This window comes from Corvus moneduloides, chromosome 2, assembly GCF_009650955.1.
Source record: "Corvus moneduloides isolate bCorMon1 chromosome 2, bCorMon1.pri, whole genome shotgun sequence".
Taxonomy (NCBI): domain Eukaryota; kingdom Metazoa; phylum Chordata; class Aves; order Passeriformes; family Corvidae; genus Corvus; species Corvus moneduloides.
The window spans coordinates 97106458-97377288 of NC_045477.1; the positions used below are offsets into that span (position 1 = coordinate 97106458).

Here is a 270831-nt window from a genome sequence, read left to right on the forward strand (position 1 = left end):
AATAGTCAAGAGACGCTGCAGGGCTGTTCTTTTTCTTACGTGGTGTCTATCTAATTTCTCAATCTCACTGTCTCCGTTTTTATTCCCTCTGCAGATTCTGACACTTGTCTTGCTGCTTCTCAGCAACTGCCAGCTGTTGCTTCTAGTGCTAGTGACTGCAGGGTTGTGTGACTTCTGTCTGAAAGAGTCTAGCAACAACTGAGAAGAAGTAGCCAAAGGCACTGTGCTGTTTTGGTGTCCGCTGTTCCTTTTGCCTGACTTCCGTATAGCAGAGAACGTAATAAATTCTTTTTGTGAATAATGCTTTTGACAGGCTGCCAAGTGCTTTGGTTATGTTGTGTTCTCCCACTTGCAAAATGCACAACTCTACTTAACATTCTTGTTTTTCTTCTGTTCCAGCCTCTAAATGTATGTGTGTATATGCATTTAAGATATTCAGTCTTTTTTCTTTACTTTCCCCAGGAAATGGTTAGATGGAAAGAGGCAATTTTCTCAGGTACTAGCCCTATAGTCTATGAAGATAAGTAAGCCAGGAGCTAAGGCCAAACACAAAGCTACTTTTTTCTCTTTGCATCCTCTTACCTAAAGAGGCTGAAGAAAGGAGCAAAAATAGGATAGAGGTAGTATTTGTACTATTAATTACTATTTTTAATAGAAATTAATGAAGTAATAGATTGAGAAAACAGAGATGGTGATGGTGCAAATTAGAAATTTATTTGAAAGTGGTAGTGGATAAGAGTGATAGAAATGCCCCAAAATCTGGTAAAGACTCTCAGGTTCAGGGATGGCTATGAATAGAGGTTTCCATCAGCAGTAAATAACAGCACGGTTGGGGAAGACTTCAATTCCCTAGACAGCTGCAAGACAAAGACCCTATGCAGCATGTATTATTGGGTGTGATGGGCAATAAACTTTTCATTTACCAGCAGCCATTGATCCAACTCAACAGCCTAAAGGGAAGCTGTTCTATAATTATTTTCAGTAAAATATAAGGATCTTCTAATTCCTTTAAGAAATAATTTGATTATAGACAATAATCTCTGATAAATGACTAACATTATTTACTGCAAATTTCTTGAGAACCAAGAATAGATCTACAAGAATATCCTACAGTCCTGGATATAAGAGGGGAAACATTAAGAAACTATGAAAAATTGTTGGTGAGGCTGCATGGACCTAGCATTTGAATGTGGAAGAATCATGGACTTACTTTAAATGCAAAATGGAAAACAATGTATAGCACTTTCATCCCGTAAAAGAGGTTGGAATAGGTCAAGAATAATTGTGGTGCTAGTGGATCAGTAACTACCTGAAAATGAATGAACCCACAGGAAACAGGGGAAGTACAGTTTGCTGGGTTGGAAACTGCAGGATCAGAGAGAAAGAATGGATAAAAATCTAGCTGAACCAGATGCTGCAAAGAAAGGATAACAGATAGCAAAGAATTCTTCAACTATATAAATAAAAGTATTCAAAGAAGCAAGATACAGGTGGCTAAATGCCAGGGACGAGATGAAGGCTGCTCTAAATATTGAATAAATACATTGCCTCAGTTTTCAATGAAAAGAAAAAGTAGGGTGAGGGTATTTGCAGAGAGCATAAAGTAAGCAAGATAATGTAAAAGATGATTGTGCTGGTTTGGCCAAATTTAGAAATATATCCTCTGAGAGAAGGCAGGTTACAAACCATCCCTCCCCCACCAGGTTCGGGAAAAAAACAAATTTTCCCCAAAGGAAAGTGAAAGAGACAAAAACTATTTATTGAACAAACACACGGGAGAAGGAAAATAATGCTAAATAATAAAATCTCTCGCTGTGGAGAAAGAACCTGGGAAAGTGTTCGAGTCCTCCCTTTGGTCTCCTTGGAGCTGGGGCTTGGCCCAGGGCCAGGCCCTCCGTGCCCGGTGGAAAGTCCTCCCAATGTGTTCTGATACTGAAACAGTCCAGCAGAAAAGGGAGAAAATCCGAAATTCCAGGGAAGGAAAAAAAAAGTTCAACTCTCAGTCTCTCTCTGGAGAAAAAGAAGCTGAACCACTGGCCAAAAGCTGACTGGAAAGCAGCAAGCCGGGTGCTCCCCTGCTCTCCTGCTGCAGCTGGGGAAAAAAAGTCTCTTATCTCTGTGTGACCTTGAAAAAGCTGCAAACTGCTTTGAAAAAGTTTTGCTCAAGTTTTCCTTCCCCCTCTCAGGCTCAGTTTAAAGGCATAGAAAGGTACAAAAATTAATTTCTGGGCATGGGGCAGCGATATGGGATACACATCATAAAGTCACCCCAAGATAATGATATTAGCAGATGCGAAGTGGAAGCATAAGTTAGGCTGTTTCTTGCGAGAGGTCCCGGAAAATTGCACCCCAAATATTGAAAAAATTGTTATCTATTGTGTCAAGTCCTGAGCAACACTTTTGAAAAATCAGCAAAGCTGGGGGTGAAGCACTGTTATTGGAGACTGTTGGAGAACAGGAAACCTGTCTTCTAAAAAGGCAGAGGGAGGGAGAGGAGCAGCAACTCCATGCCCTGTTAATTTGACTGAGAAAATTCTTTGAGGTAAGTGAAAAATGGATTCAGCTACATTATGGTTCATCAAAGCTAGATCATGTCAGACTCCCAAGATGTTTGATAAGGTAAGTGATTCCTGAGGCAAAAGCATTGCAGTGAAGCAAATCTTTCTGGATGTCTACACTTTAATAGAGTCCTTTGGAGGGAAAGTCTTAACATGGAGAGGACAGCTGAGAGTGTGGGTCAACATCAGGTACAGGAATTGCAAATGGGAAGCCAAGATACAGGCAGGCCATTTGAGGTGCACCACAAGGACCAGTCTGGAGGCAAAATCACTGATGTTGTTGGGTTTAAGGAGTGTATGTGTGGTCATGACGTGTGTGGCCATCACAAAGCTGGCAGGTACAATTCTATTCCTGCTATCACAATTGCTGTTACTGAGGGCAGTGGGAACAGGAGCGTACTAGCATGTTAAAAATATGTTGAAATGGAGCTTACACAGTTAAAAACTAACAGTAGGAGCTTTTATTGTAATTTTGGAGTCCCGCCACTTCAGTGAAATTGAGGAGGGATCTATGTATCACTGCATGATACCAATGGGAATTCTGCACAACAGGTGCGTTCTGGATGTGTTATGTATTCCTTGTTAAATAGTTCAATGCATGGTAAGTGTGGGAGTACTTCTTTTTATATTTATGTTGCTGAGTGTCTCCAAAGCCAAAAAGTTGTGGGTTTTTTCACCATTTTGATGTGTAACTTGGACCTGAATTTTTTAAATTAGTATTCTTAAGATCTTTGTCTCTCAGATGCCTGGCTCATGTACCTTGTACAAATGTCAAAATTAAATAATTTGCTAGATTTGTGCCCAGAATGAGTCCCCACACTCCAGGGTTAGGCTGGCAAGGGCTCTTAAGGGTTCTTGAAATGTGTGTGTTGTGGTGTATTGGTCAAGATAATCTTTGCATTCTCACCTAAAAAGTGCTTTGTCAGCACTAAGCCTGAAGGCTTCCATCATGCCCTTGATTTCTTCTCTTTTACTGTGGCACACTGCAGGTTTGAAGGATTTTGCCTTTTTTCCTACGTGTCATCACTATAGTGGTGCATTCTTTGGAGCTGAGGTTGGTCACACAAGAGATTTATATCCTGTGTGTTCCTGAAGTATTTTCTTCTTTATTTTAGACAAAATCAATCTGTTTGGTCTTTCTTTGCAGGACATGTTTTCTAGGCTAGTAGACATTCCCTTTGATTCCCTCTAGCCTCTGTGTCATCACACTCTGTGTAGGCCACATCTTTCTTTAAGGGTGATGCACAATGACTGGGCAATATTCACAGAACCACAGTTTGGAAGGGACCACAGTGGATCACCTGGTCCAACCTCCCTGCTCAAGCAGGGTCATTCCAGAGCACATTGCACAGGAGTGCATCCAGACAGTTCCTGAATATCTCCAGTGAGGGAGACTGCACAACCAAAAAAATTATTATTCAAAGTAATTTTGAATTTTAAATCTGTCTACCAGCACAATGCCTCCAAAATACTCAACAGTTTCTCCCAACTTTATATCGTCTGTAAATTTAATGTGCTTTATATCCAAGGCCATCAGTGACCATACTGAACAGTACCAGACAGCACCTCAGCACTTTCTGTCTTCTGGGACCATTGACAGGTATGACTCTCCAGCTACTTATTTCATCCCTTCAGCACTGTTGTAATTTACACTGTTTCTCTGCAAAGGGACTGCTACAGGCTCAGAGATCAGTCACAGAGACTACCAGTGTGAAGCAGCTTAAATGACCCCAATTCACTTAACTCTTCACCACAGTACTTGGACTCCTACTGTATTCCCCAAAAACTCTGAGACCTGTCTCCTCCTCTCATTATTTGAATGCCCAGCAGAAAGGTAAGCCAGTCATTGCTGAAGCTAAACCCAGGATTCTTAATAAGCTGGCTTGCCCAGTCACACAGGGTCATGAAAAAAAAGCAAGTAAATTTCCTTGGTTCATAGTTTATAAATAGTGCTTATTGGCATGGTACAATCCCTTGAGAAGTATATTGCCTTAGTTCAGCTGGGCAGTATAAGGGAATCAGGCAGAAGGTGAAAGAAACAACAGAAGTAGCCTTGAGGTTGAGATAAATGGCCACTGAGTATTTGACTAAAATATGGCTATTAAAAGACAATTTCTGGGCAATTGTCTTCAAAAATTCTGCTTCCTGGTGCCAGTCAATTTCCAGGGTGTGTTTTGTTAGCACAAGATTTAAAAGAATCTGTCTGGCTTCTTTAAAAGGAACTTGAAAAGGTATAGGTGTGTACAGCATTGTTCAGAGGCATTGGAAATAAGTGAATGACATTCATTCATGGTATATGTTTGCCAAAAGCAGGTTTAAATTCTTTAATTGCCTTCAGTAGACTTTTCACCCACTAATTTGTGCAGTCAGTTTTTGAACTCTATGAACTTTTATCATTCACAACATGTTACGACAAGGAGCTCCATGTGTGCTGTGTGAAGAGGTGGGATACCCCAATGGGAACAAGAGGCAAACTGAAAAGAGCAAGATAAAAGTCAAGTTAAATGTCAGGTATATTTAAAGTCATAGGAGAATGTACCTGAGGAAAAGGTACATTGCCCTTACAAAAACACCCCAACAAAACAACAAGTAAACAATTGCTACATGATACCAAAAGCCATTGTGTTACTTATTTGTTAATAAAGCTAGATAATGAAAAGTTGTGTGGATGATGTACTGGAGAACATTCTTGTGCTGTAGCTCATAACCATATCAAGACAACAAATCTCTGAAAACTGAAGTAAAACAAAGATGTTCAGAGAAGTGCCTGTTTTTGAAATATTGTTATACTGCTCGAGCCTCAGTTTATATAAGCTGCATATGTACCTCTGCAATGTTTAATAAAGGTGTGTTTGAAAGGTACCAACAATAACACATCAGAAGCATGACTGAAGAAAAAAACTGAAAAACTTGGTTGGTATTGAGAATAGTTACATTAATTTGTGTATAGGTAAAAGCCTCTATATAGAGGTATTTATAGCAGTCCAAACAGGAACAGATCATCGATTTTTGGAATGCATGAGGAAACTCCTCTGGAAAATGCCTCTTAAATTTCAAAACTATGTCATCTCCAAAAGAATAAATCAATCTGGAATGCAGATGTAGAAATGAAATTTTTATAACCGGACAATGTGTAGTACAGTCTCAGTGAGGAAAAAGGGCTCCTTGCACCTCATTTGTCCCATCCAGGCAAGGTTGTTTCCTCCGTATATTCTGAGCAGCTTTGCTTGGTTGAGTTTTAAAGTCTCGCTTACGAAGTTCTCCTTTCCCTTGACAGGCAGTTTTACAAGTTTAATGGAAAATGAGGAGAGTCAAGAGCCAAGTTCCACGCTGACAACCCCTCAAGAGCTGTAATGTACCGCAACATTTGTCAAACTGATCTTGTAATTGTTTTACTGATGTACTCCTTTAACTTCAAGAACTCACTGTACTCTTCATAAACTCTGGACAATGAAATACGGAATTAGGGCCATATTCTGATGTGCACTGCTGTTTCCACTGAATCAAAAATGTCTTGGTAAGGAGGACAGTGAAGTCTGTAGAATGTGGTAGCTCAGCTGGAAAGCAGAGAGAAGAAGGAGAGGGTGACCAGAGACAGGTGGGTCAACCTTGGAAGCTTGTTCTAGAAGAAATCTTCCAGCCTTGGAGAGGTATCCCTGTAATATTGAGTGAGTCTCTTTCTCTCTCTCACAGGGTCCTTAGGAACCACCTACCTATTAAGAGAGGAATAAGATGGTAGGCTCTTACTGCAGTCCAGTGTTTCAGCATTTTCACAGCACTCACATGCGTTGGAAAGATCACAACTGCAGCATTTCTTTCACACGTGAGAGAAGCGGCTTGGAATTCTTAAAACTTTGTGTTTAGGATTTAATAAAGATGTGAAGGTGTAACAGCAAAAGACCATAAAACCTGACTTGGAGGCTGGGTCCTCCTGCAGGACATTGTGTGATGCTGGGGGGAATGAAGATTCCTGGCTGCTTGACAGAATAAGGCAGTGAATGAGCTGAATCACTGGAATTTAGCTGGATACACTACAGGATATGCAAACAGCAAGTGGATTCTGAGTGTCAGATTCAAGGTTGTTCAGTCAGAACAGTGACTTACAGTGGCTACTGCTTTAGCTCAGCTGTGCCTTCAGCCCTGTAAGAGTCACTTCTACACCACCCCACTGGTGGCTGTACCCACAATGGGTCAAAAACAGCTGAGGAACTTGGCCTTTACTTTTAAAAGGCAGGATGATCTTCCATTCGCTGTTGATACCTCTGTGGGAAAGAAATTCTTCAATTAAAAGTTAAAATGTCAGCACTCTGTCTTCCCAATGCCTATCTTGGTTCATTATGGCAGCACAAAGGAAGGGCTGCAGCCTGGTTTATTTCTTCTGCTTGATTTGAAAGTACCAGAATTAATGGTGCATATGGTGGCATGGACTGCTTGTGGAGATAAAGAGGAGATGTAGGGTTGAAATTAAGAAAGCTGACAGGTTTTAAAATGTATTCTATATGCTCAGGGCTAAGACACATTGAGCAGCAGTTCAGAGTCTTACTGTACTTTGTTTTGTAAAATGCTATGCTGTCAATAAAGAAAAAAGAGTTAAAAGTAGCTGGTGGACCATGACTTGCTGCCAAGGAGGTTTAACTGTCCAGGAGATGGACTGTGGCTTGCTGGCATGGATGTTTAGACATACAAGAAGAGGACAAAAGATGTAGAGGCGTTGCAGTCCAAAGTGTTTCACAGAGGAAAAAAGCATAGCAGAAAACTTTATTTGGAGATTTTTAATAGTGTTCTCCTTCCCTGCCCGCCCCCCCCCCCACCTTTGTTTTTACAGCTCTAAGGCCCTCATATTCAGAGTGGTTAAGGGGAACATGTTACATGTCTTCCTTTATTTCCTTTCGACCTCATTGTCCAAAGTATTCTGTGAAATTATCATATTTTGATGCTAATAATAGCAATAAACTCAGTCTAGGAAGCACTTATCACTTCTATGTTTCTTCTGCCCCTAATCTTTTTGTTTCCCTTGGGGCTCAGTCATAGACACTTCTGCTGACCTCAGAGCTGTCACTTCAGCAGCAGCAGAGTCCCTGTGCCTGGTGTGGTTAGACCACAAAAACAGTATTTTCAACAGGACAGGACAGCACACACAAGAAACCAAGAGAAACCTCTCTAAGCTGAGAAGACTTAAGCCATGAATAGATGTTGAGACTGGATTAAAATGACCATGAGTTAGACTGGTATTTGCAAGGCTTGCATCCCCAGTAATACATCCCCTTTTCCTGTCTGTGCAGCCCCACAGATGGAGCCTTCGAGTCACCAGATGCATTTTGTGCAGAGGTGAAGAGGGTGCTCCTGAAGGAGCAGGACAAAATCAAATCTCTTCAGTTGTGCCTGGTCTCCGTGGAGAACTTTCTGCTACCCTGGAAAAAAGCCCTGCACAGGGGAGTGGGAGGATCAGCTCAAAATGTGACAAAATGCCATGGCATAGGAGGAGTTGTGGACTCTCCAAGTGCAGCCACTGAAGAGAGCCCCCTTTTAATTTGCTGCTCTATTCCTCCTCAGAAAACAAACTACAGCATTGGGCAGAAAAACAGGAGGCATATTCTTTGCTTATGCACATATGAAAGCAGATAGATAAGAGGAACAGATTGAGAGCAGGAAACCAGTCTCCCTATTGTGCTTTTTCAGTGTCAGTGAAAAAAAAAAGGTCACTGAAATATGGGTGGGGAAAAAGCAGAGTGAGAGGTGAAATTGTGTGGGCTGGATGCACTGGAACCTCTGTGAACATAAAGGTGCAAATGGAGCCCAAATTCCTGCTTGATTTCATAGACTTCTAAAGGAAAAAGTAGATTGTATTTGGAGATGAGGTGACTGTTCCTAGTAAACAGATGCTATGATAAATGGGACATTCCTTTTGCCTCGCAGACCTTGTATGGTGGTTTACATCTGATATTACATTAACTTTGTCCACTCACATGACAGTTCATTCAAACAAGTGTGGACTTAAGGTGGCAAGTAGCCATTACAGGTTTGCCTCCAAGGTCCCTCACAGGTCCTTCCCAGATTTTGATCAAGACATCATTTCCCAGGTTGATTCCCTTAGCCACTGCATCTGCTTGGTTCCACCATAAATGCAACAGCAGCAGATGATTTGTAGATTTATGGCCTTTTTTCCTGAGGATCTACAAGACCGTGATTGTTTATCTGCAAATTGAGTTTTTGTGTATGTTGATAAGGAAAATAAAGCTGCAATAAACCAATTTTTTTTCATAAGTCATCTTCAAACACCTTTTTTTCCTAGTGGATTTGTTGTGCAAAGGAGCTTTTAGAAAAAGATGATGACCACTTTCAATACAATACAACACTGAGTATTTATGCTAATATTCACAAATCTTTCCCTTTAAGAACAACCTGGATGTTATCCAGTTTTCACAAATAACTGTTATACCACGTCAGCAGTATGTCTTTATTATTATGTTTTCCTGTATCTTCTCATCTTCTGTGAAACTCTGAGTTGATAAAACAGAGAACCTCTCTTATCACACAGTTCTGTAACATCTTGATTTCCCATATATATTTTTCAGGTCACATCTGAAAGGGTTATTTTTTAAATGGTTTTTTTATCAATGAAGCCATTGAAATAGATACTGAAAACTCTTGATACAGCAACCTAGTAGGCATCTGCTTAACATCTTGCCCTACAATTCCTCCCTTTGACTTCCATGGACATCCCCCCAGCAACTCTACTGTACTGTGAGGAAGGCAGGTCCCTCAAACCAAGTCACAAATTCTTCTGACTTCAAGCTGGCCAATGGGCTTCAGAGGGTGTCTAAAATATATAAATGCCCTTTGAACACAGCTCAGTGCAGACTTGGGTCCTCTAATCTTACAAGCTTTTATTTTCACAATCTATACAGAGAGGACTGATTGAAGTGCAGTAATAAAGTTTTATTAGCATGACTGGGCAAATGCCTGAGCTACTGGTCTATGGCAAAGGCCTGGAGGCATCCAGACAGGTCATCCAGAACATGTACCATCTCCCAGCAGTATCTGAAGGGTATGGTATTTATAGCAGATGGTTGTAGAAAAACTGCTAGAGGTAACTCTTTGCAGACACTTCAACTATGCTACTGACAGTTTTTGCTGCTTTACTACAGAGGCATCTGCCTTACTACAGAGGTACCAGACTCAAAAGACAGTGGGAAGCTAACTGGTAAGTTTCTGACTTCCCTGACAATTATTTATAACTGCTTTTCTGTGAGCAGTAGTACCTTGGTGTTAGGAGCTGTGCCATCAGTCAGAAGATCAACTATAAAGGTGGGACTCTCCATTTCCATTTGCACAAAGCCTTCAGTCCTGGCTTTGTTGCATGTTGTGATTTCAAGGAAAGGATTCTATATTGCCTTGCTGCCTGAGTCACTGGCAGGGATGGGGAAGGGTGTGAGGACAGGCAGAAAAGCATTGTGGAGATGGAGTCAGTGAAAAATCCATCTTTGGAAAAGGAACATTTGCTGAGAGCTCCTGATAATGGGAGGGCTTCACTTGTTCAGCCTCAGCAGCAGTTTCAAAGTGTCAGGAGTTTACAGTGTGCACATTGGGCCCTGAGGATACTGATCAGTGGGACAGGGTGCAAATGAGGCTTTAAAAATGCCTAGTGAATGAAATGCAACTTCACACAGCTAAAACTGCCACACTGCTGTAACTCCCTCATATATTCATATCTATTTGTATTTAAATGTATGTACGGGCATGCTCACATGTCCCATTAAAATGTGTTGTTGGATTCATAAAAACATGAGCCATACCGTAAGTCCTTAGTTGGCCTCAGAGCAAATACAATTTCTTCTAACTGTAAAACTTTGAATTTACTTTGACTTTTTCTTTGTGAATTGATCCTAAGCTCTACACTTATATTTGTTACCATAATTAATCCTAAGGATACTGTTTAATAGGAGAAATAAGCCATTCACTCGATCTGTTTGTTGTTCTTTTCTTGTTGTTTGTGATCAGTCATCTACCTCCAAGGCTTTCCTATGGTCACAGCATGGGATTGCCCCAGAAGGAAGGAATGAAGGACTTCCCATCAGAATTCTCCCCTGGTAGTGTTGAACACCCTCAGCCTCATGTTATGCCTGCCAGATTGCAAGGAGACACAGGACTTCCTTGCCATGCTGGAGAAAGACCTGATGGCTCCCAAACCCAAGGTTTCAGCCTGCATTGCACAATCATACCTGCTCCTGCCCCTGTGCCTCTGCACCTTGCCCAGGAAAATAAAACTTTGAAGACTAACTCAAATACCAATTGGACATACTCCATATGCTATTTTTCACTCATCAATATATGTGTTTATTCAGAGAATAGCCATTTCTTGAGCACCTGCGTAAACAAAAACCTCACCCACACAAAAGTTATGAACAAAAGATAAATAACTTATGTAACAAAAGATGCATGTTGAACAGTTATGAAGAAGAACAAACCAGCAGATCTTGAAACTGGAACCTTGCAGTGATCCTGAATTAGAATCATAGAATCATTTAGATTGGAAAAGACCACTAAGATCATTGAATTCAACTGAATTGAGTCAATAGTTACAAATAAAGAGCTCTGATTTGGGGGGAAGGTGCAGTTTTGTGGTTCTCTGCATCTGTTGGGCTGCACAAGACAGAAAGGGGACAGAACCTAGTTAAAAATAGCTGCTTTCTGCATTTGAATAGCCAGATCTCCACATGCTATGTTTGTCTTTCATTTTAAATAATACTTACATGAAAGTCCAAATGAGTCAGTAGATGTGATCACAGCTGTCAATAGCAACAGGTTCTTACTGCTTTGTCCTTTCATAAAACTTTCAGAAGGGCCTTCATTTCACTGTTAAATTTTGATTTAGGTTCTTTCAAGTAAAGGCATTCTTCTCTCAGCACAACTCCTTTAGTAATAAATAACCAAATTTACTGATTCACTTGGCTCTTGTCCCTGGAGGGCTTCCTGAGCATAGGTTAAAAATGAACATTTCCAATGTCACGTTTTAGTGACTCAAGAGCATTTATGTCCTAAACCAAGTCTGCTTTTATTTTTCATTTCCTTTGCATCCAAATTCCTGCTAAGGGTGATGGCATGCATGAGGGAAGAGGCATCAGTTCCAAGGGCTCTCTATTCTGGCAGTACACTTAGGATAATTCAAGATTTTGATTCTGGTCCTTTCTCTACACTAAAGCTTTTATACATGATGTCAGAATTTGGCACAGTTCAGGTTGGCAAAATGAAATGAGGTAAGCGTAAAGCTTTGGAAACCAGAACTGTACACAGGTCAGAACAAAACAAGGGAGGTATTGATGGCGTTCGGAGTTCAGACTGAGCACAGGTTTCCTGAATGCACTCAGAGACAACTAAGCTGGAACACCAACAGAAGTCACTCATAAACTGTGATATTAATGTGAAAATTATTTAATATCAGCATATGAGAAAACCTCTCTGCAAGCTCCTGGCAATTATTTCCTCAAATCTTATGCTTACCTTGTTAGCAGCAGATATCTGAGAGACACAGGATGTTGGTTTGTACTCACCATTAACAGCAGGCACACAATTGATCCAGGTCCTCAGTAGCCCTTGACTGTGGTGAGATACAAAAATACAAGAGCTTCTCTCTCCTGGATGCCTTTGGAACATGTCTCTGGCACAAGCATCTCTGGGCAGAAACTCAGCCCCATTTTCGTTCAGTTGTAATACAAGAGAGGAGAAATATTAGATTGTGTCCAGAGGAGGGTGACCAAGAGTGGTGAATGGCCTTGAGTGCCAGACTTGGGAGTATTGGCTGAGGTCACTTGGTTTGTTCAGCTGGGAGAGGACAAGGCTGAGGCGTGACCTCGTCACAGTCCGCAACTTCCTCAAGGGCATCAGCAGAGGAGGCAGTGCTCATCTCCTCTCTCTGCTGTTCTACTGTAGGACACAAGGAAATGGAATGAAGCTGTCAGGGGAAGTTCAGATTAGGAAAAGGTTCTTCACTGCGAGGGTTCACATTAGAACAGGCTCCCCAGGACAGTAGTTGGAGCAACAAGCCCATCAGAGGTCAAGCAACATCTGGGTGATGCACTCAGTCATACAGCTTGGTTTTAGGTACTCCTGCAAGGAGCAGGGAGCTGCAGTTGGTGATGCTTATGGGTCCCTTCCAACTTGAGAAATTATATGTTTCTATGTTATGGTGACTGCAAAATCCAACCTACAAAGCCGGATTCCTTCTGTTGCGTTGGTCATTTTAAGTTGGTCTTGAGTACTCAGTATGAAATGCCATAGTCTTTTAGGGTGAGGAGAATCAATTTAAGGATTGGAACTGAAACTACATTGGGGGCTATAAATCATTTTTCATAGTTTCGCCTCAGTGTGCTCAGCATTTGGGATGCCATGTGGGAAGGCCTAACTCCATATACTCTGAATAAAAGTTCCTGGGCTACGTCTGTTTCAGAGGTCTGAATTCAATTTGGGCAGAATTTGAAGGATCTTCAGCTCATGGGGAAACATCCGTTTTACTATGGCTTGAACTAGAGCTTAAATTTTATGTGTATATCAGATTCCTGCCTTGCTCATGTACATGGTTGTTATCTAAGATAAACACAAGGCCACTTTCCAGCTCACTGGGAAAAAAAACCATTTAATTTGAAAAATTATATTAAAGCAGTATGAGCAATAGGAATAAAGCAAGAGATGAAACCATGGTTCCCATTATAATGCAAACAGCTTTTGAAAGAAGTCAAAGAAAAATATAAAACTTCTGATTTATTTATATTGTTCTTTCTGTACATAAACATTTAATACTTTTAATTACTACAGAATCCTTATTAATCTAGAGGACTTCCATACATTTGAACAAAATTGTCTTCATCAGTCTGGAAGATTAGGACCACTTGTTGACAGCAAAGCTTAATGTAACCCAGCCTTCAGAGACTTCTAATTATCATCAAGCTCTTCATGTGCATGCATTTGGGTGTTCAGCTCCACTTTGGACATCAATGTCTTCCTTTTTTTTTGCCCTTTCAACTATAGTGGACATAAATAAAAACATGAAGCATTTAACATGAAAAATTTCCTTCCTAGAATACTTTGTTATATTTTTTACTTCTTACTTAGACTTTTGGTTTTTAACTAGAAGCTGCTTGTTGATTTATATGATGCAATTTTCTAATTCTATTAAAAATGTTCTGCTACACAGCATCCTACATTTCCCCCACCAAGCAAGAATACCAGGTCTTTAATCTAAATATTACCTCTTCATCTATTTGTATATGACAGCTGTTTGTGGAAAATTCTTTTCACCTATGCCACACCCAACATGTACTGATTTCTCATGCGAGGATAAAAGAAGGACCAGAGTCTACTCTAGAAAGCCTAAACCCGAGGAGAAACACAAATGGAAAGAAAGGAAATAGGACATGAAAATCTTAACTTGGTGCTGTGTACTCAAGAGGTTTCAATTTTGATTTTCTCCTCTGGAAATGTGGCTGAAGCATCCATGCTGCCTGCAAGTGTTTTCTGGGAGGTGTTTCACTAAAAACTTTTGAACCCTGGCCAAAGGGGGACGCCTGAACTTCAGCTCAGGCACATAACACAAGTGGCCGAACACCCTCTGACATGTTCAGGGTGTATATGTGCGAGGGTGTGCCACAGATATGAGGGACCAAGTCTCATATGGGACAAGAGGCCAAGACAAGACCTTGGCAGGGAAGGAGAATGCTAGAGGAATGATTGAGGAAGAAGCAGGAGGGAGATGGGTAATAAATGCTCTGCTGTTTTAACTCCTCAAATAGCAACTGTACCTCCAGTAAGACATAAATTGACCCCAACCTTATGATGACTTTACAAATAAAAGATAAATTTTAATTAATTGCACAATGAACAAGAGAGAAATGAACGCTTCTTTCTATAATGATGATGTGTCTTTGGTAGTGCTCTCCTGCTGCCTAAATAAATGGAAGGCAGAGTGTTGTGGTGCTCTGGCAGTGCTACGGGAATTGGATTATCTCCCTTCCTCCACTTGGCATCACAGAACAGTCCCTCTTAATTGTACCATCTATCAGATTATTAACCACTGCTTCTGATCATGCTCCATCTCTTCCCTTATCTGCTTTTCATTTCTGCATTGCTTCTCTATAATTGCAACTGACCTGCCTCAAGGCCACGAATTATTTCCTATTGTCTTTGAGTGCAACAGATTGTTTGGGGGATTTTGGTGGCTCCCCTCATCTTAGTGCTGCTCACCTCTTGACTGAAATTGACTTTGTTGGGAGCTGGCACTGTCCAAGAGCAGAAGCAGTTCCTACAGGCACTGGTGATAGGGGATGAGGTTTCTGAACCAGCCCAACCTTCATGTGGTGGCAGTCTTCAAACAGCTTTGCAGGCAGCAAAGGTGCTGTGAGCTACAAAATGGGAATCATTGCCCTGCCTGTCCTCAATGCAAATACAAAATGTAGTGGTGGCTGCCAGCCCACAGATGTTAGGTGAAGCAATGATTTTTGAATCATGGTCCAGAGGCTCTGGCATAGTGTATGCAGTGCATGCCACAGGTTATGAAATGCACTCTTAAGAAATGCTTCATATATGCAGTCATTGTCTTCTAAAAACCATCACATCAACCTTCCACACAGCCAGACAGGAATAGCCTCAAAGTCATTGAAGTAAATACATTTATTTTTTAAAATCCTAGGAGACAGACAGCCCTTCTTGCTAGGAAGGTGATTAGGCCATCACTTGGAGTCTGGAGTAAAGGAATAAATGAAAGAGATAATAAATCCCTCTATTCATATTACAGATCATGAAGGGGGAAAAACTGGCAAGCATCTGCCACGTAAGAAACTGGTCTGGAAGTTGGGAAACAAGCATGAAAGACCATGACTGGAGTAAGACTTCTCCGGAGAAGCAAAAATACCCGAAATCCCTAAGTACTGGAAGTATCCTACCCAAATAGATAGCAAATACTCAATGAAAATAACATTAATGTTGCTTATTAGATCACTAAATACCCTGTGACGGCCAGCTCTGAGTTGCAGTGCTAAGTACAGCAATGCCAGAAATTTCGGACAGAGAAACTGAATACCAAGTCTGTATTGCTGCTATCAATTACTTTGCTTTCATTTATAAATAATGCTGGTCTGCTTATGTTGCCAGTTAGGAGCTCTAAGACTATCTGGGGTCATATCTCATTCCTTTAGAAAGCCTTAGTTTAGTACATTATATGCTCTAAAGGGCATCACTGAAGAAAGAGGCTCTAAGGCCACAAAGCAAGAATCAGTTGCATGGAAAAAATGAGTTTTCGTCCTGTATCGGAAGGAACCTGAGATCTTCTGCCCTTTTTCCTGTGTGAAAGCAGAGCTACCTACCTCCCAGATTGCCAGTCACTGAGAAGTTGAGCTCACCTGCAGAAATGCTCTGGTCCTTTGGACCCTGGTTCCAGACTCACATTTACTGAACTGAGAAAACAAACCCACACATTCAGAGGAGGCCTGACATCCCCCTGAGAGGAGCTAGTGCCCAGCAGAAGTACCTCTCTGGTGTAGGACTATTCAGTACATTGGCATCTGCACAGGCACACCCATACATATGCAGGGTCAAGGACTGGTGAGCTGGGGTTAGGCGAGGTAAATAAAGTACAGGGGTTTCCATGTGCAGCTACAAATGAAACTCCTCCATACATCTGATCTGCCTGTTGAGACTTGGGAGAGATTTGGCCCCTTTGAAATTGAGGCCCCACTAAGTGATATGCCTACCATTCTTTTGCACTCCAAAATCAACATCAGAGGCACCTAACACATGGGTTTTTTGAGAGTCTCTATGTTATGAATAATTGTTAGGCCCTTTTCTTTTGCTGGTTATTAGTTGGTATGCAGATAACATATCTGTTAATACAACATCTGAAGGTCTTGCCCCATGTGATAATGTTCTTCCACTTGCAGGGATGTTCTTCCACTTCTTTAAGTGGAAGTTCCCTGGGAAGACTCTGCTTTTAACCAATGAACGCATGAAGGTTTCTTAAATGAAGTTATTTTTCTCCTTTTTGTTCTCTCCAGGTGATTTTTATCTTTGCTCCTCCTGAAGCTGGGACTTAGGCAATTGTGGTGCCTATCAGCCTCCTCTAATAACACTTGAACCCAGTGGCCAGACATAAACACACTTCGCAGAGGGCTGGCAATCTCAAGGATAACATATCTGGGGGAAAAAGCAACTGGACAATGAAGGGAGAGGGAGTAAATGCATTCACTGCAGAAGGGTTTCAAGGAGAGGTCAATCACATTGGGAAGCACCAGAGAAGTTATACAGGGATAGAAACATGGGAAACAGCCACTGCTGACTCTGCTCATCATGGAGCAGCTTGTCTGAGGAGTGTTAGCTTCAAAAACTCAGATGGACCATTCACACAGACAACATCAAGCCAGCACGTAGATGAACTTCCTGTCCAGCTTTCCAGTAGATTCACAAACAGAGGGGTGTCCTGGAATAGTTCAGTCCAGCTCAGTTTTCTTTTATCTACAAAATCAGTTCTGATCTTCTGTGAACAACTTTAATAGACAGTGGTCAGGAGGCAACCCTGGTGCTGGTCCCTACAAGAATCAATTGCTGAGGTCTTACAACCAAGCACTTCCAGAAAAGAGATGTCTTGTAAAAAGTAAGTTGGTTTCCTTCCACTCTCGTCATGGATTGGGTTTCTCTGTTTATCCCACTATACAGGATGACTTTTCTTCTGTACACAAGCAGCATATGTTGAGCAAAAGTGGTGGCATAATGGGTGGCTTCCGGAATAGAAAGCAAATAGGCTGATTTGTGTCACAGTGTTTCATCAATGTCCTGAAAAAATTGAAACTCATTTAAAGAAATTATCTAGATATAGGAAGGGAGAGGCAAAATTTCCCATCAGAACCCAGCAAAGTGACACACAGCAGCTGGTGATACCTCCCCAGGCATGTTAGTGCTGCTTGCAGGGGGACCTTCTCCCATAAGGAGAGAAGGCTTTACACTCCCTTATTATGAAAGGACATTTGATAGCCCAGATTGCTCTGCTAGGCAATGTACCATTTATTTATTTATTTATTTATTTATTTATTGGGATTTAATGGGATTGAATATCTGTCTGCCCCTCCTGGATGCATCCTGCTTTCTGCTCTGTATGTGACCAAAAGGCACCAGTAATATTGCGGTGACCAGACACATTGATTTTCGGGGCAGATGATTCTTAAGCTGGATACTGTGTGCTTCTCCCCACATCCAGAAAGCTACAGCAGAACTGGAAAAGATGCAAAGATGCTCCTGATGCACCAGTGCATCATCAGTGAGGATAATCAAAGGTACAAAAAGGCCTCTGCACCAGAAATCAATAAATCCAGGGGGGCTCTTCTGTTTGAAGAGAAGATGAGCAGGGGTGGCTTCAGGGAGATCAATACGACCACGAGAGGCAGTAAGAAAGCCAGCATGGAACAGTTGCCAGCCGTCTCTTCTAATCCAAGCAGCACAGGGCAGCAAGTGACGCTGTCAGGCAGAAGCTTCAAAGGACAGAAAAATACCTGTGCACACGATATGCAGGTCATTTGTGGGCTGACTTGGCAGAGACCTTTTGTTTGTAGGCTCCAAGGTCACCTGGGCTCAGAAAGCACCCAGACCAGTTGAAAAGAGAGTCATCACCACTGGTTCAGATGGGAAAAGTTTCCCTCTGTCCACTTACCCCTTGGGAGTCATTTGGGTCCACATCTTATGCCCAGATATGCTGCCTCTCACTCCCAGCCCAGCCTGCGGTGGCTGCTTGAGCAGGGCTTCCAACACTGTGGCACATAGTGGGGCTAAATGAGGCCAGAGGGGTCCCCTCTTGTTTCTTGCTGGGAGAGGACTCTCAGGATGCAGAGCAGTTCCCTGTCTCGTGGGTGTTGGATCGAGAGTCCCCACAGGGCTCAGCCGCTAGAGCTGGGGAAAAATCCACATTGCAGCTGATGAGATTTCCTGCAAACCATTTGTACAAAAAACCCCAAAACGTAATTTGTATGCGAAGTGTGTGTGCTGGGGAGACTGTCCCTTCATGCCAGCCTCCAAGCCTTGCTCCTGGGACCCAAATGACACGTGATTGTGTTCAGCTCATTTGGCACCCCATACGTGTGCACTGGTGACATCTGATACGCCCTGCTCAGGTTGCTCCTCAAATAGCCAGATTGACATTATTTACTGATTGTATTGGTTTGGTTTGGCAACAGGAAACTGTTCAAGATCAGCTCTGAGAGCCAAAAGGGAGGGATGCTGAGAGGCTGTGCTATCAGTACTGTCCCTGAAAGACTCTGCCTCACCCTTTCCATATGGCTTCATTCTGCTGTTGGAGGATAGAGAAGCCACCCTGGTTGTCCCTACTCCTTACAGTACAACACACGCCGAGAAACTCTACCCAGTCTTTGTACAGTGATCTCATAGCTTAGGGCTCAGAAGCCATTTACAACTGAATTGGAAAACTGTGGATAAAGTTCCCAAGGACAGCGTAAGCATATAAACGTTGATACTCGGTACTTCACACCTGGCTCAAGAGAAATTTAATTTCCCCTATCCTTAAAACAGTAAAGTCCTCTAAGTAGCAGTAAAAGCAGCTTCAATGTAAAAAGGACTTTACAATTTTTAATAACTAAGGATCTACTTAATAAGCAGATTCTTTTCTATTAATCATGTCCTTTCTGTGAGGTGACCAATAATTAGGGTCAAACACACCAGTACCAAAAAGCTCTGTGTTTCTGATCCCTGCTCAGGTCACCTGTACAGGCATGTCCTCACCTCCAGAAGCAGGTCAGATTTTGCTGGTGGGCCCTCCCACAGCAGCTATTACTCCCGTGTTGACAAAAATTACCTGACAGGTTTGTCCATCTGCTGTTCTTCACCCTGAACCTTCTCACTGATGCTGTTGGTCTGGAAGTACAGTGCCAGATAACACACGTGACGGTAGATTACAACCTGCTGTCTCATCCATTCTCACTGTCTAGGAGGAAGGTATATATTCACCAAATTATTCAGATCAGTGGAATTGCACATGTGCACTCTTAAAACATATCACTTGAAAGAAAACTTCTAACAGCTACCACACATGCTCAGCTTTTACTCCCTATTGTGCGGGTATGAGGGGGATCAGTGCTGGTCAGGATACTGAGTGATAGTGAATATTGATCCTCTTGTCCGTCTGTCTGGAATGACATTGGTTTATAAATGTATTTGCAGAAATGTTTAGGAAGGCCCAGATACATGTGCATGCATTCCTTGTGGGCATAAATAGAGAAGTGCCGTCAGCCTAAATCCATAATCCCCCTCCTGTACCTCCAGCAATACAGGATCCAAACAACTAGACTTTTGGCATTTCAGTGGAATGACACCACACAGGAATCAGCAATGGGTGTGTACGTATGCACACAGCTACCCTGCTTCTGTCCAGTATGCCTGGGGCATGTGGCAGCTCTGGATGAGTGTTGGTATCTGTAACTGGGCCCTGTGGTGCACTGTTGGGGATATAAATAGACATTCAACTAGGAACATTCTGGATACTTCCAAAAATTATTTTAGATTATCTTCTAAATAAGACAAAGTTTTAGTGAGCCCACATTGCTCAGGCACTTAGACAGCAGACACTTTCCATCATAAGCATTGCCAGCAAGCATTTTCTCACTTGCTTAGCACAAGTGCATCCTCTTTGCAGGGCTTTTGGGTGGCAGCTCACAGGGAACACTGCCCACTGAGCACAGGTAATGCACTTTGCCTTGTGGTCTGGGCTCTGACTGCCCTGGAACAGTTAATGTGACTGACATGGAAATCCCCAAACCCAGAAACCAGCAACCACCTGTGATGTGAAGATGGATGCTGTGTCCAGGAACAAGGCCAGTTACCCCTATTAGAAGCATCCCATTGGCAGCAGCACAAGACACAGCTGGAGACAGGCAAAGAGCAGTGGGATATGTGGTGGGAGAGAACACTGGATGAGCGGCAGGATCTCTGAGCAGCTGTAAAAGCAGCAGCGAGAGGCAAGGAAGTAGAAGGTGAAACAAAGGAGAGAAACAGAGCAACAGAAAGATAAATGAGGAGAAAGCATGAGCGACCTCATCAGGGAGCAAAACTGCATTCTTTGCTATCCTCAAGGTGCATTGAAAGCTTTCCTTTCTCTTTCAAAACTCATCAGCTTCATCCACGTCTCAGTGCCAGAGCTCTGGGTCCCTGAGGATGTGTGTGAAATCAGAAATAACCCACATTTTCCCAGTTATTTGGCCACACGTGTGTAACGTGATCATTGTAATCAGGGTGCCTCTTGCTGTGAGGGGGCCCTGGGGAAGTGCCCCTGTGGCTCTGCACTGCCTGAAGAACAAGGCGATGTGAGGAAATGCTGCAGCCCCCAGCGCTGCCGCTACAGCTCCAGTCAGGGCTGCAGGCCAGGTTGCTGTCCCAAAGGTCAGGGGAACGCTCTCTCCACCCACTCAGCAATGGCCAGATACTGCCTCTCCCAGTCCAGCAGCAGAAACACCTCGATGGAAATAAAAGGTTAGAAAAAAGTGGCAATTAAGTGCATTGAGGTAAACGGGGTCACTGGGACATAAGAGGGCTTGGAAACAGTCCCAGGTGCAGTAGTTCTGGGTGACAGGAGGGGAGCAGCAAAACGTGGTGGAGCTTCAGACCCCAGCAATCCTTTGCAGGAGTAGCTGACAGCCTTTGCACCTGCCCAGCTGCATCCCATGCCCAGCTTTGGGACCCAGCAGGCAACCACACAGACCACAATGCTATGCGTCCCCAAGAGTACCCTGGCCTCAGCTCAGGTCTTGTGACCTCTTACTGAAAGTCTCCATATCATGTTACCCATCCTCAGAGCCTCCTGCTAATGATTCATATATCAATAACTGCATTATGCAGTATTGGCATTTATAGTGACTTTACTGAGTCAAGAAAAAGCAGCTGTTTACAGGGGCAAAGAAATCAAAGATCATCAGTGAGACCTTCTGCCATGTACCTCCCCACTTAAGAGGGTGCTGCTGTCTTGGGGCCATGGTAAGGAATAGCCTGCTCAGCTCTGTTGTACTGCTGCACTGAATGATGATATTGTTGTCACAGCTGCAGAAGAGAGATTGGAATTGAATTTTAGGACATTATGAAAATCTGGCCAGGGAGGAAAATAAAAATACTACATAAAATCTATTTCTGGGCATGTGTGTTTCAGGACTGGAAAAAGCCTTTCTAGAATCATCAAACATGGCCATGTCCAAAATAAGTTTTTGACAAGTCTCATGAATGCCTGCTGTGTCTGTGTCCCCCCAATAAACCTACCTAAGGGTGCTGGCTCCTCTTTGAGAATGCTTTAGGGTGCTGGCTAAGTGGATGTCTGCTGCTGTGCATGAGGCAGGGCTGTTATTCATTAAGAGTACACAGCATTGGACTAGGAAACTTCAAGGAGGCCAAATCGTGCTCCACAGATTTATGAGGGTAATGGGGGGCTTTGCCCTGGGACCAAAAGCAGATGGCTGGCATGGTGTGAACCCCACTCATAAGGGCACCCTTTTATCTAAGAGTTGTGAAATGCAAGCTCAGCCCCCTCCCCTGAGCACAGACAATCCCTGCTTTGGGCAAAGAAAGCCATGGGTGCCATGCGAGTGTTCCTGTGTAGGAGGCAGACCAGACCCCCGAGCTGCCCTCCTCAGGCCACCAAAAATCCTGACTTGCAGGAGATCCCAGCAGGAGACCCCAGTGCAGGCTTCTCACCTTTGGGTGCTGCCGGTGCCTGCCTGGCATCGCCAGAGGTGGGAGCACAGCCCACGATGCCCGGATGGAGAGAGACAGGCTGGAGAGGGTCAGCACAGAGCGCACCTGGCTTGTGGAAAGGTGCTGTGTAGGTGACAGGAGGGGAGCAGCAAAACGTGGTGGAGCTTCAGACCCCAGCTATCCTTTGCAGGAGTAGCTGACAGCCTTTGCACCTGCCCAGCTGGTATGGATCACATCTCTGTGTGCCTCTGGTTGATTTACAGTTTGTATAAACTACTTAAAAAGATAAACTTAGCTCCTTTATTTAAAAGACTCCAGTGAACAATTCTGTGGTCTCTCATGTTCCTGCTCTTTGTTGTTTTTTTTCCCCTTGATAACTGCAGTTTTCTGAGGACTGTCATTACACAGATGTCTCTCAGTTCACTGAATACCCTTGGCAAGAAGAGTCCTATCCAGCAGGAGTGGAGGATGAATGGTGATGGGAGTGGGATTTTCATTGAACTCTCTCTCATGAGTCTCAGGGTTTTTGAAGTCATTGGGGTAGATTGAAGGCTGAATCAGTTGTTTTCTCTCTTTGTTTGAGGGTTTCATGTTCAAGTTTGGCTTTCTGACAATGCTGTATGTGTCAGATCAGAAGTAGGTTCATTGTTTTCTGAGGTGGTCGGTGATCTGTGCCACAGATCCTGCCAAATTCACCAATCTTAATATTTATTTCTAGGAAATCTAGTTACACATTCACAGCAACTGTGATAAATGCAACCAGTACATCTTTGTGCCGGTGTTATAGCTTACAAACAGAAGAAGTTCTTTATAACAACTGGAATATATTTTGAGACCCAGGCCCGGCATTCACAAGTATCTCCACAACTTCTGTTTATAGCAATAGTAAATTCTAAATAGTGGTATTTCATAAGGGTGCCTTGGGATCACAAGCTTCATTATCCATTATGGTTGCTGATCCCAGGCACTCAGATCAATATAAAGATGTACTGATACTGAAATTCTAATGCATAGCCATATTCTGAAATGTTCCAATCCCAGCAGGATGACAGCTAAACATAACAGTGTCATAAATGCTCCTAACCTGTTCTAGTGAAACATTCAGTTCTACAGTAATTTTTCTCAGTCTGGTCTTCTTTTGAAATGTTGACTCAGACAGCATTTGAATTAATAGTATCTCCATTAAAAGTGTTCACTTTTTCTCTCTGAAGACTCAGTTAAATCCTGTAGCTAAGTAGCCAAAAGTAGAACGTTTTCATCTTTAGCCATGTACCTTTTTAATGCCAGGTTGCTAAAGATAAGATTTTCTCATAAAACAGTGTAGCTTAGGCTGGTGGTTTAATGTCTCTACAAGTAGGTACAACACAGAGATAATTTGATACTAAAACCTGCTTGTTCTCAGCCCTTGTCCTCAGATTTCTCTCACCTCCTTTTTTGTTGAGAATCTTAGCAAAAGATTCTCAACAAAAATCACTCTATCAGGAAAAGTCTTGTCTTTTCCCACTTACCAACATTTCCTGGAACAAGAGAAATATTTTTGCCTCTGGATGAAGACTGAATGCATTATTTTTGCTGTTTCCTGAATCATTTAGACACCATTTAAAAATGCCCTTCAGCATGACTCATTCTGGAGATGTGCAAAGTGAGATTGGCCATGGTTTCTAGAGCTGTGCAGTGATGTGCAGGTCACCACGGAGGACCCTGGGGCTGATCCCCGTGCACTCCATCCTCATGGGCAGCCCCAGAGGGATGCTGCAGTGGCTGCTCATGCCAGCACCCTGCTGCTGCTACTTGTATGGGTGCAGGACAGCACCACACAGCTCCACTGTCAGCCCTGCTGTAGTGAGAGGTGGTGAGAGTTGAGTCTTTGGGAAAAAACCAGAATTTTGAGTCCTTTATATCGTAACACCATTCCGTATGCTTTTTGATAGCTCAGAATACTTTATTCAACCAAGTCTCTTTTTATCCAGCAACAGGAGCCACATCAATAAAAAGAGCATTGGTTTGTTGTTGTAACAACAGTTCCAGAGAGACAAGGACTGTTAAAGAATGTGTGCATGTTAAATTGAGCTCATTAACAGCTGGACAGCCACTGTGATTGTACTGGAAGATAATTCTACATTTTCTAGCTGGCCTTGCTTCCTGATAGCAGCCTGGAAAAAAAAAAAAAAAATTCTGTTAAATATATATAAAAATGATTGTTATTAGTAGGAGAAATAAGGCCTATAAGGATTTAGCTCTTAACAAATACAGTATTAATCAGACTGACATCAATGGAGGAATCGGCCATGCATATTTGAGGAAATTTTCAATGAGGAAGAGGGCTATCTGTAAAAGTAGATTTTCCCAGTGGCATTTTAACACCCACAGCTTGAGACGACGCTTTCCACTGGTATTGATTTCTCACCTGGTTGGAGCTGACCTTTCACTGCACAGTCTGATGCAGAGTAAGGTCCAAACCAACACTGCCAAAGGCTTTGCAAACCTGCTGTGTGCAGGAAAACCCTGATGGCTCCAGCCTCCCTTACCTTAGTTGAGCTCCCCGTGGTGTTGAGTGGGGCAGGAGCTTTCAGTGCTTGCTGGGGACCAGGTTCTGAAGATGTGACAAAGAAAACAGTCATCTTCTCACCAGGGTCTGGCAAGGCTCCTCCATGGTCAGGGAGTGTCCACTTTGGGTGACACCAGGTTACATTCTCCAAACACACGTGAATTTGCAATTTAATAGGGCTGTGGTAAAAAAAAAAAAAAAAAAAACAACAAAAAAACCCCATATGTAATTTTGAGTGGCTTGTGCTGAGACATCATGTTACCAAGCCGACAAAGCAGCATTCCTCTCTTTAGGCCAGATCCCAAAGCAAACTTAAGCCAATGGGCACATTGCCATGGATTTTAGAGGAATTGAGGTTGGTGAGGCCACATCTTGACCACCATTTAATTTTGGACACCTTATTACCCCCAAGTCACTGACAAGCTGGGAGGAGTTCAAAACAAAATGGCAGTAACATAGTTTAAGATAACTGGCTCAGGAAGGAAGACTGAGGAGTTATTCAAGTATTAATACCTTGGCTAAGCAGTATCTCAACAGTCTTTGAAGTAAGGAGGCATAAAGGAAGGAGCAAAAGGTAGAGGGGAGCAATATCTCACAAGGTGACAGTGCCACAACAGCCATGGTGAGGTCAGGCTGGGAGAAGCCCAGGTTTGAAGGCTGAGTCAGTTGAGGGATGCCTCTGGATGTCCCTGCCTCTGGCTGTCCCTGCCACCCACAATGCCCCACCATCTTAGGACCCCAAGAAGAAGTGGAAGGGGAAATGCAATATCAAGAAAAAAGTGCAGAGGCTGAAAAGTATGTGTATGGTTTTAACGGCGTTATTCTTTCCTGTTACAGCTAGATTTGGAGTAATGATGATTAAACTCTTAAAATTTCAGCTATGTTATCAGTAAATTCTCGGCTTTACTTGATGAGCGTCCCTTTTGTCCACAAACAAGACTTTGAATGTAATGAGAACCAGGGTGCAGCTTTGCAGGTGGGCATTCAGCTGGGCATGTGGCTTATTTTCTTGCAACACCACATGAAACGCTATGGCCTGCGATAGCCTGTGCAGACAGAGACACCTTCCCTTCTGTGGAAGGTGATGAGGTCAGAACTGCTGGAGGTGTTTCACGGGACATTTAATGTTTCCAAGGACTCCATTATTTGCCATCATCTGGAAGACACCACAAGCAGTAGTAAGTTGCCCCAAACCAGCAGGCTTTGGTGTTCAACCATGTCTGAAAGAAACACCATTGGGCTTTGCTAGGTTTATTTTTGAGTTCATTTTAGCAGTTTTTCATAGCAGTAATTTCCTTTGGATTCTCAGGAGGCAGAGGGGGAGTAGAGGGATCTGGCTAGGCTCATGGTGGGGTCAGCAGCCCTTGGACAAAACAAGAGCAGGACAGAAAAGCGGAGACCAGCCAAGCCCTGAAGAAAGGCTGCTTTGCCTTTTCCACTGCCTGATCATGCTGTGCTATCATAAACCCAGCACAGCACTACTGCCAATACCCTCCCTTGCTCTTATTGCTTTCCCTGAGGCTGAAAACAGTGGGAACATCAGTTCAGTTCAACTTCAAGATGTTTTCACTGTTTTGCTTCCCTGAACTGCTCAGGCTGCAGATCAGATGTCTTTATTTCAAACACAGAATAACTGTTCTCCCCAAACTTGAAAAAACGCCAGTATATTTTCTTTTGTCAAACTGCAAAATACAGGAGAGAGGCAAGTGAGAGGGATTGTTAGTGAAACACAACGCAGAAAAGAAAAAAACACCAAAAAAAATCACGCCTCAAACTCTGAAACTGGAGTTTCAGAAAGCTGGATGCAAAGAGTGTTCTTTCACTGTGCTACACCATCTGAGGGATTGGGATTCTCTTACATTCTAAATTCTTTATTTCAGAAAATTTTCAGGAAAGATTTTTGCCCTCTCCATGAGAAAGGCAGAGAAAGCCTGACATGTCCAGTCACCTTCTGACTTTTTAATACAGAAGACAGACATGGTCCAAAGGCATAGACCTCACTTCTACCATGGAAGGAAGATGAACTTCCAATGCCAGCCTAGCATACAAGCCCCAGGTACATGAGGGAGGGAGCCCATGGGATCCTTCCCCACACCTTGCTACACCAGGATGGATTCTCCTGCCAGCTGATGCCGTCCATGCTCCACACTGGGGAGTCAGTCACTAAGGCATCAAGGGATGAACACCTCCTTCAGGAGACAGGCTGAAATCATGGCGCTTGGAGAGGCAGCATCATGGAATCACCCAGAGTGGTGCTGGCAATGCTCCAGTAAGGCTGCAGGCAGTGACCAGTCCCTCCTGGTATTCCCCACCACCACCACCACCTGCACAGCCTCCGCAAGAGGGAGGAATCGGTGCCCTTATCACAAGTAAACAAAGTTAATGTTTTATTAACATTGACACCGGGTTCCCAGTCAGTGCCAGGTGAACTTAGAGCAATTCAAGCTGGTATGGCATGGAAGGAGCCTGGGATAAAGCCAAGCCTGGTGTGCCAAGGATTGCTGGCACACAGGTCTGCTCAGGACAACATCTCCAAGGGGTAACATCTCAGCCTGGATCTAACGTTTTAGGCACAGTGCTCCAAAAGTGGCCTTCAAACTTATTACTCAAATTCCTAATTGTGCAAACCACAGAAAGAGGAAAGGGCTTCACCTCCCTGTTTGTACATATAATTCAGCTACCTCTGGTCACAGGAGTGTGACCCTTGCAAGCACATTCTCCATTGGTTTCTTTTGGAGCATCTTGGTCTCCCTGAGCCTAGGCTTTATCTTGCTGGTGCCTTGGTCAGCAAGAGAAAAAGTGCAATGGGTCCTGCCTAGCCCTGCCCACCACCATGCCTGGGCTGTGCAGGAGGGGATGCCAGGCCATGGCCTCACCTCCAGCCTTGTGCCACTCCAGATTCCTGAGGAACCTTCCCTCTCTCCTGTGTGACCTTCCCTCTCAGCCGTCCTTCCCTTTGGTGGCCAGCCCAAGGTCAGTGGTGCAGGCATTAAAAACCAGCCAAGAAAAGCAAACATTAGTCCCTCTTTGAGCAGCTCTGGGTACATTAAACTCAACAAAAGGCTCTGGGTCAAGGGATTGGCACTGCATTGGGACCAGGGCTGGCTGCAATGGCCAAGTGCCAGGGCACTGTGGCAGAGATGGGCGCTGATGGGCAGCCCTGCAGGGGCAGGTGAGGAAAGGGGGCACGGATGAATCCTGATGGACTATAAAGCAACAGGGAGCTTAGACCAGCCCTCCTGTGGGGCCATGAAAAGTTGCCCACTGGTCAGTAACAAGTGTCCTGACAAATTACTGCAGTGTCCAGGAGTCCATAGAACAGCAATTATTCCATCCTACCTTGATAAACCACTTCAGACAGGCAGCGCTCATTTTCACTCATGCACAAACTTTCCAAGAGAATCACAGATTTGTCACAGCTGCACATGGAGGCTGCCCATGGCTCAGCCATGCCGAGCATCCAGCAATTCACCAGGTTCCAGGTCAGCCTGTTTGCAAGGTGGTGGAAAATCCCCAGGTTCCCAATGGGAAACTTCTACACTCAGAACACTTGCTCTTAAGAAGGTGCTGCTCTTGATGGCCCTTCTCTCTCCATGGTCTCTGCTGCTGCAGAATAGAGGAGGGACAGGGGACAAGTCCATGAAGGTGACACGGCTTGGGAGCAGGCTGTCCATATACACAGCATGCAGCACGTGGCCCAGTGTCCCCTCTGGCCCCCTCATGCTGCCACTTGGACCTCACCAAAGACATAATTAATATTTTTGCATGTGTTCCCAGGTCTGGGTTTTGGAAGAGGGGAGGGCAGCTCAACAGGGGGTTTCTGTGATATGAAACAGGGGAGACCTATTGCATGCTCAGGGACAACGGGTAATGGCCTTAAGCTGAAGGAGAGCAGGTATAGATCAGATACTAGGAAGAAATTATTTGCTGTGAAGGTGATGAGACGATGAAACTGATTGCCCAGAGAAGCTGTGGGTGCCCCATCCCTGGAAGTGTTCAAGGCCGGGTTGCATGGAGCTCTGAGCAAGCTGGCCTAGTGGAAAGTGTCCCTGTCCATGGCAGGGTGGGGGATGGAACCAGGTAATCTTTAAGGTCCCTTCCCACCCAAACCATTCTGTGATTTTGATTCTGGCTTGACTGCGTTGAGCTCTATCCCAGTATCAGTACTGGCCCCTCAGGAACACTGCTCCATACTGGTTGCAGTTGGATGTCCACGTGCTGGGTGCTGCACTGTGGTCCCAGCTGTCATCCAGCTGCCATCCATCGCCCCAGCCCTTCCCAAGCCAGTGCACAGCTCCCCACCTGGCTGCTGTGCCACCAGCTCTGCTGATGTCAAACTGGCTGATGTGGAATTGGAAAGCCTCCATGTTTGCTCACCAGTCCAGTTGTCTCACAGACTGGTGGATGTGGCGCACCCTTAGTAAATCCCAACCACCTTCTTGTCTTCCATCTGCTTGCTAATAGCTTCCAAAAGTAGTTGCATACTTAACAAGTAATTACTTATTTTCTAACTGTCCCCCTGCAATACCCTATGTTCCAACACATGGCTACACATTGTAGTGGGATAACTATATCTACTACTTTCAGGTTAATTGGAAAAAAAGAAAAAAAAAGAAAACCAGAGAGAAACAAGTTCTCCTTTGCTTTATCTGTTCAGATAGCAGCTATCACGCAGAGTCTATCGCAAACCCTACAGGCACTTGGCAAAATGCGTAACTATGCCGACCCACTAAGGCAGTCAAGAGAAAGGAGAAGGGCATTTGATAGGAACAAACTTTCCCTTGCCAGCATTATCAACACCCTTTATAAAGAATTGTATCTGCAGCAGGTTGATAGTGGTGAGCAGGGGCTTTCATTGGCACAGGAAGCAATCTCGGTGACCTTCAGTGGAGAAGAAGGTATAAAACCCAAAGTCTTTTTCTTGGTCAACTGTCTAGGCACCAGCTGAATTTCTTAGTTTCCAAGCAGGACACATTTTTGGGAGCTTTTTTAAGAAAATGGCAACTTTAAATGAAAAGAAGACCTGCAGTGAACGGATGGCAGATTTCCGGCGTTTTGTCTGGAATCCAGAAACAAAGCTCTTCATGGGAAGGTCCTTAATTAACTGGGGTAGGTTTTCATGTGCAAGATTCTTCTCTTCCTTCTGGCATATTTAAAAACTGGGGGGGGGAGGTGTCATCCTAATGAGTGGGACACAATGTAGATATGTTGAAGACAGCAGTTCTCATACGTGTTTCTAAACCACTTTTTGGGTGGCCCTATGAGTTGGATCAAGTAGATCAAAACATTGATCCATGTAGTTCCTGCAAATGTATGACTTCAAAGTGGTTTTGAACCAAGCACTTCAAAATGAGAAAAATTAACATGTTAACAGGTACCTTACTAATAGCTAGGGGTGATGGTTACAGTGTGGTTTTCACATTGCTAATTAAAAGGGGGTTCAGGTTCATGGAGAAATTTGCTTACTTGGTGAGTTTGTCCAATTCTTTGGAAAGAAGTTTTGTTTTTCTGAAATTCATTTCTGAATTATTGTCTGCTCAGTAGATAATGTTTCTTATCACTGTATGCTAGCATGTATTTCATACTAGCAGGTATTTCATACCAGCATCTATTTTATACTCGCAAGTATTCCAGCTGAGCCTCCCTTCCTATAGCCAAACTTGTGTCTACAATGATGATCTGTATCATGATCTACATTCTGGGAAGGGAAGCCTGGACCATTGTAAGGAAGATCCATACTGTTCCCACAGACTGTAAGAGTAGCTGCAAGTTCCCAGGTGATTTTTTTCTGTCACAAAGCCTGTGTGTGTAGCTTATTGGCTACTCCTAAAACCAGAATTTTACAGACAATGCAACTGAAATGTGAGCCTTTCCAGTTGGTAGAGAAGAAGGTGTTACAAGGCACCTATGATTAAAAGGACAGGTTTCTAATAGCACCCTCCCCAAAACAACCACTGGCTGCTTGTACAGCACCAGCCATGTGTAAGACACTTTACGCACATACAGACAGAAACACAACATTACTCTCACATTATCTCACAGCAGAATAAAGTAGCAAGATGGCACATTTTGCTGTTGGTGATTTCAGCTGTATAAGGCAGTGCAGTGATATGGGTCTAAACCCAACACACATTAAGTACTGACATCTGTCATCCAAATAACAGAAGGAGAAACTTGGGTTTGTCAAAGAAATACCTCATCATCTGTGTCGCTTTGTCCATGTGTAGTAAGTAGATAAATGGTCTTAATATGTGGAATTACCTCAAGATGCCACATAACCTCTAAACTTTAAATAATCTGAGCTCAGCACCAGCTTCTTCAAAAATCCTTGTAGAACTATACAATTTTTTTGCTAGAAGAATATTCCTTTGAGTGTAGAGAAAATATTCCAAAGCACCTATACAGGTAAAACTTCCCTGGGGACAAGGGTGCAAAGGAGACGGCTGCTGCTGCTGGGATCATCCTGGCTGCAGAAAGAGCACTGCAGGGCCTTGCTCAAAACATGAAATTCTGCCCTTATTCTTTTTCACAGTGTGGATCAGCCTCTACTACCTGGCTTTCTACGTGGTGATGTCGGGGCTGTTTGCACTCTCCATTTATTCTTTAATGAGGACGATTAATCCATACGAGCCGGATTACCAAGACCAGCTGAAATCCCCAGGTACTGCCAGCGTCCTGCAGCAGCTGCATAGGACTGGGCTGGGCTGAGAGGCATTTGGGCAGAGCCCAGGGCTTAGGGTGGGCCAACGTGGAATAAATCAGGTTACTTCTGCCCAAACAATCCCTGCAAAGTTTAACCTCTGCCTGAAAACACTTTCAGGCTTTAAAATAAATCTGGCACATTTATTTACATATTGATATATGAATATACTTATATATTAATATATTTATGAACATATAATATGAAAAATTAATATATCTATTCATTTATTTCATCTTGCTATTGGGATGACCAGTGCCTGCCTGTAGCAGGTCACCTTCACTCTGCATAGGCAGGGGTCAGTCCCTGGGGAAGTCCTAGGTTCTGCTCCAACCCCCCAAGCATCACAGACGGCTTTGGGGTGCCCAACAAGATGTAGGGCGATGGGATGAGCAGCCTGGAGTGGGTATTTCCACACTTGCCAGCACCATGGAGAGTCCCTGGGAGAGCAGGAATACCTTGCCCAGCAGGATGTGCTGTGCCAGTGGTCAAGGAAGTAAAAATAAGACAAAGATGCGGGATTAGGAACACAGATCTGTGAGACATGAAAAGAGATAGGGGAGATGATCAGACACCATCGGTGCACACTGCTAAAACTTCACACCCCAATGGCTTGTTTTCACAATGGGAGGGGAAAAAATAGCCCTAAAAATTATTCTGTCAGATGCTTTTGTATTTTGAAGTTTCCACTCCCAGTATTCAGCAAGTTTGGTGTTTGTTGGGAAAATTAATTCCTGTGGCAAACTATATGTGGCTTTTTCAAAAGCTGTTTCTCATGCTGCCTATGATCTGTTTCTTTAACCTGATGTGACTGTTATTGCTAACAAGTCCTGGGAAATCCAGTGCAATTGCTGGAATGATTTTACAAGCTGTTCTTGTAACAGCATGGATATATGTGAAAAGAAAATAATTCAGCAGCAGCACAGGCTTTAGGGTTTTGGTTGAACAACTCACAGCTGAGGTGGTTTCTGTACATTGTTAAATCCTCCCCAAAAAGCCTGGGTGATCTTCTACATTCACAGTGAGTCTTGATGCAGCATAATTGCTACTGTCAATTTAAATAAACAAATCTGTGTGTGGCACCTCTCCTCTGCTTTGTCTTCCCTTTTCTTCCTCGTGAAGGTGTAACCTTACGACCCGATGTTTATGGGGATAGAGGACTACAAATTTATTACAACGTATCCGACAACAAAACCTGGGAAGGCTTAGTGACAACTCTTCACACTTTTCTGACAGGTAAAAATAAAGTTTCTTGCATGAAAGTGAAAAAAGGTGCTGCCTTATCTCCCATACTAGGTCTGAGCACCTTAAGTCAGTGCTTCCACTTTACATTTGTCCTTCTCGAATCACAGATTTTGAGTGGAAAGTGCATCTTCTGAAAGGGATGAGCAAATCACCTCATGAATCTATAAATCAAACATATGTACACATCTATTAAAATCCAGGCTCTGCTTCAGGGCTTTTACTTTGTTTAATCCTAAACAGACTTAATAAAATAGACCAACAGAAAGTCTGAAGGAAGATGGAGGACAAAAAGTCTTCAAAACTAGTCTCATCTAAATTAATCTAATTAATTTGTGTGTGACTAGAAACATCAAAATGCCACAATATATCTCATAAAGCTGTTGCATGGTGTCATGAGGGAATACAGTCAAAGTAGGTTATGTGCTCCATTTGCCTGTCCATGTCTTAGCACATTTATATTACTATTGAGCCTTAATATTGTAATTCTTCATGTTTCTCATGCACATACTGAGAAAAATTATATTTGAAATTGACTTTATACGGAGCTATCAACACAAACTGCCAGTCTTAATTCAATTTGATCCCTTTTCTTTTGCTTTGCTTGGATATTCTAAAAAAACACAACAAAACTGAACCAAACCCCTAAACAGTTTAAACTTTCCTTGTTCCGTCTAATCCCAACTTCACTTGAAGGACAGTCTCCCAAGATAGAATCTCCAGCCTGATGTTGGGATGTATAATTTGCATATGAAAAGCTTCAGAGGGGATTCTTTCTTTCTTCCTTCACACATCTAGCATATACACCAGCTGCTCAGCATCTGAACATCAACTGCACCAATAACACATACTTCATCCAGGACACCTTTGATGGCCCGAATAAAACAAAACTATCCTGCAAATTTACCTCAGATATGCTTCAAAACTGCTCCGGCATCACAGATCCAACTTTTGGATTTCCAGAAGGAAAACCCTGTTTTATTATAAAAATGAACAGGGTAAGTACAAGTTCAAGGTGCTGAGCAGAAAAATTTAAGAGTAGCTTGAGTCTCCACTGGGGAGTTGCTGTGTCTCTGCTGCCATGGGTTCTAAACTCTGCTTTGTACTGGGAATCAAAAATCATGTGCTTTTCCCTGGCAGACCTCTGGAGTCACCAGGGAAATCCTGAGACTTTTTCATCATCTCTAGGAAAGTAACATAGGGCAGTGATCTCTGAACTGACTCTCTACAGCTTTGGGTTTAGTTTAGTTTAGTTTAGTTTAGTTTAGTGTCTCTGTAAGGCTCTCATCCCACAGACTAGCACCAGAAGAGTTTCCTCCTGCAATACCACAGCCCTGTGCCTTCCACTGAGGCATCAGGATGTTACAGTAACTGATGCGGTTTCTGAGAGGTGGTATCTTATTTCTCCAGGTGGCAAAGAAAATCTTTAGAAGAACCTATACAACCAAAATTCAAAAATGGCAGATATTTTTCTCAGGGAAAACCACCAACATGTTTTTTGGAGAGGAATAAAGGGAATTTTCAATGCTTTAATTTTTTTCAGGACACAGACAAAGGCATAAGCACTTTGTTTCTGGGTAAAATTCGGAGCCTTCTGATTAAATTTCAGTAGAAAGTGAAGAGCTCGAATTCTCCACCAGTTTCTGACAGACAAAATCATTGCATTTTTTGTTTGGCTTGCACCTTAGGCATTTTCAAGAATCTGTGCAAGCCCTAACTGAGAGGGGAACTGTGCCCCTGATTCGGGCAGGTGAAACAGGGTTTTTCCAAAAATGCCTTCTTCAGCAAGACTGAGTGCCAGCCCCAGCAGGGAAAAGACACGTGGATAGTGACCAGGGCACTTCACCTCCTTTCACCTTTGCTGTTACAGGATGCAACCCCACTAGCTTTATAGGATCAAACCAGCCCAAAGGTTTTTCTGCCATAACCAAGGTTTTCTAAGAAGGGTAAGATCAAAAGCATGGAGATTCAGCTTTTCCTTTACTGACACACAATTAACTGCTTTTAGAGACCCCCTGGCTGCCTGGGCATCAGCAAGGGCAAGTGGTATGGGTGGGTAAATGAGCTGGACTCAGAGGAGGTGCAGTGCTACTTGCTCTGGCCAGGCTAGAGCCCATCTGCAGTGCCCATCCCAGGTAATGCTGAGTCCTGCTTCCTAAGTATCTAGCCACAACAGTTTTTCATCTACATAAATGAGATTATTTGTTTGACAGAGTCTTACATAAGAACATACTAAGCATCTTTTGAAGCTCAGTTCTCAAATAATTGCTTGCTCAGTTTTATCTCAAAACAATTTCCAAGTTGACCAAATATGTGTTTTCTTTTTCAGATTATCAAGTTTTTCCCTGGCAATGGCACTGCACCAAGGGTGAACTGCACATATGTGGTAAGGGTATGAGGTCTGAGTCCCACACATTTCAAGCACTGCCAGCTCAGAGAGCAAGAAAGTGCAGTGGGGACCAGAAAAAATACACTTGCAACTCTGCAAATCAGATCCCAAATACTTTGAATATTCTCAGTTTCCTTAGCAAACATGCTAAGGAAAAATACTCCAAGTTTGCTTTATTTTAAATCATCTGAAAATGTGTATTTTCATGCAGCAGAGAACATTTGCTGTTTGCTTTCAGCTCCCTGTAGTGACGTCCATGCCTCAGCGCAGCTCCCTCAGGCTCTCAGCAGGTCCAACTCACTGAATTCCCAACTGCTATCAAAGGACACTTGCCTGCTTTTCTTGGCAATAGTAGCAGTGGGAGATTCCCACTTTTATTTGAAAAAGAAGACTGGTGCTAAACAACTTGCTGAACTTGAGCTTGAACACACACTTAGCAGCCCTAAAACGCTTGCCTCGGGCTGGCCGATGGTTTCCTCGCCAACAGAGCTTCTTCCTCTCTCCTTTTACAAACAGGGTGAGGAGTCTCGCCCGCTGGAGGTGGATTACTACCCCATGAACGGCACCTTCAACCTGCACTACTTCCCCTACTACGGGAAAAAGGCTCAGGTGGGTACTTTGTATTTAACTTTTCTTCTTTCTCTTTATGTAAGGTGAAACATGGAGCATCTCTGCAATCCTATGAAAACTGGAGAGGCTATTTTTAAGACTTCATTTTTAAACCGGTAGCATAAAATTAAAGTATTTTCTTCCTATTTTTTTTATTTCTCCTCCTAGCCCAGCTACAGCAATCCTTTGGTAGCTGTGAAATTTCTCAACATTACAAGGAACGTAGAACTTAAAATAGTGTGCAAAATCATTGGAGCTGGAATTACCTTTGATAATGTTCATGATCCGTATGAAGGAAAAGTGGAATTTAAACTGAAAATAGAAGACTGAGCAGCAACAGAGACATTTCTGAAAAATGTATGAAGAGTAAACTTAACTATTATCACATCCATCTATATTTATTTTCTCACTATGGTTCCCATATAACTTACAGTGCAAAGAGACATTTTCTACTGTAAGATGACCCATACAGCTAAAAATCAAGATCCTACTCTCAATGTGTAAAGATTATCTCAATGTACATAGCTTAATATTTCATGGCTACAGTATGCTGCTGCCTTCATGCAAATATTTGTACAAAACAAGTTTCCCCCAAAGGGTGCAGCTGTGCCTTCAAGGAACAAAAGTATAGACTCAAACCATCATTTTCAATCACTTTTCAAAACATAACAAATAATTGATGTATGATACTAAAGTTTGGTTATTGAGAAATAACTACATAGCTTGAAAAGGAAATCAATACTCTGAAATACTAGCAAGTAATTCAATTTTTAATCTCTCTTGTATAGGATGTATGAAAGTGCATTAAAATCATCTGTATCCCAATGCATTGGCTTTTTGCCCTAGTCAGCTGAGTCAATTTTTTAGCTGACAAATCGAATGACTGCAAAAGAAGCAAACTTGAAATCTGTCCTCTAGCTTACAGATTTCACTGTACCACTTACCTCTATGTATATAACCTAATAAAAATGACTGGTAAGACTGTAACACCCAGTTACACCCAGGATACTGTTACTTTAACTAGAGGTTGTAATTTGCTGGGGCTTTTGTTTGTTTGGCATTTTGCTGTTGTTTTGTGTTTGTTGTTTTTGTGATGGTTTTGTTTTATCCAGTAAAATAACCCTGTATTGCAATGATGAGTTTTGGGTTACTTGGAGTAATCTGGAAGATGCTGAAATAACACCAAATCTTTAAGTGAATCTAAAATTTGAGAAGTCTGACTATCACATATGATACAAAGAGACAGGATTGTTGTGTCTGTATAGTATATGTTACCTGAAGTCCAGCATGCTCCAGTGAGAGAATAAACACTGCACACAAAAATAAAAGATCTTCAAGAGCAGAAATCATTTTACACCTTCACTGTCTGGACATTTCAGAAAGCAAGAAGATGTAACAGATCATCTCCTGTATTACAGTGACATTCAGCCAGCCAGCTTGTAGACAGAATCCAGTTGGAGAGGAGTATTTCCTCTTTAAAACCACCGATGATATTTGAGCCTTTCTTAGAAAAACTCTGCATTCCAAAACCAGTAAGAAAATGCTTCCTCATATAAAAACTTTTTTCCCCTGGCCTTTCCTATTTCAATTTTTACAGTGGGGCTTTGCCTTTCTTCTAAGAAACAATGAAAATCAAATCAATTTTATATCCTTTTTGGAACACAGGTTTCCCCTTGTGCATCCTTCCAAAATAACACGGAAAGCAATAAAATACTTTTGCTAACAAAATAGTAACTCATGCTCAAGGTTAGTTCTATGTGGTTTATAAGCAGAATATTTAAGTATTGCCAAGAAAACCAAGAACTCTTCCCTTGGTGCTCTAACACAGGCAGACTCTCTTGACTGTATTTAGTATTTACAGCTTGCACTGAGCTGGGCAAAGCAGTGGCACAAGCTCACATTCCAGTCAGCCCTACAACCACAGCACAGGAATACGCTGAACAAATTCCCCATGGATTGTGGGCCTGCAAAGCTACAGCTTCAGAGCAACAGCCTAGAGCAGCCTCACGGGAAGACTGTGATGGGATAAATAGGGAAAGGAAAAACGGAAGCATCCCTATGTTGACCAAACGATGATGCATTCTAACATCAAAAAAAAAAGACCCACCAGATCTGGTCCTCTATGTACAAAGACTGTCATCCTGAAGTTAAATGGTTCTTGAACTTTTAGCCATCTGAGATTATTCCCTTTCTTTACAGAAATCAAAAATAATAACAACAAAGAGCAAGGTTTGTGGCTAGTGTAGCTGAAGTATAAAAGTGTAGTTAATATCAGCTTGGCAAGTGTATTAATCTGTGTGCAGTTAGTATGAGCTTGCCCAAAGCCCAAATGCAAGCACACTTAAATAGCAGAATGCCCATCATGCAAATACTTTGTAATACCAATTACTGCATGACACAGCCCAATACTACATATAAGCATGTTATCTAGTGAGCACAGCTGCACTTTGGAGACATAAAAATGGTAGAAGTTACAAGATACAGACCAAAATAAGCACATGGGAAGGAAGACAGGCAGGGCATCGTGCCCAAGGCACAAGAAGCATGACTGGCAAAAGCTAAACAAGATAAAAAGCAGCTGAACACAGGGGAAGGAGGGCAAGAAGCAGAAAACACCCGCAACGAAAGGAAAGAAATGAAGACAGGCATTTCCTCTGTCTAAGAGCTCTCCAGCCTCATCACCTTCACCCTGGAGACTGAGAGGACCTCAGCCACCAGTGCCAGCTGTACATCAGGAGCTGCAAGTTACTGTGTAGTCACAGTTAATTTAGTGTTAGAGACTAACAAGCATTACAGACTACCAGTTGTGTACACATAGCAATAATAATTATTACTATGCAGGAGCTAACATTAGCACAAAGTGTGTCAAGGAATTAATTCAACAGCTTTGTTTTCAAACTTGAAACCAGACACATTTATCAGTCTTTTAACCACTTTCACTGCAAGAGTCCAATTCCTTGAGAGAGATACACATGCATTCAAGAACGTATATAGATATATACATATGTATATCTAGATACAATCATATACACTGATTATACATAAATTCAGATGCAACATTAGCAGTATTTGATTAGACCAAACAATATAAATGGGGAAAAAACCCTGTCAGACTACATGGGAAACTGAAACAGCAGATTTAAGAATTAATTGCAAGCAAATGCAAATTCCTGAGTTTAGTTAGATGCAGATCAAGTAGGATGGAGATGGGTGGTTAGCCCATGCCTCTGGAGCAGTGAAGGGGCCAGGCAGGCAGTATCAGAGACCACACAGCGGCTCTCAGTGCCAGTCTCTCTGCCCTTTTTTCCTACCAGCGGTGCAACAGCAAGGTTAGCCAGGAGAAAAGGCACGAGGAAGGCATAATAGGCCATGAAACTAATACATTAACACCATGAATTTTTTTATCAAATAAATTTTAGTTTCCAAACTTATCTGCTAAAGGTGTTAAATAAAACTCTTAGAGCTCAGTGTGAAGAGAACAGAAACACAGCAGTTGCTTTGAGACGCCCTTTCCTCTCCACACCTCCTTCTTATGAATATTCATAGCAGTGGTAAATTATTGAAGTGTAAAGTCCTAATGTCTGTTTCTAAAAACCATGAATAAAAATTACTAGAGTGGAGAAAAACACTGAATACAAGCACCTTGATGCTTAAAGGACTTCGTGCTATGGCTATGAGACTACAGCAAGTTCAAAGCCTCCTTTACCTTTCAGAATTGCCAAGTACTAGACATTAATAATTGAGTCTTTGCTTAATGGTCTCATATGATGTCATTGCTATTGCACTTGGGAATTCCTCCCACCATTTCACAGAGCTGTTTTTAATCTCTTACCTGTAATAAAAGTCAAGCAGAGATTGATTCTGCAACAAATAAAGCTGTCTAACCATGTGCTACTTTCAGTAATTGGATGTAAAGTAACAGCTACATCAATAATGCTTGCAGAAAGTATTTTCTGCTGTGCACCTAAGCTCCCTTCACAAGTTTCATTTCTTTCAGGCACAAAGGCTTGAGCTCAAACAAGATTATTTCATTTAAATAAATACGTCCATGAAAGAACAGGTGCCCTTTCTTCAATTTAATTTGAAAGACTCTTCTCACTGGGGAGTGAGTTTTCTTTTCTTCCCATTTTTTTTCTTACCAGAGTGATAACAATGGATGCTCTGAACTTCTCACATTTTTAAGAGCAGAAATTGGGCTGAAAATTCCCTTTTTAGGATCCTGCTGCACCTCTGAGAAAGAACTAAATTCCTGAGAGACACTTGGGATAATACCCTTCATTCACTAATGTGTGTATTTACGTGTAGTCCTACTATTACCAGTGTGGGAATGTCATTATTTCAATTAAAATTCTAATAAAATGTTCCAGGGGTTTACTACTATCATCAAGCAGGTAACTCATTTTAATTACTCTGATTCCAAGTTCCAGTTCTTAAATCTTTTGTCACTTTCTCCCAGATATTGATGAGCCTTGTTGAGATGGTATCTTTTTGTGTGACCTGACACAAATCCACTAATTTCTCCCTTCTTCCCCTCTTTTTATTAAAGCCAAAATAAGACTTATCAGTCTCATAGTAATAGATCTTGACCTTAGGAATCAAATAATTGGGGGGAGGGCTTTTTTTCTGAATCTTTCCTGATTTTTTCAACATCCTTTTGAAATGATAATGCTATCAAGTATGTGGCTGCTCACTGCTGGTCGCACTGAATGTATCTGGATGTAACACCATATTCCAATCCATTACTAGTTTTACCTACATATCCAAATTCAGATTAGCTAGTACCTCAAAAAAAACAGTGTAGGAGACATATGCAGTTATAATCTACCTTGACACCCTGGATCATTTTTAGGATCCTACATTTTCAGCACAGTCTTTCCCCCTGTAAGTGTACCTTGAATTTTTTCTTCACACGATGTGGAGTTTAACCATAACATTTTTGGACATGACCTGCTTGCCAAACAATTCACATTAATCTCTCCTCTTCATTGTTTACTTATTTTCTAACCAGTATTACTTTAGAGTATTTTTAGATTTTCTTCTGGGTTACTGAATAAATTACTAAACAGAAGTACAATCTTACTTGATGCAGCTGTTCAGTCAGTGATAATGCCACAAAAACGATTCAGCAGTAAATAGTTCATAACCCCTTAACATACAATCTGTTGGCATCATAAAATGTATTTTAAATCAGAATGCAATGAAATTAAAAAGGTTTAAATACGCTGAAGCATAGCCATTGTTTCCTTAATCAGCTAAAAATTTGCAATCTCCTCCCATACTCATTTGGGAAGACCTATTCTGTACTTTGTCATTAACAATTAACCTTCCAGGCTTCTAATTTTCTTTTAGATGTTTTTTTCAAGTTTTTCTAATGCAAACTTCAGGGCTGACCTCAAGCTGTCTAGACCACATTTGGACAGGACTTTCTCACATCTTTGACACTTATTTTTTCACACTTCAAAAACTGGCACTCTAGCATTATTTCAGTCTGTAAGAATTATTTTAAGGTTCACTAAAAATCAGCATCAGCAGTTGCCCAACATTAATTACTGGAGTTCCCTGTTTCAAGAGTATGTGCTTAATGTTCTGCTTTATTTTTAATAAATTCTCTCAAGTTTACATGAATAAAGAACAGGAATCTTGCCTGAAGTGTGCTACACCTTGCTGTCTTTTTAACATGCTATAGTGCATATGCTCTGACCAGGTAGGGCTGATGAAACTGCGCTATTTACAGGAACGTACCATGATGTGTACACAGCAACATGATAAAAGATCAAATTTTTCAGCCTAAGTCTGGATTTCAACCTGTTCAAAACATCCAAGAATTTAACAAAAAGGTCATGGCAGAACAAAGAAAGGCATTTGTAATGGTATTACATAGGTGATTTCTGATTAACACCAGCCTCTCTTCTTTATTCTCTTCCACATCAGAACATTCTGCCTTTACCACGTCTAAGCTGTGCATCAATAATCATCATGATTTTCTCCAATTGTTGTTTCACAAAGTGGCATTCATTGAATGTGAGGACAGCAGGGACCCAACTGAGTGAGAGGCAGATGGTGCTAGGTGAGAACCATCATCATGCCAGACAGGAATTTCCAGTGTAACCAAATGCTGGAAGTCAGAAATACCCATGCATTGCTGGTTGTTGCCCTTCTTCATTCTGCTCTCAGCATCAGATGTATTTCTGCTTATTAGAAACCTCATCTTAAAGGAAGACAGTCTTCACTTCAACCTGCTCATTTAACCACCTTTTCCATCACAGGAGTGTGGTACCTTTTGACATCTTCTGAAGATAAGCTGAGCTTCCATTAATTTTCTGATGAGTCTGACAAGCCAGATGACCCACTTGTTAGTCTGTTCCCAACACTGGCATTTTCTAACATGGTTTTCTTTTCTTTCCCTCTCTCTCATGGGATCCATATGGTAATTCAAGCTGGAAGGCACCTCACGTTGTCTCCCATCCAATCCTGCCCAAAGTATGCTCAGCTGTGAGGTCAGACTCTACATTGCTTAGGGCTTTTCTCCTGTCTGGTCTTGAAAACCCTAATGATCGAGTCAGCACAACCTCTCTGGGCAGCCTGTTCCACAGCTTGACCATCCCAAGTTCTTCCTCATATTTAGCTGGAAACTTTCCCATTTCAGTTTGTGCATGTTGTCTCTCATCCTCTCATCATACACCACTGTGGACTGGCCCCACCTTTGCAATAATCTTCCTGCAGCACTGGAAAGCTGCCATCAGGTCTCTCAAGGCTGCCTCTTCTCCACGCTGAACAAGTCACTCTCCCTCAGCCTCTCCTCATACAGCAAAACTGCCCCAGCCCACTGAGCATTTTGGTAACCAACCAGAATCCATGGAAGCTCAAGGACAAACCAAAGGTCAGGAAAAACCCTGGAAAAATCTTAAATCCTAAATTTAGAAAGTAGTGACACAAAAAGGCTGCTCTCAACGTGCTGGCTCATCTTTGCTTTTCCTGATAAATGAATGACAGTTAAGGCTTTAACAATAAAGTGTGTGTGATAGTAGCTTCATCTTTCTGGAAGCAGACAGGGCTGAGAAGTGGTGAGAAGCTGTTCACTCAATGTAGTTGTAAAGACAAATAGCCTACTACACTTCTCATAAGCAGACAAGAGAAAGGAAATCCCTACAGTAAATAATTATCTATCTGGGAAAAACTGTATATGCTGTCCTTTCTACTGGTGATCATTCCAGCAGAATTACATCATGTTGTTTTTTTTTTTTTTTTAAACTTTGGCCTTTCTGTATTAAAGCAGCATCCAATTTTCAGATTTCTCACTAATACAAAGATCTTACAACCTATATATATTAACTGATTAAGGAATGAGATTTGTGACAGTACTACCTTTCATTAAAGATTCATCCTTTCATTCAGTTAAATAAATGGGCATCCATCAAGGGTTAGTACCCCATCAGCTACATTTATTTTTTCTTCTCTACAACAGTTGTCACCTTTCATTGAAGGAAGGTTCAAAAAAAAAAAAAAAAAAAAAACCAAAAGCAAACCAAAGAAGTTTCCAAAGTCATAACCGCTTCTCTTTGGTTAAGACAAATTCCTACAGGAAAAGCAAAACAGATTATCTGTGAAACAGGTCAAGAAATCCTTAACTTGTTACACATGTCAAAATAGACAGTCTTTCAAAGCTCAGTAGCACTTAGAAAGCGCAAAAGATGCACACTGCTCTCACGACTTATCTGCAGGACTATTTCAGAGGCATAAATACACACTTTGCAACTCTTCCTCTTTTCTTCACATCATGAAAAAGTGTTGGCAAAGTAAAGGAATTAAAAGTACATCCCTTTCCTGCTACCTCTTACCCCAAACTGAGCCTTTATACCAATTCTCATTCCCTTTACCATCATTTAAATCTTTCTTAAACCGAATTCCAGTTTCTATCTCCTTACAGTATCTTCTCCCACAGATTTCCTCAACAATTTCCTGTCCACAATTTCATGTTATGTTCTGTTCCTGCTTTTAATCTTCATTTTCCATCTGTACACATGCAACCACTTTTTTCCGAGATTGGAACCGTACAGTTTAAAGTTATCTTTCATTTTCCAGTTCCTTTCATGCTATGTCTGACATTATTAAATATGTATTTCTCTGTCTTTTTTAAAAATAAGTTCCTACTACTACTATTCTTTGTAGTCTTTGACTAGTCTTCTCTTGTTTTCTCATTCTTTTCAACTTACACCTTTTTCTCTTTTTATGCTCTCTGCAAAGACCCTGCTATAATCTGTTTTCTCTTTACTGCTTCCCTCCTCCTACTTCTTCACATCTCCTTTCCTCATCTCATCCTGGCCCCTCATCATTGGTCTCTTTTGTCTTTTTTTTTCTCCTCTTTCACCTGAACACTACAACCAAGTGACTGCCCAAAATCAAGCAACTATTTAACAAGTCTATAGACTTTCTCTCATTATTCATTGCTGCCATTACTAGAAAGCTCTCCCAAAACAAAGGTAACACAGAATCATAGAATTGTTTAGAAGAAAATCTTTAAGATCATCAACCAGAAATATAATAAAAATTTATTTTACCCAAACCACTCCAGTGTTCTAATTATTAATTTCACAGATTTATCAGCAACCAAAAGAAGAGAGAAAAGTAACATCTTAAAAATGTATGTTCTGTCACATTTTCACTCCCACCCTGACCTTATTTTATCTGAGGACTATTCCAGAATAAGAAGCAAAAGAAAACTGTAAGATTCTTTCAGCCTCCCCTCCCTAACATCCCTCTACTCACTCTTTGTAGGTAAATCTTGGATCATACACTGGAGAACGCAAGGGAAAGCTAGAATAATCAAAGTTCCTCTGCAAACTGAGCTGCCATTCAACATCAAAGACAACTTGAGTCAACTGTCTCACCCACAACAAGAATCTTGTGTTTAGCATTAGCACTGTGGAGAATGGCATCTTCAGTGAGAAGCAAAACATTCAATTAGCCTCCTCTCCCCCAGATTTTTTCCCCAGGCCCATAAAGTAATTTGCTTGGTTCACTCATGTTACAAGGTCTGATACAGTTCAAAAACCTTCAGTGTGTATCAGCTGCTCTGTTAATCACCCATATCCCACCTTCCCACAGAAGATCTGTCTATGCATAATTCCTTAAAGAAAAAAACCCATGTAACACACTTCACATTTACCACAGAGTTTAAGTGCATCCAGAAGCCCATATCACAGTCAGCACAGCCATTAATACTTTGCAGGGACTCCCTGGAGTTTGTGGAAGTATCAAATCCTGACTGTGACAGGAGCCTGCAGTGACTAAGCCAGTTCAGTATGCTCTTGCAGGTGGGAGCAGAGAATGTGATCTAACAAAAAGGTTTAAGGAGGAAGCATATGGAAAATAGATTAAAACCTGTTTTGAAGATATAGGACTATATGACAGAAAGCTAGGACTGAGGAATATGGGATGAAAAGTTAGGACATTAGGCATGGGATTTTAAACAGAAGCTGGATTGGAGTACTAAGATTGACCTGTCATGCTGAGAAACAACATAAATGAACTGAGGCGGCGTGAAAGAAGAGAATATACTGGGTAAGTTATTGCCTTTTGCATCATAAGGTGCCAAGAACTCTAAGGGCAAATTACTAAAACAAAGCAAAAAATCTGGGTCCTCTGTAGCACAAATGCAGTATCCCAAGACAGCTAATTCTAGGTCTTGTGCCGAGAAGTGAAATGTTCTAAAATAACCCTAGAATTAGAAAAACCACAGAGCTTGTTAAAAATGCCCATGCGCGTTTTATTAATAAAAACTAACAGTGCCAAGGTTAAACAAGTCAAACAATTATAGTCTCTTTATATTCCATAAAATATTACAGAAAAGTTTATTTGTGTTTCAATAAAAAGACTACTGTCTTAGAATAGGCAGCTGACAGTATTTGTGCAGTTAATTGTTTGTGAATAAATTTAAAAAGACTACCACCTGCCCTGAAATTCCTTTTATAAAAATGAACTATTAAAAATGATTGACAAATTTTGAGTTAAAAAACTTAAAACATTCTCTATATTTAATTTCAACTTTATAATAGATTACAGGAAGATGCTTATGAAACAAATACAAACATTTGTTTCAGTACATGTCTTTATATGATAGACTTATAAGTATGTAAACAACTATATAATAAAAAGTTTCCAAAGACTGCCTGTAAGAAATCAGGCAAATTTTACCATAAGCAATAAATCATTCCAAACCTTCAAGACATTTTATATAGCTGCACCAACTGGCAGTAAACATTTGCCAAAAACTTTGTAATTCATATGTCCCAACATACAGTGAAAAGTATATAAACTTGATGGAATCATAATGTTAGATATAATTTAAGGGAAATAAGTTCATAACAACATTCCTGGAATTTAACATGTAAAAAAGTAGGACGTATCTTTCTTGTTTGGTTCTTTGGACACTGCATGATTAACAAAAAACACTACTACATTAGCTCACTATCCCTCAAAAAGTGGCATAATCAAAATACACTCCAAATAAATTGCCATTCAGTGTATTCATTTTCCACAGAAGGATAGTATTTTATTTCTCAATGATGTGTCTACATTTTCTTTAGCAAACTTTGAAAGAACATTTGGGGCAAAATTCTTTTTCCTTCAAGTAAAAAAGAAATCCCAAACAAAAAACAACCAACAAACCAAAAACCCCTAAAACAAGAGTAAATAAAGGCTCTGCATTAACACACTGGTATCAAAAACACACATCCACACCACATTTAAAAATATCCTACATAAAACAATCCTTGTTTGCTTATCAGAGGTGCAATTTCTAAACTCAGAACTGCTTACCAATATTCTCCTTGGGGGATGGGGCAAAGTAATTTGAGACACTTCTCCCTAGAACAATTTATTCCTGAAGCCTGCTGAATTTTAACAAAAAATAGTCTACAAGCAAAGGGCATCAGTCGTCATCATCATTTTCATTAAAATCATCGTCATCATCATCGTCATCCCCAACATAAGAAACTGGTGTTTCAACTCTGGAGCCACTGTACTGAGATCCATTGGAACTTGTAGCCAACATCCCATCTCCACCGTTGGAAAAGTCACTGAAAAATAAAAAAAAAAGGCACTTGGCATTGCTTTATGATCTCTCCCGTATCTAGTCCTTTCCTTTAATGAATCTGCCACTGCCACTTTATAAACTGTCTTTAACATATGTCCAAGTTGTCTCCAAGAGGCTGAAACACTCCCCAATAATTTTGAAGTGGTTGTTACTAGGTTTCTTCCTTTAGGTTTAATATAAAGATTAAACCTTTTCACAGGTATCTTATAAATATGTTTTTCAGGTTTCTTCTAAAGTACACAGTGTTAAGGCTATGCAGCTAAGCTCTTTAGTATTTTTATGTAGCCTTGAACACTTGCAAGTGAATCATGTCTTTCAGAGTCACTAATCTTGATTCAAAGACTTGGAAAATTGAGGAATTAATAGCTTTTCCTTAACTCCTTGATATGACATAGCAAACTGTTATGTGCTGTATTTTTAATTTGAAACTGTTTTCTTCTCATTGTGCAGTATTTTATTTTAATAGAGCAAGAAAATTCCTGCCTCCATTATTACTTGCTATTTTGCCAATCTATTTAATTGTTGACTTTTCAAATAGTTTGATAAACTATTAAACTTGGCCACAAATTCTTGACCAAATATTTTTTTAAAAAAATCACAAAAATAGTATCTCCCTTGAAAGACATTCATCATTAAAAAATTGCTTTCAAAAATGTTTGCTAGTAATTTTTTAAATGCTAATCCAACTAATGCACATATTCAATCATCACTTGTTGCTGTATGGAGCCAATTTAATGGTCTATCATCATGCAGAATGAAATTGCAGGGGTATCCCTGAGAAGCTCACAGGAAAAACATATCGAGTAAGACACTTTCAAGAATTTCTGCTGTTCTGCACTTATTCAGCAGCAAGATACAGAGGTATCTGTCTAGCTGTAGTCAGATGACTTACAACAGGTCTGCCATAATTATCTGCAAAAGCAGTTTCAAAAGCAAAGAAAAAAAGAACAAAAAAGAGATTATTCTCGTGTTTCTGTAAACTTGGAAAATACAAACCCAAAATCCGTTCTCCTCTCTTTTCAATAAAAATAGAACTGGATTTCATAACCTGAGTATCCCAGTAAGTAAGACAAAGAAACTGGGATGAAGGTATTGGTAGCAGCATCTTCAGTCTTCTGCAGACTTTATTTAGAGACCTTGTTAAATAAAAGTACAGCCTTTATTTGCCTTGGCAGCACAACTTGTATTGCCATGAATGTTCATGGCTATTGCCATGAATATTCATATATGTCCTATAATTAAACACAATTTGTCACTCCCCTTTTCCAAATTCCTAAGAAATGGAAATGGTAGAAGTTCTTGTGCTCTCACCAAGATAATGAACCCACTCAGCCTCTGGTTTTTTATTGGTCTCTGGCTAACAGTGGCCTATTCAAATTTCAAAGTCTGAAATATGCATGGGGCTCTTTTTCACTACACCATGCTCATTACCACAGAAGAAACTTAGTGAAAACAGTAGATTTTAGGTACTGTTCAGCATCTCTAAAGATATTTTGGCAGAATTCTCACTCAAGCTTCAGTTCCCTTGCACAAAACACGCAGAACTTAATTCAAGCATTTGTTAAGAATGTCAAACATTTCAAAGATCATAGAATCAATTAGGTTAGAAAAGACCTCAGAGATCACAGAATCCAACTGCTGAGTATTTGACTCAATTTACAACCTTGTGGAGCTCACAGAAGGACATCTTTTTGATTAATACAGCAATAAGAAACTAGTGAGTAACAAAGTTAAATACTAGTTATGGTTTATCATGCTACCACCTTCTGATTGCTGTTTGAAACCCAAAGACCAAAACATTTTCTTAAGTTAGACACTAACGACCAAGGAGTAATCTTTCCAATATTGTATCTTTAGAGAAGTATCTGTTTTCTTGTCACAAACTCTAAACTAGAAAAAAACCCTAAACAAACAAACAAACAAACAACACATTCAAGATTAACACCACTCCAACCCATTTTCACTATACAGGAAAAGGATTTCTTTAATGACACTGCTAAGAACCACCACAGAAGTGATGTCTGAGAATAAACTTAAAACACATATCCATAGCACACAATCAAAACAGAACTTGTTTCATGAAGCATTTAATATCCAAGTTTCTTTGATGACTGCAGATTTTAAAAATCAATTGAAAATTTCATCTCACCTGGCTGAAAATCTTGTGCCGTTTGATGCAGAACCTGATGAAGATGTGACATATACACTGCTGATTGATCCCTGAGCCATTTCTGTAAAACAAACAACATGCACTCCAGGAAAAATTCCAAACACAACCATCTAATTCAGTGGAAATGCTTAATCCCTTTAAAGTCCAGAAAAGAAGTCTTGCAGCCCAAACAACAAAACATATTGATGTACCATACCAAAACAGCATAATTTTAAAAAAGGCTAGTGTAAAAACAGAATTTCAAAATACGTTTAAAAACCACATTTATTTGGGAGTGAGCAAGACAGATGACTTCAGTATTCATCACATGCTTGCACTTACTACCTTTTGCCTTTGCAAGTGAATCAAGCATAAATACTGTCCTCTTAAAGGAATTACACACTGCCAAGATCTACTTGGGTGGCATAACGCAAAATGTTTTGCACAGAGCAGCAGTCCATTCTTTATCAGTCACTATGTCATTTGCTCCCTAGGGCACAGTAAAAAGTAGATAAATTTGAGAACTTGACAGAAATCTTTACCACAATCCACTGGAAATTAACCGATCTAAGGTATCTTCATGTTTTTTCTTAGAGTCCTATACTAAGGAGGAAAACAAAACAACTCTTTTTGGAGTAACTAACCTGTCACATATGGTTCCAGAGCTTTAGGAACCAAACTCCTTGCAATTTTTAGGTCCTCTGCTGAACAGCTTCCAGATTCTAGCCCACAAGCCATTCCCATTCGTTTTAGTACTTCTATATCATCATGAATTTCAAAAGTATTGTCAAAATTAAATAGATATTCAAACCTGGAGAGGAAAAAATGTCTCAATTAGCTTCAGTAACTTTATCTACCTTTCCATTTTCAGGAATTGCAGCACTTCAAAAGCTTTATACACAGTGTTAAGTGTGTTAGTGACACATCACACTAAGCAATCAAATTTTTCAAGAATTATGTATTTGCTCATGACTTCTTACATTCAGTTTTTATTTAGCTGATGAAAAACACACCTTTTTGAACCAAAAGTGGGGAACAGCAGTCCTGAAAGCTAAATCAATTTTCAATTCTACTGGCTGGATTGCATGGTGTTAAAGCCAAAGGAAAACACTAAAAACACTACTTAGTTAAGTATGACATAAAATGTCAAGAGAGATGCTTAATATCTCTAGACAGCAAGTCTTAAATAGGTTATCAAATGTGAATCAATCAGTCAATTAAAAAAAAAAGCTTTCTGAAATACATGTTCTCAATTTAAAAAAGGCACAAGTAAATTAAGTTTATATTTAATTTTTAACAAATCTACATGAACATTTATTTATATGAACTCAGAGCTCCATCAAAAGCCAGATGGAAAACTTTTGTTAGCTTACTTGTCATTGGAAATACTGCAGTCAATCACTGTCTTCTTGCTGGTGTTCACAATAATAAATGGCAAGTGGATGACAGAATTGGAAGGCGGAGGTCGGTTTGCCTGCTGTTCTGCTTGACGGTTTCGCTGGACAAGGTTCTTAAAGGCAATTTGCTAGAAAAAGCAACAGCGATATCAAAGTATGAATGAAGCTTTTAGGATCACATTAACAAAATCCCACAGATGAAGAATTCCAGCAATGGTTGCAGCAAGTAAATGCAGAAAAGGACAGAGAGCGTTTACCATATTTCTTCATGTTAAGATGCAAGAAGAGTCACTGAACATTAGTATTAAAAAAGACAATACAGTAAAACTTTACTGAGAAAAAAAATGCACATTCTACTAACTACATCAGGACAGTTCCTTGGACAGATCCCTGACAGAATTGAGAGATAACAATGACTGGAAAAATAAATTTTCATATAGCATCCTACTTCCTCTCCATTTACTCTTCCCTACTAGCTACTGCACTTCAAAAAATACACAAATACACCTGAATGTTAATATTGAAATGAATTATATGCTGAAGAAGTTAATGTTTGGGATTTCACTATCTGGCAATAGGTTTCTGAATTACCTGTTTAAGATTAGTGACTTTAACATCTTACCAAAATTGTTTTTTACAATGGAATGTTCCCATTTTAAAAATTAGCAATTTGAGTAATTAAAAACCATTGAAACTCAAGTTATAAGTCTTACAGTAAGCTACTGAACAAAAAAAAGGTATTTTTCTGGTCATGAAATCAAATGAAATAAACAAGAATTAAGACCAAAATCAAAGCCAACACAGAGACTGATGAAAATCAGGCAGCTGTCCCACAGCTGTCTGTACTTTCTTTCTGCATCCCTGAAATTCTCATTCCTACTGTGTAGGTAACGCAGCTACCAAGGATACATTTCAGTGGACCAGCAGCACAATGACTTGGGAAACAGACTACTGCTTCCCCCAGTGTAGTAGGGGAAATCTGGGAAGGAGTTCAGCCACTGTTTCACAGCTGTCAAGCCACTTACACACCAGTGCCAGCGAGTCTCCAGAGGCATAATGCAGAGCATTATGGCAGACAACCTCCACAGTCACTTAATTATATCTATGGATGCTAACACGGAAGAAAATTTTACATACAGGAACCGAACTGGAAAATTCAGAGGGTACACTATGAAATACTGCTCCTATCAGCATAAACAGTGTTTAAACATACTTGAAACTCCAAACAAATTCATCATAACTGATGGAAAGTTGATTCCTTCCGCAATAGCAATGGCCAACAGCATGGTCCCAGCTACATAAACAACAGCATTAAATAAAAACTGCATACACCTTATCCTGAAATTCACCTCTAGTCTTCCTAGAAGATTCCCATCCCTCAGACTCAGATAAAAAAGGAGGAATACAGATATAAGTTACCTTGCCCTATAGACAAGAGTACCTTGACTGTACCTGTAGAATGAGTTCTTGTAGTTGAGACTGTTTTTGCTTTATTCTTTCAATTCTTCTCTGTTTCTCCACCTTAAGACAGAAAAAAAGGACTGGTCAGTTTGTTGGTTTTAAGTAGCATTTTATGCCAACATTTTTTCCTAAAATCATTTCAATACCAGAGAATTGGAAGCATGAGATATCATATCAATCAATCACTAATGTTCTACACATAATTTAGAGAATTAACTATCAAGACACATCAGTACTAATAGAAACTAAGAAAAAGCAGAGTTAGAACCCTGAGGAATAAAATACAGCAGCCTGTGAAGAAGATAAAAACATCTTTGCAAACAGAAGTTATGCCTCAAGGGGTTACTGGAATTCTCTCAAAGAGGCAAAGGTAGACAAGAAAGATCTACTTGATGTAGAGCCTGTTGGTACTGGAGGTGTTGGAGAAGAGCCATGAAAGGTGCTTAAAGACACAAAACTGATATGGAGCCCAGCTTTCCCAGTGGAAGAAGCTCCCCAGCAGATTCCCACAACGACTTAACTGACAGACTGAGACTCAAACTATAGACAACCAGATGGTGACAAGGTGACAGAATCTGCTGGCAATGATGGGTTACTGGGCATAGTAAAAAGAGAGTTTGTCATAAAGCAAACTCAAAGTGTCTTATAGCACTTAGTGATTACATCATCTAAATTATTTCTGGTAAATATAGTGTGGTATGTGTGAGAAAACAATCGAATCCATGTATACTTTAGAATTCAAACGACATTCAGTAGGGGTCTTAAACTACAGTATCTGCAAAATCCATCAGCACAGTATAACAAGACAGCCAAAAATTTGAATTATTAGGCAAGAAACAGAGAACCAAAGAGAAATTACCACTACATTACTCTATGAAGCAGAATGTTTACATCTTGATTTCTGTAGGTCTGATGGTCCTTTTTCAAGACAAGCACATGAAAGAGTAATCAGGATCATAAGTGATTCAAAACAGACTCCATGCAAGAGAATAATGAATAAATTAGGACTCCACTGAAAGGAGAATGAAATAATGGGGGAGAACATGAGAGATCCCTAGAAAACAATTAAGAGGATACAGAAAGTGAATAAGGAATGACTAGGTCACCATCACTTCCAATTAAAAAAAATATTCAGCAGACATCAACTAAATACAGTATGTTCAAAACCAAACAGAAGGTATTTCATAAGAAGCTTCTCAGGCACCTGAGACTCACTGACACAAACAACCCAATATTAAAAGCAAACACTGAAAAAAGAGTAAAAATTTGTGGAAGAAATATTGAGGGCTATTAAATAGAAAGATAATGTATCTGCCTCAATTATGCCTCAACCACAAAATTACAAAAGAAAACATCACTAAATACCTTCTCTCATCACTCACAAAATAAATAGGGTTGGAAGGGACTACTGGAGGTTATCTGTTCCAACCTCCCTGCTCATGAAGTGTCCCCCCCAAGCACATAACTCAGGATTGTGTCCAGATGGCTTTTGAGTATCTCCAGGGAAGGAGTCTCTGGAATATCTCTGGGCAATCTATTCCAGTGCTCAGTCACCCACACCGTAAACAAGTTCTTCCTCATGTTCAGGTGGAACTTCCTGTGCATCAGCTTCTGCCTGTTGCCTCTTGTCCTATTGCATGGCACCACACTGAGAAGTGCTTGGATCCATCCTCTGACACCTCCTGTCAGATACTGATAGAGAGTGATGAGGTCCCCTCTCAGCACTCCAGATGTGCCTCACCACGGCTGAGCAGAGGGGCAGGATCACCCCCCCTTGACCTTCTGGCAATGCTCTTTCTGATGCACACCAGGACACCACTGGCCTTCTCAGCCATAAGAACATTGCTGGCTCATGGACAGCTTGTTGTCCACCAGGACTCCCAGGTCCTTCCCCACAGAGCTGCTTCCCAACAGGTTGCCCCCAACCTGTACAGGTGTATGGGGTTTTTCTTCCCCAGATGCTGGACCCTGCATTTGCCTTTGCAGAATTTCACACATTTCTTCTCCGCCCTTCTCTCCAACCTGTCACGGTCCTTCTGAAGGGCTGCACAGCACTCCAGGGTCTCAGCCACTCCTCCCAGCTTGGCGTTGTCACTGAACTTGCTGAGGAGGCATCTGCCACTTCATCCAAGTCATTGATGCGTAATTTAAACAATTCTCGACCCAGCACTGACCCATGGGGGACACCAGTTACAGGTCTCCAACCAGAATCTGTGCCACCAATCACAACCCTCTGACACTGTCATTCATCCAGTTCTCAATCCCCCTCACTATCCACACTCCCTGAGCTTGCCTATGAGGATATAGTGGGAGACAGCATCAAAAGCCTTGCTGAAGCCCAGGCAGACACCATCCACTGCTCTCCCCTCCTCTGCCCAGTCTGTTATCCCATCACAGAAGGCAATCAGGTTGGTTAAGCACAATTTGCCTTTGGTGACTCCATGCTGACTACTCCTGACCACTTTCTTTTCTTCCACATACTTAAAGATAGCCTCCCAGGATAGACCATTCCATCAGATTCCCAGGGACTGAGAGGCTGACTGGCCTGTAGTTCCCCAGGTCCTACTCTTCCTCCTTCCTAGGTAACTGCTACTCTCAGCCAAGATCCTGAATAGACAGACTGCTGGCCCTGAAAACAACTTATTTTTTTTAGATCCTTAAAATGTGCAACTAGAAAGGAAATTACTCAAGTTAAAAATTCATATGAATGTAGTTTTCTGTTTAGTTTTGATGAAAAACAAACACTCCCCTACCCCCCAAGTGTACACAGTTAAAAAAACAAAGATGCAAAAGGGCATGATGCTACATTAAAAAAAATTTTTTTTAAAGGATAGGATCAAGTCTTACAATTCAGCATTAGGAAATGAGCCAAATAACTTCCTCTCTCCAAAAAACATAAAACTCACTGAGACATTTTTTTATCACATACAAGTAAACTACACTGCCTTACAGACTACTTAAAGACACAAACCTTATTAACTGCTCCACACCCTCTGTTTTTGCATTAGCAGGACATATTTTACCAAATCTAATATTCTAATTTACACACAAAGAACAAGTTTAAGAATATTTTAAAAAATAAATAGTCGATGAGGATGCCCTCAAACTCCGATGTTCCTTATAAACTATTTGGCCTGTTAGGGGTGAAGCTAAACAGTATCAGACAGAATAGCAAAATAAACTTTATTAGGCATGACAGTTTTACAAATTAATCATTAGCCTTCAGAAAGTCACTGTATTACACTCATGGTTTAATTATTCAATGGTTAACAGAACTCTTTCCTCCTCTTGTGACAGCAAATTAAGAAGTTCCCACTTTCTTTTTAATTGTAAGATATCCCTGTTCCCATCTTAAATGCATGAAACTTCACTGTGCATCATTATATTCTACGTTGCTTTTTTTACTTCAGTACTAATATTATCCTACTCTTCTTTAGGACATTATCAGTCATGACATCAAATCCAGCTGGATGAGCCACACTTCCTTTTTTTTTTTGCTCCAACATTGCTGGCAATGCCATACTTTGTGAGACAGATCCAAGGAGATCTACTTTTAAAATCCCTCCAGTTAGCTGGTTCCCTGTTCAGCACACAGCATTGCCATCTTGGAACCTCTTCACCTTCCATACTCACCCTATTAATTATGCCCCAATTATCACTCTCTTAACTAATAGTTTTCACTTGGGATGATATTCAAATAAATCTCAATTAATGATTAGACACCCTGTATTTACTTTATCTAGACAGCAATTACAGTATTAAATGAAAAATCAATTATCAGTATCAAACAAAAATTAGAATTATCCCTTTGTAGATAAGGCTCCAGAATACTTTTGTTCCACTTTCCCCCTCACTTTGGCAGCTTCTACACTGATTTTTTTTTAGTCCTGCTGAAGGAAATTTAGACTTATTAAGAATAAATACAAAGTCTCATTCTGTTCTGATGAAGTGAGTTTACTTCAGTAAACCTTAGTAACTTTATTATTCTGCAAATATCAGGATAGTAAAAAAATTCTGTCAGAACTGACAAATCTCTTTCAGTATAAAGCATTTCACTTCGTCCCCAAGACATGGAATAAGGAAGTCTGACATATTCATGTAAGAGAATTGTCACAAAAAGCTACGACCTGCAGCAATGGAGATGCCTGTATATACTGACCTACATGCAATATCTATCATCACAGATCTATTTATCTATTTGGCATCTGGAGAAAACAAATCTTCCTGACTCCTGAGAGCACCACTACTGCAATGTTGGAAATACACATTAATCTTTGACTACCTTCCACTAAGAACCATTTCACATGTAAAAGCTGTATTTGACATAAAAGAATTAAACAAAGACACATTTGAACAATCTGGATGCTGAAGAGTTTTTGTTCAGTACATACAAATAGAATAAAAACAGTCTAAGAGGACCACACTACTCTATTTTGCTATCTGAGAAGATACATATTGTATCAAAACATATTAAAGCTGTAAACATTTACTCAAACACAAAGCCATTGTGAACTTCCAAATGCATATACCTCCAAGTTCTGACATTCCTGAGCCGAGTTAGTAGGTAGACCAATCCATTTGATTTCCTTCTTCTCCTTAGAGATAATGTTCATGGCCATAAGGACATTTAAGGCATCATAGACACGTCGTCTAATATTCTTCTGGTCGTAAGCCTGCTGTAGACATAGTGCATTAATCAAAAATATACCTGTGCCAAAAATATTTGAAAATAAACATATTACAGCAAATGGGTAAACTCGGATAACGTCTGAACTGTTTCATTTAGCAATAGGGTTAAAACAGAAAAATCTCAAAAGAAAATTCTCTTCCCCCATTCAGTTCACATGTAATTGACTTCCCATATACTTACTGATTCATTTGGTGAAATGTGATTATCAGTGGTAGTGAATTCTGCAACCAACTCGTCTGCCACCTCATTGTATGAGGTGGTTCCTTTTCTTTGTACCTTCTCACAAACCTTCATAGAGAAATGACGTAAACCCTTGCCATTCTTCTCGCCTTTTTTGTTCCGCTTCCTAGATATACGTATAATATATATTTTAAGAAGATTTGAACTTTGGAATATTTGATGTCTCTTTTTCAAATACAGGCACACTGCTGTAAAAAACCCAAGCCTTCCCTTTTCTTCTGCTTCTTATCCCTTCCCAACACTCGCTCCTACATTTTTTCCCCGACAATTTACAATATTTATAAACAATTCTAGTATCTTGATGCTGAAACACAGTACAAATTTATTCTTTTGCCAACTTTGCTAGCTCCAGTAGAATCACAAAATCATAGAACAGTTTGGGTTGGAAGGGATCCTTAAAGGTCATCTAGTCCAACCCCCCTGCACTGAGCCAGGGTATCTTCAGCTCAATGAGGTTGCCCAAAGCTCTATCCAACCTGGCCTGAAATGTTTCCAGTAGCAGACAATAAATTAACAACAGGGATATTCCTTGAAGAAGACAATAAAGAAAACCTTCCAAACTTCAAGACAAGGAGAGATAAGGAGATAAATACTAAAACATGAAAACTGAATCAGAGGAGAGAACTTTGTTGTCCTTTTTAAAAATTTTTATTTTTAATTTAAAGTAGCACATAGATTGAGCATTTTCTATGCAATTTGATACTGATACTGACTGAACAGATAAAGTCTGGTATTGTTTGAACTCACTAAACATTACACTATTACTATAATACAGATTTGAAGTTATACAGTATATGAAATTGCTATTAGAACTTCAAAGTTACAAGATACAAGCAGTATAACGACATTTTCTGCTTTGCAAAGTTTTTAAAATAAAAAGTTCCTTGTAACTAGAGGAAAAACACAAGTATCAACAAAATTAGTTTCAGCAAGGGGAAGTCTCAACTCTTACATCTCATTTCACTGTATAATTCCAAAGTAGAAATCTATTTATGTGGAACAGGCCACTGATAATAAATTTAGTCTTAAAGCAACTACATTTAACAAGATGCCCTTAAAACAAGCTTGCATGAAAAAACCACACCAAAAGAATGCATTCCTTGTATTTAATACTTTTTCCCAAAAACGACTACATTCTTATTTCAAATTATACTCTGGGATACCCTTGTTCAATCATAAATAGACTGTATTTTTCTGAAAATACACCAGCATAAGAGAAATCATAGAATGAAGTCAGCAAATTCCTGTGTCCTTTCAGGAGCTAAATTTTCTAAATGTTAGTAATGTCAGAATATCTACCAGAGTTTACAGAAAATATTCTGCATTCTTTTACAAGAAATGAAGAGGTACTCATCATTTTGTGACTACTCCCTATTTTAGTACAATAGACTTCAGTGGAGAAGTGCTCTTGATGAAAAGGTAAACAGACTTTCCCACACTGATACCCTGAGGAGTACATACACTATCACAACATTTAAAATAAAAGTTCCAACTGTTTATTAACCCTTTCTAGCTTTCATTTTGCTCACCCAGCAGACCACGGCGAAGAATCTCCAGTCTGGTTCTGTGATGCAAAATGTGTGTTAGGTGTATGTGGGCTTCCTACCAGGATAGTATTTTGCGCTGAAGGTCTCTGAGGTGTACCGATAACCTACAGTACAGATAAAAGAATTTGGAAAATGGTTAAGAATTCCAAGATATTCAAGCGACACAATTGAAATGATGCATTATCCAAACACTAGTACTTTTCTCTACATATTTCTCTTACATGCATCTAATTTATACACACTAGCATAAAAAACTTCAGACTATGGTTAATATAGTTAGAGCACTCCCTAAGTTATGAGCATTTCTATTTTAATCTCCTTAAATGAGGTTTTCATGCTTGCTGGATTTCTTAACACTTTTCAACACCAACTTGGACAAGATCAAAACACGCACACACTCTTTCCCTCCACGGAAAATGGGGGGAAAAAAGGAGGGAAAAAAACCCCCAACCCTACCAAATAATGTATAAGGATACTGCAGTAAATTACAGTTAAACTATGAACGTAAGAAAAGCTGAAAATCAGTAAAACCAGAGAGAAAATACAGAGCTGTTGCAAGAAGCCTCTCCTCTGATGTCAGCCTCTATCACTAGAGTCAAAACCACTACATTAGAGGTGAGAAAGAGTACGGGTGAACTTCCCTCATGACTGCAGTGAGAGACATCAAATTAGGCAAAACCATTCCATTGCAAACATGTTAAGAGCACACACTTGGCTACAGTCTTCCAGCCTCCAGGTGTGTGGTCCTGAAGATGTGTAAATTTGATCATAAGTAGTAATACATACATACACTAGCACATAAAACTGTGCCCTCCTAACCTCTGAAGCTAGCTAAACAAAACACCCACTTTTGCAGGTGATGTTTTTTATCTCTGAATTGTTTTAAATGTAACTTTCTAGAAAATATGGATTTAGGGGAAAAAAAAGATACCATACAGATTACTCTTTTGTAGAAAGATATACCTACTTTTTTGGAGCACATTTATCTCCCAGAGGAAACAGCTGGTTGCATTCCTGACATCAGGTAAATGAAAAAAGCATCAAACAAATCTAAACCCATAACCACCTACAAGCCTGCCATATTTTCCTGCAGCTACATTCCGTCTGAGCAGCAAAACTTAATTTTTCTTCATTGGGCCAGCTTCAATAGTTTAGCCTCAACAAGAGTAAAATACAAAAACTGAAAATGAAACATTACATGTGTGGAAGTTACATATACGCTGCCAAAGGGAGTCCAGTGACTGCTAGATGTCCGTGATTTCAGCTGCCTGGAAAGACAAACAGCTGTATTTTTTTCCCAAATATTCTCTTTATATTATGCCACCTCTCTGAGCAGTTAGCATATAAATTTGTTACATCCACTTCTGACAGCTAGAATATCTTAGGTACTCCTTTCCAGCAGCTTTGTACCATACTTGAAACTTTCTGTCTCTTATGAGAAGCCAAATAATCTCCTCTATTGCTTTCCATAAACAAAATTTCTGATTGTAGGAAATGGAATTGAGGGTGGGGAATGCTGGCACAGGACACATGTGAACCCACTCACTTTCTTCCCACAAAAAAAAATACTATCAGTATTGATACCAACTGGTCTGTCTCACCAAATGTCTCCAAAGAGTGTGAAAACCACCCATGTGCTATTCAAGTAAGTAGACTAAATGGAGAACTGAAGAACGCTGTTAGCTAGTTTCTATTCCCTAGGACACAGTGACAGAAGACTGCAAGAGATGATTTAACATCTTGCTTGCAGAGAGTCCCACTCTCTAACTCCCTAGCTTATGAATTCCATGAGCAGCCCCATCATGGTACCACATCTAGAATTTCTATCACTCTGCAATAAGATGAAAGCCAAACCAGTATGGGGGCAGGGGGCAAGGACAAGAGGAATTACAGCTGGAGAAAAAACAAACTGACAGCAGCAAACCCTGGACCTCTACTGCACTCAGGAGTGTCCTGAAATACTCAACACTACTAAGGAAGAAATGAAGTGTGCATTGTTATCCCCTGGTCTTGATACTTTTAAGAAAAGATTTTGCATGCCACCTGAAAGAACAATTCAGTTTCAACATTTAACCCAAGTATGTACACAGTCTCATGACAATGCCCAGAAAGGACCACTGTTGTTCCAGTATGGCCTATGATCTATAAATAAAACACTCTTCTACTGCTCATTACTGATTTTAAATTAAAAGAATGCCTAACTACTCTGAGTTCATTTTTTATGGAATTTATTGATGAAACGCCTCCTACTGAGAGACCAATTTCATTCATTTAAACTCACTTGCAAGTGGGTACAAGAAGTAGTTAAGTCACCCCTGCTGCTGGAAATACAGCACAGTGAATGATCTGCACTACATCTGAACAGGTGAAGGGGTACAGTTTATAGATTCAGGCGGCCTCAATTATAAAACTCTCCTTAGACCCAGCTTAAGAGATGGGAAAGGCAGATAGGAAACTGCTTTCCTATCAAGTAGAAACCCAAATATAAGACATTCTAGTTCAGATGTTTATAAGTTACAGTTGCTTTCCAGAAGATTGAGACCAATTCTATTCAGATCAACAAATTTTAATTTTGATTACAGCAAGAATTAGTATAACCTATGTATTATCTATCGCATTATAAGAGTCTTTGAAACATCTAATTCCATATATCTCACACAAAGCTCGAAATAAATATTTCAGCAAAAGAATACTTAAATTAAGCAGTAAAATATAATTCTGTTTTCAATTTTGTTCCACCTAACTCAAATCTCCATAAAAATGTGTTTATGGACTTCATTTACATTTTCCTACGCCAGAATTCAAAGCACAATCTGAAAGAGACACTGATGTTAAATGGGAAGACTAACAAAAGATAAAGCCACCTGAATAGTGAGGTAACAATGTTGATTTGAGAGTCATCTTTGAATTTCTTTATGCAATACACATTTTTTTAACATAAGTCTATTAAAATTAGAAACAAACTTAGATTATCTGCCCATGATAAGTGATACAGACTACCAAGATACATCAGATTTGCAGTATATGTAAACAATACTGCAAGCAATAAAAACAATTAGAAAACCAACCAACCAAACAAAAAACCCCTCACAAACAAAAAAAACCCCAAAACAAACAAAAAACCCCCCCAACAACTCAAAAAAAGCACACGCCCCACAAACAAAGAAACAATTTTTAAAAAATCCCAACAAAGTCTCCTTACCACTTGTTGTGCAATGTTGACATTAGACTGTCCGAATGTTTTTGGCAGGAGCTGTTTTCCAATCGTATTTACTGTAGAAGGATGAACAGCCAATAGAGAAACAACTCCTGAAACAAATACAAGTAGAGAGCTTCAGGTCAGCATATTGTATTGTTTTAGCAAATAGTCTCATCTATACTACCTATGCATATTAATGGCAATTAGCCCTGAAACATGTAGTCTCAATAGAAATGTAGCATTTACACATTTGAAGCAAAAAAAGAAATCAAGATACACAGTATGTTCTCTCAAACTTTCTTCTATATAACCTGACAGGTCAATGACATAATATGCTTTAATTCCTTGTATTTCAATTTTTCTCTTAAAGAACAGTAAAGGAGGCAACCAGCATTTGACAAAAAGCATAAACCTCTCTTCTTCTACCCTTATCCTTTGTGGCTATTGAAATATTTTTCAGTACCACCCAACAAACATGCCCAATGCCATAGCATACAGCATAGCCTTCTGAGACATGCTGATCCACAGGAGATAAAATTTGGCTGGAATGGGCCTTTCCAAGAGAATATTCCCAGCTTTCCTCTAAGTGTCGCCTCCCAGCTGAAGGCAGGGAATTAAAGAACAAACAGCTTCAAGCATCATTACTTCAGAAAAATACATGCAACTCAGCAGACAGACCCTGCAGGAAAGGTTGTGCTCTCTCTGTTCATAACCCATATGCAATCAGCACTGGTAGGTAAAGCAAGTCTTAAGCCATGTAAAAGATAAATCAAAAATAATGACCCAGGTCACCAGCAATTTGATGCTCCATGATATAGTTTAGAGGAAAGAACCCCAAACCCACAAATTCAATACAAACAAAAACCCCCCAAGCAACAACAAAACAGAGGGGAAAAAAAAAAAAAGCAACAAAGACTCACTACAGTAAGAAAATAATAGACAAATCAGTCTTAAAATACTGGAGACATTTTTTTTTGCCAAATCAACTTTTAAGTGTGGTTGTCAGGTTCAGCAGTTGTTTCTCTGAGATCACTTTTAAAGGGGCCAATGGGGTCAGAAGGGTTTGGTACAACTCTCATTCTCTTTTTCTCACTGTCCAACATAGATGCAATAAATAGGCATTTTTACAAGGGTTGTATCAGGAGGGCCCTGACTGGTCCTTGATGCCTATCATCCCTCTTTACACATTCAGGAAGTCTACAGGAAGTTGAGGACAATTCAAATCTTGTTTAAGCCCTTGCTTTCCAGAAGGCTTGTATTTCGCAGCTGCTATTACTACATCGTGTCAAAGGGACAGTTTCACATAAGAATCTACTCTCAGTGATCAATCTATTCCCAAAGAGGATGCAGCAGTATGTCCTTCTTCCATTATTAACCAGCTTCCCAGTGCTCTTTCAGAAAGTCAGCAGCTATCCAGTTTGTAACATAAGTCTATTATGTCCTCCTGTCCCATCAAGTACACTCATCACTCTCATGACCTGAATTGTGTTTGTTCTTCCTCTCTGCAGAATACAATAAATCAATATAAACTACCCTGGCTAGCAGTGCTTATGTAGCTACTTCTCAGCTTCCTGGAAGGCTTTTTTTTTAAACTTCTCCTCATTTCTTTAAAAAAACAAGTGCAACCTGAAGACTGTATTTCCAGTATAAAACAGGAATTGTAACTGCTTTCCAAGGTTAAGACACCTCATCTATTTGATCATCTTCCCAGAATCACAGAATATTCTGAGTTGGAAGGGACCCACAGGAATCATCAACTCCAACTCTTGAGTGAATGGCCTATACAGGGATCAAACCCCCAGCCTTGGCATTATGAGCACCATGCTTCAACCAACCTTCCCTTACCTTTGACAGTCCTTGCTGCCCATGCTTTCTAGCTCTCCTGCCCTTTCTATTGCAGGTGACAGGCATACGTACAGTATTCATGAATGTTTTATGTTAAGGAATGCCATACGTTATTTATATCTCTATAACTCATTTTCTGTTTTATTACCTGTTCCTTTCCAAGTAATTCAAAATTCAATGTGCTTGTTCCCCACCAAACACTGATAGCACATTTTCATTAATATAAGCTACGATGACTTCAGCATCTTCCTTGGGTGCTAATAGCTCGCTTGGGATACTCACTGTACCAAGTTCAGTTTTCACCAGTTGTTGACTCAAGGGAAGACCATCCCATTCTATCACACCTTAGTTTACCAGGCTGATGAAGGACCTTGACAATAAAATTTATTATTTTTAAAAAATCCAAGGACATCACTCCGATTAGATAATCCTTATCCACATGGTTGTTGACTCTTTCAAAGCATGACTTTAAAAAGACGTAATTGCAGACCCTCCCTCCAGAAAAGCCCCGTTGAAGGCCATTATCACATCTGTCCACACTGTACTGCTTCTCTGTTACACACTCAACCGAGCTGCCTAACAGAAGTGTAACTTACTCATCTGCAGTTATCTGAGCCCTTCAGGAATTGGTGCAGGCTATGTGGCTCTCTTTCTTCTGGTACTGTATCAATTATACACATACCAAGTTACAAGGATAGAAGTGCCACTGCTAGCTCCTTTAAGAATTCAAAGGTAGACAATTTTCTGATGAGTGTTACCCATTCATGTTATGAATTTTTTCCTAGGACAGCTTCCAAATATTACTTCAGTAGGACAATTTCATAAAGAACAATACTGCCATGAGACCCTCTACAGATGCACTTAAGAGACTTAATTATTCTGGTATGTTTAAAAATAAAGTAATTCTTCATGCTATCTCGTCGTTTATTAAAAAAGTTTACACAGTCAACAAAGACAACAATGTCGTGATGATGTAAGTCAACACAAGTGCAGAGGTCAGGGTCAGTGGTTAGGAAGCAGATGCTCAGGCAAGCACCAGGGGGTCTGGGCAGACAATATGCTGTGTGTGACCCAGAGGTGTTCCCCTATGCTAACAAAGACTTAACCACATCCTGGGCTGCATTTGGAAGAGTACAGTAATAACTGATTATTCTCTCTTCTTTCAGCACTCCTTACACTGTCCCTGGATGACTCTGCTCAGTTGTGGGGCCCACAGTGCAAGAGAGGCATTAGCAAACAAGAGAGAGTGCAGCCGGAATACACCAGCGTGCCTCAGGTACTGGAGTATATCCTGCACAAGGAGAAGCTCAGGGAGCTTGGTAAGTGCAGCCTCTGGAAGAGAAGGTTAAGGTGGAGCAAGGGGTGTTATTTGCAGAAATCTAATCACTGCCTTCAACTATTAAATGGAAATTATAGAGATGATAGGACACAACAAAAGGAAAAGAGGGAATGGTCACAAGTTGTTGCACAGCAAATTCCAACCAGGGAAAAATGCCAAAGGCAGTGCACAGCAACAGGCTGCATAGGAGGTTCCTTGGTGATACACAGCAAAATTCAAGAACTGAAGGCTCTGTGCGTCAAAGCTGACCCTGGTTTGAAGGCAAGGTTTATTAGACTGCCTCCAGCCTCCTGTTATTATTAATTTAATTTTCTGAACAGAAATAGCTATCTTGCAACTAAAACATCAATGAGAAGGGAAGAGCACACACTATGTTTCTTTAAATTTTTTAATTACATTAACATTTCCTGTGGTGCTGTGCCAGAATTCATGCAACTGAACCAACCTAACTATATACAGAAATGACAAGGTTCATCTTTCTGTGCAGCACAAACTGATTGGCAAGGAAACATAAATGTAAGTGAAAGAATAGTAACATGAGCTTCATAGTTCAAAGCAAACTCAGAGTCAACTTGTAAAAGCTATCATACAATATACAAAAGAGTATAAGTGCTCAATTATACAGAAAAAAAGACTTTTTTTAAAAGGATATTTTCAATGTCTCTGTCCAAGTGTATTCTATTTTCTCATTTGCCTCACATACAAACATTTTTCTCGTACTCATCTGCATTTTCAAAAGCTCATAATATGTGGGGGGTTTTTGTTTGTTAAGTACAAGCAGAAGTAATTGTATCAACTTAGATCTGCGAGTGACTGACAGCTCAGTTTCTCAAACAAATCTTGCTATTAACTTCTTAATTACTGTTACTCTGCCATCACTGCAATCCCAGTAATCCTGTACTTTGCAGACAACATACAGTGTATATAACAGCATGTAAAAATTAAAACCACAAGTTTGCAAACAGTTTTGCTGGCATCAACTCTGCTTTCTTTTCAAAACAAATACTGCTAGTTCTGATGTATCTTTTTTTCCCCCCTGAAGACTTTGAGAGCCACAGGAAAATGCCATGTAAAGCAGAAAAAACCAGTGTATATAGAAGGATATTACTACTACTACTACTACTACTACTACTACTACTACTACTTACATTCTCAATGTCCCAAATGTTTGGAAAACTACTTTTAGTAACTTATAAGCAACCATTAAACCTCAAGAGAGGTAGAACTTCATTAATATGATGTTCCAGAATACCTCCAAATACAAGATGATGATTCAGGTGGAATCAAGGAATAACGGCATAAATAACTTGCATATCAAAAAAAGCAGTGCTCTTTAATGAAACCTGTTATTTATCTGTCTACAAACAAGTAGACAGATAATCTGTGTTACTGGTTAACTGGACCTTTGCTTGCATATAAAAACAAACCAAAAAGTTTTACCAAAAAGAAAGAATCCATTGCAGAATTTTGGCAGTTTAAAGGACTGGTGATACAGTTAATTAAGAACATTTTAAATAACTGTCATAGGTTAGCAAGCATAGTCCCGGAAGGGATGTCCTTGCTAAGGGGTGCTTACAGTTTCCTCTGGGAACTGATAGAACCTATCAGCTGGCCAGGTTGAATATGGACAATTCTCTAAGCCACTTAAAATTGTGATCACCTCTGTGATCCACATTTAAGAATAGGCAAACTCCCCCTCCAAGCTCTCTCTCGTTTCCGGCGCTGGCACAGGTGGCTGCGGGCCCCGTGTGGGGGCCAGCGGGCCCGGCCAGGCCCTGCTTGGGCCAGGCCGGGCCGGGCCACGGCCATCCTGAAGCCATGGACCTGTTCCAGCCATGGAACCCCCCCCACTGCCTTGCCGTGGGCAGCCGGAGCGGCTCGGCTCTCCCCCCTCTCCACTGCGATAAGCAACATTCAACATTCCAGCTGCAAAGCTGCAAGGCCGAGGTGAGAGTAACCCTTTTATTGCTGTGAAGAGCTGAAAACCTGAGAGAAGAGAGAGAGGAGATGCTTAAAGCTGAAATTCTGTTGTGAAGCTATGATATATCAGAGTATCCTGTTGTAATTCCATGAAGATATGGGGGGTGGAGTGTTCAACTCATAAGCAAAAGCACCTGCGTTGAGATAGGCAGATGCTGACGCAGCTGTAATTTCATGAGAAGTTTGGACAGGGAGAGATGAACCAGATGAGGACTTTTGCTCCAAACGGGAAAGGAGAAAACCTCAGTCCGTAGAGATGAACCAGATGAGGACTTTTGCTCCAGATGGGAAAGGAGAAAACCTCAGTTCCTAGAGATGCTCCCAGAGAGAGTCCTAAAGATGAAGATGATGAAGACCCTTTGCTCCCAGGGAAGGAGAAGGGCCTCTGTTTTTGTTTCTGAACGGCTCAACCTTAAAATTGTACCCCAAAAAACTTCAAGAGTGGACCCTCGAAAGCAGTTGCGGGAAAAGCTGCAAGTCGGGGGGAAAGGACTCACACGCAGGCAGAGAGACTCCTCTTCCTAAATGGACTGAACAATATTTGGAAGTGGGCGGCTGTCTCGTTGTGATAATGTTTTCATAGCATGAGCAAGAAGAGACTTCTCTTTCTAAATAGACTGAACAAGGTTATTATGGAAGTGGTAAACAGACTGAACATCTTAAGGGTTGTCTTTTCACATTGTCAGTGGGAGAAGGGAGGAAGGTGGGGGGAGGAGGAGAGTTCTGAAGGTGGTATAATTTTTTTTTCTTCTTTTAGGTCTGTTAATAAACTTCTTTATATTCTTTCAAGTTTGGTGCCTGTTTTGCATTTCTCCTAATTCTTATCTCACAGCAGATAAACAGTAATGAGTATTTTGGACCAAACCACTACACTAAATTGGTGTTTCTGCCCGGTTACAAACCGAACCCGCGACAATAACTTAAGACGACACAGAAAAAAGACACAGTACATCTAAAATCAAAGAAACGAGTGCCCTCTGCAGACAATGAGGTAAATCTCCTGAAAAGCCGACTGCTCCAGTTCTTGAAACAGCAGAGACTTTGAATTTGGTGTTCAGGTTAGAGAGGATGGGCTGAGGTATTCCTTGCCTCAGGAGCAGAAATTCCATTCATTCTAGATGCTGTACCATTTTCTGAAGTAATCTGCCTTTATGTTTTCTTTACTTGTGAAAGAGAGAGCAGTCAACAGAAAAACAACTTATTCCCTCATAATGCAGTCTCTAACAAATTTAAGTTTTGACAGACAATAGAGGTGACAGTTATATCCTGGGAGCTGATTCCTCAGACGTCACTCCTGTAACGCGGAAGTTGTTAACGTCTCTGTAGTGAACATCGCAGATATTTTATGTTATTTTATTAGTTAGTTGTATGCTAACTTTCAGAAAACTGAATTCTTTTTGAAGGTATCTGTGTGACAACACAGATGATTGTCTCCAGTTGCATGTCAAGTCAAGTAAAAGCACCTGTACTTACTGAAGAAGCCACACCACCGTTTTAAGACAACAAACGTGCCTGCACAGCAATTCGGAGCTTTTGTACAGACATCCATGTCTCCCAGTGTGTAGTACTCATTAATTGCCTACATGAACACAGACTTCTATGTGATTCTTACATCCTTAGATATGACTAGTAATAGTTCAGCTATTACAAGCCAGTTTTTCCAAGTCTGTGTTGAAATAAACTGGGGTTTACTTTTAGACTTTCCAAAATACCATTTCTACTTCCAGCAACAGTTTTATTTCCTTAGATTGACTTTAGACAATAATTGGATTTACCTCAGCTGCAGTAATACATACGCATTTTATAACCAATTTCAAACATGTATCTGTTTGCTGAAGCATAATTCATGGGTTCTGAAAATTGATCTCTAGTTCTATTCCAGAGGAACAATTCTAGTCACTGTTAAAAATTAGGGTGAATGAATTTGCAAGTAAAAGTAACAATAACATTTCACTGCAAGTTTCCTGTCATATAAATAAAAAGAACAAAACAATCTTATAGTTAGGCAGTGTTGAAATATGAGTCTAAACACACCTTAAAATGTTACATATTTGACTTTGATTTTTTCAGATCTGAAATGTAACTATATTTAGCCTATAAATTTGAAACCTTGTTTTAAAGTGTAAGTGGTGAAAGGAGCTACAGTACATACCCTACAAGCATTTTCTGGTTACAAACCAATAATGCCACCTACTGGCATAAGAGAAGATCCAAATTTTCTTTCCGAGTAATTTTTAACCTAAGAGCTTTAATTTCAATACAATATTAATACCACTGGTTACCTTTTCCCTTGCACCCATCTGAAGCAAGTAATTTCTTTCATCCAAATTTCTCCACAAGTGAGGGGCAGGATTAGAATTGAATAGTGTTCTATTTAATGCTGAAGTATCAACACTAATCTGAATATGGCAAGGACCAGAAGAATGTGGCAGTTCTCTCCAAAATGTAACCTCCACGAACAGCAAAATTTATTGGTTTCTAAAATTCACTGTCAAATACCAATAGAAAACACAAACTCATGAGGAAGTTTTTACTAGTTCAGCCCCTATTAAAAATTCTTTCTATCCTTCCAAAACTTATGCTTTTGCTAACTCTCAAAATGAATTAGCCAGTTGGAAAGCACCTTCCCAGTTACCAAGTGAAACAAAGCTTTCACAGTCATACTGTTTTTTCAGGCTATATGGAGTGTTACTCTCCAGTAATGGAAATACACAGGGGTATCAGAAAACACGGGCAAATTTACAGGCACCTTTTCTGGAGGTTGTACAAGCACTGGAAAAAACACGAGTTGCCATCTCATTTCTACCCCATATAGGCTGATACCTCTTATTTCACACTAAAGATGGTTTTGAAGAAATAAATCTTTAGAGCATTTTCTAGAACAGTATTTTATGTCCATGACTAATTTATTCAAAACTGTATGCATTACTCACTATAAACAAAACCTTGTGGGGTTGTTGTTTGGGTTTCTGGGGCTTGTTGTGTTTTTGTTTTGGGTTTTTTTACATACTATTTTCTCCTCTTAACACAAATAAAGTCAGTTTCTGCTTTAAAACAAAAATCCTAATCTGGAGTTCATGGTTGAGACCAGTCTCTCCAAAATGAGCTACTGCTGAAGCAAAAAGGTTGTCTACACTGGTAACCTGTTTCTGACAGCGGACATTCATGAACAGTCAGGGAATGAATGTATGGATAGGACTTGCATACAGAGATTATTCTCAAACATACCCTCTCTCTCTCAGATTCCAAAACTTTAGGACTTTTTGAGCAAGAAGTTGTTCAGCATACCTGTTCAGCAAGATGGTTTTGTCTCTTCTTCATTATTCACCTAAGAAACAACAGCAACATACCCTACCACCAAAACTCAAGTCTGAAAAGAATTTATTCATTTACCATGTTTTCTGCCTGTGCAGATTAAAAATTTACAGAAATTCATTCACAACCTATTCTGAAAGCATTGTAACAAAACTGTTCAGGCTGTGAGAATTTTTGCATCATAACCTGTTTTGGCCAGAAAAGTCAACCTTGGCTTATCTATCATAGTTGCCTCATATACCTACCACTTAGTCACATACCTTATAGACTGCTGACAAGGATGTTACGGAACCATTTCAGTTACAATTTTCCGCTCTTTCTCTTTAACCCTGTTTTTGCAAGCATGTCCTTATGACCCAGCACACAAGTCATTTTTTGTCCTGTACCATCCCCCTAAAACCTTTATTCCTCTGACAGCTGAACTCCTCCTCCTTTCACATCTGGCTAGCAACAAGTAGAAACTGAAGCAAGTAACAGATTTCTCTGTCAAATTTTCATTCTTAATTCACTGAGTCTTAAAGTTGGACTTTTCCAAAACTATGATGGAATGCACCCTCTGGTATTACTAGTCCAGGGACCTGGAGTGCTGTAGGAGCGTAAGAAGGAACTTCAAAAAAGCAGCCAGGCTCCTGCATTCTCCCTCAAGAGCCTGCCCAATTACTGATGTCAAGGGCAGCAGATTGGGTTAAACAAACCACTCATCCAACACAGCAGGGAGATTTGATCCCATAACCAATATCAATCATGCAATGTACTCTCAATCTCTTTCTTGTGATTGACTTGCAACTTTCAGAAAAGACTTTCGTTTTAAGAAATACAGATTCAAAGGGGAAGGTGGAGAAAAAACAAAACAAAACAAAAATCCCAAACAAACAAACAAACCCACCAAAAAAACCTTTTAATGATGACCACCAGAAAAGAACATGAAGATTTTTTCCCTAACCACCTTCAACTGATCCTAAAAAGTATACCAGATACACTTCTGCTACCCTATGGAAAACTTACTCCATGATTGCTCTGGACTGAATCCTCTCCATTGTGAAATTAAGAGAAATTTTGCAGAGATTTAAAAACATAGCAGAGGACAGCACTTTGTTGATATAATGGCATGCAATGCAGACAGCTACTTTTAGAGACAGCATAGTACTTTTGTGTATAGTTGTCAGTGTCAACATTTAAAGACTGGACAAATACCCCTAAAAATTATAAAAAGTGGCGAACGAAAAAAAGTACTACTGTAGTGAATAAATTCTGATACATACCTGAGCACTTTAGTGACAAAATATTTGCAGCTTTAAGCTCTGATTGACTACAGAGCCTGCACATAAAACACAGACAAGCTAGAGACAAAACATAAACTGATCAAGCCAAGAGAAATAGTTGTTTCTTCTCAATATTAAGAATTAGTTGATGTCTATTAACTTCAAAGAACTCCCCTAAAAGCAATGAAATGCAGAAATTGACTGAGGATAGTCCAGTTTGCTGTGTTATACATTGAGAGTAGAGCTCGACTCTCAAACTGGACAAGCTGCAGGCCTATAATAAACTATTTAATAACTTGAATTTATTTACAAAATTCTGTAAGCAATAAAATGCCCTCCAATTTGACCACTTCTACTTAAAGAGCTATGTAATAATGGAAGAGTCATATCTCCAATTCTTGCTGTCTAGACTGCACTGTTTTGACTAGCTCTCCACTGACTGTAACAGGGTCTAGACACAGATGCCTATGTGGGTGCAAAATGTACCCTCCTAAAGTCTCTGCCCCAAAAAACATCAGTTTTACTGCCCACAGGGTTAGCACATATGGTACAGCTGTTAAGGACCAGGTACCTACTTGCACACTTTAGCTCAGGGGTTTGTGACTGTGCTTACAGATAAACACCTGCACCAGTTAATACATGTCTTTACTCAACCCTTAGTGCCCTCTCCACAAAATGAAGAACAGGACAGATTAGTTGCATACCCCCCCCATTCATAAAGCAATGTATATTTTAGACAAGGAAGCGTCCAAGACAGAGTCCTGTGAGATGCCAGTAAGATACTTGCTGTACCTAGTGGTGTTGACAGAAATTAGGTATATAAAATACTAGAGCAGTAATACTAAACGAGTTCACCTGAACTGGACTACAGGTTCATCTGAGAGTACTAGAGTATTCCAACAATGCTTAAAGTCAGTAGATTAGTCAAAAGTAAGGTTTATAGACAGTGAGTAAATGATTGTCCTAATATACATTTTGCCCTCCTTCATACAGCCTATCAAAGGACACCATCCGTCACACACAAGAATAAAGCAGACTGTCATTATTTGGAAGGAACAACAAATGAAAATGGCCATTTCGCCAAAATACCTTGTGAGATGCCTATGAACCAAACATGATGTTGCATAGAAAAATTACTGATCTCTCTATACAGAAACGACTGACACTTCACTTGTGAGTCACACATACTGTTCTAGTCGCTTGTATTCGAGAAAGTTGATGAAAGCAGTCGAACAGGCTCAAAGAATGACAGTAAGGAAAACACGGAGGACAAAGAGCTCATCTGATGAGCAATCTAGGGAACACTGGCTAGCTGACCTGTCAAACTGGTAAAGACTGTTAAGACACCCAACTGTTATTTATGAAAAGTATGGAAACATACTGGAGGAAATTATTAACCTGAGAAACAATTGTCACCAGCAGAATGCATAAACTGACAAGAATATACTTTACTGGAATTAGAGAGGACTTTTACCGTCTCACTATGGAAACAGCCCTCCCATAAGAATATACAAAATGCAGTCTTCAAATGTAGCATAATCAGTTTACAGAAGAGCTTACATGGCATAGCTGTCCAGAACTGCAGGTGGCTGGAACTCAGTGTTGCTTCTGTTTTTTCCCTCAGCTATGCTAATTGTGAAAGTTCAGCTCCTAACTCCCCAAATGTTTAGGTACTCTCAGTTTTTGAGCTCACGTATCAAATTCAAGTTCAAATTTACATCCTGTGTTTTATTAAATTGCTTAATGACATTACATTATCATACATGCACAGGCATTATCTGCAAGTCCAAAACAGTGCTGTTCACAATGTATTTTGAGATAGCGCATCCACTCTGCTGCAAGCTTATCATAAAAACTGTCACAACCCATTTTAAACTTCTACCCTCCTGCATTTTTTTTCCATTTGCTGAAACACAGTGCCCCAAAGATGTTTCAGAACATCCTGGTCTTTATACTTAAACACAAGCTACACTAAGGAGATCACATACGGGATGACAAACCACCACTTAACTGCACCTGTAGTTTTAAGACAATTATAAATCACAGCAAACCTACAGTTTGCTTAATGATCATATAACTTAAGAAAAACTTCACAAAAAGTATGCTAAGAAAGCAGTTTAAAGCCAGTAATATGCATAACAACTAAAAATCAAGAAATGGAGAGTCTTACTATGAATTGTGTTCTTACCTTTTCCAGGACTTAGGTTTTGGTCTATAAACACCTTAAGCTCTCCATTGGTTTCAATTAGTCCAGCCTGTTAAAGAAAGCAACTTTTATTAAATTTACAAACACAGATAGCCTTTTATTATTAAAGATGAAAGGTATCTTACCAGAAGCCTCTACTGCTACTACTCTCATTTTGTTACAAATATGCCACTATGTACTGTTTGGGGTACAGTACTTGTCAAATTTTAAGGTCTAGATTTTATAAACACCATATTCTTAAAAAGCAAGCAGAAAACCAGTTTACACCTACTTCACTATTTGTGTCCTAAGCTCTTACAGTGTGTATGCACTGTTTTAACAGACAGCTGAACACCCTTCTAATCTGAACCACCGATACTTGCAACTATGCCTTTCTCTCTGTAGATACTACCTACCTAATACAAAAGGTAAAAACATTATAGTAAAAACAGTACAGAGGGTGGAGAGTGCCTTTGGCCATTTTAATCAGGAAAAATATCATTAATAAGAAATATCTTTAGCTTTTCAATTATTATTTTTTTAAAGATCAGAATACAAACCACTTAAGAGAAAAAAGCTATAGGGTGACACACGGGTTTATAAAGTCATCACCATCCTTCAAGAAAGCTCACAGCAGTGGTTACTTTTCAAAATACTATTAATTTTTGAATAGAGAACATGATGCAGTGATTTCTTTGTATCTGCAGACAAAACAGTTCTGAAAAAAGAAAATTAATAAACACAGGACACATTGTTTCCATTTAGAAACAACAGCAAGAAAGCCAACATCTGTACCTAACCACAGCGTAGCCTGTGGTGTTCCAGAGGCTGAAAAGTCCTCAGGCTGTATTTTGCACATAGAAGGTACGTGCAGGCTGCCAACAACCCTGAGCAAGAATCAAGTGCTTTGCTGTCAGTCAGCAGCAAAGCTTCTCCCTTAGAAGTCTACCTGAAGAGCCCTACTTGCCATCTGCCAGTAGTTGGGGAAAACAAGAAAGCCACTAGATGATGCTGTGGAGCCATTATTATCCAGGTGTATCAGACCAAGGATTTCTTACGAAAGACAGGGAACTTTAAGAAACAGGAAACTTTCTCTCCTCAGTGAACAAGGACAGAGGGGGGAGAGAAGATGATAGAGCACTGGGGACAAGCTGGAATTCTGCAAAAGACAAATTTTGCTAAGAGAGGCACAAAGAGCAGTGGCCTGTAATGGCATGGCAGCAATGAGGACCTGGTCACATAAAGAAAACGTGAGTAGACAGCAGAAGTGCTGGATAGAATGAAGAGCCTGTGGCAGTTCTGGCCTCCATTCCCCCCCCTCCTAAAAAGTAACACAATAGCATAGTTTTAGGGAGGCTGCAACAACTTTTCAGTTATTTCAGAACACTGCCTGTTGGCCTTCTTGCCCACAGTAGGGATTTCAAAGATCCACTCAGTTAAACAACAGTTTTACCACCCTATTCAAAGGCACCAGAATTCTTTATAAGCCCAACTCTTTATCACACTTAACTACCTAATTCAGAAAGGCAACAGACTACATCAGACACTTCCAAAGAAAAAGGTATACTCATCCATATGACACCAGTATTGTGTACAAAGATGTTATCAGAGTTACACTACAGCAACATGACATTCCAGAACACTGGAACCCTGTGGAAAACATGAAGAAGAATTTTTGGGTAAGTGTTACCTTATACTCCCATTCTATCTAAATTTCACAACAGAAGTGTTAAACCAGGCAGGAAGTGCAGCCTCATTGTCATCATTTCTTTAAATGCAGTACTTAAGTTCGCATTCCACAGCAGAAAGAGGCTTATATTCAGGACACCTGTAAATTCTCTTTTACATTAGAGTAAAAAAAGATTATAAATGAGACTAGAAAAGCATTTAATTTATTGTGGTTTTGATCAGAAAATCACCAAGAAAATGGCTATTTTAATCTGTAATGTCTTTCCTTTAAGCACATGAATTTAATAATTTTGAATTATTAAATCCCTTCATTGGTTTAATATGCAAAAGCAAACCTGCACCAAGTGCACGTCAGTTACAGTGATATTCCAAACCCAAATATTTAAGCTGTGATATTCAGCAAATTCAAATACTAATGCAAATCACTATTTCAGTAATTGGAAAACTAAGCAGTTCAGTAATCAATTACTTATTGGTCCCTTCAACTTTCTGGTTTTTTTTTTTCAATTAGAATGTCTCCAGCTTAATCTTCTCTATTCATTTGAAGTACTCAGCCAACCAACATCATAGTATCAAATGATCTCACAAAATTCAAGTTTTCTTCTGCATAATTAAAGCATATAGTGAAAAAATATTACCCAAAACAACATGCAACTCCAAAACCCATAATTTGATCTAGCATTACAAAGGCTCAGGTTAATGCTACGTGCCCTATACCATGCTTTTGTGTGACTGAAATGACACAAGTCACTGAAAAACTGGAGAACATCTGGGGAAAACACCGCATTTAATCAGTAAAAGAAAACAATTTGTGAAAAACCAGAGAAGAGCAATCACTGAATAACAAGAAAAATCCCCTCAGGGACCACAATACTAATGAACAGTATAGAAGTTATAGTTCCACCATCCTTCTACCAGTGTCTTACTAAAGGTTCACCTCTAGCAGTTAAAATGGCACGTTCAACTCATTTGTAAGCATATGCCCAGAAAGACTTCAAGTAAGGTATTTGGAAAAAATACTGTGTATCCCACAGCAAAACAGCATCGCCAGCTGCTATTATTCGTAGTGAAAACTGATTTCTAGTGAAAATTCTGTTATTCCAGCCCCAGTATGCTCTTCACACTTCCAGACACACTTTTAATTCTAAGGTTAGCAAGACTTATCACTGGTTGAAGAGACAAGTTTTGGTGAAAGAAAACTGAAAAGCAAAACTTCCATCCCATACAGAATTCTGGTCTCTTCGTTCTGAAATGGAAACAGTAGACAAAACATCTCTCAGTCTGCATTTCAAAGACATTCTCACTATTTTTCAAGCCAGGTTATTTTGGAGGAAGCATCAGGATTACTCCTCTGGGACCTATGGAGCATAGTGCCCAAAAGAAAGAAAGAAAATAGAGGAAAATGTGACTATAGCTCCCATTCGGTATATTATAGCCACAGGTTCACAACACACCCAAAAAAACCTCAAAAAACAAAAAAGAAAAAAAACCCAAAATACTACCAAAAACAAAACCCACACACACACAAAAAAAAAAAAAACCCACCCAGGAAAAGGTGGAAAGCCCAATGGAAAGGTAACCTTCTGTCAGGAAGGGTTAAACGTCAAGGATTTTCTATTTTCTGAGGAGAAAATAGACTTAGTTTTTAGGCCTTATCAAGCTACTTGTAACAAGGTATTTGGATTTTTACTATTTTCCTTTGTATTCTTTTTGTATTCCACATTTTCTTATCTTCTCACAATTCTCAATCTCAGGTTGCATTACCTCCTTTGGTGGTGATCTTTGGGCTGCTTGAAATAATAATGCTCTTAGTATCTGATTTGGAAAGTTTATTCAGTGTGTGCAACTTCACAATTCAGTGAAGCTTTCCTCTTCGAAGACACATGTTGGCAACGTCTACTTCTCTATGGCTACATGAAGAAATCCCTATAATCCTAAACAAGCAACAGATACAGATACAGCCTTTCTCCTTAACACACTACAACAAAGCCAACAATGATTTTAAAAGATAGCTTTTGACATCCAACACAGCATCTAAACTGTAGTAACTTAATATCTTCCCACAGATCACCAGAAAGGAGGGTAAAGCCCACTGGATAAATTAGTAGATCTGGTAATTTGAACTGCAGAAGCTGTGGTGGAGTGGAGATCCCAACCATCACCAAGGTTTGGTCTCAGCTCATTGTTCAGAGCTCCTAAGGAAAAGAAATTAACTGAAGGGCTAAACATATAAAAAATCAACTAAAGTTAGCTTTGGCCTGCTATGAGATCATCGGCAGTCCTAAGGACTGCGAAGTCTATTTTTGTTTTGTTTACAAGTGAAAACTGAAAAGCACTACAAGTGCCCTCAGCCAGAAAATCAGTAAACTGGGAAGTATCTTTTTGCTGGGACTGAAGTTAATCTAAAACACAATTTTCTAAAGATGCAGAGAATTTCAGTTATTAAAAAAAAAGTCTCTAGGGACTGTGAGAGAATAATTTAGTATCTTACTAACAAGCTACTCCTTGCAATCTCTGTAGTTATGCATTAGAAAATCAACATCCTTACAACAAAAATATAATTTCTTCCATAGCTTTCCAGCATTGCAATTCAATTTGTTAATAAAAATTGGCATCAAATTATTCACTAAACCTTTAAACTAAACAGGAAAATATGCAAGGTGAATTTGGACTAAAGGACAAGGAACCTATAAAACAAGAAGTTTATCTGACAAAAACAAGACTGAACGAGTACATGTGCTATGTATTTCGGATTTAATCTGAGGCACGTTGTCCCACACTACTTTAACTAAATATTGGGAAGGGTGGTTTTGTGCCACAGAAATTCCTCTTCTACCTTGCTTCTCAGTAATGAGCCCATTTTAAGAACAGTAACTGAAAAAGAACTGAAAGAAGAGCAAAAAGGGTAGAGACACATGGAAACAGAGGTACCTGCTACAAGGTTATTCCTCAGAACAGAAATTTTCAGCTGTCAACAGCAGATTAAGCCCACAGAGCACAGAGGCACAGGACTGGGTTTGACAAGAGGTACAGGTGCCAAAGATACAAGAATGGTTAAAGAATGGGAGCCAGAATGGGATGGTCTGAAAAAGAGACAATTTTGGGACTGTCTGGGAAAGATGCAAAAAATGAGCTAGAAAATCAGATGGAAGAATTAGGAGTTGAGGTAGAGGAACTGTGAGTCACTGAAAAAGTACAGGCAATACAACTGATGAGAACCTAAGAAAGCTTTAATGGAACAATGAGATCAAATCCTGTGAGAAGGGATGAACATGGGAAGTGGGAAAACGAATACAACCTAAACTACAACTGAAAGGGGAAATAAGCTGGGACTCAGACAGAGAAGTTCAGAATAAACTAGGAAAGAAGTAGCGACAACAGAATCAGAAAATGGAGAAATTGGGAAAGGAAAGCATTTCCACCCAGAGCTTGTCAGAGACATTTGGTGGTGTTGGGTTGATGGTTGGACTTCATGATCTTGGAGGTCTTCTCTAACCACAACAATTCCATAGTTCTATGACCAGGACGGTGCCTCTGCTGTCTACAGGCATTTGCAAAGTGTACCAGCAAACAATCACCCATCTTGTGCAAAACTGTGCCTAACTCGATCCATGATGATCCCCAGTCATTTTAAAGGCAACCTGTCTAAAGGCCCCATGCCATGCAATTTTACTATGGGCCACTTTACTGACAATGCAAGGTTCTTTTTTTTTATTTGTCTTATTTCAATATCAGGAAGCAACAGAAAATTAGCAGTTACAAAGCAGAACTGGAATAAAGCTTATAATCAGAAATAAACAACCTTATTTTAAGACTGCTTAAACCTTTATTCTTCTTTCACCCCTATCCATATGTAAACGTCATTTATAAGAAGATGATAATGAACTACTTCTCCTATTGGTTTCTCACCTCATGCAGGGACCAGAGCAAACATGCTCTGGGAATGAATTATTATGCAAATGCAAAAGATTATTTTTATGGGACATCCATTTCAATTTTTTGCAAAATTTAGAAGGCAATCAAGGTATTAAGTAGAGCAATATTGTAGAAAAGGGGGAAAAGTTTTTAAATTTAAAACATTTGGATTTCATTTTGAAATTGAAGCCAGTGAGAACTATTCTTTACTGTATAAATAACAAAAACTTTTGAAGTTGGGCTACAAGAGTCTGATCCCTCAAAATTCTCAGATGTGTTATTTTACCGTGTTTCAGTAGCCTTTTTCTGAAACAGAGATAATCATATCACATCCTCAGTTCATGGCAGTATCTTCAAGATTAATGTGCCTCTCAAACACTCAGCAATGAGCTACACCATAGAAATGAGCTTTCCAAAGAGTATATTTGAATTTTTAGCACCTTAACTAACAAGGCATAGTCAAAGCACTAAAGGTCTGGATACCACAGAATTGTGAAACCAAAAAGCTAAATAAGGTGAGAAGCTCAGTTAAGCATTGTCGATCTTTGTGTGAATACAGGCTCTGCTGATACTGCAGGTAAGTTGGACACTGAGTAATACACAAAATAACACCCGAGATCTCCTTTATTGCAGAGTATGTCAAGACCATTAGCTTCTTGGCTGTTCTTTCTGACAAGAGCAACACATCCAGAATTCAGCAAAAATTAAATTAAGAACTCACTTTGAAGACAAGTCAAATGGTGGTCCTGTCTAAGCAGTCAACAGATCAAAACCACCTCGAGTTAAGTCATTCCATGGTGTTGCTTCTTGCAGTAATTCAATTGCTCAAGTGATACAATCCTTGTAAAACTTAAAGATGACATGCTCAAAACTAAATGTGAAGCTGTAAGAACGAAGCAGAATTGAATATGAGACTCCTAGCAGCGAGTATGACACCAAAGCATTGGTTTTCCACTTTTACTGTATAATCAGAAAATAAAATCATAATTTGAGTCCTTCTGGACTAAATACCCGTATGCAGAGGTACCAGCAGCAGCCACTTCCACAACTACCTCCTGCATCTGTTCTAGGTTTGACTGTAAGAGACTTGTTTTTCTAGCCAAACCCAGACTTCAGAGCAGCTTGTTCACCAGCATCTGAACCACAGCCGAAACCAACAAGTAGTGTTACACAGGACCCCTTCTAAAAGGGGTTCTGCTTCATTCTTACCAACCTCCTTATCAGTGTATTACAAAGCTAGAGTGGCCCACAGCGTAGCTTTCAAGCAAGTCTGTGTAACCAATAATGCAGTACTGGAACCCTTAGCAAATGTAACGTAACACAAGACAAGTAGCCAGAAGCATTTTTGGGGAATATGGACCACTGTCCATCTTTAAAATCAAGTTGCCTGCTACCTGAGAACCATTTCAATACAGATAACATTTAGGAAAGATTGATCCATTCTTCTTCCCACTTCTAATTAGCCATAATAAATCTCCATTAAGAGATACCCAGGCAATCAAATACAAACACTAAAACAATTGATCCTTAGCATAACTTAACTTCTAAAATCTGCATTTTTGTGGAGCCTGTTGTTATCACAGTGCAGTTATTCAGTAAAATACTACAATATACCTATATAAAAACACTAGTTAACTGGCACATACAATTAATAAAGTTTAACATTAAAAGGCTACAAAAAAATGCTTTATTTATACAAATAAATTGGCAAGGTGACAGGCAACTTCTGAGTTGCTATCTCCTGACTTTATAATACAAACCAACATAAGAAAAATACAGAGCTCTGACTGCATACTTGGAATGTATAAAAGAGAGCTTGAAGATCACTTTCCTTCTGCCTTCGTTGAAAAAGCCTATTAGAAAAATTAGAAACATTCAAAATCCCAAACAGAGATGCCTTTCTAGATAACCTAATTTCATAATATTATTTGATCGTTAGCTTGCAAACTTCTGGACGCGTTAGAACTCACTAAAGGCAAACAGAAGTAGATCAAGCTACTGAGAAGCCACTGAACTAAAACTCCTCTTTGAGATTCCTCAAAGACTTAACTTTTCTAGTCCACCTCACTGAAATTCCCAGTACATAACCAAAAATAAACATAAAAGGCGAAATGCATGCTGATATTTTAAGAAGAGTCTGAAAAATGTTTTGAAGACTTTTCAATACTTTCTAGGGATTCAAAGTGCATCATGTAAAAATGGTCCATATTAATTATTTTTCCTACTTCCATTGGGTTCTTGTTTTTAATCCATCCTAAATTAACTTTTTTAGAGTTGCTCAAGACTGATGTAGAAGTACAACTTCTGTGGTGTTCTGGCAAAAATCAGTAATACAAAAGATTTTTACTTTCCACAAAAAAAGCAGCCCTATTAACCTATCCAGTAAAGCTGTATGAAGAAATCAGTTTGCTGTGGGTTTTTTGAAATATATTCTTTGAGCAAAATATGTACTAATACTGTGAAATAAACCCACTGGATTAAGCTACATACCTGAATGTATTCTGAATACTCAACTAAAATAAACCACTAGCGTTAATTCCTGCATCTGTACTTCTCTTAAATAGTAATGTTAGATCAGGTGATGAACTTTTTACAGGCACAATTTCTCACATGGTGTGTCCTCATATTTCCACACGTTCATGGGGCTTCCTTCACAAAGTCGGATGTATGTGCCACATCTTACTACTCAGTATGATTCATGAAAGTACCACAAAAAACTAGAGATACAATAATTTTTATGCAAACTAGGGATCAAGAGAAAAATCCCTCATAAAATAATTCAAGCAAAAGATGACAGTAGAACATAATTTTTAAAAATAAATTTAAAAACCTCATTTTAGAACAAGCAGTTCCAAAGCCAACACCACTGTCAGTAACCTATAAAACAGTAACTCAAGAACAACTCTCATGAAAGGTATTTTAGTCTGCGAGAAATTCTGAAAGCTAACAGTGGTGTGTCATTTTTAAAAAGTTTTTGAAGTTATTTTTCAACTTCAAGTTCTCTATGCACAATCTACTTTTTAAATTACTTGAAGGGGTCCATCCACTAATGCTGAACAACAGAAACAACCATAAACAACAGGCCTAGATAAAAATATTTCATTTACGTGACTCATATAGTCTGATAGGTGTAATTTTGGAGATCAGAAGGAATCGTACTCATTCCTTTTGGCTAGCCCCTTTCTCTTCAATATTCGCTGTAACACCATGCATTAGGTACTATCCTCAGTAACAGACCCAGTTCCTGCAAGTGGTTGCTTCAAGAGTACAGAAATTTGGCAGAAAATAAACCCCCTTGCTCCTGCTTCTTCTCTCCTATGCAACACTGAGTCTTGGAGAAAAGATCCACAAGCTTTGCTTTCCTTATGGCTGCTTGAGAGGCCTGAACAGTTCACCAGTGACAGAAGTAACTGACGAGGGAAACATGGTCACCACAAGTTGGATCTTCAGCCACGCTACAAAAGCTGATAATTTAGTAGTGGAAGGTACATTAGCCAATGCTACTAAAAAAAGTATTTGTCGTCTTAATTTACAGATAATTCTCAACATACAACTGAATATAAAAGTGGCCAGCAAGCAGTGCTCAGTCTTATGCTGAGAGCTGGAAAAAAAAATTAATCTATCAAATTTTCTTTCTTGCTACACTAATTCCTGCTACTTCATTCAATGCTGCATCCTACCTAGTTTTACGCATGCCAAGGGCGGATGGGTGACTACTTGCACACAGGGAACTGCCTTCCCCCCACACTATTACTCCCACGAATCCAATAAGCAGCACAAGCAGACTGAGGACCTCAGCTGTACATTTGGCTCCCCTAGCTCCTGCCTGGAACATGCCACATTGTAAGCAGTGGAAGAGCTCACAGTAGACGAAGCAAACTCAGAGCGACACTGATTAAACAGAAAGAGGAATTCCCGCTAAGATGAAGTTTCTGGAGACTGCCCATATGCAATGACCAAGAAATTTCCCACAGAGTGCAAACGTAGATGTAGAACTGTACCAAAAATTACTGACCTCAACTTGTCATCCAGACTCTGAGAAGCAATGCAATGATTCCATTTCCAAGGTACACAAGTCCTTGAGATACAGCAGTTGGTGTTCTCTCCACACGTGGTTTTTCATTGTTTCTTTAAATTGCACAAAAAGTAAAGTCTTTCTAGGAACGAAGATGTCCTGAATTGCACGTGATATACCACATCTGCCTGATTCTGTTAGAATTGCTTCTCAGCTTCGCATGGCGCTCATAAACTAAAAAATGACTGTGCTTTTGCTATTACTAGATCACACTGGAAAATGAGTGCTCCTATTTTTCACCCTTTATCTTTACTGCATTTCAGATCCCCTACCCAAAACATAAATTGGTATAGCCACGGATACTTTAACCTTCACAAGCTATTATTTCTTTCTACATTACTGTTTTTCAAGTTATCCAGCTATAACATTGTGATTACGCATTTAAACTCCACCTGCAGGCTCTTAATTAAGGTGCTACATATGAATGTATCTTTCCTCCCACCTCGCAGCTTTCCGACTACTGCCGAGGAAATCAAAGTATTTTGCATAAAACCCCAAAATATAAATTAAAATGAATTTTAAAATCAATGCTTTACTGCTTATTTTCTCTAGATTGTACACTGTGAAAAACATTAGAGGCATACTTTAAAAAAGTAACATTTCACAGAATTTAGACTTGGGTCAAATAGTTCATAAACATTATTTTGCTAGCTTACCTGACCAGTACTTTTGTAATTCTTTATCACTTTACAAAAATATTTCACTGGGTTTGCCAGTACTCTCCATCACACTCCCCCATTTCTTCAATTATCCAGTAACGTCTCAGTCTGCATAATCTTATAAGTATTCGACTTTTCTAGCAGGTCTTATCCAATTATAGTTTTTATGAAGAAGCATCAGAAGAACTGGAAGGGAGCAATAAAAGGAAAAGTGCTCTCCTGCAGCAGGCAGGAAGAAGCACAAAGTAGGAGCATGTTCTGCTGTGGTGCACTGTCTCCACACCTTCCCCTTCTGCAGGGCTCCCTGCTCCACTGTCACCACGGCACGCTGGCCGCAGCATCACAGGACAGCAGTGCGATGCACATCATGCCTGCCCTCCCAGACTGCAGCATTCCAAACATGCCCGGCCATGGAAACGCCACCTGAAGGAAGCCCAGACTTAGGACTGTAGCAGCGTGGCCCTTCCCACAGTTTAGCCATCTCAGCTCTGCTGAGAAAAAGGGAAGGAAGGAGCAGGAGCAATCATCAACTATGCCATCTTCTTCACCACTAGATCTCACAGACAATTACAGCACTTGATAGGTGACATGGCAGAACCACAAGCCCTTTATCACAGCAATATTTTCACATCAGAATGTTTAAATTTACAGCAACACAGGTTTTCAGAGACTCAGTGCCCAGAAATTTAGTGATACTGTCCATATCATGCTTAATTCCATTATTCTGTTTGAAAAACAACTTGGACTTCGAACAAAAATATGGAAATAAATCTCTTCCCTTCTGAAAATTAAAAGAAGTGTTACACCAATTAGCATGTCTATGTTATGGCATTAAACCACAACTCATAGGGCCCATATTCAGACCTGGAAATTTACAATTTCCCAGCATTCACTACACATTTTAGATCTCATGTAATGGTGGTATAGTCTGCAGAAAGGTAAGCAGTTCATATTTCTTCCCTGAGGCAGGTTTGAAATATATGTAGATGTTTTTAAGAACAGGTTAGACAATATTCAGTTAAGATTTCAAACCCTTTCTAGCTACCCTGTTCCAGTGCTAAAGTATACTTAAAATTTTACCTACAACCTGACCTAGATTTTCATTTTTCCAAATTTGGTTTATTACTTCTTTAATAAGGATACTGAAAGCAATTTCTTTTCCTATCTGTAGCACCTTCTTCCAGTTCTTAAGTTAACTATGTGGTAGGTTATTCCTTCCTTTCTTCCTTAACTACTCTCTTTCCTAGAATCTAGAGCTGTCAAAAATAAGGTTTGTTCTTAAACGTCTTATTCTCACTTAGATCTAGTATGAATTTATCTGTATTTTCAGGTGCTAGCAACTCTTCACTTAGTTGATCTCTTTCCCAAAAGCTAGTATTAAACAAATGTACTTTGGTATCTCAATTCTTTTAGCCTGTTTCAATTTCATCTCCTAGTTTAACACTTCACTTTCGTTTTCTTCCCGCTTATATGGCCTATCATTCCCTGAACTCTGCTATCTGTAATGTACTTGGCCACCCTTATCTCTTCCAGGCAAGCTTTGAGTGACTACGTATGTCTGGCTGCTTCTCCAGACATTAAGATGTTTTTCAGTTGAACTACTAAAATTCCCTACAAGATTAAGTTTTTAAACCAATCACTCTTTCATGGCAGTTCTCGCTATTTGAAACTGCAACAGTCCACATTAGACTGCAACCTGCTGTTTAACCAGTGAGTTGTATCACTTTTCCTTAGCTTGCATGCTGTTGTTTTTTGGGGTTTTTGGGTTTTTTTTGAAAGTGAAATATATTCTAGCTTGAATACAGACAAGTATAGTGTCTTATTTTCAATAACAAAACATGAAAGTCCAATTATATTGGGTATTAAGAATGACTGACATCTTAAAGGCAGAATAAATTGAAATTTTTTTTTCTAAGTACGGGAAGGGGTACAGAGCAAACGTGCTCCATGAGGCAGGTCACAGAATCAAAGCCACAAACCTTAATGCCAGCAGTAATGGAAATCTATGATGAAAGTTCCCAGACCCTGTTTTTACAGACACTAACGAGCATCTTTTGGTAGACAAACAATGTACACATATGGAGAATGAACCACCTTCCCTCAAATGTCTGATGCCTTCTTGAACTCAAGAAAGGCAACGTTAGTTGACAACAGTAGTCAACGACAGCCCCACCATCTGAACAACACTTGCTGGGTTTTTTCCAATCCAATCCAAACCCAAGCTGTTTCAGTGTTCAATATGAATGCACATAATGACAACAGCCCAAGTGCTGTTACTAGCATAGGGAATTCTCAACATTAATCACTCTAAAAAAATGGCGGCAGATCTGAAGCTGGGTTATGCTGTCTACAGGAAAACAGCCTAGGCTTGATGCACAGTATAGATAAAGTTCCACATATTCATTAATGCCAGCTATTATAAAGCATGACCCCATTTGCTTTTGTTAACATTCTATGCTTCCACATTTTATGTGCTACAAATATACTTACATCTTTTGCCATGTTACCAAAGACTAAAAACCAGTCGTCGTAAAATCTTGATGGCTGCAGGACACAGGGACAATGCTATTTTCTGGAAAGCAAGCAAAGACAGCACCAGCTATAAAAAATGAAAGAAGGGAAAGTTTTTACAATTGAAATTACTGGCTACTACCAAATACAATTTAGGTTTCTTTTTGAAAAAAACACGTTTTTAAAAGGGAAAAGTTTCCCATCACCACCTTTTCGTCCCTTGAGCCCCACGCTCACGTGTGGGGGGCACTCCTTTCCCGACGGCGGGGGTGAGTGAGCTGTGCCCTGGCAGAGCCCTTCCCCCAGCCCGTGCCCGATCCCACGCGAGGCCGGTCCCTGTCCAGCTGCGCCCCTTCCAACACCGAGCGCTGGCCGCGGGCAGCGATCACGGCCTCCTCCTCCCCACCCCCATTTCCAGCAGCAGGCACAAGTAGGCCCCAGGGGCAGCTCCCCCCGGGGCCTTCCAGCCCCGCTTTTCTCCTCCTCCTCGCAGGCGGACGGGCCGCGGCCACACTGGGCGGCACAGACCGGCGGCCGCCCCCGCGCCGCGGGCACCCCGCGCCCGTCCGCGCCCCCCAGCCAGGGCCTCACCGCCCGGGCAGAGCCCTGAGCCCCGCGCCGCCTCCCCCCGGCAGCGAGGGGCCGCGCTAATCGCCTCGGCGGCAGGGGCGCGGGCAAGGGGGGACGCGCCCGGCGGCACCACCGGCGGCCGCGGGGGGAAGGGGCGGCGGGCGGAGTGCGGGTCCACGCCGTCCCCATCCTCATCGCGCCCGACCCGCCGCCGGCGGCGCCCCCCGCCGCCGTCCCACGCACCCCCCCGGTGCTCCCATCCTCGGGCGCGGGCTGCCCGCACCTGAGCGGCCGAAGGCAGAGAGAACCGGCTCCATCCCCCGCCGCCGCCCCGAGACAGGGACCCGGAGCGAGGAGCGGGAGCACCCCCCGCCCGCCGCCGCCGCGCTGCTGCCGCCGCTTCTGCTGCTGCCGCTGCGGAGGCGCCCGACTGCACATGTGCGGCGGCTGCGCGGGCCTGGCGGGAGGGGGCAGGGGCGGGGGGAGGCGGCGGGACACCGACAGCGGCAGCCCGGGAACAGGGGAGGGAAGCAAGGAGGGAGGAGAGGGCACCGGCAGGGACCGCCTTCCCCCCCCGCGCTCCGGGGGAGGGGGTGCAGGGGGAAGAGGGTCTCCCCCGGCGGGCTGTCACTTCCCAGCGCGCCTCTGCCCCCGCCGACCGCCAGCCCGCCGGGCTCCCGGTCGGCCGCCCCCGCACGCCGCGGCCCCGCACACCTGCCCAACGCCGCTGCCGCCGAGGGGCTGCCCGCGGGAATGGGGGGCGATGCGGGAAACGAGCGAGGACGAGCGAGCGCAGCGACCTCCCCCCTCCCACGGACCCTGGGCGCGCGACCCCGCCACTCTTCCCCTGTCTCTTTTTTTTTTTTTTTCTTAATAAAATTAAAAAAAAATTGAAACTTACACTTTTGTGCGTCCCCCTGACGCTGCGCGCTGACGTCACGGGCGCGGCGCGCCTCGCACGGGCACACGCGGAGCGGCCAAGCCAACCCGCCCGCCCGCCGCTCCAAGGCGCGGAGGGAGCCGCGGATGGAGCATGCGCGGGATTTTCGCGCCTTCTTCCGACTCCCCGCCCGCCCCGCGGTGCCGAGCGGTGCCCGCGGGTGCGGCCGCGCTGCCGGCGCGGAGCGGGACTCGGCCGTGCGGTTTCGTTGCCACAACATCCTGCTGCCGGTGCTTCCTCATCGCGTTTTGTCCGGCTGTTACTCGAGCAAAGTTTCGCTTGCAGCGATCGTTGCTAAAATTAGGGATTTTGTGGTAATCCAAGGGAAAGTTTTCCTTTGGGCGGTTGCAGCTCTCAACCTTGCGCCCAAAACTAAAGTACCTCGGGGCTGTGCAGCCTCTGCGTGTAATGACGACTGCAGGAACAGAGCACGTTAGCGAGGGTTGTGCGATGTAATTACATCATTGTCCTGTAAGTTTTGGCAAGAAAAAAAACCAAAAAACCTGCAGCGTTGCTGAGGGGCTACAAAGGCAGGGCCGTAATGGTGGAAACTGCAGGGAAGTAAGGAAAGCTCAAGAGCTGCGTTGCTCGTAGGAGTGGATGCAAGGCTGTTTGATGGGGAGGAAGCTATGCACACTTCTGCACGCAAGACCAAGCCTGCATGGCACAAGGTTGCTCATAACGCAGTGAAGAGGGGAGCAGGAAGTAAAAGGCTCGTTCTTTCGCTAAAATGTTGCTTCCTGGGGAAGAAGACTAGTTGGGAATAGAACACACGACCAGCAGAGCCACTCCATTGCGGCAGCAGACAAATCCAGCAGAGAGAATGCTGGAGAAGATGGATTTCACGAGTCGACAAGATTAGCATTTACTTTTACACCTTACTTTTTCTTTTTTGAGATATTGAATAGTTGTGCTTTACAATTATAATTAAACACTACGTTCATTTTCGTGATAAATAGCAGTCTTCGGAGCTTTTAATTAACAATAACCCCTCACTTGCTGCTCTAGGGTTATTATCCTATTTCTTCATTCCTCTTGATTAAGCTTGACGGCAGTGGACATCGAAGAAAGAAGGTGATAATAAAAAAGTGTTTCTAACTTTGTAACTTTTCAGAAAGCAGCAAAAACTTTCACACACAAAACCCATGAAGCACCATAAGCCAATTGCAGGAAAAAGTGCTTCCTGAAAGACATCTCCAGTTGATAGTGCTGCTCTCCACCCTCCAGGTCATATATACTGTGCCTGAGGGTTCAAACTATCTATGTATCTCACGTCCCTACCCACCCACCCCCCCTCTTTTGTTTTACATTAATTCTTGTAGGAAAAAAGCCTTGCGAGTCAACTGGACAAGCACAAACAAGAAGGATTGTCCTAGTTTGCTAGAATTTTGATACATACTAACTGCCCAAACACGCCCACTCGTGGGTGGTGGTTCTTTTCCCCTCCAGCCGAGGGCTGTTCACAACTAATTTGAAGTATTTGTACCAGTGAAAAAACTTTCCACACTCGTCTAATCTCTGAGCACACCGTTTTCAGGTATTTGTTGAGCTTTAGGATTTCGTTTCTGTTTGTAGTGGTGCAAGGCTATTCCACTTCACAACTGTTTTCTGGGGACTGCCTCCTCCTTTTAAGGGTGCTCGAAAAGCAGAACAGATGATAACTTTAAACGGCATCACTGCGGCAGGACTGCATGACAGACGTGAGGAAATTGTCTCAAGAGGTCATCTAGTCTATAGGCAGAAAGCTACAACAGATGCCAGAGGACATGCACATGAACTGGGAGCCATGCAATCTGAACAATCTGACCACTGTGACATGTGCAAGCTCATGAGTTAATTAAAGACCTCATGCCAGCTGACCACCTTGTCAGCATCTGGCCTCGTCGGGAGGTACCACCTTCCAATTCTCAAATTTCTACTCTATTTTAGGAAATAAAAAATACTGCTTGGTATTATAAATTTGAAAATTTTACAACTCCCTGATCTAGGTTTTTTTCCCACAAGGCAGGATCAGTTATCCCTAAGTCACTCTTGTCACACCTTTGTCCAGTCTGTTGTCTCCAGCAAGCAGGAGGCTTTTCTAGTCCCACTGTCCTTAAGGGTCAGTGAGTCCAACCCAGCAGTGGTAATTACTCAACAGAGACTGTGGGAGAACCCAAGGAGCAAATCTCCTGGGCTACTGAGAGAAGTTGGTAAAGGCATGCCTTTCCCTTCTGCATCTAGGGGCTGAGTGGGCTACACATCTCTGAGCCCTTAGGACATCTCACTGTCTCACTGTTCTTCCTTCTCCCTTCACTGTGTTGGCTCCCTTGTTGTCAGGTCATCAAGAGTGGATGTCTGATACTTTGCTGCTCCTTACAAGCTATTGCATTTCCCACAAAATAGTAACGCTGTTAGTGTGGCTTGTCTCTCGTCATTCAGGGATCCCGTTTCCTCCACCTTTGGCACTGCCCACATACTGGAACACTGCCAGGACTGGTTACAGAGCAGAACTATGGATTCCTTCCCTATACAAACCCCAGGAGTGCTTTTGTGGTTAGACTGTTCCTGGGTTCGTTCCAACAGGCAAGACCACACTAGATTCTCACCCCCTCCATCACACACCACCGTACAGCACTATTCTGTCATACAAGGCACCCCCACATCTCTCTGCCTGCAAAGCTGAGGATGTCCAATCACAGAACAAGTGAAGTACAAGGCATTGTGAGGATGCTTTTCCTCATATTTGAGAATTATAGAAGTACATATTCTTACAGCTTTTAAAAGGCTATGTAGTCCCATGGACTTAGTCCACCATCACCACATTCTTGAGCCATCCTAGACCTACATCAGTCAGAGTTCCAGGAAACCACCTCACAGCTCCCACAAATACCTTCCTACTGACAAACTGAAGCCACCTGCTCTATATGGGATAAGCCACAAGTAGGGTGGTTGTGGGTCCATATATACTCATCTGACCCCAGGGCCAGGGAAACGGCTCACAAAAGATAAGCACAGCCCACACTACCAGCTTTTAAACTACTTTGGTTCCTTTATCTTTACAGAATGACCACAGGGATCAATTAAGGGGTAACATGCAAGAACTCAAATTTTCAGAAAGCCATGCAAAACAAGCACAGTTAAATCCACATATAAAATTAAACAACCAACCCCCCTCTGAAAAAACGAATCTCAACCCCAAAGTAGGTTAGCTGAATGAGTTGCAAGTAAAGCACAGAGCAGACCTTCCTTTTCACTCCCCTTAAGCTCAGCTTGGCCACAGGAATATCCTCTCATCACTTAATCAGGTTTCTGCTCTGTATCAGCTTCTCTGTACTCAAATGATGCTGATCATTAGTTAATGAATGAGATAGAACCTCTGTCCAACAAGCTGGAACAAGAATTTCCAGAAAAGACCTTTCGTTCTTCAAGAAACCTTCAACAAATCAGTGGATTTTCCTTTCAGGACTTCTGGAACTCTGCTTTAATTTTATCTGCTTGACACAGAAAGAGAATGTTCCACAGTACAAGCATAAGGTTTCCAAAAAGCTGCAATTATATCTAAGTGGGCTGGTTATGCAATATTCTCCCCATTTTCCATACAGGAATGAGTGATCATTCAGGAATAAGGTCTGTTGTTTCTATCCTAAGATCATATCATGAGACTACCTCATTTGGACATGGAATTATGCATGGAGCCATTATTTGCATTTCAGGAAACATTTACAGTATCTCAATATACCTCCAGATTTCTATGCAGCAATCTCAAATATCTGATTGTAAACAAACTTACCATATGTCCAATAAGGTTACTATTTTGCACTTACATCTAATATTGAACGAGGCAATCCAAGTCTATGTCAACAAAGAGGCACAGAACACTGGTACTCACATGAGGCTATTTCTCTTTCCCGAGTTCTCCTAAAGCCTAGCCAAGCTGTCCTGGTTCTGGCCAGGATAGAGCTTTTTTCACAGTAGCCGTGAGGGGGTGGAACCTGGTGTGGGTATGTCTACCTCATTATTCTATACCATCTTATGTCATTGCCAGAGGCAGGAAAAAGGGGCTCCCTCTCTTACTTCCAGGAAGAAAGGCGGCCCCTTCCTGTGTGGCGGGGTGGGGAACTGTTATTGTCTGGGGGGGCTTCTTCGTACACTTTTGTTATTAATATTGTTGTTGTTACCATTTATTTTCTTATCTCATTGCTGTTTCCAGTAAATGGTGCTTATCTCAACCCACAATCTTTCCCTTTTGTGCTTCCAACTGGGGGCAGAGGGGAAACAACTGACAGCATGGTTTTGGTGAGAGCACTGAATTGGGGAATACCATTCCTAAACCATGATACAAGTTTATTTGGAAGAGAACTGAGAGAGGTGAGGCAACCAGTAAGGTATCTAGATACTCACTTTCCTTTTTTTTGAACATGGTACCAAAAGAGCTTTTCACCCAAATCTTCAAAAAGATAATCAGGAAAATATTTTTTTTCTTTTACGAGACACAAGCCAAACAGCATTTCCTAGTCTCCTTCCTAACTGGAGTTCTCTAGAGAACTACAACTACCCACAGCAGTTTATTTAGATAAAAGTTTTACTCATCACAGGCGTAATACATTGTATAATTGCTTCAAGGGCTAACTAAGTGACATAATGGAAACCATACAGAAGTCTCTACCATGATCTGTCATACCTTTTTTACCCCCTGAAACAGGTGGCAAACTACATGTGAAATAAGCATCTTTCAAAGCCAAAAGGAAGCACTCATGAGAGATGTCTGTATTTCATGCAGAAACTATGAGCTAGGTTAGCAGGTAGAGTAAGATTTCTCTCCTTAAAACAGTTAAGAAACAAAATATTTCAGTGAGGCACCTGGAAAAGAGTAAAAGGACTGAGATAATAGATTGTTAAATGGAACCATCAAACTTGAACTGCTCCTCTATTTTGAATAAAAATACTGAAATTCACCAACAAATTTTTATTTATTTGACAACAAGTTTTGAGTTTCTTTTCTGTTATGGATTCATTTTGTAAAAAAAAAAAAATTCATTTATAGGACAGCTTTTTGCTCTGCATGTGTCTGTTTTGCAACAACTTTTGAAACCATTTGAGGGGAGATGGAATTGCCATACATTCCTCCAAGCTTTATGAAGCATTAGTGCCTAGAGGGAAAGCCCCAAATCCAGTGAGGAAGAACTCAAACATGATGATCTCTACCCTGTCCCACCAGCACGTACACGCTCCAGATCAATCCAAGCTTCATTTGGACAAGCCCAGCAGATGTCAGAAAACACAGAAGAAACTGAGGCTGCTATGGGAGAAAGAGTGTATAGAGCACAAAAATAGGAAAGAGTGTATATATATGTGTATAGAGCACAAAAATCCATCCAAAGCTTTGTTTTGCTACTTGGAGGACAATTTTCATTTTAATTGGCATTTAAACCTCATAACATGCATTTTTTCTAACCATTTTGTGGTTATCAATGTTATTTCAGGTAACACTGCAATACCGATCTGAAGAGTTAATGGATCTTAAATAGTATTTGTTTTAGCAGATAAACCTCAAGATGATTCTTAATTGCTTTGTCACAGAGTAGACTATAGCCTATGAGTAAGCTTACTCTATGACACTTAAAGAATGGGCTTTTACAAGACCTATCTCACTACATACAATGTTTTAAAGAAAAAACACATTTAAGATCACATTCAAAACATTGTTTTCTAAAATATCGCGGTACTTTAAAAAGACTAACAATTTATTAAATGTAAATGTAACTTAAAGGGTCATAGAGCAGCAAATACACATCCAGTCTGTTGTTTCTAGTTTTCTGCAAGTTAATTTACTTAAAATAATTTCAAATCTAGAATAGTGTCAACTAAGATCCAACCTCCAAAGTTACAGAAGTGCTATTTTTCACATCTAATTGAAATTACACTTCCCAGTTTTATTAAATTTCTTTTTGATTTAAAAGAAAAGAAAACACCCCGTAAACCATTACTGTAGCAGCAGTTAGCAACAAGAACAGGTAACAACTGTCAGTCTGCAAACATAAGTTACGCCCTTTTTACTGTCAATTTTTTGTCAAATATGTAAATAAATACAAGAGCTAACACAAAATATACCACTATAAGAAAATATATTATATGCTGAAATTTGGAATAAAATATCATGCAGTACTGGCTGCATGATTTGGAATATGTAATTAACTGCTTGGAACTGATGTTAAACAGTTAAACCTTTTCTTTGTGTAGAAGACCACTCTTTTATTCACCACGAGAAATTTGTTTTGTAATTAATTTTATACTGCTATATTAAAATCCGAAATGTGAAAATGACTCAAGTCATTTAGTGAAAGAAGATACCATAGGCACCATAATATATATATATTTTTTTTTTTCCCTTTTTGAACAAAATCTGGTGATGAACTATCATTAACAGGATGAAAATCAAAAGGCACATTCAGGCAAAAAAATAATCAACATAGTTTGCATGACGCTATATTTTAAAAAAATAATTTATGCTCTGAATAACAGACTGGATCAGAAAAAAATATTCTAGCAGATTCCAATCTGTCAGAGTTAAAGTAAATTTTGTAAAAGGTGTGCAATTCAAATGATGCAATTACTTTCAGTATTGAATTTTGTTTTGCTTTAAGGTCAGTATAAGGCTTATAACCAAGTGCTTGTTAAGAGGACTGACTACTCAACAGGTCTCGTTTTCTGAGTGCATAGAAATCAATGAGCAATGAAGATGTTTTCCTTCCAAGAGGACATATTGTTCTATTTGTGCAAAACTTGATCAAGTACTTGAGCGTCTTTCAGGTCTTGGAACACATTTCATAATTGCAGCTCTCCACAGGGCAGGAGCAAGTAAAAGGCTTAGAGTAGTCACACTCAGAATAAGAAGATAGACCTGCAAAAGGCAAATAAAAGCCATTACTTCTCTTGGCTGCAAGGTTGTACAAAGAAGCGACCAGAAGTTTGGTGAGATTAGACTCTTCTAGACAATATTTTCAAAAGACTTCACCTGTCTTCCTAAGCAACTTTGCATATTGCTACAAAAGCAAACAAGTGCATGCTCAAATCATCTAATTACCTGTTTACCTGGTGTGAAGATACAATTGCAAAAACACCATTATGAACTTATAGAAAAACAATTGTTTGTATGTATAGTTAAGAGACCAATTTTGAAAATTCAGTATTTGTTAAAATGTCAAAGGCCAATTATCACTTTATTTAAAAAACTAAACAAAAAACCCCAAACACACAAACCAAACAGACCCCCAACCAATCAAACAAATAAAAAAAACTCCCACCACCACTCTAAACTATTGTGGTTTAGTGATAGAATGGCAAAGTTCACTGCTAGTTCACTTATCAACAGAAAAAAGCAAACAAAAATCCTTTTAAGTCATACTGTACATCTTCTGGTAAAAAAAGATCCTAACTACATAGTCTGAATCAGTCTTAGGAGTGGCAGGAAGTAGTTTTGAGGTCTTAAGAAAAAGAATGAGTTTAGGAAATTTCACAGCTATACAAACCTACACAGTAGATAATCATGTGAGAATAGAAAAAAATGAAAGCCTAAAAGCCTCCAAGCTCAGTGGGTGGGCCCCTAAACTGGCTCTGTGATCCCACAGAGATATCTTGAAACTCTATGCAAACATGCAATATTTCTAACTCTTAATTATATGAAAGAGTGAACATGAAAGTGAATCACCTTTACCTACAAGTAAACGTTGTGTAAGTTTTTTACATGTGCTTTATTTGGAATTGGTTCCAACACTATGCAGTCCACTTGCTCATATAATGAAAACCTCGGAGCACTAGGAGAGTCTGTTTTGTGAGCAGAAGCACAGAGGACAAAGCAGCTAGTACTAGAAAGTGAGGTCAGTTGTTGTATCTCTATAGCCATAATTTACTTAATTTCGTAAATCAGACTTCATCTTCAAAAAAAAAAAAGTAACATTCTCACAGCTTCAGTATAAAACTAAGTTTAAGGCTTCTTTCCTGGGGAACTTTTTTCATGACTACTGAAAACATTGCTTGTTTCTTCTGTGGAGGATTTAAAATGAACAAGCCTTACAGGTTAAAGTGATTACAAGTTTATTTGCTTGTTTAAATGTCAAGGCAATTTTCACAATATCTGCTCTCTAGTTCTTATTTACTGGTATTTCCTTCTTCAAATCCTATATTCTCTCTGTATTGTATACTCCTATACCTCTTTCAATAGCTGTATCAAGATTTTAAAAGCAAAGGCCTCTCAGTCTGTGTTGCTTGGGTGCTATCTGCAACTCACTGCTCACATAATTAAGTTGTAAGTGAGAGAAGTTAAGGTAAAGCATTTATATCTAAGCTATTTAAAATATTAAAGTACAGTATGAAACAAGTAAAAACCAGCACTAAGAACCCTGTCAAGGACACAGAAGTATCCATTTGTATAAGGGTTGATTCTACTTTTTTACAGTTGAGAGGTGCCACAAAATTGGAGTGCTTTGGTATTTCAAATACTGGGATTTTGTATTACAGTGTAAGTTATTCAGGTGCAAAAAATGAAGTTAATAACCACAGAACAGCTTACCTCCCGAGATATGATCCCTGCTCTGCGTGCTCTACTTCCCAGAACAAAAGAGAATTCACTGACTTGGGCCAGTCCTGCTGAGACAATCCACTTGATATATTGGCTGGTCTTTGGAAGAATCAAAGAAAGGACAAGCACTGCCAAGACAAACTTTCAAAACAAGGTTTTTTGAGTTATTGTGGGCTTGCTTTGTTTGTTTGATTAGATAAAAGAAGTGCAGTAAATAAAACAGTACTATCTCTGTAAGATACATAGCATCAAATACAATAATTTTGGACATAACATAAAATAATGGACTTCCAAGTGTGTCTTCTGTATTAATGTCAAAACAGACAATGTACATTGCACATTAAAAAGTAGCATCTTCTTTACTATAATAAAAACACTTGATAACTGTTACAAATACCAAGGTAGAGAAATAGATGCTTTTCCATGTGTAACTTACTTTTAACATTAAATAATTTTCTTTTTAAATACCTGAAGAATATTGTATCAACTGTATTCTAATCAGTAAGATTCCTCCAAATACAGATTTACAGTAGTATTCTCTGTTAAATCAGATATTCAGCTCTTGCATAGAATTTTCTTTAGCCCATGCAGCACAAAGATTACTTAGATTATTGAAGATTAAAATATTTTTTAAAAGCATAAAAGAAAATACCTTCATTATGACGACAGACAATGTAAGGAATAGCAAGACTGTGAGTTCATATATTACAAATGTGGGAAAAACATGAAGTCCTAGAAGGAAAGAAAACAATATTGCACAGTTTGAGGCCAATATCTTACTATGGTAATTTTCTGCGTTAATAATATATTTAATTGAAAGACTATAGTCTCAAAACCAATCAAACAGAAAGCCTTAACTTACCTACCAACCACTTGATCACTAAAGCCCTAACTACCGACTTGATCACAAAAGCATTTCCTGCAATATCCAGCCCTTTTTTCCTTTGGGGAGGTTCAGCACAAGAAATATTCCCAAATGAATTAAGTTGAATATGACTGATGGACAAACACTTTTAATTTCTAAAGCTTTCAGTCCTCCACACCAGCCAACAATACAAAATCTGAACTGAAACACACATCTAATGAAAGCTATAAAAATCCCACAGGAAAATAATTCCATTGTTCTGCACAGTCACTGTAATATTTTGCTAGTCATTTAACTTTTTTTGTACAATATGGTCATGGACTATCACAGTGGAAGGAACATGTAACTCAGTATTTGCATACTGACTACATATATTTGACTATAGCTACAACAGAAATCCAAACTGCTTCATTCTATGACCCTCACTTCCAAACACTGAAAGACACCTGAACTTGAAAAGTCACTTAGACTGGAATCAGGTAAGGCTATAAACCCCTGAGCACGGTCTAACAATCAAGGAATTACAGAAAAACCCATTGCTTTGATGTTGGTGGGGTTTCTTTTGTTGGAGTGGATTGGCTTTTTTGGTTTTTTGCAATATTTGGTCATTCTAACTTGGTAATTATATGAAGAAAGGTAACAAGAACCACGAAGACTGCAGAAACATAAAATTAAATCCTGTTAATATTAAACATAAGAAAAAGAAGTATTTGTTGGAGAAGTCCTAGAGTCACCAAGGAATAATCTTACAACTAAGTCCATTTTTATCTCCTGAAGTATGAGGAACTTGTGCAGGCAAACATAACTGTGGATCTTTGGAAGCTCGTTCCTTTTTCATAAAAATTTCTAAAAGGTGAAATCAAAATAGTGGTGGTGTTCTCAACAAATTCATAATAGTTGGCATTTCTCCAATCCAGTTATTTCTGATGAAGGACAGGAATTTAGCTTTCTAAAGCATAAGGCATGTAAATCAATGCTGTAAATAACTTCTTATTTTAATGTGGGACAGGTTTCATTAATTTTCCCTCCCTATAGTGCAGAGCCAGACAAACTGTAGAGGACCAAGAGCTGTCATCGCTTCCAGACCTACAGTAACTTCACAATGTTTTGTCTGTATGCACATTCAATTGCTGATGGAAACGTTCTTCAAATACACCAGGGATCTTTACCCAAGTACCACCCAGTCAGCACGCACACACCCTGTTTTATTTCTCGATTTCCTTCCAACTACTGAAACAGAAATGCAAAAGACTGGCAAAGTAAAAGGAGAGATGGCAGAATAAGAGATGAACATCACACCAAAAAAAAGAAATCCACATATATACACAGATGCACGTGGAAGGGCAAGTAGCTCCTCTGTATTTTCACTGTATATCACGTACACAGTGCTCTTTCACCTTTAGGCCGATCTCAGAAAATACATGAAAAGCAATTAGAGAAATACAGCCTGTAGCAATGGCATGTTTGATAAGAGGGCCAACTCTGCCACATCTAGAACTGAAGGTTTCCACAGTAGGCTATAAACAAAACCTAGTGCTCTCATCACTACTGGTGGCACTACACGTTCAGTTCTGGAGCACACAGGCAGTCTGAAGTCCATTTGAACTGCTGCCCAATGTGGAGATTATTGCTATATTCCAAAGAGCTAAAGCACAAACCACAGCTGATTTCTGTACCAATCCTTTGGAGGCGAGTGTCTGCAAGGTGAAAACAAGCCTAAACCTGTCACATACACTATTCTGAGCAGACAAATCAACATCCCAGAAACCAGACTTTTTTTGAAGGAAATAAATCTCATTGTAAGTGATTTTTATGGTCAGTATAGACCTTTGCCCCAGTCCTAGATGAAAACCCAGGGTAAGGCCAGAAGTCATATCAGACTCCTATACAAGCACATGAAACCTTCCTGACAACACAAACACCATCAGAAAGATTAAATTCATAGGCAGAAGGTGTATGAATATGGCCAGTTATTGCAATGGCTTTGATCAGATTTCAACTAAGTTCAGGAGTAATTTTGAAATCATTCTCTAACATGTAAGAAACACTTCAAATAACTCAAAAACGTCAGCAGCGTCATCAGCACGTCACATTGGCCAGCAGTCAATAGCTAGGATAACACTTAGGTACACTTTTACAGAGCTGACCATAAACTACCGGACTTCAGCTCTAAGCAGTGTTCACAAAGAACTGGAACAGAGGCCTTGGGGTGCATCGATGTCAAGCCAAAAAGCACAGTTCACCCATATAAGTTGGTATATATTCTGTGGACAATTACAGGCAAGACTTTGCACATTCTTTTTATAAGTACATTTTTCTTAAAAAGTACTCCCTCTTTCCTCGATTAGACAGATTCTACTGATCTGCTGGACAGCTTCCTAACAGCATGTGAATATCCAAACATCTTGACCATATCCTGGTTAGATCCAACATCAAAAAAAGCAATCTTGGAGATCCTTGACGGCAAACGAGTGCAAAAATCAGAACTCTGTGGGTCAAACTGGAGCCAGTAGAATTAATTCTGACACATCCTCAAGACAGGACATCACTCAGAAAAATCATGTTAGCTATGCATTGAGATGCTGTGTCTACTAAGAGTCCTAATGAACCGAAGATCATAGCCAGCAAATGCAATAAATGCTACAGCCCTGGCCAGATCATTAAGGAGCAGAGCAGAAAGCCAATTTACTTCATATCTCTGCAAAGGGTAAAGTCCTTTTGATTTTAAGTTCTGAGGGCATAAAACCTTCAAGTTTCATTGTGTTCCACGCAGGAAAACAAAGCAGTAGAGCTGCATGGATAAAGAGAAGGCGATGCATGCCACCTAATGAATTCCAGTTGGGACCTTCCTTTGATTTTTCTCAGATTCAACAGAAATGTTAAGAGGCTCATTGGACAATCCTTGTGTGCATGTTTGTTCTGGACAGTGATGGTGCTGTCAGTGTCAGCATCACCCATCTTCCGTAGCAAAGGACTGAGCTGTTAAAGGGTTTTCAGCATCTTGTATTCAAGGCCCAACACAGACCACAGGAGTTACCCAGAAGGGAAGCATGGAACCTGGCAGGTGGGTACATCTGTACAGCCAACTGAGAACACACAACTTGTCAGTGGAAATAATCTGTCACCTCACCAGTGGCAGAGAGGGTCCTGATGCCCAGTTTCAAACTCCATACTCCACATGTACACTAATAAAATTGGAGCTTTTTTAAAACAGTCAAACAGTCTACTCAAAGATGCCTTCCATCTTTCTAAAAAGTAATCAAAACAAAATCAAATGATGTATGGGTAAAGATCTGTGTACTAGGGACCAAAACAAAAATGAGGAAGAAAGTGCCCAAATGTGGCTCTAAGGGACTGGTCAAGATGTTCCCTCAAAACTCCTAGTGAGGACAGAGACTAACAGGAATTTTCTAACCTCAGCAGGTGGCATGAAGAGCGCCAGGAACCCTGAAGAACATCCAGAGGCCTAAATGAATGTACAGATTGAGCTTAACTCAAAGTGCAGCTGTTAATGCCTAACTGCAAAGGTGCATTATTCCCACAAATGCACCCAAGCGCAAATTTGAAAGCAGTACCATTGCACAGGTCAAGCTTAGGGCAGGTCCACTGCTATGGATATTACATGAAAAGTACTATTCAGCTCTGCTTTTAGGCACCAGAAGGATTTCTGTAGTGAGAACAGAAAAGCAGGCTTTTAAGACAAGCAAAATAGGAATGAACTTTTCCAAATGACATACTTACAGTCACTTTTCAATTATGATAATTTTTCCATTTGTGCCTTTATTCTACAGGGACCAGAAATGATACCACTGCAGTGGTGTTCCTCAGGATCTCAAGCGTTTCTCTATATAACTGCTCTCTATAATATGATTGCTGCATATAGTAACAAACAAACCTTCTCGTTAGGCAGGGGGAAGAACCTTTCCCTGTGGCTCTTACGTAATTTCACATAGTAAATCTCTATCCATTTATAGATAGATATAATTTGCATGTGTACATATGCAAGTAGGGAGCAAGCAAGAAGTCTTTAAAAAGAAGTCTACTAAGAAGAAAAATTCAGGACTACTTTTTATTCTACTCAGGTTTTCTTTGCAACATCACATTCACTCCTTTTAAAACCTACCTCTGTGCGACCCCACAGAATTTCCTGTTAAGCACAAAATTTAAAAGTAACTGAAAGGGAGAGGGGGGGCTAATTTTTATTTGGGGAGGAAGGGGATTTTGTTTGAGGGTGGGGGGTTTTTAGGGTTTTGGGTCTTCTTTCTTTGTTGATTTTGGAGGGGTTTTTGTTGGGTTTTTTGTGTTTGGTTTTTTTTAACAAGCAAGCATTTTCACATTTTGCCAGAGGCCTCTAACATAGCTCTTCTGATTTTTTAGATAATTTTCTTCTGAGGCAGGAATAATGCCCATTTTCTGTAAAATCACACCAACTTGTTAGGAAATTTTCTTTTCTTCCCTTCTTGCAATTATAATGGCAACAACTGTTAAAAAGAATTTTTTTCATATAATTCTGTAACAGAATTACTAAAATAATTTCCTTAGAGTACAATGTAGGCAGTATAGAGTGCTGCTAGCATGCCAACTGAGGTCTTGCTATTTTCTTGTGCTCTAGCGAAGTCTTATCTCTAGTCTTAATTTATGCAGCCACAAGAGCGTAGGACAGTATTTTTGTTCAGTCCCCTGTAAAATTAACTTTGGGCTTATAATCACTTGTCATGCTTTGTATCCCTGATAACACTATCCACTCCATCACCATCTTTACTGAAACACATAAACAACTTACATCTGTGAGCATTACTCATCCAAGCTTGTCAGCTATATAGGCCCAAGTTTCATCACAGCCCACCACTTTCCTCCCATTATTAAAAAATAAGTTATTCAAATAAACATATCTATTACTAAGTAATCTGACTCATCACCAGAAGCTATTAGCATGGGCTGGATTAAAAAAATATTAAAATAAAATTAAGACTGGCAAGCATAGCTATTTCCTTTCTGTTTTGACAGCCACCAGTTTAGCTTCTGTTACGAAACAATGAGTATCACACAGGTATATATGGAAAAACATTAAAATTATGCTGATGGTGGGACTTTACTGTTATCTGAATAAATACATGGAGATAAAAAGAACAATAAAAAACTTAAAATCCTACCAGAAGAAAAACCAAGGGTGGTGTTGAAAATACCCAAGCCCAAACCCTAAGACTTTCTGAGTAAACATGGGTTGAAGAAAGTTGGATTTGTGCACCGGGCCACATCCAAACCTCCTCTTAGACACTGCGATGTTCCCAGCATTGCAGGACATGCATCTCCTATACAATCCACAGGGAGAGGCAAGTACTTTCACAGGGCCTGTCTCCTCACCTGCTGATGCCAAGCACTTCAGTAACGCGTTCCAGTTTCCCTTAGACGAAGTGTATTGGGACATGCACAGACAGCTAGAGAGCGTAGCAGTTCAAAAGGAAATTACTGATTTACTGTAAGTATTCTGAGTTAACTCCTTTTGGATATCAAGCATAATGAGTTACTCTCTCATCTTATGCATCAATGCTGCATTTCAGTCGGCATTCAAGTAGTGTCTGAGATACATCCTCTTTCAATTATTTTTTCCCTGCATTGAGAACATACAGATCACCCCCTCCCAATTAACCTTCTAAAGAAACAAGCTATAAAAAATTATGGTATTATGACGTTCTGCTTCTATAGAAAACCAAGTCACAAAAATCTGAAATCTACTCTACCAACTGACTCAAAATAGTAATACAATTTTAGTAAAAATTACAAATACAGCTGCTGGGAAGACAGAAGAACATTCAAAAAAACCCCAGCAAATCAATGCCCAAACCAATGCCTTTTTGTCTTAAAATTTTTAGTTATGTATTTTAAATAGGATCATTTCAGAATTAACATTGAAAAACTGACACTAAAACAAGACTTGGGAGTACAACATGGAAATGACTTCTGAAACTGAATGTTACATTTAAAAATAGCAGCAAAGGCAAATCAATACTGTGGTCAGCTAACAGCGTAGTATTTTAACAAAGTACAATCTATCTCCTCCCCTCACATTATAGACAACATTTTTTTCTCCTCACCCACACTGTAAGCAATGTTTTTATACATTATATATATTTTATATAGTATAGATATAACATTACTTAATATTATATATAAATATAATATATTTTAAAGTAATTTTTCTTGGAAGTTACCTATAGATGCAAAGAAAATGATGGCAAGAAAGTCACGTATTGGTTCAATACAGCACATAATCTCCTCAGTAACCATGTGACCCTGAGAAGAGATCAGAGCTCCGGCTAAGAAGCATCCCAGCTCCATTGAAACATCCAACAGCTCTGTGATCTGTTAAGGAATAACAGAGAATCTATTGCTGAGTGACTTTATATACCATTTCACAGTGAAACTATAGAACTTTACATTATACGAAATGCAGGAAATTAGTATGTCTTTATGCAAGTTCAACAACAAACAGAATTCAGTGTACATATTTCAGTGTTGTGCAGTATTGTATTTATACAGAAGACTCACAAAACTAGTTTCTCCCTTTCTGTTGCTTCCTTTCCCACAAAAAGAAAATTTAATTTCTTAATCTACATTGTAATGCTTTGTGTTGCTCTTAAGGACAGCATCTGATTTCACATGTCCAAGAGAGACTATAACATCTTTGGAGTTGGGATTACATAATACATGGAGGCTGTGAAATAAAGCAGTAAGAACAGGGTATTTTCCAGCTGTCAAACAAGAGGGAAAAAATGAAAATCTAAGCTTGTATTTGGGAGAAGAGTCTCAATCTAGCAGAAGCCCCCGGCATAAATTACATTTAATTACTGTAAATTTGGTTCAAATGTACCTGTGTGCTTTACTGAACAGGGATTCATTTAAGTGTGTGAAGTAAACTGCTGAAATGAAGCACAATGTCTGCTTGAAAGAATTCAGACTGCTTCATTGTTTTTTAATATTTTAATGTGGTACTAGAAGATGAGATGAAACACATGTAAAGAGACTAAACAAAACACAAAGCCAACTGCTTAAGGCAATGCCTGGAACATTAAAAAAAAAGCAAGCAGCAATTCTCATGTATGGTATGGTATAAAGTATGTTTTAAAATACTTCAAAATCATGCAGCTGCAGATGGTCATCCTGCTGAGAAAGGACAATGCTATTAATATTAATAGAACATTTAAAACCGATGACTTAATTTTCATTCTAATTTAGATTAAGCAAGAATACACTATAGTACATTTATGGACACCATTCATCATATCTTGAACAGTGCTATACTGTAAGATATGAAACAAAAACTCAGGTGACATGAAACTAATGGAGGAGTGCAAAAGACACAATAAACAAGTCCCCACGCTATGCATAAAATGCCATCTAAAAATAATCCCAAGACTTTTGTGTATTGAAGTATTAATGTCTGAATGCTTATCACATACCTGCATTTGTAATAACACTCTTTAATTTACTGCAAGATACTTAAGGTAACAAATTGGTTCTGTCAACTAATATTAGTTGCTGATCATGCAAAGCAAACAAAATAATGTTATTCTCATTTTAAAACAAAAGGAATTTCAGTGCTTTTCAGAACAATTTGAAATTTTAAGAGGGAAGAAGGCAATATATACATAAAGGATTTAAAAATCACCAAGAGATGAATAAAATAAAGGAAACAGATATGAATAGGAAACATTTAAGTTCTTCTCAATCATACATTAGTTGTTTCAAAAGTCACAGCCTCTTGTGGATGATTAAGATCCAATACAGCCTATTCAAATAAAGTTGGAATTATTTTTACTACTCAGCTATAATCTTCCCACACTTAAGTGTTATCAGCTGCAACACAGTTCTACATTAAAACTTTTATAGCTAGTATTTTAAACATTCCCTTGGACAGGATTAGGTTACCATATGAGATGCAGCATATCTTGTACCAGAATTGCACGATACTGCACTGTTGTGAGAATCAATCTTCAAGCAAGGAGCAATTTGAGTGTGAAAGAAACATATTTGTTCAGAAAGCATCAGACATAACTGGAGTAAACAGCATGTCTAACTGGGAATTTGGTCCCACAGCATAAAAACTGAATTACATTCCTTCAGTCTATAGCAAGCCAAGTGTGAGCTCAAGAGCCTGGTAAAAAAATAGGCAGATTTTGCTATTTCTTGTCTAGTCTCTGGGTACCACACAACTTCAGGTCTACAAAATCTATAGGTCACTCCACATACAGAAAAGTGTAAAGTGTATCAGAGAGCAAGAAAAAACCCCAAATTTACATAATTTTAACACTCTCTCCCCGGCTCCAGTTTGTTCTTCACATTTACAGAATCAACTAGGTTGGAAAAGACCTTTAAGATCATCAAGTCCAACTTTTATATGTAGCTTTATACATACATTCCTTTTACAATTCCCAGCTTTGTCTCTGGCTGTCCCATAGTATTACCTACAAGTGGACACATTTCCTCAGCTAAAACTGTAGAATCAGGGTTTATTATATATAATGTAAGGGCACACGTGCACACACATACTAGAGGACTTGTTTTACTGGCAGGAAGGCATTCAGAGCAGAATTTCTTACATAAGCAAAGCCTGGAAAGTATTGAGCGTTTAGTATTCCCTCTCTGCTTGCATCACTTCTAATGTTCTGCCTTTACCAAACAGGGCTTTAGCAATTACTAATCCCTGGGCTTTGCGCTGTCCTCTTCCCAACTCTTACACTACAGAAAGCTTTTTCAGTCAAAATTATGTGAAAAATTTTGTCAGTTTATATGTTTTCCTCAGTACAACTTAGTTTTCAGTTGTATTCAAAGATCCCATTTTACTCTAATTCAGAAAGGATTGCTTTGCTTTCACTAGAATATTGGATTTTTATGTTCAAATGTTCTACCACGTCAATAAATAAAGAAATAAACATTACTGCTATAACATGTTCTGTGCGAATCTCAACCATCTGTTCAGCAGTTGTTTTGCTTATATTCTCTAATGGTGTCTATCTTCTTGCCTCTCTTTAATCATCATAGAAGCTTAATGAATATGGTAAACCAGTAAAATTAAATAAAATTTTGGTGGAAATAAAGGTATTAGAATTTCAGGCATTAGTAATTTAAATCTGCTCAAGAGTAAAGAGGTGAATTTTAAGCTTGCATTTCAAGAAAGTAAAGCCGTAATGGAAATGGAAACAATTTTTAGTGAACCTTGTAAAAACCTCTGTCTCAACTGTATTTTACGAAATAATTAACTGGAATATTTGAAATTAAAGTTCTTCCTTAATCTTCTTTTAATTGATAGGAAAGAGTTCATAAGCAGGTTATAAACCATTGAAAAGTACATGAAGCTAAGAATGATATCGCAGTACTAGTAATGATACCCATAAGAAATTGCAGAAAACCCCCTGTACGTATTCATATGTAAAATACTGCAATAACATCACTGTATTTTCGGTATGTAAAGCAAACTGGCAATTTCCCTCCGTTTGCTGTCACCATCCTGGGTCAACCATCAGGCAGTGAAACCAGAAGCCACTTTTCCCCGATGTGTATGCACAGTCCTATAAACTATAAATGTATACCATAAATGTAACTGCTGTCCTTCTTGTCAGATCCGGTTTTATATTTTTCCATTTCCCTAATAACATTCAGCAACTTCAGTTTCAAAACACAATAAAACTGACTACAGTTGTCCTGCAGGTGTCCAATACAGCACTTCATTATCAGGACAGCATTTAAAACAATTTTCCTTGTAATGTTTCCGTACATACAGAATATGAAAAAGCAACACTACACCAGTGAATGCTCAGGCTGACATATTCTTCAGCTGATCCCAGTAAGTATCTCAACTTACAACTACAAGTTTGGCCATTGATCCTGAATGGCCATATTTAAAACTGTAAGTTAGATTTGTTCCTTATGTGGTAATTCAGGAGAACAGTTCACCAACAAAAACAAACAAACAAACCAACCACTATATGCATATCCCAAAGCTTGAAAAGGAGTTGCTGAAAGTGTAATAATGATCTACTGAACCTTTGTTACTGAAGACAAGGTACATGATTCAAAGATGCACAACTGTCTCAGTGTCATCTATACTGTTACAGGATTGGCACTTGACACAATCCCCACCTCCCAGCCCCGATCTGCCTAACCAGTTGAAGGATAAAAGGGAGAGGAAGTTCAATTATTTCTGAGAATACTGGGAACAGAAAGGGTATCTTAAGCTCCAAGTCTTACTAAAATATCTGTTTCAGGTTTAACAAGTTGCAATATTATTCAAGTGAGCCAAGCTCAGAAATGCTCAAAAGTCATGACCATACACAAAATCTCCTCAACTGACAGAATAATCCTTACAAGAAAATTCCTTACTCACACTGCAGTATAGGAACCTCTTCTGTCTCATCTTCCCTCTTGTTTTCTCATACAGAATTTGCACTTACTGACAAGGAAATGGCAATTCTTGTTTAATCAATCATCTGAGATTTTTCAAACACAGGAACCAAGTAAAATAAATTAAGTTTATATATAATGAGCATTACATGTCCTGGTGTTACACATTAATCCAAATACAGAATAAGCTTAGCTGGACACCAGAAACACAGCCAACACTGAAGCACATAATAAGTAACTATATGCATGAGGCAGGAAGACCATATCATTCCTACTCTCTTCTTTGTGTATTGGAAAGGATGTGTCCTGCAGAGTAACTCACAATGCTAGATAGTGAGTTAAAATATTTTATTTACAAACATATCTCAAATTTTCTAAATGGAGCCACAGAGCTGTCGTTGGTTAAGGACACTAAAATAGGCACTCTCTTAGTGCTCCTCTACAAATTCAAAAGCTTTTTTAGAATTACACCAGTACAGAGAAGTCTGTGTTTGCAGATTAATTATACAACCTCCTTCAATATTTAGACTTGGCTTTCCAATGAGAAAGATCTTTGCAGAATCCATGACAGTTTGTTTTCCTAGCTGGCACCCGAAAACCTTAATCTCACCTTTCCAAAGACATGCAACATTTTTTTCAGCTTAGATTGTGATCACCCATCCTATGTTTGTATTCCTGACATAGTACAGCATCTACACCAATTAAGATTGGTTTTCCAGAAGATTTGTTTGTTCACCTGTACAACTCAACAAGCAAATGCTTTTTTACTTTTTTTAAATATGTGTGTTCAAACTATAACAAATCTATCAGTGTCAGTGAATATCAAGCACCTCAACTGGTTCACTGAAGTTACCTGTAGTATCCTTTGTACCATTCCCTTCGATAAATCATTTATCAACTTCAAAAAGAAAGAATTTTGAAAATGCTGAAGAAGCCTTCTGGTTTCGCAGTATAAATCCAATGAACTCAAACATATTCTCCCCTCCATGTTTGTATACACATATGTATTGTGTAAAGTCATGTAGACAATCTCCTTGTATATTTGAAACGCAATTTGGGTACAGTAAGCCCAATTCTATGTAGGCCATGATTTTAATTAAAAAGTAAAACTGCTTCTGTGGTTTGTTTGCTGGTTTTCATTAAAGTTGTTTTACAAGTGTAATGTTTGCTTGTTAGACAGTAAAAAGGAGAAAGTAGTTTTGTTTCTTTTATTAGAGGACACATTTGAAATATGAATACCTGTTTAGAGCAATGGCATTTTTAACTTGTACAACAGAAGTCACTAACTGTAAAGCCATGGTCTCACTAACTACTTTTCAACCTTCTTCCCGAAGAAGGTCAGCTTTCCCTTGTTGGGCTGCAGTAACTAAGCAAATACCCCTAGAAAACAGGCACAGGAACTTTTGGGCTTAATTATTCTTAGAGGATGTAACAGTCTGCACATTCAGGATAATGGAGTGTCAAACCCACAACATTATCAAGCAACTGTCACATTCTGCTCTCCAGCAGTATAGTTTTTCAGAGGGCTGAAATGTGAGATAGAAACAAATAAGGAATATTCAGGGAAAAATGAACCACACCCAATAGGGTTAATCAAAATCTATGAACCTTAAGGCACTTCTCTCCTTTCCTAACTTCATCCCAAAATGTGTCTCCCACACAAAAAGAAAATTATTTTATAATAAAAACCATGTTGAGAATTTGTTATTGAGAAGAAAGCTGTGAGCAAATGTCACAATCAGACATCAGTATCTCAAAACCCATCCTAAATTATTTTCAAATACATGAAGTAGCCCACAATTAGAACTCAGATCATGATTCCTAAACTGGCTGTATTAAAAGCTAGCAGCAGAATTTCAGCTGATTCACATTCAAATTGTATCTCTTCCGACTCATCTGTGCTATAATGCAGGAATCTGCACATTTGGGGGTTGTTTTAGAACATTTTAAAACCAAATAATTAAGAGGCACATGTATATGCAATAACAGTAAGTGTTATTTTGTGATATTGATGAAGTAAACTACCACATGCATAAAAATGTTTTATTAATTTAAAAGATTACCGTTAACATAAGGAAGGTGAATGCAGTTATTCCTAGAATGAGGATTTCTTTATTCCCTTTGCTTTCTGTGTGCAACTTGCGGTAATACGGTCCTATGAGATAAGTCTTTATAACAAGACAGAGAAGAAAAACAGCAGCCAGAGAAAACAGAATTTGGCCAATCAGTATCAATATTCTCAGAATTTCCTTGAAAATGCTGGAAGAGAAGAACAAACAAAAAGTTTCTTTCAAGTGCTCTCATACTTCCCAACCAGTTCCCCGTAAATGAAAAGATCTAATTCCATAAATGTTCAAAACTGAGTAGCTACAGGAAGGTATTTAGATACGTTAGCAAACAAGATTAAGACTAAATCTGCAGATTTAGTCCAGAAACCTCTTTTACAGCCTAGAATTTACTTCCACATTGACTCAGAAAGATTTTTGTTGACTGATCTCCAAGGTAAGACATCAGGCACAATAATACTATCACTTAGTCTTTGACAAAAACATGCTCAGACAGAATAAAGTAAATGAAGAAATTCATTCTTGTTTTTTTAAAATAACAAACTTTCCACTACAAATTTTAATTACCACACAGGACAAAAGCAGCTATAGCAAAGAGATTAGTTTCATACAACTACTTTTGTATGACTACTACAAGTTTCTACTTCATGACAAGTAGAACAATAAAGGAAATCCACCAGAGTGCCTATTTTCCATGGAACACACATTAACTGTAGTGCTCTCACATTCATATTGGTAATCTACATAGTAACTGCAAGGGATAAGGGGAAGATCCATACAATAATTTTTTTACCTGGAATATGTGCTCACTCCTGCTTGAATAAGTGTAGGCATGACAGCTATAAATAAACCAAGCTGCACATCCTGCATCACCAACATGCCAAGCAGTACGCTGCTGTAGTCAATGTCCCCTGTACACCAGCAAAGTGGTCATGGAAACAGTCATCAGAAACCATGAATGCTTGCAAATGCTCAGAAATCTAGAAAAGGCTCAATCCAATGGAAGCCCAGTATAGCTCTTAATGGGCTGAAGGTCATTCAAAGAAGTCTAGGGATTTTTTTTTTCCCCACTAGTAGGTATATTAAAATGTATCTATAAAGACATATTAAAATACAAACAAAATATTCATATGAAACTTCTGTTACACAGTAAAAACATAGACTTTGCTTAGCAGTTAAGCACTAGTTATGCATTTAGTGAAACTTCTCTACAGGCTTTATTCTGAAGACACATGTATGAGCCAGCATGTGTAAAACATACACTTTGAATTCTGGCATTAGAATGAATATTCTAGAGGGTGAGGAGTACTTTAACACAATTTGTATGAGGGAGATTTAAGTGGAAGAAAGCAGGATGTCAAAACTTTCAAAAGGAAACATTTAGAAGTATTTGAGAAGCTAGAAATATGGCTCTTGAAGGTACTTATTTGAAGAGCTGTTAGCTATGAAAGACCATCTGAACTGGTTTCTGTTTCCTGAAGAAGGATGTGAATTATTTAAATTAGCATTTCTGCCTTGATGACAGGTAGCAATGGGCTAATCTGGTAACCTCTTAAAAAGTTCAAGGATTCCAGACCCTCAGTAAAGTCAGTTATTAATGGAGAGCACTGGTTGTACTACACTGTCTTTGCCCAAAGAGGACTGGCTATGTACAAATCAAGTACACTTCCTAGCAAGAATACGCACAACACTGGTCAGTGTTAAACAAGGATGACTGCTTGTAAACCAGGCTTAACAGTGTGTTTTGTTTTGCTCTTTTAACTAGCTTCTCTTATAATATTACAAAGTCAACTCATATCAAATTTTATTAGATACTATAGTAGTCCATATTTAAAGTCATATTTACCTTCTTTATCTCCTCGAACACTACCTGCAAGAAATCTGGACACCAGTGGTGTGCTCGACAAAGACAAGCAAGTGGAAATGAAGACACTCTGTGTTGGTCTAATTTGGAGCAAGTGCCCCCATAGTAAACCAAAGGCAATCATCAGAACTGTCATGTAGCAGGGTCCTTGCAAAGATATTTTCCATACCTTGGGAAGAAAACATGTTTTAATGACTTTCCGAATTGCTAATTTACAATGTTTTTCACTGCAAATAAGCAGTTCTTTACATATAGTCTTCATATATTTTGTAGCCATATTTTCCACTATTAAAATTCTAGCTGGTTTATAACTTTCTCTTTTTAAATTAAGACCAAAAGAAACTTGTAGTTTTTGTTGAATTCTGATGGCCACGTCATTTAATATTCCAGATTGTGTTAACATACTTGCTTGATCAGTTTATTAGCCAGTAGAGTATGTACTATCAGTTCAGTATGCAGGACTTAAAATTTCTGATTTCTTCATAACAGGAATGGCAAACATCACTGACACTCCATAACAGCAACTGCACATTACTGCATGTTAAAATAAGGCAGAGATGGATTGTCAAACTGTGAGATATTTTTCTAGTAATCAAACTCTTTTACTACAATAAGGAGTAAACGTAGTTTGAGACACTGAATAAATAATGCATTCTATTCTTCACAAAGTGCAGAAGCAAATGTCACATTTGTCTTTTCAAAAATGTACAAAGTTACACCACTGCGTTATAGGGAGCATGTAAAAATCTAAAATATAACTAAAACCTGCAGTTTCAGTAATTAGCAATTAAATCCTTTAACGCAGAGATATTATACAAAAATACCTTTCTTAATCTTTCAGGAGAAAATTCCAGACCAACTAGAAAGAGAGTGAAGAATACACCAAACTCTCCTAATGTCTCCACCTGTACAATAGACTTAGAAAAAAAAAAATGAAAAAAAATCAGTGCACAGCAGTCTACTTAGAATACAAAATTATAAATACACTACAAAACAAATGGATTCTCATTATGCTTCACAGGTAGCTCACTTGCTGCTCATATGACATCAGAAGTTCCCATAGCACCTTTAGGGCGCAATTATTTTTCCCATCACCTGGCTGATATTAGGGGATAATTTGGTTGGAGAGTCCTGGTCACCCAACGTGCACATGTGCATTGATCTTCATAAGTGCTGAGGAATACATCTGGTCCAGGTAGCTTGGCTGGCAAGCTGCAGATTGAGATGGAGATTGAACTCTCAGTGGGAGCCTGCAACAAGTGTCAGTGAAGTGTCAGCCTTTGGGATAACCAAGGCCACGAAGGTGAATGCACACTGAGAGGCCAGAGACTTTCATCAATGGTCAGACGGGGAAGTTTCCTTAACAGTAAGCTTACTTGCTGGTTGAAAAAACTAAGTTATGTTTTATACAGGTCCTATTAAATCCCCAAGGCTTGCATTCAGAATCTACTTCTCGCTAGCTATTTTCTTGGTCTATTGGTATAACCTTTCTGCTAGACTGCGGTTGCTGTCCTGCTCGCCATCCTACAGGCTCCACACATCCATCTCTCAGACCAGCACAACTACCAGCCTTTGTGCTTCAGACAGAAGGGTCCAACAGCAAGAAAAGTGGCTGTCTTCCTAATCACTACAGAAAAATGGGGATACTTCTGGCTGGAAACTGGTGTACCCTCAGGGTTCAGTTCTCAGGACAATTCTATCATATATATATTGGAGCAGTTGAATGCACCACTAGCAAGTTTGCTGGTGATACCAGACTGGGAGGTGGCTTTGACTCTTTCGAGGGACAAGATGCCTTGCAGAGGGATATAGATACACTCAGGCATTTAGGCAATGATTAATGGGAGGAAATTATTTAACAACGCAAAATGCTGGATTCTGATCCACCCAGGATGGGGTAATGTAGGCAAAAGTATGGATCAGGAGAGGAGTGTCTGAAGAGCAGCCCTACAGAAAGGGATCTGGGCGTGCTGGTAGACAGCAGGCTCAGTGTGAGTCAGCAGAGAGCTCTGGCAGCCCAAAGGGCAAACCCTGCCCTGGGGTGCATCAAACAGAACATCACCAGTCACTCAAAATTATCCCACTGTATTCAGTGCTGGTGTGGCCTCACCTGGAACACTGGGTCCCAGCATTTGAGGATGTGAAGGTCCTTGAATGCATCCAGAAGAGGACAAAGCTGGTGGAAGGGCTGGAAGGAATGTCCTGTGAGGAACAGCTAAGGACTCTGGGTTTGCCTAGCTTGGAAAAAAGCAGGATGAGGGGCAACCTCATCATTCTCCACAGCTTCCTGAGGAGGGGAAGTGAAGAGGGAAGTGCTGAGCTTTTCTCACTGGTATGCACCGACAGGATGCATGGGAATGGTTCAAAGCTGCCCCAGGAAAGGTTCAGACAGGACACTAGGAAGCATTTCTTTACTGGGAGGGTGGTCAAACCCTGGAACAGGCTTCTTAAAGAGCTGATTGATGCCCCAAGCCTGTCAGTGTTTAAGAGGCATTTGGACAATGCCCTTAACAATATGCTTTACTTTTTGGTTAGCCCAGAAGTGTTCAGGCAGGGAACATGAACAGTGAACACTATGACTGAAATACCCTATTCTATTTTAAAAACCTAGTATTTCTTTTCTATGTACTTACAGGGCAGAGTAGAAGAAAAGGTTTATCATCAGTTACAGAAGTGGGGACAGAAACTATCTTTTCTGCCAGATTAGAATCTGCCGGCCTTCTCAATTCCTTGGACATTCAACTTTTTTAGGAAATGCAGAAGAGATCAAGCACAAGAGACCCAGTCAACATGAGTATTATCCAGATGAATAATGTTTAATCACAGCTCCACAAGAAAAAGGCAACTCACTTAAACTGTCCTAAAGAAACTTTTCTATCTGTTCTGACCACATCATCTTCTGCAATGTAAGTCTCTGAAAATTTGTTGTTGGGTCTCTTTCTAATGCCAAGCTTACAAACTTGATTCTCAGTCTAAGTGGTGAAACTTTCCAGACATTCTCCACCCAGAAATTATGTACAATGCAGAGGTTGAGATTATTTAATCTCTTCTAACATAAGATCAACAAAATCCTAGAATTTCTACTAATCCCTACTTACTTTTGAGCCCAACAGTCATTTCCAACAGAAGCCCATGTAAGAGCAGATGTTGCAAAGACAGTTCCAAGTGGTTTCACGGATATCAATGCAATAGACACGTGCAGCTTAAGCAGACATTACCGTGCAGCCCTAACGTGTTCTGTTTTGCCTGCTGGCTAAACAATCTGTTAAAGCACACCAGAGCACTAATCAAAATATGTCCAGCCAACCACAGCTCAAGGTTTCACAGGAGCCAGTAATCAGGGTACACGTGACGGAGCTAAAAAGGTTCAAAAGACTTCAGGAATGTGGGCAGGGTACTGGGAAAGGAATAGGGGGACTAGGGTGGATGAAAGCACTACAGAGGTGCAAAATAACTCTCTAGAAAGCCAAGCTAAGTTACTTGGGGAACTATTTGTTTTAAATGCTTCCTCCACTGTCAACACTGACTTTTTGCAAGGTTCTGTATATTTTATGTCATTTAAATAATTTAGCTGTAAATCGTGATGCTTTATGATTGAAGTCAAAAAGAAAGAAAGAAAGAAACAAAAAAACCTGACATAAAACTTCCACAACACACAACCTTCGGTTTTCACTTTCAACAGTTGTCATAATTTTACAGAAGGAAAAAAAGATTGAAAACAAAATGATTCAAAGACATAAAATTTGAAGGCCTCCTCTTGCGAAGGTTCAGGTTTGGGGATATCTTTTTTTCAAAATACATTTGAGGTTGGCAACACCATATTCTTTTAAAACTACTTTTGAAGACTTCAACAAATTAAATCAGTCAAGAAGTAACTTGCATGCTTACCTTGATACTATTTAGTCCTGAGGGTCCTAAGAGTACTCCACAGATGATATATCCAAACATGGTTGGCAATCCTATTGTTGTGCACAGCCAGCCACATGGCAAAGACAACATTCCTATTGTCACAATATCCTAAATACATAAGATTTACAAAGGCGTTAGTATAAAGGACACACAAATTTGGGATGAAATTGAAGACTATTATCTTTCAAAAGATAAATAGCACTGTAAAATTAAATGTAGACTACTTCCTGTGAAAGGAAAACAAAACCTCTGTAAATTAACCTCAGTGCTGTTGCAGGTAGTAAGCACAGCAGTTTTTCAGATGAAGCAGATGAGGTACCGACCTTAAGTAACTGGGAGACTTTTAATCAACTCATAAACATTTTAAATATATTACAGAAAGCAAGCAATTTCCTGAGTGGAATGACACCTTGCATTAAAACAAGATGGTGAAACAGAACTGTTTTGGGGTTTTATAATTAAAACAAAAATCCCAATCCAGCTATTCTATATGAAGCACAAGTACAATCAAAACTCTACCACATCTATGTATTTTCCAGTCTCCCTTTTTTCATCACAAGGCACAACCAGATAAATTCTCTCTATTGACAACATGCAAGTGGCTTATTAAGCAGTAGCTTTAAAACTTTGCAGTCTGAGAGAAGGGACAGTGCCCCAAAGGTGAAACAAGATTAAGCTGAATAAAACCAGAGAGAATCCATGTGGCTTCATGATCAATCTTGTGAAGACAATCCTAAGAGCAGGGAACACATCATCATAGATAGGGGAGTCATGAATGCTGGGATAACTTCAGAGAGACAAATGCTGAAACTATACTCACTCCAACCAAGTAGTACTGACATGCAAACTAGGGGGACTAAACCCAAAAGTGAAGGACAAGAATGTCTCTAAAATTATTACCTTTATGAAATGATGATCAGCACGAGGAATGGTTGAATCTCTGGGTTTAGTAAGGATATACTGATTGTTCTGGGAATCAATAAGCATACTAAGACCTAAGTCATCTTCTACTTCTCTTTTTGAAGCATTTCTTTTGGAGCTGGCTTCATCTTCTTCCACCCTTAAAACTGCTTCAAAGTTTACACCTCTAACCTTTAAGAAAAAGAAAACAAATAATCAAGGAAACAAAAAAAGGGGAGTCAATTAAGCATATAATAAGAAGGGAAAGACTATTAGCTGTGCTTGAAGTTTCTACAGAACTTGTTGACACAGACTAAAAATAGTGCAGGTTTCTTCTCTAAAAGTCTTTCAATCTCTTAATCAAAACGTGATGTCTTTAAAAGTAACATCTTATCACCTTGAACAAAACTACTTGGAGATTACAAAGTGATATTGAGTTCACGAAAATCTGAACTAAAGACTGCATTCCAGGTCAAGAAAAGGTCACTATCCTGTAAACTTGATGGAGAGATTATAAGAACTATTTCTATCTAGTTATTTTCACGATTTTCTTTCTCAAAACAGCAATTCTTGAACACAGGTTGTAGTGCAGATTTTTTTTTTCATTTTTACCTGCTACACTTCTCCATTTGGCTATATTTTAATAGAAGCTTGTGTATCTTTATCAGAATACGGATTACTGTATTAAAGCTCCTCTATTCTAAAATTCCACTGTTTTAGTTTAAAAGAATGTTCCCTGCAATGACGGAGAAATACGTAGTCCTCCAGGTTGCATTTCATGATTCCTTTTCTTTCATGGATGGAGCTACAAGCAGAAAAGCAAGGAGATGGCGGGCGTTCTGCCCGTTCCCAGGCGCCGCGGGAGAGCGCCCGCCCCGGCTCCCGACAGGGCCGCTCTCTCCCGGCGGAACAGGAGAGGGCGCTGCCGCCGGCCCGGCCCGGCCCCGCCCGCCGCGGGCGCTGCCAGGTGCGACTCCCGCGGGGCACACCCGCTCTCACCCGCCGCGCACGAAATTAAAAAGCTGCTGTCGCTTTCTCTCGATTCGAGCACTACTACTACAAAAAAAAACCCAAACAAACAAAACAACGCACGGCTTGGCTCTCTGCCATAGAGAAACTGGTCTTGCCTCCTCAGCAGAACTCAAGAGCTATGCTTACCTCGGGAGTCAACCTGGAAATCAACAAAAACCTCCCAAGAGCAGAAGCCAAAAAAACTGTAATCCATGTTTATGCAAACAGGGCCAATCTGTTTGAGGATGGCAAAATCGGACACAGAATAAACTGACACATTGCTGGCTCTAGAAACACACAGCCTTACCTGAAGGATACTGTCCCATCATGCAACATAAAACAAGGATCAGCGCAGGTAGGCCAAGGCACAAAAAGCAGAGGAAGGCAGATGTGAAGAAAGTAACACCACAAACACATTTCAGGTCTTTCCTTTGAACAATATATCTTTTCCCAGACCGTGAAAACCAACTGCAAGGATTCTTGCTCTCCCGTAACTTTCTCAAGAAAATGAAGAAGTGGAGACAATGCCTAACACGGTAACTCCATATCCTGCCAAGTCCAACCATCACAGTCCCCACCACCACAGAGATGCCATATCTCTCATGGGCTGTATCAGTGAGATGGACTACACTTGTCTCTTGTTAAAGTGGCAGCTGCAGGGAGGACTTTCAAATCAAAACCACAGAAATCACTAGCAAAAAGGAACAATTACTCCTGTTTGCTCACTCTTTACCAATCACTAAAATCCTAACAGCTATATAAGACAAGAGAAACACACAGTGCAAACGCCAACTATAAATAAATGCACTCCAGTGAAATGACTGAGTGTAAAGCATCACTTACAGATTTGTTGTCATCAAAGGCATGCTCTTCTATTTCCTCTTCCAATCTATCAGCTGCCTTCCTGACATCTTCCAGAATTTCATCAAGCATCGACAGGCTTTTGTTTTGGTGCTGCATGTTCTTAAGGGCTTCAACCTGGTGTTTTTCTGCTGCTAAGAGTTCAACATATTCCATTTCTTCCTGTTGAATTTTACAACACACAGATAAAGTGTTGGCCAGGCCTTTGAGCAGAAAAAACATTTGACATAAATATATGCTTCTTTCGACACTAAACATTTTAGCAGGGAATTGCAAAAGCAATATAGACTTCATGAAGATATTTAAAGATTGCTTTCTGTTGTGCCAATTTTCACCGGATAAGTGGGCAAGAAAAACAACAACCAAACAAAATATCCACCAATTGCGTTTTCTAATCCTTTAAACAGTAGACTTGCCCCAAGGTTCTGATCCAGAAAATACGAGAAAGAATTTACTTTGAGAAACTCTAGGAAACATTTCAAAGCCAAAAAGGCTTAGAACTTCATGCTTTAGAAAGGAAGCACAATACCTTGAAAGCATAGCTATACTATCTACAACAAACAAACAAATTAGATGTGAAGCACAATGAATCTTAACTTTATAAGCCCTTTTATAAACATAGGAAGAAGTCTGTTTATAGTTTTCAAAAAATTACAGTAACTGTGGAAACGGGGAAAAAAAAAAAAAAGAGCTGGAAGAAAGATGAGCAGCCAATCACTCTAGCCAAGCTTCCTGTTCATGTTTCCCAAAAAGCACTCTTCCTATCAGAATTAAAACATATGACTTTTCCCCCTATTTCAGTTTGGGCCTCTTATCAACTTGCATTGACAGCTCCTGAAATTACTAGGTTTCAGAAGTAAAATGAGAAAATATGCTCATATGGTTTGATATGGTGTGAAAATATTTCACTAAGGTCCCTGATAAAGTTACGATGTTTCATTTCTCTTTGGATGTTTCAGATCCGAGAACTAAAAAGCTTAATTTACTGGATCACTACTGGGCCTAACACTGTATCTTTTCCGTAGTTACCATGACAGTAACCAAACAGAATACTTTGTGTCTTGACAGAGAACAACTTGAGGCTTTTGGGGAAAAAAGACTTTCCTTTATATGCTTCCATTCTTTTAAAGATTGTTGAGAGAACAGCTATGAATTAGGAAACATACACAAGGGCAGCACTCCTTCCTTTCAGTTAGATTCAGGATGCTGAGAATACTTGGATGAGAGACCCTTTTGCTGTTCTTTTAGAGAGCAAATATTATCAAAAAGGAAAAAACACAGGCAAAAAAATGCAAGCAATCAATAGGTCTGACTCAATTCCCAGAAAACACAAGTTTTTGTCTCCAGATGCCCTGCCCCTGCCACACCCAGTTAGAAATCAGAGAACATAGGTCTCCCATAGATTGTGTTTTATCTGCCTACCCTCCACAGATATCCTCAATAACCTGAGCTTATGAAATGGTCCTAAACACCTACGCTTAAATAACTGGAGTGTCTTCTCCTCCACACATTTGCAGATGGACATTTTTCCCCTTGGAACCTGCAAGAACATGCACTTAATTTAATCAATTCCTTGATGCCAAGACAAGAATATGTTCAGTACAACCAGTAACTGTAGCCGAACCCTTCTAAAATCCTGACAGTCGGAGGAATGCCTCTGACTGAGATGAAACCACAGTATTGGTGTCTGTTGGTGTTTAGAATTATCACAGTTACACCATCATGGTGAAAGTTACCCAGATCCCAAAATAACTGGAGCTGGGAAGAATGTAACTAGTAATGTGTTTGGCCCAATGTCAACTATTAGTTCTTATGCAATACATAAGTAGGAGACATAGTCACTCTCATACAGCCTCAAGGAAAAACATTTCCTATCTGTTGCTCTCTGCTAGCAGACATTGCTTGAAAGATGTAAGAAACAGCCCCCGTATGAGCTGCAGATTCCCTGCTAATTCAGCAACAACTTAGAACACAAGATGAAATTGATAATGATTAGATTCTTTCCCTTCAAAAATGGAAGAGGTTTTGGGTGCAAGGAGCCCATCTCAGTCCTTTCTGTCTGCCAAGACAAACAAGCTGAAGAGAGCTAGAGGCAAACTACATAAAAAATAATTCCCTAATATCAAAGAAGTTAACTTTCCCTGAATAGCAAGGTAGAAAAGCTTTGAAAAAAATCAGAGTTTAGCTGCATGTTTCTTCAATTAATGGAGACAAAGGTTTTTGTAGTCTATTAAAGTGGCATCTGTTTCCACCGACAGACTAGTGTGACAGCCGTAGACTGGGACAATCACAGGGAATGGTGTCCATAAAAAGCACAAGTTAATTCAAACAACCTGCTACATGCTAAGCGGAAGTGCATCTCAGTACAAACACTGCTGTGCAATTCAGGCTAGGATTGGAGACACATGATCACCAGGTACATACCAAGCAATCCCTTAAGCAAAGTAATACAGATAAGGATTGTGCACTTAACAGGAACACCTACAAACATGAGCAAAATGAAGTAAGATTAAGTAAGACTTTGGGGAAATGCTGACTCAGAATGCAGTGTTGCTGTTGCTCTCTACTGTTTAATCAGAGATGACAAAAGCACATTCAGAAGAGGTTGCATCTTGGCACTACTTGCAAGTTATTTTTTTCCACCCATGTCTGATTAGAAGGCATCCAAGAAATCAGAAGCTAATTAAAAAGTAGGTAAGATTTTGTTGGCTTTTCCTGAACTTCCAAACAGGATCCTGGAGCAAAAGAAGGCAGAAGCCATCTTCAGTGCTTCTTTCTTACTGCCCCCTGCCCTGCACCATGAATGATTCCACTACATCTTTTCACAGCAGCAAAACCAGCAATAAATGCATCAGACGTACAAATATACCCCAGCACTAATGACTTCCAAGCACTTCAGCTCAACAGAAATAAAATAATGGGAAGAGTCCAGCACCCTCTACAGTTATTTGTATTTTCGGTTCACTCACTGTTTAAAAATAGATGTTCTATGAGTATACCAACAAAATAATCATTACAGTTAAAATGAAACTGGGACAAAATTGGACTAATATGTGTCTTACAACATAAGAACAAGTCCAAAACAAATGTATCTCATGCAATTTTTATCTTTTTGGCATGCATTTTTCCATATCCTTTGCTTCCCTTTATACAACAATTACAAGGTAATAACCACAAATATTCTGTTTAAATAACCATGTGCACGGCATAAGAAGGAAGGTGCAAAAGATTGCTCACTCAAGTAAATATTTTGATAATACAAAAAAAGCCTGCACAATCCACTTCTGCAAAAGTCAGGTTTTCATAGCACACACTTCTAAAACACATCATTGTACACACAGGCCTCCTTCTAGGAGAAGCACCATTCTCAAGTTCAAGGATAAATTACTTTATTATTTTACAGTAACATTACCAAGAATTAGGTAAATGGGAAAGAAGGTTCTGGACTGCCTCACTGCTGCTACTTTACAAACTCCAAGAAAGAAAAAAAGCTGGAAAATCAAGTAAAGCTTATGACAATTTCTATGACATTTCTATGCAGCAGAGGCTGCCACTACCATAGAGTATCAATATACAAATCATATAAAGCAGTTCATTGGAATACACCTAGATCCAAATTACTCTCTATTCAAATTTGTTATAATTCAGTCTTCATTTCCACTGCACAGAACCACACCAGTCTGCCAAGTTTGCATCCTAATTTCTACTTCCACCAGCCTATCTTGGCACAATTCACTGGATACCTTTCCTGCACATAGTTTCTTTCCATCTTCACCTGTCAAGATCTGCACATCTCTTACCACAAATGCCCTTCAGAGACTCTAACAACTCAAATGCTAAATGCCAATTACATTTTTGTTCCTTCTCTTGGTCCCTTGTGAAGGGGCAGCCTCTTCTTTCGGAAGACAGAAAACAAAGAAAATTCTTAATATATTCCTCCAGTGGTTGAGGGGTAAAGCAAGGAAAAAACCAATTTAAATACCAAATAAATTAACTTACATTTTCTCTCAATGGGAGACTTCCAGTACATAGTCTGAACGCTACCTAGTGACAGATTGTGCGCAACCTAATGGGACATGGGAACTCAAATTTTCCATTAAGTACTTGTGTTCAACTGTTACTCATCTGTGTTTTTTCTTGGCAAAGTTATCTCAGCTGGCTCTTTCTTGGAAGCACTGCTTTTCAAACCTGCACTTCTTAGGTTAGGAGTGCAATACTGACTTTAAAAATCCAGTCATCTACTGATTTGCATGTCCATTTTACCCATATCTATACAAACACAGAAGTGAGAGGCAGCAAGTCATTCTGTTTTAACTGTGGACTTTGGTTTAGCAATTCTCATTTAAAATGGAAAAACCAGTCAGTATTTCACGATGTGATGGCATTATTTCCACTCAGCTAGTCCCACTAGCTTGGCTAGTGCAACTGTGCTATGTGCACGGATTCCCTGTTCATATTCCTTTCCCTTTAACATAGTATTTGCCATAGGTCTTACGACTATGCTTAGCTTTGAGATAAGAAGTATTGACTGCTAATAAGTTTTAAGAATTACTTGTAAATTTACTAATGAGAACAAATACTTCATTCAAAATCCATTTTCAACAGTAAACATTGCAAGTTTTATGTAGATACCTTTTTATTAAAACAGACTGAAACTGTACCATAATAAAATTAAAATCACAAGTAGAATATGAATATTCTAGTAACAAACATGGGGAAACCAACCTTAATTGCAGCTTCTCTCAAGGCCTCCAGTCTCTGTCTACTGCTCTCTTTCATATTTACAACATCTTTGTAATCACCCTGTAGAGCTCTCTGGAGGCCATGGATTGCCTGAAAGACTGAGTTTTCACTTTCATTTAGCTCTTTTTGGAAAATTTCGAAGGTGTGCACCTGAAAAAGTTTCTCTTCATCAGACAGTCCTGCATCCCTCTCAACTGCTCTTATGGCATTTTTTAGTTTGTTGAGAACAACGTTCTTTTGGCGAAGAAGACCAGACAGTTTTCTGCAGCTCTCCAACACCCACTGCTTCCTCTGAGTGATAACAGCTCCTTTCCCACGGTGCAGCTTTATTGCATGCTTCACTACATCTTCATGTTCTGCAGGGTTTGCTAACGGGCCACAAGGCAGTGAAACCAATGTCCACAGGGAAATCAATCCAGTCGCTTTCATTCTTCACTTTATATTGCTCTTGGGAGAAACTGGTAATCCACAGCTGCTCAGAGCTTTCTGCTACATGGTTTCTGCATCTCCAGTATGCACACTAGGCTGCAAGACAGAACCAACCAGCTATCAAACGTGGTAATGTTGGGCCATTAGATCAAACTAACGTAGAAAATAAATCCAAGACGGCCTCCTGCACAACTATCTTTAGCAGAACACATATGGTCTTCTTCACTCAACATTTACGAAAACCAAGAAACAGTCCAAGGTTATTGATAGATTTTTGTTTTCCCCTTGACTGTTTCCTAGATAACACCTTGTTTTAAAGCAGAGACTGGTAAGCTTAGTCACTTCACATGGTACTCATCTGCACTTCTTACATGAAAGAAAAGCCTTTAAAAATATCAGGCCATGATGTCATAGGCTGCATTTCAACCTAGCACTAGAACTCATTATTCTTAGCTATCAGTAAACCTTCTGTCTCTTCTCAAACCTATCCTAAAACTTTGTTTCATAATCATTTGTTATTTATAAAGTCTCAGAAGCATTAACAAACTCAACTACACACATTCAACAAAACATAATAAAAAAAAAAAAAGCTTAACTGAATCAGATTACATTATAAATCATAATTGTGGAAGAAAGAACAGCAAACCTTCCTGGACTTCTGGGTACTACTAGTTTGGATCAAAGACCTCCTTCTCCTGAAAGGCTGCAGGGCCTTGAGGTACTTCAAAACTTATTAGGGATCTTCAAGATTTTAAAGTAAATTATAAAAACACTAAATCAATTCATTCTTAAGTTTATTTCCCAACAACTACTTGAAGATCCATATTAAGACTGCTGTATTTAATTTTAACACCAAGCAGAAGTAAAAAACTAATTTCCTTCCCTCAGAACCTAGAGCAAAATACTGATGTTATTGTAAAATAACAAAGTTACATTTTCTTTTAAAAAAATCCAAACAAACACAAAACCCCTCAAAAAAACCCACATACCACAAAGCTACACATAACAATATATAAAACTCTGTACATGGCATTCTAAAAACACACATCATACGCAACATGTTAATAGATCACCAACATAGCAGGTATTTCCCTAAAAATTTATTTATAGTCTTGATCATTGGGCCAGCAGCCTTAATCAAGAACCAACACATGGACACAGTCATCTGGAAGCAGTCTGCCTAACAGAGAATCTTCTTTTCCCACAATGCAGTAGCAGTCACAATCCCAGGTATCCAATTGGGCCAGCGATCGTCAATACATGGAATGAGCCCTGGGCAACCTGGTCTAGTGGAAGATGTCCCTGCCCAAAGGGGTTGGAGCCAGAGGGTCTTTGAAGCTCCTTCCAGCCCAGGCCATTCTATGATTCGATGGGAAGGGAACACGGCAAGCACAGTCATGCACTACCTTAATTTTACAAATGCCCTCCCATGTCTGTTTCAGAGAGAAATGAAAAAATCTGTCTTTGGGTTGGTTTATTTCTTTTTTCAATGCATGAAATGCAGGCCAAAGTATTTAGTTACTAATAGCTGACTGTGGGCTAGGGTTTAACAACACAAAGAGCTAAAACATTTAAAATTAAGAACTGAAAGGGCAACCAAAGTAGCAAATGCAAATCGCATCAGTCTAATGTCAATAAAATAACAAAGTACAAACATTTCGGAACTTTGATAAAGCTGTGGGGCTTACTATTTTTAAGAAATCAGGAAAATAACAATCCCCACCAACTGGCAAAGTTCTAGAGTGAAATTTAAGGAAGTATTTCTTCATATATACAAACTAATACTCTTCCTGTTTAGTAGGCTTGGGGCAGAGATTTTTCTAAATATGTATTACAACCTATTTCTGCAAGAAAGAGGGAGAAGAAAAAACCCAGTGTATATCCAAGAAGAGTAGAAGACTCTACTGCCTGTCTTATGTGGTACATCAAACCACGTAACAAAATTTTGAGCAGAGATTTATACCAGCAAAGTTCACTCACTGTTGCGCAGTACAAACTTAGCACTGTGGTTCAGACGTGGGACATTTTTGTTTCAGTACTTTTTACTCAGCTAGCAAAAACTGTTTAGAGGAGTGACACCTGGGGCAGTGCTCAAAAGCTCTTAAGGGAATAAAGACCTCACATACCGAAATAAATGATGTGATGCTGAGCGAAAAAAAAAAAAAAAGTCAAAAAAACTAACACTCCTCTCCATTCATCACCAGTAAGTATCAAATCAGAGGGAACTACTGTCGTTTGGAGCCCTTATTTAAGCAGCGTCTGCTTCCTGCCGGATTACAGCTCATCTTCCCCCTTTTTGCTTCCTGAACACGACACTGTAGCACCAGATTTCATCAAGCTGATAATACTGGGCCCTGCCTCTGGACCCTCTTGCGGGTCCTTCCACATCTGTCGGTTCGCCTCCACTCGCCCCCTTTACCAATCCCAGCTCCGCCCCAGGAGCCGCAGAGCAGCCGGGGCCGTGCCCGCCCGGCACCTCCGCCCCGGCGCGGTCCCCACCTGAGCGCGATGGCAGCTCCCGGCGCCGGTCCCTGAGAAAGGCCGGGCGGACAGCGGGGTACAAGGGGAGAACAGAAGGAGACAAGTGAGCGCGGCGGCGACCGGCCCGGCTCCCTCTCCCTCACGGCGGCGGAAGGATGGGGGAAAAGAGGCGGCCGCCCCGCCCGGCGCTCTCGGCAGCGACGCTCACCTGAGGGACGGAGAAGGCCCGCAGCGGCGGGGCGGGAAGGGCGGGATCGCAGGGCGGCGAGTACGGGTGTAAGGGGGCGGCGGCCGCTGGCGGAGGGCACCGAGGAGCCCCGTCCTTGCGGCCGCCCCTCGCCCCGCGCCGGTGCCCGAGCGCCGGGGCGGCGCCTCGGAGCGCAGCCGGGCGGGACCCACGCTCCGAGCGCCGCCTCGCGGCGGGAAGCGTCGCAGCGGCTTCTCGCCGCACGCCGGGAGTTGTAGTCGGAGCCGCGGCCCCGGAGCTGCCCCAGCGCCGCGGACGCCGCTGCTCCCCCCGGCAGCGCTGCGGGCTCCGCACCGCGACCCCGCGCTCCGCCTCTGCGGCCCGTGCCCGGAGCGCTCCTCGGCGGGAGGCGGCGCGGGCGGGCCGGTGCGCGCCTGCGCGGGAGGCGGCGCCGGGCGGTGAAGTTGGTGGGAGCGCCGGTGATAAAATGGTAGGTTGTGCGAGCCGGGGGGGAGGGGAGGCGGTGAAACCGGGGAGGGGGAGTTCCGAACGACCTCCGAGCTCCCCCTGGGCTGGCGAGCTGAGCGATCCCGCACCTCCCGCCGCGCCGAGTCCCATTGCCCTGGCCGGGGAGGGGGGCGACGGTGCCAGGCGGGGGGAGACGAGCGGCGCGGCGACACGGGGACGCGCACCCCCCGTGCGGAGTCGCTCTCCCGCCGCCTCCTCCGCCGGGCCGGGAGCGGGGAAGGTCACTGGGGGCGGCGGGGGAAGGGAGGGGCCGGGCGTCGCCGCGGCTATTTTGAGCGCAGGCAGCCGGCGCAGCGCGTACCTTTCCCTTTTTTGGGATTAGGGCCGGCGGGGCAGGTCACCGGAGCTGCGAGTCCCTCGCTCCCACCGGCCCTTCCCCGCCGCGGGGCGCGGCAGGTGCAGCCTGAGGCGGTGGGAAAGGTGCGGTACAAATTCCCTTGCCGGGTCGGGGTGGCGGGGTCGGCCGGGGCTGTTCTGGGAAGGAAGCGCTCTCACGGTGCCTCTGCAGCAGCTTCAGCGCTTCCCTGGGGTGTGCGGTACGGTGTCATAAGCGCTGGGAGAGGGCTCCCGAAACGTGACTGAGCTGTGCCTGGGTGCGAGGTGCGCATCCTTGTTCGGGTGCCATCGGCGAGGAGTCATGCTGGAGACGGGAGTTCAGACTCGTCCCGGCCCCCCGGGAAGCTGCGCGGGTGCCGCTGCCCGCTGCAGGGCACTGGCCGCAGATGAGCGGGAGGAACTGTGCTACGTGGCAGGGTAGTGGGCTGCAGAGTCGAGTGTGTTTCTTATCGCTTCAAATAATTCAGTGTGTCATTTCGGTAGACACGAAGCTAGAAAATATCCGTAAATGCCTGACGTTAACTAGGCTTGCAAGAGGACATGGGGTTTGCTTTGGCGTTGTTGGCACAGTGCTCTGTTTTGAAGTGATTATCGCTAAGTTTGTAGCCCAAAAGAAGTTTATGTAACTGAGGAAGATCTAGGTGCAGAGGTTCCCTTAGCTAAACCTTCATGAAAATTTGGAGGCAGGCTGGAGCTTGCAGCCAAATTGGTTATTTACTTAGCAAAGTATGTTGTAGTTACTTTTTGCTTGTTTTCCTTCCCACTGTACACATTTTTTGTATAAAAAGAAACCCAACGTGTTTCTTCTTACACTAAATTGAAAAATCTTGTAGGAAAGACCAAAATCCTTATCTTGTTTATGTGATGTGTTTCTTGTGTCAGGACCATCTATAGTCGAGATGTCACTGCCCATATGGGTACAAGCGATAAAAAAGTAAACTGAAAGGTGGTCCCGTGTTTACTGCTGACTGGATCAGGATTAAGTTCTCTTTTAAGAGACCAGTAAATTTTCCGTATACTTGATGATTTAAGCTGTAGTGGGGAATTTAGACAAATTTCTCAGCTTAATTGTTGGCCCAGAACATGTGTTAGGGATGGTTTAACGAAATTGTAAACTACAGAATATAATAAAAAATGGAGTTTGATTTAAGCAATCTCCTTCTGCTTGCAGCTTCATGTAAAGAATAATGTTGAAATATGTTACTGGCAAATTTTCTCCCCATAAAATGCCCATTCCTACCTCTCGGGTGTTCCAGAAGTTTAGGGGTATTGTATCAATATGGTTGCTGCAATTGAGAGAAACATCATATTAGTTCCTGTAGACCACTGTAACAGGCTTTTTTGTTCTTTAATGTATTAGTAGTATAAACATATTTTTCAGAGTTTAATTAAAGTTTTAGATTACATTTATAACAATCTTATACTCTCACTGTAACATTCATCAGTCTCTGATACATCTGCTTCATCTATTTTATTTTTGTTGTATGTCTTCTGTTGGCAATGTTCTATAACATAATTATATGAGAAATGCTTCTGCCTTTTTCAGCTGATGACTTTAAATTATTAAACTTTGTGTTGTTAATGGTTGCTAAGAAAATACTAGGAAAACTCTAGGGTATTTTTTTTCCATGTACGAAGGACTTATACAGAATTTGAGAATCTATGAGTTGCACCTTTTTTATTTTTTTTTTTTATAACCACTAGGCATATCTTTCAGAAGATAAACATATTATACTATGATGATACTTGTGTTTACTGCTGTTACAGAACAGAAAAAAACGTCAGCATATGTGAGCAATAAAGCAGAAATACAAGTTTGTTACTGACAGAATATGTGCTGCTAAAAGTGTATATATAGATGCTGTCATTTCAATTTTCAGAAGAAAATGCTGTCTATTTAACTGCAGAAGAACAAGGCTTTGTCTTCCTGTAATTCTGAAGTGAAAGTTGTCATCAACAAGAAAACTAAAACCTTTAAAAGATAGGCATTAGTAGTAGAATGCTGAAACAAACTTCTGGATTAGCTTCATTGGCTTTCCTGCTTCTTTTGCATCCCAAAGCATAAGCTTAAATCATCCCAGAAGGACAAGGTCCGCCAGTTTATGGCATTTACCCAGGCTGGTGAAAGGACTGCTATATACTGCTTAACACAGAATGAATGGAAACTAGAAGTGGCAACAGACAACTACTTCCAGAATCCAGATTTATACTACAAAGAATCCATGAAAAATTCAGTAGACAAGAAGAAATTAGAACAATTGTATAATCGATACAAAGGTAAGGTTTTGGTTGTGGGGGGATTTTTTTGATTGGTGGGCTTGGGTTTTTGATGTTGTTGTGGATTTTTTTGTTGTTTTTTTCTAAATTATGTTGTGTGAGGAGTTTTTCTGCTTTTCCCTCTACCATTTTTAAGGAGCTTTAAGAAAAGCTCACTAGCTTTTGCATCTCCAAGTGTGTTTGCAGTAATAAGAATGAAAAAAAGTTTTAAATGCTCTTAATGGTCTGTACACGACTTCTGTAGAGATTTCTGTAGACTTCAAAAGTAGGAAATTAAACCTATAGTGAGGAAAAAGTGTCAATTGTCAAATATGGTAGCAAAGTTTATTATTCAGCTTCCATGATTTGTTGTCAGTGGCTGCTATTAAATATGTGTATGATGTTCCTTCCATGGCAAAATAATACATATTGGTCTTATGCTAACATTTGGGGAAATTCATTCTGTTCAGAGACAGTAATATTTTTATACATTAAAACAAAAATTTTTCAGATAACATTACAGCTAGGAGTGTGACAAAATAGTCTAATGAGGAAACTCAAGAACTGAAAACTACATCCTTATTTAATTCCTTCATGCTGCCATATTACAGCAAAAGTGATGTGCCTTTTCAGAGAGGCTTGGAGGGAAAACCACAGGAAAGTGGATTAAAGGCAGAGTTGCTTCTTTTCCAGGTTTTATTTTACATCACTATTAAAAAGAACAACAACAAAAAAGAAAAGATAGGCATTTAAATATAAGAATGTACATGATCCAGGTGACAGTGCTTGCTGAACTATGGCCATGTGACATGAGTGTGTGCATTGTTCATGTTGGAGCAATGCAGGCTGGAGTCATTGTTAGCTCCTGTTGAAATCCATACATCTCGTGTTTTAAAACATGAACTTTTAGCCACTACTCAGCTATGATTTTATGTACTTTTCTAATTGAAATATATGGCATGCTTTTTATACAATTTATACTGGTTTTATTATATTGTTTCCACCATTTTTATTCCTCTTTACATAATCTATTCTGTTTTAAGTATGGGGGTTCTTTAATACTTCATTATTATGTGGTAGTGAATTGTGCAGGGACAAAGAGGCAGCAGTGCTATAGCATTTCTTTGTGAAAACAAAAGCCCAGAGACAAAACTCAGAGAACCATGTTTTGGTTTATATATGCATATGTGTATGTTGACATATGTGTATATATATATATAGCATATATATATGAATCTTCTCTTTGCTCCTTGAATGTCAGTCTTGGAGATTGCTGGGTCAAAAATACGTATTCAGATTGATAAATGCTGTTAAGAATATCTAAAATGGAAAAAGATCATCACAAATGTTATTTGTTATTTACAAATTCCTAGCAGGGGCAAGCTGCACTATCTGACTTTGTGAAAGCAAGTCTAGCCAGTTTATGTCAGTGTTTTAGTTAGCAGCACACCTTTGCAGTTCTGGCACTTAAACACTGAAGTTGTAAACATTAAAAAGTTTCATCAGATTTGACAGAAGACTATAAAAGTTTTGGTTAAGCACCTTTTCTTTATTCATATCTGGCTTAAACCTGAGTCACTGGTCCCTCAACAGTAAGGGATTCCTTTGTTCTACAAGGCCTATACAATATTGCACTGTACTTGAAATCTGAGATAAAATGTCTTTTTCTGTGCTGTTTTTTCTTAGTTTTCTTACCTGTTTATCCAGCAACTCTGTCAAAACAATTGCATTTTTTGTTACTAATTGCATGGATAATGTGAAATATGATAGGGATGAAAAGTCTTTGTTGAAATCCACCAGAATCTTTTCACTGGTTTCAAGACAGTGCACATCCAGCCTTCAGTTCTTCGATTACACCCCAAATACACAAGAAATATGTTATATGTGTCTTAGAACTAGTTGAATAGATATATTTACTTGTTATTTGGGGTCAAAGGTCCCTGAATTATACCATGGGTGTAATTCTTTGTTTAATGGGTATAAGTCTGTTTGCCAAATTAACTTCCTCTCTGGAGTTTACCATTTTTTTCACTGTAGTATTGGCTGGAAAAGTAGAAGAGAGCTTAAGAATTAAAATAAAATGCAAAAAGTTTTATCTAGGCTTGATTTTTTTTTTTTTTTTAAATCATCTTGTTGGATCAGGACTTAAAAATAGCATGGTTGAAAATTGTAGCAGTTTAGGAAGTTAGTTTTAAATCTTCTCAAGGGATGCTTTTCTACACAGCCCAACTTATGATATTGAAATGTCTTTCTCTCAAAAGCTAGGAAAGACAGTTTGTGGTTTGTAAAGTCTCAAGCTCTGAAAACTACAGGTGTGGATCTCATTTTCTTTTGTTTTCATTTGGTTTTTTTCTTCTCCAATTATTTAAGTTTACATGCAGGAGGTTGTTTGTTTGGGGTTTTTTTTGAGAGAGAATTTTGTTACAGAATTATTATGAGGCATCTACTGTGATGTAGGTAGTTCAGAAATGCACTTCTGACATTCAGAAAGGTACTAGTGGGGAAATACTATGTTTCGCTTGTTCTAAATTGTATTAATTAGCTTAAGACTGTTATGGTAAGGCATTATTTGAACAATGTTTTGGTGATTTTCCTGACTTAGAATTAAACCCCCAGAATGTTTAAATGTGGTCTTTAAATAGATACAGTAGATACCCATATGTCACTATCAGGGAAAAAAAAAATCTGTGGTCTTACATGGTAGGTGTGTTTTTGCTGGGCTTGATTTTGGGTTGCTTTTTGTTTTTAAGCTTAACACCTGCTGACCAATATAACTGTGTTGTACATTTTGTTTATCACCCTTACTATTTCTAAATGTAGGCAGCATCTCCTGAGTTAATGCAAATCTTTTATAGAGGATTGGGAGGGAAAACAAAACTATTTTGTTGTTAGCAGATAAGTTCAGGAAAAGATGCAAATGAATTTCTCTGTAAGTGTACAGAATACTTAATCTGTTTACTGATTCACTTTTAAAATTACCTAGACTTCAAGTGAAAACATTTGTGAAGGTTATCAAAAATTGAATACCTGTATTGTGCAGCACACCAGAACTGTCAGATGATTATTTCTTAATATGTTTTGTAAATAATTATAATTCTCCTCTCTGTTCTTTGAACTGCAGATCCACAAGATGAAAATAAAATTGGCATTGATGGGATTCAGCAGTTCTGTGATGATTTAAGCCTGGACCCAGCCAGTATCAGTGTTCTGGTTGTGGCATGGAAATTCAGGGCAGCTACTCAGTGTGAATTCAGTAAGAAGGAATTTGTTGATGGCATGACAGAGTTGGGGTAAGTATCCACTTCTGCATAGTTTATAGTGTAAGGCCTGAACTGTGTTTCTGCTCAAAACATTTTCAGATAAATTGTGTGAAGCTTTACAAAGCTGTTGAGGCCAGTGCCAAGCTTAACAGGTGCAAAACGTAGTGTCTTGTCTTCCTTGAATTGGTGCTTTATTGCAAAGCCTTAATGACCGCAGTAGGGGGGAAGCAAAACAATTTCTACCTGTACAGCAAGGGAGTCAGATGAATTCAAGTTTTTTTTTATGTAGTTCATAGTAAACATATCCCTATTTGTGTTAAGGATTTGAGTTGGGCCTCCTGCTGTTAAAAACTGAAAGTCGCTGGAGGTGTGTGAAGGGAAAAAAATTTCGCTATTGAAGCAGAAAAGAAATAGGAAAACAGAAAAGAACCTTCAATTCTTTCCCTTGCTATCAGCAAATGGACCCATCTTTCTTTTTGTCCATTTTACCACCCATACTTTTGTCTCTTTTATCCTAGATACTTCATTTGTACAAAATACCTATGAGGAATTGAAATAAAAACTAGAATCTTGGTAGTAGAAAAGATTAGTCCAACTGTGGTATAACTGATAAAAATTTCCTTCCTGGATTATGGAGCTGTTCTTGATAACAAACCTTGAACATTGCCTCAGTTTACCAATAAAGCCAAGCATTTATCATCATAAAATAATATTTTGTGTATAACTTTTCCTTGCAAGAGGAGCAGCATTTCTAATATTTAGAGATGTCAAAATAACTTACTTTTTAACAGATTGCATTAAATGGGTGGATAAGTACAGTTTATTACTTTTTCATGTTTTTTGTAGGTAAACAATTTCATTTGTTCTTAGAATGGCACCTTATCAATACATTTCTGTGACAGACCAACTTCTAAGAAATGTAGTGGTTGTTTCTTGAGCAGAGATCTTAGCAGTCTGATGTTACTGACCTCCTCAGTTACTGATTTTTTTTTTTAAGCTTCCATTTTTAGGAAATTATGATGAAATAACTTTTGATACCACTTTGTTCATTGCTTTATTTTGTCCCCTTGGGTAGCTTTGAGTAGAAGTGTACTAGTTTGAAAACAAACCAGTGGGAGGCACCAAGTCAGAATAACAATTTAATGGAAATTAAAGAAAAGGGAAAAAAAAAGGTAAAAGAAAACACTGTCAAACTGACAGAGTCAAGGTACAACCTGACACCCTGTTAGGCAGGGTGGTGGTAGCAGTCTGGTAGAATGGTGGCTGCAGTCCTCTGAAGCAGTGATCCTGTAGTAAAACAGTCTGCTCTTCCTCAGAGAGTCCAATGGTGGCTGTGTAGCTCCTGTCCTCTGGAAATCCAGTGGGAAGCCAGTGTCTCTGGTGTTCAGCCTCAGATTATATCCACGCTGGGATGCTTGGTTCCTCCCTCTGGGTGGAGCATCTCACAATGGGGTAACGAGTCATCAGGCAAAGTGTTGATTAGGCTCATTAACAGAAGATAGTCCGGAGGGAGTTATCTCTGAGTCAGGCAGCAGGACAATGATGGGCAATTAACAGAAAGATAGTCTGGGGGAAGGACGCAAGGAAACACTGCCCCACCTGATTTCAACAGCTGATGGGGATGGTAATAGAATACACTGCAACCCAGGACAAGAAGTTACAAGAATAATTGTGATTTTCTAACCACAGACAGAAATTAAGTGCTCATGTTATTATACTAAAGGTTGCCAGCATTTTTTTTTTTCCCATGAAAGTGATTAAAGAGGTTTTGCTAAACCCGTTGTGACTTTTGGCTTGGATTTTGTTTTGAATTTGATTGTCACATTTCTGCTGTGTTCGTTTGACTGTCTCTGATAGTTCCATAGCAGTCTGTGATTTTTATCTCATTCTGCTCAACACATGCTAAACTGTTCTTGGGAGTATAATATGGTTGTGCCCGCTTGCCACAGCACTTACTGAGAATTTGGAGTGATGTTGTTACCTACTTGGAGGCACAGTGTCTGTGGTTTTTAGCAATGAGCACAAGTGAGCATTCAAATGGAAAGAAATTCCCTGAGGCTTAGATCCCATAGCATCTTTAGGATGCATATGGGAAGGTATATTTGTTGACTAGATCAAGTCCCAATGAAATTGAACTTTCTCATTTGAAGACCATTGGCAGAATTCTTTCTTTTCTCCACCAGGTACTGCTGGAGGCCAGAAAGGTACTTATTTTTATCTATACCATGCAAGACAGTTAAAACTGTACTTGCATTTTATGGGTGTTGTTATGGTTACCCATCCTTTCATAGAATTTTTCTGGAATCTTTAGAATAAGTACAACTATTTAACTATGGAGAACTTTCAAATACACAGTGTTAGTTGTGATAGCTGCTTCTTTTGAAACCTGTTTGCTTCACTTTGAGTTTCTAGGTACAATTCAAGATATTGGTAATGTCCTGTAATCTTGAATATTTGTTTGATGCCTTGTTGTGGCAGAAATGCTTTCCCTTTTACAAATGTGTCTTATTAGCTCAGGTGTTTTCACTGAAAATGCTTCGGTGGTGTTATTCAGGGATGTGTTTCTGTTAAAATTTCAGTAACTTGGTTCTGTCTTAGCTTACCTGTGCCAGGCTGTTAAATAGTTTGCCAGTCTTCAGGCTATCATTCAAGGCTCATTTTATTCCTAGGTTTTATTCTCAAGTGTTCATGTAGTGTGAAGCTCTTTATTTAGGAGAGCAGGGAATAAGCAGTGTCTATCTAGATTAACGCAAAGCTCACACACTTGTGTTACAACATCTGTCCCAGGAGAAGGAATAACAGAGTTCAGTGAGGTTTGGGTGTTCTTTAAGAACAGAATAGCATCTGTTCAGAAATTCATAAAGATACAGAAAAGAAGTTAAACCATTGAATCCTGTTTGCATTGTGTACCTAATGGATGCCTGTCTACAATGTTCCACTTAAAATTCTTTAGTAAAGGCACATGAGCATTTATATTTTTCAGAATGCTATCCTCAAAGACAATCTGGTGTTATCTTAAACACTGTTTTGTTTTGCTCTGAAACTAAACTATAAAAAAGGTGGGGGGAAAGTAGAAAGAAATTTTAAATATATGAAAATAACATAATCTCTTTTGAACAGGTGTGACACCACAGAAAAACTAAAAGCTCTATTGCCAAGACTGGAACAAGAGCTAAAGGATCCAACAAAGTTCAAAGATTTTTATCAGTTTACTTTTAACTTTGCTAAAAACCCAGGACAAAAAGGTCTAGGTAAGTAGAAAAAAAGTGAGGAAATATCTGCGGTCAGTGAAGTCTTCCAAATGGTTCCAGTACTACAATATTCTCATTGGTGATTGTATAGTAAATTCATTATTGATTTCTTTCACTGACTTCTCTTTCCCATCTTCTTTCATTTAATCTCTTCTTAATGTCCCCTTGGTACAGATAACTTAATGGGGTTTTCTGCCAGTATTGACATTCTCTCACCTCTTGTCAAAAGAAGTTCGTGCAGTTCTTCAAGACCTGTCAAATTTTATTTTTTTTAAATACTGAGCTAGTGAGCTCTGTGTGTTAACAACTACTGAAACAAGAAGTCTGTATCAGCTCAGAAGAGGGAGAAAACTGACAAAAGTTACTCTTCTTCTAAGAATTTTTAGTTTTAGCTCAGTTTTTATGTAAAGTTTAGGAAAAGGGTATTATGGACTTGGTTTAAAACTAGTGAGTAAAAATAAGCATAGTTTATAAAGCATTAAACTATTACTCTTCATAAAGTTTGAGGTTTGTCCCAATCCATGCCTTGTATTGCTGGAGTAAAACAGATACATTATTTAAATTCCTTTTTTATTTTTTCTTCAAATCAAAAATCTCTAGTTTGTGAATAGATGAAAAAAATAGTAAGGTGAAATCCACTCTTTTCAAATTTATGTCCACTTTCAGAAGATACTGTGTAGAAAGGAATTAGTGTTTTGCATATAGAATAGCACTTTCCCATCATCACTGTTTTTTGTGCTGTGGGTGAGAGGAAGTGGTTTGTTGGTTTTTTTAGGGTTTGGGGGTTTTTAATGTTTTTTAGCATAGCCACCTTAAATCTATGTCTAAGTTACTTGAAAAGTTGGTAAATGTTTTTCTCAAGAACTGCTGGGAGAGCAGAATATTGGTTTAGACCTCAACCAGGGGTATCTGTTCCCCATTCTTTACTTTGAATAATCTCTCTTGTCTTCCCTGGTGCCCTGGTGTCCTTTTTTTTTTTTTTTTGACTATGGACAACTTTTAGCTAGTTTATATTTGTCTTCTTTTTTTTTTTTTTTTTTTAGCAGTTTCATTTTTCATTTCATTTGTCCCTCTCTCATGGCTCACATGCCACTTGCACTGGCACAAAAATGAAGAAGTCTTGTAGTGGCTCTGTGAGGTTGGTTGGAATTCTAGTCCCTTAGCTTGTCTTCATTAACAAAGATTAGTACTTTGAAATTGCAGGAAAGGTAAGTTAGTTACAGCTGAGGTTGGAATTTATGGGATACCTAAAGAAATACTACAAATAGCTTCCTGTTTTAATTGGATCAGTTCCAACATGAAACTCTTGAACTTGGGCAGTCAGTACATTTCAAAAGCTTTTCACCTAAGCTTGTATGAAGAGTGGATGACGTCAGGCAGCCCAACCCAGATTTGGAACTGAATGCACTTTCTACTTGACATGAGGAGGAAACTTACTTGTTTTCCATTACTTCTATTTATTCAGTATTGGGGGTCCTTTCATTGGTAAGTCTGTCTTACCTGTTGTGTAAGAAAGGTGTTTTATTGCCAAAAGTACCGAAGTTCCTTCTTGGACTAAGAGTTGAACTATTAACAGGAGAAAGTAAGGAGTGCAAAAACTGAAGTAAAGCTTAAACTGTAGGATGAATTGATGGAAGCTGTTGCTGATTTCAGTTTCAGGAATTTTAGTAATTTTGATAATATATACAGTCTCTTAATTTCTAGTACTTAGTTCTTACATGGTAGTATCTTGGTGGCATTTTTCATCAGACTTTTTCTGGTTTTGATAAGATGATTCTTGACAGTAAAGAAGTATAAGCAGATGCCACTGTTATTCAGTGGAGACCCCATATTTCTTGGATCACCATAGGTTGAGTAGAAAAAAACTGTTGAGCAAACATACAGACTAATGCGACATTTTTGAGTGATTGAGGCCAATGATAGCTTACCCAAATAAAAATTAACACTGTATAGGTTTGGAGTTGGAATCTTTACAGGGAATACCATCATAGTGGAGCAAAGAGGTGAAGGAAAAAAGTAAGTTTACAGGTAGGTGTTTGTAATAACCACAGAAGGAAGCAGTAAGTTGTAAGCAAGGAAAAAAATCCAAACAGTTATTTTACTGGAGTGTCTGTATGAGCTAAGAATTCTAGTTGCTTCAGCTACATTTAATACAGGTTTAGGTAGTTGGTTTGTATTTTTATTTTACATCCTCTTCTCTGTATACATTTATGTATTTTCTCCTGGAATGAGAACCTTTGCTCCCTCTCTCCAGGGATGTTTGGTATTTGTGTCTAATGACTGTGTGCCCTATTGTCAAGGAGATTCGGGAATTGGTATCAGCCATGTACAGAGTCTGCTTCTGTCTTACTCAGTTTGGAGCCTTTACTTTCATTAAGTCCAGATACTTAAACAGAATGAAGAATTAGTTTTTTTACCAACTGAGCTGGTACAAATCTGTGCCTAGCTGTGTCTAGGTCATCTTACAGTGATGGCCTCTCCTTCTTCCCCACATGCACATTAGATGACATTCAGTCAGTATAGGATGCTGCTTAGCTCCTGCTCAAGCTGCTTGCCTTAAAGTCTTTCTGGTGAATTGTAACTTGGAGGCTGAGAGGTCAGTAAGTTTGTCAAGTAAAGGATGAAAGTGCATAGTTTTAATGAATGAAGTGGAAATAATCTAGGAATTCTTTCCTAAATTTCAGTTGCAGAATATTTTAATATGATTTTTCTAGGGTCTGAAGTATTCAGTGCTTTTTCTTATTAGTCTGGGAGCCTTTATCACCAAGTCTGGTAATTGTACTCATTGTTTAGGGGACTGATCTGCAGGCTAAAAGAATGTTGTTTGATTCTTGGATATACGCATCACCTATGAATGCACCTATTTCAAAACTCAGCAAGTTTGACATAGTGACAAATGAGGAATTTGTATTCTTAACAGATTGTTAGTAGAAACCTTTTATAAAAGAAGACGTAATTAAACCCCTTCTGTTGGGTCCTTCAGGCTGAGTGCTAAGGCATCTTTTTTTTAAAAGAAGTAACTATTGAAAATAGAGCTTGCTAGAAATGAGGCTGTGATAGGCAGACTGACTTACACAATTACTTTTCATGTTTTCTTGTTTGTTATCTTAGCATATTGAAACCACAAGAAATTAATGAAGTATCTCTAAAATGTTCAAGCAGCAATGCTTTGATTATGAATCATGTTCATTACTCCTTCAGTACATTAATACATTTCAGATTACTTTTTTTTTAAATCTGTATCTGCTGTTTTAAGAAGTGATATGCAATTTATTGTCCCCTCTCCTCTGAAAAACGTAAGGAAATAGTGATTTATGGGTTCCTTTTTAATAGGTGGTCTTTAAATTTAAAAGGTAGAGAAATACTTATGTAGTGTATTCCCTTGTGCTAGACAGGATCAACATCTACCAAAACCACTCCTTGCACATGCTTTTCTAACCAAATGCTCCGTGGTATGCTACAATACATACTAACTTGCCTTTTCAGTTTCACTAAGTATCAATAAGATTTGAGGTCTGATTCGTAATGGTCCTCTGGTTGAACAAGTTTGAGAGCCATTGCCTTCACAAAATAGAATCTGAAATTTTTGATGGCAGGTTTCATACATCTTTGTCCATGTTTGCTTAAACCTATTGTTAGATTTTTTTTTTTTTTCTTTCTTTAGCATGTAACATAAATCTCTGTTTCTAAATTTTCCAGTCAAAGTAAGTATGCAGAATACATTTCCTTAAAGTGAGTAACAACTTTTTACATATTTGGCATGATGTATGCCAAATACATATGCCTTTCGTCTCTGGACCGAGTAAAACCAAGTACCCTGATAAATTTTATCTTCTAGCTGATACTGGAATTTTGTGTTCCAGCTCTCTTTTCCTTTGCAATCAAATTGATCTGATTTTCTCTTTGTCTTGTAGTACCCAAACAAGCCAGATACCTTCCACTTGTCTTAAATATTTTGCTTCTTGTTTTGCATCCTTTTGAGTGTTCTTAAGTTTGATACTGTCTGCAGTTTGCAATCTGTTTTACTATTGGGTTTCTGTAGCACTGCAATGTACCCAGTTAAATCTAATCCTGTATTTCTGCAGTTGATTACTCCCACTAGCAGTATGACTTTGCACTTCTCTTTAATGAAATCTTTCTTATTTACTTCCAAGTGGTTGTCCAAGTAATTTTGAATCCTAATCCTGTCTTCTATCATGTTAGACTTTTTTCAGGTTTTTTTTAAGTTGCAAATTTAATAGAAGTTTTCTTTGTTGTATCATCTGAGTTACTTAAGTATTGGGCAGTGTTAGATACAGGACTGACCTGCTTGGATGAGTTACTTTCTCCCAGTTTGGCAGGGAATGACTGAGATTCTTCCAGAACTTCCTTGACCTTTATGAAGTTTCAAACATGGTAGGAAGCAGTTTGAGATTGCTTCAGCATACTGAGGTGAATTTCACCATATCTGGCTTCACTTTGTGCAGCAGTGCTTGAAGACTGAATTTCTGAAAGCTTTTTCTGAAATAACTGTCAGTTTTTATTGAATCTTTTTTGCTTGGAGCATAGCTTGGAAAAAAATCTCCATGTGTCCCAGACTTTTTTTCTTTCCGGAGTTATTACCAGCAGGACAGTATCTTTTATCACACCAGCTGCCATTTATAAGATGGGGAGTGGGAAGGCACAGAAGCCCTTCTTAAAGTTTTTTTTGGTCATAGAAGAATTTTGATGATACCTGACACAGCTGTCTTCATAATTCATTGGGGATTTTGCTCCAGGAAAGTGTTCTTGGAGGGTAGGAGTGTGTGTGTAGTTTTGTGTTTTATTTATTTTTGGAAAAGCCTGTCCTCCCTTGCTTTTTAATTTCTTCTTCTCCATTTTCCCTCAAAACCAATGCAAGAAATTCTGCCTTTATGTAATTAGATGGGAAGGATCCTCTCCAATAAACTAAGTTACATCTGTTCTGTCATTCCCTAAAATAGACACAGAATTGAGTACACCAATACTCATTCCTAGAAATAGGACTGCCTTTTGTAGGAGTCTCTTTCCCACAGTTCATGTGGTGACAGTAGGGAATTTTTATTTCTCTTTGTATATGCTGGACTTCTGTTGCTATAGTCTCATCCAACTCAAATGTTGGCATTTACTTTTATTAGCTCAGTATTATCAAGTAGAATCCTTCAGTCTGGACACGTGCTGTTTAAAGAAGTGAAAGTAATAGCGGTGCCCCAAGGTGGTATCTTGTGTAAGGAGTGAGATGAAGGAGGCAGAAGCTCAGTGCATAAGATCTGCCTTGATGATCTTTAATCAGAACATCATTTTCTGGTTAATGTTGCTCAGCACCCAACTGTCAAGTGTCTTTCAAATACATCTGAGTAGATTTGATCATTATCAAAGAAGACAATGGATGCTTATAACTTATGACTCTCTAAGTGGTGGACAAAATTCAGGAAAAAAACCTAGCAGGGTTTCAACACAGCAGTGCCATCTCAACGGCTGCATGTTGGATCTGGCGTACATAATATTTAGATATATTAAACTTGATCTGCATTTTGTCTTTATATATTGAAGGTGCAGTTTATGAGGTTACCTTCCTGGTTTGCCAGGACACTTTAAAAAGAATTATTATGGATAACTGTGATTCTGTCTTTAGTCTGCTTTCTCATGTTCTTACTACCGGATATAGTACAATAAATATTTATTTTTTGCATGGTGCAGATTTGGAGAGGTTTATCTTGCCTTTTACTCCCAAGGTTTAGCTTTTCTACTGCAGTCCGAATGAAATTTTGTATCTTAGTTCTTGTTGGTAAGTGTGCTAAAAAATAGGATTATAGGTCTTTTGTCATGTTGTCTGCAGAGCAGTTCAGATTTCTAAGGGCACTTTGAAGCTCAAAACAAGGCCTTATCTTTTTTTTTTTCCCTTCTTTTTTTTTGAACCTGATGCTTGCTGTGATTCTCTTACTGGGTCTCCCTTTGACCCCCAAAAAGACATGCTCAGGAGTTTGTTACAGTTTGTTTCAGCCCCAGGGAGGAGCTTAAAGCATTCTTTCATGATCTTCACCTTCCAACATGGAAACAAAAAGCCGATTTGGTCCTTCATCACTTCTTTGTGATCCCTTCGTCTGCTTGCTGGCTCAAAAGGTTGTGCTTCCTTCTCTCTGCCAGTTGCCTGGGATCAAGCAAGAGATGAAAGATGAGGAGGGCATTCAGACTTGAATCAAATATTACCTCAAGACCAGAAGAACGACTATCTTTGCATCCGGTATGTGGACTTCAAGGAGGTTTCCTCTCCTATAAGCAGATGAGTATAATGTACTCTTTTTTAATTGAAGCAACATCAACTTTGGCTTTTACCATAGCAGTATGGTAAGATTCTTTGAAGAGATCTTTAGACATTAGGGAAGGATATCTTTTCTTTGTATTTTGTTTTCTTTTTTTACTCCCTCTCTCCCCAACCTAGTTATCAAGATGTCCTCCCCTTTCAATGAAGAATTAGATTCGTAGGCTATTGGTAGGAGTGAGTGCATGGAAGAAGTTGAGGAAGGTCTATAAATGAATTTTACATTTATTTTGAAAGAGGTCTGTGAATGCTGTATTTTAGGTGTTCCAGTGACCTTGGTCTGTGTGTATGGTTCTTGCTTTATTTTTGTTCACATTTTCCATGTTGAAAATGCCAGCAGTTTGAGAGAAACTTGGTACAGAAGAGGTTCTCTGATCAGTAAAAGTGTGGCATAACTGCCAGTTCTAGTAATGCCTCATTGATTCTTTTACTCATGTTTGGACCTTGTTTGGGAAATGTATGTCCAGTCAACTTTGAGTCATCTGTTGTAGTTTATCTGAATTGTACGTGGAGAGATTTGCAGAGGCAAAAGGATTTTTGAACCGGCTACAATCAGGTTCATTAGGCTGCACTCAAACTGGTGTTCAGACAGCCTAAATCTAACTTGACTTCCAAAGCAGTTCATCTGTTTTTGTGTAGTTAATGCTTAAGGTGATAAACATGAAACGTTCTGCATGGAATCAGGCTGCTTCAGCATGGCAGATGCTGAGGCAGAGCTAATGAGCACAGCCAGACCCTGCTCAATTCTGCAGTGATTCCTGCAGTGCTCCTCTGAAATCCATGTGCTGTGCTTTACCATTCCTCCTGTCCGCCACAGGCACTTAACTGTGCGTTATCTGTCCCATAGCATAGGGCATTGGGAAGCTCTTTTCTTACATCTTTGCTGGGATGAGTGGATCCAGCTCAGCTGGATCCTGAGTTTAGCCATGATCTGTATCTGTATCATCCCCCTTACTTGTTTTTTTTCCTTTCTGTCTGTCTTCTGTGGGAGAGCTTCCAGTTGCAGCTACAGGCTATTTTGCTCTAAGCTTTTGGCAACTCAATTAAGTGGGTTTGGGTTTAAACCTCGTGGTATTTTCTTGTTATTTTGCTGATTAGGAAAGAAGAAACTAATTCTTGTGTCTGTGTTCTTAGCAATTTGGAGGCCAAAGAAGACTCTTAAAAATCATTTAGAAATGAAGAAACAAGGAATTTATTAACTCACTGGCTCTTGCAAGTATTCACTTGATGCTTATTGGTCAGGCAGTGTGATAGTTGTGTTGTTGAGACAGATTGACAACAGTTTCCATTGTTCTTACCTCTGCGTCAGTTTCAACACAGTGTTGAAAAGTTATAGCAGTAATTCAGGTGAATTAGTGATAATACTCTATCAGTTTCAAACATGACTGCATGAACAGATCTTGTTGGTAGGGCAGACTGAGAGGTAGAAAGCTCTGTTTGGCAGATGCTAAAAGTAAGTGCTGCAGTCCCAGAGGATGGTTTTGGCACAGCAGGTCTAAATGAACTGCGTTTCCTGTTCCTCAAAAATCCTGCTTTCTAGAAAATTCCTTGCTATTTGTTGATTTCTCTTTTTGTTTTCACACTTCCTTGATTTCTAGTGTGCAGTGACTTCATTGCCCTGGTCCAAAATCATAGCAAAGGCATGAGGAACTTAATTTGATTCTTACTTTTTTCATGCAGCAATCTAATAATGATTTTTTTCTTTCTTAACAAGATCAGCATTTGATCAAATCTTAAAAGCAGACACAGGCTGTATTTCTCCTTCTGCATTAATTGTGCTATTTGTTATCACTTCAAGCTTTCTGTTCAATCAGGATAGAAAAGGCTGAGGTTTTTTAAAAACAAGTTTAGAATGAGGTTTTAATATTTGAAGATAAATCATACTGCATGTAAAATACTATTTCTGGTTAGGAAAAACTGATTGTTTAAGGCTCTGCATGACACAAAACTCAGTAGATATTGACACTGAAAATATTTTTGGGTTGAAAGGAAAGCTCAAACTACTGTATAATGTACAGTATATGATGTGGTATTTTTATGCTGTTTTTTAATCATTTGGCAATTTTATGCTTTAGATATGAACATGGATGTTAGCAATGAAGTCTCTTTTAAACTGGTCCTTGTCTAGGTGTTTTCTGAGATCCATGCATCTTTTTCTGTTTATAAAATTTACATTATTAGTCTGTAATGTGGGTAGCATGTATTTTGGTACAAAAAAACCAGCATATTTTATAGTTGTAGTTTGATTTCTATTGTAGCAATGCCTTCATATCTATAGAGCATTGAAATAGGTGTTCCTAAGACTGCCTAAGGAATTTTTGCCTTGCAAAAGCATCTTCCTGTGGGGATGCAGAACTCTGATGGCATAAGGGCTTTTCTCTTTTTTTACTGTCTATCAGTGGAGCACTAATTGTAGCAGATACAGTCTCCACAGCATTACTGTTTATTGATACTACTGTCAGCATGCTAATGTTGAATTTGAACCCTGTAACTAGGTCTTTCCTTTAAAGCAGAAAAATCCTCTTTTTTGTCCTCTGGTGCCAAATTTTTCAACCTGGGTAGGGAACTGTCTTCAAACAGAAGTGTAGCCGTATCCCCTGGGATTGTAGCAAATCTGAAGACCTAGTTTTCTCACGTACTTTAAGACTGCATAAACTGGCACCACTACCAAGAGTGATAGTCCCATCTAGTCCTTGTGTTCAGATAACACTTGTGTTAGTCGATGGGTTTGTGGGATTACAGTGAACCAGATGAAGAAGATGGATTTTTTTTTTTTTTTTCTTTTGGCAAATTTTATCAAGAACAGAACTTTCCTCCTCGTGCCTGTTGCTAAGAGCAGCTCTGATGTGGACCTGTTTCAGCCACTACAGAGCAGCATTCTCAGTGGGATATGCATTTGTTACATGTTACAGCAAATAACTTTTGCATCCTTGTGCAGGGGAGTTCATTGGCAGACGCATGTACAGTGTCCCTTAAGTATCAGCTTTGGATAGTATTTCACATGCATTGTGTTTAATACAATTTTGAAATAGTCAAGTTCACCTTAACATACCACTGACTTTGACAAAAACCAAGGAAGTGTTATCTCTTCTTTCCCTTTTACCTCTTCTTTTGTGGCACCTTTAATCATTTTTGTTTCCCTATCTGTACTTTCTTCCTTTTTCCAAGGAATATTTCCATCAGAAGTATAAACTTTTCAACTATTAAGGTGTTATTTCTTCAAAGCGCATTTTGCTTAAAGTTGTCACTTCAATGTCGCTTTAAAAATTACAGATTTGCAAGGTTTGCTTGGAGAGGTTGAGTCTTCATAAAGAAGCCTGAGTGAATGGGATCAAAGCCAGCTACTTCACAGTGAAGTTTAGCAACTGTTAAGATTTTAGAAGTTTCTCTTTTTTAATTCTTTTTGCTTTTCATTTGGGATAACAGATAAGAATAATAAATCTGCATATCTAAGCAGCAAGTAAATGCTATTAATTACTCTCTTCTACATATTTTTTGGTGAAAAGTGAGCATGGTGGCAAAGACAGGAAGAACTGAAGTATTAATTTTTTCTGTTTTTTCTTCTTGTCTCTGAAATCATGAGTTCTTTTACTTAGTTTGGATTAAAATGCAGGAGACACTAGGTTTTTCTTCTAATTGATGTTTATTATTTTCTTATCTTTAGCACAGCTGCACAGGGTGTGCTTTCAAGTTAACAAGGTGGAAAATGTCCCCGAGTTCTAACTTTCAAGGCCTTTTAAAGTCCAAATCAACCAATTATGAAATACCAAGTAATATGTTTTTACTTATAATCCAGTAACTATCTATTCATGACCTGCAGTGCGGGTTTTTTGACCCAATAACAGAGCACTCAGATTTATGAAGAGCTAATCCACACCCAAAATCCTCCATATTGTTACACGTATATATTATTATATCCCAGATATAATAAATTCTCTAAACCCAGGGTTCCAACACTGAAGGAAGTTTATTAGAGCATAATTCAAGTTCTGTACTGAAGAGCACTGATCATAGTAGGACAAACACTGGCAGCACTGTCCCTGTATAGGCAGGTAGAGGCATATTGCATTTCTCTACATCTTAACTGCTGCACTTCATCCAGGCCGCAGCCCTGTCTGAAACAGGGACTCTAGGGACATGGCTGTGTTAAAATCTGGAACATCACTTTCAGACATGAAACTTGATTTGAGGTGACAGAGCATCCTTTGTTTTGTAGTGTGATATGTGCAATTTCAAAAACTGCTCTTATTTCTTGGAGTGCAGGTCAAGCTTCTGTCTTGCATGCTATCACACTACTTTCTCTTGAGCTTCGCGTTCTCTTTACTCTTCCTTTACCCTGAAAGCACAAGCTGAAATATTTCTGTGGTTTAAGAAAAGCTGTGCCTTGTTTTGTGGTTGCCCAGCAGTAATCATGTACTTAGTGCTGTTACCTGTGGGAGCAAGCACCACAGCCATTAGGTGTTGTGAGCTGCTGAGGATGAAAACAGGCCTTCAAGGAAACATCCTTTCTACCCTTAAGCTGCATCTAATGTCGCTCCTGCCTTTCTGCTGGAATATGTGGCTGTGCTGCATCTTCCTTGAACCCTGCTCTCAGATCACTGATCAGGATACAGAATGAGGGCTGCTTTCTTAGACTTGTATTTTCAGTATTGCTTATAGGGGTTTGTCTATTGAACGATTCCAGAAGAGAATTATTGCTGTAAGGAGTTCTGCAGAATCCTAATGCCACAGACAAATGACTTTTTTCATCCCCTCATATCCTTAAATTCCCTTCAAAGTCAAGTGTGTCCAAAATGTGATAAATTAAGAGGAGTTGACATCTGTGGATTTAAATGTTTATGTTTCAGTCAATATTTGCTATGTTTGTGTATGTGTGTGTATATTTTTCTTTTGGTTTGCAGACAAAGTTATCCGTAAGTATTTTGTTCCTTTTCTGTAGATTGAAAGTAGCTTTAATCTGTAACTGGTGGATGGTGACAAAAATATTTTGGTTTTATTGACTTTGATGTTCAATACAAAATTTATACTGTTACTGCTTGTCTTCTACTTTTTGGGTCAGGGAGAGTAGAAAACAATTCCTTATAGTTTTTTTACTGATTTTAAAAGAATGTTATTCATTTGTATCATAATACACTAGATGTAGCATTAATAGTTTAACCATGAGGGCTTTTTTGCTTATAATGTGCTTAATATTTACTTGTTGTTTTATCTCTTACAGATCTAGAAATGGCAATTGCATACTGGAATTTAGTCTTGTCAGGAAGGTTTAAATTTTTAGATCTTTGGAATAAATTTTTGTTGGTAAGTATGTACTTTATTCCTTACTGCCTGTCTTATTCCCCTGTAGTCTGGCTTTTGTTGGCTGTGTGCTTCCAATAAGAAAAAGATAGAATATCTCTATACTTCCTTCAAACTTTTTCCTTTTTGAACACTGATATAAAATAGTCTCAAATCAAGCCAAATTAAATCTTCTCTTTATGATTTTCTAATTGAGAATAATGCAAAAAGATGCAGCAAAGTGATAGTGTTCTGGTTGCTTAATCCTGTATCCTCCTACTTAGGAAAGTTCCTGCATGAAAGGAAGCCATGATTGTAGATGGAACTGTTGCTGCTAATTCTCAAGACAGCTGTGATTATTGTCAACCATGTATTTTACCATGCTCTTGTAAAAGACCTGATTCACTCATCCATGTTTCTACATTTGCATGTCTATATAATTACAAAAAACAATGTTACATAATATATAATTTATCTTTGATTTTCTTTTTATCTGTAGTTTAGGAGAAATAAGAAGTCTTTCTGCATTTTTGTCCCCCAGTGCTTAATAGGGAAGGTGTACACTTTTTGAAATATTTTTCTGAAGTTTTTTTCTAAATTTTTAGGCAGTATATTTATTTGAATCACTGAATAATGTACCAGTTTCATCAAGAGGACTTCTGAAAACATTTCATATTTTAACTGCCTTAATACACTTTAAGACATCCAGATTCAGATCTATAGATGTAACTGAAGAAAAATCTGCAATTTATGACCTGGTATTAAAGTGTGTTACTTCAGGAGAAATAATTCAACCTGAATTTTTAGTTCAGAAGAAATATTTAAATTAAAAGATTTCAACCTAAGAAAGAAGCAAGTTGGAACTCTTTCAGATGGTTGGGTTTTTTTAGGTTATTGGTTTTGTAAGATAAAGAAGTTGAAGAAATATTTTTGAAATGTGTATTTCTGTATATGTCAATATAAAATACTGCTGTGGAATTTGAAAGTAGTTTGGACTGAACAGTACTGTTTTTCCTCCATACAGGAACATCATAAAAGATCGATTCCAAAAGATACTTGGAATCTTTTGTTAGACTTTGGAAATATGATTGCAGATGATATGTCCAACTATGATGAGGAAGGTAAGCAGTACCTGAATATCTTCAAAAGTTGGTACAGCAGAATTAAAATACTGCTATAAATTAACAAGAGAACGTGTTGTTACCTCATGTCCTAATTTTGTTTACCCTTAAAGTTTCGGCCACAAATACAGTGTCATACTTACTGCCAAAACAGTAGTGATAAGGTTAATTAGTTTGCTGTAATTTGAAAACAGAAGTAAAGATACAGTCACACCATGATAGAACACACTACTTGAATGTGTTATGCTACAGACCTCTCAGTGAAACAATGTTTTGTACAAAATTTTTGCTAACTTATATGCAGTTTACTCTCTGTTACTAATTCTGTTTTGGAATGTGTGCAGAAGTAAGTCCTAAGATACAAATGGCTATAATAAGAATGCCATGGTTTTGCTATCAACTAATGTTTATATTTTTAGTGTGCAGTTTTATGCTTTAAATGCATTTTGCTTGTCTTAAGAACTATTGCTGCAAGAAGAGACTCAAATGTGGAATTTATTAGTTAGGTGCTTTTTTTCAAGTATTTTATTGTGTTGTGCATGTTAAAGCTAGACTAGGCCAGAAATCAAGATGAGCTTCTAATCCTTTGCATTTATAGACTACACCATTTTTTTGCAGATAATGGTAGGCTAATTTCTCAATTGCTTGACTTCTCTGTAGGAGCGTGGCCTGTTCTAATAGATGATTTTGTGGAATATGCACGACCAGTAGTCACAGGAGGAAAACATAAAACTTCCTAACCCCAGATTTGTCAATATGGACTAAATGAACTGCACTGGGTAATGAAGATTTGTTAGCTGATAACTGTGCACATTGGTGCTGGTTTCAGTGGTCGTGATGGACATTCTGCAGACAAAGCTGAAATTCTTCCGTTCTACCTAAAGAAAATGATGACTGATGTGTGGACACTTCAAGAACAAACTCAGAAGATAGTCCAGGCTGTTTGTAGGCTACTGGCTTCAATTATTCTACTGGTTGTATCATATAGGATGTAGATTTTGCATGATTTTATACTTTGGAGAAGTTTAACTAGAGGCCATTTTATTAAAGTTTTGACAGCACAGCATGCCATTCAGTTCATAATCCAAAGTGAACACCAGCAGTTACATAAATAAAACTGTATTATATTGTACTTATATTAAGAGCAGTATTTGTGGTATATAAATTAAATCCCTAAATAAAACTTATGCAGTATGTTGTATTTTTATAAAGGTTAGTTCTGTGGATCTGTCCTACTATAGAATTGTAAAAAAAAACCCAAACCAACTAATGTATGCTTTTTTTGTTTTTAACTTGTTGCCAACATTTTAAATTTGTATTTTCACGTCCTGGATGTATACAGTGATTACATCCAGCCTTTTGTTTTCTCCCAATGAATTTGACTTCGTCATTATTCTTCTTGAAGTGCTTGGACATGTAACAATAGCATTGCTGAGGACAGGCTGCTGCTCTATGCGGTGATGCAACTTCAGCTTTTTTTAGTAGCCATTTTAAAGTAGACATTAAACAACCAAAGATGCTTTTATAATTCATTTTTGATTATCATAATTCAGTTAGTCTCCAATTATGTGTTTTATTTATTTTTAATAAGGAGCTGGTAGAATATGGATTTTATTTGTAGCTTGAAACATATCATAAATTCTAGCTAAATGCAACATAGTTGTAAATTCATTTCCTGGCACTTCTCATGGAAAATAGATGTGAATAAGCCCAAAGACTTAACTAGTTGGCTTCCATGTTGGAGAAATAGTTAAGGGTAAGGAGACTTTATATTAATGATTATAAGTATTCATGCCTGTGGATGTGTTGTGCATTCAATTGTATTTATTTAAGGGGAGAAAAAAGCAAATTAATGCAGTTTCAGTGATCTCAAGGCTGGTGAAATTGGACCAGTTTCACCAAACCTGAACTTGTTCAGTCACTTGCTTCTCCCCTTTTGCCAGCCACTGATTATGAAGTGCACAGAGGTGTCAGTCTTCTGTTTCTCATCAGTGTCTTCTGATGTCTAAGCACAAAAAAGTTTTACCAGAAACTATTCGGCATGTCTTCGCACAGGGCTCTTGCAAATGCTACCTCATCAAAATGAGTTTGTCATAGCCACTGTAAAAGTTTGTTAAAATGAAGAGTTGCTGAAGAGTATGTACAGCTATGATCAATATATTTTCTGTATTTAAGGCTGAATAGATTCAAGAATTTTGGATAAAATTGTGCATTAAGTTATATAAATTATATCTGTTTGGATAGTTGAAGTGTTGCATGACAGCATACTATTTTATTTTGTAGTTGCCAGGGTATAAAAGCTTACAATATTCTCTTAAACTCTAATATTTAGAGTTTCATACAAGCAGTCAGCTTTCATTATGTCAGCACAACCTGCAAGGACAAGTGTACATGCTGCATACAGAGACTGCCTTCATTCTTCCACTTGATGGAATTTCAGTTGTGCATGATGTTTAAAAAGCAGGGTGAGGGAAAATTTGAACAAATTAGCAAATTTTCTCTTAGTAAGAGCCTAGCACTCAAGTTAGAAATGCCCTGTGAATGATTTGTTACCAATATTTGTCTTTTTTTTGTGAGTGCCAGCCCTGGCTGAACAGCCGCCAGATGTCAGCGTCTGAGCCTGCTGCTGCCTCGCGCTCCTGTGCAGAGATAACCACTGAGGTTGTGCCAAATTACTGCTTTCTCACTCAATCTGTTTAGAAGGGCATTTGTGTACATAACTCCAGGTATTCTTCAGAAGTCAACAGAGAGCTAGAACTAGTGTTACGCTCTTTTAACTGCATTTGAGTTATCTATGCCTCCTCCCCAAAACAAGCCACTGCTGTATCTGTCCCGCAGGCTTTGCAGAATGTGTAACATCTTACAGCCTCAAGTGCATTTACCTAGCCAGAAATAGTGGAATGCTAGTTACTCACACAATTGCCACTTAAAATATATAGATATAATATAACTGACCAGAAGTAGCTTAATCTATTGGTATGTGATGTAACTGAAGTTTCATAGCACTAGAGCTTGTGAAACATTTGCTCATGATGAGAGCTCCATCAAATCATTCTGATTCTACCTTTTAAAATAAATAGAGCATAAAAAATGCATGTGGGTCGAGGGGTTTTTTTCTTGTTAATCTGAGCAAGAAGGAAGGTGCTTAGCCTAGGATTCAGTGTGTGTACATATAGATACATACACGTACATATATATATGTATATACATGTATGTATATATATATACACACACGCACATTTAAACCTCATTCTTGTGCAGATCCTTCATGGGTGACACCTTCCAGCAGACAAATACTGGGCAAAATACTCCAAAGATAGTTGTTCCTTGTCAGCCAGCTTTTGAGGTTTGTTATGCTTTTCCTTGTTCTTCCCGGTCTTCTACCCATTTTAAACCACATGTGCTTTTTATATTCCCATACATAATAGCATGGAGTAACACCTTCACACTTGAACAGTCATAAAAAATGCAAATAAACTGCTTTCACCTTACAGATTTCTTACCTATTTTAATCATTTGCTGCTGTCCACAGTTCCACTTTACAGGGTACTCTGACTTCCATTTTAAGTAAGCTGATACAGTGGTAACACCTAGGCTGCTCAATTTGTAATCCTAAATGGTACAGATGTCTTCAAGTTGTTCAGTGCATACAGTATTACTTCACAGATATGCTGTATGTATTTTTAAACTTGGTGCCAAGTTGTTTGGTTTGAAACTGAGCCATAGGATTTGTACTTGCCAGTTCTAAATTTAAATGTAATTTATCATGTGTGTCATGCCGAGGAGAGCAAACCTGCAGGCATCTGCTCATTCAATGCACCTGGGAGATTTGCTGCTGAGTAAGCTGTACGTGTGTGTATATTTTGTGGCAATGGAAAAAGGAATAAATGGACTGTCAAAGGATTGAAGTCAGTCATGTGAGCTGTCTGTATGGTTTTTGTCAGCTTTCTGCTTTGGAAGTCTTGGTCTGGTGGGAGTTTTTTTGTTGTTGTTTTTTGGTTCATTTATTAGGTTCTTGTGTTATTACTCTATCAGCCAGAAGAGGGTAAGGATGCAACTCAGTAATTTTTATATGGCCTTAATAAATGTCTGGTTTGGTCATCTGTGTCACAGTTAAGCTTTTAAGAAGCTTGGCATGTTTAGCTGCAGTACTGTATTCACTGCATGTGTCTGCTGGTCACCAAACTCTCCACAATTTTTGTCATTACTTTGTGCTGGCAATGAGGTTTAATTGCCAGAAAGTGTTGTTCAGTCCTGGCTCTGAGCTCTGTGGGAGAAGCAGCATGCTCAGAAATCTGTGCAAAGACCTTCAGAGGTATGCATTCACCTATCATTAATTCTCTTCTGAAAGTTTAAGTTAAAATAAATAAGTTGTCCTCTATTTTCACCCAGCTGCCATCCTTCTCCAGTGCTTTCACCAACCATGGGCTGCTTTGGTGTTGCACAAGTTTTGTCTTCCTTTTCCTGTGACAGTGAAACTGCAGCTGCTGATATTTCAACCATGGCAAGCCTTTTTTCTTTCAAGTCTCAGCACCAGTAACTTCCCTCAGGTGATGCCAGCCAGCACCTTGCTCACCAAAAGGCTCTTCTGAAAGAGAAGAAGTGTAATGTTTTTACAACCATGAACTTGTTCAGCAGAACATGTTTTCTGATCTTCTCCTTATCTACAAAGTGCTGGGTAGAACTAGGTGACAGACCTCTAAAATCAACTTTTTTGTTCTAAACTGTTGACAGAGGGATCTGCAGCTGCCTCTACAATCACATGCAGAAAATACTGTATTTCAGACAAGTAGTTGCAATGTTCACCTCTTAATGAGAAGGGCTGGGGAAGTTTAGGGGCATTCACGTTTTGATTGAGTATTGGGATACTTCCTCTTGTTGGTGCATATACTTGACCAATTCCCATGGGGGTTTTTTGTGCCTCCTTTTCCAAGCAATGAACTACTCTATTGTTCAGTGAATCCTGTAGGTTTCATGTCATGACAGCTTTCTGTCAAGACAGTAAAGAAGTCCATCCTGTGGTGTTAAAGGATTCTTTTTCCTTCAAGGCAGTGGTATAAAACTGTATGGAAATAATTCATCTCCATTGCTAAAGAATTGAGTAAAACCAGTTTATTTTTTTCCTGTATCTCAATGAATGTGTTTTAAAGGAATGATCCTGATGCTGGAGTAAAATCCTTCACTTCAAGATTTGTAAAAATGCAGCTCTGACAGAAGTCTGGCACCCATCTGGTATCAATGCTGCTTTTCCAGGATATGGCGCTGTGTCCTTTGGATGGATGAACTTGGAATCTAGAGCGTTTCTCTGCCAAGTGTCTTTGAATGGCAAAGGATCACTCACTCACTCATGGGAGAAGCATTTGGGGTGTAGTCTTCTTTAACTTAAAAGGGCTTGTGTGGACACAGTGTCAGCCCAGCTCCATTTGCCAGTTCCTTGGTTTGGAGCAGAGCTCAGCACCTGTAGCGTGCACGGGTGTCCTGGGCCTGGAGACCATCCATGCACATCCCTCTGCTGGAGGAGCAGGAGCAGCCACGTTTGCCAAAGGCTGCTTTCATGTTCTCACCTTGGATTTCAAATGCAGTTGAGCTGAAACAACTGTGTTGCCACCAACACAGACAAGCCTTTTCTCTGTTCTGCCTTCCCATTCCTTTCTTTAAGGATTCTCCCCATCTGAAAGCAGTTGTATGTACACTGTGAAAAGACACCAAAGCTGCATTTTTATGTGATTTACCAAGTAGTTTGGACCTCTGCTCGGTTTTGGTTTTTTTCCTGTTGTGAATAGTTACCCATCTTAACAGAGTTACTGTCTTTTGTCTCTGTTTAAGACATGTAGGTATGATATTTTACAAATAATTGTCTGCTTTGTGGGGGAGTTATCAGTGTGTCTAGCCTACCTCTGCCCAGAAAGCTCACAGAAGCTGGAAGTACCACATGAAAAGGAGACCCTGCATAATTAACAAATTAAATAAAAATGTCTTTGCTGCATGTTCTGTTTTACAGAGTTGAAAAATAGAACTTCTCTGCAATTTTCTCTGGGTTTTTATTATGGCTTTATTCCTAATTTGGGCTGTGTTCCAAGCAGCCGAGTGTGTTGCAACAGAGTGAAGTCCACAGGAGGCAAAAGGGCAGTGCAACTGCCAGCCACATTCAGAAGAAAAAGGATAAATGGAAAACTAAGAATAGCTTTGCCCCTTTTCAGGGAGGAACCTTCCATCTGATGAGGCCCTTACTAGCTCACCACAGTGCCTCAGCAGGTGATTCCTCCTGTCCTTGCTTTGCAAGTTCAAATTCCCACGTGCCTCCAAACCGTGATGCTATGCAGGAATAGAAAACAGGTGTGTGCCGCAGAGGGGTGGATGGACCTGTAACAGAGATGTCAACGTCAGTGCTTCTGCCTGGTGTGTTCTGTAAGCTGCCCTGGCCTTGGTTTTCCATTTTTAGTGTTTGTTTTCAGACACGTGGAACGTGAGGTAACGGGCAGTGCAGGGGTGACTCTAAGATTACCTCTGCGTTACATAAATGCCCTGGTTGTGGGAGATGATGCTTGTTCCCCCTGCCCCACACAGGGCAGCAGGGCTGGCATCCACCACTTGTGGCAAGCCAGCCCGGGGGTAGGCTGGCTGTGCCCCTCTGATGCTTGTCCCTGCATATCCTTTGGTCCCTAAGGCATAATTGTCCTCCTTTCTTTTGTTTTTTGGGGCATTTTTTTGGGGTTTTTCAGTGTAGAGCTTTTGCTTTCTAGCAATGATAACACACACTCAGTGTCCTTTTCAGCTCTTCTGTTAACCAATCCCAATCTTTAAAGCAAGAGTGCACTAACAGAGGCTGCTTTCACCATCTGGGCACTTTATTTCTTCTAATGTAGAATAAGTATGGCAATGCTTCTCTGTGTCCTGAAACTCCATTAAGTACAGAGATATTTCTACACAGGTCAATAACTCAGACTGTGATTAACTTATTGCTTATTAACTTGTTGCTTGGGGTGCTAGGATGGTGCATCCTTTACACTGCTGGCCTTTTCCATCTGGGTAGCAATCAGTATTGCCCTCTGAAAAAATCAAAACAAAGACCTTTCCCCTGGTATCTGTTATCAAAATTATAGTCAAGTCAATCAAAGCTTTCTGTTTATCTACCTACATTTATATTTACATTTCTCTTTCTATCTGTAAAGTAGTAGTAGTTGTTTGTGAGTCTTTAGGATTTTATTAGGCTCACAGGATGCTATTTCAATACATCTTTCAAAATAGTTTCCTTCCAGAGTCCAAGTGTGGACTGACCTCATCTTCAGGAGAAAGTCACTCTTTGCCAGGGACTAAGAGGCATGGAATTGAAGTTGGTGTTTTGCTCAGTGTTTATCTAGGGGTGCAGTGAATTAGCAGAACATTTTTGTACTAGGTGGAACAGAACAAGAAAGCTGCTAACAAAATATCTCTATAGGGCGTAATTAGAAACAGGAGAGGTCATCTGCATTTCACTAGATTTCTTACTCCTTGATCCCTCCTTCTAGTGTGTACAGAGCCTGGAAAACTGCTTTTATAATAGCCTTTACTTCTGACTGGTCCCTGAGAGGGAGGCTGACTTCAGCATATCAGAAATGGGCAGAAGAAAAAATATTAATTTACAAGTTGTTGAATAAATAAGCACCCCTGTGGAGGCATCTGTTTTTCTGGGTGTAGAGTTACTTTGGCTGGGTAGGGCTAAGGATCTCTTGGCTTGCTTTAAGCTGGGTTGCAGAAACGAGGCTTTTGCAGGTCTGCTCTTACAGTTTCATTGAACAAAGCCCCTGCAAAATCCCTGGGTTATGAAATATTTCCTCTCTGTCGGGTCCCAGACAAGAGATGGCATCTGCAGAGCCAGAAAAGGAAGTCCTTGCCTTATAGAGAGAGCTCTTGGTGTGACACAATGGCTGATATAAAGTGTCGGGGGAGCTGAGTTGAAGGCAAAGGAACAAAGGAAGATCAAGATTCGGTGGCTGTCTCAGGCAAAAGGAAAGTGGAAAGTGTCTTGGGGATGGATAAATTTAAGGCTGCGCTTGTTCTGGCTGGAGTAGGGGATGCTCTCGGTTATCGCAATTTCTCCCGAGAAAACAATGCCTTAGGTGCAAAAATCCAGCAGGAGCTGAAGGAAATTGGAGGGCTTGAGAACCTGGTGCTCTCTCCTGACAAGTGGCCAGTAAGTGACAACACGCTCATGCACATGGCTACAGCTGAGGCTGTCATCACAGGTAGGTACGGCGCGAATGGCGAACGCAGTCTGCAGAGGAGCAGAACGGTCGAGCTGCTGCAGTTCTTAGAATAAGCCTGATTGCTGGGGAAGTCATAAGAAAGCATGTCAGAAATGCTGCTTACATGAATGAGAATGTGCATTAGTTTGGCTGTTCCTTTACAATCCTGTGACCATCTCACAAACTGGGGGGTCGTCTTGATTTCTGGAGTGTGGAGGGGCTCTTCCTATATTTTCTCTAGAGATATACAGTTGGTTAAAGCTTAGAGACTAAAATATCACATGTCCAGCATAACAAAAATAATTGCCAAGTAGATTATCTGTATGCTGGAATACATTAGGGAATAATATAGCCACTAGATATCCTTCTGTAAAAGATAAGATCTCTTCTGAGTGCATTTTTTACGTGTTTGTGTCCAGAACTCCAGGCTGGAGTAGAGTTACCTTAGTACCTCTTTCAGGCTAAAAGCACTAGTGCTGTCTCCTCTTTGCTGCCCCTCAGACAAAGGGTTGCATCTGCAAAGCCAGAAAAAAACCTATTTGTTTTATTAGGAGAGCTCCATGTCTTTAGTCCAAAAAGTATCCTAACATTCTGTGTTTATGATGAAATCTGTCAGAATAGTGGAAGTTATTAAGATATGTCTTCTAAAATCACAATGGTTTGAGAGAGAACATTTGTTTTTTCTTAAAGTGGGGGTAGTCTGTTTAAGATAAGACAGTGTTTGTATCGACACCTTACCCATCAAACTAGGGCTGAGACTGGCAAGATCATAGAAAGTACACCAGAAGACAGTGACCTCTCAGCAGTATTTTGCCTCTTCACAATGATTCAATTTTTTTTATATTCCTGATTTTTTAAATCAGGAAATATTATTTAAAAATTTTTTAAATATTCCTGATTTTTCTTAAAACTCATAACACTGCATAACTACCAGTAGCAGAAGCTCACAATGTAGCCAAGTATCCTTCACATCAATGAGATTTCCCTTGTGCTAGTGTTTCACTCCTTTATCTGCCTGCTTCCAATCTGCTCTAAATTTAGTATGTAGAGATCAGTTGAAGAGTGTGTAGGACACTTCATACTTGGCTATTAGCTAACCAATGGTTTAAGGAGTAGCTAATACACTAAAGATAAGGGCAAGATGTCAGCCTATCAAGAAAAAAGATGACTAGTATATTTCTGAATATAGGCTATGATTAAATACGTATCATATGTTTCTTGCTTACTGAACCCTCTAAAACCATAACTTCTGGGTAATCAAGTCAGCTAGACCAACAGTAAAATAATAATTCTTTTCTTAAATATAGCAGCCTGTAAATTGCTCTAAAGAAAAAAGTTTAAGCTATTGTTTCCATTGGCTGTGTTTATCCTACATTCTTATTTCCCTGTGAGCTGATCAGACAAGCATTTTAAAAAGGTGCTTTCATGGGCTGGAGAGGAAACAGCAAGATGGAGTAGGGAATTTTAGTAAGAAATCTTCATTTCACAGCAACATTGGTGAGTGGGATAAAACAAGTCCTTCTCCCTGCTTCCCACAAGGGAAACAAGAACTGCTCCTGCCCACAGCAGTGGCTCCTCCTGCCCACAGCAGTGGCTCCTCCTGCCCACAGGGAATGCGAAAAAGCCCCGTGGCTTGCCCATGGCCCAGCCTAGGTGCCAAATCACCCACGCCAACAGAGTGGAGCAGAGGAAGGGAAACATCTGTGAGGCTGAAGGCGTCTGCCCCCAGCCCTGGGGACCTGCCCTTACTGCTGTGGAAACAGATTTTAAAGAATATATTGGTTGACTGGAACATTACCAGCCAAAAAAAAAAAAAAAAAAAAAAGGAGTGGAAATAAGCAATAAAAATATCTCTGTTTCTCACTGCCCTGCTCCCTACACATCCTGTTTGCCTGGCTGGCTGCCTGCTGGCCACAGCATTCCCCGGATGCTCACCTGCGGGCAATTGCGGGATACTTGTAGGCTGGGACTAAACCTGCCCACGGCTTAAAGTCAGGCAGTCCCGTTGTCATTGTCAGGGCACTGCCCTCGGGGGAGCTCCCAGCCTGAGGCAGCAGCCAAGCATGAGGTGCAGGCTTGTGTTAAAGACAAATGCTGTTCCCACCTGGGGAGGGGATTTTGGCCAGCGCTTTGGCGGCTGCATGGAGAGCATCCCAGGAGGGGCACGGCCACAAGCAACCAGGGCTGTGGGCACTGCTGCAGACTGAGCTGGTGCTCCCCAGATCCACCATGTGCCCTGACTGAAAGGTTGATCTGACAATGAAGGATAGACAAAACATCTGCTTCCAGGAGGAATCTGTTTTATAAGGGAGGAACAAGGACAGCATCATCAAACCCAGGGACACTATCCCTGTAATGACAAAAGCCTTTTCCTCTCTTACTTACACATGGGTTTAAAAAAATAAGAGTTCATTTCTAAAGAAAGAACCTGTCCTATTGATGGCTGAGACAGCAATCTGGCTCCAGGCATGGGAACCGTGGTGGGCTTGAACAGCCTGGAGGTGCTGGACCACAGCAACTCTGGCTCTGGGGACAAGGTTTCTGGAGGAACTGCCAGGCAGTTCCCATCTGGATAAACTGTGACGCCTGACTCCTAAGTCTGGAAAGAACTGGCAGCTTGACAGTGTCTTGCTTCTTTCGGATTACATGTGGGATGGCCAGTATAACTGGTAGGGTACTATTTTATGTGCAAGAAGACGAATGTTTGACCCTTCATCTTCTCTTTTGCCTGCCTCCACAACTGGTACTTCAGAATGTCTCTGGCTTCTGGACTCCAAACTTTCTCTTAAGTTAAACTGTGGATTTCCAGAATTCACCCTCTCTGACAAAATGAAGATATTTTTAGAAGAACTTCTCCTGTTGTGTCTTTCAACCTGTGCAACTAACCAAGTATTAAATGGAGTTTCTCTAACTATGTAGAAAATATGTAAGTGGATAAATCCCTTTGGCCTCTGTTTCCACTGATTACGCAGTTGTAATAGATGCCAGTGGATGGTTTTCCATCCAGGTAAAAGGCAGGACTCTTCAAGACCAACAACAGACAACACCAGCCGAGAGAAGCAGCAATACTGAAGAAACAGTATATGTTTAACAGGGGGAAGGTTCCTCCTCAGACAAGACTGTAGGACTTGGTAAAAATAATCTAAAAACAGATATTGTTAGTGAACTTATTACATTAGAGAAATTTATGTGCTGGAAAGTGCCTTCAGGCAGTAGGGATTTACTACTCTTACTGATTTTTGTAATATTTTTTATAAAAGCTCACTGTTAATGATATTATAAGATATTTGGATCCCTACATGTAAGACCTACAAATTTTTGACAAAATTTATATAAAATACAGATTTTTAAAAGGGGTTGCTAATTTGCTTTTGTATCTAGTCATACATACTTCTAAAGTAATTATATAATGTGGTAATTTAAAAAAAAACCAGCTTTCATTTTTAGATTGGATTCACATCTGTAAAGGCAGGGGCTGAGCTAGGCATACCTGGCTTTACCCAGACCCCATGGCAGCCACACTGTCACCAGACAGTTGAACATCTCTGTAACGACTTCACACCACAGAGCTTAAATACAGGCCCTCAGCAGCTACTGTGGATTAACAGAATGCTTCATCATTCCAGTGAAGGAATTAAACATGGGAAGAAATGGAGGGAAAGATGAGAATTGAGAGTGAAGACCATTCTCCCTCCAGCCGGTTGTCATGTTGTGTAAAAATGTGTCAACAGTGGCACCAGAAATATGACTTGTTATATTGGAAATGGAAACAGGAATATTTCTCAAATGCATAGTGAACTTGCTTACATGTTTTCTGTGGTGTTTTGCCCTTCTGCCTTCACACAATAACCTTCTCTTCCCTCCCCTGAGCAGATTACTGGTGTTTAGAAGACCTGTACCGGGAGCTGGTGAAGCGCTATGTGGATGCTGTTGACAAGCTGTCAGGGAGGCGGCCGGACCCCGCCACCATCGAAGGTTGCAGGGAGTTAAAACCAGACAACCACCTTCTCGCTTGGCACACGCCCTTCAATGAAAAGGGTACGGTACTGCTTTCCTTTTAGAGGCCCTGGCTAGAATAATGCATGCTCTCGGTGTTTGTGGCTGTATGGAAAGTGTTTCCTTTTCCCCCGTGACATCAAAGGCCACTACCCCTGAAACATTTCCATGTTTGCCTGAGGATGACAAGAGATCTGCCAAGAATTCCTTCTGTAGGGCACTGTGTCCTCTTGTAAGTGAACCCCTCCCTTTTTAACATCTATTTAAAGAGGCTTTGTCCTTGGCTCTGTGCCTCAGGGTCCAGATCTTTGTCCTTGAGTTTAATGGTTATTTTAAGAAATATTTTCTGCCATTTTTCATTTAAACGTTTGTAGACTTGGATCTTTTCAGTGATACCAGATCTGAAACAAAATGCCAAGCCTGTAAATTGCTCTAAGCACCAACTTGTTCACTGGAGGGAAAGCAGAGACTTTTATCCATTTGGACCCCCTGCTAGCAACTGTGGTTGTTTTGTTGACAATCCCTAATATTCGTAGCCTGGTTTACCTACACCTGACCCTCTCTTTCCTTCTCTTTATGATCATTTATGTTTACAATGAATAAAATTTCCGCTTCAAGTTAAATAATGCTCATGCAGCTATGTGCATACACATACAGTGCAATTAATCTTGAAAGGCCGTAGAGACACCCCGTTATCAGAGGGAGACCCAGACAGCCATAAAATGGTGTCAGCTCACACCAGCGTTGGCTGTGTTGGTGTGACACTCAGCCACTGCAGAGCACACTGGCTCAACACAACTGCATATTGATGCAACACCATGGCAAAGACCCGGTGGCACAGTGCCATGGCTATTTCTGGGTCTCTGCAGCCAGTTTTCTCTGATGAAAAAAAGCATCTCTCACTTGTCCCCCGCTCCTCACAACAGCTGCTGGGAGTGATAAGGGTTTACTTTTCCCACCCTGCTATCAGCCAGATCTGAGAAAGTGCCCCTTTGGCACTTGTCATGTGTTTTCTGACTGACACTGGATAAAATTTGGTGAAAATAATCATGGGAGATGCTGTTGGCCCCAAGTAGCTCTTAACATTGTTCAACAAGCAGTTGAGTATGGCTGTTCCCTGGTCCAGTGCAGTGTTGGAGCTACATCTCTTCTTTCAGCCTTCCTCCTCCCCAGCTTTCCATGATGGACTATCTGCTTTGGGGACACTCTGGGCTAGAAGAATCTAAAATTAATTCCTGCCTTGAGAGATCTGACAGCTAAAAGCCACCTTCTCCATCTGGTCTGACAAATAAGCATCCTGAACATCTCAAGAAGCCTTTTTTTCACCCTGAGAGCAGAAGAACCAGTGACCTGAATGGAGATGTTCTGTCTACTACGGGACCAAGCACTGCTATAGACCTAATTAACATTTAATTGAATTTGCACAAAATTCTTCTTGAGGCAAAAACATGCTACAGGCATTGAATGCCTGGGATTGAATGCCTAGCAGTCAGGTTATATTTTAGATAGGCTGGAACCGAAAGTCTGATTTGCTGTGGGCATTCTATCTTATCTTGCTTCCAGCAATAGTTCATGTGCCAGCCTTCATGGACTTATCTTAGGTAATTTTGCATTGCTTATGGATGCTTCTCTGCTCAAATTCTTGTGGGTTTAGGCAGCACACTGAATCCCTAAGTCAAACTGCCCAAGGTGTCTCTGCCACCTCATGTCATGCTCGTTGCCACACTCCTTGCAGAGATACCTGGGTTATGTTAGAGGCTGGTGAGATTCCTGTGACCATCAGAAAACCTGCCCAAGATTGTCTAACCCCTTCCATTTTAAGAGCTTGTTTACCATTTACAACATTGATAAGTGCAAGGCTAACGTTCTCTCCATTAAGTGTTTGCCTTTCTTTGTCTGTCAGTATTTGCTTAGAGTTTTGATGCAGATGAGTTTGCTGTTTCTGAGACATGGTAAAAATGTTTTGACCCATTGCTAAAACTTCAAATTGTTCAGAAGAGAATCATTGATGTTGTAGAACTGGAACTAAAATCTGAGTAAGGTGGTACCCCCTGAGCCAGAGATTTGCTTTTGGAGCCGCTGCGGAAGGCCAGTCAAATACCGAGTCAAATAGCTGGGCTCTACCTGTATCGTGCATATATCAGGCTGAGACTGCAGCATCCAAGCAGGTCTTTATTTGCAACTGTGGAAGCAACTTCTGGGCTTCCTAGAAGCACTTGAAAACAGTGCCCTTTTGCTGATGGTATTGTCAGAGGAGCATGAGGGAAACATGTGAGGGAAAATGCAGAAATTGAGGGGAAAATTGAAGAGAGGGTTAAGCTGCAGATGCACAGGAGATAAAGGTTCTGGGCTCTACGTTTTCATGCAGAATTATCTGTAGTCACAAAAGGCACATCCTCTTCAGGGCTTAGCAGCCATTACCCTAATCTTCGTTATTCTACAGGTGTAGAGTGAAGAAAATCACACTGAGGTATGACATACTAAAAAAGAATAATGTAGTGCATGAAGGAAAATGAAAATAACTGGGAAACATGGATAGGTACAGCAAAATTCACTGTCTCCTCCAGGACAGCAACTAGGGGCTTCAAATGAAACCAAGAGGTCATGAGCTCAAAGGAAGCAAAAAAAAGGACTCCTTCATACACCTACATAAGCTGCATAACTATTTTCCAAAGCCAATTTGCAGATGATGCGGTTCATGCTAGTTCAAAAAAGAGCTGGGCAAATTCACCGAGGGGAAATCCTTCATGCGTTTTTAAGCAGAGCAATGAATAGCTAGCTGCCTCCTGGATCAGGGAGACAAACTGTCAGCAGCTTAGTTAGTGCAAAGGGATAGTGCCATTGTACTTCTCTTTTACTCTTTTTTAAGTATCCTCTTCATTTTCAGACATGATAAGTTGGTTTGACCTTTGGTGTGATCATGGAGGACACTCCTTATGTTGTCACATGTGTCACCCATTGCTCAGACTAGTCTCACTGTCCCTTATGTCCTTGGTTCAAATGGTAGACATGAGACATGGGAGTTAACAGCTCCTGAAGCTCTGTCTGGGTTTAATGTTACTCCATGTGATGGAATTTTTTGTTACCAAGTTTACTTTTCTAATACTGCAGAAGGTTTTAATGGAACTTCCCAGACTGTATGAACGCAATAAAGTGGGAAAGAGAACCTCCTCCAAACCAGAAGTCAGATTACTGTAGTACATCTTCCACTTTGGATACAGTGAGAGATGCTATTTAATTAGCAGCTTTGTGCAGTACAATAGCTTTCTCTCTTGGATAACCAGCATGGATTGTGTCCTTTGGAGAAACCAGGTTTGCATAGTGAAGATTCTCATCTGCTACTCTACAGCAGCAGATGGTTTCATGAAGAGTTTGGTCTTGCAAGCAGGAGGAGATATTTTCTCCCAGTTGAGTGGTGCCCTGGAAGACTGGATTTTCTTCCTGGCTCTTCCTTGTGGTTTCTGTGTGATATGTGGGACCGTCAGACAGTTTTATCTGCTCCTGGATAGCTGCTCTCGGTGAGGAGAAGAACTCTTCCTAAGAGGGAAATTCAGATATTGCGCCTGGAAATGCCAGTAGGTAGCTTATGTTAGTTTGGCTCAGGCTTCAGTTTGGCTTGAAGTAGATCTCCCTGCAACTCTCACTACCCTACTTGTTTCACACTCATAATCTTAGGACATCGGAGCTGGAGCCACTTGGGATGAGAGTAAATGGCAAGAGGTGTTCCAAAAGAGCCCCATGTGTTTTGCTCCCACAACAGACAAATCCCAGTGGAGCAGCTGAGGGCCCTTCTGCAGATAAGTGACTGAAAGCCATGACCCTGGCTCCTTGACATCTGCTGCTTCAATTCACTCTGGCCCCTGAGTTGCTCCTACTATGCCATCATACACACTCATGGACATACAGCCTTTCTCCATGCTGCCTGTCTGGGAAAGACAAGGAGATTGGGCTCGTAATGCAGGTTCACACAGGCTAAAATTAGGTAGCATAAATATGCCCCTTATCTTCCAGGAACCAAATAGAGAAATGCTGATTGCTCTCAGCTATTCCCAAGGTCACTGGGAAGTGTGATTGAGCAAAGACAGTGCTGAAAAATGCCAAGTACTTTGAAAAATCAAAGCCTATCCATCTCAGGGTGGTTGCCCGCAATGAGTTAATGCTTTTTTGGGCATTGGCTCACCAGCTGCAAAGAGGAGATAATCACCTCACTGGTGCCTTGTGAAGATAAGCTCATTAAAACTTCTCTGGGATCCTGATATTACTGTGATAAGTACTGCAGAGAAACTCATTAATAAGTTTAACTCCATTCAATGAAGTGCTTAAAAGTTGAACACCTGGGATCATGCACTCAGTGCTGAGGATTAAAAGAAATTCTGAATTAGCTATTCAATAAATAAATTCTCTGCTGCACAGAGGCAGATGTTCCCAAGAACAAGCTCAGTAAGTGTAGGCTGTAGCACAACAAGCACTAATTTGAGGTTGCATGGGAAACTCCAGTTCTGACATTGCCTAACTTTGTAGGATTTGGCTCTGTAGCCTTTACTTTCTTTTGGACACATTATTTTTGTATGTAGCAGAAACTGGGGAGGCTCTCCAGGATGAAACATGCATTAAAATTGAAAGGTGAACTCTGAGGCTCATATAAAGTGTTTTAATTGTGTGCTTACAGCTATAAAATAAGGGCATGGGGAAAATGTATCTGTTTCTCAAAGTTCTGTTTCTAGTGTGGGCACCTGGAGCAAGCAAAACAGAAGTGTCGGCCAAGAATGAGTGAAGATGGGATGAGAGTTTGGATCAAACAAGTGCTGTGAACAAGAGAGCGCACTGCTTTCTGAACCCACTGTGCTCTTCATAGCACTTGATTATATTGGAACATACCTGTAAAACCAGAATGACTATGTAGGAGCAAAATCCCTTGCAAGAAACTTTCAAAACTTGTAACTCATTTTGCACGTTAATTTCCCATTCCCTGAGGAGTTCCCTTCCCACACATGAACTGAATTAATGAAGTGTGCTTGTCTCACATTTTATCAACATACTTGTGTGAGATCAGTCTCCTTTTAAATGCTTGGTGTTATCCTTTCACTTTAGGTTCTGGATTTGGAGCTTCCACAAAAGCCATGTGTTTAGGGATGCGATACTGGAAACCAGAAAGGCTGGAGTCGCTTATTGAAGTGAGCATTGAATGTGGACGAATGACTCATAACCATCCCACAGGTAATGCCCACACTCTGACATCCCTAAGGCAGATTTGCTCTTCTGCAGGGACTAACGTGGCTCCTGTGAACCCCCCTGGTTAAACCACTTCTGCTTTGCAGGCTCCAAGGCCTCAGTTTGAACTTTGCTTGGTTAACACATACATGTGTATGTTACTTATATAGGCTGATATAGCTGCTTGTATATTATGCTGACAGCATCCTCAGGCTGTTTTCTTTCCTAAAATCCCAGTATGTAAACACAACCTGCTTTGTCCAAAGCATGTTCATGTTAGTTGCCCGGGTCAAATTTTAGGATTCATGTCTATCTAGATGACTCACTGTTATCATGCAAATTTATGGTTCAGGGGATAACAGCATTTTTCTCTTGGCAGATTTTGTCATATCCAATCACCGTAGGTAAACGTAGTAAGCCAAAAAAACCTAACTCCACATATTTTAGGATAGAATCTGAAACATTTTCTAAACAAAACCTAGATAAGCAGATTTAATGTTGTTTTTAATATTCAGGCCTGTCATTTTGATAATTTTATGCTATGTAAACATGTATTCATTCTGTCTGTTTTAAACAGCAATAAATAAAACCATAATGAATGGTGACATGTTCAACACGCTCAGTGCTATGAAGCAGTCAGAGAAGCCATCAGGATGGCATAAAGTTAGGGGAAAAGGGTTCAAAACAAAGCAGAAAATTAAGCTGGTATGTAAAGTCTGTGGTGCATTAGCAGCCATAAGACTGTTGGCAGTCTGCGTGCCTCGTGCCAGAAAGGGCTTATGAGACCCAGAAAACGGCAGCAAGGAGGATCCAAGTTGTCAGACACCTTCCATACAACGAGATATACATCCAGAAAGAGTTTTCAGCTGGGAAAGAAACAAGTGGTAGAGCAGGGAGGCAGGAAGGAGAGGGGTGGAAGGGCCACATGCACCTCACTGCCACCCTGAAAGGTATCAGTGAAATGCCAGTTGTGATCCTCATAACTCAAAGACTCAGAAAATCCAACTAGTGTGTCAGTCAGGACTGAAACAAGCAGACAAAGGAAATAGTTCTCCATGTTATACATAGTGAAGCCTCAGACCTCACTGCTACAGACAGCTGCAAAGTCTACAGATATGCCTGGGTTCAAAGGAGACCAGGCAAAGAGACTATCAAGTCAAATCAAACAAGCTGTGTAATTAAAATGGCCACGAAGCTAGCTTAGTTGCTCTGGGGAATGGAGAAGCCAAACCACTTAGGTTGACTGTGTTGCAGAGGCAGACACCCTGGCCAGGGTGTGCTTTCTTCCCCAGTGAGGGGCAGCAGGCTGTGTGAGGGCTGCTGGGAGCAGGGCAACAGCAACAGCCTGGGCAGTGGGCAGGGGGAGACTGCCAGCCCCTGGAAAACCTTCAGGGCACACCCTAGCCTCTGCCACCCTCTGACTGAGTTGTCCCACTGCCCCCTGCTAGCCCTCTGATTCACTCTAAACCCTCTGCTGCCACCCTCATGGTAAATGTGGCACTCAAGGATCTTTGTGTCATCTGGGATAGATGCTGTCTACCTGATTGGGACTCTTCAGATTGGCTCTACACAGGCTTCTATTCTTTATGAAAACATCTACTGGACTCTAGTTGGATGCGCCTTGGGCCTGACCCACTATTGCAGGTCTTGTGGCAGAGGGAATTAGTAATCACCTCATCTGGACTTGTCACCTCCTAAAATAATTTGGTTTTACCTTCAGCAAAACACACAAAGTTCATGATTGCCTCTGTGCAGGAGTGGACGCTTTTGGATCCATGCACTGAGAGAAGCACATGCATCAATACTTTGCTCACCTGGGATTTATTTAAATAACTGACTGGTTTTCTTAAGCTTCTTTTGCACACTGCACCAGGTTAATTTTGTTGCCCTTGACAGAATGCTAAGAACACAAGCAAATACAAGAAATGAACCCTACTGCTTCTGGTGTCATGGAAGTGTTGAGTGCCCATCAACAGTTATAATATTTGTAATATTTACAATGTTGAAATATTTGTAACCAGAGTAGAAGATAAGCGTGTTGTTCTTGGACAATTTCTTCTTTCCTCTAAGGGGACATGGGTTTGTTCCCTTAGAGTCAAATGAGCCAGAAATAGTGTTAGATCTAGCAACCACCACTCTTGGGCTGGATGATGCTGTAAACAAGCTGATACAGCTTGTAATTGAATCACTTTGTACAAGTCAATTATTTCATGTGACTTCAATTAGAAGATTTTCAGTATCACATTGGTGGATGATGTTTATTTTTGACCCCTACCTCAATTTCTATCGCATTACACCACTGAGAACAGAAGCTCCCTTCCATGTAATGTAAGTCGCAAACCAGTGGGAACCACTCATTAGCCAATAATCTCGACGTGCCACAGGTCAGGCTGCAAGCAGGCGGAGATGGGTTGTGTGCATTTGTTAACCTACCTGACAGCCATGAGGCATTCCACTGGTGATTTTACGAGGAACAACAAGGACAACAAGGATGGTACCAGCACAGATGCACACTGGTAATCCTTGTTATTTGTGAATTCCAGGTTTTCTAGGGTCCCTTTGCACAGCTCTCTTTGTGGCATATGCTATACAAGGGAAACCCCTTGCGCAGTGGGGAAGAGAGATGATGAAGGTTGTGCCGATGGCTGAAGAATACTGTAAGAAGACCATTCGTCACATGGCAGGTACCGAGTTTGAATCAAGAGTTTATTTTCTTAAAGCTATGTTTAGCTGAAAAGGCACTGAAGAAATGTCACTCCCTAGTCTTTCCAACTTGCTGCTTTCCCCCTTCTCCTCCCTCAACAGGTTGTCCTCCTGCTTTCTCTGCTCAGAGAAGCAAGCTCTTTACAGGTGGTGCACCTTCTACCACCAGTTAGTTGCCTGGTGTATTAGTGGCAAAAATACAAAGCAAAATAGCAATGACCATGCCCTAAGGCACAGTTTTTATTTTTAGGGAATCTTCAGAGATTGCTGGCGGGGGGGAGGAAGGAAAATATATTTAGCAGGTTATTAGGCAAAGAGACTGCTGAGATACTAATTATTCAGCTGCCTTCCATCAATTAGTGGAGTTCAACATCATCCAAAAGAAAAAACACTGACACTCCTCATCCTGGCAGGAAAATTGCACCTACAGATGCCCCTAACCAAGAGTTAGCTTTTGACCACAACCTCAGATTTGACTTGTTGCTTTTCTGAACAAATATTTAAGATACAACCTGTTGTAGCCTTGTTTTTAAAAAACTGAGTGTCACACAACTACTACTGTAGTAGTAGTGATACTACTACCGTATTATTGCTATGTATGTGGTCTTTGGGGCAAAGGTACTTTAGTCCCCTCTTGCCAGGGAGTGATGTGTTTGTAACGGTGAGACCTGCCATGGACAGATGAGTATCATTACACTGAAACATCAAGGAAAGAGATTAAGGGACAGCTGTTGAGAAAGATTGAATTCAATAGAAATCTTTACTCAAGAGCACCCAGAAATTAAACCTTCCCCCTGAAGAAAAGCTGCTGGTTTAAAATCTGAAAGGAGCACCAGGAAGGCTTTCTGAAAGACCCCGCGTTTTCGTCTGCGCCTCATTGCACACCAGGATTTTTTTAGCAGAGACCCATGAGGAGCAGGTGCAGGATTAATGTGATCGAGCGTCTCTCTGAGTGGCTTTGCAGCAGGTCCCTGTCACTCCACCCGAGCAGGACCCCTCAGCGTGGAGGTATGCGTGCTGGACTCCTGAGGCATGCCCTCCAGCCAGTGCCCGTATTGTTGAGCTTCATCCTATTTTGGTAGTGGGAAAAGCGTCCTGCATTAAAGTTAAGCTCCTTGGCTGCTGAGATGCGCTGCAAAGAAATCCTGCCAAACAGAGTCCTCCAGTTTTAGAAAATCCTATTTTAGCTATATTATCCCCCATGGATAACAAACAGAGAGTTTGTTATCCATGTCACAGAGAGGTCGACTCTACACCCCTCTCTGATATCCAATTGCGATTACTGCCAGATAGTTCCATGGACCTGAATGTGACCACCATCTCGGCTGGGCTCGAGGGGAGGTGCAGAGCCTTGCTAGGGTTAGTGGCATGGGATTCTGATCGTGCTACAGGTCCACCCAATAAAAATCTCCTTCAGCCGCTTGATCCGTCTATTTTGGAACCTGTGGAATAATCACACTTTCTTGCTTGTTTAGGTGCTACATAGAAAACGTTCATTTTTGGGGCAGTTATGCTTTATTGTCACGGGGGAATTAGGAAAAAAGCCACAACCAAACAAAAAACCAACAAAAAAGACAGAAACCTGTCAGGTCACTCACATTCCTAAAAACAATCATAACCAGCTGCTGTAGTGGGTGTTGATAGTTTACATTTGCTCTGCTTACATTTCTTTTCCTCTAGATGCTGTAGATGCATCTAGATGCTCTCCTTGGCCTCAAGGCTGTGAGTGCACTTTCACTGTTTTTCTAAACACCTCCCCTTTTTTAGGGTTCTGGTGAATGGTTTCTTTGAAATGGGGTCAAACTGAGTCATAGACTCAGAAAAAGGTGGACATTTCCGGGTGTCTCAGGCATGTGGTTGAAGGCTCATTGCTGGCTTGGATTTTTACAAAAAAGCCCCTACTTAAAGGTCTTAATTGCCAAAGAGCATCACCACTGTGGCATTTTAGGAAAAGAAGGAAAATCAGATTACATCCTTCAGATGAATGGTTTGGTTGTGTGTGTGCTTCTCAGCCACTTGCAGCACACACCACTGAGCAGCCAAGCAGGAGAGAGACAAGGAAAAAGTGGGAATGTTAAATTTTATTTTACATCCATAGTCCCATCCAAAATTGCTAGTTTGCCTTGGCATACTCAGCCATCTGGGCCACTGTTCTCTAACTCCTTATCCCCCTCAACTTGCCAGGCAGGGTTTCCCTCAGGCCTCAGTTCTGCAGGCAGGTGCATGTGCTTAACAGTTCAGTGTGACTGACTTAGGTGCCTTTTTAAGCCTTTTTGAAAAGGGTGAACCAGAGCATTGGGTTGAAAGCAAACTAAATTTATAAAGTTTATTTACAGGTGGAACATTAAGCATGATTAGAGATCACTTCCCGAAGTGACAGAAAAGAAGGAGAAAGACATATGGTTACTTAAAAAGGCTTATTTCTATAGGCACAGATAGCAGGTGTGTGTTATTTATCCCTTTTGTTACATTTGATATGTATTATAATATATGCAAATGGGAATTTTGGGCTTTCCTATCTGTTTTTTCCTGAATGATCACACAATAAACCCGATGAAAATAGAACAGAAACACTGGAGAACTTATGTGATTAAAAATTGATAACTGAGGTAGGTGGCAATTTGTATTTAGGACATGGAAGCATTTTTAGATATTCTTTAATCACAGTAAAGGAATAAAAACTGACAAAGAATTGATTATTTTCTTTTTGTTGACTCTTATATTTTCCTTGGAGTTCTCTTCAGTAAATTCTTGTAAGATTTCATCTTGATATATCTTAAATGCCATTAAAATAGCACAAAATTCTGAAAGTATTTTTTTCATTGCACCCTCTTTTCAATTAGATGTCCCACTCCATACATACTTAGTATATATGCAGTATATTACTGTAAAATACCTGGGGTTTCGTATCAGTCAACACTGTAATTATCCTTAAAATACGTTAAAGAAGAACTGAAAATATTCTCAAAATGAAATACTACATCACTAATTTCTTTTGCCTTCAGAATATCAGGAGCACTGGTTTTACTTTGAAGCCAAGTGGCAGTTTTATTTGGAGGAGAGAGAAATCAATGAGGAAAATCAGAATCAACCTGTCTTTCCAGCCAACTATGATGCAGAGGAGAGAGAAAAGGTAACTGCAACTTCCAAAACTTCTTGGGATGGCTCTGAACCAAAAGAGATATTTTCAAAGAGACAAACCACTATTTTTCAACTGATTCTGCTGCCAGAGTAGTCAGGAAATTTTTTTTTTTTCTGAAATTTCAAGAAAGAAAAAACAGCTCCCGTCCTTGGCTCAGGTACATGTTAGCTCAAAAAAAAAAAAGCAGTTGCCGCCAGTCCTGGGTTTGCTGCAATGAGAGAAAACAGCGCAGAGAGGCAGACTTAATGGTCTGGTACCCAGAGCAGGTACAGGACATAGGCCATGGCTATCTGAAGGTGGAAAAGGCAAATGTCTTGCCTGGGGCTCTCATTAAAGCCTAAGGAGCTATGGCCAGAGTCCCACAGAAATATCCCCAGGTATTAGAAGCTGGATTTGGTCACATCTAGTGGAGGGTATCCTGGTCCATGGCGGGGGATTGGAACTCAATGGCCTTTATGGTCCCTTCCAACCCAAACCAGTCTATGATTTTTTGGTTCTTCGAGCAGAAGACAGACATGCCAAGTGATTGATTCTCTGCCAGCTTGGGCTGTGCCAAGCTAGTTTTAAGTGTCTTGAGAGATGATGTTTCACCACATTCCATGAGATACTATTTTATAGTGTACATGATCTTTTCTTTGCTGGTTGTATCTTCTTAACTCGAGAGAAATAATGTGTCTTCTTTCCTGGTGTTTACAGCTATCTGATACATGCTGGCACCTCCCAAAGCTCTCCACTTGGCAGCTAAGCAATAAGTATGTGGTTCTTGTCACCTTTTGCCATAAACCAATCCTTTTTTTCCAGACTATTTAAGCATAGTTCTATGCTCAGAAGTCACCTTGTGTATGCTTGGGTGATTATCTGTGCAGTGAAAGGTGCCTATGGAAGTCTGATTGACTGCAGGTAATAAGAAATTGCTCACTCTCAAGAACAGATTCCCTTCCAGATTTATTTTACTAAATCAGTGCCATGAATTTGCTACTAGTTTTATAGTCCTTCTGGTACCACTGGAGTCTTAGCAAAGCTTTAGGAGAGATTAAACCAAAACAGTAATTTCGCATGGTCATTTCAAGAGAGAACTGTATGAATTCCTAATGCAGAAGCAAAATTTACCTTCATTACCCTAGCCCAACTCTTTTGGCCTATTGACTATTTATTTTGATGAACAAGAAAGGAAAAATGGTGCTTGACCCTCAAATCAGCAGGCAGAAATCACAGCCTGGCAGAAGCTGAGATACTTCATCAGTGTGCTAATAGCTATGGAAAGAACAGACAAGGAGAAGGTAACAACTCTGCCTGCCTTTTTCCCAGGAGTACTCTCTCTTTGCCTTTTGTCCAGACTAGCTGTCCCCTTGCGTTTGGGAGTACAGCCACTTGTTTTCCATGTGCAGTTAATAAAGCACCAGTATCTGGCACAACCCTTGCCAACAGGTCACCATACACATGTTCCTGTTTGGCCAGGTACACCTTTCTTCAGGCACAGTGCCAGCTGTATGTGAAAGTGAAGCCCTCAAATGTGGCTTGGACTGATCCAAGCATGTTTCAAAGGCAATTTCACTCCCAAAAACAAATCACCCCTTGAAATGCTTTGCAGCAAAGGCCACATTCTCTATAAGGTGGTATATGTAATTTTTCAGTGATGCGCATTTGGAAGATGTTAGATACACAGTGCATGGGCAGACATTTCTCAACATGTGGGATCAGCCTTGATTCTGCAAACAAAACACTCACCTGGCTCCCTTTCCTGTGATGGACACAATGTGCCACAAAATGAGGGAGGAGCCAAACCAAAGTCATTCAGGACAATTAGACTGTAAGGACCTTGTTTCCTTAAGATGAAATTGCTTAAACCAGCAGTGTGAAAGAACCCAGGAAGCAGGGGGAAAAAAAGAATGGAAAGGGAGTGCTAGCCAGCAGCAGGTGAGCTCCTGAAGGGTGAGGAAGTCAGAGGCAGCTGTAAGTACTGGTGGCAGGGGTTGACAGCAAGGAGGGGATGAGTAAATTACCTCCTGGGCTTGGCAACAGCTCAGTGCCTTCAGCAGGAGAGTGCCTGCTGACACCCATCCAAGTACTAGGTTCTTGCTGGCCCAAGGCAAGCTTGGGCTGGGGCCACAGCACAGCACAGGGCTGCACAAAGGCCCTGGAGCTGAAAGGAGAAGGAAGAAGTTCGGGAAGTGCTGCCTTGGTGCAGCTAAGTCCAGCCAGGTTCAGTCCTAGGACAGCTATCCCCAATGTAAAGCTGTTTCAACAAGGCAAGATGACATCAGATGTGTGCAGAGCATCAGGGATGAGGAGGAATAACCAGAGTGACACTTGAGCCGCCCAGCTGCACACCCAGAATAGCCCCTCTATGCTGAGCCCTCCTGCCTTTGGTAGCATTGCATGTGTGTTCATGCTGCTCCACTAGCATCCAAACTGCAGCAATAAGGCTGGAAATTTGCATGGGGCAGAGGACAGCATAAAGGCATAAATAATCTCCTAAATTGTAAAAAAGAAAAAAAAAAGGAAGCAGCAGAGTGAAGCTGTAGTCTGACTCTGCCTTGTTTGATGTATGTGTAGATAAACCTCAGCCAAGTATGAAATGGCTGAGGTGAAAACGAATAGAGAGAAATGCAAACTCTTCATACACTTTGCAGAAGCCAAGAGCCAGCCAACCAGCAACAATTCAACTTGCCATGATGTAAGGTAAACATCAGGAAATAAAGCTGCCCATTTCTTAATAGGAAGGTATTTTTAAACTATAAATTTATTAGTGTTGAGATAATTTGGGGATTTGGGGCTGGAGGTACCTGCTCTCGAGAAAATACGATTTTCCTTTGCAAACCTCACTGTGGGTTTGGAGTTCTTTCTTCTTCCTTCTCCTGGGGAAGAACTGTGACATTTGCAAATTATTTTCCCTTTTGTTCAACAAGAGCTTTTAGAAGAGGAGAGAAAAGGCTTGGCAAGAAAAAGACAGAGGAAGGGGCTTGAATTAACATAGTCTGAAACTAAGACCCTAAAGAAATTACTGAATCAGAACATTTTCACCCCCTATGAAAACTTTTGAAACATTTGCAAATGTGTGACAAGGGGAGTTGAAAATATTTCCCAGAGGCAGGAAGAGGACTGACAAAGACTTACCAATCTTAATTTTTTATATGGTAAGGAATTTCTAGGACGTGAACTTGAAAGCTATCTTCATCTACTTTTTGGCATTTCTGGCTTGCTTAAACCAGCCTCTTGGCCTGCCAGGAACTGGCTGCATTAAGCTGGAGTGCTGGCTTACACCAGCACCTCGGGCATCACCGGGGCTGCTGGAGCTGCCGCCGTGGCTCGTCCCACGCCACACACAGAGGAGCCGGCAGCGCAGCACAGCCCCTGCCGCCCTTCGCAGCCCAATGAGCCATTCCCACTTGGCAGGGGAGACTCCAGCCCGGCGTGGCCAAGTGCCCCACGCCTGCAGTTCCAGTACCCTGCCCTGACAGTGCTGTCTCTCCCGCAGACGTACAGGCGGTGGAGCTCCGAAGGCCGTGGGGGAAGACGAGGCCACGACGCCCCCATGATCGCGTACGACGCCCTGATGGGCTGCGGCGGGGACTGGACGGAGCTCTGCAACCGCTCCATGTTCCACGGAGGTGAGGGTCCCCTGTGCTTCCCACCCCTGCTCCCTCGCCAGGGCCAGGATAGCGCCTTCCTGGCTGTCAGCTGCCTCTGTTGGCCAATCTGCCATGCTGTCTGTAACATTCTCCCCTCTGGTTTTATCCTCTAAGCCCCATTCTTCTGGCAGCAGCTGCCACACAAGCCATTAATGGCACTTTTCATATGTTGCTCCTCCTACATCTCATGGTTCTGCCCGAGGTTCATGAGGAGTAAGTCCAGCAGGCTGGACTCTCTAAAGGGCTGACAGCTCCTGACAGAACACAAGCACCTTTGGCAAAACAACCTTTTAGCTGCATGTACTGAAACTAAATAAGGGAGAAAAATAATATAGCACCCAAACAAGTGACAGCCAAATAAAATCCAGCACTTAGAGGCACACAATTAAGTACTTCTACAGCTTTGTGAGAGAGAACTTTCTTATTAGCAGACGCATCTTGCTGCGCTTTTGGGAGGGCCAGCGTAGCTGGGGTGGGTAGGACCCCAGCCCTGAATCACCCACTCCCTCCCGATGTGGTGTGGGCCCTTTGCAGGGGCTCTGGGTCTCTCACCTGCCCCAACACAGTGGTGAGAGCTCACAGTCCCCCACTGCAAACCCTGGCAGGCACAAACCCACAGGCACTGCATGCACAGAGCATCAGTGCTCCTCAGCAAGACTGGATGTTTTAGAGCCTGCACAGTGCTGTGCTGCGCTGTGAGGAGGGAAGGGACACTCTCCAGTCCAGGACCTTTGTTGTATAGTAGACACCCCAACAACTATTATTCCCTCCTTTGTTCTTAGCAATGGCTAGCTGCTTGTAAGAGCTGCTGTGCTGGGGTAGATTTTCCCAAAACCAAGTGAGCTCCCAGCCCAGGAGTTCACACCACAGTGGCATCTCCATGTGCTTGCTTTGGCAACACTCTCTTACTTAGGCATCCTCAGCCTTTAGGACTGGCCCAACATGCTCCCACTGCACTCCATCAGTGTGGAATATTCCCTCCTCTGTGCAGCGCAGTTTTTTGGTTGTGTGTGTGAAGGTGACACTAAGAGACCACTGCAACTGTGCTTAAACCTGCAGGGGAAAGCGCGGCTACTGGGTCCATCGCTGGCTGCCTGTTCGGCCTGGTTTACGGCCTGAGCAAGGTGCCCAAGGGCTTGTACCAGGACCTGGAACAAAGGGAGAGGCTCGAGTTCTTGGGCGAGAATCTTTACCGACTATCCATGGAGGAAAAGTAAAGCAGTTTCTGCCATTTTCTCTTTCTATAAAGACTATATCAAACCCTGTAGATATCTGACTGGCATTCATAGAGAAGGAAGTAGCCCTGAGTTAGTCTGAAGAGCTCTATGTACATCGCGTGCAAGTGAACATAGCTGAATTATTAGACTGATTAGATATATGCGATATTTGTGGGGTTTTTACAGATGGAGGGATTTCTAAATATAAGGAGTGCTGCTTAAACCTCAAATGGCAAAAAATAAATAAAACTTCTTTTGACTGATTTCAGTCTAACTTGCTATAATACCACTTCCTAAACAGCTGTTTCCAGTAATTACACATACAAAATTAATTTTCAGAACTAATGCTTTCTTGCAAAACTAATGGTAGTACCCACTTACAGGGATATTCTCTGTATATTTGACAATCCTTTCACCACTGTGTCCCTCCTTGTTCTCAAATCTAATGTGTCTGTGACACTTGTAAACCTAATGTCTCGTGGATTACTTTTAATGAATCACTGATCCCTGTATCAGCACTGTGGTGTAAAGTATTGTTACATTAGAAGCTTCCAGAAAAGGAAAAGCCAACACTAAAAATACCTCCAAGGAACAGCAAAGCATCAGTGTGTCTAAAATTTCTGATCAGTGTGTCTAAAATTTCCGAATTATGTTCTTATTCTTCTTCAGTCTTCAGAACAAAAGTTTCTCTAAAATATAACTGGCTGAAATATTTGTAAATAAATTAATCTTGCACTATTTTCTAAGTATCAGTCTTTATTTTTAGATGGAACAGATTATATGTTGGTGTATCAGTATCAGAATTTTTGGCTGAGGTCTTCAAGCAGTTGTAATAGGTCAACGGTTAGGCTGTGATACGTTTCATAAGTCTGAGCACCACGAAAACCCCAAGAAGAAAAGTTACAACTGCTTTACCTTTTTTCTTTTTTTTTTCCTTCCTTTTATTGCCTTTTGTTCTTTTTTGCCTTTCCTTGCCTGGCTTCATCTCACCTCTCCTCTCCAAGTTCTACTTCAACTTTTTCCTTTTTTCTTTTTTTTTTCTTTTTTTCTTTTTTCTTTTTTCTTTTTTCTTTTTTCTTTTTTCTATTTTTTCTTTTTTCCTTTTTTATTTTTTTCTAATTTTAATTTTTATTACTTCTTGTCCTTTTTTCATTCTTTTTTCTTTTTCTTCCTCTTTGCCTTTCCCTGTTGTTTTTTTTTTTCTTCTTTCCCTTTTTCTTTTATTTCCTAATTTTTTCATTTTTCAAGAAAACCAACAAACCATGATTAGGTTAAAAGTTGCATACCACAAACAAAGCAAACAGTAGACCTTGACGACAGAGATCCTAATGCCCCCAAGTGCAGCACAGGCACAAATCTGGAATCCTCTATGAAATAATGCAGAAGCAAGCTCAGAATTTGTTCCTGTGTTTAACCTCATGTTTTACCTTAGAAGTTCAGAAACTGAGGTCTGCGTAATGCTTTCTAATTTCCACCGTGTGTGATTGCCTACGTGGTGTTGGTTTCTCCTGTCTTTCTCCAGCTGCTGAACTGTGTTTTAAAAAGATAGCTAAAAATACATGAGTACTTTCCTACGCCTTTTTCCATGTAAGCCATTGCTGGACTCATCACTGGGATGTTATGAGGCAGACACAGGAGCAGGTGATGCCTGTCAGTAGGAATAGCAGCCTGCATGACAATGTCCACGTGAAAAGGTTTTCCCTACGATGCGTTACTTCTCACACTGTTGTTTTAGCATGTTTTCTCTTGGCAGCTTCGCAAGGTGCTTTCTTGTTTGCTTTGGAGATGTGTTAAACCAAAGGCAGCAGTTGTGTCAGTAGCTTTTGGTGCCAGAGAATACCAAGACTTTCTGAAAACATTGCTTCTAGTTTAGGATGCCTCTAGCACTCCTGTAATAAATTCAGCAGTAGAGAAGAGAGAAGAACATATTCTGCATAAGGTAGGACTTTCTCTAGTACTTTGGCTTTTCTTCTTCCTTTAGAAAAAAAAATAATCACTGACAAAAATTAAGAGCTTTCATAATTTTTCCCACTTTACCTTCTATCCAGCCTGGGCAGGACTAAGTTGTGTTTCAGAGATCAATAAGAGAATCTCATTTAAAAGGTGAAAAGAAAGATTGAACCTATAAAGCACCATTTCTGCAGCTGTTGGGGTGAGCAGTGCCTTGGCCATCATTTCATTGAACACACTCAAAAGGCCTGTTTGGTTTGAGTGGGCAGAGCTGGTCCTGATTGTCTTCCTTATCTAGGGGCAGGTCATTGGACACCACACAGAACCAGGTAGTGATGGGATGTCCAGGGATGAGGAAGGCTATGGGATGCAGCACTTTGCACACTCTAGCTCATGGGCATTTCCCCAGTGCCTACCAACAGTAAGGCAGACAAATCCATTGATCTCTGACAACTTTTGCAGGCTGGACAGTGTTTTCCAATTTGTTTCTTGTTTTTTGATGAAGCCTCCATAGTGCTGTCTCCTCCTGCCCATGCCACTGTCCCTGCAACAGCCAGTCCTTCAGGCTGCCTCAGTGTCTAAAATGGTGATTAGATATTTAACATGAAATTCAGGATCAGGAGACGGGGCCTTCTCTTTTCCACTCCAGAGACAGTAAACCAGAAAATCCTGTAACTGTATGCTTTTAGCAAATGCCATGGGATGCCACCACCCGCTGCTACTCAGCAACATCTGAACCCCTAACAGAATGGAAAACACTGGTGCAGGAGGCAGTGGGCAGAACTGGGAGAGAGTGCCAGCTCCTCTCCCTTCCCCTTGGCACCTCAGCTCTCCTCCACTTGCAACACAGCGGTATCCACTGCAGAGGTTTCTCTGGGACAGGCCAGCCAGCGGGATAGGGTTGCACTGATGCCCATTAGCATATTAGGCTGTTACCACTCTGATGCTGCCTGTGATCAGTGTCCCCAAAGAACCTATAAATAAGTAACTAAGCAGCCTGTCCTATGCATATTAATTATTTGTGGGCCAAGAAGACAAAACTTTTGAAGGTGGCCCTGCCTCCTCTGCAGGTCCAAGTAGTCTGTCCTCCAGACACTGAAAACCATGCAGCAGCACTTCCATGAACCAGGAGCACACTGAGGCACATCACACACATTAAAAAGAGTGAAAACCAGCATCTCCAGAGGAAGAGAGGGGTGAGGGGGATAAAGTACATGTTAGGCCATTTCACAGGATCAGGGAGGAGCCCAAGTATCTGCCTTGCCATACGGCATAGCTCATGGCACTGGGAAGTGAATTCTGCTGGCATGGGGCTCCCTCTGTTCCTGGGGACTACCTGTCGAGGTACTCCCAATGGGACTATAATTGACTGTCTGTAGGTGATATAGAGGTGACTATATTTCATTGATAAGTGACATAGTTTAAGAACAGCAGGATGCAACTTGGGAAAAGACAGTAAGGAAAAATTAGGGATGATGACTTAGCCTGTTGAGAATGGTGGTCATGCTCCCAAACATGAGAAACCTCTTACTTAGCCCTCCTTCCTTGAGGGGGAACCATGGTGTTTTCCAAACACTAGGTCAAAGCTGACTCATCCACTACCTCCATTTTCTGTGGTGGTCTCAGAATTCAGTGTCATCGTACCACTGCCCTTGCACAGAATGCATTTCAGATTTACATGGTCACGATGGTCGTTTGCAGGTGACGTCATCTTGGAAGAACTGCAGATGCCCTAAATAGGTGCCATAGCTGTTTGTTCATTTTCTGCTGCTGGCTGGTGAATATGGATCAAACACTCAACCCATGCAACATGTCTTGGTACTTAAGGCAATGCAGTATTCCCACACATGCTACATTTCAGATGGCATCCTATAATAACACTCTAACATGGAAAAGGAAATCCTGGAATAGACCTCGCTCATTGTATATTTTAATGAAGCTATTTGAATTTTATAGCTCATACGTGATTAATTACTGTGAATATTCCTAGCAGAGAGAGTCTGATCCTCTTTCCTTCACAATCAATACAAGTTTGGCTATGCTGAAAGCAAGACTAGTCTGTATTTTACTGTGGCCATTTATAGCATCCAAAGCAGTCCAGAAGGGAGAGGTAAGCAGGGCATCTGGTTCCACTGCTGTTCTGAGAGATCAGAGATGACCCTAAAACATATTGGTTGATGGCCCCACATGTTTTTCTGAATACACTAGACACTAGTTAGGGAGGAGAGGGATGGCAATCTTGCAGTTAAAATATCGGCAGACTTGCTAGGAGAGGGAATGAACTAGGATATTTTTAGCCAATTATACTCTGAATTCTGGTTCTTTCTTTGTTCTGAAAATTCCCATAGTTGAGACAAATGGGCTTCTTGGTGTAACGTAGAAGCTTTGCCTCCTTGACTGTGGTCAATTTGGTAAGGGAAAGGGTGGATGATACCACCTGTGCTATGCTGAAATGTGGTTATTCCCAATCAAAACCTACAAGGTATTGTTTGTCACATTAGACATGGGCCAGTTGTCACGCATTTTCTTTTATTGGCCTTTAAAAATACCTACAAAGTCATTATAAATAGACCTTCTTCCATTCAAGATGGCAACTTCATCCATCTGATGAGGGATGTCATTTTCAATATGTGCACTTGAAATGCAGCCAAGCGGAATTCAAATGTCACAACCCAACTGGACGAGGACCAGCCCCTCACTTCGCAAACAGCCTCCCTAATATTGCAGTGGGGGGCTGTGTCCAGTTTCTTTCAGAGGCCATGGGGTACCAGCTGCTAAGGCACAGCTGGGCCTTCCACAACCTTCCAAGCTTGACACTCCCTAAAGGATGAGACTCTTTGAAGCCTTTCTTCATTTTCTACATGTGGACTTAATTTAAAGAATTTTTTATTCCACTTCTGCTCATAAAGATTAATCCCCTCCGGGTGTGCAGGCTGCATTCTGTGCATGAAACTATTTCACTGCACAGTGAAGTAACCTTCCAGCTTTTCATGGTGTCAGAAAGCTGACACCTCTTGATTTTTTCCTCCTAGGCCCATCTATTGTTATTGACTTCAAGCTCCAGCTTCTGTGCTGAGTTCAGTATTTTATTTAGTAACTGATCCACACCAATTAAAGCATTGCCTAAATCCCCAGCTGTCCAAAGGCCTGATTCTTCAAACAAGCAAAGGTCCAACACACCATCCTTCTTCCTCCAGATTAAAAGATGTTGTAGTCAAGGGACATTGCCAGGGTTGCTGTTGTGGTGATAGCCTTCACAAAGCAGATTTAAGAGCATAGTCCTGATGTCAGATTTGAATGCTATCAAAAAGCAAATAACAGAAACCCGGTTGTGTTTTTTCAATTCTGGGGAGGTATCTACTGACTTCTAAGCTGTACCAATAGCAAAAACCATGAGTGGCACATTTGGGCCCCTCAACCTTGATATTTTGTTTTAATGGTCGGTGTCTGGTTTTATAAACCAGAGACAGAACCATGGTTTCCTGCTAACTGCAGTCTCATCATATTTATTTTTGCCTACACTTTACCTAGCAAAAAAGGAAAGCAACTTCAGTGTTGCCCTCACTTTAGGACATGGTAATACTAAACGAGGGACTAGTGGCACAGAGGAGATGCAGTGACCCAACTAGCATTGCTTGCTTCCCAAAGTGCTTCCACTGCCCACAAAAAACAGAAGAAAGAGCTGACAGTGCTGTGTGGGACGATGTGAAGCCCTGGCAGTCCTGCTACACCACGCCTCATGAAGCTTGTTGACCACTTTGCATGCTTTTTAACAGGCCACTAACATCAACTCTCTTGAGACATTCTAAATTTAAGTGTTTTTTCCATTTCATGCATAGCAGCATGCCATTAAAGCAAAGTAAGAAGATAGTGACAATGTTCATGACTTGAAAAGATATTTATGTTTTCTCTTGCACAGCACCAAAAGCACACACTTCTGTGGAGATGATAAGATGCTTATAGACCCTCTGGTGCTGAAGAAGAAGCTCAATAGGATGGCAACAGAGCCAGGAGCCTTTGAGGTTCTCAGCAGTCTGCTGCTATACGTCACTGAGCTCGCAGCTGGTGATCCAGAGATCAGCAACAAGAGGACAAAATGGGCAGAAGGTAAAGAAAACCAGGTGAGCTCTAACCAGCCATGTCCAGGTCCAGTCAGGGTTCAGTATCCAACCAGATTTCAGCTCTTGCGGTCCAGGTTTCTAAACAACAATCGTGAGCCGTACACCAAGAAGAGAAGAGAAGTTGGCAAACTGGTCATTAAAGAGAAGCTGTGGATGAGCAGGGCTGGTAACAAGCTGGACAGAAGTAGAGACAGGAAGGGAGATGGAAAAGCAGTGGAGGAGGATGAAGACACAGCACCCAGTGAGAGGGCAAGGTGGAGTAATGTGCCTGGAAAAAACACAGTGAAGAATATCCTGAAGAAATTTTTAGCTGCTGAAGAAAAAGAAGCGAAGGAGAAGTCTCCCAGCTGGAAAAAGAAGGGAGCAAACATCAGTTTGCCAAAAATAGTCAACAAGAATTCAGTCCTGTCCAAACTGAAGGAGCAGTTTGAACAAAGTGCTTTCTGCTCAGCTGCAGAGGTGAAAGCATCCCTCTTGCGCAAAGGTGAAAGAAAGACTAAAAGCTTTCAGAGCAGAAAAACTATTCATAAGCCTGAGGTCAGAGTGCTGCGCATGGCAGCAATGACAGCCACAGGTATAAAGAGTCCACAGTCCCAAAATTTAGTGTGCTCTATGGTCCCAGTGCCCAGACTAAGCATGGCTACAAAAATTAACCATCCCTGGAGCTGGTCGAAAAATAATGCCACAAACCAGCCTTTTGGTCAGGGAACACTACTGAACGAAAAGGAAGGATCCAACAGAGACCATGGAGAGAACAAAACACTGGCAAATGCAGCACAGGACAGGGAGGACAAAGAAGAGTTACTCATGGCACCAGAGGCCATGTTGGATGCAAAGGACTGTGCTAAAATAGATTCCACAAACCAGGCACCCAACTTTCATCCTGTTCTAGGTAACTCTTCAACTACTCATAAAAACAAAGCTCTTGCAGACTGCATTCCTCCCTTATCAGAATGTGGTCTAGATTGTGACAGAACTAACATGCCAGCTGGGCCTGACACATCTTCACTATTGGGAATTACCAGTGTTCTGCAACTTGTTAAGGGAGACAGCCCACCTTCTGACTCGCCTGACTCTAGCACAGCTGAAGAATCCCACGAGCAAAGCCCTCAGGATACTAAACCAGGAGAGATTCCTGAAATATCGATGTATGTATACAGCTCAGAGGAAGATGACACAGAGCTCACAGAGTCAGAAGAGGATCCTTTCTTTGCAGGCCAAAAATGTTTTCCAGAGCAGAAAGCGCTGGAAAACATTCTGCCATTTTACTCTCCAAGATTTTCAGCATCTTGTGAAGTTGAGTCTCCAATGGATGATCAACAGCTAACTGTCCTAATACCAGCTTCTGGCACAAAGCCACCAATGGTCCAAAAAGAGGCACTGGATTTAAGACGCAAATGTTCTGGGGAAGCAAAATTTCACAGTGAAGACAAAATGTCTTCTAGCAAAAATAATAGTTATATCCCAAATGTGGAGGACAAGGAGAATAAAACACCCAACAGCCAAATGCAAAATGAATTTAAAACTACGCAGCCACAGCCTCCTCAAATCAATTGTAGCTCCCAAAATAGTGTTTCCGATGTGGACATGCCAATTCCAGGTGCAAATCAGAACAAACCTATACTGTCCTCAAATGAGAGCCTGGAGCCAAAGCCTGGTGCTGCAGAAGAAAAGGACACCTCTTCTCCTTTGGAAAAGACACAAAGCCCTTTGCCAGGTGACCTTGTAAAGCACAGTTCCTTTATTTCAGAAGAAGATTTGGGAACAGATAAATTATCTTCATCAAATGAAATGATGAATCACTCAAACAATCAAGCCCTGCACAGGAGTTCCTTAACTGACCTGGAGACCTGCCACAGGCCATTTGAATCTTTCATTGAGCATGAAGAGGACACTGTGGATGAGATGCCCTGGCCTGACTCTGAGGCATGGAAGTCACTCTTGTCAACCGCTTTACCAATATCAATGAGTGGGATTGCAGGACAAAGTATCCATCACACTCTTGGAAATCCTCCAGCACTTCCGCCTATTGATCTGGTGGGACAGGGAGCTGCTGGTGTGCAACATGAGCATGACAGCCATGGCTCTGAGAAGCATCCACACCCCCCTTCAGATGAGTTGACAAATGGTGGGAATGACACAATGGGGGAGAAGAAAACTATGTGTGATTTTAAGAACCAAGCACTATTCCCAAATCATGCAACAGAAAATGAAAACTCTACTGACAAAGAGACAAATACATGTCAGAGACTTGAGAACTGTCTTTCACATTCAACCACAAAGCCAGGAAAACATGAAAATAAAACCACGCTAGCAAGAGAACCCCCATTACCCTTGGAGAAGAGCAAAACACCAACATTAGATGATACCAAAAAACAAGGATGTGATATGCTGGAAGAGAACCCAATTCCTTCATCAACTGAATTGGTCTCAGACCAAAAGAAGGATGCAAAAAGTAGAAACAAGATATCTGAACACACAAGGGATAAGCTCTTCTCCTCAGATGATGACATGAAGGATGGAAGTAATAGAATGGAGACAGAAGAGAAAGAAGAAAAAAATGTCTTGCCTAAATTTGAGCAGGAACAAGTATTCCCACCAAATGATACTGTGGATCATGATAATAACTCTTCAAAGGAGAATGATGCTCATAGACCTCAAACATCCCAGTTATCTTCATCAGAGCATGATACCAACATTCAAGGAGTGAAAAATACTGGACAGAGTTTGGAGCATCTAGCACCTCCAAGAGATTTTGTGAAACACAAACATGATATGACAGGAGATGAAGACATCTACTGCAATAACAGGAAGAACCACCGGGACTCATCAGATGAGCCAATGAAACATGCAAATGACAGTGAAGGGCTAGAAAACACCAAGTCAGACTTCAACAATTATTCAATGCCACCAAGAAATACAGCAAGGCAAGACAATAAGACCTCTGATGAGGACAATAGCACTCTAGAGACACAGAAACAGATGTCACCAGGTGACCTTGTAAAGCCTGAAACTAAGTCAGACAAAAAAGAGGCTCAACATACCTCTGAGAAGTTCCAGTCATCTTCTTCAAACAAAGTGCCAAATTGTCAAGACAGAAGCTCTTCAAGGGAGAGGATGCAAACGACACCAGCAGCAGAAGACACTGGATCACCTGCAACAGAGGTAGTAAAAGAAGATATTGAGCAGCAGTTTTCTGGGAAGCACCAGTTACCTCCATCAAGAAAATCAGAAATGCATGAGGAAAATATTCCAGGAGACAAACAGCAAATGAGATTTGAAGATCTTCCAACACCTGATACAAATACTGCAAAAGAGAAAGACAAACTTCCAAGTTCCAGGAAGTATTCATCAGTACCACCAGAAACATTAAATAAGAAAAGAAATCAAGAAAAAATTACTCCAGAACAAAAGCAAAAACCATCAGATTCTTCAGGTTTTAAGAAGCCTGGTACTAATTCTGTAAAAAAAAAGGATGAAGATACAAATTCTGAGAAGCTGCCTTCTTCAAACAGAGTGCTGAAGCCTCAAGAAAAAAGCACTTCAGGAGAGAGGAAGCAAAAGACGCCAGCAAGAGAGGACACCAGGTCACCTGAAGAAAAGGCTGTAAAAGAGAAAGATAAATACCAAGGTTCTGGGAACCATCAGTTACCTCCTTCAAGTAAATTATTGAAGCCTGAGAAAAATATTCCAGGAGGAGAAAAACCAAAAACTGTATCCAAAAGTTTTACAAAGCCTGATTTAAATGCTGTAAAACGTAAGAGCAAAGATCCAACTTCTGGGATGTGCCAGTCCCCATGCTCAAATTTGCCTGTGAAGTCTCAAGAAAATAATGCCACAGCCAAAAAGGAGCATTTGCCACCACCATATGATGAAAAACCAACGCATAAGACTGGTAGTCCAGAAAAGAAGAGGGAACCTGAGAGAAGAGAGAAATATAAGATCGGTTCTTCAGTCCAGTCAGAGAGGCACAGCAATCATGGCTCAGGAGAGGAGGGCCCTGTGATGGATTTCAGAAGCTATCAAGCTCCATTGCCAAGCAATGGCATAAACTGTAAAAGCAGTGCTGTCCCAAAAGAGACCAGTTTGTCTAATACAGAGAAATCCCCCAAATCGTCCTCATCATTACATGTTGCATCAAAAGATGAGGAAAATCCTGCTGGAAATAGAGAAAAGCAGCCTGGATTTAAGAAGTACAAAGCACTCTCGTCAAAGACTTTGGTGAGGCATGAGAAAGACGCTGCTGAAAGGGAGGGGAGTGGGCAGGCAGCTGGCAAAACAAGCGAGAAAAAAGCAGAGCTGGAGGACTGCTCTAAAGCAACACCATTCTCAAAATACACAGTGGAAAGCTACAGTGAAGGATCCTTAGATTCAGCTTTCAAACCATTGATCATTAGAGTAACTGACACATTTAAACATCACAGCTAAAAATTACAGCTGCAGCTTAGGCAAGAACTTACAACAGATCATGCTACCAATTCTCTTGATCTTACTTTTCTCCTTTTTTCTCCAGGGCATTATATTATCATTTTTTAATCACAAGGACATTGATGTGCATCTATCAGAGCTAGGTTTTTTTTCTTTCTTAAACATTAGCCTGAAGACGTGAATTAAATTAATCACTGCAAGTGAATTAGCTAATCACTGAATTAATCATCAGTTTATAAATTAAATATGAGAAGGGCTTTGAGATCAGCGTGAATTCAGCCCTGCTTCAAATTCTCTTCGCTAACTAATGGCCTTTGTTTGGAACAAAGACAACTGTTCAGGCTGAACTCTATTTGTATTTACTTGTTCTAATGAAACTCTGCTAGTACTTCTTCCAGGAATAGTGGTAGGCAGTGTAGCTTTAATTATGTCAAAAAGCACTTGTTCTAAGCTCTGCCTTTTCACAGATTAGCAGCAACTGTTGATCTATTGCTGCACTGAGTGACATTGCTAGCAGAAGTAGTGAGGGAAGGAGGGGAATGCTTCATTTATCTGCAGAAAAATCCTCAAAGGACATTGATGCTACAAGGGGATTTATGGCAAATGCAAATGTTCAGCCTCATTAATATTAATGTTGGGAAAATAGTGATTTAACCTCCTCTGAAGCTATTTGCACTTTGGCCATACACTGTATGCATTATTGTTGTAAAGGTACACCATTTCAAGGGGTTCTTAATTACTGAAAATGAATATGCAACAAGTGTAAGAGCTCAAAAAAGCTCGACTCTGAAAGGCCATGAGGACAAGGTAAGCCAGAGTGGCTCAACACTTTGACATGGCAATTCAGCTCTTCCTGGGACATCTGTCCCACTCCAAATGCTGGGGCACACAGACATGAGGCAGGTGCCTCAGCTCACATTTAAAGTCTTAGGAAGTCTTTATTTTACAGTGCAATGTGAAATAGAGCAGTAAAAAGCAGCCAGTGTCACTGAATCCTACTAATGCAGTATGATTTTTTTGTGTTTACAATAATAGCCTCTTCTGCAAAAAGTTTGTGTGTGATGAATGTTGTTTTGGAGAAGGGAGGGCAGGGTTGCTGCCTTGGGTGTCTTAGTTAAGCCGTGACAGACAGAACGTCCCACAGCGCCAACTCTCCCATACACGAGTTTAGCTTAGCATTGTAGCCACACATTCATGTTAAAACCTACTGTGGAGGAACCCTAAAGGCATATCCTAAGGATCCAACTTCAGGAGGAGAGAGGGTTTGTACAAACAAGGTCCTGCTTCCCCATGGCAGTGAATTCCCTTCCATTTTTATGATGCTCTCCATGACCACACTCCGCAGCTGAGGGCTGGCTGTTCCTTAAGCCCAGGTTGGCAGAGTGCCCCCACCCACTGCCATCAAGAGACTAAGGACAAGAACAGGCTGGCAGCAAGCTGAGATCAAACCCGTTTGCCAGCACAATGCACACGAGTCACGTAAGTGACAACTGGGCTGGCCCGGTCGGGGACATGTGAACATCGTGTTTCCTGACCACTGAAGAGGCTGAAACTTTGACTTCTTTTTCCTTCCCAACCTGCCAAGAATTAGGCTTTCTGGCATCTGGAGGGTCACAAAATGAAAACTGCATTTGTATATCACACTCCAGTCCTCAAAAACTAAAATAGATTTTATTGGAGATACAACACTGCCCTTACACACAGAGGTTTACTTCACCCACCAAGCTGTTACAAGCTGGCAAACATAAAGGCCACTTTGTACTAAACCTAAAGCCTAATTTACTTTTTCTTGTCCATTATTTCATTTCACATTTGAGAAAAGTCCTTAAAGCATAGAGCATTTGCAACAGACTTGAATAAAAATTCCCTATTAGCTGGCTTCTCCTGCCTGCACAGGAGAATCACAGAATCACAGAATCGCTGTGGTTGGGAAAGATATCTAAGGCTATTGTGTCCACCCATTACCCAGCACTGCCAAGTCCACCACTAAACCATGTCCCTAAGCATCACATCCACATATTTTTTGAACACTTCCAGGGATTGTGGCTCCACCATTTCCCTGGTCAGCCTGTGCCAATGCCTGACACCCATTTTAGTGAAGAAAGTTTTCTTATATCCAATCTATACCTCCCCTGGCACAACTTGAGACCATTTCCTCTGGTCCTATTGCTTGTTACTTGTGAGAAGAGACCAATACCCAGCTCACTACAACCGCCTTTCAAGTAGTTCTAGAGAGCGATGAGGTCCCTCCTCAGTTTCCTTTTCTCCAGGCTAAACACCCTCAGCAGGTCCTCACCAGACTTGTGCTCCAGACCCTTTACCAGCTCCATTGCCCTTCTCTGGACATGCTCCAGTTCCACAATGTCCTTCTTATAGCAAGAAGCCCAAAACTGGGCACAGGATTTGAGGTGTGGCCTCTCCAGTGTTGAGTACAAGGGGGACAATCACTGCCCTGGTCCTGCTGGCCACACTATTGCTGATACAGGCCAGGATGCCCTTGGCCTTCTTGGCCACCTGGGCACACTCTAGCTCATGTTTACCCCCAGGTCCTTTTCTTCCAGGCACCTTTCCAGCCTCTCTGTCCTGTAGCTCTGCCTGGGGTTATTGTGACCCAAGGCAGGACCTGGCACTTTGCCTTGATGAACCTCGCACCATTGATGTCGGCCCATGGATCCAGCCTGTCCAGACACCTCTGCAGAGCCTTCCTGCCCTCCAGCAGATCAACACTCCTGCCCAGCTTGGTGGCGCCTGTGAACTGTCTGAGAGTGGGCTCAATCCCCTTGTCCAGATCATTGATAAAGGTATTAAACAGGACTGGACCCAGTACTGAGCCCTGGGGAACACCATGGGTGACCAAACACCAGATGGATGCCAATTCCATTCACTCTCACCCTCTGGGCCTGGCCATCCATTTGGTTTTTTACCCAGCAAACACTTCACCCATCCTAGCCATGAGCAGCTGGTTCCTCCAGGACAATGCTGTGGAAAATGGTGTCAAAGGCTTTATTAAAGTCTAGTTAGACAACATACTCAGTTTTTCCCTTACCCACTAGACAGGTCACCTTCTCATAGAGGGAGTTTTAATTAATCTTATTAGAATTTAATTATTCTAATTAGAAGCCACCTTAATTATTCTTTAGCTAACATTTTTAAAGAAATTGGGGGGGGGGGAACATTGCCCCTTATTCACACCTGGAAATATTATTCCTCTGTAACAAATTGAAGGAGCTCTTGTCTCTGGCAGAAAGTTAGACAAATATTAAGCAGGTGTTTCCCAGCAGAGCTTGTCCTTGGGCACCAGGAGGCCCTTAAGTCTTTCAGTTTACACCTGCCTTGTTTGTTTTTCTCAATAGAGATGCAACACTAGCAGACTAAGATGCAGTATCCTGTGTTCAGGACAAGCCAGGCAGAGTCATCTTGTGGGGGTCAATTTTAGGTTGTTGCGTGCCTTAATCTCTGCTGGTAAGATAAAACATCCCTCCAAGTCAAATGACCCTCCCCAAAGTACACTTAAAACCTGACATAGATTTGCATTAAATGCATCCTTATGGGTAAAGCCTCACTTAAGGAAATCACTTCATTCTGGGATTTAGCACACTTAACCCTTCAGGAAAGAAGAGAACAATGCCATACAAATTCCAGTGGTGATGGAGCAATAGAGTACTGGTGTGCCTTGCAGTAAACAAGTCACTGCAGATCATGTGGGCAGGAAATTTAGCACTGGTGATAAGCAAAGAAATGCCAGAAATTAGTATTTCAGAAAGAAAACGTGTTTGAGGAGTGATATATTCATCTATGCTGGGGTGCCAGGTGTGTGAATGGCCAGGCTTCAACTCTGATGAGACCCTTTCTGAGGCAATAGAAAACAGTTTAATTCACAGTGTCCAGTAGTCCTTCACAGATTTTTTTACCCCCAGGAGCAGAGGCCTTGTGCCCCTGCTATCCTTTAGGCACATCTCTCACTCCATCACAGGAGAGGCAGTGAAGGGAGCCCTCCCAGCTGCTGTTTCAATTTGTCTGACCTAATAACAGATGCTTTTGAGGCATCTGCCAGCACATCTCTTGGCTTTTGTGGTTCTGGACAATGGGTGTAATTCCGTGCAGTTCTGTTCCTTTTCCATACTACAGAGCTCTGTTTTACTGATATACAGTTCTCAAGGCAAGCATCTCTCAAGGTCACTGGAGGAATTATATCCTTAGCCTATACTAAAGGTAGCAGGAATTTTTTTTTTTTAATGCTTCCTTAAAGCCCTGGCTTAGCTATAGACACAGATACACAATCACAACCAGGCCAGGAACAGGGAATATAAAAAAAAAAAAAGCCCAGGTAGACAAGGTTTCTCAAGGTTCCCTCTCTATGGTGACGTATTTTGAAATTTCATATTCTTATGGAATTAGACTCTCATGGAAAGAGATTTTTTAAGGAGACTGGGAAAAATTAATGACAATGTTATTGCTTCAAGCATAGTCCATTGCTTTTGAGTCTCCAAAGTGTAGCTTTCCAGAAGCTTTTGAAACCCTTAATAAAAGAGGCATTTAAGGGGAGTCCAGACTCTGAGCTGGAGCTGGGGTACCTGAAGGGTCCCATCTGCAGAAGCAGGTCTGAGGGGGGCTCAGTAGTTAGTGGTGGGTAGAGGTTGAGGCAACAGTAAACCAGGCAGGCTCCCAGTACCAGCCATCAGTAAAGTCCTTCAGACTTTTTATGTCCTCTCTAATTACACCATAGTCAAATTTCCCTGAGCCCTTCTTCTTGGCAGGACACCTGCCAGATGGGCTTAGCAATACAGAAACCACAAAAGGATTGCTTTGGGGTGATTTGGATAGTCAAGCTTGGATCTGGCCCATCAGTGTGATGGTACAGTCCTCTTCACAGTGCTGGACAAGTGCCCACCATCTCCAGCAGCCCCACTCATCCTCCCACATTTCTGACTGAAGGATAAACCTCTGCCTTTGGTCCCCAAACTCAGAAAAAGTTCAACTGCCCTCTGTATGTGCCTCTCTCTCCCTCCATCTCCTGCAGCAATGCAGTCCTTGACTGAGGCACTTGGGTCTGACCGGGACAAACCCAAGCCTCAGAGCCCAGGTTTGCAAAGAGACCATCACTTTCTCCAAAAGTTTAATGAAGTGAAAGTACTGCCTATATTTCTGGGACTTCAGGTGCTAGGAGAGCTCAGAGGCCCCATGGGAGAGCTCCCTCTCCCCCCAGTTCAGGAAGGGCTGCTCAGTTGTGCTGGATGAGCATTGTCTCTATACAAGTACAACAAAGAGCTCCTCATTGATTTTTTTTACTTTCCAAATTTAAAAAGGGCACATAAAGCATAGCTATTCATAGAAAAAGAAGCCCAAACCCTGTGAAAGTTTACCCCATGGAAGAGCAGGGGCCAGTGCTGTATCATGAGACACGACTGGTCCACTGCAGTGTCAGGAAATGTGTCACTGCTTTTACCCAGACACTGAAACCAGGAAGAAATAGTTGTCCCAGTAGTGCTGTCTGATTCCAAATTGTTCAAATGAAATGAAAAAAATTAATGAATGCACATTTTTTTGCTCTGAACTTAGTGAAATAACTTAGTAATTGATCACCATCTTCTTCAGTTGGATAACCTTTAACACATCACACATGACAAGAAAGATAGAGACCAAGACCTCAGGTTGTACCATCTGACTCAGGTTTCCCCCTTTGTACTATTTTGGATGTCAATGGAACTGGTAAAAGAAGAAAGCACTAAAGATAACAGCAGAGACCTCGTATCCCAGCACACGGGACTACCGAGCATCTGTCCCAGGCCCAAGATGCCGCAGATGAAATGTGGGCTGCTGACAGTAGAAACGCCCCACCTAATGGTTGAATTTATAAAGCAGGCTGCAGGCAAGCAGTGGTGAAAGCAGAGGAAAAATAGTGCCAGGAATAGTGGGAAAATTTAGGGAAATATTTCTTCTTTTATTCCTGTGCCACTATGGACGCCATCCAAAAGAAGTTTTTCTGGTCGATCAGAGAAAACTGACAAGTAATAACTGGGATCCTTATGGATTTTGGGGTAGGGGGTTTCTCTGGAACATTAAAGTAAATCTCTGTTACCTGAGAAATGAGCACAGGGATATGTATTACCAGCAAAACAGTTTTAACTATTGCGCTCACAATGTGGTTTCCAAAATGTATTAGGTCCTGTGAGCTTTGTTTCTCCTTTTCATTTCCATAAACATCTTTTTATAGAATTGAAATATTTTTCACTCCGTGATGAGAATTTAGGAAAAAATAGGGGGAAAAAAAGCTTGCTGGGTATCGACTTTCCTGCCAACTAAAAGACTTTTTGTATACTGAATAACCAATGAATCAGCTGGCCAGTATTTTACCTCTTATGACCTGAAGGACCTGAAAGACTTTAGGGAATTGCTACACACCTCCTGTTACTGCTCTTGGTAGTAACCTCAATGTGTCCTTAGTTGTAGGTGCAAGAACAACTTTGTAAGATGGTGGGATTTTCATTTGGCGAACAAGCACTGCAGCAGGCTCTCAATGGTGCTTGTCATGCAACAGCAGGAATGTAGTGCCAGAGGGAAAAATCACTGGGAAAGTAAAGCCATAAAAATCTATAATGCACTGAACTGGTTATCCTCAAAAGCCACCAAATAGCTGTCATGGGCTCTGTTTTAAAAAATTGATAGTGACCCTGAATATTCAAAAAGGGGCATCTTATCATAGATCTGATTTTTGGGGAAAGTGGTCAGCATTTTCTCTCTGAAAATCAAGATTCTTTCATATGATGCCTCCTGTTAGGCAACCAAAGCCCCTTCTAAATAAATTTACCCAGGTTCCTGAAATACAGGAGAGTTTCATGGGCACCTACTTGCCCCTGCACCTACAAAAGAAAAGCATGTGAGCAAAAAAACCGGTGTGCAGGGATGGCCAGCTCCCTGCAGCCCTGTAGGTGAATGCAGCCAGCGCCTTGCTTCTACCACAAGGAATTGCAACCACCTTCTGCAGGCTGTACACCTTCTTTGACCTGCACAATGCCAGTTGCTGCAGTTGCTGCAGTTGCTGCAGTTGCTGCAGTTGCTGGTTGAGATGCAGTCTAAAAAGCAGGTGAGTCCTTCCCATTGCTGTGCTTCCCAAGACTTCTGTAAGGAATCAAAGAAAGAAACCTTTTGGACACTTCAGAGCCAGTCCATCCTTCTCAAGAAACAACTGTGAAGTCAAATTACATCATCAGAAATCCTTGTGTCCCTTGGGATTTGTACCAATACAATGGACTATCAAAAGGCAGTTCTGGATTGCTAACCCAGTTACTGAGATCTTTCATTCTTCTCAGGAATGGGAACAGTGCAGGTAGCAGTGATCCAAACACCCAAATAAGGTCCCACAAAATGTATCCCAACTCTAACTGTCTCCAAGCTCCAGGACACTTATTCCAGAAGACCAGAAATACCCAAAAGACATCTTCCTTATTAACTCATTTAAATTACACACATCATGTGACAAGAAAGTCTGTACCATTGTCATGGCATACAGATTTCTTAATAAAACTATTCTCCTCCTCAGATGGGTTCCTTATTTGTACCACTGGGTCTTACTTGTGTGTTGGGAAGACTGAAATAGTAAAAGCATATAAAGTAACAATCTTGTATTCATTCTGTCATTATCAGGGAAGGAGCATGAGAAATAAAGACAAGGAGCACCTGTAAATGCCTCATCAGTATACAAACTGTTTTCCTTACGCCCAAGAGAGCTGACGCATGCCAAGTTTCATGTGACAGCTGGGAATAGGTAGAAAATATGGAACATTAATTACACAAATGGCTTGGCTTTGAAAAGAGCTCAGCAAACTACATTTTCTGCAGCTTGTTCCCTGCTGCCCTTTCCGTGCTGGCTCCTCAGACATGGGCAAAGGAAAGACTGTGTGTCAGGGAGGTGGCTCTGGCCATTGAAATAGGAGCAGTGACGGGCTAAGGACTGCGTTGGTTGGACCAACTTCCTTCTCCTATGCTGCCAATAGAGGCGGGCTGGCTGGCCAGGGCTGCAGGACCTGACATAACTGCCTGTCTTGCCTTTGCTTGGTGAGGGCAGTTTTTTAATGCACACCCGAAACAAACCCGGTGCTGTGGCAGGGCTGGATCAAGTTTCGCTACCTGTGGTTCAAGGCTGGCAGAAGAAGTGAGTAATTTGTTGATGAAATCAGTATGTTAGAACTGTGGAAAGGCCTCATGCAGCTAGTCCTTCACATATAACCTTTGAGGAAAACAGCTTTTACTGTTGAAATTGCCAGATGCTATTCTCCCCAGAATATGAAACTCCAGCAAAACTGAACCTTTGAACATAGAAATACAGTTACCCACTGAGTAGTCCAGTGTGACCAGCAAGCATTCCAGCCCTGCCTGCTGCTCAGCCAGAACATTTGGGCAAACCTGGAGCTAGTCTGTGAGGGGCAAACCCTGGCGAGACCCTTGACACTTCCTCTGGGCCTTTGTTCTGCTCCCACAAATGCCACTGAAGGGAAGAGAAAGATCTTGCTGAGGGTTCACCCTGCCCCATCTGACGATATTCTGGAGGAGCCAAGTTCAGTTCTGTTCCTTCTTGTCACAAACTGTCTATGAAATCATTGGTAATTAATTCATCCATGTGTCCTGCCTCCAAAACAGAAGATGTACTTCACAGGCAGCAGGAAGCTGAGGTGACAGCTGTGGCCAGGGTCCAGCAGGCATCCAGCCTGGAGCCACTGCCTGGATGTGAACAGCACAAGGAGACCAGGACCATTCACCATTGTGCATCTGACTCCTTTTCCAAAGCCACCACCACTGATCCTCACTCCCCTTTGGCTTTTCCAGTGCTATTTCTCCAGGAGACATACATAGGTGACACTGAGCGGGACACTGTGGTGGAGAGGGAACAAGCTGTGGTGGGAGACAGCCCATGTGAGCACACAGGTCATCAGAGAAAACACCTACAAAGGCAGCACTTTTTCAGCTTTAGGTTTAACTGAGTTACAATTCCCCTATTTTTACCCAAACCAATGCGAGCAATTGCTCAGGGACTTGTGATGTTCTTCTGATGTTTTTCTTCACAGACTCTATGTGTCAAAACCCATGTTTGAAAAAGGTACAAAGAGTGCATGTAAATTGTGTGAGAACACAATTCCCAGCAGAAGCTCAATGTCAGTAAGAATTAAAAGAAACAGACTTGCGTTAGTACCCCATGAAACCAAACACTTAAGCCCAAGGGAGTCCTAAGGAAATATAATGAAAATACAGTTAAGTCTTGATTTTGTTCCCCGCTTCCAATGCAGTAGGCTTTTTGATGTCAAGAGAATCAGCCTTGGTCTATGCCTTGCTTCTCCCCTTGTGTAAGGGGAAGGAATGACTCTTCCCCTCACCATGTCTTTATACACTTAAGTTCTTTGAGTCATGGCAGTCTGCAACAAGCATATGGATGCAGATGTGCTACCCTTCTGACTGCAACCAAGAGCTCACCTGATGTTTCCAGGCAATGTGAAAACTCAATCTGAATACTGCAGCTATTATTTTCTATTACCTTCAGTCCCCTGTTTTCAGAATTCACCTGGAAGCAGATACGTGGCAGAGGTACAACATCTGGGTGCTTCCCTTTCAAACAAGCTAACGCTGAGGCTTGGTTTTGAATTAAAAATTTGTTTCACTGTCTTCTTTAAATATTTTTTTTAAAAATAAGTGGACACTGCTCTCCAGTATATACCACCAGTGCCCAACTTGAGACAAACAGAAATGCAAAATCAGGTCTTTCTTTATTCTTTCTTCTTTAGAAACCCAGGTTTAAATGAAAAATAATCTCAGGGCCTGAAGTACAATGACATAACTGTGCAGTTCCAGGGGCTAAAGAAAGTTCAACTTTACTTCTGAAGGTCATGAAATCACAACAGTCTCCATGAAGGTTGTTGAAATTTCTCTTCTAGTGTTCTGTGACTAATGAAAGATTGCAAGAGTGTATTAAGTCAAGCAGCAGGTTGACTGAAGGCCAATAGGACCCTGAAGCTTTGGTAGGTTCTCTAGGCAGCCCCTCGTCTGGTGGCTGCCCTCCATGTAACCCTATGACTGTAGAACAGATTCCTCCACAGCAGAAACTCCAGGTGAGACAAGACCACAACAAAACCTCTGGTAAGAGCCAGAAGAGGCCATGAAAGGCAGGTTTGGGTCTCACCCACAGCTGCTGGGACCAGCGGGGCCAAATGTGTGGCAAACTGGGGAGACAGGGCAGTAGGTGTTTCTCATTAATGCTCATTCTCATTAATTCTCATTTCTCATTAATGCTCAATTTCTCATAAATGCCACATGATGGTATTTAGGATGTGGCTTACAGGGGAGGGCTGCAAATTCTTTGGTTTCTCTGGAATGCTTTCAAACCTTTCTGTTGCTGCAGGACCTAGGCTATGCGTGTTTTCCTTTCAACAGCTTAGAGATAGCTTTTATTCAAAATGGGGGGAAACTAAGGTTGCCTCAGTTTCCTCTTGGGTTTTTGTCTGAGGGCTGAATGGAAGCATTATTATGAAAATGAAAAATTTTCTTCAGGTTTTGACTTTCTATGGTTAATTGGATGCAACCGTGATTCAAAAGCACTACAAAATAACCACTGAAATAAGGTAAATGTTCTCCCTAAGATTTATTTCAAGTAGACAAATGCATTCCAATAATATTCTTCCAGCCTGGCAAAGAAAGCGCAAACTTCCTGAAATACTATATTTTAGTATCTTTAAAAACTAAAACATATTCTCATGGCAAAAATATGCTTATGAAACAGTATGTTCTAATCAAAACTGTGTCTCATGGGACAAAAAAGTGCTGATTTTTAGTAGCTGGGGGAGGGTGTTAAGGCCTGGCTGGGAAGCTTGTTCTCTCTCCTTGCTGCTGAGACCAGACATGAGTTATGAGGGTAGAAGAAGCCTGCTGCAGATGAACATCAAGTATATATATATATTTATTTTTTACATTTTTTAAGCAATCCAGGTTCTGGGGGTAGGATTAAGCTCCAGAGACAGACATTCTAAACTTCTTTGGGATAACACCCAGAGAGCGACTTCCTTTTGTTAAATGGCGCACGAAAGAGAGGGAAATCCTAAGACCACCATAAGCAAGGTGTCCCTGAGCTTGCGGGGCTGTTTTTTCCCCATTCTTGGCGAGTTGCCTCACTGGCCTGCAGATGGCGAGTTTGCCACGTGGAGATGTGTCTTTTTGCTGACAAGGAAAAGCCCTGCATCCTTAAGGGAGTCTGAAAAACAAATTCTGCCTGAAGATGAAAGCTAAGAGTTAACTCTTCACCCTGCCCAACAGTTCTCCCACAATGCTTCATTTTGCGTGCATGACCAGCTGTTTACCAGGCATGAGGATATTGCCCCGAAGATGGTAATACCAATACTTCAGCTGATCATTAAACATTACCCCTTGTAACAGAAATAGGGATCTTTACTACCCACTTCAGCAGCAACCACAGTCCACAGCACAAAATCATTAAATCTGCTCTTCCAGGAGGTGGAGCAACATGTATATGATGGTCATCCGATCGTTTTCTGGTCCCCCCTACAGTCTTTAGTAATACAAAGACATGAATTAAGAGATACCCATATTGACTGACTCCAAAGGTCCCACAGCAAGCTCCACGATTAAGACTCAAGCAATAACTTGCAGCATTACTGATCTCTGTGCCACATTGAGTTAAATTCTCCAAGGAGTTCAAAAATTTTGAGTCTGGGCCCCACCGAATCACCATATATTTCTAGGAAAATATGTTTTTCACATCTGTCTTTTCAAAATCCATGTTTGTGTTTTAAACTCATCTGAATTCTTTCACCAATCCACAAAACAAAAATTATGAATACTTTACAAAAGTAAAAATCAGATGTTACAAAGAGTACTTTTAATAGACAAAGGAATATACATTTTTCCCTCAGTGCCCACATGGAAACTGCTAAGCTCATCCTGTGACACATACATTTGCTATTGTTGGCTTCCCTCTCTTCCTTTCCACTTTCCTATTTTTCTCCTTACATTTCTGTCTTGTTCAAGGGCTATATAATGAGACTGGAACATGAATCATGTGTTTCCAAGAAACATAGAGAACTTGCTCTCTGGGTCAAATTTTCCAGTTATTGTTCAATAAAGACTCCTGAGCCCTCCCAAGAGCCTCATGAGAAAGAATTTCTTTCCAACATGCAGCTGCTCATTAATTCCTGGGAAAACCCTGAAAACAAACAGAGTTTTCAGTAACGTAGTAATCTTTCCATTCTGAAGTTTCACTGCTATTTTGTTAAAGAAAGCACTCATAGATATTAAAAAAACTCCAACATTTTGAATCTGCTATTTTGATCAGCTACACAAATCACACATATACTGCATTCTGGCAGCAAACCTCAATTTTGGTGAGAATTGGGTGCTCGAATAACTAAATAACTGAAATACTGGGGGAAGCGGGGAAGGCATTTCCACCCCTCCTGTTCTGTAGGGCAGTACCCCACTTATCCTTGGATACCTTGGGATTTTTCCCTCTGCCACCACCCCAGCTGCAGGAGGAGCCTGGTAAGGAAGGCTGAGTCATCTGCACCTTGGAGCCCTGGGCAGCACAAAGGACAGGCAGCTGGTGCTACTGCCAGTATTGCTGCAAAGCAGGTGGCAGCATCCTCTCTGACATTCCCAGCATGGCAGAAGGATGCTTCCTCAGCTGTCAGACCATAAATGCACAGCACACAAGCCAGGCCTGTTATACTTGCACCAGGGCTGAGCTCTGCCATCGTGTTCATCTCTACAAGCCACACAGCTATAAGAGCTGTGTTCTGTAATGCAACCATGATCCAAAATTTCATATAAACACCAACCTCCTCTTGCTCTGCCACTGCTACCACTGTCCCCCACCCTTGCCCATGGGAATGGGCAGGTTTTGCAAGAACCTGGACACATACATGAGTGTATTTGCCCATGGCTTTCCCTCTGCTCATCCAACACCCAATGCTGCAGGGCTGCTGCCATGACAGGACTGTCTTGGGGCTGCTGCAGGGCAATCAGCAGCTCCATGACAATCAGCAGCTGTGGAGCACAGAAGATGGTGGAGGCTTCCTACAGTTCCAGGAAAGGAGAAATGCACAGCAAAGGCTGAGTGGAAAGAAAGAGGAAACTTTGATTTATGCTCAGAAGAGCATGTTGCTGGCAAAGAGCAGCACTTGGTAACTCATCCCTCCAGCAATCCAGAGACTCTACTTCATTCCTAGATTTTAATAGCTTGTCTTTGACCCCACAACAGTTTGTGAGTCATGTGGGCAAAGCTAAGGGGAACAGAGGCAATACCTCCATAGCATATTTCACCAGCCTGGGGGCATTCCCTTTGCACACACAGCACTTTTTGGCTGATAAAACTCAGCAATTTTGGCTGACTAAACCTCCTCTCCTTGCTGCAAGGCCTTTAATGCCATTATCTCTGCCTTTCCTGATGCACACAGGGCTTCCAGGCTCAGTTGCCAGTGAAGTTGCCACAGGGATGGAGGAGTACCAAATCATGGAGGTCTTAAAGCCCTATTACCACTTGGCACAGAGTGTACTTTTTATTTTATAGGATGGAAATCATTCAACTGCTTTTCCAGATTACTGCGGACAAAAATAATCTCAGAGTTTGGTTGTCATTTAGATGATGTGGTTGTGCAGGGCTGAAAGCAAGACTGCACCACTGGCAATCTCTCTAAGAAGAGCACAGGCTCTTCCATGTCACACAAGCCATTTTTGGAGTTCCCCTCCCTTCCTGCCTCCCCACCCCCCACGCACCCTCCCGATTTCTGCAAAGTTCTGCCACTTCAGGGCAAAAGGTGGATTTGGGAGCGCTGGGTTAATGGTTGGACTCAACTATCTTAAAGGTCATTTCCATCTGAAATGATGCCCTGATACTTTTGTCATGTGTGGATGGAAGGATTTCCATGGCACATCCTGGCCAGAATAAAGTAATGCCTGGTTCTCTAACACTTAAAAGGTGGTGTTGGAGAGTTTCTTTGATTCCCAGTTTTGGTGACACTAATATTCTGTGATTCTATGTTGTGTCTGAAGTGGGCTCAGTAATTGCACTGAGCACAAACCGACAGCTAAGTGGCTTTGCCTAATGGAGCCCTTGCATTTTGTAGGTTCTGGCTCTTTCTTTCCCTTTTCCACAGTTGACAAAGTCTGGATGGTATTTTGCTGAGATCAACAATCAAATCCTCCACAATTTGCTTCAAGGCACTTTTGACACTCATTGATAGTGTCTGCACAGTGATTTCTTTGGGTGTTATTCTACTGCAGGCATAGATCAAAGTGCTCTCTCTGACCCCCCTGCTTACCACTCCACTTGCATTCCCCAGCCATCACAGCCAGTCGGAAACTTTTCTAATGAGGCTGCTTTATCACTTATGAACATTATCATTATCAGCACTGTAGATCTGTGAGTGAACAGCTTGCTAGTAGTAAATGGTGATGAGAAAGACACCCTTGGCAAAGGCAGATGGAATTTTGCCTTGCAATATCTCCCTTACTCTGGGCCAGCTCAGGATGCCCCTTTTACAAATGTGGGTCTATATGGCAAATGTGTTCGCACGTCTCCTGCCAGAGATTACAGAGTCTTCTTCTTTGCTTTTTGCACCATCCAGTAATGGGGGAGACAGGTTTCTTTGTAGGGATTGCTTTGCTTCCCGAAATCTTAGAAGGATCACAGAATAACAATAAAATGAAGTCAATGGGAAATCATGGTTTCCATCCACGACACATACAAAACATAAAAAGTCAGAATTTTGTAGAAAAGTCATTCACTCCATTAAATTGTAAGAACTAAAGGCTGTAAAATTACTCTCAGGACTAATTTCTGAAAGGAAAAGAGAGGCAAAATAAAAGTGTAATTCAACTTGATGGAAACAAAAAGAATTATTTACTTTTTATTATTATTTGCCAAGCACAGGCTTTAGTTAAATCCTGAGAGCTGCACATGATGTCACTGGCTCTAGGAACATGGCTGTCTCTTCTGGCAGTCATTAGTGTTGTTGGTATGTACAACAGGTCTTCTAAAAATAGTCATGTTCAAATTAGAGCTGCAAAAACCCTGATGCAGTGATTCTCTGTGGTGTCCTGTGTCATCTCTCCTCACATTTGTCAAAGACAGATTTTGTCTCACCTTCTTCTAAACTACTTTTACTAATCTTTAATAGTACAGACCATCAACTCAATTACTGTATTGCAGTATGTATGTTCAGGGAGGAGATCCAACATGCCTTTGTTTCTCAGTTTAATTAAAGGTAAGTGGTAAAATGGAAGTGACAAGATAAGCATCTTGCATGTCCTTTTTATAATATTTCATCATTCACAGCTTTGCTCCTTGCAATCATCTGCTGCAAATTTCTCAAATATTATTTGATGTTACTCCACTGGTTTTCAAAATTGTTTAGCAAGAAATGTTAAATGCAGCCTGGACTCAGACAATTGAAAGTAGCTCTGTGAGTCAGGGGAGTGCAAGTTGCAAAAGCCAGTAACTGCACAGGAGGATGTATTTACAAAAGGTACTGAAGGGTGCTGGAGCAGCAAATCAGACCATTGAAAAGCTAAGGCCAGACATTGATTCTTACATAAGTGTTACCTAACTGTTACTTCTTCCCGGAAATCAGTCCACTAGAGCTGTCTTTTGTTTCATTACAAATGATCCTTTGTGAGGACCCTCGACAACAACTGAGAGGTTTTTAAGTACTGTTTATTATCACTACATGAGCTTGACTGCAAGGATCAGCTTTAGCTTTCTCTCCTGGGAATATGAAAGGTATTGTCAGGGACATAATATCACTGCTGTGGGAAATACAACACCTTGTTAATCCTGCATTTGTTTCATGCTAGAACCTACACTGTGAACTCTGACCACCCCTTGTAGTAACCACACAGCAGTACTCTAAAATACAGCCAGTGCAATCAAAAGAACCACCAGTGTTTGTCATGCTCATGAATACTGTGTGCACTTGGAAAGCTGAGTCCTCCCCAGAAGAGGACTTCCAAGAGTCCCCTCTTTTTTTTCCTTTTTTTTTCTTCATTTTTTTTCTTTTCTAAAGCACTGAGTGAATCTAAGGAAGTTCTCGGCAAGGTGTCCCTGTTCCTGGTATCCAACCATTTGATTCTCATCTTGCATATGGGTGCTAGACTTGCAACTTTGCTGTGAGCAATAATTGATCCTGTGATGTGCAGGGGGGAAATTCTGCATTGTTCTGCACAATATCCAATGCACCAGAAGGTTTTGTGTACCAGATGGAAGGCTGAACTTGCTTTTGTTCTACTTGCAGCTCCTTCATGTTTAATTTCCCTTACTACTCAGATGCAAAGTAAAACTGTGACTATAACTTCACATTTGCAATTTGACCTGCTTTAATGAACAGCCCCCGCTTTAATGTACAGCTGCCGCCTCTATTTTTTGTTACACACGCAAAGAAATGCCACATGAGAGAGAGAGCAGCCACATATAATACATTTTATGAGAGCCAGTTCGTTCCTTCAAGCAGAGACTGGGTATTTCTGGCTAGGAGGAGTGCTAGATCTTCCCAGCACTGTTTCTTCTGGATCAGCAACTCTGTGTTGCGCCTTGGAAGGCTCCAAGAGTTAGGTGGGTTTCAGAGCTGGGCACTGGAGCTGGAGAGAGAAACTACCTTTTTTCTTGAGTGAAGGCCTGAGTGACAGATTTTCACACTGGAGGAGAATCATCTCTTCTTGGGTGATTCTTACACTCTCTCTGATCCTCGACTGCCACAGCTGCTTGAACCCCAGGGGCTAGAACAGGATGAAACAAAGAACTGAAATTATTAAGAGGCATGAAGAACACTCAGCCCATTCTGTTGACTTCTGTGGGATTGGATCTGACCTTTCTTTGTTGAAAAGTGTATCATTTATACAAACTAATCTGTTGCCCACACATAAAGAAACATTAAATTCTCCAAGTCTGTAATTCTCAACAAACTTTTTTACAGGGCGTTTATGCTGCCTTCAAAATACAAAAACCTGTGTCTGAGAGAGGACATAGTAGTTAAGGGAATTGTAGCTGGAATTGCTTATACAGTCATTCTTTAGAATTCTAGATGGTTTCATCACACGTAGATATCATGTCCTAAACTGTAACTGAGTGTGGCAGAGAATCAGGGCCCCTACAAGGCATGTCCACAACTCTTATGGTCAATTCTAAGTATTACTTATGTATTTTGGTGAGTTGATTTACATCTACACATGGATTATAACTACAGGCAATTTTTCATCAACAATGTTCCATCAACATCTAATAAAAGAACAATTGTGCTTTTGCAACCATATAAAAAATTACTTTGCATAGATCAGGAAAGATAATTATCATAAAGCTTACTTGACTGTGTTCAGAAAATTAGCAACTGCTCAGGGAGGACTGGCAGTGGCAAGATGTCACGTAAAAGGAAATTATAAAAATAAGACAATTGGAGTTTCTGAGCAGAAAATTTTTGAAAAATATGTTTTTGAGAAATAAGAAAACACCAAAATAGTACTTCTTGCAGAAGCAATACAAATGTGCAGCACTGTCACACTCAATGATTGCTATGGCTCCCTGAATAATTACAGCAAATTAAGTTCTATAATTTTCTTTAATTCATATACAGCTAAAATAAAATTTCTCAGCTGAAAAAAACAAACTGGTGTTTTGTTGACAAAAGAGCTACACTTTGAATGGAAAAAAGGATCAAACAGCTGACTGAGAACACACTATTTTTGTATCTAATTATGCAGCAAACCATGGAAATACAAAAATGTTGCTGCTGTTTTTCAATGTTATGCTTCCCTCGTCAATGTGGTTACTCTGAGATGGGAAAGAACAGTGTCAGAAATACCTGAAATATGAAAAATGAAAATTAAATTATTTCAATTTTGACTATGTACCAGTTTGTGATAGTACTAGGAACATTTATATGCAGCTTAACACAAAATGAGAATGACATTTTTCCTCCAGTATTAGTCTTGTGATATAATTTGTAACCTGACAAAGTAAGCCAGAAGAAAGTCAGAATTTGATCCTAGATGTTGCAATCAAAGTTTCTTCCCTTCCAAAGGAATTTAAAAACATGATACTTCAGCTGATATCCAGATCCCATGTAAATACTGAGGCACATCTGTACCGATGGTTGTTGCTATAACCTTGTGGTTCCAAGAAGCTTCACTCGCTCTTGCTGTCAAAGCCAGTTTTAGGTTTTCACAAAACTTATTCTTTTTCTTTCAGGCTGTGAGTTTGAAAAATGTGTAGGGAATAAACATGCAGAAAACTATGGTGAAGAACAACCTCCTTGGGAGCACGTTACCTTCTGCACTCCAAGGCTTGGAACTCACAAGAAGGGAATTTGCTGATCTGATTTAAACTCAGTACCCCTGTATGTATGCATTATAAAATAGTATTTAATTACTGAAACTTCACATCTGCGCTCCTACAAAACTCATCCTTATTCCATGTGTGAAACAGATGTCTGTTCCTGAGTGGGTAGATATACCTTCTTCTCTTTACACCAAATCATGTCGTTACTTTAAGAATATTTTTACATAATGCATTAGTTTTAGAGAAACTCCTTACTGCATACAGACAACTAAGTGAAACAGATAATGTTCTTCACAGCTAATACTATGTATTTACATGCAAATACTGTATTTAAAGACCTGCAATGATAACTCCATTTCTTACAGATTAGGATACTACTTGAGACAACTGGAATGAGAGTCCTTGCAGAGAAATCCTAATGCAGAAGCAATCAAATGCCAGGAGAAGGTTTGCCTCAACTTTTCTCAACTAGGACCAAACATGAAATCATAGTAGACAGACAGAGAACATCCAAGTTAAAGCCCATCCCTAATCAGTAGATATTTGAGCTACCAGATTTGCTAGGCAGAATACCTTCACAACTGGGGACAAGAAAGAAAAGGAGATGGGACAAGTAAGGAGTTAATAATCTCCAATCTTGTCTGTCATCTCTCCCTACAAAATTTCAAAGTTCAGTTATAAGCCTTGTACTCATGCAGCCAGGAAGGTAAACATCATCAGCATGATTTAAAGTGCTTTCATCATACCCCTCATGATCATTCAAGTAGATAAGGAAAAACAAAACAAACAGAACAAAGCCATGTAGAAAATACTTCACCTTGTCAGTTGAAAAACAAACACTTTTTACAGAGTTGCAGATTAACCTAAGGTAGATTCATGAGCTTCTCTCCTGCTCTACTCAATTCCACACCATTGGGTTGCTGATCTGTGATAGCTACTGACCTTTTTCCTAAGGACATCCCTGTCCCTGCCTTAGGAACGCTTCCTGCTAATAATGTTCACGTACCTTTCCCATACCACTTTTGACATATAATTTTGCTGTGTTTTTCACACCAAAAGAACTACCATATAAGTTCTCTGCCCCTGCTGTTTCCAGTATTGTCACTTACAGCCTTGAGCCTTCTTTTCTGACGCAGCTGGAGGATGGCAGCTGAGTGCAGAAACCTCTCTGCAGAGGTTTACATGGGTAATGTTGATTCTCTAGGCAGCTGCAGTGCTATGCAGCAAGCTTTAGAGCTCCTTTTTATAGATGCTCTTATCAGTATGCTTTGACTCCTGGGGCCACAGTCATACCAAGAATAATCAAAATACTGGCAGTTCCCAGACTACACGTGGATGTAACTTGTCCTAGCAGCTAGTAACCTTCATAGACATTAAGCTGTGAAGCCTTTAGGGAATAGTGGAAATTAAGTTTTTTAAGTACACTTCTATCCTTGCTGTGTAGCCTGTTCTGAAGTTCAGTGAATGCTGATGGAACAGTTCACATGAACAGGTTTAATCAGGCCTGCAGGCAACAATTATGTAAGCATGATGCAATTTTCTGGGACAAAAACATGGAGCAAGTTCAGCATTTCATTACATTTCATTATGGATTGAGAGCCTTAATCCATATGTAGGTAAGGATTGACTAAACTTGGTAGGTAGCTGGTTGTAACAGGAAGTAAAGGTGTCTGGATATGATGGTTGCATTCCTCAACTTCATTAGCTGGATGAGTTGTCTGGTCCTGGAGCACATTATGTCTAGGTTAGAATATAGACAAGCAGTGACATATAGATACATATTTATACATAAGTGTATGTTTACTTCTTACTGCATATTCTGTACTGCCAAATTTACTTCACCTTAACTGTTTTCCCCAAGTATGGAGCAGTAGATTCACTTCAGGTCACGGGAAAGTAGCTCAAGCCAAATGATGCAGAGTAGAGTTCCAAGGAAGCAGATTACTCTTGTGTGGTGTGGTTAACTAAGTACAGACACAAAGGTGAGTGGCTGTATGGAAAATCAGATGACCTAGGGAAGCCACGTATGCTGTGGGAATTTCATCCCTTACTTAGGATACCACAGCACCCAGTCAGTAGTGAGAACTATCTTTTTATCTCTTCTCCAATGCTGCTGCTTTCTTATTTTTTAAACAGGGGCTATTAAACCATTTTGTGAGAAGTTAAGGTTTTTTAAAGAGTTTAAACTCCTGTCTGGATCTGAAAAAGCAGAGCTGCTACCTTTGCTGGAAATGGTGTTTCTCACTGGTATTTCTTATGAGCAGATTCACCCATCCTGTTTCAAAAATATTAGGCACACTATATCCATGTACACTTATATTCACACCTTATTGTTTCTTGGTCTTATAGTGCTTTTCTTTCCCCTAACAATTTATATTCTTTGGCCTCCCTGAAGCCAGCAAAAAAGAACCTCAGGGGAAAAAACGCCAGACACATTTCTGATATATAAAATAATAGATATATTTCTTCCATTCTTGGATGGATAAAGAATCCTTATGGTCCCCACAGGCAGTCAAAAAATACTTCCAGCACAAATATTATTAGGGAATTTCTCTTGATGCCCCTTCTCCCTGTCTGGCCTTAAAAGTAACAGTGGCTGTGGGATGTTAAGTGAGGAGCTGGACCACATTTCAGCACTGCTGATACACCAAACGTGGGTGATGTAGCACACATTTCACAGCCTTAGGAAGCATAAAGCCACTCCAGACTAATTCCTGATAAGGCTGAGGATCATCTGTCGGCGATTGAATGACTGACCCAGACCGGCAGGGAATCTGAATCATTTATTCAAAGGAGTGAGTTGGTTTTACACACTTTTCTAAGGCACAGTTATTTCTTTATATGGTGTGACCTATCCCATGGTGCCACATCAGCAGCACACTTTCTCAGTGTCCTTCTATGGGATGATCACTCACTGTTCACCCATCCATCCGTCAGTTCCCGGCAGGCTCCTCTCTGTAGGTGTCTGCCCTGTGACACCTCCTCCCCCCAGGGTCTGGTGGAGACAAGCCTCTCTGTGCCACCATGGGCTCCTTTGTGCTGCCATGTGCCTCTGCAGGCAGGTTTTACAGCTCACAACTCCATTCTACCTTATAATTCCCTATAATCATCCTGGTATTGTTATTTAGCAACTGCTCTGCAAACACAAGCAGGGAAGCCTTGCTCACTTAAAATGCAGGGTATGAGAAAAGCAAAGCTTTGAACGTCTCAGCCAGTGAAACATTCATCTGCTGTCTCCATCTGCCTTTGCAGGGAGCACATCTAAATGCCTACCCTTAAAGGGAAGTCACTATTTTAAGGACTTACTCTGGCAGCAGAACAATGAGAATTTCTACCAAACATATTCACCATAACATAAAAACTTCAGGGATAAGGTTCAGATGCAAAAACGGGGTGTGGGAGAAGTTATATAAAGTATATTTCCTTTTGCACCAGGTGGCAGATAGGAAGGCTGTGAGCTTCACTGGTCTGAACGTTAACCAAGCCTGCCCTTTTGCACTCTGCCACTGTCACCAGCTCCTTCAGAAGTAAAGGATCAAAAGTAAATAGTATCCTTTTCTGCTGATCACACCACCAAGCACATGCAGTTTTCAGATTCGAGGGGTTGTGCATTAGTTTCTTTGAATGCCTTTAAAAGCAACCTGGTATCATCTGCCCAGAAGAGAGCAGCATTGATACCCTGGTAAGGACAACCAAGGTATTATCTCTTGCCAGACAGTGAGCTAGCTCATATTATCAGACAAAATATAGGGATCCAATTATTGTGCTGAAATTTAGGAATTATTTCTATTAATCAATTAATAACCTAAGCATTCTTAATGGGAGCTTTTGTGTGTAACAGGCATAAACCTGAATCACCCACACAGTTGTGTTTGTGTTAAGGCAACAGAAACTGTTCATAACATTTGAGGCTTGAGTAAAAGTACACTGTGCTATAGACAAGGCTACCCTTGATGCACTGCAGATGTACCTTAATTAATCACAGAAACAATCTGCTGTTTGCAGGGAATTTTTGATGGATCCATTTTGAAGGGCATATGCACTTAAGAGCCTGATGTTGACAGCTGAAGTGTAACTCTGTTACCTAAAAAGCCTGCGGCTTCAAAATTTAGAGGAGAAGACGATATTCTGCCTAACTGAGGCTTCCTTCTTTTCTTCCGTGGGACAACATTGCCTCCTATTCACACCTCTGCCAAGGATTTTCTGTGAGACTGTGACCATCTCGCTGGGGCAGAGCTGTTTGCTGAGCGTGCCTCTGCCTACGCTCTGCCAAGGCAACGCTGGCGGCGAGTCAAGCGCAGCTTGGCACGGGCCCCGGCCGGCTCTCCCCGGGCTGGGCTGCAATCACGCTCCAGTTCTGCCAGTACCCGAGCGCGTTCGTGATGCCGCACAGTAATTCGGGCAGGACCCTGCTCCTGCAGGAGAAGCCCTATGAGCGGTGAAGCACAGAATTCCCTCCCCCAGCGCACAAAAACGTAATAGTTATATTTTGCTGAACAATCACAAATTTTCACAGCACTGCAATGGCAATCAAATCAAGTACAAACCTCTTTATCTTTTTTCCTTGCCATTGGAGCCGAACTACTTTTACGTTTCTGTGTGGGTGACTGCCTGTGATCCCGCAGAGGGGAGGTAGCTTTCTTGAAGAGTGTGCTGGAGCAACTGTTGATCTCCCTTGTGAAATCCCATCTGTTGTCTGCAGCAGCTCTTACTTGCTGGCTGAACAAGATAATGTTTCCCAAGCAGTAGCTGTAATTTTCCAAGCACTTTGCTGGGTGCAAAGTCAGAACTTGATTCGAAAAAGGACAAGCAGGGATATAATTTTGCACTCTCCCTTCTGTTTTGCAGTGTGTTATGAATTAAGCTGCTGGCAGTCAGGTAGGGCTGAGTCCTTGTGGGCTTCAGGCTTTTTTTGAGACCTCTAAAGATGAAGAACAGTGGGCTAATTTTAGAGGTGGATTCTGGAAATGGGGAAGCCAATTTTTTTGGTATAATTTTGTGTATTATTAATCCACATTTTTTTACAATCTGCCATTTATTATTTAAATAATATCTAAATGAATGTTAGTTTATGGTGAAAACTAATCAGCAGGAGCTAAAGCTGGCAATATTGCAGTGTATTAGAAAAAGGTTCTTCCCCCAGAGGGTGGTTGGGCACTGGAACAGGCTGCCCAGGGAAGCGGTCACAGCACCAAGCCTGACAGAGTTCAAGTAGCGTTTGGACAATGGTCTTGGGCACTTGGTGTGACCCTTGGGGTGTCCTCTGCAGGGTCAGGAGCTGGGCTTTGATGATCCTTGAGGGTCCATTTCAACTCAGAATATTCTGTGATTCTGACCGTAATGAATAATTTTAGGAAATTAAAAAGAAGATTGTGACGATTTGGGGGAAAACCCCATAAATAATAACGCAACCACCTCTTCTTCGTGGTTATGGGGAAATTCCTTCGGTTTGAAGAGCTGTACCTGAAATCACTCTCCCCCCGTATTAGTGAGACATTTCCCTCGTGCTGAAACATTTGTATTTGTTTTCTCCAAGATGTGAGCGAAATGTGAAATACACAAATCTAAATCGCGATCGGCAGCAGACGCGCCTCTCCCTGACGGGCCGGCCGGCCAGGGGAGGCGGCCCGGCCCCGCGGGCGCGGAGCTGCCCTGCCCTGCCCTGCCCTGCCCGGCTCGGTGGCGGCCCGGGCACGGGGCGGGCCCGGCGGCCGCCCCCGCCCCTCGCAGGGCGGCTGAGAGTTGAGCTGGGGAGCCGGAGCTCCGCGCGGGGCTGCGGCCGCGGCGCTGCTCGGCCTGGGGAGCGCCCGCCCGCCGGGCGCCAGCGGGGTGGCCGATGGCGAGGCGAGAGGACGGGCGGGACTGGGCGTACAGGTAGGGCTGCCGACAGGGCTGGGCTCGGACCGCGCCAGCCGTGCAGGGAGGGCGAGCTGTGCCTCCCCGAGCACTCGGAGCCGGCCCTGCCGGGGTGCTGCGGCCGGGGGAAGCCCCACGGACCGGCCCAGGCGCGGCTGGTGGCTGAGGGCACCGAGCGGCCGCCGCAACCTTCCCTGCCCGAGGGCAGCCGGGGAAGGTGGCTTCCCTGAAACTCTGCGTCCTCACTCTTTGTTTTCCCTTTCTACCTTAGGAATGGAGTGGAGCATGAAATTAATCTGTACTTGCTGCCTGGGCAGTCGCAGTCGTAAATAAGAGATGTGTGTTCATGGACGTGTGAGGGGGTTTTTTGTATGTGCGTGTTTTCATGTTCTGTGTCTTCAGAGCAATCTGTGTCGGGGGTCTCGGTGCTTTTTACACCTTTGGTTTTTGTGTCAGATTTGAGGAGTACCTGAATATTAAGGTGACTCTTCTAAGCAGCCAACAATGTAGTAACAATCTGAGGTCTGAATATTTAATTGTTCCTCATCTGATTCATGCTTTACTACCTGTGACGCTCCCGTGAGCCAGTTTTCCCAAGGCTGTTCCAGTGCTGCTCCGTGGCCAAATTCCTTCACCATGAATGAAACAGGCAGTGTTTTGGGAAGTTAAACCCTCAAGTCTAACTTGAAACCTTGTCTGACTAGACAGATCCCTCTCCCTGTTTAACTTCTGTGAAGCCCATTAATGTCCTGTACTCAGGTGGTAATTGGCAGGTATAGAGCACCCTGGGAAGTTGCCATAAATATAATTTATCAAGGTGAGTTGATATGTTAAAACAAAATCAGCCATTCAGTTCTGATACTCTGTCAGTATTGTGCTGCCTGAGATAATGTGCTGAACATTGAACAACTGTAAAAGATAATAAAATAAGCATTTTGGTACTACATATGAAGAAGGTGGATTGACACAAGGATTTGTCTTTTTCCAAGTTGTATATTTTCATGAAGATAATTTCAGAAATTACCTATTTAAAAAATAATCTTTGTAACCTGTTACACTTGTACTTTCTGTTGTCATTTTTGTGCACAGAACTGTGTGGAAAGAGAGTTCAAGTCATATTCGAACTTTTGTGCTATACCTTATACTTTTCAACTGTTTGCCTGTATTGTGGTGAAAAATACCTCCCAGACTTTTATGTGGCCATAATTTTGTGTCAGTTTTGCACTCAATGGGTCCTTTGCTCCACAAACTCTGTACTTAAAAAAACAGTGAAATCTGTAAAACTGACTGAACAGTGCATGTTTAAATTAATTTACTTAAACAGTAAGTTTAAATGCTAAATGGAGTGTAACAGTTTGTGTAAAGTAGGTTTTCGTTGGGAGGAGGGAGTCTTGAGCTGCTTTTAGAAATAGCAACTGGAAGTTATTTAAAGCATACTTGCCTTTTTTTTTTTCTCCAGCTGTAGGTATGTAGAAACATTATTACAGGAATTCTTTTTTTATTTTGCAGGGTTGATCCATATGGGTTTGAAAGGCCAGAAGACTTTGATTATGCATCCTATGAAGCATTCTTTTCCAGATACCTAGTGGTACTCACTAGAAGAGCAATAAAATGGTCCAAGCTCCTAAAGGGGAATAACAGTATACAGAAGAGTTTAAAAGGTGAGCTTCATGTCTTTTTATAGGTAAATATGCATTATGTTGGGATCAACAGAAATGGTATTCAGTGGGTTTGTGTTTTTGAATGTTGAATACTATTTCTGTCTTCAAATGAAAACCAGTAGTATAAACAGTAATAGTGCACAAGCAAGTATGCTGTTGTTAGAGGGATTTGATTTAAACCTTCCAAAGGAGTAATCCTTCTTCAGCACATTAATATCTTGTTACATCTGTAACCCAGATATTATGGCCACTGGCACTGCAAGATACCGTTTTGCAGCTGTTTGCTGTATTGTACTCTGTACTCTCTTTAAAAAGACATGAGATTATGTAGAAGATGCTGTCTTGAACCCCAGGGATCAGGATGTTAGGGTTCTCAGTTGCTGTCTCTTTGACAGTTCTTAGGCTGCTGAGATTTTGCAGCTCTCCTTATCCTTCTTTTGTAAAATGACATTGAGCATGCAGCTAAAAAGGTGTGTACTAAGAACTGACGATGAATGCCTGAGGAAGCGAAGAAAGTAAGATTTATGCAGGGGCTGATGCAACACTGTATCCATGCTGATGGAAGTGTTAATGTCTGCTTCAAAGAGCATGAAAACCTCTAGCAATGTTTTATCTTGCAAGAGATACAGGTGGAAATACAGAGAGAGAGTCAGAAGGTGTCAGGGAATCCTGTGAAACTAAAGGGTGGGGTTTCCTCCCACTCTCTCCCTGGGTTATGTTTTCAAATAAGAATCTAAATTTTCCTGTTTGCTCTTAATGGTGATATTCAGGTTGCTTTCTCTTTGGGTGTCTTTTGGAGTTGGGCAGAGTTGTCTGTAAGTATGTTAAAGAAAAAGTGAGTGAAATTAAGCAAACGTTAATCAGACATTGACTGTAACACAGCTGAAGTATTCAGAGCTGTGCTCCAGGTACAGACTTTGGCTGGTGATTCTGATGGTTTTGTTGTTGTGGGGTTGTTGTTTTTTTTTTCCCTTGGCACCAGAAATGGGATGATAACTAGTGAGACATTTTAAATATAACAGTGTATTTTGTGTACAGATGTCTATTTCAATGGTGAGAAATTCCAGGAAATGTAGGCTTGAGCTGTAAAGATGCTTTTGTTTGGGGTGTCAAGTTTGAATGTAGTGATAACTTTGTGCCATTTTGAATTGGTGAGGATTTTGAGATTCTGCAGAACTTAGTCTTCTAGTTGTGGAAAAATAATCTCAGTTTCAATTCATACCCTTCTCTTAATGTGTGAGTGGTAACATTGGCAGCTTTTAGCAATTTCTGTGTGTTCATTTCATTTCTCTTTCTTTGTGTTCCCAGTTCTAGCATTTTAGAAACAGAGTGTTACTGTGATTGTACTAAAAGTGTGAATGCCTTTGGTCTTATTTTGGAGCCAAAACTTTGACCAAATATCTCAACTTGTCCACCAGGCTTCAGAATCAATGGTCATGCTGCCCCACTGGGCACATAATGGCAGCAGCCTTTAACGTGGCTTTAATTGTCTCCAGCAGGCTGCTCTTTGTGAAAACTGGGATTCTATAAATCCGCTGAGGGGACACAGGCAATTGCTCTGGACTGTGCAAGTCCTTGTGGGCTGGTGCCTCATCTTTGACATTACTGACTTTTGCTAAAGATACTTGGATTTGTAGGCTATGGATTCTCACATATACATGTAATTCCAGGGAGAGTGACAGGAATAACTAATACTGAGGAAATGTAGTCTTAGTGTAGATCCAGAGTTGTTACAAAAAGCTTCCTGCATTATCCTCAGCTGATACCTCAGAGGCGGAGAGTGAAAAGTTAACCTGTGCAATTACTGATTTTTAAATACTTTCCTTCTCATATCGTTATTAAGATTGAAGTCTGTGACATGCACATGGAATTGTGTAAGCAGGTGTGTGCTTTATCCTGCAAGATGATTATGCAGTGATTTCCTTGCAGGCAAATAGCAGAAGCTCTGCAGGTTATCCACTGAATTTCCCTCCTCCAGGACCTGACTTCATTGCTATGAAGCTTTGCTCAGGGCTGCTGGCTCTGCCATAAGCTAGAACTGCCTCTTACCCCCCCGAACGCAGTAGCTGTGAAACCACTGTTGTGTGTCCTGCTGTGAGTAGACATGTGAGAGGCAGTGTATGTGTGATAGCTCAGTAGTTCCACACCCATTTGTCTACACACAGAGAAGCTCATAATTCCTGCCCAGGCAAACAGGAAGAAGTGATGACTTGTGTTAATTTTCCAGTTTGGAAGTGTGGCATGTTCACATGCTACTGAGTTTGCCTCATATCCAGGGTGGTTTGAATGGATGTAATTCTGTTCCACTATAAAGAAAAATAATTAGACTACATTTTAATAATGGTAATTAAGCAGTGTATCCTGTTGTTCTGTATTGCAGCCTGCTGGCAGGGTGGGTCATGGGGCTTTTGGATGACAGTTCCTTTCACTCATTCTCCAGTCTCTTCCTTTTTGTTATTTTTCTGCTATTTTGTTTCTCCCCCTACCCTTATCTTCACCTTGTTTCCGCTGCACATGAGAGTTTATAGTCACTGTTTGTCACTTGCCTTCTTCCTCTCTCCTTCTCCCTCTGCCACTATTGAGATCCTCTTAATTTTTTTCCTTGCTTCATTCAGCTCTGTCTTTATGGGACCAAAATACAGGTTTCTGCTCTGTTTTGTTTACAGGTGGGCAACAAACTGTCTGACATAATTGCTCAAAGTATCCTAATTCTGACCAAACTCATGCTACACAAAACAATTTGGCTCTTAGTGAATTTGTCAAAAGTGACCAGTAGCAGAAGACACTTTCTGGTCTTTGATAAAATACAGTGAAAGGGAAAAGTAAATTTATTAAACAATAGTTATAACAGGGGCACTTCTGTTCCAGCCCAGGGCTTAGTGGACGGAAAGTCAGTTTGACTGGAACTTGAACATTTACAGCACTGATCTGCTCTGTTTCTTCTGTTATGTATTCATGAAATAAAGCTTTCAGTTCCTCGTATGCTGTTTGCAGCTCTTTTGTAGAATTTTTCTTCTAGGGCCCAAGTTTATTTCCTATTTCCTCAACATTCAACAGTAATTGTTAGCAACTGAAAAAGTAAAAGTGCAGATGCTTCTCAAAATCACGCTCTTCTAATATTTTTAAGATGAGATAATTTTTGATTTTAAATGTTGGTGGTTTTGGCTTTTTTTTTTGCTACATAAACTGAGTCTATGATGTCGAGTGAAACAATGTTAATGGGGGAAAAAGGTAATACAACACTTATCTTGAAGCATAAGTCTCCAAAATTCTCATATTCTACCATCAAACAAGGACAGGCAGGTTTAAGTGACTTGTTTTTACATCTTGTTACTATAAGTAGTGTACAGTATTAGAAAAATGTTATTTTCTTCATACTTTTCTCTTGAAGTTACTTTGGGTATTTATCATCACTTTTAGACTCCTACCCTATCAGGTAGCTGTTTTTTCTTGTAACAAGGAAAACACATTCATAAAGTGTGACTCTAAACTTGTGAAACTGGCAGTAATTGTCAGAGGAAATTGAATTATTAAGAGTGGGGGAGGGTTTCATAAAAATTGATGTTTAATATTTTGTTAATGAACAGAGGCAAAAATTTTACATAAAGATATTTCTTACCTATGTATGTACTAGAATTTTACTTGGGGCTTGGGGGTATTCAACAGTTCTACTTTTGAGGTCAAGCAACTGGCATTGGATGTGTGGGTGGAGACCCATGCATGATCTGGCTTCATCTGGGAAAGCTTCTTAGATGTTACAGTGGGAGGATATTCTGCAGTGTCAACTGTTGTTGTGGGTTTCTTCGTTCCCAAGGATAATGTGGAAGAGAGCCTATACATACATATTTGTATGAACACAATTCTGTGTATAGAAGATGATATATCTGTATCTATGTATATATATATATATGTGATATGTATTAAATTGCGACTGTCCTTCTTTTCAAAACTACTTTGCTGCTTCTGAATGCAAGTATTACTAATGGTGTCAGGAGAAAAAGCACAATGTAAAGGGCTTTTGCATTCCTCAGGGAATGAGAGAGCTGGGTCAGTAGTCACTTGGGGTGATACAAGCCCCTGGCTGTCAATTGCCATGCAAATGATGACACTGAGGAATGATGAGTGTGTGCTGTGCTGCAGGCTGCTTTCCCCTTTTGCCACTGTCAAAGGCTTGTCCATGCTTCTCTTAGATTTGATGTGTATTGTTGGATATCGATGTTGGCTATGCTTCCAGAATTTAAAATTGTTCCAGAAAAAAATACCATTTGGATTATGTGTTAAAATATGATAATACAGTATTTTAGCCAGTAAGTTTGTTTCTAGGCTCATCTGAGTGTCTCTTGTTAACCTAAATGGGACTGGTTCTTGATGCTCATTCCTGTATTTGCTATGTCAATTTATAGGATTTCTTGAGCATTAGAGTTCAAAACTTCGTAAAAAAGATGAAGCGGGGATTATTAAACCACCATGGAAACAAGTAAATTATTTCCAGTCTAAAAGAAGATTGTAATTAAGGTGCTTTACAGCTAGAACTGTAGAGACTGTAGCCTGTAGTATAAATCCTCATTGAAAAGTGAAACAAAAACTGTACTCTAAAGACCAGGTATTTATTACAAATATGTTTCTTTGAGAGAAAACACCAGATTTTAGGTGGGTGAAATAGTCATTATGTGCATGTTTATGTTGGGTGATGCTGGGGAAGCAGCTTTGGGTCCTAAAGGATAGCAGTTCTAATTAGGTGGAATGTATTTAGAAGGTGCCTGGCTGAGTTGTACAACCTTGCTTCACTCTGCTGTTTTTAAGGCCTTTAATTAGGCAGTATTTTAGTATATTAGTAGTATATTAGTAAATACTAATTTAGGCAGTATTTATTACAGAACTATGTGATTGAATAAAACCTGGCTAGGTAGTGATATTGTGTGTGGTAGTGTGTGGGTGGAATAAAATTCTCCACTTGGATTTGAGTCCCATAAAATGTAGAGAGGAGAAGTTGATGCTTTTATTGATACAACCTGATTCATTTAGTAAGAAATGTCTGTTTCATTTGTCATTTTCTTCTCCCCCCAAAAAAGGAGAAGAATCTCAAACATTCAGCTGTCTTTTTGGGTCAGGAAAGGTAAGCTGATTTAGGATTATATACCCATAAACAGCATTGACTCCTTATTAATATTTTTCATACTATTCCCAGGAGGAAGCTGCTTTCATTGCCAGTAGCCTGATGCTTCTTCCTGTAATCTTGCATCATAGTTATTTACACTGAATCATCTGCTTAAAAAAAAACCATAAAGCACACCCTAATGATGAAAATTATGCAGGGGATAAGAGCTACTTTAGATTGGAAAAGACTTCCCCGGTTATTCTAGGGAAAATCATCTGCTGTTCGCTCACATCTCCAGTTCTTCCAGGGCTCATTTAGATAGGAGGCACGTATTTAATATTCCTCAGTTTCTGCTGTATTTCAGTGGTCAGGTGCTAAGCTGAAGCCCTAGGGTTATGTTAACATGGCCATTGATGTTAGAGCTGAATGGGCAGAGCCATCATGTCAGAGGCCACTGGTGATGTAGGAAAAGTCAAGTCAGTGCTTATCTGAATGAAAAAGGACAAAGATCAAGAGGGAGCTTTGCTGTTCGTATCTCCATCCAGAAAGGCAGAAGAAGAGGAAAGGATTCAAAATTCTAACAAGGGAAGTGAGGACGGAGTAAAACCTGAGTCTGGAGATCTGGCGGGGAGTCTGAATGACAAGAACTTCGGAATGAATCTAAAATATACTATGCGGCTGAGAAGTAAATGCTTATCCTAAATGGTAGCATAGGAGAGAAAACAATCTCTAGTCAAGAGTTTTCCTATGACTTCTTAACTTTAGGTTGCTCATTTAAAAAAGAGTTATACAGCTGGTATTTTTCATTTATTTAAAAAATGAACAAGCAAAACCAAACTTCTTGTCTTGCAGTGAAGAGATATATCAGGAAAGGCATCCCCAATGAACACCGTGCATTGATCTGGATGATTGTGAGTGGGGCCCAAGCCAACATGGAACAAAACCCTGGGTATTACCAGAGACTGCTTGAAGGAGAGAAGAATGACAAGCTGCTTGAAGCAATCAAAACAGGTTATTCTCTTGATAATGCTGTTTATCTGTATTTATCCATCCTATGTCCTTAAGTGTTAGAGATAAAGTTATGTCATGGAAAACTTAGTATTTCTGTAGTAGTGGTTTAAGTGCTGAATTAACACTTAAATTGGATTAGTCGTAAGCTCTTCAACAGCACAGATCTTTCCAGGTTCATCATGTGGTTAAAAGCATTAAAGAATGTTTTTAAGAAAGATGAGAAATTATTTGTGAAGGAATAAACTAGAAAACATTATAGTGTCATCTAAGTGAAGAGTTGTATCTTTGAGCCATGACACCTACCTTTGAGTCTGTTTCTCCTTAGTTCTGTCCCACAGGCCACTGGAGAAGCAGCAGGGGTGGTTGAAGATGTGGTATAGAGGTCTATATGAGGCAGGTGAAGTATGCTAGGATTTCAGGTTGAGTAAAAATACTGCTAAGAAAGAGCTGTTGATAGATTTATATGAATTATAAATGGTGCGAAGATGGTGAATGAGGAACAATTGTTATTTGTTTCTTGTAACATAAGAACCAAGGACACTAAATGAAATGTGCCATGCTGCAGGTTTAGAAGAGTTGTGGCACTTGTTATTGTGCTGCAGAGTTTAGAAGTATGAACTGGTTTAAAAAGGAATTTGCTAAACTGACAGGTGGGGGAATCCACTTGATGCATGAAATATTAAACACTAAATGTAAATCCCTGGGAGAAGTGTACCCCTGCTCTACTGATCCATTTTCATGTGTGCTTTCTGTGAGCATTGATCAGTGGTCAATACTGATGACAGGGTATAAGGGCAGTGAGACCTTGGGCTGGCCCACTGGGAGAAAAAAGAGGCAGTAGGTGAGGACAAACAAGTAGGAGTTTGGTGTAACTGATACTTGTCCTGAAACCTGCAACAGCAGAGCCTTTGTGGCGAAGCTGATATTGGCTGAATTGCTCAATTAAAAAGTCAAGAGGTTGGGCTCTGCTCTGGAACAATGCTGAGGTTATTTGGTTAGAAAGGTAGGTTGTCTTTTTCCTCTTGCAAAAAACTCAGGTACCTAAAGTTTAGGCTTTATAGATTTTTATTCGAGTTGAATAAGCATCTAAACACTTGGCTTATGCAGAGTTTCTTCTTTGCCTTTCCCCTCAACAGCAGTACTTTTGGGACTACATGGGACTATGGGCTTTTGGGACTTTGGGCTTTTGGGACTTACATGCCTTAGTAAGGTGTGTTGGAGCATTAACTTCATGTTCCTATGAATATGGAGACTAGCCAGAAATCTGCAGGCTTATATCCTGCTCAGAACTTGAAACAGTAGAGCTCTTACTATGAATAAAGAGGGAGCTAGTAAGATGACTTTCTAAAGCCTGCCTTGGTAAGGGTCTGGAGAAGCGTCAAACTATTCAACTAGGGTAAAATTTCTGCAAGAGAGTTGAAAACAACTTTTTTCCAGTACTAGACAAAGACATGAAGGATCAGTAGGTGGCTTTCCACACAGGTTAAAATGAAATAAAAATATTTTTCTGGGGGAAGGAAAAATACTGGGTAATGATAAAGATCCCTTTGTGAACTATGGACGAAATAAAGTTTTGGAAGGGCTACTGCATTGATTGGAAAACTGTAGAAGAGAAAATTAACATGGAGCAAGTGAGGGAAAAGAAGAATGGCTTGGAAGACTTTATTGGAGGGGAAAAAATGAAATTAAGACCTCAGACACTCCAATGGTAGATTTTCCTTCAGAAAGGAAGAACTAGTGTGGCCGTAGGAGAAATGAAAGGAACAAAGTACTTAAGGTGAATGTAAACTTTGTGGTTAGTGTGTTTAATGAACTCGTGCTCCTGTTCACTGCACATTTTATAGTGGGCTTTGGCTGAGGACTCTTTCAGTGTGAATTGGTGCCTTTCATTATGTTTTTTCAAGTGTTGTTTTCCCATTACTGTAGTTTTTTTTAATAGTAGACCAAGGTAAGATGTGGAATCGTACTACTGTTGCTTTCATGTTTGCAGTTTCCAGAATTTTCAGGCAACTGTGCTGTGTTCATTGCCACAGTCTAGCTGTAAAGTTACAGCCCAGCACAATGCTGGGGTTTATAAACAAGAGAACAGCAATCACACTTTTTTCCAGGGGGAGGGGCAGGAGGACAAGGCCAACCAAAGACTTTATTTCAAATTCAATTTAAAATGTGTATGAGTCTCTGTGTCCTGTTTCTTTTACATGCCCAGAAGCTGCAAACAATTTTTAAGTATGGAACTTTTTTTCATATGGGAAAGTCTTTAATGGGTATAATCAGGTTAAAAAGGGCAGGTAGATTGTGTCAAGAAATGGTCTAATCTTTAAAGAAAAATCTGACTAGTAATAGCAACAGAAGTCTTTCAGCTAATTAAATCTGTAATCTCTTCTTTCACCATTTTTGCCCTTTAATTTCCTGATTCTGAACTGATGAACTTTATTGCTGACTTTATTTAATATGCTATTTGTGGTTTGAACTTTTTTTTTAAGAAAAATGTCGGAGAGAACAGGCTTCTTACTCTAACCATTAAAAAAAGATCTTAAAGAATCCAGGTCTCTAAATTTTCGTGTCTTAGTTTACGTACACATTTAGAAGGGCATGCATTCCAACTACACTTTGTTTTTCATGCCCTATTATAGTCAAGTTTAGTAGCACAAATGATGATGTAAGATAAAAAGTGGCTGTCCTCCTAATGCAGAGGCTACATGCTGGGTACGGAAAGACTGGAGTATAAGTTGTAGCTTCCTTGGAGTAAGCTCCCCTTAGGCTGGCCATTGAATTTTGGAGTATGCCTGCAAGTCCTCAGGCACGTACATGCAGCTAATCCGTGCTTACACTCTTGTATTTCATGAGGAGGAGTTGTAGGTGCTGTGAAACCCAGGGTTTGATCTTTATCAGTCAGTCCCAGAGCCTGTGCTGTGCCGTGTGACAGCTGGCATAAGGATCTGACTGAGGATTGGATGGTGGTTGTAGGATCTTAATTGAGTTTATGATGGGTTCAGAAAAGTAATTCAAACAATGGTCATTGTCATTTCACTGGAGACAGGGAATATTTTACTATCAAAGCACTAAGAAGCTTCTCTGAATGTTAAACTGTTAGTGGAAGTTGGGAATTTTCAGGTGAGTTTAAAGCATTTAACCATTCGAGAGGAAGGGGAAGAGCAGTGCCAGCTCTTGTGGCTCTCTGTAAGAGGAGCCCTATCAGGTCATATTCAAACTGCTGCCTCATCTGGTCTTTCGTCTATCAGAACAGCTAAAGGGGGAACTGGAGGACTTCCTCAGAATGTTTTTCCTAGTCTCCAGTCATCTGAGGTTTGGAGAGTTGCCAAGACATATGCTGCATGTTTGTACCTAATAATGCTGGATGGGAAAAAATTCACAAAAACCCTTCTGGTTGCTCCTTTTTCATGTTGTTTACTTTGCTTATGATTTTGCAGATTTGTGCTGTCTCAATGCTGTTAAGCATCTCCCTCCAAACTAAGGAGCTCTAATCCACCTGGGTTTGTGCTATATATGGTAGCCATTTTGTATCTGTGGTCTTCCTTGCTGCCATTCTTTCCTGCAATTTCTCTAATTCTAGTGTCATCTTTTGGGGATGAAGGGGACTGGAATTTATGCACGTGCTTTTCAGATTTATACAGTGGCAATATTGTAAAAAACCCTAACTCTATTGGCTTTCTTGATTGCTGAAAGCTCTTGAGCTGTTACTTGTTAGTGGGGGTTGTCAGGCTCAATTTTTCTGACTTTAGTTAATAACAAACTTGGCCTTAACTTAAAACAAGCAAACCCCCCAAGCCTCCAAAATAATTTATAGTTCCAGGTGTTGCAGGGGAAAGCTTGAACTTTTGAATTCTGGATATGCAGTGGAGTTTTTGAATGCTTGTAGTTGGCAGATGAGGTGAATTTTTGCTCTGCTCTCTACTATGTAAAAAAAGAAAAAATTACCTGCCTTGAAGCTCTTCAGAGCAGATGCACATCACAGATGTAGGAGTAGCAAAGAAGTGGCCATAAGTGGAGTAGAATATATTAGTTATAAAAATACTTGTGTAATTTACTGACCACCTGCGTCTCATAGTGAGAAGCACCTGGATATGAAAGTAAAAGTGCCATGGTTTAGGAAATGTATTCTCCAATTTAGTACTCCCTCTAAAACCACATGCTGGTCCCTCTCCCCCCTCCAGTTGGAGGGACAAAAGGCGAAGATCATGGGTTGAGATAAGAACAATTTACTGGAAACAGCAATGAGATATGAAAACAAACAGTAACAGCAACAATATTAATAACAAAAGGTATACAAAACAATTCACACAGAAAGAAAGCACACGATAATAGACAATACCTCTGCCACTTTCTCAACTGAATGGGAACCCCTTCTCCCTGGAAGAGAGTCCCTTTCCCACCCCCTGGCAGTGATGAGGTGGTATAGAGCAACCTCCAGGCCCTATAGCCACACCCCCTCCCAGCTACTGCAGAAATTAACCCTATCGTGGCTAGAATCAGGACAAAAAGGAAGGATGAGATAGCAAGGTGAAGAAGGTTGTCCTGTAGATGCCTGACCTTTGAAGTACCCTAAGTAGGAAAAGCACGAGACTGGTTCCAAAAGCATTGGTTTTCTGGACTGCGCTTTCAAATCTCTTTGCTCCAGAAATAACATCAATGACTCTGATTCTTGGTACCGAAATAGACATCTGTTTTATAAACTGAGGCTGATGTGTTCTGCCTTTGTTTATGTTACTGAGTGAGGTAGAAATACTGCAGACCCATGAGAGGGAAGAAAGAAGCCAATGGTCTTCTCATGGTTCCTGCACAGAGATGAATCAGCAGGAAAGCTTTTGGTTGGTTTTGTTTCACAGCAGCATAAAACTGCCACCTCTGAGTGCTGAAAGATTGTCTAAAAAAATTCTGTTGGGATTTAATCTAAATTTACTACAAAAGAGTAGTTAATCTTTTCATTGTGGCCTTCTTCCTGATTCTGTGCTCCCATACCTAGTTTATTTATAAGCAGATCTGCACATAATGACAAGACAGTCATAATTTTGGGATTTATTTAGCAGTGTAAGATTCTAATGTTCATTTTGCTGCTTGAAAAGAATCCCGATTTTTTTTTTCCCCCAAACTGGACCAGTTTGAAGCTGTGTTCCTTTGGACAGTAATGTCCGTTAAGAACGAAGCAGATTAATGGACAGTAGGTCAGAGGGTAGGCTGTGCAGAGCATGAGAAGGAAGTATTTGGATGTCTCCCCTGGAATAGATGTATTAAAGTGGATATAAGCAGTGAAGCCAAATGAACAGCTCTTGCCTACTCCTGCCATTTGCCTCAAGTAATCTCTGACCCTCATCTTTTAGTATGATAAAATGTATTGGCTTGTGTGTGCCTGTGGAGTGGGTTGAGTTCCCTCACCTTGAGCTAGAGGAGCCTTAGAACTGGAGGAAGAGGGAGAGCATGCAAATGGAGCAGAAAGGGTAGGATGGAGAGGGAATGGGACCCTCTGCTCTTGGGCTCAAAGTAATAGTCTGGCACAAGGACCATGCCCTATATCTTCTATTAAGAGTAAAGTCTTTTAGCTCTTGTATCTTGTTTTTTCTCTCCATCCCCTTCCCCTAAACTAAAATACTGTTACTAAATAAAAGAAGGTTTAAAATCCTTCATAAAACTAGGGAAGGCTTCCACCAGTCCTTGTAGGAAAAAAGTGCTCTCCAATCAGAAAACAAGTTGCAGCTGATTCTCTCAATTTCAGGTTGTGAAGTTACAGATGAGTTCAGTGTGAGTAGTCCCTGCTTTGTATGTGATGGACTTTTCTTACTCCCCGCTCACCTTTGCATAGCTGAGAAGAGCCATGGCCAAAATTCAGCATTAATCTTTTCTGTAACATTCAGCATATACTTTAATAAAGAATAAATTTTGATTATGCGAATACTATGCTGCATTCCTACCAAGAAGAAACAAAAGAAATTTGTTTATCCTGTAACTGTCTGTTGTTCAGGTCCTCTTTTTCCTTGTGGTTTTTTTCCATTCACATGAGAGGTGAAATGAAATATTTTCCTGGTAATGATTTGTTCACTTTAAAAGGAAGAAATAGTGATTAGTATGATAACTTCTTAATGCATGTGACTTCCACTACACTGCTCGTGATTTTGGGGAGCTTTCTTCCTTTGGTTGCTTACAGCTGAACGTTGTGTCAAAGCTGTAACAGACTTCTTCCTTTGTGCCGGAAAAGGCTGATAAAAAGTGATAATTCTTAGGACATGAAGATCTGTACAGAGGTGCTGTTATTGAAGTTTGGTTTTAACTTTAACCCAATTTGTTATTGTTAAATATAACCCAAGAAACTACTCATATTTTATTAATAACTCTTGGGTTTGGAAAATCTGCAAAGTTACTTTTAGACATTTAAGTTGGAGAGAAAATTTCTGTTTAAAAATCAGATGCACAAGTCTGGACTAGTGACCTTGGGTTCTTTCTTTATGGAGTGAAGCAAGCCAAAAATTAACTCTGCCAGTTTCTTTCCAACAACTATGGGCTGGTTTGGGGTAACTAGATCAAACTTGCATGACTAATTTTTAGACCTTTGTAAGGAGAGATGAGTCCTACTGTTAGTGTTTGGTCTGAAAGAAATTGATGGTTGGAAATGTCAGTAATTGCATATTCCTTACTTGGTTAAGGATTGAGCTTGAAGCATGTGGGAATGTGCTCTGCTGCTTGGTTTTCAGAAATCACTCCCACTCTCGATCTTGCACCAGTGAAGACACAACTCCTCTCATGATCACATCATGGAGAAACTTAAATTTTTAAAAGTGATTTTTAAGTGGAAGTTGGCAGCTGTGGGAACGGGTCTGGGTTTTTTTGGCTGTTACTGTTTGGTAGAAGTTCACTGAGTAAAGTCAATTGAAAGTTCATCTGATTTGTTATGAGAATATGCTTTTCCTAGAGGCACAACTCATTTCATGCCACTTGACTTGATACATTTGGCATGTCTTGTGTCTGTCGGTCTAAATACCTGGTTTGCTTTCATTTAAGCCTTTGCAGTCAGACATGGAGGGAGTCCAATCTGCAGGAAAATTTCTTTAGGCCTGCTTGAAATTGGTTTCTGTATACTAATGTCTTGGTTTGAAAGACAGGTGTCTGCCAAGGAAGGCAGGAGTCTCCCTTGAAATGGAAGAGAAAAAAAAAATTAAAACCCCCTTCCCTCCAAATTATTATAATTTTGAAATTAAGGGGCTTTCAGGCAAAGATATGAGGAACAGGAATAACAGTTCTTTACTATTATACATCTATATGTGTATAACCAGTCAAACAAACAACAATAACCATGGCAGTAACAGCAAACAATCACAAACCCAGTGCCAGCCTTCTCGGCTGTCGGGCCCTTTCCCCTCGGGTGCAGTTCCGCTCGCAGCCGGCAGGGGCGCTGGCGGCTCCCGGTGAGCAGGGCAGGTGCGATGGTTCCCCCGCGGCTGCAGGGGGCGCTCCGGAGCGAGCTCGGGGAGCACGTGGCACTGGTGCCCTGGGATCCCGGGAAGGGATGGGACAAAGGCTTCACAAACCCCCGGGCAGCCGATCCTGGTGTCCGGCCGGACCCTCGGGAACAGCAGGCTGGAACGGCAGAGACGAGCACAAATCCCGGGTGGCAGACGAGATGGATCGAACTCTGGAGCTGCGGTGGGAGCCCCTGGAGGTCTCAGCAGGCAGGGAGTGCGGGGCTACGGAGTAGCGAAGGCTCCAAGCAACGGCGGGGGCAGGGCGGCCACGGCCCTGCTCCCAGCGGGGCAGGGAAAGGCGGGCTTGGGAATCCCGGGGTTTCTTCGGTAGAAGGAAGGCAGCTGAAAAAGCAGAGTCTCCAGTGCTGACGAATTACTTCCAGCCTCTCTCTCTGTCCAAACGCGGGAACTAACAGCTCACAAGCCCAGGTGAAAGAGAGTAGCCAGGTGGACCCCTCCTCCTGTGGCCAGGTCTTGTTTTTCTTAAGCACCCAGTAATTTGCCCCCCTGGCAACATGTATGGGGAAAATTCTTTAAGAGAAAAAGAAAACAGAAGGAGAACTCCTAAAACCCCAACAACTAATAGGATTATTCTTTCTAGGAAGAGATTATCCTTGAATGCAAGTGCCCTTTTAGCCAAAACTGAGGTAAAGCTGTTTCTTAAGATTAATCCACCAAAACAACAGTTCAGTGAACCATAGTGAAGCTTCAGTTGTACTTCAGAAGACCTGTAAAAGTTTGTTTGGAAAGTGAGAGGGAACGGCTCTTAATTTTGGTCTTTTTCCCTTTTGTCTAGACATGAACAGAACATTTCCAGATAATGTAAAATTCCGCAAAACCGCTGATCCGTGTTTGCAGCACGCACTCTACAATGTATTGGTAGCATATGGGCATCATAATAAAGCAGTAGGATATTGTCAGGTAGGTAATCATTGTTTTGTAAATAATGCTGCATTTCATGAGTGGTAACTGTTCTTGTCCATTTGAATGTGTGTTTTTAGAAGCACACCCACAAACTATTTCTGTTTTTAAACTGGCCCCAGGAGGGGAGGGAAGGGGGGGCTGTATGAATTGCTTCAGGCAAGTTCACATGTCCTTCTGAGTTTCTCAGTGGCTGTTCTCATATGCCAGCTTGATCACTTTGGTTCCATTTGTCAGCTGCAACAGAAGTATTTTATCACACATGGTTGTATTAAGAGTAGTTGCTTTGGAGAGCAAGAGAAAGCAAACCTGCCTTTCCCTCTTCCTCCCTCCTGCCATCTTCCCCCAAACAGTCCTTGGTATGTAGAAGGCATCATGAGATCTCAATTTCCTTTGTTTTCACTGTCACATTTTCCAAAGTACAGAGAGACCAGTATTAATGTGACATCATGTACTTCGGGGCTGGTAGCATTTATTTAGTGCCATCTCCCAATATAGATAACACAAGTAGGAAGAAAATTTCTTTGAAATTCAACCTGATACTGCTTTGATGGCAGCTCAGGAAAGCTTCTGTTGTCACTGTCAAGTACTGTAAAGTTTCCTGTGGGACACAAAGAAGATAAGTTGATTTCATGACAGTCTGACAGTCAAGAAAAAAAGCAGCCGTCCTTAAGGATCTTAAAGAAGCAGGAACTGCAAAATGTGTTTTCAGTTCACTTATTAAGTCCTCTCCTGTCTTGTCCCCTTCCTCAGCAAGAATATGTGTGCTAACATATAGCTTGTGTTAGTTGAGAAAGTTAGTGCAGTAAGTACAACTATTCCAAATTTGAAAGAATATGAACAGTATTTATTTAAATCTGAAGAGGAGAAGACTTAAAGGGACTTAAACCTACACTGAAGTCTCTAAAAAAAATTTTTTTTTCTTGTGTATCCCAACCAGTTTTAGTACAGAAATTATTTACTCCCATTCTTCAAAAGATGAGTGATATTTATGATTTTCAGTAATATGTATTTATTAAAATATAATTTTAATGTTTTGATAATAACAGAAGGGGTAGAATTACGAATACTCACTTTTGCCAAGTGTCAGGTTTCTGTATAGAGGCAGTTATACACAACATAACACAACTTCTAAACCATAGTAGCTTCTACATGTCCAATTGTTAATAAAATGTTTTGGTACCTTTATTGTTTAATGGACTAACGAAAGAAGAACACTTAAAAAAACTTTTGTGTGGATTCTTTGCACATCTGGTCTCCTCACAGGATCAGTGCTATTATATGTGTATATGGAGTACTAGAGATATTACGGAAGAAATATGTTTGTATGCAGCGTTTGGATGAGTTAAGCAGCAAAAACTTGTAAAAGCTGATGGGGCTGCAATGTTTTACTTAGTGTGTTTGGGTCAGATATTCTCCTCCTGCAGCCTCACTGTCTACCTGCAGGTGTGTTGTGTTGGTAGTGCTCATCTAATACAGCTGTGGCTGGGTTCTGATCAAAGCAGCTTTCAGTTGCACTGGGCTTTGGAATTTAAAAAAAAAAAAGGAAAATTGAAAGTATAGACTGCTAAGCTTTTTCTTTTAATTTTCTTCCCCTTGATCTTTGTTAATAATTCTTTTTAGCTGTTGTCATGCAGGTTTAGCAGGTTACTCAACCGATGGCCTTCATTACTAGAGTTGATTTAGTACGCACACTTTGTAGAGCTGTAGTAATTTAGCCCTTAATCAAAGGAAGTAAACTAGAAACTCTTAAGATAAGTGTATGCATCTCAAAACCCTTCTTTCTGTTTCAGGGCATGAACTTCATTGCTGGATACCTGATTCTTATAACAAAGAATGAAGAGGAGTCCTTTTGGTTGCTAGATGCTCTTATTGGAAGAATATTGCCTGGTATGTTAAAAACATAGTTTTATTCATATATTGGAGCTTGGCTTTTATCTTTGCATTCTTCTCCAGTTTCAGAGGCTTTAGATGTTAAAATGGGCTTGCCTGGACTAAAGGTTTTTTAGGTCCTGGAAACACAGGACAAAGACACAGCACACAGGCAAAATTTGTCAATATTTCATAGTCAGATTCCATCTTGAGGCAGTGGTTTATATGTATGTTAATATGCAGTCTTTCTTCTTACTCCCTACTTACACCTGTTATCTAGGTGTCTTCCTCTGTCACTGTGATGCTGGGGAACAGGGCTTGGGAAGGTGTCTGGGATTTGGCGCTTCTGGCTGCAGGGATGTCGCACAAAGCACAGATGAAGCAGTGATTGCAGAGCAGAGCAAAGGTGGGAGATGTGCCCAGTTTGAGCACTGAGCCCGGAGCAGGAATTCCCAGTGGCTTGGCAGGACACAACATGAGCTTTCTGCAGAGCTTTTTGACAAGGTGGTGGTAGTTCCTGCTGTGTCCCTACTTCTGAGTGTCAACTTCTTGGACACTTTACACATTGTGATTTTGCAACAAAGCAGACAAATGTCAAAATCTGTGTCTGTATGGAAAGTTCTTGTTAAAGCTCAGTTACAATCCACAGTGATCTAGCCAGGCTGGTCAATAGAGTCCAGAGAGATATTCAGCTATTAAATTAGGAGAAATTAAGCTGTAGACAATATCTGCATCTGGTTTGTTCAGTAGCTCTCTGAGTTCCCTTGCCTGGTTCCCTCGGTTTGCAGGAGGTGTTTACACAATCAGCTTTGCCCTATGTATAAGCTGAACCTCACTGCACATGTGAGGTAGTTTAAAGCCAGAAGCAGACACCAGGCACATTTTTTACTCCTGTGAAATGCATTTAGGAATGTTTTTTCTTGGGATTTAATTATAGAAGGAGAATGGTTTCATCGTGAATTCCCAGTAGCATTGCACAGGACTAACTACAGATACACCTTTAATTTAGGTGGAAAGTCTAACTGGAAGACCAATAGAAAATGGAGGACTAATTCCTTATTGGCCTAGTTTTGCTTTTGCACAGATCTTTATCTCAAATGGTTGGAGGTGGAATTCAGTATTACACTGTCAACGAGGTACTGGTCAACGACATCGAGGTTGATTGATACTTTCATTTTTCCTTCTGTCCGTTCTTGTTTAAGATTAAACAAAAAGATATATAATTTTTGGTTCCCTATTGAATAGAAAGGAAAGACCTTGAGAAATAAAGAAGAATAGCTGGAAGATTCTTTTCATGCTTTTGAATGCCTGTAAAAAATTATTTTACATGGAATACATCATATAGGAACTTGGATTTTCCTTGTGTGGAAAGGGTGGTTGGACTTTGTTTCCAGACTGAAAGAGTAGAGGCAGGCAGGGAATGTTATGAATTGTTGAATCCGTCTGCAAATATTTGCCATTATGCAGCCTTGAAGTTTACTTTTAAGCTATAAAAATAGTCTAAAGAAATCAACTGTCTGTTGCTTTTGTTCAGCCTTGAGAACTCTAAGCTGTGCAAACAGGTAGGAGACAGGGCTGCTGTCTGCCATGTGACCTGCCAATACCTGGCATGGGTGGATGTCTGCCTTGACATCACTGTGTCAGGGATAAGGCACTCAGTACAAGGCAGGTTTATTGTGAAATGCTGTGTGGAAACTTACTGTTAATCCTTTCAATAATCTTTGACACTTTTATTTGAGGTAAAGGAGGTAGAGGCAGAATTTTGTGTTCGTTGTTTTTGGTAGGGGACTTAATTCACTTTGTCATAAAACCTTCAGTTCTTGTGTATCCTTTTACACTTCATTGATACTTGTGGCAAAAGTTGTTCTTATTTCTCCCTCTTGGTTGTTGTGTTGTTAGACAGGTAGCATTGGTGATGAGAAGAAAGTCATAACATGAAATGCAATTACTATGTATAAAGGAGGTGTGTATATTTACTCAAGTTACAGATATATTTTTACTTTCCTGTAACAAGATTGTTGTTACTGACTTTAGCCTGGGTCCAACTGGGCAGTATGAATCTTCTATATAGTATAAATATTTGTATTGAATAATACAAGGCTTTATTGACAGAAAACTTGTTGCTGGTGCTTTTTCCCCCAAAACTCTAAAAAATATTTTTATCCCTTCTATTCCCACCACTCTTCTATATCATGTTTGATTTGTATATTTATAAAATTCAAAGCATGACAGATAAAATAATTGGGGTAATTTCAGTGAAATACTGTGTGTACATATGTGAGAGAAAGAGAATCAGACCATATTCATAAAGGAACTCAAGTAAATAATTACTACTTTTCTGTTAACAGTGCAATGTACAGCACATTTGAGTTTTAAGCCCTACAGTTATTTGTTAGGGAAGCAGAAAAGCACTCAAGATCTCAGAAAAGCACTCAAGTACCTCTCAAGATCTTCTAGATCTTGAATGTTTTCCAGGTCTTCTGAGGGAAGACTAGGAATCAGTTTTGTTGGATGCTAACAGTTTGATTAGCCAACATTTTTCCATTAGTTTGGTTGCTTATGTGCTTTTCTTGATTTGTTTGCATTATAATCTACATGTTTTTCCCCTACCATGTCATCAAATATGCCTCCAGGTCATGTCCTCATTTTCGAGTGTGTCCTGTCGCTGCCAGTTAAATCAGTGGTGCTTTAGGACAATTTAGAAATCCATTCTCTGCCCTCTCCCGTGTCCCTGTGAGTGCTCCCTCCCCTGCCCACACGCGTTTAATTACATTAAGCAGCCGCTCCAGTACCATCATGCTGACGGTGCTTTTCTTGGTCAGCAGGTGAACTGAGGCAGCCGCAGATCAATGTCATTGATTGAAAAATGTACAGTGTGACAGATGGGAGCATTCTGGGGAAGTGACAGAAAATGGGACTCCATCAGTAAAGGTTTTCAGGCTGAGTTGTTCTGTTACATCCAAATGGAGATAACACAGCTGGAGGAGAGAGCCAGTAAATTAGGATTTGGTTGATTGATAGGAGGAGTTCTGTGCATGCCTTTCATTTGGCTGAACATAGCACTGCTGAGTACATCTGGGGGAGGCTTCTGCTGAAGGCAAGCCCATGCATTTCTGCCCGTTGTGTCTGTCAGCTGCTCAGCCAGGGATTTGGAGGGATTATCATTTAAACACAGCAAGGGGGAAGAGAATTATTTGTTTAACTGAAGTTTTGGGTGTTACCAAGTGTTTTTTTATTCCCAGGCTCATTCAAACAGATGACTGGAGCAGACAGCGTTGCCCACAAGAAGCAGTATAGATTCAATTCAAACTCAAAGTGGATGTGACTGCAGTGTGTACTCAGCATAGCTCCGATGTTCTGTTCTGTTCATCACTGATCCTTGTTGAGAAGTTTTTGGGGATTTTTTTGTTCTGCTAAGGAAATAGTTGGGAGATTGCTTTAGAAAGCATTGGGTAGGTAGGACCTTTTGACTGTCATACCTCAGTATGTAAGTTAAGGTGTGTATTTGTCATATTTTACATATTTGTGATTAAGTTGTGAGTTTATGAGAAGAAAAATTCAACAATTTGGTCTGACTTAAGCATGACAGTTATGCTTATATATAGGAGAATAATCCCCCTCCTGCCTTCAGTGGTTCTCAGTCTGGAAGCAATTGTGTATATCAAGCTATACTCTAATTAGTCTACTGGACTACTATACTGGAGTTAACGCTTACTGAAAACTAGTTGTAGAGTACTTCTCCTGTGGTTAAGAGAGTTCTCATGAGTTCTGCACTGCCCTGTTCATGGCCAGTTTTACATCCTTTTATTCTAGTGTCAATGCCGACTTTTGGGGGTGAGAAAAGTCCCCCTCTCTTTTGTGCTCACTTTTCATGTATTTGTAGGATGCAGTCAATTAATTTTGGAGGTTTTTTGTATGGCTATGCTGCTTCAGTCAAACTCTTCTCTTGCATGAAACTTTTTTCTGTTCCTGTTTTAGCCTAGTAATTATTCTGTGTGTTGTTCCAGTTCAAACTGATTTTTCAATTTTTTTTTTTTTTAAACTTGATCACAGTGGCACGCTTTTATTTTCCACTGGAGAATCAGCTAATGCCTTGTGCAGTGGCTCTTTTCACAGTGGAAAGTGTTTTGCTTAAGAGAGAAAAACTGTAGGCTTTCCCTTGCCTTTTTTCTTTAGTGGTGCTCTGGTTTTGATTTGTTATCTCCATCATAATGCATGTGCTGTTCCTCCTCTCTCATTGTCAACAGATTTTTTTCCACAGCATTTAGGAATTCATAACACCTTTTTGCTGAACTTTACTTGCACATCCTTGTTCTTGTTATTTTAAATGTCATCATGTCTCTTACTCCAGTCTCTACACTGTTACTTTGTTGTGCCTTGTGTACTGACGTGGGTCAGTATCTCCTAATTTAGGATTGTCAACAAATACCGGCTTTTTCTTTCTCTCCAATGTTCTTAATAAAAATCTTACATGAGGTGTAGCATTCTTCAAGAATCAGTCCAACAATCTTCCTTCAGTCTCGTTACTTTTTAGCAGCTTCTTTTAAATTTTTTTTTTTACCAATGTGTACTGCCTCTTTGTTTATAGAAAATTAAAAGAGCAGAGTTTTAAATGATGAAATAGTCACCAAAGTAGTAGATTGCACTGAATTTAACTGGCATTAGCTGCAAGGACACAAGGTGCAAGCAAGGTGCCAGTTTGGTGTCTAACTAGTGACTGCTGGTTAAGGCAAGTGCCTGCATGCTGAGATAACAGATATCTCCCATGTTTGTTCAGCTCTCTCTGGCTTGCAGTTGTATCAGCCAGAGACTTGGCAGGTTGCACAAGAAGTTAGGCACAGTAAGAGACATGAATATTTGAACTGAATGGCATCATAGCTACCTGTCAAACTCTTGTATATCCTTCTCTTTTGAGTGACTTGTGTTGTAACATTCTTTCAAGTCCCATCATACAGACTTCCAGCTGTGAAGGGAAGGACCACTTGGGAAATGCAGAAGGCTGTACTAAGCTGTAAAGTATTGCTATTTAGACTGTTTGCTTTTAATTGCAGTTAAGTCTGTATTTATTTCGTTATTGTGGCTGAATTTATTTAAATACCCTAATTAGGTATTGCCAGGGAACCTCTGAATACAGAACTGGCTTGGCAGCTGCATCTTTTCAGACCTGCATCTCCAAAGGGAGTGGAACTGTTTCACAGGAAGCATTTTATTTAGCTCTGCAAGTCAAAAACACTGCTAGACCTAAACTGAGCTGAATTTGCAGCCTAAGATGGGGACTGTTATGATGAAAAGTGTTTCCTTTCAGAGAGAAGACTTGAGCACCTCAGGCATGTGCTTTTGGTGTGGAAAGCTCCTCTCAAGGCTATGCATGACACCATGTTTGCAAGTAGTTTTTGATAACTGAGCTTTTTTTATAGCACCATCAACCCAGAAAATTTCAGCAGATTGATCAGTTCTGGGCTTCTTCTTCCTCCTCTGGCAGCGTTCAGCTGCAGGTCTGTGAGTTGGCAGAATTCTCACTCATCCATGGAGCTCGTCTGGGATTGCATTTGATGCTGTAGCGGTGTGCATCTCTGGACTACAGCATCATATCTGCTACTCGGACACAGGAGTGTTTTGCTGGTCAGCTGAACAATTAAGAGTTCTGAAATAGAGACTCCATCATGTTATACTCCAGCCACAATTAAAGCATTAATCTTTGAGCATTAGAGATCAGTTGAATTTACCTATGAATTAAGCATGCAGTGTCCTGTTAAGCTAAAGGTGGAATGAAGGAGTCATGTGCCTGTATTTAGAAACTATGATAAGCCTTAAATCTTCATTACTTACAAATCTGAACTGCTACGGGATTTGTGAGACTTGAGCAAGCAGGAAACAAGTAACTGTTGGGGTTTTTTCTATAAAATTATACAGATATTTATACTTTTGAAATAATTTATTTACTTTCTGTATCATACCTCCTTCCCCCACAGTCACATACCTCATCAATAAAAGAAGAAGTCTCGTTATTTAGTAGGTGTGTTTTAGTTGGCTGGGTAGAGCTTCTTAACACTTTTTGTCTGAAACAGAAGCTTGCTGTATGTGACAAGAATATACATGCTGTCAGCCATACTTTTGTGAGGAAACATGCTGAGTTTCAGCTGTGCAGCAAAAGCACCCATAGCGTTTAAAAACGCTGAAGAATGTTGTGTCCCTTAACATGATTGTATTTACACTGGAAGCAGGACCTGTTCCACCAAGAAAAAAGTCAAGAATGCCTCCTTTGTTCTGACAAGCAAGCCTTTTATTGATACAATTTGATTATGTTGAACTTGAAGTATCTTCAGTAGGCCATCCATGGTACTGCTCTGTGTGGGACTGCAGCCTTTGTCTTTCTGTGCAGACAGTGCTATTTGCCTGTTTATCTCCCCAGTTAATCAAAGTTTCATCCCTTTCAAAAGCCATCAGCAAAATAACTTGTCAAATGAAATCTTAATTCAGCTAGGGCTGATCAAAAGCAGAATTCCCTGGCTGCATGCAAAGGAGGAAGGTAGGTACTTAGGAGGAAGGTAGGAACTGTGGGTTCAGGGCTTACTTATTTTGTGCTTTGTATTTCATTGGAATAGCCATGTTAGAGGGATGTTCTATTTTTTTTTTTTTTTTTTTTTGTGATGGTGGTGGGGGTTTTTTGTTGTTGCTGGGGTTTGGTTTGTTTGGGGTTTTTTTTTTTTAGTTTTATCTAATGGCTTTGAGCTGTGAAGCACTAATGTGCACATGTGGTATAGAAACTATACTTTTGACAGAGCCATCTCCATGCTAAAGGGACTGTGCTGTTCTACCTGCGGCATTATCACCAGCAAAGGCACAGCAGCTTTTTGGTTTTTTGTTACTTTCTGATGGTCAGCCAGGGCTCTGTATGTTCAGTTACAATTTTAATAAAGGAACCTTCCTGAATATGTCTCTTTGACAGTTAGAAGCATAACATATCAGCTGACAAATGTATGATGGGCTATACATGCTCAAAGCAAATCCCAGTATAGAGTTTTGTATTTTAACTTGTAAATCCCCATAAAATGTACTAATATGCTTGACATTATCTGTGTATGAAATACCAAGACTCATAAAACTGGAAGTGTAACTGGATTTTCCATACAAAAAGCCAGGTGAGGAAATAGTAGTAATTCCTCCCATTGTGGCCTTTCAGTACTTAAAGAGACCTTCAAAAAAAGATGGAGAGCAGCTTCTTGCAGGAGCAGATCGTGATAGGACAAGGGGGAATGGTTTTAAACTAAAATAGGGGACACTTAGATTAGATGTCAGGAGGAAATTCATTATTTGGAGGATAGTGAGGCAGTGGAACAGGCTGCCCAGAGAAGTTGTGGGTGCCACGTCCCTGTAAGTGTATTGAGACCAGGTCAAGATATCCGAGAGGTCCCAGACTTGGTTTGAAAGAGTGACCCTGCCACCACTGCTAGTAGTGTATTCAAACTGTAAATCAGTCTTATTAAAAACACTTGCTATATTTTTTATTGAATTTGCCTTGTCCTAATTTGCACATATTACTTCTTTTTAAGACTTTCTCCTACTACATTGAAAAGTCCACAATGCCTAGTGTGTTTTCACTATGTGGTTAACTTTGCTTTTCATTTTTCTTGCATAAATGCTACAAATAAAGAGCTTCCTTACAGAACTCAATTTTTCTAAGTAGCATTCATAACCTTTTCTTTCATTCCTTTCCAGTTCTTCAACTTCCTGCCTGAATTGTAAATATACAGAGCTGGGTTGCAGTTTTCTAACCTCAGTTTTGCTAATGTCATAATCAGAGATGATACACTCTATTTTCAGTAGTAAATATATCCAAGGATTGCTTTGGCTTTTTTCTGAGCTGTGTTTACTCTGGATTTATTGTGTTTGCAACTTAAGATACTGCAAAATTGAGGGTTTTTTTCAAAAGTTCAATTCTATTGCGATGGAGTTTTTTCAAATATGTCATAGTAGAAAGAAGCACTGACAGCATGCTTTGATACAGTTTCAAAATACAGTATAATGCAAATGCAGCAGAGGTGGCAACATAAAGAATGTGTTGGTGTAAGGAGATGTGCTTTGGGAGTAAAGGAATTAAATTAAAAAGATGTACAGTGGTAACTTTTGTCTACCTAAGTGTACAAGGACGTGAGTGTTCAGTTTGAGAGAGATGGTTGGAAAATGCAACCTTGGTTGAATTTCATGTGTTCATGTTCAGAAGACCTGGAGTACTTTACTAAGCTGTCAGTTTATGGCTAGTGGAAAAGTCTTGTTCCTCTTACAGTTTTAAAAACTGTTGCTTCAAGAATAAAATTAATTCTCTCGTTAGCTTCTTCAAGCTTGAAGTAAGAGGATTGTGGCTTTAATTGCCCTTCTATTCAGAGCGAAGTGTTGGATTGGTTTCCTTTTTCCAGTGCCAGACTAGAACCGTACGTGTTGGTTCAGCTCTGTTTTAAGGTGCCTGCTTCTGTCCCAGTCTCAAGTAATGTCCTCAATGGTCCCTATGGTGTGACTGTAGCATTCTTGTGTAGAGCTGATGAAAATGTAACACTGGGGTTCTTCTTAAGCATGGCAGGGTATCACTGCTGTGTTTTGTGCTGAAGTGTTCAGAATAATCTTGTCAGTATGGTCAACTGATAAAATACCGATTCTTCCTAATCCTGTGGAGGAGTTAAAAAACACAGACCCAAGAATCCTTATTCAGCTGAAGTCATCAGTCATTCAGACTCACTATAGAGCTGTAAGTTGTTTGTTTTTAAAAGAAAAGTTTGTTTCCTCAACAAGCAGGATAAGCAGTTGCAGTTTTCAATGAATTTCCTCTTGGTTTGAGGAAATTGGTGATAAAAGTCTGTCAAAGTGTTTTGTGAATTAAAAGCCTTGGCTCCTGGGACCATCGTCAGCTCCATAAGCTGCAGACTTCTCCAAAGTCTGCAACTCTTTAGACAGGCACAATTCATAGGGTGCAATGACTGGAGTCAGGCCAGGCTGTTTGGAAACAGCTGAGTAGGGAATATGCTCTGTCTGTTGGTGTCTGTCGGCTCAGTGATACTGTGAGAAAACCACTGTCCACAGAAGGAGCCATTCCAATGGTACTGGATATGAAGAGGGAAGAGAGGAGAGCTGGCCAACAGTATTTGCCTCAGCTATATCTAAGCTATAAGAGAGTGTTTTGGTAGCTACAACTTTAAGCTGGACTAGTTTTAAATGATGCAAATGTCTCTACTGAGCAGCACATAACAGAGCTGGTGTGTAAATAAATAATTAACATAGCCAGTTTCATTCTCTGTAACTAGAATGTCTGAAAGTTGCATTTGTGTTTTCCAACATGCTGCTAACTTCAGTTTGTTTCTCTAAGGGGTTACACATGAAGTCTTTGTTCCTTTGTATTTCATCTCTGCCTTCTGTAATGTCTGGAAGGATGGCATCTTTGCCTGCCTTTCCATTGTCGTTCTAATTAACAACCATGCTTCTTCAGTTTCCAAATGGCAGGTAGCTACTGCATCTGCTCAGAATCCCACTGTGCTCTGTGAAATGCAAACGGGAAACCAAAGGGCTCTTTCAGCTCCCTGGGATCTATTTTCCAAGTCTGGGACCAGAAGCAAAAGTTGAATACAGGTAGATGGCATTATGTAGAAACAAACACTGCCTTTTTGTGCTTGCTGGAAAGGTGTTAATAGTAAGTAATTTCTCAAGATACATTACTCTAGATTTTGTGTAATCTCAATATCAACCAATAAGGTTCCATAAAATGCTTGCATTCCCATTTTTTTAAGGTAGTTCTGCCATCCAAAATAAAATTGGTTTCCTTATGTTTCCTTAAAGCTAATGTTGAATTGTGAATGATACAGCTAATGCTGGCTGTGGTGTGAGTTCAGTACCCCAGGACAGAAATTCTCAATCAGTTTAGTTTGAAGGAAGAGATAAAATATGGCTTGAGCCTGTTTAGGGTTGCTTGGTTTGTTAGTTTTTTTTTTTTTTTCTGTTCCCTGGAAAATTAGGAACTTGTGTTTTAAAAATAATGTAGTTAAGAGTTTTTAGCTTGCCATTTAACCGCATATCTGCAGGATATCACTCTGGCCAGGACACCTGCAGGGGTCACTCTGGCCTGATATTGCAAAAAGAATTGGCAGTACTCTTGAGTTTCCTCCTTTTCCTGTTGTGGCTTTCTGATTTCTTCCCAAATTTAGGCTGTTCAGCTTTTAATGTGAGGCTCATGATGTAGATACTTAGAAGACACAAAAGTTGGTATGTTTTATAATGTTTCTTTTTTTCCCCTACAAATGCACGTGATGGCATCTGTTCTTGGTTTACACCTTGAAATGTAGAACTGAGTGCTTTTCATGAAATTCTGTTCATGGATACCTCTGATTTTTTTCCTGCCAGTCCTTAGGCCTGCTCTGTTTCCCTCCTGGATTCCAGTGAGGTCTGGTAGCAAATGGTATCTCCAGCAAGGAGACATTCTTGAATGTTGTTTGTTGGTATAAAAATGAACTATTTCTGCTACTATGGGAGGAGAGAGAACATTATTATTATCACACCCCCCCCTCCCCCCCCCCCCCCCCCCCCCCCCCCAGTTCTCATGGACATTATAAACATATTCTTGTGAATAAAATATTTTTACATTGCTTAGACTGTGAGAAAAAATTAAACCACCCAGTTTTTAACTTTTCAGCTGGTTTGGATCTCTAAGACAAATCGTTCTGTCCCAGGCTGGGCTATGTAGGCTCTTGAAATAATAGTCAGAAATGCTGGAAGGTAAGCAAGCAGAGCTGAGGTCTTTGTTTTGGGCATTTTTGTAACACTTAAGAATTTTGTTCTGCTAGGAATGTGTGTATTTAACGTGACATATGCACAACAGACTGGAAGGATTTTTTTTTTTTTTAACTTCTGTAGCTCTGACTCGTAGAGGTAATTTAAGGCTGTAAGAGTATTGCTTCTTAAACTTATTTTTGGAACCTCTTAATCTATTTGTAACAGAGAACAAGGTCATACAGTCCCTACAAGCTTTATCCTTACTTCCTACAAATCTTATTACTGTTCTGGAGCACAAGCAGCCAGTTACATTTTAGTCCTGGACATTCTGGTAAGATTCAGAGGTGCTAACTGTTGTGATAGGGAGACAATGATAGGGAGTGTTAGGAATGCATCTTTGCCAGAACAGGTTTCCAGCTCAGTGAGTGCATGCCACAGGCAGTGCAGTGTTAGTAACAAAAAGCCCTTTGAACAAGGGAAAAAGTGCCTTCATGTGGTCATCTGTGTTGTACAGTAGCAATAAAGTACCTGGCAGCTGGTGAAGCTGGCTTTTCCTGTTTGCTGCTTGACTTCAAGAGGAAGACACTGATGATCCCAGCAGAGCCACAGGGCTACACTGCTGTTCAGGGTCAGGACTTTGATGAGGAAGGGGCAGTTGGCAGGATGAATCCATGTGGGATGCTGCCCACATTGCCCTCTGTTATGCTCTCGGGCAATCCTAAACTTAGCAAGGCATCCAAAATCCATAGGCAGTTACTCGGAACAAAAGAGTAGGCAAAGCAGGTCCACATGGGCAAGCAACAGAGGGAGAGCTGGGAGGAAAGTACAGAAAGCCTAGGATCAGTTTCCAAAAGCACTTGAAAATGCCAGGTTGCATGTCGAGGAACTTGATTTTCATCTAGATACTTTTCTGGAATTTAGCAATTAATTAATAATACAATAATAATTTATAATACAATATTTCATTTGTTGCCTTCCAGAAAATGTGATTAAAAATAATGTAGTTTCTGATCACCTAAAAATTATCACTTCCATTTGACCATTTGGAGGATAAAAGGAAACAACCTGGCTATGTGTTTTTTTTCAGGGGAATGATATTTTGTGAGAGGACACTCCCATAAACCACCTAGATCAACAGATACACAATATAATTGGCCTACCTTTTTTTTTTTTTTTAAATTAGTAAGTGGCAGATTGGGAGCAGTTACTGACTCAGGTCTGTTCTGGGTCATCAGCTGCTCAGTATCTTGCCAGATTATTGAGAGGGGAAAAATAATTAAGATGCTAATTAAATGTGGATCATGCAAATCTAGAAATTTCAAATAATTTGTAAGATATAAGATATGGAAGGGACATGAAGCTAATGTGTTTCAATGGTAGATGAGTAAGAATAATTGACTGTGCCGTATTTAATTAAAAACGGCTTTGTGGTGTGGGGGAGAGGTAGGCTTCTGTAGAGTTGGTTATAAAAAGGATATTTTGACTTCTGGGCAGAGCAGCCAATTACAAAATACTAGGAAAGTAGGGCGCACAGTGAAGCATTTGCAGCAAGGGAGAGCTGCAGGATTTTTGCTGAGGGCACATTTCCAGAAGGCTTAATGACTGGGAATCCCTAGTAAATAAGAAGGGAATAGAAGGGCCATGTAAGTTAAATGTTACTAAGCACTTAGGCACTGAACCAAGTTACAAAATCATTTTCCCTAGTGAAACCAGATGTGGACTGTGAAAGGTGTTCCTTGTAACTGATCTGTGGGTAAGTTTTGCACAAATATGAGGTCCTCCAGGAATGTTTCTGAAGGATTTGGAAATGTGGCTTTCCTAATTTGAAGAGCTAATTTTATATACATACATTTATGTATAAAAGTATATATACAGGAAAAATAAATAGAAAATGATAATTACATATTAATTATGTGTAATAATTATAATTAATACCCACATGAACTATAAATGTATAATAATACATGTAAAAATGTCATTGAGTGCAGATTCTTTAACCTAACTTCTGTTGTGAACTGGCACCTAATATCCTGAAAACCCCTGCTACTCAGTTATTGGCATTTGCAATAAATCGTTTAATCACTCCTCCCACTCGTTCCTGCAGCAGCGCTGGGCTGAACATTGCAGTGCTGTGTACCAGGGCACATGGGAGCTGCTCCTGCTCCGAGGAACAGCAGGGGGCTGCCCCCAGATAGATGAATAGTTCCTTTTTTCCTTCTGTCCAGCAGTACAGTTCTTAATAGACTTGAATGAAATTTTAATTTACACTAAAGCTTCCTGGCTGCTTCAGTAATTTGTGGAGTGACGTATCCACGTTGCTTGTCTGTTAACTTTTTGCTTGCCAGCTCTCAAAGAGCTGGGTAGGTGTCCAGTTGTGTTCTTGAGATCCTGACATTTACTTTGCTGTACAGATTAAAAATAGCAGCTGCTGTTGGTTTCAGCATATCAGATTATTGCAGCAGAGCAAATGGGCTGCTGTCCTTCCTCCTGAGGACATTTGTCAGTGGTAACTTGAAGTTTTCAGTACTCACATGTTTCAGGAGCACAAAAGAAAAGGAAAAGGTTTGTGGATGTGTGAGAGGAGGAGGAAGGATAGGAAAGAGAAAAGGCTTGTTCTGTTACTTGCTATTGGAGATGTGATTAGATTTCACTTGCATTAAAGCAGCATTTTAAAAAAGATCTACTCAGCTAATTAATGTTACTGTTACCTGCATTCCAGTTCAAAAATGAGAACACCACCAATACAACATACGCAGAAAGAGAGGTTTTTGTGTTGGCTCTGAGGTTATGGTGTATTTTCAGTACACTTTTTCATGGGATTACTTGTGGTTTAGCTGTTTGAGCTTTCCCTACAAGCAATTGAAAGGCAGATGGTTAAAGAAATACATAGAGTGGCAGTGACTCTTAGGTCTGTAGAGGAGTTTTGTGTTTCACTCTTCAGTGGGAACAAAGAAAAAGATCCCATATAGAAAGCTAGATTCCTAAAGATTGAATGTGATGTAGTACCATTAAAAACTCCTGTAAATGTTCTAGAGTTTGGACAGGACAAATACAGAGCAAATAGCTCATGGGTGGGAAGTCTGTTCAGGAAAACCAGTGGCACGGGAAAGTGGAATATTAAACTGCTCTTGTGAAATTGCAGAAATTAAAGTGGTTATACATGTACTGCATAGTTCGGACATATTTTTAAACTTACCTGCAGCACTGGGAGGTTTTATTAGAATTACTGCAGGCAAATAGACTTTGCTCTTATTCCTTCACCTTTATATGAAGTGTGTGTCTGGGGACCTTGGCAGAAACCAGTTAAGAGAGAGAAACCTGAATTGCAGCTTTCCAAAATCAGTGAAGGAAAGAAAGGCACAGAAAGGTGTTTGGTGTTACCACTGGGTTTCTTTCCATAAACAAAGTTAATTACATAGGTCTTGTCAGCAAAGCACTTATGAACCATCAAAGGTTGCTTCCCATGATGAACTGGAGCAGCCAAGTCCAGCTTAAATGTTTCTGTCAATATATAAACCCAAAATACGAATTTCTTAAACATCTGTGTAATTCTCTTCCCTTTCTGGGGCATTTGAATACTAATGAATTGAAACAACGTATTTTTCTTCCCTTAAATATACCCAAAACTACTCGTTTATTAGAGCTGAGATGCTCGTTGTTTCAGCCTGCACCTTGGTAATGAAAATGCTATTACTGACAACAGGCTGTGGACTTGACGGCCAGAGGGGCGCTCTGTGGTTTCTTAACTGTGAATTTACCAGTTTACTTGCAGTGACCAGAAATGCAGGAGATATAGGTCTTATTTCAATCCCTTTCTTGCAGGTAAATTCAGAAGAAAGACAGTTGCCTGGAGGGATGTGTCATTCACTTCCTTTCAGAATTATTCTATGAAAAGTGGGATTTTTTTGGTTCAGAGAAAGGAGAGAAAAACTCCTACCTTAATGGCTAGGTCACACCTTAGGAGATGGGGAGAATCTGGCCTCCAGCACCCCTGCACAGTTTCACTCTGGGGAATTTGCATTTCCAGTTTGACTGGACGTGGTCTAAGGGCTGCAGGTTACTGTGGTGGTTTGAGTTTTTTGTTACCTGTCTGGGTGTTGTGTGGACTGGGAGTTGTGCAGCCCCCACACCCAGGAAGGAGGTGGTAGTTATATTGGACTGTTTAAATATTAGTTACACTTTCATAGTTTAGGCTAGCAGTTAAAAACCACCTAGACTATCCTTCCTTGGGAAGGAAGAATGAATTGCCAAAAAACATCAGCGAGAAAGAAGATACTTAGTAGGCATGAATGAAGTGTTTGTGCAGAGGGATCAGCCTTGGCTGAAAGAGCAGCACTGTATGACCACAGTGCAGAGATCTTCGTGCTGTGGGTTAACTTACTTCACCTTGGAATTCATAGGCTCGCTGTGCCTTTACACATTCAGCTGCAGAGGACATTCTCTTCAATTTCATGAAAAGATCATGTCCACAGATTCCTCAGTTTTGATTTCTTCTCTCCAAGATTATTACAGTCCTGCAATGTTGGGCCTCAAAACTGATCAGGAAGTCCTTGGTGAACTTGTGAAAATGAAAGTTCCAGCTGTGGCAGAGCTGATGGAAAGACATGGAGTCATGTGGACCCTAGTGGTGTCACGCTGGTTTATATGCCTGTTCATTGACATTCTTCCAGTGGAGGTAATCGGTAACATAAAGTTCTCTTACTACACCCATAATTATTTTGTTTGTACTGCTTTAGTAATAATTGCTTACTGGAAATCAAGGTTAATCTGAATTCTTCCCTGCAGACTGTGCTCCGAATATGGGATTGTTTATTCTACGAAGGGTCAAAGATCATCTTCCGCGTGGCCTTAACATTGATTAAGCAAAACCAAGCTTTTATTTTGGAAGCCATGAATTTTCCTGACATCTGTGATAAATTTAAGCAGATCACCAAAGGAACATTTGTAACAGAGTGTCACAGCTTCATGCAGGTAAATTCTCTGCAGCTTTTAGTCATTCCAGATTAAAACCAAGACTGACTTAGAAATGTTTTTCACTGAGCAAAAGATGGATACAGTTAAGAGAAATGTAGCTGTCAGGATTGTTTTTTAAAGTAAGAAACTCCAACCTTTCTAAGAAATATATAAATATATTGATTTATATTTATTATTATCAATTAAATAATATGTTTAATAATTATTATCTAATTCCATATATAGCAACCCATCTGCATTATCTGTCATACAGGGAAGAAAATTCTTTTTTGCCCTTTTTACCAGTTAAGGCAGGAAGTCTGATGAGAAAACAATTTTAGTGCATTTTTCCAGTGAACTATGGATATCGATCCTGTGCTTTTTTTCAGATTAGTTGTAATACAGTATTGTAGAATAAGCACAAAGTGAACTTCAAGCTTGCACTGATAAATGACTAGTGCCAGAACACACAGCATTCTGTTTAGAACAAGACAAGTAGCAGCAGGTTCTCATTTCCAGACAAAAACCCATGAAGTTGAGTGTCCAAGTGCTATGACAATATGTAATCTAAGAATTATTCTTGTAAATTATTAACACAGTGGGTGCCACATCAGTATAAAACACGAGACTCAGGGCTTTATCTCGGAAGATGGAAACATAAAAGGTGGTAACTACAAAACAAGTAACAGGAGCACATCTGTCATAAATCACCTGGCCAACTCCACTATCATTGTTTGCTCAGGGTGCACAAAACCATCTCCTGGACGGTGACATTTACCCCCGAAAGAGTTTCATGCTCATGGCAGATCTCTGTGCATAGGTCAGTCACAGTAGGATGTCATTTATACTAACCTTTGGTTTTGCTCATATGGAAGAAAAATTAGCTTAACTTACTGACACTTTTAAGTCTTTTCATTAAAGGAGTACGAGAAAAATCACAGGTACAGCTTTAATTTAGAAGGGAGATGTTTGAGAGGTCCATTCCATAAACAGTTTAGAATAAGAATTTTATTAAATGTTAACTGCCTTAAGAACACCTCTTCAGAGGCTGATGCTAACACTTGTCCTTGAAGGACTTCCATCCCCCCTCTTTAATCGTGTTAAATTTTATACCAGCTATTTTTAGAAAATCAACCACCTTTTTCTTGCAGTTACCCTGAGAATTTTAACTTATTTACAGTAGTAATGGGGCTTTGAAGGCAGTTAGATAAACAATTAAGGTTAGGTTCTTCTGTAACTTTGAAACGTGCTTTTGTGTTTGGATTTATTTGTTGGGTTGAGGTTTTTTTCAACAGTACAGGTATTAGTACCAGTAGAGGTGATGACACATATCTTTATGCCTCCTCCCCCAGAAGAGAACCTTAGTGTTTAAGCTGTTCTGAACTGGTTCAATTACAATCTCATCTCTAGAGCTGTTAAACGACAGCTCCAGAGAACTGAGGTACCCGCACACCTTAACTGTAGATTAAAGTGCATAAACTTGTAGCTTGCTTCACAGTTTTGTTCACTCAGAAGTTCTAGGTGAAGTAGTGGAAACAAATGTATTGTTCTTGAACAACAAGTGGAAACAAAAGAAAAAAAGTAATTGAAAATGTGTGATGGCATTCAGAATGCATCAAGTTCTTACATCCGTATTCATTACTCCCCTGGAAAGCCTGGTAGAGAAGAGGAGCAAAGGTAGTGTAGTGAGGGATTAGAACTGATTTTTTGCAGTAGGAAGACAGTGGTTTCTTTGTGTGTTCCAGAGCCTGAACCACCTCTGCTAGCATCACACAAAAAGTACACTGGTGCTTTGTCACATTACCCAGGACGGTTTAATATGTTCCAAATATTCCACTTTCCACCACCTGCCATCTAAAATAATCTCAACTGGACACACATTCAGAAGAGATTTTCTAGTGCTGCTTTTGTGTAACTTACTGCACTTGTTATGAGCCGCAGGTTTACTGCGTGTTTACAGCACAGTAGATGATGTTACCCTGTTACAGGAAGGCCAAAAAGCAGTGAGCAATGTCACAGCATGGACATCAAAGCAGGGATTTCACACATCAGAAAACCATGTGAGAACTCTAGCATGCTGTCCCAAGGCCAGCATTTTAACTAAGAATTTTCTTCTTTTGCCCTCAGAAAATATTCACAGATCCTGGAAGCTTATCCATGGCAACAATCAACAAACTCCGAGAGACTTGTAGGGAGAAGTTGCTTTCTCAGGGATAACTTGCCAGATATAACCAGGTGGTCAGATACTACAGCAATTGACACATTCCTCTATTTGCACTGATTAAAGCACACTTTAAGCTTTCCATGAATTAATTGACACTTGACCAATTTTTCCTGCCTTTCAAGTAAGTGTGTTAACACTTTGTACTGTATGTCAGATTTGATAACTGGAACTGGTGGCTCTGTTATTGTTTGTTGGTGGTGTGTTGTTTTTATTTTTAAGGATTAAGGTATTTTCAGACTAGAATGTGATCAATGTCAGGACCCTCCTTTTAAAAAAATAGTCCCAGGGAATTTTGTAATATTAAAAGAAAACTGATGTATAAAATTATGTATTACTTTAATAACTGTGACACTATTACTGTTTGTACAAAATAAATTAATTTAATTTGTCAGAACCTGTTTCTTGGTGTAGAGAGTAAAATATGTGATCTGAGTCCTGCCTGGCAGTCAGTGGCTAGAATACAGGCATCTTTTTCCTCACTGCTCTCAAGGAACTCAAATACAGCAAAGTGCAGGACAAGAGAGCAGTCGCAGTGATCTTCACTAGCAGTTGATCTATGCAGTGTGAGATAGAAAAACTGTAGTACAATTGCACACACCTGTGTCCCTAAAACTTTGAGGAGAAACACTTGTAAAGACATCCATGAACAGACTTCTTTGACAGGGGAAGATAGTGTGTAGTTCTAAAGTTTGTATTGGCACCGGGCCACTTCCAGCCCTGCTGGGGCCAGGAGTCTGGGAACTGCTTTCTTGTCCATACAGAGCCCTCTCGTGGCCAAATCCTCTCCTTCCAGCTGGCGAAAGGAGGAAAGACGACTGGAGGGAGATCAGCACCTTGTGGAGGTTTATGGTCCCTGTGCAAGTTATTCCTGTGGAAAGCCTCACCTTTTAGCACCACAGCCCTTTTCAAACTTTACTCCAAGCTCTCTTTGTTCCTTGTGAAGCACAGCTTCCCCCTACCCTGCAAATTGGGATTTTTTCATTCCTCAGTAGGGGGGGAAAAAAAAAATCAACTTTTTCAGAGGAAGTAGATGAGTGCTCTTCTAGACAACTAGAGACTGCTACTCAACAGTGATTGAGCTATCCTATCCTTTTCCCTCAAGTACTGAATTACAAGGACAGTAGCACTACCATACTTGTAATATGTCAGCAGGTATTAGGAAACACTATTCACCACTAGCAAAATTCATAGCTTCCAGGTACATTCAAGGTCACAGGGCACTGGTCCAAAGTACACCAGCCTTGCTGCCCCGCATTAGGTTCTCATGGTCAGGAGTGTTCTGGGCAATGTTTTGGTGTGCCCCAGTTCCTGCCCTGCAGAGCTGGTACTGTTAACACCAAAGCCTTGCTGCAGGAGGGAGTCAGGGAAGCACTAAACACCAAGGTTCATTTCCAGCACGTTACAAGGCACACAACCCGCAGCCGATGTGCATTTCCTACTTTGTGGTAAGAGGCCAACTTCAAAATCAAACATGAAACATCATTTACACAGGCCTTAGACTGAGAAGCTCAGCAGCACCGTCAGAAAGTGATGCTTAGCCAGGCAGACTGGAGTACTGACATGTCTCAGCAAGTGGCAGTTTAATAGAAGAGGTACCTTCTCCAGGTCTCAGATTACCAACACATAGCCTTCCTTGTTGCCAAACACAAAGTGCAAAACAGGAGTGCAATTCCAACACACACACACATTAAAGTTTGCCTTTGTGCCACAAAGAAAAAACCTAAGCACTTGTTTAACATAACTCCACACTAAGGATTGTTTGAAGCTTCCCAAGTACAGCCAAACCAGTACTTCAGCACTCGATAAATGGTCAACAAATGGTTTTAAGAATGATCAGCAATACGAAGAAATACAGAAAAAAAAGTGTCTTTATTAGCATTGTTACAGGCAATGCATACATAAGAACTGATCCTTGAAGTGTACAACCCCCCAGCCAAGTTTAAAGCAAGAGAATCAGCAGATTGAGATCTATATTGTACACATGTGCAGTAACAGGATCTCTCTGAACCTTCCAACAGAATAGACTGAAACCACTTTACAAAAAAACGTAAATAAAAATAACACCCATTTAAAAAAGTACCAGCTCCTAACGAGCTGGCATAGCATCAAAAATATCAAACAGGGGAGTTGTCCAATCATAAAGAGTTCCTGTAAGGTTTGAGTATTGCGTTGTTCACACCCTGCATGTGCCAGGCATTGAGTTGAAAGCTTAGTAAAAAATACACACCTAAGAGACAAGGTGAAGTTCAGATTTTAAATCTCAATTTTGTCAGTTGTTACTTAATTTTTTTAAATGCATCATCAGTATACTTAACATCATCGCTCAATGGCAGCGGTGCAAATAATGAACCTTTTCCCTTTGTTAAGAGTTCTGAAATTGAGTCAGTTAGCAACATCCCTCTCTGGAATCCATAGCTGACATGGTCTTATGCCAATTCCAAAAACGCACCCTTAAAAACTTTCAGCTTGTTTCTAAGTGGGTAAATATTAAAACTAGTTAGCAAAATTAAACACCAGAATCTTCAGAAGTTATTTTTGTGCATAGTTAAATGCTGCAAGATGATTTCACATTTAATAAAGCAGACTTTAAAGAAGCAATTTGCAAGAAAAGATGTTACCTTACAATATCAACTGGTTCAAGGGAAATGTGGGGCAATTTTTTTCCCCCAGCCTCTTGCAATTGCTTTTCATCTACACTGGATTTTAGTGCAAGTAATTAAATTGTTTGATATCCAGCATGGCTCCTCTTTCTGCCAATCAGGTAAGCAATCAAGACAATTAGAACAAGACCAGCAAGGGCTGCACCAACTATTATAGGGATCAGCATGTTATTTTCATCCAGCTGACATTCTTCCACTGAAGAGAGAGAAAAACATCCATGTTAGGTACTAGTGCAGCAACAGATGGCTACATCCAGAACTTCAGCATTCTGCTCTCAGCAAAGATAAAACTGGCTCAGCTAGCTTACCAACAAGAAAAAGGAAGCCAAGTCCACTAACTATGACCATTCAGGATGAAGTCTTTCTAGTACCAGGTGTGTACATAATAAGGAGGTTATACTGATTGTTTCCTCCTCAAGAGCCATCATAAATATCCACACGACTCTTCCCACAATCATTTTGCTTTCACCATAGTCACAAGGTACAGGTTTGCCCCTTTCACACAACTGTCTGCACACAGTTTGGAGGGAAAGGTAGCACCCTTCCTTCACTCTTCTCTGGTTGTTTCAAAGCTTTCTACATACCTCTCACACTAGCCTCAACTCGGACACCTTAATCAGCCCCCACATCATCTGTAGTGGGGCATGCAGAGACTAAGCAGAGCACCCACAAGCTGACATTTGACTACAGAATGTTATATTGAAGTATACTTCACAAGTCTTGGGTTTGACAGGGGCTGCCAAATGCAAACCTCTTACCTGGCCCAAATTTGTCTCCATCAATCTTGAAAACCTGGATCTGAACATTAAATACATTGACAAGGGCTTGGTCCGTGACCTGCAGGTTCTCCTTGGAACTGCACTTGTAGGAGTTCCCAACTGAAGCTCTCAGCTCACTTATGCTGTTGTTTGATGCTTCGAATTTTGGATCTGTGTAAGAGAAAGTCCTATTATATAAACCTGAAGAGCAGGAGCTGTAAGCTCATAGAGCTGAAATTTGATACATTCATCCCCAACATTTCTCATACATTATTTAATGCAGGCTACCCTTAATATCTATAGAAGTAATCTCAGAGAATAGATTTCTTAGAAGTCCTTACTTTTTGCTTCAGAAGGCAGAGTCGTGCTTACACTCACACCTTGCAGGAAGAATTTTTCAGCACTTGCATTCTTTAAAAAAAAAAAACAACCAAAAACCAACAAATCAGTAGTTGTCATTTAAGCTGATGATGTACAACACAAGCTGTTCAGGTTCCATTCTGCATGCATTTTGACAAAGGTTTTCAAAGCATAGACCACAAATGGGATTAGCATCCCGAGGAGGTGCTTAGTTGGACTTTAGGAGAGAAAAGCTTCACAAAGTATGCACCTTAAGGAAGATTATTTTGTGGGAGGGCACAGAGGCAGAGAAAGGGGGCCTTGTCACCCCCAAACTGTTGACTTGACTTCCACACTGCAGGCATAGTCCCACCCATTCCGTAAGCAGCCTACATGCAGTGATCTTGGTACCCCCCCCCAGAGCTGCAGAGAGTCATTTAACAGCAACAGCTCAAGGTGATCAGCATTAAAAGGAGCATGAAGCTCTGACAAACACAGTGGACTCAGTCCTCAAAGGTATGCAGCTCCAATACAACACCGGGGGCAGGGCTGTGGGAAACAGGATTCCCAACCATCACAGGAGACCAGAAAACAAGCACACTTGGCCTTTGGGCTGTACACAGAATATTAATGAGGACTTAAATCTAGCTCCAGGCTTAAAATTAGATGAGATGCCCACTTGTCACAGGCTCTTCCCAGTTTCAACAAGAAGCATTAATGAGTAAGCAACACAATCTTCAAGGAAGTTCCCATTCCAAACAAAATACTTTTCTGTGTACACATGTAGGTGTGCGTATATACATAAACATTCTTTTCTCACAGTGGTTACCAAGCATAAAACCCACTAATGCCCAGTATTAAAACCAAAGGAATTAGTTACTCCCCTTCCTGTAGCTGTGTCTTTTTCCCTCTTGCACTTGCCCCAGTTAGTTTTCCCACATGGAAAGTCCTGCAGGCCCTACATGCTTGGTGCAGAGACTCTTACCAATGCAAACTGGAAGATAACCCTCGTTTTCTCAAAAGTCAGATTCAGCAAGGCAGATGTATTGTTGCATGTCCCAGAAAAAGTTGTATTCCGTGGTATGAGATTCAGCAAATACAAACCCATCTGTCAGAGAAGAGGATCAATTATGACACTTGAAGAGACTTAACACATCACCTGACACTCAGTCGAGGTGTAGCTGGCTTGTGCCACATGCCTGCAGTGTTGTGTTTGCCCTATGTCACAGACACCAGGGCAGATACGTGTGCACATTACAGACCCATGCAGGCTGCACCTGAATTACCAGGCTGCCAGACAACTAAGGGCACATCTAACAAAGCTTTCTGCAGCCCTGGCTGGCTGCAGCCAAGAACCCACTGCTTTCTCCACACAAACTGCTTTGGTCCTTGCAGCATAAGGAAAAATATCAAGAACCACCACACTACACAGAGGGCATTTTTTATGCTATAAAATACTGCTTTGACGTAAGGTAGAAGCAATTAAGGGAACCACCTGTCAGCACAATCATCTTGCATGTCATTTCAGTTCAAAATGCTTTAGTTGTGCCCATGGTTCATGATTTTATACGGTCTTGCATCTGCAGAAGGCTGTGGGTTAAATGCACTTGCCAAACAATTAAATAGAAACCTTTCACAGTTACTCTTAGCTGATCCTCATGTGACTTTGGAAAACCTACTTGCCACTTCCTCACCTGTCATTACACTAGAAATCAGTTGTTCCACCAGAACCAGAACACCAGCATCATGGAATTTCACACAATTAAGGTGGCTAAAACACAGCTATCATCATAACAAGACACTACAGCCACAGATCAGCTATAAGTGCGCATGATTTTACCTCTCAGTCATCATCAACATCATAAATAAATGCAGTAGTTTCTTTTGCAACACTATTGTTTCCTACTGGGGATCTTCAACAGTCCCTTTGGGACTTTGGGTTTGTCCACAGCGCTGGCAAGCTGGGCTCTGCCCAATAGTGGAGGGAAAGAACCTGTGCTAGGGCTGGATCTTACATAAACCATGGTTTATTCTTTTTTTTTTTTACTATTAAAATCAGCTGTTAAGTAGCTTTTAAGCATCAAAGTCAAACCCAAACATCTTCAGTGCTGGCTGGAAGGTAATTAAGTCACAAGCTTGTTTCAGAGTACAGTTTTACAGTAGTAAACTGTAAACTATAGTTTTACAGGAGTAATTTTCCCTTCTACTAGTCATTTACTATTTCTATGCCTCAGGCCAAATTTCTGTATTTTATTGAACAGTTTAAAAATCTTGTTTCAGTTGCAACTTTGGTAACAGGATTCCCCATCTCATATCTTGATAATTGTTACTACTTCTCTTAAATGACCATATACACTTCCTGAATTCAACAGTTTAATAAAACAGTTTAATACTGCTTTTAGTGAGTGGAAAAATCCTTAAGAAGCACTTTCAGTAGAAGTGTTTGAAATGTCACTAGTCTAGACCAAGTTAAGCAATTCAAATAGAGGAAAATGATGGATGAACATAAATACCTGGGCTTTTTAAAGAAAAAGTTTAGTTTATAATAATTTACCAAGTCTTCCCCAAAGAAGAAATTTGAAGGCTTTGAAGAAACAAAAATCAAAATGTACCTTTTCATCTTTTTTTGGATAGGTGATATTAAGCTGTAAGCCCATGTAAGCAAGTACACAGGTTCCATTTGGACCAGTCACATTGTATTTACCAACTGCAGGATTTGGGGGTGATGAGGTTGGTGCTGGGCCAGTTGTTGGAACCTGGCTAGTAGTCTGCTTAGGAGTTGTAGGCACTACAGTAGTAGTAGAGACCATATCTTCAGCACATTCCGTCGCTGCAGAGAAAGGGAAAACAGTCATTACCAAACAAAATGAAGCTGTGGGATGATCTACCTTTTCAATCCTCAAGGGAAAGGAAGACACAATTTCAAGTAGCTTTTTTCCTAATAAAAGATAATAAAAGCTCAGAAACACAATGCTAAAGTATTACCTAAATTCTTTTTGCAAAGTTTGACACCCTTTTAAAGCCTGGCACGTGAAAACGACAACTCTGCTGGTAATTTACTGAAGTTCATGGTGACCACATCCACTTTCATTCTCATCTGTCATTCTGCTTTGCTCTTGGGTCAGGATAAATCTGACAGAGCCAGCGCTCCTGCTGTCTGTTCACGGCCAGGCTGGGATCCCTATCACTCAAGGAAAAGCAGAGGAACAGTTCTCCTGTCTACTGTTAAAAGTAGGATGTGTGATCCCAGGAGATGTGTTCTCCTTCCCCTCAATCTCATTATTCTGGCAATACCCACACAGCCTTAAAATATTGCTGTGGCTCTTCTCTCCTTAACAAGGGGATTCTAAAACACTGCTTCTGATGGCAAGTTTTCTGCTGGATCCTCTCACATCCATCCTCCCTTCAGTCCTGCACAAGGAGCCAACCTCCATGGGGTCAACAAGGCTGTGAAGGTGTGGAAGTTCACCTTCTCTTTTCATCCGGTCCAGCAGCAACTTCCAAGGGAACAGTGACTCTGATTTATTTGCCAGAGCAGTTGGAAACATGTGGCAGCAAGATCTTAACTTGATATGGGAGCCAAGAAGATTCCTGCATTGAACATCTAAGCCAAAACCAAAGGTCATAACAAAGACATTACTAAAGTAGAGGCTTCCATGTTCCAAGCCAAGGTAATCTCCACATGCCAGGGATAACAACTTGCAACTTTTTAAGGACAACAACAACTGCAGCAACAATCAACTCTGACTCAAAGGGCCTACTTCTAAAATTTAATGCATACATATCTTGCAGATACCAGACACCTAATAAATAGCCTTAAACAGCAGCTTGACTTTCAATTACAGCTCAGAAAGAGGAACTCTAATCACACCATCTGAAGTCACACACACTCTAACATAGCTTGCTTTCCTATTTCTACTCCACTGCTGGAAAGTCAAAGAGTAGAATGAAGGCGGATGAAGGAGGAATGATCCTGTATTTTGTAGACGGATACTGGTCTGATCCCAAAATGCAATCATTTCCTAACAAACCAAAAAAGCAACCTTCTGGGTACTTCAGTGGAGAATTACCCTCTATCTGCAAGACCTCAACACATAGAGGTTCTTATTTAAGTTGGCAGAGATAGAAACAACCAAATCACATCAAGTGGAAGTTTAGCCTAGATGGAGTTTTGATACATTATTTTTACTGAACTGATTTAGAGCAGTTTCTAGTAGCTCTTCAGGACAGATCAGAAGATGAAACAGATTCTTTCATCTTTTCTCAACAGTTACAGGAACGCAGCTGGCAAAACTACCAACAGAGAGAAAATCAAAGCCTCCCTTTTAGAGCTCCAGATAAGCACTACCATCCCCTCAGTCACTAACTTCTAGTACACTGACAGAAGTCACTGTTTCTAGTTATGGAGATGCACTGAATATTGACTCTTCTGCCCTTCAGTGAGCCTTGTACAGATCACCAGCAGAAATATCCTTTCATTAAAGATTTGCAGAGAAAGAAAATATTAAGGGAAAATTGCAGATCTAAAGATTATCAATAACTAGCTGCCTAAGGGACAGGGGAAGGCTCAAGCCAATGAGAATGGAGGGAAAGAACAGATCTGGAGGGCACAATATTATTTTCAGGTCAAGAAGACTAAGAAAAAGTATTAAAAAAAAAGGATTGAAAGAAAACCTAAAGAGCTAACTCATTGTGCACTAGGAATGGAAAAGTCAAATCCAACACTGTTATAAAAACTTAGGGAAGATAATAATTTAAAGAAAAAACTGCACATGGCAGTATGAATAACAGGAATGTGGAAGTAACAAAACCACAAAATAACATCCCCCTCCATCCCTGAACTCAGACTAGTGTCAGATCACAATCACAGAACTTCACATCTTTTTTCTAAGAATCAGTAGTTTCATCAAATCAGTGATATTACAGGATAGAAAAAAGCAATGTAGAGAATATGACTGTGACAAGTTTAAAGCATTTATGTTTATCTAAAAAAGAGAAGGAAGCATAGGAATAGAAAATAAAGCAAATGCTGACAAATTTGCATTCCACAAGAAACACTCTCCAGAAATAATGCAATACTGACTTTTTTTAACTAGAGGACTATATAAGAGCAGATCTTAAGGTCTTAAAGAAAAGTATTACATAGGGAGATTTTATTGAAGTTTTGTAGAAGTTAAAAATCAGCTTTTCCCAGTAATCATGTCTTATGTTTGAGCCTGCTGATAAATGATCACTTATCATACTTACCTGGTAAAACAACCAGATCAAAGTTTCATAATTTTAAAAAAAGAGAGTTCTGAAGATTGCAGTAATAGAAATCTGGGTTTGGTATGGGTTTTTTTAAGCATTAATGTAGGTCCACATCTTTACTGCAAACTAGTTCACTGAATGGAAGAGTTTGACCAAGGAAATGATATGCACAAATCTGAGCCAGTCATGTGAAGCAGCCATAAAAGAAGTCAATGCCTCTATTATCATGCATCAGGCAAGGTATTTTTCACAGAAACAGGACAAGGTAGAGATACTCCAGTAGAAGGCACTTGTTCATTGTATCCATTCCATGCTAGCATGGGCTACCCTAGTTTCTAGTATTTGTTTCAACTTAGCAGGTGCATAAATGGGATTAACAGCTAAAGAAAAGTTCTACATTTCCCAGGGAAGATGAAGACTCTAAAAGTAAGGCAAAGACTTATCACTCCTTAAGATATTATGGGTGATCAGCTTATACAGCTCTCTTGTGTTTGTGGAGTGCTGCCATAAAAGCAAAGGACATGAACACATCATGAAGTAATTGGCCTTTAATAATTTGAAGTAAAATTCCACACTGTTTTTCAGTACAAGCAATCAGGATAAAAGTATCACTTCGTGATCGCGCCTGAAAGAGAAAAACCTGACTGTTACAGCTGACATAAAATCTCCTGTAGGAAGATGTACATTTCTGCTCCCTAAAGATCAGTTCTCTACTGTCTGCCATTATTTCACTAATTTTCTCCAGAGCACACAGTAACTAGATCAAATTATTTCAGTAGAGGCCATAATGCTTGGAAGTTACCAGATACTTCTTAAACTAGGATTTTGGCCATGTGACCACTCAACCTACTGCAGCATGTGTTTAACACCCACACTCATGAACAGCCCAGTACAATACCCATGGGAACCCAGGGCACTATCTCCTAATCACGGATTCCAACATCCTACAGAGAAAACCTGATGCAAGTCCATTCATTTCAAAAGATGCTGTTATCAGAGCTTCAGATCCGGTTTGTACCCGCTTTAATATGATTAGTCAGGACTTAAAAAGAAATAACCTGTTATTGGAAATATTACCTCATCAAGTACATTTTCTGTTACAAGATACTTACTGTTCACACTGAAAGTGCCATTTGTGAGATAGGCTTCCAAAGTGACATTGCTGAAAGTAACATTCACAGCCTTCATATTGATGTGCTTGGAGTTGGTGCATCTGTATTTTGTGCCCCTATGTGCCTGAATAACACTTTTATGTGATACAGTCTTCACAACTCCTGTAAAAAGATACATTGCATTAGTACGTACCAGTATTTAAAGAAATGACTCAGTATTACATCTGGAAGGGTTACACAACAACAACAGGAAGTTTTCATTTTACCTGCAGTTGAATTTGGGAATAAAGTTGCATCTGACAGATTGTAGTGGAAAACTAACTCTTCAACTTGGTACTTGTCTGCAGATTCTGAGAAATTCAGGCTTAACGAATGTCCTGCTCCAAAATCCAGTATCAAAACTGGATGAGATGCGTTATCTTTACCACATGAGCTCTGTGAGTCTACTGAAGCATTTTGCGGAAGAAAAAAGTGTACAAACTGCGGGGTAGAAAAGAAAACACATGTAAGCTTTTCCTAAGAGCTTTTTAAATATCCTATGAAACTGTTACAAACATATAGCAGACATTAATATGTACTATAAGATGTCTACTTATATACCAGTATATAGCAAGCAGCATGTTACTGGCGTTCAAATTTAAGAATCTTGCTCTCTGAAAGTGGAGTACAAAACAGTACATACTCACAGCACCTCTTAGACTTTTTTTCCTCCTAAACTAGCAATATGAATTTGCAGGTACTTCTGTACTACAAGAATCAAATCTTGCAAACTCTGGACACGTGAAAATGGGAGAATTTAAGCTTTGCTTCTTGTAGTACAGCTGAGCAAGAACAAAAGTGAATGGTACATCCTTACATAGCTTGACTGTAATACTTGGAATTTATTACATATTGTGAAGAAATGCGGTATCTGAAGACCAATACAACATTTACTTGGAAGTTTTGAGCTTACTGTTTACAAGAAGAAACAGACAAAAGCATGTTATGAAAGATGTCAGTTCTGAGCGCCAGCATCACCATTGAAAACGTGGATTATACAATATAAGGCTCAGCTCAAATCACACATAGCAAGTGAACCACTGGCAAAGTAGTAGGATTTTTTTAACCTTGTATTACACTGATGGCTAGGAAAAAAAAAAATCTATTTCAACAACCCAAAACTGCAATAAGATTATAAATAATCCACAATTCCTATTCAGTAGTGAAGATACAAAAAAATCAGAAAACCTACTTGTTAAACCAAATTCTTAATTTTCCATTAACAAGCTTTTGCTGTTAATATGGAACAGTCTGTAAGCACTGCACTGGTCTGTAGATACATTGAAATCTAGAGATTTGCTAAGTAGGAAGGTCACAGACTTCCGGAGTTTAAAAAGTTTAAAAGTTACATGCCAACAGCCATTTCAGTTCAGATTTAGTCCATGTGAGTGTGACCAAGTTACCAAAAGAGAATTCATAGTATTTTTGCCTTTACAGTTCCAGTGAAAACCATTTTAGTCATCAATAGGACTGGTGTGGAATTTCAGGCACAAAAGTAATTTCAAATGTTTTGTTTGTGATTGTTTCAGGCAGCCTTAACCTTGCCGTTTAATTAGAAGAAGCATCCGTAATAAAGAAAAGCTGATGCGACATGATTGGGAGGGTAAAAATCTTTGTTGAAGCAGTTTATCATGCATAAAAATACTCACTGAAAGCTTAAATACTGCACATGTGCAGAAATACCACACATTTTATAAATACTAAAAATGCTAATAAGTGACAAGCAGTAAGATACTCACTGCCCTTACCTGTTTTTGCCCATTGTTTTTGTATTCCACTGAGAAGGCTACTGTCAAATCAGCAATTATGCAGACCTTACCACTTGAATCTTTCACTTCAAATGAAGAGGAAGCCTGTAAAAAGCCTGATAAAAATAAAAAGCGGTTAACTTGGTGTCACATAAATTTGCATTTTTGATCCCAAAGAGACAAATATGTACAACTGTATATTTTGGGAGTACAACCTAAGCAACTGAGTTTGGAAACTTGGGCATTAACAGTCTCTACCTTCAACATCACTAACAAACAGAAGACAAATTTAACACCTCATTGTTGGGGTTTTAGTTTAGTCTGTTTTTTCTCTGTTAAAGGAATTTTCTCCCATATGCATGTTGCTAGGGGACAAATAGCTGTACTTAAGAAAGACAAAAGGGGAGTGGGGCGGACCTGGCTACTCCTTTGTCTACACCTGGGTGTGGGGTCAGTTCGCTCTGAACGTCCGGAGAGAGAAGCTGCAGAGAAAGGAGCTGCTGCTTCTTTCTTTTTGGCCGTTCTTTCTTCCTGCTGGAAACAACGCCGGGACCCCAAAAGCCGCTTTCCCTGCCCTGCTGGAGACCGAGCTGTGGCTGCCCTGCTCCGCTGCTGCTTCGAGCTTTCGCTACGCTGTAGCCCTGCTCGCCCTGCCTGCCTGGGCCTCCGTGGGTTTTTCCCATCTGGATACATCTCGTCTGCCACCCGGGATTTGCGTTCGTCCCTGCCGTTCCAGCCTGCTGTTCCTGAGAGCCCGGGATCGGCTGCCCAGCGGTTTGTGAAGCCTTTGTTCCATCCCTTCCCGGGATCCCGGGGCACCGGTGCTGCGTGCTCCCCGAGCTCGCTCCGGAGCGCCCCCTGCAGCCGCGGGGGAACCATCGCACCTGCCCTGCTCACCGGGAGCCGCCAGCGCCCCTGCCGGCTGCGAGCGGAACTGCACCCGAGGGGAAATAGCCTGACAGCCGAGAAGGCTGGCACTGGGTTTGTGTTTGCTGTTACTGCCATAGTTGTTGTTGTTTTGTTTGACTGGTTATATACATATATATATATATAGTAAAGAACTGTTATTCCTATTTCCCACATCTTCGCCTAAAGGCTCTTGATTTCAAAATATAATAACTTGGAGGGAAAAGGGGTTATATCTGCCACTTCAAGGGGGGCCTCTGCCTTCCTTAGCAGACACCTGTCTTTCAAAACCGAGACAGATCTATAAAAATGCAAAGCCACCCAAAACTGTTGACTTGCTGGGTCCTAAGAGATAAGAAAAATATGCAACAAACACCAGTCATAGCGTTCAAGGCAGCTTCAGCCTTCACCCTATACAGCAACAATTTTACCATCTTCAGCCAGACCTGACTTAGCTTATTTGATCCTGCACGCCCTACAACACTCCACCTTCCCCCCGCAGCACACCATGCAGCCGTCACTCCTGCTGTACCAGGACACTCAGCTGTACGTGCACTCAATGCAGCATTTAGAAAGCTTGGATTGACTGCAGATGTTTTGAAGGCACTGCCAAAAATAGCATGATAGAGCATGCTACCCTTGCCAGGAGAACTTCTCTTTACTGTCACCATGCTCTCCACACTTGAGAGGAGGAGGAGGCTAAGATCTTGACACAGACTGAGGTTATGTTTTCCTGACTGGTTTAAGCTAAACTCAGACTGAGCTGCTGAGAAAAGCAGAGAAAAACTTTTCTGCCCCTTGTTCTGCTCCAGCCTCAACGCTCAGAGCATGCTGAGTACAAATGCCCAAAGTATCGACCTAACAGGGCAAGAACACACAGCAAGGGGAGCACACAGTCATCCCTTCTGATGGCAGCATGGACTGGGACCAGGGTCACCAGGGTCCACTGCCAACAAAGCTTCACACAGGAGACAGACACATTGTGGCAGGCTGCAAACAGCTGGAAAGCTGGTTATCTCCTACTTCATTTGTGGCACCGGATACCTGACAGTGCTCCTGCACCTGACCAGTTCTTTATTTTAGAGCCTTTTATTTTTCAGATTCCCAATTTGTCACCACCACCACCCCCAATCGAACCTCACAGCAATAAGCCTGCACTATTTCCATGCTAGCACTTTACCAGTTTGCATTTGCAACAACTTCAGTCTTGCAGAAAACCTGATAAACAGCTGCAAGACATAAACCATTATCACAAGCAAATAAGCCTTAACGAGTCACACATGCTAATCCATTCAACTGTTGATAATAGCAAAGAGATCCAGATGAGGTATTATCCATTAGCTAGCTTCCCTCCTCAAGAAGTTTGTAAGAAACAAATCCTAATTTTAAAACTTTCCACTGTAGAACTATGGTGTGTACAATTGTATTAAGACAATTATCAGGAAAATTTGGACTTTTGTCAGCTGGACTTCAGTAGAAAGCACATCAGTCACAGGAACACATTGGAAACTATTTCTCTGGCACCCAGCAAGCATTTTCCCTTGTTGCCTTCCCCTTAGCAACATCACATCCTCCCCCCTCACCAAAGAGGGCAGAGCTTAAACTGGAATTCATTCAACTTTACCCAGTTTTTGAAGAGTCTAGACTTGAGATCAGAGATAGACAGAAGAAAGAAAATGCTTAAAAACAGATAGTGTAGAAAACCTATTTCAAACCAAAACTGTCCTACCTTTGCCTTTATGTCCAGCAATTCAGAAACAGGTTCTTCCACATGGAAGTTTCAATTTGCAAAGTTTCCTTCGATTTGCATTTACATCTGGAACTTGTTTACATTTTATGCAAGCACTAGTTTTCTCAAAAGCAAGCTGCTTACACTTTCCTCAAGATTTCTAGCAGAGCGTAAAAAAAGTGTAGAGGCAGGGAATAAGAATCCACTGCTCCTTGAACTAACACTATGACTAAAGAATGTGCTAGAATGAAAACCTTCAGTGTGCATGCAGACTCCCTTGTTTGATAGCTATTAAAAGTCTTGGCAATTTTAGAGCTAAAAATAATCAAGTAACAGGTAGTAAAAGAATGAAGGAAAAATAATTTTTAAAAGAAATGCAGGGGAAAGAAAAGACTGAAAAACAATTAAGAAAAACGTTGCTGACCTAAATGAAAACGTGACAGATCTGTCCATTACAGATGATTCAGAGAACAACAGACAATGCAGAGGTACCAGAAAGCACCAAATGGAAGACAAATTCTGGTAATGAAGAGCTGATAAATCACCCTCAGCAAGTTTAAGTAATACGGAATGAGGGGCATGAATAAACATTAAATAGTAACACCTGCATAACTACTAGATTTTTGTAAGGTTAAATTCACATCATTACATGAATCCTGATTTCATTAGTGTGGAACAAATGCTATAAAACCCCAGTCCATCTTAAGAAATATTCAGCAGCTGCTGGATTTGCAGTGTCAGTGATGAGACAGATGCAACCAGCATGAGACCCTGAGCTGTCCTCGATGGAGTGGTGAGAACTGTTTCACTGCAAGTAAGGCAATACTTACAGGGATGGTGATCAGAGAAAACTCTGCTGCAGCATCATCTGCTCCCAAGGTCTTGAAGGAATGCAGATGAAACCAAGTGAAATGTATAGGACATAGGAGCAAAGAAAAATTAGAAAAAAACCACTGAAGAACAAATCAAGACACTGAAGGAAAGAAGGTCCTGCCTATTCTCTGCTCCAGCCAGTTTAAGGCAGAGGAACAGCTCGCTGGGTTCTCGCAGGAAAGCAGCTGTTGAGTTTTGTGAAGGCAGTTCCAGTGTCAAGCAGTGATTAATGCATGAATCATCACCAGCCCACAATCACTACGAGCCTACAGTCAAAATGTCAAGACTACAGAAAAGCAAACTGATGTTGAATCAATCTATCCCGGGAATATTTCTAATGAAGTTACATAATGTATTGCTTAATTCTATCAGGGCATACCTACAAGTTGAGAATATTGTTTGTACATCTCATAACAATATCATTCTTTGCTAATTAACACAAAAACTGATACAACCCTCCGATTCTTAACTTTAGGCTTTAAGTGTTCCTCTTAATAAACTGCAGAGCAGCCCTATATTGACAACTACTTGTGGCACAGCAAGTGCAGTACTTCAGATTTAAATGCAGTGGTCCAAAACTTCTCAATAGTAAAAAGTAAGTTTCATTGGGTTCCTTATTCACTTGGCTGGAAACACCACATTATGGATACCTAGCAAAGAAATTATCAAAAATTTACTAACATCAAAGAAATTTCACTTGGTTCAGATGCTTCCTTTGTATTTCAATAAGTTCCAAAAAAAGGCTGCTTATATATTTATTCTAGCTGCATCTTTTCAATTGAAAATTGTAAGACAATCTCTCCCTTTATACCTCATTTCTGCAATTACAGTCTCATGCAAGAAAACACTTAAGGTAACTGTTAAAGCAACAACTAGAGATGTTGCTTGAATTAAATCCAGCATCCTTCTTTATCTAACATACTTACCTCAAAAAACCTCCAAGTATATTAATACTCTGAGATAAAATAAGTAAGTCAAACAAAACAAATACTTCCCTGACTGTATAACAATTTATCTTAAAGAAATCCACCTCATAAAGTTGTTTGTTTTAAGCTGAAAGGTACAAAGCTAACAAAACAATCTAGCACATGCTTTCAGGTTTCAACCTTCTTATAACTGAAATCCTGTTAGTCAAACACAGCTACCCTTGATTTACTGTCCCATATAATGGAAACCTACTAAGGGAGAGAGATGAATGGTTGTTGTGTGCTAGAAAACCAAGCATATTTAATGGCAATTGTGTACACCATCTGCTTGCAAAGAGGACTTCAGTTACTAGAGTTAATAATTTACTTTGCCTCCAATATTTATTAGAAACATGGAACATTGACAATAACAAAATACAAAAGCTATTTCTGTATAATCTGGGGTTTATTACTGTAGTCATGTTTCCTGTGTAAGTAAAAACTTCTTTAGCGTTTTTCTTCCTCCCTCTTGGAATAAAGGGCAGCAAGCCATCCAAACCCACCTGGGCACATATTCCATATCATCAATACTTTAAGCCATACAGATACAGATGGGAGGGACTGTTTGCAGTTTTATCAACTGCCTACGGTGCTTGAGAGGAAAAGCATGGCTGCAGCACAGCGCAGCTGCTGGCTCCTGGGACGTGCTCTGACGGGCTTCAGAGTATCCCACGGCCCGGTCACACTCACAGACTCTCCTCAGCTCCAGCCCACCCTGGAATTACTGCGCAGCAGCACTCCGGGGGTAAGGGATGCCAGCCCTATATAATCATTCTGTACCTAAGTTGCAGTACTGATGTGTTGCCCTGCACCTTTGCCCAGGTGTTCTGATGGCAAACACAGTGAAGACTGCTATCTGTGGGGCATTAATCCAAGCAGATAAGAAATGCAGGTTATTATCTAAAGAAGGTTTATTTTCTATTGTATATGTGAACCAAACTGCCCAGTAATTTACTCATTCTGATGGTTCAGAATGATCCTGTCATCTCAGTGCCATTTTGTGAACAGTGGTAACCTTAGTCACCACTTTAGACTCCTAAATCTATGCCAGAGAAGAGAATGGAAAAATCCCAGAAGAGTTATGCTCTCCTCTAATGCTCTGTCTTCTAATGTACGCACCACTCCCAGAGGGACAGCTGGTGCAAGTCCTTTATCAGAAGACCGAGTCAAGATCACTTCCTTAGGATTCAAAATCTATACTGCCTTGGTATAATACAGAAAGAAAAAGACAGGAACAACTGAAAGCAGGAAAATCCCTTGACAGGCTTGATGTACGAAACACTTTGCAAGGGGTGAGATGGTCTCCATAAAATTATGAGTTATACTTACCTTTCACCAATGGACATGCAAGACTGAATGCTGGCTACCTGGAAAGCTGGCAGGAGAAGACAAGGCTGGACTCGAGTGCACAGTGGTGGGGGAAAGGGAGAACAGAGCTTAATTCAATGCATGAGAGTACTTCAGGGCATAAGAGAACCAGCTGCAATTGTGCAGGTGCAGCACCTGATTACATCGAGTTCCCAATCCAGCCCAGAATATGCATCCTTGCCAACCAAGAGACAAATTCACGCAATCTCAGATTATGGTTTTGATATTGTTGACTTCCATTAAGGCAGCAAACACTTTGTTTCTCACTTCAAGTTTGCAGATGAATAATTTCTGTCTTTATAAACAAATTTATACAAGTACAAAACCATTAAAAGGAAGGGCTATCTAGTAGCCATACACTTGCAACTGACCAGAGAATTGCACAATTGCATCAAGTTTAGTCACATGAAACTTCTTTATGGCTTCCTATCTAGAGGAAGGAAGTCTTGGGATAGCTCTACAGCAAATGATTACATGAGTGCACTGGGAGAGCTAAACTCCCCTGGCCAGACCCTTTTCAGCATTCACACAAGTCCATTTTGTACTTGCTCTGGTTAGTGCTGCTGTATCACACCACACAACTAACACACATTCTTCAAGGCAGCTGCGAGACCCAAACAATGTTTTGAAGAAAGGAGCACTGTGTGACAATTTAAAGAGAAAGCTTCCCCAGAGGAGAGGATACTGGAAATAAGGTAATAAACTAACCGCCTGAGTAAAACCACTCTCCTAGTCCTACAGAGTAGATCTTAACCCTGCCAAGGAAAGTAAAGACATACAGGTGTTTGCATATCGTATGGAATGAATTCTTGTACGAAAACAGATGCCATCAGAAGTTTAATACAAGAAAACCAAGTGTATTAACTGTGAACCTCTGTGCTCAAGGCTGAACACTGGAGAAGGACCAAGTACCCACTGTACAGAGCTGAAGCACATTTAAAACTCTGTACTCTTAAGGCCAAGGTGCTCCTAAGACCCTCACACCTGGAATTAACAGTAGAAAAAGTAGTACTGATAGTCAGTGGTGCTGTCAAGGGACAGAGAAGGTTAAGAAACTGTTATACTAAGACTGGAAGGGATGCCAATCCATCCTGAAGTCAGATGCCCAAAAACCATGGAATCCTGATTTACCAAAACATAAGGTACATTTAAAAGTATGTAATATAGAATCAAGATAATGTATGGGAGTCTTCAAGTAACTGTTGTAATTACCACCACTCACATGCCCAAAAGTGTCTTCTGCCAAGCTTAAGAGAACACATACCAAGAAATCCATTTCAGCACCAAGCTTTCTCAAGGAACTTCCAAATAATCATGGCTGACTTTGAAAGCAAAGAGAAACTGTTGAAGTTGCAACAAGCAAAGGTAAGGTGTGCCTTTTGCTAGAAATAAGCTTTTATCTTTGAGACCTACAAAGGCTTATCAGAGATAACAACAGCAGTTAATGTTGCAATAGAGTATCAATCTTTTGAGTCAGGTTCCTCTGTACTTAGAGGCAATTCTTCACTTTGTTGTCTGCTACTGATTAGAAAACATTCTAATTGCCACAGAAAAATCTAGAAGCAGGTTACACAAAAAATTAAACTCTTCAGTCAGCCTGACCAGAAACCTTGGAAACACATCTCAAAAGTGGCGTGTCAGGGAACCTGCAGAGTTCTCAGCAAGTAAGAAGTTACTTCACAAGTCAGAAAAGCTGCTGAAGTCACAGCCAAGTAACCTATCACATGATGACTGACACACTAATTCAGATCCTTAGAGACTGTGTCAACACACTTCTAGCAGCAATCAAGCAAACACTATGTCAAGGGCAGCATTTGACAAACAGTGTTTCAAAGTTGCTCAACGTTAAAGTAGTTCGTTTTTGTGAAAACCAAGTTACACTGGTCTTAGTTCCAAACACCCGATAATGCCAAACCTCAGAAAAACAATTCAGCACCAAATTGCTCACTGGCTGGAATTCATTATCAAGTTTCTCTCACGTATCTTACATCGGTAGCAAGGTTTGGAATTCCTCTTTGGACTAGAGTTGTGCAATAGAAACACGTGGATTATGTGTCAATGCCTCTAAAAAGGCATCACACTGCCTTGAAAAACGAATTTTTCCTTCCCTAAATCTCAAATACTTAATTACTTACTGCACTGAATCTGTGTCTGATTCTAATCTTAAATTTTCAGGAAAGTGTTCTCTGATGTGTCTGAGTTTCAGTAATGAAAAAATCTATGGGTGCTCTAGGTCTCAGAGAGCACGAGCAGCTCTGTTGGGTTTGGCACACAACCCAACTGACTCATCGTGCTCAACAACAGACAAGCACCATCTTAATCAGTATTTCAAAAAGCAGCAGCTAAGTTTAGGGGAGGTGCTTCCATTTCCCACAGCCCCCTCTCCTTACATTTACCACTATACTACCTGTTTTCTTATTTCCATATGTATGTTTGATATTAATGAGGAAATTAATTGCAAAATGCTCAATGCTGACACATGAAACATTCAGCTTAGTGCTTGCTGCTCTATCTGAAAACTGAAACAGTGCGTGAGACTGGGAGAGGTAAAAAAAAAAAATCTACTGTCCCGAAGTCAAGGCATCACCAAACAAATTTTCACATCTGCCCCACCCATGCTAATCTTTCACTCTCCTGTGACCATTACTTTATCCTAATCAGTGTTCACTCAGATGACTAAAAGGCTGCAAATGAGCTAAAATATCTGAAGACTTCAGCTCATATATTATCATTATCTCTTATTCTTCTCCCCTCACCTTACAACCCAAACCCCACACTCTGGCAAGGAGGGGGTCTCTATTTGCACCACAAAATCTTCCCCCAAGATTGCAGTATAAAGTTATGCAGAAACACCCCGCTACTAAGCTACTAGACACTGGTACAAAGTCCCGACTACCAGTAAATAGTTACTCTCTAGTAAAATAAACTATTCTGTTGCCTCAGCTGCAGAAACCTGACACATTTGATATGCCAAAAATTGACAAAGATAATGCACCGAATGATACTCATAACTGCTAATTAAGCAGAGGAAGACTACTGCAGTGGCAGAAAGTATTAACTATGGTACCACATAAAAATCACAAAAACTGATTTGAAAGCAAACTGTAAAGCAGATCTTCATTTAAGCCGCAACTATATCAAATGAACTATACAAGTAATTCCCACTATAACACCAGTTCAACGACACTTCAGCTGCCAACCCTAAAAAGCAAGTCAAGGAGCACTGTAAGTCACTGTGCTCACTACACTGGCTCACAAGGGCTAGATATCTGAACCGCTCAGTGCCCTTTGCGAGTGGCATCTTCTGGGCTCAGTGAAACTGAAGTACGGTCAATGGTGATAACGATATTTACTACCAAAGAGACCTTAGAGGAGTCGCAAAGACCGTCATATCCCAAAAATGATGGCAGATAAGCATTCTCAACTGCTGTTTTATTTGGGAAGTATTTTGGCCAGCTGCTGAACAAGTCTCCTTTGCTGCCAAAGCCACATCTCAGAAACCTGATAAGTGTTGTGTGATGTGGCTTTCAAGACAAGAAACCAAAAGCAAGAAGGTAGTTATCAGTAAACAAGCAAGACACACTTCCTCGTAAAACAGCCTTGCTGCCCTAACAAACCTTCTCATCAAGGCACTGAAATCTCTCTATTCCAGACACGTTTCGTATTTTACTCAAGATATGGCAGGAAGAAAGCCATTAAGCAAGGGAGCATTACATGCCTTATAGAAAATGCTGCTTCCTAGCAATGACATCAGTAGCTCCCGCGTCTCCACGCCTCGTGCTCCAGGCGTGTTTCCAGGTTCTTCCCGGAGCGCGGTCCCTACATCCAACGCAGGTGCTCAGACCAGCGTTCCCGGGCGCTACGCGGTTCAGCGCGCCGAGCCCGGCAGCCGCCGCCTCCCGTCCATCGTTGCCCTCGTACCTCGGCGGCCCTCAGAGGCTCCCGGGCGCCGCAGGGGCCCGGCGCGGGGAGGGGACGGGATGGTCCACCAAGAGCCCCGAGACCCCGCGGGTCAGTCAGCACCCGGGAACGCCGACAGCAGGCGGCAGCGGGCGGGAGGGCGGGTCTCCAGATACAGGCGCCGCGTCCAGCGCCGCCGGCCCCAGGGCCGCCTCAGGCCGCTGCGCCCCCCCCCCCCCCCTCCGCCACCCCGCCGAGCGCACAGGCAGCCCGCGTCCGCCCCTTACCGAGCAGGGCGGCCGCCGCCAGCAGCCGCCGGGCCATGTCGGGGCGCAGGGACGGGGCTCGGCGGGAGCGGGCGCGAGGCGCGGGCGGGCGGGGGGCGGCAGCTCCGCGCTCGGGGCGCTCTGGCGACGGCCCCGGCCGGTCATCTGACCGCTGACGTCACACGCCCCGCCTAGCCGTCACGTGACCCGGCTGGGCGCTGCGGGTGCCCAGGGCCACAGAGGGCGGGGAGGATCTCGCGAGAGCGGGGAGGATCTCGCGAGAGCGGGGCGGGGCCGGGGCTGGGTGTGCAGGCGCTCCTCTGGGGGAAGCGGCGGTGAGGGGACTGAGGGAGGAGCTGCTTTGGTGAGCAAGTCAGCCGCCTGAGTTCCGAATTGCCTCCAGAATATGCTTCATGCCACTGAACCTAAAGGCAGTTTAAGGCGAGTACGGTCGTTTCGCACAGAATCAATTCAGTTCCAGCTGTGTAAAAACATTGGAAGTTGATGGTCTGTTACCTCTGAAGTGTTGTATCTATATACTCAGGTCTACATATAACTCCCCTGTGTTCCAAGACAAAACAGGGACTGCTAAGGATGTGTGTTTGCATGGGTAAAAATTGCCGTTTCACATAGCAGGTGTCTGGTGGTTTTTAAGGAATCCCTTTTCTTTTATTGAGAAAACATGAAAAGAAGGTGAAGTTAGTTTGTAAATATTGTCAGATGTAATGGAGATGGGAAGCCCAGGCCATTTGATCACTTTGTAATCCAATGGTCTCTCTTATCTACAGTGTTAGGGATATGCTTACTTCATCTGAAACCTCAGAATCATATATCTTGCTCCTGAAATCCTGTTTCTGGTACTATTGGAATGTGTCCTAATGTTAGCATGCCTCTGCTTTCTCACAATGACTGCCATATAGTCCCCTCTTCTCACTACAGGCTGCTCTAGATTAATCAGCTCTGAGGCAGAATCATTTCTGCTCCCAAGCTGCCTTCATACATTTTTACTTTCAACCCATTTGAAATGCAATTTAGCTACTCCCAGGTGCTAAAGTCAAGTTCAGCCACTGTGAACTTGACCTTTCCTTGCTGTTTGTCTCAGTTCATTCACAGTTCCTGTTTCCCCAAAATATCCTGGATAAGTTTAGTTGCTCCTTAGGGGGGCCTGGGGATCTACCTTTAATTTTCAATGCTATTGCTATAAACGTGCATTTCTTTTTTAATGCTGCAGTTTTAGCTGTGCATTTTTAGACACAGTAATACATTACTTTAGTTTGTTTTTCCCTGCAACACTTCTAGCAATCTTTATTCTTGCCATGCTTTGCCAAAAGCAGAAGTTAGTCAGTTTGAAAAAGGACATAACAAGCAGCTCTGGTCAAGTGTTTGAATGAGTCATCTGCAGAGGAGTTGAGGGTAATGGAGGTGGGATAGGGGCTGTTCTCATTTTGGATCACTGTTTTTGGAACCTGCACTGGGACTGGAGGAAGGTCTGCGGAACACAAAATCTCCCACAAGACAAATGGAGAGGGAGGCCCAAGGTCAGGTTTAAACTTGGTGTGCAGTGTTCTGCCTCCCTGCTGGAAAATTGGTAGGCGTCTATGAACGGAAAAATGACATATGCTTGGATTACTACCAAAAAAAGATCTATATATATATATATAAAAGTTGCATAAAGCAATAATATTGTGGCAA

The 270831-nt window shown here is 40.6% G+C and overlaps 7 protein-coding genes and 1 long non-coding RNA gene across 16 annotated transcripts; 4 read left to right on the forward strand and 4 right to left on the reverse strand.

Annotated features, from left to right (window-relative positions):
* Positions 1–29825: 29825 nt before the first annotated feature.
* Positions 29826–38144, forward strand: ATP4B (ATPase H+/K+ transporting subunit beta). Its single transcript, XM_032100489.1, has 7 exons — positions 29826–29937; positions 31361–31489; positions 32651–32764; positions 33569–33768; positions 35100–35162; positions 35676–35768; positions 35937–38144. Exons 1-7 carry the CDS (start codon positions 29826–29828, stop codon positions 36096–36098), a joined length of 873 nt encoding a protein of 290 aa, XP_031956380.1. The 3' UTR covers positions 36099–38144.
* A 7366-nt stretch (positions 38145–45510) lies between these two features.
* Positions 45511–87891, reverse strand: TFDP1 (transcription factor Dp-1). 5 transcript variants are annotated; one of them, XM_032100491.1, is made up of 12 exons: positions 87175–87298; positions 86301–86382; positions 73476–73542; positions 61550–61656; positions 58330–58451; positions 56741–56906; positions 56400–56546; positions 51862–51930; positions 50386–50537; positions 49657–49823; positions 49013–49094; positions 45511–46846 (listed from the first exon to the last, which is right to left on the reverse strand). In XM_032100491.1, the coding sequence occupies exons 2-12, from the start codon at positions 86310–86312 to the stop codon at positions 46699–46701; spliced, it is 1239 nt and encodes a 412-aa protein (XP_031956382.1). In that variant the 5' UTR covers positions 86313–86382; positions 87175–87298; the 3' UTR covers positions 45511–46698. The 5 variants fall into 5 exon arrangements, with proteins under 5 accessions (XP_031956382.1, XP_031956385.1, XP_031956384.1 ...); XM_032100494.1 differs by lacking the exon at positions 87175–87298 and adding an exon at positions 87793–87891 and having other exon boundaries at positions 46334–46846; XM_032100493.1 differs by lacking the exon at positions 87175–87298 and adding an exon at positions 87793–87882 and having other exon boundaries at positions 46334–46846; positions 86301–86409.
* A 5533-nt stretch (positions 87892–93424) lies between these two features.
* Positions 93425–126313, reverse strand: TMCO3 (transmembrane and coiled-coil domains 3). 3 transcript variants are annotated; one of them, XM_032100496.1, is made up of 13 exons: positions 126130–126309; positions 122994–123536; positions 118251–118430; positions 116397–116588; positions 115476–115604; positions 112412–112504; positions 111570–111756; positions 110517–110634; positions 109721–109916; positions 103469–103619; positions 97044–97123; positions 96383–96532; positions 93425–94714 (listed from the first exon to the last, which is right to left on the reverse strand). In XM_032100496.1, exons 2-13 carry the CDS (start codon positions 123438–123440, stop codon positions 94601–94603), a joined length of 2037 nt encoding a protein of 678 aa, XP_031956387.1. In that variant the 5' UTR covers positions 123441–123536; positions 126130–126309; the 3' UTR covers positions 93425–94600. The 3 variants fall into 3 exon arrangements, with proteins under 3 accessions (XP_031956387.1, XP_031956388.1, XP_031956389.1); XM_032100497.1 differs by lacking the exons at positions 93425–94714; positions 96383–96532 and adding an exon at positions 102621–102694 and having other exon boundaries at positions 126130–126313; XM_032100498.1 differs by lacking the exons at positions 93425–94714; positions 96383–96532; positions 97044–97123 and adding an exon at positions 102713–102867 and having other exon boundaries at positions 126130–126312.
* A 192-nt stretch (positions 126314–126505) lies between these two features.
* DCUN1D2 (defective in cullin neddylation 1 domain containing 2) lies at positions 126506–152368 on the forward strand. 3 transcript variants are annotated; one of them, XM_032100501.1, is made up of 7 exons: positions 126506–126598; positions 129033–129249; positions 132350–132518; positions 135609–135739; positions 147277–147359; positions 148360–148456; positions 149117–152368. In XM_032100501.1, exons 1-7 carry the CDS (start codon positions 126596–126598, stop codon positions 149194–149196), a joined length of 780 nt encoding a protein of 259 aa, XP_031956392.1. In that variant the 5' UTR covers positions 126506–126595; the 3' UTR covers positions 149197–152368. The 3 variants fall into 3 exon arrangements, with proteins under 3 accessions (XP_031956392.1, XP_031956393.1, XP_031956394.1); XM_032100502.1 differs by having other exon boundaries at positions 126584–126598; positions 128853–129249; XM_032100503.1 differs by lacking the exon at positions 126506–126598 and adding an exon at positions 126896–127056.
* A 3792-nt stretch (positions 152369–156160) lies between these two features.
* ADPRHL1 (ADP-ribosylhydrolase like 1) lies at positions 156161–177322 on the forward strand. The gene is made up of 7 exons (XM_032100499.1): positions 156161–156681; positions 160555–160719; positions 165769–165894; positions 168432–168572; positions 171597–171724; positions 175212–175344; positions 176425–177322. Exons 1-7 carry the CDS (start codon positions 156468–156470, stop codon positions 176580–176582), a joined length of 1065 nt encoding a protein of 354 aa, XP_031956390.1. The 5' UTR covers positions 156161–156467; the 3' UTR covers positions 176583–177322.
* Positions 177323–202774: 25452 nt separating this feature from the next.
* Positions 202775–206600, reverse strand: LOC116436700. Its single transcript, XR_004237049.1, has 2 exons — positions 206513–206600; positions 202775–203848 (listed from the first exon to the last, which is right to left on the reverse strand). It is a non-coding gene; the product is annotated as an uncharacterized LOC116436700 (long non-coding RNA).
* Positions 206601–211166: 4566 nt separating this feature from the next.
* GRTP1 (growth hormone regulated TBC protein 1) lies at positions 211167–247624 on the forward strand. The gene is made up of 8 exons (XM_032100504.1): positions 211167–211277; positions 212769–212920; positions 218871–219029; positions 227298–227422; positions 229216–229312; positions 244552–244724; positions 244835–245020; positions 247130–247624. Exons 1-8 carry the CDS (start codon positions 211240–211242, stop codon positions 247217–247219), a joined length of 1020 nt encoding a protein of 339 aa, XP_031956395.1. The 5' UTR covers positions 211167–211239; the 3' UTR covers positions 247220–247624.
* Positions 247625–249076: 1452 nt separating this feature from the next.
* Positions 249077–269289, reverse strand: LAMP1 (lysosomal associated membrane protein 1). Its single transcript, XM_032100505.1, has 9 exons — positions 269161–269289; positions 259133–259248; positions 257612–257825; positions 257346–257507; positions 253596–253813; positions 251969–252091; positions 250986–251055; positions 250645–250815; positions 249077–250082 (listed from the first exon to the last, which is right to left on the reverse strand). Exons 1-9 carry the CDS (start codon positions 269195–269197, stop codon positions 249943–249945), a joined length of 1251 nt encoding a protein of 416 aa, XP_031956396.1. The 5' UTR covers positions 269198–269289; the 3' UTR covers positions 249077–249942.
* Between the last annotated feature and the right edge of the window lie 1542 nt (positions 269290–270831).

Bases quoted from the DNA above. Each gene is read 5' to 3' on its own strand.
- ATP4B (XM_032100489.1), top strand. From the start codon at position 29,826: ATGGCAACTTTAAATGAAAAGAAGACCTGCAGTGAACGGATGGCAGAT. The intron at 32,765-33,568 runs GTAAAAATAAAG...TCACACATCTAG, and splicing joins TCTTCACACTTTTCTGACAG to CATATACACCAGCTGCTCAG. The intron at 35,163-35,675 runs GTATGAGGTCTG...TTTTACAAACAG, and splicing joins ACTGCACATATGTGGTAAGG to GGTGAGGAGTCTCGCCCGCT.
- TFDP1 (XM_032100491.1), bottom strand. The intron at 58,452-61,549 runs GTAAGGAGACTT...TCTGTACTGTAG, and splicing joins TCAACATTGCACAACAAGTG to GTTATCGGTACACCTCAGAG. The intron at 46,847-49,012 runs GTGAGATGAAAT...TTTATTTTTCAG, and splicing joins GGCACAAGATTTTCAGCCAG to TGACTTTTCCAACGGTGGAG.
- TMCO3 (XM_032100496.1), bottom strand. From the start codon at position 123,440: ATGAAAGCGACTGGATTGATTTCCCTGTGGACATTGGTTTCACTGCCT. The intron at 112,505-115,475 runs GTAAGCATGCAA...TTTTTTTCTAAG, and splicing joins CAGGACTAAATAGTATCAAG to TCTATTGTACAGGTGGAGAC. The intron at 97,124-103,468 runs GTAACTTCCAAG...CTTTCCTTCTAG, and splicing joins CATTTTCTTTGCATCTATAG to GACTTCATGTTTTTCCCACA.
- DCUN1D2 (XM_032100501.1), top strand. The intron at 129,250-132,349 runs GTAAGGTTTTGG...TTTGAACTGCAG, and splicing joins ATTGTATAATCGATACAAAG to ATCCACAAGATGAAAATAAA. The intron at 148,457-149,116 runs GTAAGCAGTACC...ACTTCTCTGTAG, and splicing joins GTCCAACTATGATGAGGAAG to GAGCGTGGCCTGTTCTAATA.
- ADPRHL1 (XM_032100499.1), top strand. From the start codon at position 156,468: ATGGATAAATTTAAGGCTGCGCTTGTTCTGGCTGGAGTAGGGGATGCT. The intron at 168,573-171,596 runs GTACCGAGTTTG...TTTTGCCTTCAG, and splicing joins GACCATTCGTCACATGGCAG to AATATCAGGAGCACTGGTTT. The intron at 171,725-175,211 runs GTAACTGCAACT...TCTCTCCCGCAG, and splicing joins ATGCAGAGGAGAGAGAAAAG to ACGTACAGGCGGTGGAGCTC.
- GRTP1 (XM_032100504.1), top strand. From the start codon at position 211,240: ATGGCGAGGCGAGAGGACGGGCGGGACTGGGCGTACAG. The intron at 212,921-218,870 runs GTGAGCTTCATG...CTTGTCTTGCAG, and splicing joins TATACAGAAGAGTTTAAAAG to TGAAGAGATATATCAGGAAA. The intron at 229,313-244,551 runs GTATGTTAAAAA...CTTCTCTCCAAG, and splicing joins TATTGGAAGAATATTGCCTG to ATTATTACAGTCCTGCAATG.
- LAMP1 (XM_032100505.1), bottom strand. From the start codon at position 269,197: ATGGCCCGGCGGCTGCTGGCGGCGGCCGCCCTGCTCG. The intron at 259,249-269,160 runs GTAAGGGGCGGA...TATTTTTATCAG, and splicing joins GGCGGCGGCCGCCCTGCTCG to GCTTTTTACAGGCTTCCTCT. The intron at 250,816-250,985 runs GTAAGGACTTCT...TCTCTTACACAG, and splicing joins TCTGCCTTCTGAAGCAAAAA to ATCCAAAATTCGAAGCATCA.